Genomic DNA, 271,131 nt, shown 5'->3' with positions numbered 1-271,131 from the left:
GCCCATAATGGTAAATTAACAAAGTTAATCATAAAGTTTGCAAAACTTCATCACTGTAATAAAGTTCCATAAAAAGATAGATATATGAGTGTCAAAGAGCACTAAAAATGTATTTCAGTGAAGTTAGTAATCAATCTACATGTGAATGTACCCATAAGGAATTAAGATTGTGAAAATAAAAACAAATTTGGATAACAGTAATATGTGGCCTAAACCCATCTACTGTTAACTATCTGATTACCTGACTTCAGGAGCCCACAGCATCACAAATCACCCAAGTCTGCACGTCATGTATAAACAGGAAAGAAAACCATGCACACACACAAACATAGTCAAACTTATGTAACTCGAGATAGAGAACTATGGAGCCGACGAGTCTGGCAATAGAAATCACTCCACCTTCGACGTTCTAGCTGAAAGCACAGGAGGTGCAGGTGGAGGAGGAGGAGGACCGGCCGGCCGGCTCAGGCGGAGGCACCTGGGCAGCCGGTGCTTCACGAACCGGTGCGATGGCTTGAGTTAGGCGCCCTTCGCCATCGCGGACCGAGTCCCCTAGTCTCTCCTTTTAATAAATCAAAGAACTCTATTTTTAATAAGCTAATCAAACAAAGTGTTAGTCAATAATAAGATGTGACCAATCTGTGAAATCAAAATATTAATTACTTTTGTAGCGTTGTGGTTTTATGCTCTTTTATGAAAGAGGAACCATGCTACGAATTAATTCGGAATATTAATTTTTAATGAATCAATAACCAAATTTTATATTGTTCAGAAGACTCAAAGGTTGTTTTCATCGATAAACTGCCGATAATATCTGAGTGTCTGTGTTTCAGTTCAATGAGGAAACCAGTTTGACGATTAAAAGTTTTAATTCTTCAAATTAAACTAATGATTTTGAAAATTGACAAACAGGAAACAACAATCACATTGGCAACTTTGTGGGACAATCTTTAACAGTTGATATGCTGTTCTTGCTCAAATAGACCTTCTGGTGAATTTATGAAGATTGAGAATAATGTGAGTTGTGAGAGTGATATGATGTGAGATGGATGCGTGTGTGCATCTGATTTTGCTTCAGGAAGAAACAGGTGTCTGAGTGAAAAGTGATGGTTTGAATAAACTTAGGTTTAGTTGGAAAAGATGCATCAAAACGCTAAACACCGTGCTGTCTCACCAAACTCTTGTGGACCCTCTTTCGGATCCGGGCCGTGGAGGATGTTGTGGTTCATCCAGATGACACCGGCGGCTGACAGGAGACGTAGGTGTCGAACGGAACCGGTCCAGAGTTGCCCTCGGTACACGTTGATGGTAAAGCGTTTTGTCGACGCGCTTTCTTAAGTTAATTCACTCAGAAATCAAAAGACTCGGCAATGAGTCTGCGTTAGAAGTTGCGATTCAGCTATTCTGTCTGGCTGACAGAAACTGCGTGAGAGAGAGGGGGGGGGTTGAGCCAATGGGCTCCGTGCCCCGTTAGCGGTCGTTCACACGTCCTCTCTCTTTCGTTGTCAAGCACCAACTGATATCATAAAAACTGAAACTTACCAAAAGCCTTTCTCTTCTCAAAGCAAACATGTGCGTCATCAAATGTGTCTGGAGTTTACTGTGGGAAGATGTGTGTGGGTGTGTGTGAAGGTCAGTACCAAACATTCTCAACATTATCTACTTAAGTGTAGATTCATTAATCCATTATAATTACCCCAAAGCATAAGAACCATTCATTTGATTAAACACATTTATAATGAGCAAATTGATAATGGTTACTTTAACATTAAAATCAAGAAAAAGAAGTTTAAACTTTATGTTTTGATTTGTTATGACTACTTGTCCATGAGAACTCCTTCTTCTGGTACCGCAGGTGGCAGATGTTATGGTTTCCTCCCAGACTCGCTGGCGTTCAGGTCTTAATCTGTGGGTGAAAGTTCTCAATGACCCAGCTTTGACCTCGCTGCGTCCAGCACCACCATTGTGACAGAAAACCCATATTTCCTCACGTTACATTCCCCCCTTTTGTGATGACATGGTGGTCAACAGAGGCCACCTGACGTCACAACCTCAATAACGTGATGCACTCGTGAAGGTAGACATCCCAGATGAAGGCAGGAACGATGAAGCGTCACCACAGGTCTCGTGTAGAAGGGAGTCTATCCTGATCAGATGATTAAGGCCAAAACTGTTGCAATCATTGTAAAGTAATCCACTTAGGGAATCTTGAAAGCAGAGCTATGCCAATAGCAGTTAATTTCATCAGCAATAATGCAAAGGTATTCAAAGGATAAGCAGCTCGTGTGCCACACGGAGCTGGGCAGGTGATGTGTTCCTCAGGCGTAGTCCAGGCGAAGTCCAGCGCAGACCTCGACCCATCTCGAACCACGACCGAAGCCCCATGCGACAGGAAACCAGCTGAAGGATGGTGAAGACGACCCCTCTGATGGGATGTAGTCCATACGAGCTCGGAGAAGGAGACAAAGTGAGACAGCCCACACGATAGATAGCATTTGATGCAAATCAAAGAAATCAATCAAAACCTATCTATGGGTGCCTCTGGGAAAATGTGGATGCCTTTTGTGAATTATCTAAAGAAGAAATGTTCTGCACCCTGCTCTACATGTCATGTAAAAACGTGATGCAGTGAAAACACAAATAAAAGAAAGTAAATCCTAACTGATATGTGAAACTCAGCAGGCTGCACTAATTAAAGGCATATATATAAAAGAAATAATCATGAAAATAAAGGGCAAATTGGCTTGTGGCCCTTTAAGAGAAATAGTAACAAAATAAAATTAAGTTTGTAATCAAATATAATCATGCTACACAAAGCACTATGAAAAGATAGAGATGTAAATCAGTTCTAAAAATGTAAATCAGTAGGTTAGTAATCCCTAAAAATATGAGTTAGTAACAGGACCCTGGCTGGAGGCAGGTAACCTGAAAAAAAAAAACCAAAGGATATCACATTTGTTAAAAATTCACCCCACAAACGAGAGAATTTGTAACGGTCCACCAGTTAGTGGAAAATAATCCGGTCAGAATAGAGTTGTTCAGTAAGCGTTTTGAATCTGGTATTGCAGACCCACAGAGACACGAGTTTGGACGTATCTGTGGGAGCAGGCTCATAAGCGATTTGGTTATCAAACTGTTTGTATCTTGTGTTACGAACCCACAGGGAAACTTGTTTGAATTTACCTGAGGGTTCCGTCCGGAACTGGAGTGAAGCTGATGGTTTAGCTGTTAGATCAGAACCTGGTTTTACCTGCTCAAAGTTGGGTTGCAGCTTTACGGAGGCGACTTTGTTGTGATCAGAAATAGTAGTGAACTGGAAATGCAAAAATGATGCTCGCAAAGCAGGAGAAGGCTCCCCACCCCCCTTTTGTTTCTCAAACTTATGCCGTGTCTGTGAGACAGGAGAAGCATAACATGTCTGTGAGACAGGAGAAGCATAACAAACAGTTCTTAAGCTCTTAAAAGCCCTATTACCAAGAAGATGCACAGTGTCACCTGGATCGTGCTGAAAGAGTAGGTATTCAGATGTCCAAAGACCCGGAGGTGTTGGACTTGGAGGTTCTGAAAAGGAGTGATCCAAGGATGGTTGTGTCACGGGTGTCAAAGCAAACCTAGCCATGTTTAGAATCAGATACAGACATGACGCTAGCTTTAGGAACATGTTCTGTCCTGAAAACTGAAGCCAAGAATACTTTATTCCCAAGAATGATGGAGGTTCCCACACTGAATCAGAAAAACCCGGTTTAACCAGAGTAGTTACAGACTGACTAGAACTCCGCCCCGTAGAAGGTGCAGCACCTAACTCCGGGTCGGAGGTCAATGTTGTCAGCTGAATTGGTGGAAGGTCAGTGTCGATTTCTGCAATGACCCGCCCGCTCGGAGGAGGCGTTCCCCCGAACCGGTTGAAGTCCGCAACGGAAAACTCAGTGCCACTCGGCACCCCCCTTTTGTCAGGAGGGGCCCCGAGCAGAGCATCACTGCACGCACCTACTGCTCGCGGGCCGAGTGGCGCCCCCGGGCCCGTGAGAGAGATGATCGCAGCAACCACCGAGCCTCCTTCAATATCGCCACTGACCACAGGACTGCTGGAAACCGCAGGGTTTTCTGCGTCGTCGTGGTCACCTGTAAGAGAAATCACAGGAAAGAGAGCACAGAGGCCAGAGACTAAGTCACACCCCTGTGAAAGGAGAAAGGAATTGGCCACCGTATTAGCAGAGGTCACAAACTGAAAAGTGACAAGGTCATTCACATAAAGGTCAAGATGTCCGGGCACAAACCCTGCAAATGGTAAGGTAGCTCCGTCCGGAGACCACAAGTGTTTCACGGCGGCTGACGTTTCCATCACGCCCCGATAAAGAAGCTGGTTTGTGCATGAGGCGGACTGACGAGTAAAGCAGACCTCTGACTGAAGCGGTGGGTCACAGCCTGAATATTTCACACCCATGCTGGAGAGATGGTCAGCCTTTAACATGGATGACAGAGAAGAAGCATCAGGAACCAAAGGGTTAAGCACAACCTGTTTGTCAGAGAGGTTAGCCATAGGCTCAAGAGATTTATTCAGCTTAAAAGTAGCAGAGAAAGTGTTGTTTATTTCAAACCTTGACATTGATGGTGGGTTTTTGACCCCCTGGAAGAAATAAATGTAAAGAAAAAGCGTTATGACTGTAAACAGCATGTTGCATGAATTCACGTCATGAATTGCAGACCAGAACCACCTCCGACCCAGTGCAGCTGGCACCGAACCGCTGCCACTAGTCCCCACCGTGCTCGACCGGCGGCACCCGCCTAAAACGGGCCCGTTCGGGCGGGTGGAGGGACCAGCTTGGCCCAGCCAGTGAACAGTCTCCTGCGTCTTGGCATGTTCTGGAAGCAGAACGTCAGAGAACCTTACATCAGGTGTAACAGTGCAAGAAAGATTTTGTCGGGTCTCGTCCATCTCCCATTAAGTTCAGAGCAACTCGCGTTTTTACCTTCTGAGTCGACGTATGAGCCCGGTACAGATCCTTAATTAATCCCACACTCAAGGACCGTCCGTAGCTCAACTTAACTTTATGACACAGGGTAAAACAAGGAATTGTTGATAGAGAAATGAATACACACAACTTCACAAGATGGAAGAAAAAGGCATGGAACCGAGCAACGGAGGCTGTGAAAGCCGACCCTTACCGGTCCAAAACAAAAATAAAAAAAATAATAAACCCTACGCTGCCGAGATGTTATCAGACGGACAAACGTAGCAAAATGTAGATTCTACACACCGTAGTGAATTACAAGAATCACCGCCAATGCGGGTTTTGTGAGGACGCAGACTGACTGTGTCAGAAATGGTATGACAATTTAACGGGACGCGTTCCCTTTTTGTCCAACTGTGGCCCGCTAGCTTAGCTCTCTGGCTAGGTCTAGCGTCCTTTATCTGTAGCGACCAGACTTAAATTTTCCCGATTAACAAGCAGGCATCTCGCTCCGCTTGTAAAAACGGACTTTTAAAGCGTACGCAATCTGAATGCAGTAACGCGTGACGGCCATGCTTCGCCTTACGACGTTTACCGAGCGATCCAAGCTACGGTAGGTGTCACCGAGCATTCCGTTTAGATTCGGCTGTGATCAGTCGCCCATGCAATGGAAATACTTTCCACAATAGCTCGCCCACAGTGTCAACACACTGAGACGAAAGGTGTCCGAGAATTTAGTTTCGGTTCGGAGAATTTAGTTTTAATGTTAGGACTGAGGATAAGCTGCTCACGGTAGCTCACCCAGCAAGTTCAGAGCGGAAATGTCGCTTTCCGACCTGAAGAGGTTAGAGACGCGGCGGCGCGTCAAAATGGACAGAATTTAGTCAAAAGCACAACTCACACGTTCGCTCCGAAGGCGAAGATGGGATAAATCAAAGTTAGGTCTGTAATTTGCGGTCAATTTGAGATCGGAGATCTTCCCCGTCAAGTTTCCACCAGGACATCTCCCGGAAGAGTGACTTCAGCGGAATAATTTCCGGTGTTTTTCAAAATAAGACATCAAAGCGAAACACAGAGAAAAGCGCTGTTTGTAGCTTTTAGATGTTAGAAATCAGATAAATCGCAGATATAGAAGTCTGGATACGCTCGCCATTAATGTAGAAGAAACTGGCTTGGCTCACCATTAATGTAGCGTTGTGGTTTTATGCTCTTTTATGAAAGAGGAACCATGCTACGCATTAATTCGGAATATTAATTTTTAATAAATCAATAACCAAATTTTATATTGTTCAGAAGACTCAAAGGTTGTTTTCATCGATAAACTGCCGATAATATCTGAGTGTCTGTGTTTCAGTTCAATGAGGAAACCAGTATGACGATTAAAAGTTTTAATTCTTCAAATTAAACTAATGATTTTGAAAATTGACAAACAGGAAACAACAATCACATTGGCAACTTTGTGGGACAATCTTTAACAGTTGATATGCTGTTCTTGCTCAAATAGACCTTCTGGTGAATTTATGAAGATTGAGAATGTTGTGACTTGTGAGAGTGATATGATGTGAGATGGATGCGTGTGGCATCTGATTTTGCTTCAGGAAGAAACAGGTGTCTGAGTGAAAAGTGATGGTTTGAATAAACTTAGGTTTGTTGGAAAAGATGCATCAAAACGCTAAACACCGTGCTGTCTCACCGAACTCTTGTGGACCCTCTTTCGGATCCGGGCCGTGGAGGATGTTGTGGTTCATCCAGATGACACCGGCGGCTGACAGGAGACGTAGGTGTCGAACGGAACCGGTCCAGAGTTGCCCTCGGTACACGTTGATGGTAAAGCGTTTTGTCAACGCGCTTTCTTAAGTTAATTCACTCAGAAATCAAAAGACTCCGTAATGAGTCTGCGTTAGAAGTTGCGATTCAGCTATTCTGTCTGGCTGACAGAAACAGCGTGAGAGAGGGGGGGGGGGTTTGAGCCAATGGGCTCCGTGCCCCGTTAGCGGTCGTTCACACGTCCTCTCTCTTTCGTTGTCAAGCACCAACTGATATCATAAAAACTGAAACTTACCAAAAGCCTTTCTCTTCTCAAAGCAAACATGTGCGTCATCAAATGTGTCTGGAGTTTACTGTGGGAAGATGTGTGTGGGTGTGTGTGAAGGTCAGTACCAAACATTCTCAACATTATCTACTTAAGTGTGGATTCATTAATCCATTATAATTACCCCAAAGCATAAGAACCATTCATTTGATTAAACACATTTATAATGAGCAAATTGATAATGGTTACTTTAACATTAAAATCAAGAAAAAGAAGTTTAAACTTTATGTTTTGATTTGTTATGACTACTTGTCCATGAGAACTCCTTCTTCTGGTACCGCAGGTGGCAGATGTTATGGTTTCCTCCCAGACTCGCTGGCGTTCTGTGGGTGAAAGTTCTCAATGACCCAGCTTTGACCTCGCTGCGTCCAGCACCACCATTGTGACAGAAAACCCGTATTTCCTCACGTTACACTTTTTTATAATCCTATATAATATAATAAGTAATATGACTTTAAATGTTCCACTAGGACTGATCTCACGTAGCGTTAAAAGACATGACACATTGCTTTCACTGATCCAATCAGAATCTTCCAGATCTGATGGAGGCGTCGTTTTGTTAGTGTTTGGTAAATCTGTCATCTTTTCATTCGACCATAAACCAAAACATCCGAAGTATAAACCTGTGCCCACGTCATCTTTAACGCCAGTTCAAAGCATTCTAGAGAAGTTGTCGGAGTGGCCAATCCGTAACTCGCCTCTTCGGCCAAAAGAACCAACGACAAGCTGGATAAAATCTGTTGCTGTTCCACCTGGTGCAACGGTTCCTTTCAGAATAAAAGCTGAACCATCACGACCCCGTTTTGGGTTTTGTTAGATGCCGATAAACTGTCGTGACCCGGAAGTATCTCAAGACTGGCGGTCAGCTGCCGCGGCTGTTCTACAAGCTTCGGCTCCAAAGGTCCAAACTGGACCTTTACACCTCCTGATCTAGACGGGGACTTCCGCTACGGGTACGTAGACCGACAGAATGGCGTTGAATGTGTTTCTGAATCTCCTAAAAAAAAGCTTAGCGTGAAAACATCACTTTCAGTCCCCATCAGAACTAATCGTTTCTCCGGATGTGCTGGATCTGAACAACATTCCACATTACACCATTCTCTGTCTCATCCACCTTAGTTACACCGTACATTTAGTGTTTAAGTTAGTCTAGTTTAATTTGTTTAGTAATAATCTTTCAACTTTTAAACTCGACTCTCTCTTCTGTTGTCTCTGAGTTAAAACGAAGTGTTACATAATCCCTGCAATAAAAAGTTCCAATCTTCTGGTTAAAAGTACCCAAAGATCCATAAGACTGATTCCATACTTCCTATGGAATCTCATGTCTCATGGTTCATTAAATAACATTTAAATTAAACCCTTACACAGACCAATAAAAGTAAAATGAGAAATTGCATTAAATTTTCTCTCCTGCATAAAATGTTGATTTGACTGTAACCCGGCTGTATTGCAGCAGACTATATGTAAAAGACAAAAGGTTTGGAAATGTAACATTTAAATAAAAATTACAATACTTCCTTAAAGCAAGTTTTTAATCGTCAAGAAAGATCTTTAAAAAGTATTTTTCGTAAAATATGTTCCTAACTGTTTTTTTTTTCTAAATGTATATTGTTGTCTGTCTTATCTCTTTAAACATTAACCTGCCAGAGGACTGCAGATGGAAATAAGCCTAAGGCTACAATCTGGCATATTTACAGTTGTATTGCTGTTCATAAATATGCATTGTCCTCTCTTTAAATAAAGTAAGTAAAAAAAATAAAGTTTGTCATGAAATGTGTACAGTAAAAAACATGTTATGTCATTAAATTGCACGTGTTGTGTTTTTCTGCTTTGGTCGAAAGAAACTTCATTTTCCAAAGAGGACAACGAAAGTCCCCCACTCCAAGGGAGAACACTTTCTCAAGTGGCTTCAGCACTGCAAAGATCCAGACCCACGTTGTACAAATACATGCGAGAATACAACACAAGGCACTTGAAATTTACTGACATTTCTGACCAAGACCTTGATACAACCATTCATGAAATTAAAGCAAAGCATCCTAATGTTGGAGAATCAATGCTTAACGGACATTTGCGAGCTGGAAATATCACAGTGCAGAGACGCCATCTTAGAAGCTCTGTAGAAAGGGTTGATAGTGCAGGTGTCGAGTCTCGAAGAGTGACAACGATGAGAGAAGAGTCCACTCTGTGTCTTTCCCCAACTATGTTTGGAAAATATACGGAAATCACAAAGTCATCGGTGGAAACTCGTGGTGCATTGTGCAACGGACGGCTACAGCAGAATGCTGACCTTTATGAAGTGTTCGAACAATCAAACAGAAACTGTCATGGATCTTTACAGTAATGCAATCAGAGACGTTGGCCGGCCTGTTTGTGATTATGGGGGAGAGAATGTGCTCATATGGGAAGACGTGAGATTGCACAAGGGAGAGAACTTGTTTTAACTGGAAGCTCTGTGCATAACCAACATTTTGAACACTTCAACCGGAACAGGAAGTGTCGTGATGTGTTTGCACCAACCTTCAACAGCGGATGTAGAAAATGAAACAGATTTATTTTGTCCTCGTTACACTTATCATTGCAACGTTCGATCCCTACCTAATAAAATAAACGAGCTGCTCCTTCTGAACAGGACTAATCGAGATTTTGCACACTCCTCTGCCCTCTGCTTTACTGAAACGTGGCTCAGTGACTTGACTCCTGATAATGGATTATACCTGCCCAGGTTTTGTTTACATCGCGCAGACCGGGAAAAAGAGCTATCAGGGAAGACGAAAGGAGGTGGAATCTGCTTCTACATTAATGAATGTTGGTGTACAGACGCTACAGTTCTCAGTAAACATTGTAGCTCAAACCTGGAGACAATAATTTTGAACTGTAAGCCGTTTTACTCCCCGTGGGAAATATCATCATTCATTTTGATTGGAGTATATATACATCCTCAAGCAGATGTGAGTGTTGCATTGCAGACTCTCGCCGATCAAGTTACCTCCACAGAGAACAAGTACCCAGACTCAGTGCTCATTATTTTGGGCGATTTCAATAAGGCTAAACTTAATATCGAACTACCGAAATACAGACAGCACATCAGATGTCCGACTAGAGGCAAAAACATACTGGATCATTGCTACACAGTTCTTAAAGGGGCATACCACTCCGTCCCTCGTGCAGCTCTCGACCTCTCTGACCATAATTTGATTCATCTTATCCCCACTTATAAACAAAAACTAAAATCTGTAAAGCCAGCCATCAGGACAGTGAGGAAATGGGCAAATGAAGCAAAAGAGGAGTTACAGGACTGTTTTGATTGTACAGACTGGAGAGTATTTGCAGATGCCACAGACGATCTGAACGAGCTAACGGACACTGTGACATCCTACATCACCTTCTGTGAGGAAGTGTGTGTGCCAACAAAGACTTTTCGCACCTTTAATAACAACAAGCCATGGTTTACAGCAACAGTGAGCAAGCTGAGATAGGCAAAGGAGCAGGCTTATAGGGCAGGAGACAGGCCTCTATACAAATCACTCAGGAACACGTTGACCAAGGAGATCAGAGCTGCTAAAATTAAGTATGCAGCAAAGCTGAAAAACCAGTTTTCAGCCAACAACCCCACATTAGTGTGGAGAAACATTCAGCACAATACCAACTACAGGAGACCATCCTCCATTTCTGATGCTAATCATGACCTTGCTGAGGAGCTAAATGGCTTTTACTGTCGCTTTGAGGAAAGGAATGTCATACCCCTCCTCCACTCCAGCATAGCTGCAGCCACCACCCCTCACCTGGAAACTCTTAAGCCTGGTTTATGCTTCTCCGTCAGCTCCGCAAGGGACAGAAACGCACGGATTGACGGAAGCGTTTTGCTTTTTTACTTCTCCGTCTCCTGGGGAGTGTTGCAAAGCAATTGCCCGGCAGGACAACAGAGGGTGTAGCGCTGTTCTGTGGTATCCTGTCATGTATCGGTCCAAGATCGTGTGTTTATTGTGTTTTTTGTGTATATAAGAGACTTTTAACACGGACATATTTGTCTCTCATTCTCCCACCGCTTCATGCACTCCCCCACCTCTAAACCCACGTTTCCTGTCATTTCCGTCCACAAATAAAACGCTTGCTGCGCACCTTTTCACTCTTCCAGTCGCGGGAGGATGAAACGTTCATATTTTTAGTTTTTTCGCGAGGTATTCTTCAAGCTTCTCCGTGTCTGCCGCTAGTTATCCTCGGCTGTCTTTGCAATGGCGGCGCTGTAAACAACAGCGGCGTCCTGACCAATCACAAGCTTGCATAATCCGTCTCATTCGACGGATGTTTAAAAAAGTGGGCTTGACTCCGTACGTACTTGCGTGCCTGCCGGAGCCCTACACAAGGACGGATAATGGCGTTGCGTGTCTCCGCACTGAAGCAGACGGAGAAGCATAAATCAGGCTTTACTCCTCTTTCCTCTAAATCACAAGCTACGTTTCTTGTGAAGGAAGAGCATGTCTGCAACATCTTTAGGAGACAGAACGTATGGAAGGCGCCAGGCCCAGATGGAGTAACTCCTTCCTGCCTCAGCAGGACCTGTGCTGTCCAACTAGCACCTGTCTTCATAACGATATTCAACAGATCGCTGGAGCTGTGTGAGGTTCCATCATGCTTCAAAAGCTCAACTATCATCCCAGTACCTAAGAAATCCTCCCCTACCGAATTGAATGACTACAGACCCGTGGCTTTGACATCAGTAGTCATGAAGTCCTTTGAGCGCTTGATGCTGTCCCATCTTAAAAGCACCACAGGCCACCAGCTGGATCCCCTGCAGTTTGCATATAGGGCAAACAGGTCAGTGGATGACACAATTAACATGGGGCTGCACTTCATCCTGGAACATCTTGATCAACCAAGGACCTACGCAAGGATATTGTTTGTGGATTTTAGCTCTGCTTTTAACACCGTTATACCAGAAATCTTCACCTCAAAGATTTCTCAGCTCACTGTTTCCCCTGCTATGTGTCAGTGGATTTCCAGCTTCCTGACAAACAGGAGCCAGCATGTGCGGTTGAACAATGTTACATCTGGCACAAGGCTGATCAGCACCGGTACACCACAGGGGTGCGTCCTTTCTCCACTGCTCTTTTCATTGTACACCAATGACTGCACCTCTAAGGACACAGCTGTAAAAATCCTGAAATTTGCAGATGACACCACTGTCATTGGGCTGATCCAGGATGGTGATGAGTCTGCTTATCAGCGAGAAGTTAAGAGGCTGGTGGTCTGGTGTAGTCAGCACAATCTTGAACTTAACACCCTTAAGACTGTGGAGATGGTCGTGGATTTTAGGAAGCTTCCCACAGTGCTGCCCCCCCTCACAATATCCAACAGCCCAGTGTCAATGGTGGACTCATTCAAGTTCTTGGGAACTACCATTTCCAGGGATCTGAAGTGGGAAACAAACATCAACTCCATCGTCAAAAAGGCTCAGCAGAGGATGTATTTCTTACGGAAACTAAGGAAGTACGGCCTACCACAAGAGCTGCTGATCATCTTCTATACTGCTGCAGTCGAATCCATACTTTGCTCATCCATCACTGTCTGGTTTGGGTCAGCCACAAAAATGGACAAATGCAGACTACAGCGTATTATTAAAACAGCAGGAAAAATCATTGGTGCCCAACTGCCCTCTGTCCAGGAACTGTACATCAGCAGGACCAGGAAAAAGGCAGTGAATATTGTCCAAGATGCCACACATCCTGCATCTACTCTCTTCCATCTCCTCCCATCTGGCAGGCGCTATAGATCACTGTACACAAAAACTACCAGACACAAGAACAGTTTCTTTCCTTCAGCCATTTCTCTCCTGAATCTGTAGATTCTTTTACCATCCTTTTACTATAGTTTTTAATACTTATTCAGTATGCTTATGGATATGTGTGTGTGTGTGTGTGTGTGCGTGCGTGCGTGCGTCTGTGTGTGTGTGTATGTATATATGTATATATGTGTGTGTGTAAATGAACATGTGTGTGGGTATACATGTTCTTATGTGTTTTTAGGTATTTTTATTCTCATTTATTGTGGTTGTTGTATGTTTTAGAGAGCAAACATCTACCGAAGCCAAATTCCTTGTTAATGTAATTTTACTTGGCCAATAAATCTGAAATCTGAATCTGAATCTGAAATCTTACATTCACAGGATTAATCGCACCTTGGATGAGTTCAAAGCTGCCTTCAACAATCTGTTTCTTCTGAAGGAAGCAGAACCACTGCTCAGCTTTTTACAGACAGACAACTTTTTCCGAGCAATCCAGAAAGTAACACCGAAGAAAGATATAAGTACTTCAGAACACAGCAGACCGATCGCTTTTGCCCTCTGAATGAACGGGACTTGCAAGAACTGATTATTTGAGCGAATCCACTTGAAAACGATGGGGAAAAACCTTGTTTCACAGAGTATAGCGGTTTGTTTTCAATAAAATGACAAATTTATGACTATTGTAACTCATTAGCAACATGGAAATCTGAAGCAGAGGTGTACATTCATGGAAATACCCTCTTTTAAATGAGGAGAAAATGAACTTTCTATGAAAAATAAAGAGAACATTGAATACAAAATATCTTAAATTTCAATGTTTATAACCCTCCCACTGTCTTCATAGGTGACCTCACAAAGAAAGTTGATCATTGAGCAGAATTGATGGTTTATCCCTAGAGTCCACGTGGCAGGAGTGAGGCGTGAGCACCACCTCATCCCAGTTGCAAAGGCCAGAATATGTCCAGGAGACAGAGTCTGGATGAATTCCTTCTCTTCCATAGGGAGGTTTCTGCTACTGAGATGTTCACTCAACTCTTTCTCTGCAAGCTACAAAACATTACAAAATATTACAAACTGGAACATTTTGAACTAAATAAAATTGGTCACTGATCTACTTTTCATTCTGGTGAAATAGCAAATGGCCTGTATTTATATGATGCCTTCTAGAGTTCTCACACCTCCCATGGCACTTATTACTAACAGTATAGTAATGAGCTACACTATAGCCACAGCTTTCCTTGGGTGCACAGACAGAAGCAAGGCTGCAGAGCACTGGTGACACCAGTCCATTTGACCACCACTATACTCAATTTTGTGCTATATTAAATTTGTAGCTGTTTAATGGCGCAAGTAGATAAATGTTAGACATAAAAATATGGATGCAAACTGCATTGTTGGTTCTTATTTTAAACACAGATAAGGTTTCTCTTTACCTTGCTGACAGTTTTGTTTGCGGCTGCAAACATCCTCAGAAGTGACGCTGATGGTGGCGTCAATTCCTACTTCATTTATCCGCGGGCCCTCTGCTGCCTGCTCTCCCAAATCTAAAAAATATGAATGCCAGTATTACACAAGACTATCTTCTGACACAATAAAAATGGTAATTAAGTCATTAAAGTTTTAAAATGGTGCAGACTTTGACTACAACAAACAATTATTTTTTCATTAAAAATGAAAACAGATATTTTTGTATGTGTTGTGTAGGGCTGAACAATTAATTGCATGGGTCCGAGCAAAAGTCAGAGTCGGGTGGATTTAGGACTGAAGAAGATCCGGGGCTTGACACACGCGCGCGAGCGCACACACGCACACGTGACACGCATTAGTCAACATCATATATATTTGTCTTGTGCCACATAATTTTCAATCTGAAGCTACATATTCAGCATATTCAGGGCAGAGTATTGTTCCTGTTAGTGTTTAGTGTGAGACGATAGTAAATATTCCCTTTCTTTCTCCATCGACTTTACCTGATAGTAAGCTAACTTTAGGCAAACCAGCAGCACAACAAATATTTTCAAATAAGACTCACAAACCTGAGTCAACACCAGTCTCATCAAAGCTGGGGTTCTGTCGTTGTACTTTTGGTCTAAAAAACATCCTTATGTCCATCTTTACACATGTGTTTCAGGCAGAGACTGTAGAAGAAGCCAGGCACTGCAGAAGAAGCCGGCTGCTGAAGGGCTTCTTCTTCAGTGGTGGAGGCTCAGGCAGGCTGTATACAAACTACTGCCAGCTGCTCCCTCTCTGTTGGACTTTGGTACTGCATGTTACTTCCGCGATTTAGATCCGGGGCTTTTCATAAAACATTCGGGGCTTGAGCCCAAGTAGCCGGGCCTAACGTCGCCCCTGGCCAGAGTAGATGTGTACTCCACCACATCCAGACTGATAATGAATCACTCATGTGGGAAGCTACAGTTGGTTGATTCTACCCACCAATCAGAGGCTCCCTCTATAGGTAGGCGTGAACTTTAGCCAATCAGTCAGTAGAAAGAAAATAGTCAAATAACCGATTCATTGAGATGCGGACATAAACAATTCTCAGTAGCAGACACATCATCTGTAATAGTGGAATGCAGTTTTGTTTTTTTAAACGCAGCACCCGTGTCACATTAAAATTAGTCAGAGTGGGATGTGTCCTCCACATTTATGGTGCTTACACACTAGCATCAGCTCCACTCCGCCTGGACCGGGTTGGGAGTTTTTCTGAGCACAACCGGACATCTTTTCAGCCACCTTCTCAAAGAGGTCTGCCTGGAACCAAACAGGGCCGACACGCCCACTGCTGACTGGCTGGCTGGCTCAAAAGCACACCTGCCATTGGGGGAGCCTCTGATTGGCAGATGGAATCAGATCTTAAATACACCAATTGAGTCTAATGATTTATTATCAGTTATGTCACATATTATTATCAGTAAATTAACTAATTCATGTTTAACATATTTACTTCACATATTAGGTGAAATAAGCCTTTTCTAAGTGTCTGAGAAAAAGGGACGACTGAGGACTCTTTGTCAACGTCTCTTAAACGTTCTTAATTCTGGTTGGTCCAAAACTTATAAACAACAAACCCTTAAAAGAGAAAACACTTCCTCTGTTCGGCCGTTCAAGCTGTTCCAGGTTAAAGAACCATGCTTTTCAAGATCAGACTACCATTATTTGTTTTAACCTGCAAAACCCCATCAGGACCGCCAGCTGACCAGGGGCCATCTCTGACCAGCTGATGCAGATTCGGAGGAATATGGCCTGTGACATCCAGAACTGCTCGCTTGCCGATAAGCCTCAACACACACGGGAACCATAAACTCTGCATTGGCAATGGATGGTTTATTATTAATGTTATATCTTGTTAAACCTCATTAAACATTCAGCCAGATCTATTTTATAAACCTAGACATCACATCTTTTCTAAGTCACTTAATTAGGCTCTTAATAACATCTAAGATCATGTTTCATCAGAGTTTATTCATTGCCTCAGTTTATATTACCTTAACAATATTCTTACCTCCGTGTATTTTGTTGAATACCTTCATATTTTATGGACAATTAAATGAAATTAAAGGTACGGGGTAACTGCTTACAAAACGTTACACTGCCTAATGAGAAAACTCCCAACCCGGTGCAGGGGGAGTGGAGATGGTGCTCGTGTGTAAGGGCCACTGGAGCCTAGTACCACTCTGCAGAGCCAGCGCTTCATGCTCGGCCTCAGTGCTGTCAGATCTGTTTATGCTTTCATTGCATAAACTTAAAGAACAAAATGTGCAGGTGCAGCTTAATACACCTCACCTACTGACATGCACTTTTGAAACAAGATCATCTTTAAGTGGTTCTAATGATGTCTGAACAGGGCTCATACCCAGCGCTTGACAAACACATTCTGTATTTACCAGACTTTCTCCTGCTAGCAGGTGTCCAGATGTTACTCCACATGTAAGAACATCAAACACGGATGACACTGGCAGCTCATGGCGTAAACTCCGACTCATCAGCACATCTCTCTAGACAGACAGACGCTTTTCTTTATGCTCACCAAAAAGACATAACTGTGTTTGGAGTTGCTTTTATTCAGATGTTCTGTGATTTCTGTTGATTAGTTTTTTTAATTGTTATTTTCCATGCATACTCTCACTTGACTGGCTGTCAGTGTGACTGACGTTGGAGCTCACATCCAACAAGTCCAAGCTGTGATCTCCCAGAGCAACACCATCCATCCATCACCTCGAGTGCCTCAGCCGACCCTGGTCACACACGCACGCACAGCAGGGTGAATGTGTCATTTATTGAATGACTCGTTAAGTTTGGTTTAGTGTACCTCAGACTGTTGGCTTGTTTTGCTCCCCGGTAGGAGGCGGGTCCGGTTACAACTGGGCGGGGTTAGTTCTGCTGTCCTGTCGGCTTCTGTCTGTCCTCGCGACTCGCTGACTGTCCAGCAGCCCGAAAGAGATCGTCGGAGGAACACAGAGAGCAACATAACGCCGAACTAGAGCGTTTGGATTTACCGTCACCGGGGCATCTGCTGCTGCTGGCGGAGCTGTAGCAGGACGGAGGACTGGACGAGTCCGCCCGCGTATCCTCCAGGGTCGGTGAGAACGGAACCAACCAACCCTCACACCGCAACCAGGTAGGGTACTATAGGAAGGTTAAGCGGACCCTGGATCATATCTAGACAGCTTACCTATGCTTCTGGTCCAGCACCACCAGTCTGGGTCCAGCACTTCTAGTCAAAGTCAGGTCCAGCATCAGGACCACTAGTCCAGGTCGGGTTTAGCATCAGGACCACTAGTCCTGTAAAAAAATGGAACTAAGTTCACTGTTCCAAAAACGAACTAGTTCATAATTCTTTTTTCATACCAGTAACATGAGGAAAAAGTGTTTGAATGGTTTTGATAAAAAAGGTGAATTATTCATCAACCAGAGGGTAGAACCAGGCTGAGATGGGAAACAAGGATGTACCTCAAACTGCAACACTCAGAGTGCAAAACATTAAATTATCTTCAAATTAAGGAAATTCTCAAATTCTGTGAATTTTCTAACTTGTTTGCCCAAAGAAAAAGAAAAAGTTATAGAGCTCCGGTCATAAAGAGCAACAACCAGCCCAAATGATTTAGTAAAAAAACAAATAAATAAATAAATAAACGAATAGTGAAGTATTACCGGTGCGACTGTGGCTGGTGTTTTCAGATTTGTGTTTCCCGGTTCATCCCAGTTAACTCCATACTCAGAAATGTCATCTTCTGGGTAGAAATCATGAACTGGAACACCCAAAGCCAGAGAATGTTGTTTAATTCAACTTTGAGTTTCAACATGGCAGCTCTTTGTAACAACAGCCGTAGCGGTGCTGGAAACGTCTTTATTTTACAGGATAAACTTGTAAGGATGCACCTGAAATCCATGTTATGTACAGTTGTTTACTTTCTGAGCTAAAAGGAACACGCCATGACGTCCGTCCTTCACATTGCATAGAAATAGAAGAGTAGACGCCGCACCGACCGCCACTGCCTATGGTGGCCACATTTGCACATTCTCTAAACAATGATTTATTAAGTTTTTAGAACAACACAAATAACTACAAATCAGCACAGCCAGATAAAAATAAGAAAAGGAAAAACAAATACAGGTACATGAGTTACAAATATATATATGTCTGGGTCAAAATACGTACAGCGTTTCACATTTGAAGTCAAGCGAAAGTAACGGGGGGGGGGGGGGGGGGGATGCAGACATTAATCATGATGTTTAAAAACAAAATGTGACCCCCCTTTATGTAATAACACAGCAAGGTCACGAGGTAAGTGATCAAGCAACGGCTGCCATGTCCTACAAAATGCATTACAATTGCCCTTTATGACGGCACTGAGGCGCTCCATTGGCAGCACCTTAAACATTTCTCTGTACCATTGTGTAACAGTGGGAGGCTGTATCCGAATCCATTGAAACAGTACACATCGCCTCGCTAAATGTAAAAGTTTACCTAACAAGAGCATCTGTACAGAAGACAGAGAGAGCCCTTCTATAGACAGACCCAGAACGAACAGCACAGGGTTCAGTGGGATCATTTGATGAAATATGGAGCGAAGCTCTATAGCAATATTTTCCCAAAATCTAAAAATTAAAGGACATTGCCATATGCAATGATAATATGTCCCCACACCCGTATTGCACTTTACACAAAGAGGAGAAATCTGAGGATGAATTTTATTTAGAAACTCTGGCGTTCGCTGGAGTCTATGTAAAATTCTGTAATGGCTTTCCTGGAGTCTGTTACAGGAAAACAATTTCTTGGCAGATCTAAAAGTTTTGGACCATGCTTCTGTACTAAGCTGAACTTTGAGGTCGGTCTCCCACCGAACCCTGGCCTTATCAGTGGTCACAAAATTCAAAGACAATAATTTCCCATAACAAAGAGAGATAAATTTCTTGTTTATGATTATTTCCTCATTAAATTTAAGAAGAAAGCTTTCAATAGGATTTAAAACTGGCTGATTGGCTGGAAATTTAAGGGAATTTACAAAATGTCTTACTTGTAAGAACCCAAAAAAGTGTTTATGTGGTAAATTATACTTAATTTGAATTTGATTAAAGGCCATTAAACTACCCCTATCAAACAGATCGCAAATAAATCTTATATTTTTAGAGTGCCAAACATCAAATATACTAATGCCAATACCTGGGGGGAAAGCTTTATTCCTAATTAGAGGCTGCAGTGCACTAGAAAAACCTCTTCTTCCGACGTGGGCAGCAATATTATGCCAAACCTTAAGTGTAGACATCAAAATAAAATTATTTATGACACCAAGAGGAAGGTCAGCCAGATCAATAGATAAGAGACTAAGAGGCGATAGAGGGTCACAGCACCAAGTATCCACTAGTGGCTCATCTGGGTACAAAAAGGAGTGTAACCACCCTGAAATTATTTGTGCATGGCAAGCCCAGTAATAATATAAGAAGTTAGGAAGTGCCTGCCCCCCCTCATCTGTAGGTAGTTGTAAAATCTGTATCTTAAGTCTAGATTTCTTCCCATGCCATATAAATTTAGAAAGATATCCCTCAATCTCTGAGAATGTTTTCCTGTTGATCCTGAGAGGCAACATTTGTATGGGATATAATATTCTGGGTAAAACATTCATTTTGATTAAACTTATTCTACCCATCCAAGACAGGGGGAGATCAAACCACCTATTGAGGTCATTTTTAATTGAAGCCACAATAGGCTTAAAGTTCAACTTGCACAGCTCAGTTGTATCTGCGGACACCCTGATACCTAAATATGTAAAACCTGTGGTTGACCACCTGAAAGGAAAATTAGGAGGAATGTCCCACCTCCCCCCATCACCCAGTGGCAAAGCTTCAGATTTATCATAATTTATTTTGTACCCTGAAAAAAGGCCAAATTGATTAATGATATGTGTCAGTGCAGGAATAGAGGTTTCTGGCTTAGTGAGAAAGAGCAACACGTCATCCGCGTAAAGGGAAATTCTGTATTCAGTATTTAACAAGGTTACCCCACAGATCTCAGGGTCAATTCTTACAGCCTCTGCCAGCGGCTCCAATGCTAGTGCAAACAGCAAGGGAGAAAGGGGGCATCCCTGACGCGTTCCTCTACCCAGTGGGAAAGCATCTGAAACCGAGCCGTTAACCAGTACCCTTGCAGCTGGGGCCTCATACAACAGTTTGACCCACTTGACAAACTCAGATCCCAACCCAAATCTTTCCAAAACATCAAATAGATACTCCCATTCCACCCGATCAAATGCTTTTTCAGCATCCAATGAAATTGCAAGAGCCCTATAATTAGTGTTCTGAGAGAACTGCACAATATTTATGAGTCGATGTACATTGGAGCGAGAGTATCTATTTTTGACAAAACCCGTTTGGTCAGGCTTTATCAGAACTGGCAGAACCTCCTCCAACCGTTTAGATAAAATTTTGGACAAAATCTTGCAATCTACACCGAGTAAACTTATAGGTCTGTAAGATGTACACAGATCTGCAGGTTTATCCTTCTTTAAAATCAGGGATATATGGGCAAGGTTTAAGGTGGGTGGGAGTGTGCCCCTTTCAAGAGATTCTATATACATGTTCAATAAAGGACCCACCATGTAGTTGGCCATTTTTTTTATAAAACTCTGGCCCAAACCCATCAGGGCCTGGAGCTTTTCCACTCTGTAAGGATTTGATTGCATCTAAAACCTCCTGCGTCCTAATAGGACTGCAAAGATCTAATCGACTTTCCTCTGATAGTACAGGAAGATTAACTTTATCAAGAAACGGTTTCCTAACGTCTGCAGTATTTTGACACTCAGGTGAATATAAGTCCTGATAGAACTCTTTCATTATTTTGCTGATGTACTTAGTCTCAAATTGTAAAACACCATTCTTATCTTTTAGAGAGGGTATTGCATAAGAGCCCTTTTTCCCCTGGGCAAGTCGGGCAAGTAAGCGTCCAGGTTTGTTGCCCGATTCAAATAATCTGTGCTTTGCATAAAACATTGCAGTTTCTGCTTTCTGAGTTAGTAGTTGGTCCAGGGCTGATCTAACTGCATCCAATTTTTTAAGCACAGAAACAGACGAGGATTTCTTAAACTCTCTCTCCAAATTAGTAATATCGCGTTCAAGTACTAATTGTTTGGCTAAGTTGCTCTTCTTTTTCGCTGAGGTGAAAGAGATAATAGAGCCCCTGAGAAATGCCTTACCTGCCTCCCATAGAGTAGAAGCACTAACCCCTGGTAAGTCATTTGTAGAGAGAAAAAGTTCCCACTGATCTTCTAAGTATAAATTCAGGGTCACTAAGGAGAGCTGGATTTAGCCGCCAGTGTCTAGACAAAGGATCATAATAAGGTGGTAAAAACTCTATTGAGACTGATGAGTGGTCTGAGAGAGTGCATGTGTTGATCAAACAACCCCGAGTTCTGTCAAGGGCAGATCTAGAAACAAACATGTGATCAATTCTGGAAAAAGAAAAATGGGGGCGTGAGTAAAATGTAAAGTCCTTCACATGCGGATTACAAACTCTCCAGGCATCAAAAAGACCAAGATCTGAGCAGACGTCCATTGTAGCCTTTGCCATCTTTGAAGGCGGTTGACATTTTGGTGGATTATAATCAGTTTCAGGATTCAAACCGCAGTTGAAATCCCCACCAATTATTACGTGACTTGGACACACAGAGGAAGTTTTCGCCAGAAAGTTTGAGTAAAACGATCTATCAAAAGTATTTGGTGCATAAACACTTCCCAATAGAATTTGTTCCCCATATAACAGCCCAGTTATCATAATAAATCGTCCGTCCGTATCCCTTACAATAGCATTTAGAGTGAACGGTAGATTTTTATGGATCAATATTGCAACCCCTCTACTTTAAGAGTTGAAAGAAGAAAAATAAATTTGTCCCACCCAATCACGCTTGAGTTTTAAGTGTTCAGAATCTGTGAGGTGGGTCTCTTGCAGTAATGCAATCTGCACTTTATCTTTTTTGAGTGAGGAAACTATTTTGCGTCTCTTAATAACGTGGTTAATTCCCTTGACATTGAGAGTCATAATTTTAATGTTACTCACTGTATAAGATGTCAGTCATTGGACAAAAATCGTCAACCCAAAGCAAACAGAAAGAACCATCATAATAAACACACTGTAAAAGATTTAACCCATGACCTGGACTGGCCGTGCTGACATGAACAAAACCATAGTAAACGAATGGCAAGGAAACCTTCACACACACAACAAATTGCATATGAATATAGGAATTAGGATAGACGTCAAAATATCACAAAACAAACACACACACACACACACACACACACACACACACAAAAGGAAATCAAGAACAGGATAAACTTGTAAGGATGCACCTGAAATCCATGTTATGTACAGTTGTTTACTTTCTGAGCTAAAAGGAACACGCCATGACGTCCGTCCTTCACATTGCATAGAAATAGAAGAGTAGACGCCGCACCGACCGCCACTGCCTATGGTGGCCACATTTGCACATTCTACTTTTTATAAACTCTACTTATGTTTTAGCTAGCTTTAGCTCTGGAGATCTAGAGCTCCAACGTCAAAAGAACACGTTCATAAACCCGTTCGCCCACGCCAGAATGAACACACTCACTTTAACATTCATGAACAATCATTCGATGAATGAACGCATTCGGGCACAACACTGCAGTCGCGTCCAGCATCAGGACCACTAGTCCAGGTTGGGTTTAGCATCAGGACCACTAGTTTGAACTATGTCTCAGTAGTTCACTGACTCGGTGAGACCATGAACAGGTAGTGTTGGGTTCTAGACCGTGTGCAGACTAGCTGTGGGTTTTCCTGGCTGCTGAAATGTGCTGGAAACCAGAACCAGAGTAAAACATCACAGCTTCTGTATGTTAGAACGGGTAGATCACACATTCAATTCTACTGTGTCCAGTGTATGCTGGGACAGTTTCTGCTGGGACAGTGTCTGCTGGGACAGTTTCTGCTGGGACAGTGTATGCTGGGACAGTTTCTGCTGGGACAGTGTCTGCTGGGACAGTTTCTGCTGGGACAGTGTCTGCTGGGACAGTTTCTGCTGGGACAGTGTATGCTGGGACAGTTTCTGCTGGGACAGTGTATGCTGGGACAGTTTCTGCTGGGACAGTGTCTGCTGGGACAGTTTCTGCTGGGACAGTTTCTGCTGGGACAGTGTCTGCTGGGACAGTGTATGCTGGGACAGTTTCTGCTGGGACAGTTTCTGCTGGGACTGTGTATGCTGGGACAGTTTCTGCTGGGACAGTGTCTGCTGGGACAGTTTCTGCTGGGACAGTGTCTGCTGGGACAGTTTCTGCTGGGACAGTTTCTGCTGGGACAGTGTCTGCTGGGACAGTGTATGCTGGGACAGTGTCTGCTGGGACAGTTTCTGCTGGGACTGTGTATGCTGGGACAGTTTCTGCTGGGACAGTGTCTGCTGGGACAGTTTCTGCTGGGACAGTTTCTGCTGGGACAGTGTCTGCTGGGACAGTGTATGCTGGGACAGTTTCTGCTGGGACAGTTTCTGCTGGGACAGTGTCTGCTGGGACAGTGTCTGCTGGGACAGTTTCTGCTGGGACAGTTTCTGCTGGGACAGTGTATGCTGGGACAGTGTCTGCTGGGACAGTGTATGCTGGGACAGTGTCTGCTGGGACAGTTTCTGCTGGGACAGTGTCTGCTGGGACAGTGTATGCTGGGACAGTGTCTTCTGGGACAGTGTATGCTGGGACAGTGTCTGCTGGGACAGTGTCTGCTGGGACAGTTTCTGCTGGGACAGTGTCTGCTGGGACAGTTTCTGCTGGGACAGTTTCTGCTGGGACAGTGTCTGCTGGGACAGTGTATGCTGGGACAGTTTCTGCTGGGACAGTGTATGCTGGGACAGTTTCTGCTGGGACAGTGTCTGCTGGGACAGTGTATGCTGGGACAGTGTCTGCTGGGACAGTTTCTGCTGGGACAGTTTCTGCTGGGACAGTGTATGCTGGGACAGTTTCTGCTGGGACAGTGTCTGCTGGGACAGTGTATGCTGGGACAGTTTCTGCTGGGACAGTGTATGCTGGGACAGTTTCTGCTGGGACAGTGTCTGCTGGGACAGTGTATGCTGGGACAGTGTATGCTGGGACAGTTTCTGCTGGGACAGTTTCTGCTGTGACAGTGTATGCTGGGACAGTTTCTGCTGGGACAGTGTCTGCTGGGACAGTGTCTGCTGGGACAGTTTCTGCTGGGACAGTGTCTGCTGGGACAGTTTCTGCTGGGACAGTTTCTGCTGGGACAGTGTCTGCTGGGACAGTGTATGCTGGGACAGTGTCTGCTGGGACAGTTTCTGCTGGGACAGTGTCTGGGATTCTGTTTTACGGCTCCTGAGGATCCACTCAGCTGCCCTTAAGTGGTCCTGATGACAATAGTGAAAACATTTAAATTGTTAATTGTTCCATCTGAATGAATTGTTTCCTATAAGAAATCCAGTGACTCTTTTTATGGCGCTTACACATTAGCGTCGGCACGGTCGGGGTTTGGTCGGGCTGGATGGCGTGAGTTGGTCTCGAACGGGCGGCGTAGTGTTCACATATAAACCCGAGGGACTTCTCAGGAATGCAGAAATTCCCGAGCCTGTGGGCGGAGTTTAATACACGGTCCTCCATAATAAGGTAAGGTGAGCTGGGAGACTTTGAACCACAAAATATTATTCATTTGCTGTGAGTGTCCTCATAATCTTGTGCCACACACACACACACACACACACACACACACACACACACACACACACACACACACACACACACACACACACACACACACACACACACACACACACACACACACACACACACAGAGAGAGAGAGAGCTCACTTTCTTCTCCTGTTCCCACTTAACGGCAGCTTCGTGCCACAGACAGAGAAGTTTACTAAACAGCATCCAGCATGAAGATGAATCGTCCATTTTGGACAACATCTGTCCTGTCAGAACCAGATCAGTTCCTGCAGTGAACCCTACTTGTTGCGAGCGTGCCCTTTAAGAGGTTCCATTAGATCCTCGAGTTACGCTGCTTTCTCAGGGAGGTTGAGGCCGCGGTGAGTATTATTGTATCAGACCCTGGGATGGACTTTCTCAATTAAAACGTGTTCCTATTTAAAAGGTTGGAATGGAATTGCCGTACTTGTTCTCCTGTATTAATTCACTCCCCTTTAAATCCTGTTATCCCGTGGTTTTGGATACTAAGGCGGAAGTTCAGAGTTGGCCAATCTTACTGACTATTATTTGGGTCCTATCAGGGTTAATTTGCGTCTCCGTCAGCAAAGTGGGCGGTGGTAACTAGAAAATGATTACTAGTTAGTTGATCAGGCTAACATAGATTTATCAATTAATCTAATTAATCCACCCTTTGAAATGGTTCCTTCCCACGCTTAACAGAGACTTTTTTGGTGCAAAAAGAGCCTGTTTGAACCAACGAACTATCATGGCTTATCACCCTTAGGCATGTCCCGATACTCAAGAGAGAGGGGGAGATGAAACTCCCATTAGCCTAAGGTATCTTTTATTAATCTGTCACACCCTGAAAAACAAGTCCTGTGAAGCAGGTACAAGCAATAAGGTGGCTTACCTCCACCCCTGTTAGGCCAGGGCCGGAGCTCCCACTCAAAGAGATTAAATTGTCCCTTAAAATCCAATGAATGAGAATCCTTTTTCAAAAAAGTTTATTCCAAAATTCAAAAGATATAAAAGGGTAAATCCGAGATTAAATATCCTCTTATGAGTATGCTGCGTCTAACTATCTAAGAGGAAAAAGCTACTGTAGACTCTCCGTCTCTCGTCTGCCGTGACCTCGCGCTGCGTGCGTACGTGCATGCATACATACGTGCGTGCTCGCGTTTCCTTCTACTTCTAACTTGTTCTTATATATGTTCTAAAAACTGCTAAGCAAAGCATTTTCCATTGTATAGCATTTTCATGTTACAAGCACTTTTTCAGAGTGACGTATATATGATTTAACTTTAAGACAACTAAACAATGTAATCTTTAGTCATCTGCGTCACAAGATAGTAAAACAAAGTAATCATTTATCATTTGTAGGACGTTTTCAGATCCTTCTAAAGCTCGAGCTGTCTTCAAAGGGGGCTTCACATCCTGTGGTGCTTTCTTCAGTTGGCTCCCTTCCTGTCTTCACCTGCCTCGATTTCACTCGCATCAGCAGGCTCCGCTGGGCTCCGCTTATCTTTGCTCTCCATGTGGCCCCTCCCGTTGTGTCCTCTTCCTTTGCCACTTCTGTCTGTGGCTCTGATCTTCGGGAGCATGCGACATACTCCCTAGTTTAATGACAGCCTTCGCAGCCTGAAGCGCCAATGCAGAAAAACTGAGCGTTTGTGGAAGAAAACCCATCTCCACGTCCATCTGCTGCACCTAAAGGATCTTCTGACATCCTTTAACTCTGCAGTCAGAGACGTGAGGGTTTCCTATTTCTCCAACCTGGTGTCCCAGAGCAAAGGGAACCCCAAGGTGCTGTTTAACACCATCAGCAGCACCGTCTCTCCTGTCTCTCCTACAGCCTCCATCCACTCTGTTGCAGACTGTGAGAAATTTCTGTCTTTCTTTGTGGACAAAGTCAGTAAGGTCAGATCTAGAATCTCTCCTTCAGCCTTATCGCTGCCTCTCTCGACTCCAACCAGGCCCATCATCCTAGATAGCTTTGCTCCTGTTTCTTTGCCTGAGTTAACCAAACTAGTTAACTCTATGAAGACCTCTGCATGCCCCCTCCACATCTTACCCTCATCTTTGTTGAAGATAACGGAAGCTAAAACATCAAGCCAAAGTTAACATCGGCTAATGGTGTGTTTGCTTTCTTCTCGGAACTCGGAAATTCCGACTTCTGAGTAGGAAAAATGAACTGTTTGAAAAGAACGGCTAAACGAATGAAGACACAAAGTTAGTTTGGTTGACAGCAAAGATGTTTGCATCAGTTTAAGTTGCAGTTTTTAGTACTACAAAGACCCACCATCACACAGGTGTTCCAGAATGGAAAGGAGAGGAATAGGAGTGAACGGAGCTGGGTTTCAGTTTGTGAAACTCCATAATATAAAAATACAAACAATTGTATGGTATCAAAGTTTGTTTTAGTTTTATTTGTAGTTTATAACACATGGTCTTCTCATCATAGTTATTCAAGTAGGCATAGAAGACAGATTAGGAGGACATGGAGCGTATTTTATTTTTTATTTTTGCATCATTTAGAAACAGTTGTGGTTAAAGGTTTTCATATTTAAGAATTTCGTACAACACTATTCGGCTTCTGGCCAAATCGTCAAAGTACGCCCACATCACCCCACTTCTCCTCCAGCTTCATTGGTTGCCAGTCAACTTCAGAGTTTATTTCAAGATCCTGATTCTGGCCTTTAGGGCCTTACATGGACAAGCACCATCTTACATTGGTGATCTTCTCAGTCCCTACACCCCCAGCAGGTCCCTGAGGTCCAGAACTCTCTCCCATGAGCCTGAGATCAGTGGACTCAGTGGTTCCCTTTAAAAAGCAGCTAAAAACTCACTTTTCTCGTCAATGGCAGTTAATGAGTTAATAGTTTGGTAGATTGTTTGTCTGAAGTAAAGAGGTGGATGCTGGGAATTTTTTCTTTTTTACCTCAATGAAGAAAAGACAGAGGCAAACCTATTTGGGCCAAGTGGCCGTATTGACGCCACTTCAGTTATCTGTGGACCTTTCAGTTCCCAGGTAAAGGCATCAGTTGTTAACCTTGGAGTAAAAATTAATACTGTGTTGGGTTCTGATGCACATGTAAATGGAGTTGTCTCCTCTTTTTATCATATACAACGCTTGGCAAAGGTGAAACTATTCCTGACACGACATGGTCTGGAGGCAGTAGTTCATGCTTTATTACAACCCGCATTGATGATTGTATCTCGGTTTTGTTTGAGGTGAAGCAGAGCACCTTAGCGAGGTTACAACTTGTGCAAAACGCGGCTGCCAGATTTCTGGTGGGTAAAAGGAAGTTTGACCATGTTACTCTGGTCCTGGATGAACTGCCTTGGCTACCTGTTGAGTGAAGTTTGTTTTAAAATCCTTATAATGGTTTTGAAACCACTGAATGGTTTGGCTCCATCTTACTTGCAGTCTTCGTTACCGCCATACACCCCGGTACGGGCACTTGTTCAGAGAACGTGTCCTGCTGTCTGTGCCCAGAACATATCTAAAGACGCGAGGTGACAGGTCTTTTTCTGCTGCGGGTCCTAAGATTTGGAATGAGCTACCTATTTCTGTGAAGGCTTCCACTTCAGTGGCAGTTTTAAAGTCAGGCTGAAGATGTTTATATGTGACTTGGCCTTTCCTTCCCAACATGAGTATTGTAATTTTTAACTGCTTGTTGTTGTAGTGTGCACACATTTATGTTATTGTATTTTAAACCATTTTTTATTGTGTACTAATTTATTCTAATCTTGTTGCTTAGCCTCTTTTATTTTCTGTTCAGCGCTTTGGTGTTAATTTGTACCTGTAAAGCGCTATATCAGTAAAGATTGGGTTGAGTTGAGTTGAGAATGTTGTTGAACTGGCTTGCATTTAGAACTCTCAGAGACCTGGCTGGTTGGTGATAACCAGAGCTAAGCAGAACTTGTCTCTTCTGAGCAGCATCAGCTGATAACTTGGGTGAAATATTACACATATGTTTCTCTTGATCTACACACTATTATAGCTACAAACCGTTTTTCACACGGACAATAATAATTAGACTTTTAACAGTTTTTTTGTTTATAATGTTTCCTGAATTGTGCCAACAAGCACATAAATGAGTGCATATACATTCACACCTGCTTTACTCTGAAGTTGGGCCGGACAATATGACCTAAAATCACAGTATGTTGAGGAGTTCCCCTCAATAACGATAAATGGATGATAACTACATGTATGCACAAAAACAAAAGTTGTCCACTAGATGGGGCTGTCACATGTATTATGCTGAGTCATGTTGTCATGTGACTAGTAGTGGTACAGCATCCTAAAGGGTCATGAATCTCGCCAACTATAGCTGTAACGAAGCGTCAGTGACGTCAACGGCTTGATTCTAAAAATGTGTCGACGTCAGATCCGGTAGTCGACGCACCGCGCCCACTTGTTGTATCCCCAGGAGTTTGTAAATAGAGGAGGAATATGCCTGTTTTTCCTATAGTTCGCCCTCTTCTCCGCCTTCACTCACATCTCCGCCAAATACCGAAGACCCGGAACAATGTCCGTCCGCTACTAGATTCCTTTCCTGTTTTGCCTGTCTTCATCTCCCGGCAACGGACAACAACTTCCGGGGTCAAATGTGTGGCTTCATCTCTATCGCAGATGTAGAAAATCACCGGGAGAGTTTCTCCCTTCATAAAGGAGCTTCTTTCAGACATTAGGAGAGCTGTTTTGGTGGTAGCAGTCTCTCCTCCGTGCTGGTCTGTTTGCTGGGTATTTTTGGTTTATTTAAACTTGGTCACTACAACTTAACGTTGGTTTTTACGTCCCTCGGCTTCGCTAGGAGCACGATGTGGTTAAGGGAGTAAAGAAGATTTTGTACTGTAATGAAACAAACACTTTTATAGTTCTCTATAAGATATTTATTAAACAAAAACGAAGCTCTTGGCTGAAAAGGGAACAAAAGGGTCATCCAAGACTGGGTATCAATAAACAAAAGGAATTTCCCAATAAATAAAACGATATCTAATAATAAACTAAAGACGCAGCATATAGGCTGGAATAAGGCTAAACGGTAAACACAAAACTGCACCAAAAGGGTGAGCAAAGTCTCTCTGTAACGAGGACACACAAACTACTATTAATATTACCAAACACAAAAATACCACTCAGGTAGCGAACGAAGACTTTAACGTCTGTAATGCGAGGAGAGCTAGAGAGGAGAGCAAACACCTCCGTGCCAGCACCCATCTGCACATCTCTCCCAGAATGATAGGACGCCCTCCCTTTTAACAGGGAGGCATAAACGAACTAACTGCCTGCAGCTGTGCAGGCAGCGGACCGAGGGCCTCTTGTGGCCAAAAGGAGACGGTGCACGTCACACTCCCCCCCTCAAAACAACAACTAAAAGGTAAATAAAAATGACCATAGTTGTTGTAACCGAACGAACTAATGAGAACTCCCGCTATCTACACACACACACAAAAAAAAACTAACTAACCCCTAGATCTCAAAAGGTGGGCGGATTAAACACAAAGTATCTCACGGCGCTGATCCCCAGCGCCGCGGAGTGTTCCCGAGATGTCTGAATGAACAGACAACACTAGCCTTATCAGAGATCTTACAATCTAGAACCTACAAGGGAGCCTCAATCGAAAAACTGCGGGAAAGGGCGTCAGCCATGAGGTTTTCTGTCCCTTTCTTGTGGCGGATGTCCAAGTTGAATTCTTGGAGGAGGAGGGCCCATCTCATCAAGCACTGATTGTGGTCATACATTCGGTGGAGGAAAACCAGCGGATTATGATCTGTAAAGACAATGGTGGTGAATGTACTGTTGCCAACATAAACAGAAAAATGTTGCAGGGACCATATGAGGGCTAGGGTCTCCTTCTCTATTGTGGAATAATGACTTTGTGCAAGGTTAAACTTCCTTGAGAAGTAGCAGATGGGGTGATCAAGTCCACCAGCATCTTCCTGGAGAAGCACAGTCCCGGCTCCGGCATCAGAGGCATCGACCTCAAGCTTGAAAGGTCGAGAAAGGTCAGGAGCTGTAAGAACTGGAGCACAACAGAGTAGGTCACGCAGAGCAAGGAACGCCTGGTTACATTCGGAGGTCCAAGAGAATGGGATATTGGTGCTTAACATGTCTGTGAGAGGTTTGGCAACAGTGGAGAAGTTACGGCAAAAACAGCGGTAATAACCAGTCATGCCCAGAAATCGACGGAGTTCTCTGCGTGTGGTCGGTGGCGGAAATGAAACAATAGCCTGGATTTTATCAGACAGCGCCCTCACTTGGCCCTGTCCTACCTCCTTCCCTAAATAACGGACAGTGGCTTTCACGAACTCACACTTGGCGAGATTTAGAGTTAGATTAGCCATCTTTAAGCGGTCAAATACTTGAGCTAAAATCTGGAGATGCAGATCCCAGGACTGAGTGTAGATGACTATGTCATCAAGATACGCGCTGCAATGAGGCAAATCACACAAAACCTGGTTCACTAGACGCTGGAAAGTAGCGGGGGCATTCCTTAAATCAAACGGCAACACGGTGTACTGGAGCAGGTTATCTGGAGTGACGAAAGCAGACACTTTAGAAGCAAACGGAGTTAGTGGCACCTGCCAATAGCCTTTTAGAAGATCTAGTTTAGTAACAAATGTAGCTGAACCCACACTATCCACACAGTCTTCTACACGAGGCAAAGGAAACGAATCTGGGACGGTTTTTGCATTTAACTTGCGGTAGTCAGTAACAAACCTGTATGAGCCATCAGGTTTATTTTCCAATAAACATGGCGAGCTCCAGGAACTGGTGCTGGCCTTAGCTAGGCCATGTTCTAATAGATAAGTGACTTCCTTTCTCATTAGTTCCCTCTTCATCGGACTAGCCCTGTAAGGGTGCATACGAACGGGGACGGAATCAGTGAGGCTGATGTCATGAGTTATTAGGTGGGTCTTACTGGGCACATCTGAAAATAGTTCTGGAAAAGAGTGAATTAAATGAGAAAGCTCCTCCTGTTGCGAAGAGGTGAGGTGACCCAAACTGGACGACAGGTTGGAGAGAGCTTCGGAGTTGCAGAGACGTGGGGTGACAGGGGGCAGCGAACTCCACGTCACAGCATCATCTTGCACAGTATCAGGCAGTGGGGGAGAAACATCTGCAGAGACTAAACAAGGCTGAGTCACAGCGGTAACATGTTCATGAAATAGCTTCAAACGATTCACATGGCAAGTCATGGTTTTCTTTCTCATTAGAGGAGTCCTGATCACATAATTGGTTTCACTGAGCTTGGAGAGAACCTCAAAAGGACCCTCAAACTTTGGAGACAAAGAGGAACCCACAACAGGACTCAATAACAAAACCTGGTCTCCAGGCTGTAGCACTCTGACAACTGCTTTTTTGTCAAACTTCACCTTCATTTTCTGCTTTGCTTTGCTTAAGTGTTGCTGAGCTAGGAGATTAGCCTCCCTTAGACTTTTCTGGAACGTCTTGACAAACAAAGGTGCACTAACACCTGCAGAAGGAGCTGGCCACAAAAACTTCTCTTTCAGGGCTTTGAGGGGGCCCCGTGGAGAGTGGCCAAAAACAAGTTGGTGGGGACTGAATCCAGTGGATTCTTGAACGGTGTCCCGAACAGCGAATAACACAAATGGCAGACCATCTTCCCAAGATCTGCCAGAGGTAAAACAATATTTCTTTAACATGGACTTCAGAGTCTGATGCCATCTTTCCACGACTCCCTGGCTTTCTGGGTGGTAACTAGAAGACTTGTGATGTTCAATGTGCAAGGTCTCTGCTACTTGAGCAAAAACCCGTGAGGTAAAGTTGGTGCCCTGGTCCGATTGTATGACTTTAGGCATTCCAAACACAGAAAAGAAACCTGCTAGGGCCTTAATGATGTTAGCAGTTGTAATGGAAGATAAAGGTACAGCCTCAGGAAAGCGGGTGGCAGAACACATAATAGTGAGAAGATATTTCTTTCCTGAACGAGATGGAGGAAGTGGACCTACACAGTCGATGACTATGTGGTCGAACGGGGTGGAGATCACAGGAGTGGGACGTAATGGTGCTGGTCTTATTTTCTGGTTTGGTTTTCCCACGGTCTGACAGGTTGGACAACACTTACAATAGTCCGAGACCTGGCGTTTTAATCCGGGCCAAAAGAAATGGCGTAATATGGACTCATACATTTTGTTTATTCCCAAATGTCCAGACCAGTCACTCTCGTGAGCTAGAGCCAAAATGTGGGAACGGAACTTAACAGGTACCACAATCTGTTTTACATTCTCCCAGTCAGCCCCTTTTGCAGAGGGCTGAGCCCAACACCGAAACAAAATGTTATTTTCTAGCACATAAGCAGTAGTGCCACTTGCAGACTTAACATCACCACAAGCTAGGGCAAAGAAGGGCTTCAGAGTTTCGTCTGAATTTTGAGCTTCCACTAGAGCATCACAGGTTATGGGGAAGTTCTCAGGAGTAACATGAGGCGACACACGAACGGCAGAATCTGGGTGTTTACCAGAATCTGAGAAAAGCTTGCTCAGAACGGAATCTTGGAGGGTTATATCTGGATCCCTCTTTGCTTGAGCTCGAGTTAAAACACACGCAGGCAAACTGTCGGTACTCTCTTGCACCTCTGGTTCTGTGATGAGCTCAGGAACAGGCACAACCAAACCTCCTGCGGCATCATTTCCTAGGATAAGATCCACCCCTTTCGTTGGCAGATCATCCACTACAGCCACAGCTAAAATACCGGAAACTAAAGGACAAGACAGATTAATCTGATGCACTTCAGCAGCAACTGTTCTCATTTCAATGCCTTGTAAAATCACAGAGTAGCCAGCTCGGCTCATTTCAGAAAAAGGCAAAACGTTCTTTTTAATTAGCGTTTGTGAAGCGCCGGTGTCTCTTAATATCACCACTTTTTCATCTGTTGCAGAACCCGGAAGTGATACACGCCCCTCTGACAAAAATGGTTTGTAGCATGAGTTGGGCTTGGTTACATTTATCCCAGCACAGGGTTTTAATGAACAAAGAGCCACTTCTGGTCGGGGTTTTCTGGGCGAGTCGCCGTTTCGTCTGTTTTTCTGCTTTAGAGCATAGCAGTCTCTGATGACATGGCCACGCTTGTGGCAGTAAAAACACTCAGAACTCTCAGTAGCGGGGCAAAGTTTAGGAGGAGATTTGACTCCTCGTACGGGCTCTGAACGAGTTTCTTTGACTCGATGGGTGAGAGAAAACTGGTCAGCGAGTAAGGCGGCTTCGGAGAAGGAAGCAACCTTCTCTTCATTTAAGTAGTGCACTAGTCTTTCGGGGACATGTCTCTTAAATTCCTCTAATAGGATTAGCTCTTTGAGCTCAGCTAGCGAAGTGACATGAGAAGCCACACACCATTTCTCGAACAAAACAGACTTGTTATGAGCGTACTCGACATAAGACTGATTGTCTCGCGGAGTTTCGGAGCGGAACCGTTACCTATAGGCTTCCGGTACGAGTTCGTAAGCGTGCAAAACAGTAGACTTTACCGTATCATAATTTGCGCTGTCTGTTAGAGACAAAGCAGACACCACCTGAAGAGCCTTACCTGTCAACTTACAGGTCAAAAGCAAAGGCCAGACATCGCGAGGCCACCGGAGTATCGCAGCCATCCTCTCGAAAGCAAGGAAGTACCCATCCACTTCAGTCTCTCGGAAGGGAGGCAGGAGCGTGAGGCATTTGCTGATGTCGAACGGTGGCGTAGAAGACGTAGGAGTAAGCGGAGTCTCAGATGGCGGTCGGACATCCCCAAGGGGAGGCGAAATGGCGGCGCCTGAGTACTCGGCTGGTTGAACAGTCCGAACAGTGGCAGGATCGCGCTTCCTGCTCTGTAGAGTGAGCTCAAGTTCTCTCAGTCGAATATCAGCGTCCAGTCTTTTAAGTTCAATCTCATGTCGAAGCTTTCTTTCCAGAGCGCGTTCCTTGGCCTCAATGTGCAAACGAGCCAGTCGGAGTTTCAGGCGAGCTCCGGTTAACGGAGATGACGAAGGGCTCTGATGAGGCGAAGAGGACCCCGAGGAGCAGGCTGGTTCAGGCTTCTCCATCCTCTCTTCTTCGTTAGTCACCGGTGGTGACGGAGGGCGTGACACAGGCGGAAGAATCTCTTGTGCAACCAGGAAATCCAAGACGAACTGATGTAGGGCGTCTTTCATTAGCTGCTTGGGGACGAGCAGACTGAAGTGGGCGGCAACCTGCTGCAGATCAGATTTTCTGCAATTCTCCAGCAGCCGGCGCGATGGAGCCTCCACAAATGCCTGTACGTCAAAGGTAGACATGATACCTGCTTCGCCTCTAAGAGAAAAAAAATAAAAGGTTAGTTTCAAGCACAGTACAAATGAAAATTACGGGTAAAAATGTTATAAATAACAAAAAATCCCGGACGAGCCCCCACTCTTTTACGTCCCTCGGCTTTGCTAGGAGCATGATGTGGTTAAGGGAGTAAAGAAGATTTTGTACTGTAATGAAACAAACACTTTTATAGTTCTCTATAAGATATTTATTAAACAAAAACGAAGCTCTTGGCTGAAAAGGGAACAAAAGGGTCATCCAAGACTGGGTATCAATAAACAAAAGGAATTTCCCAATAAATAAAACGATATCTAATAATAAACTAAAGACGCAGCATATAGGCTGGAATAAGGCTAAACGGTAAACACAAAACTGCACCAAAAGGGTGAGCAAAGTCTCTCTGTAACGAGGACACACAAACTACTATTAATATTACCAAACACAAAAATACCACTCAGGTAGCGAACGAAGAAATACCACTCAGGTAGCGAACGAAGACTTTAACATCTGTAATGCGAGGAGAGCTAGAGAGGAGAGCAAACACCTCCGTGCCAGCACCCATCTGCACATCTCTCCCAGAATGATAGGACGCCCTCCCTTTTAACAGGGAGGCATAAACGAACTAACTGCCTGCAGCTGTGCAGGCAGCGGACCGAGGGCCTCTTGTGGCCAAAAGGAGACGGTGCACGTCACATTGGTAAAGCTACTGTTAGCGTTTTCGCTAACAGCTTCTTGCGTTTGGATAAGCTGTTACGTTTTGGTTTAGCGTTAATCTTTTTTGTGATGCAGATCTCCCCTTTATTACATTTATGGTGTTGTGGGTTTTCGGTTTAGTTTAAAATATCACCTTGAGTTTGGTTTAACCACCCAGTTTACAGTTTGGACCTTTGGAGATCCTTATTTTGGTCCAGAATCCTGTAATCTTTGCCCATTGGGACATCCCTAGTTATTTGTACTTTTGCTTTAATTCCCCACAGGCAGAATTAGTTTTATTATTCCCAACCTGTGGATGGAAAGGTTTATGTTTTTTTGTAGTTGTAAATAAACCTGATCATCATTTTAACTTTTAAATCCCACATTATTGTCCCTTCCTTTTTGCACACGAGCCAAACTCCCCAGGAAGGGTCGTAACATCACTCGCCTCACGCACATAAGTGACCAAAACAAAGCAGCATGGAGACACTCCGTCTCCAACCACCTCTCAGGCAGCAGCCTGCACTCCCAAGTTCTACACGTCACCAGAACATAACCAATCTCAACACAATAAAAGCTGTGTTTTACAAAATGGAAGGCCTGTAGTGTTTATTCTCTTACAGTAACAATTTATCAATTTTTTTGAGGAATTAGAGATTTTCTGGTTTTTATTAACTGTGCAATAGAAAAATAATCGTTAGATTAATCATCTAAATAGTCATTAGAATAGTCGACTATTCGATAAAATAATCGTCAGAATAATCGCTTTAAAAATAATCGTTTACCTTCAGCCCTTTCGCAAACCCACACATCTTTCCATTTTTTATTACTACATTTATTTACATGGCAAATATTTTATCAGTTAGAAATTTCGATAACGATACATTTTCAATGTATTGCCTAGCCCTACACTGAAGTGTGAGAATTTTGTGGTTTACTCAGAACAAAGATGTTTCTTTTACCTGATTACTGAGGAGAAAACACGGAGGTGCCCTCACCCAGACTGCTGTTGATTGGTCTTTTTGCATCTTGAAATTTTCAAATCAATACATTGCAAATAATATCAATCAAACATAACCTTACAATATGTAATGTAGTTATCAGATGTCTCCATTTATTGAGGGAACCAACCAAGCTTACCTGATCCTCACTGAAAAAATAGCTGACTGACCCTAAACCTGTTAACCTGTTAACTAGATCATCTTGTTTTTTCTAATTAAACTCTGTGTTAAATAAGGAAAAAGAAGATAATTATAAATCAACACACAGAACGGATTTACAGAAGACCGTTAACGAGATGCAACAGTCTTGAAGGCACCAGCTGGATCCACATAACCTCTAATGAGTTTCACATAACTGTGGAGGACTTTTGTCACATTCTTCAATACAAAATCGCCTGAATTTAGTACACATCAAAGGGGTTTTCTCACAGCAATGGCCTGTTTAAGGTCAAAGGTCAGACTTCCTCCTTCAGTATGTTCTGCTAAGAGCCGAGTTCCTGGTGCCATCAGAGGTTCAAACTCTTCATCAGATGACTCCTTCATCACTGAGCTCTAGTGTTAGAATAAAAATCTCTAAATATAAAACAATATTCCTGTGTAGTAAACTCAGTCTGACGTACAAAGACATTTAGATCAGGTAACTAGTCCAAAGGAGGCCTAAACCAGTTCTGGTTGTGTTGTAAGCCAGCACCAAACCAGTTGTAACATTGGAAGGCAAGGTGCGATTGGGTGGGGGGTAATTCCCCCCCCCCCCCACCCCCGCTTTTGATTTGCCTCCATCTGGTGATTAAACTTTTATCCTTGGAGGGGTAAGTTTTGTTTTTTGTTTCTATAGGAGGCTCTCGTCCAGTGCTTTAGTACCAGGACCTTTTTTCCAGAGTACAATGAGTACCGGTAGTTTTTCTGGCCGTGAGGCAGACACCTTGTCTACTTTTAAGAATAGGCTTAAAACATTTTTATTTGATAGGGCCTATGGTTAAAATCTGATGTTAGCCTACATCAGGACAAGTGGGGGAGTACAGGGAGGTGGAGTGTACAGTCGGTAAAGACAGCTCTCCCTTGCTCTGCCTCCAACATGCCTCCATCTAAAAGGCTAGGTTATCCAGAGTTATCTCTGTAGTTATGCTGCTATAGGCTTAGACTGCTGGAGGACACACTGACCACTTTTCACACTCTACTGCTTTCTTCTACAGTCTGCTCTTTAACTGTATTATTTCCTGCAATTTCAGCTGTTAACTTTATTTTCTCTTTAAGTGTTTTTCTCCCCAGAAGAAGCTACAATGATGTTCTGCTGAGCTGTGGTGGCCTCATGGAGGGGCCATCGACTAGCACACTGCTGCTAACCACTTAAACATTCTCCCTCTCCTGATAATAACTTTTTGCTTTCCTTGATGTTGGATGTGCTACTACTAGTTTACCCGTTTAATTATAGGTCCACTAGGATAAATACAATAAAGTTTATCGCTCACCAAATAGAATATTTACTAAGACATCACAATATAACTACAGGTGCTGGCCAGTAAATTAGAATATCATCAAAAGGTTGAAAATATTTCAGTAATTCCATTCAAAACGTGAAACTTGTACATTATATTCATGCAATGCACACAGACCAATGTATTTCCAATGTTCATTACATTTAAATTTGATATTCATAAGTGACAACTAATGAAAACTCCAAATTTGGTATCTCAAAAAATTAGAATATTCTGAAAAGGCTGAATATAGAAGACACCTGCTGCCACTCTAATCAGCTGATTTACTCAAAACACCTGCAAAGGCCTTTAAAAGGCCCCTCAGTCTTGTTTTGAAGGCACCACAATAATGGGGAAGACTTCTGACTTAACAGCTGTCCAAAAGACAATCATTGACACCTTGCACAAGGAGGGCAAGACACAAAAGGTGATTGCTAAAGAAGCTGGCTGTTCGCAGAGCTCTGTGTCCAAGCACATTAACAGACAGGCGAAGGGACGGAAAAAATGTGGTAGAAAAAAGTGTACAAGCTCTAGGGATAACCGCACCCTGCAGAGAATTGTGACGACAAACCCATTCAAAAATGTGGGGGAGATCCACAAAGAGTGGACTGCAGCTGGAGTCAGCGCTTCAAGAACCACCACGAGGAGACTCATGAAAGACATGGGATTCAGGTGTCGCATTCCGTGTGTCAAGCCACTCTTGAACATGAAACAGCGCAAGAAGCGTCTCGCCTGGGCCAAGGACAAAAAGGACTGGACTGATGCTGAGTGGTCCAAAGTTATGTTTTCTGATGAAAGCAAGTTCTGCATTTCCTTTGGAAATCAAGGACCCAGAGTCTGGAGGAAGAGCGGAGAAGCACAGAATCCACGTTGCATGAGGTCCAGTGTAAAGTTTCCACCGTCAGTGATGGTGTGGGGTGCCATGTCATCTGCCGGTGTTGGCCCACTCTGTTTCCTGAGGTCCAGGGTCAATGCAGCCGTCTACCAGGAAGTTTTAGAGCACTTCATGCTTCCTGCTGCTGACCAACTTTATGGGGATGCAGACTTCACCTTTCAACAGGACTTGGCACCTGCACACAGTGCCAAAACCACCAGCACCTGGTTCAAGGACCATGGTATCCCTGTCCTTGATTGGCCAGCAAACTCGCCTGACCTTAACCCCATAGAAAATCTATGGGGTATTGTGAAGCGGAGGATGCAATACGCTAGACCCAACAATGCAGAGGAGCTGAAGACGACTATCAGAGCAACCTGGGCTCTCATAACACCTGAGCAGTGCCACAGACTGATCGAGTCCATGCCACGCCGCATTACTGCAGTTATTGAGGCAAAAGGAGCCCCGACTAAGTATTGAGTGCTATACATGCACATTCTTTTCATGTTCATTCTTTTCAGTTGGCCAACATTAGAGAAACAAACATTTTTTCATTGGCCTTTAGAATATTCTAATTTTCTGAGATACCAGATTTGATGTTTTCATTGGTTGTCACCTATAAATATCAAAATTAAACGTAATAAACATCGGAAATACATTGGTCTGTGTGCATTGCATGAATATAATGTACAAGTTTCACGTTTTGAATGGAATTACTGAAATATTTTCAACCTTTTGATGATATTCTAATTTACTGGCCAGCACCTGTATAGACACATTACTTGTCTTTGTGTGTGTGTGTGTGTGTGTGTGTGTGTGTGTGTGTGTGTGTGTGTGTGTGTGTGTGTGTGTGCGCGCGTGTGTGTGTGTGTGTGTGTGCCTGCTCTGTCTTCTCGATCCCCAGTGAGTCGTGGAGGATGGCTGCTTATACTGAGCCAGGATCCTCTGGAGGTTTCTTCCTGTTAAAAGGGAGTTTTCCTCTCCACTGTCGCTTTATGCTTGCTTGGTATGAGGATTGCTGTATAGTCACTGACACTAGTCAGTGACTTGATGCTATTTGCTGGGTTCCTTATATAAGAAACATTATTTCTGATTGGCTTAATGAACTGACCTGAATTGGAATGTTTTATGTGAAGTGCCTTGAGACGACTCTTGTCGTGATTTGGCGCTATAAAAATAAACTTGAATTGAATTTATTAGTCGAAATCTCTGAGATTTCTGAGAAAAACATCAGCCCATCTCCAAGTAAATACCAGCCATTTTGGGCATTAGGAAGCTGTAGCCGCGCAGCTACCGTGGGGTCCCCTGTTCAAACACCACACCAGCAGGTCGTTTCCAAACTCTTCATTCAGTCCCTTGGGTGCTCCTCGATCCACAGGTCTAACTTAATTCATGTGGAAAAGACGCCTCCACTGCGACTGCTACCTGTACCCGTTAGAGGAGGAGGACGAATGGTTATTGATGCGCTTCACCTGCTGTTGTGCTCCTGCTGCCACGTCTGCTCTCTGCTCCCTGGCAGATGCACTCATACCACTATCAAGCTAGTCAACAATGTAGAGAAATGAACTTTGATACTACATATCTTAATAATGACCAATAAGATGTGATAATTCCATATAAATATGAAATATCAATCTGTTTTATCTTTGAATGTTTAATCAGAAGATGCTAGGGTTCTTTGCTTATTCAGGGACCATAAACACACTTCGTATTAATGCAGAGAGAGTCAGTATATAGTTTATAAATTTAATTTTATTCTTTTTCCTAAACTAATGATTATACATGACAAGATATGAATAATGAGATATGGTGTGGTGGATATGAGGTGCTTTAATGTGATGTGTGAAATGTAATGGAGGCTAGATGTTTAGCAAAACCGTTCTTTGTATCTGAGAGAGTTTGTGAAGTTTGGGTTGTAAAACAATTTGTTGTTTTTTTGTAAACTAGCGAGTTTTTTATTAAAATCATCCAACACCAGTGTACAGGCTACGATACCCTTGGTATGAGTTGCTCCCGGCGGTCCGGATGGGTGCGGTCCAAGTGGTGAGGTTACCAGACGTCGAAACCACAATACTCAGAGATTAGTAGTTTCCTCTGAGTTCGAGCTTCACTGGCCATGAGATGCAACCCGGGTCTGCAGGTTAGATGTCTGAGGTGTGAAGTAGCTCTGAAAAGAGCTGCTTGGGCTGTAAATAACTTGCAGCGTCACGGAGAGGCTTTTGACTGGAGGTCAAAGGAGGTGGTTTAAAAAATGCTTGTTCCTGATTTGGCCGAATCGGGAGTCAGCTGGAAACTGAACTAATCGGGAAGTGATTCTTGTTTTATTGAACTCAATGTTTATAGGTTCTGGTGCATTCTGGCAAATCAGAATGTGACATGGGTTGAGGGTTTTACCAAACATTCCTCAGGAAGAGACACCTTCCTCCAGATACAAAGGTGGTTAACACTTTCTGGTAGGCCTGGGCGATATGGCAAAAAGAATGATCATGATATATTTTTCCATATCGTTCGATCTCGATTTTAATCACGATTAATTTTTATATAGTCAGTTTAATGCAGCTTAAAATGTAAAAATAAAGAAACTAGATATTAGTTAAACCTTTTGTTGACATTCTGTGTGTCTTTAATGCTATACAGGTACAAAATAAACAAATTATCAACTGAATGAAACATCTTTGAGCTCTATCTCTAGCTTTTCTCTGCATTCATCATACAGCTGTGGCAGTGCAGTTTGAGAAAAATACTTTCGGCCAGGTATTTCGTACCTCTGGTCCAGCACTTTGATTAAATGCTTAAATCCTTCTTTCTCTACTGTGTTCAGAGGCATCATGTCTTTTGCTATACAAAAAGATATAGCTTTTGTGATGGTTTTGCTTCTGTTTGAGTTCTGCTCGTACGGTGCAACAGCTGAAAATGACGAGATGATTGATTGCTGTTTTGGTTGTGCAGCTGCACCGCCAGTGCCGGCTGGACCACTACTAGCAGCCGCGCTATTGCTAAGTCTACTTTGAGACTAGCTAACAAGTTGTCCGGACTCTGCTCGCATTTTCACGCTCTCTGTATAATCACTTGGGTGGTATTTCTTTAGATGATTAAATAGATTCGTAGTGTTGCCAGTTTTTGAAGGCACCATTCGCCGACATACCTTGCATGTCGTCTTGATTTGCTCAACGTCACTTTTGAGATGCCCGAACCACCGCCACACAACTGACGTTGAGTAACTTTTCTTCTGAACAATGTCTTCATCTCCAGAAGACAACTCCGAGTCATGACTGGGGTCTACTTCGCTGTTTTCAGCTCCACGTTTGGCCATTCGGCTTATTAAACCTCTTCATCGCAGTAGCGGAGCAGGAAAAGTGTAATTGCAAATGCTTCTTCTTTTTGTTAAATGGCGGTGGGCAACCAACGCGAATGGAGGGTTAGCGCCCCCTACTGAGGCTGCAAACATCTAATATTTCTGATCGAGACTCCCAGCTGATCACCGTAATTGAACTGAAAATGATCGTGATCACAAAGTGCGATCATATGATCGCCCAGCCCTACTTTGTGGGTATGAGAATGTTTTAAAACCCTTATGTGAAGTGAATATTAATATTAATAAGTATCTTATTGTAACGTGTATGAGTGTAGATATTGATTAACTTGTTAAATCAAACACTTACTGATCTGGTGTAGATAAGATCTGGAATGGATTGTTGTAAGAGCAGTATTCATTTTAAAGCCATCATGGTTAAAGCAGAGATTATTCAAACATTTGATTCAAACATCTTGTTCATTGAACACATATGATTGTTTAACTTATAACTGTAAAGTTCATATCAACTTTGAGTAGGTTCACTTTATTCAGAGTGAGGAATATAGCAGCCAGGCTCCAGCATCAGTCCATGGGTGTGAATGTTATGTCTTGTATGCAAACAAGATCTGAGCAGATCTTTCTGGACTTGAAGGCCAGACAGATAGTGGGTTTATTTCTGCATATGAAAGGTTATCTTGTGATCAGTTAGATGGTGAAAAATTTACCCTTTGGATATGTAACAACAATATTCTCAACTCAACTCAATCTTTATTGATATGTTCATGTTTATGTATTTAGCAGACGCTTTTGTCCAAAGCAACTTACAAGTGATAATCGGCATGTTGCCCTTGAGGCTAACAACAACAATAACAACAACAACTTGACATCAATCATGGAGAGGAGGGGACAAAGGAGTGGATGGTAGAGAGGGGGGACGGGTGCAGGGAGGGTGCTAGTTAAGAAGATGCTCTCTGAAGAGCAGGGTCTTCAGGAGTTTCTTGAAAATTGAAAAGGAAGCTCCTGTTCTGGTAGTGCTTGGAAGGTCATTCCACATTTGTGGAACGATGCATGAGAAGAGTCTGGATTGTCCTGAGCATGGTGTAGGCACTGCTAGCCGACCATCCTGTGATGACCGGAGCTGCCGGGCCGAGACGTAAGCCTTTGCAAGAGGATTCAGGTAGATGGGAGCCGTACCATCTCGGACTTTGTATGCTAGTGTTAGCAATTTGAATTTGAAGCGTGCTGCTAGCGGTAGCCAGTGGAGCTCAATGAACAGAGGGGTGACGTGTGCTCTTTTTGGCTGATTGAAGACCAGACGTGCAGCTGCGTTCCGGACCATTTGAAGAGGTCTCACAGTACAGCCTGGAAGACCAGTTAGAAGGGCATTGCAGTAATCAAGGTGGGAGATGACAGTAGATTGCACCAGGAGCTGGGTGGCATGTTGTGTTAGGTATGGTCTGATCTCCCCCCCCCCCCCCCCCCGCGGATTGGTGCTGCATCTGCAGTGATGCAGGCGTTGTACCGGTCTGTCGTGGTGAAGATAGAGCTGAGTCAGAAGGCGAAGCTCTCGATTTACCTGTTGTTCTATGTTCCTACCCTCACCTATGGTCATCAGCTTCGGGTGGTGACCGAAAGAACGAGATTACGGATACAAGCGGCCGAAAGGAGTTTTCTCCGAAGAGTGGCTGGGCTCTCCCTTAGAGATAGGGTAAGACGCTCGGTCATTCGGGAGGGGCTCGGAGTAGACCCGCTGCTCCTCCACATCGAGAGGAGCCAGTTGAGGTGGCTCGGGCATCTGGTCAGGATGCCTCCTGAATGTATCCCTGGTGAGGTTTTCCGGGCACGTTCAACTGAGAGGAGGCCTAAAGGAAGACCCAGGACACGGTGGAGGGACTATGCCTCTCACCTGTCCAGGGAACGCCTTGGAATTCCCCCGGAGGAGCTGGCTCAAGTGGCTGGGAAGAGGGAAGTTTGGGCCTCTTGATTTAGGTTGCTGCCCCCGCCACCCGACCGGATAAGCAGAAGAAAAAGGATAGATGAATGGAATATTATTGAGCCTTTGATATTCGATTGATGAAACTATGTAATTTGGGTAATGCCAGGGAAACAACACTTTTTAATAATTTCACAGAGACAACATTTTAGTGGGGTGTACCCCGCCTGATTGCCCATTGACTGCTGGAGATAGGCACCAGCCCCCCCCCCCCCCCCTGACCCTGCATGGACGAAGCGGTTTCAGAAAATAGATGAATTTATTACTATCTTAACTCATTCGCTGCCAGCGTTTCTCACCGTTTTTACTGTTTTTTTAAGAGTCACAGAACGTTGTACATTGATTTTTTTTATTTTGGAAGTCTGCTAGGTAAAAACCGAAAGTTTCATGTTTCTGAATGAATGAATGTTTGATGTTACAAAATGAGTAGTAAATGTACAAAATAAAAGTTTGATTTTACAAAATAAATAATACAAGTACAAAATGAAAATTTCCTGTTACAAAACAAGGAATACAAGTACAAATTGAGAATTACAAGTTAGAAAACTAAAGTTACAAGTTACAAATCCAAAGTTACATGTCATGAAACATGTTCCAAGTTACAAAACTTGGTACAAGTTACATTGAATATTGTCCCAATCCTAGCTCCATACAAATCCAGGACACTGCCAGGTGAGCTGAGTCATCAGAAAACGTTTGCCGGTGACATGACTCTGAGTTGTTCTGAAAATCAGTGGTGTATAAGGTGAAGAGGAAAGTCGAAAGCACAGTTCCCTGTGGAGCTCCTACATCACTGGCCACCACATCAGACAGAACGTGTCCCAGGTGGACAAATTGTGGCCTGCCTGTCAAGTAGTCAGTAATCCAGGAGATCCATGTATCACTAACACCAAAGAATGTGATCCTCACAGTGCCTCCCCCACCGTCCAGATGCAAAAGGGCTCATTGCAGCAGGTAAATGATGGCATCATCAACTCGTAAGTGGGGCTAGTATGTAAATTGCAGGGGGTCCTGAGACATCGTCACCTGTGGCCTCAGCTGGGTCAGATGGTATCGACTTCTTAGGGACTGGAACCAGGCAGGACCTCTTCCACAGTACCGGGATTTTCTGCTGACTGAGGCTCAGGTTGTGCTGGCGGGCACAGCTTTTCAGGATCATGGGTGTGATGCCACCAGGGCCTGCAGCCTTGCGTTTCTCTAGCAGTCTCCTAGCCTGGCCTGTTTGGGCCACTGGGCAGCGGTTGGTGCTGGTGCTGCTGATGTCTTCTGTCGGGGGCAGGATGAGGGAGGAGGAGGAGGGCAGAGGGCGAGGTGTACAGTAGATAACTGAGGGGGTGGTTGGGTCATTTGGAACAGTGTGGGGGGCTAGTGTTGACAATGAAAGGGTGGGGAGCTAAACCTGCTAAAAACTGGTTTGATTTAAATGTGGCATTAAATCCTCTTTCTCTTTCTCACTAAAGACAGACAGACTTAGGCCCAAATGCATGGATTTGTTCCTACAAATTATTTATATATACACCAAAACACCAATAGTATTCAGAAATAAAGTAAGAAAACTATCTTTTCTATAGCACCTCTCAAAATAAAAATAGGTTCTTCACAAAAACACAATTTTTATTATAAACAATATACATTTTTAAATGATTTAAAAATATAGTTAAATATAGAGAAAAAATTTAAAGAAAAAAATGTGATGAAAAACGTAAGAAAGAGGGAAATCAGTGGATCCCTGGAACGGTGGAGTTAGTAGAAATGAAGGTCACACCAAAGCCTGAACAGGTGAGTCTTCAGCTGCTTTTTAAAGGAGACCACTGAGTCCACAGCAGCAGATGATCTGTCACCTTTGACCTTTAGCCTGGTGCTGGACCTCAGGGACCTGCTGGGGGCGTAGGGACTGAGAAGATCACCAATGTATGATGGTGCTTGTCCATGTAAGGCCCTATATGCCATGGTGTGCATCTCTATATTGTGTCTTCTGGTTGTAGGCCCTCATATTATCCCTTCAGGTCCGGTGTTTCATTTAGTCATCCTCAGCCTCCTCCAGTCTGTAGCTTCAGCCTTGTCCCCAGCTCAGTGTGTGTGTGCGTGTCCTGCCCAGTTAGTGTTTGTGTGTGTGTGTGTATGTGTGTGTATTATGTCCTCCTCCGGATAGTTTGTGTGAGCCTTTCCCTCAGTCTTTAGGTTTTAATATTGTATTTTAGGGTTATCTGCCATTCTCTGTTCTGTTTCCCCATTTAGATTATTATCATCACCTGCCTTTCCTCCAGCAGCCGCACACCTGCTGCCTGTTTTCCTGATTGCCTCTCCCAGTCTATTTAAGCCCTGCCTTGTCTTTGTCTTGTGTCAGTCCATTAATGTTTGTTGATTCTGTCAGTTTATTCCCTCCGTGTTTAACCAGAGTTCTTGATCCCCAGATAAGAATTTGCTTTTTGACCTTTTGGATTTTGACTCCCAGTTTGGACTTCCTTGGTTTTTGGCTCACCTACAAAATAAAGACCTTTTACTTAAAATCTTCATCCCTGCCTCCGTGTCATCCTGGGTACTGCATTTTGGGTCCATCAACACCGCATCATGACACTATAGACCAGAACCAGGATCTTGAAATAAACCCTGAAGTTGACTGGCAGCCAGTGAAGCTGTGGCTCTTATTTCTACATCCTGGCTTCATAAATGACCCATGCAGACTCCCCTGCTTTAATCCTGTAATTGTTTGAATTACAGAACAAGGAGGCATCCAACTTTAGAGGGTGGCTGTCATTTCTCACACCTCAATCAGTCTGGTGAATGCATATCTCCCCTCATATTTCTTCATTTTTCTCAGTTTCTTTTCATTTCTTTTTCAAGGGAGAAGACAAAAGAAGAACTGCTTGAACAATAGCATGGAGGACAAACAGGCGAAAGATAAAGATCAGTGAAAGCAGCAGGGATGGAGTGGTGAAACAGCTGGTATGAAAAAAAGAGAAGAAACATAGCAGATAAACAGAAAACGAGTGAATCCAGATCAAAAGACAGACAAAAAACCCAGGAAAGGGCAGCAGGACAGAGGCTGAAAGAAGATGGAAACTTTGGCAAAATAGACGCCGAAGGTGAGCAGCTGGTTATGGGACTGAAGACACATCTGGATGGTTAAGCCCCTCCTGAGATGGCCTCCAGCTTTAATGACATCATCAAACAGGGCTACGTTCGTATGCGTAGCCGGAAACTTGGGGTGAGTGTTTAATGTCTTCTCACATTCAGCTAACTGTCAGAATACTCATTTAACGACACATTCAATGTTGTCTGCTGTCTGATCAAGGAATCTGTTTCTGTCAGTTGTTCAGGAGTAGCGGATCGAACAGATCATAACCTTAAAATTGTTTTCAAATTTTTCATTTAAATTTGACTGACTCAAGGAACATAGAGAATAAGATCATGTGTTTGTAGACTGAAGAAAAGGGGAGAAAATGGCAAAAATTGTTTATTTATTTATTTATTTTTGTACATTAGCGCCACCTATTTGACAACATTGAAATAAAATGATCTGGTTGTAGATGACACTATTACAGATAAGAAGAGTAAATTTCTGAATAGAATATATATTTTTCATGAGTAAAAGGGCAAGAGTTTTTAAAGCCTACAAGCCAAAATGTTTACAGTAGTTATTTTATAAAAATGTATTTTTGGGGGGGATTTAGTTTTCCTGTGTGGGAAGGGATTTTATTGGGTAGTTTACGTGCTCATCAGAGGTCAATGTAGTTCATTTCACTGGGTGTAGGTGAATAGTTTCCTCTTGATTGGTTGGATGAGCTAGATCCCGCCCCCGAGGCGGGAGACGTAAGCTCTTCCATTGTCCTCCATGTGCGACGCAGGCTTTGGCCCATGGAGATAGCAGGGCCAGCACGCTTCGAAAGAGATGGGAAACGGCAGAAAGCCAGAGAACCTGGTTTGGTTTGGAGCGAGCGGAAGAGAGGAAGCAAAGCAGTGGGAGGTTGTTAGTCCTCTGTTGTCTTTACAAACGGTCTTGGGTGGGTTTTTTTCCGCCCCATCTTCGTAGTGGATGTTCTCGATTCCCTGGACAACGGATGTTGGATATTCTCCTCTTCTGTGGAGATGGCGAGCCGTCCTGGACCTTGAAATCCGATGAAAATGGATTGTCCTTTCCCTGTTGTGAGGACCACGGTGTGGTAGGATTTTTCTGGCTTCCGGTGTGGGAGTCTGGAGCAGAACTGAGGGTGTACCCACTACAGCTGACCTTTGACTCATTTAGTCTTCCTCATCCCTGAGGGGGAATCCCTGACTAGACTTATTTATTTTGACTGACTTGGATTTCATTCCATCGACACTATCCCACAAACCTTAAAAAAGAAAACTCTCCCTCCGGTTCACCACTCGCTGCTGTTCTGGTAAGGTAAACTGTGTGAGTGTGTGTGCGTGTGCACGTGCCAGACCGGCCGTCTTTTGGTGAATGTGAATGCGTAATGTTACTTTCACTGTTGAATATTCATGTCACGAACCGAACTCAGAAGACCCGTAATGACGTCAAACACAGTAAAGTTCCCTAAAAGTCTTTATTTGGATGAGGAGTTACCCGAGGAGGGCGAGGCAGGAGACAGAGTCGGAGGGCAGGCATGAGTCAAAACCAGATCGGCACAAGCAGGTACAGGGAGCAGGCTGGAGACGTGGTAGAAGACAGGCGAGGGTCGTGATGGCAGGCAGAGTTCAAGGCAGGGGTCAGGAGAAAAACGAGGTCTGGAGGCTGATATCAGGCAGGGCGAATGGCTGGAAGATTTACTTGCGTGGGCTTTCAATAATCTGGCAGTGAACTGGTGACTGGCTGGTGAATATATAGCAGGGAAGGCAGGTGTGTGGGATGAGCTGAGGAGACAGGAGCAGGTGAAGTGGATGAAGCTGATGACAGGAACAGGTGAGATGAATGGAGTTGATGAGGTGCTGACTGAGGTTGCTAGGGAAAACAGGTCTTGGCTGTAGCTTGATGAGGGGACCAGGTGTGCTGAGTGAAGGTAGAAAGATGGGAGTCATGACAGAGTTTCTGCCCCGGAACCACCAGCTCAAAGCACCGCTGGTGCGGCTTGATCAGCTCCCAGTGTGGCACCCCTGCCACAGCACTTCTGGGTTGCTGATTCACCTCCCCTGGAACCTTTCGATGGTGAGTCAGACAACTGCTTAAGTTTCTTACTTCAATGCCGACTAACCTTTGAACGTTCACCAGCCTCTTTTCCCACTGATGCTGCTAAGATCTCTTTTATTGTTGGTTCCCTCTGAGGCAAAGCACTAAAATTGGCAGAGGTTCGGAGTCGGAGTTCTGAGTTTTTTTCCAGTTCTCTCTCTCTCGAGTTTTTTAATCGATTTCAAGTTAACTTTCAGCTGCACTGAGACCCCAGCTGAGATCGCCAGAAAGCTATGGCACCTACATCAGGGCAAAAGGACTGTTACTGACTTTTCTCTCGAGTTTTGCACAGTTGCGGGAATGAGGACTCCCTGAAAGTGAATTTCACACAGGCCTTAAATGATCAAGTAAGGAACCAGCTAGCCTTTTGTCCAGAGCCTAAGACCCTCGAGGACCTCATAACCTTGGCAATAACCATCGACAACCAACAGCGGGATCTGGTTAATGATATTCAGCATGACCACAATACCCAGCTCACCTTCTAACTCTCGAGTTTCTTCTCAGCCCAGGCTCCCATCCAGCACTGAGGAGCCAGTGCAGATCGGCAGATCCCGCCTATCACTAGTCTTTTCTAACTGTGGTGTATAACTTTGTTGGTGTGTTTATGTTGGGATTTTTCATTGTTGTTATTATTTCTTATGTTATCCCTTGATGTATGGAAGGGTTATCACTGGTTTTGGTTCTTGTTGTTCTGGATTTCTGGTTCTTTGTTTTGATTGTTCTTTTCTTTCTGTTGTTTGTTGTTTTCATTAGTTTATTGCCTATGTTAGGTTCCACAGGTTTTTAAAGCATTGTGTATATAATGGTCTTCTTGTTGACGGTCTTGTTCTTCAGTTGTCATGTTTGCTCGGTGGTATAATGTTCTGATCACTGACATTTTATGTATGGTAGGTGTTCTGATGCCCATAGTAAATATTGGTCTGTGTGTGTTGGTCTGTATGTGTTTATGTTCAGTGTCCCGTCTTTTTTCTAGTTATTTTCATGTCAATGAACGTTATGCTGCCTTCTATTTCTTCCTCAAAAATAAATGTTATGCTGTCGGTGTGTTGTTAGTCTCCTTCTGTCCTTTTGGTATGATTTCTAGTGTGTCGTTCACGTAGCGTTTCCGTAATTGTATTTGCAGTTGAGGGAACATGGCTTTTTGTTGTAGGTCATCCATGAAGAACTCGCAAAGGCTGGCAGATAACCGACAGAAAAGCGGTCAACAATGGTGAGGATAGAATTGAAACCCTGGGAGACAGGCAAACCTGTGACAAAGTCCAGAGCCAGATGAGACCATGGGCGTGACGGAACCAGTAGGGGACAGAGGAGACCACAAGGTGGCTGATTGGTTGTCTTACTCCTGGCACAGACCTGACAAGCACTAATGTACTCCTTAACGTCCTTGTAGAGTGACGGCCACCAGAACGTTCTCCGCATGAGGGCTAGCGTCCTTCCTACGCCTGGGTGGATGGAGAACTTGGAGGCGTGAGCCCATTTAATCAGGGAGCTGCGAACAGAGGCAGGAACATAGGTGCGGTTAGGAGGCCCCGTATCTGGGTCTGGGTCAGTCTGCTGGGCCTCCAGCACCTTGGTGGTTATGTCCCAGGTGATGGCGCCAACAACGCAAGGGATGGTGGTAGGCTCAACCTCCTTGTCCGAGGCGTATTGTCAGGACAGAGCATCAGGTTCAGTGTTCTTGGTTCCTGGTCGGAAAGAGATAACAAAGTCGAAGCGGGAGAAGAACAGGGACCATCGGGACTGGCGAGGATTGAGTCTCTTGGCCTCCTTTAGATACGCCAAGTTTTTATGATCAGTCCATATAATGATGGGATGGTCTGCCCCCTCCAGCCAATGACGCCACTCCTCCAAGGCCAACTTTATGGCCAGCAACTCGCGGTCTCCCACATCATGCGGAGAAGCGATGGGAGAAAAAAGCACATTATCAGAGGGGTAGAATTGAGACAATACTGCACCTGCACCAGTATCCGAAGCATCCACTTCCAGAGTGAATTGGGCATTGAGGTCAGGTCTGGTGAGGACGGGTGCCTGGGTAAAGCCGTCCTTCAGGGTCTGGAAAGCATTCTCAGCCTCTGGTGTCCATAAGAAAGGTCTGTTAATGGAGGTGAGTTGGGTGAGAGGGGCGGCTATGGAGCTGTAGCTGCGGAAGAATCGGCGGTAGAAATTGGCGAAACCCAGGAACCGTCAGAGCCGGATTAAATAAATGAACTACACTAGGCAGGCTGCATTTTTTTGCCCCCCCCCCCCCCCCCCCCCCCAGTCGATGTTGTTTAATGAACTGAAATCTGAAACTTACCAAAGTTACTAATAAAAGTTCATTCACATTTTACATAGCCTAGTTTTTGGTTACAAATTGGTTGTTTGTATGCCAGAATAAGTCATGTGTTGTATGTTAAATATTCTATCAGACTTTTTTTTGTTATTAATAATTTATATCTCATTACACAGCTGTATTAAATGATAATAAATTATCCTCATCTTATCTATTGGGAGTGTCAATGTTAAGGCAGTAGTACCAGTAAATAACCACTAGGTGTCATTAAACTATGTAAACAGAGCAAATATATTTATCTTATTTGCTCTGTTTACATTTAACCAGTAACTAGCTGTCAATTTTTATTGGGGGACAATGGGGGGTCCTGGTCATTTCAAGGAGGTTCTCAAGAAAACAAAAAATGCAGTGGACAGCTAGTAACTGCATATTACTGCTACTAAACAGCAAAATACTACAACTACTTTGTTTTGAATTAATTAGTCAATTGCAGTGTGCAAATAATATCCTTTAATTGCCATAGCCACACCCCCATGACACAAAACACCCATGACAGAACACATATTTACAAAATAGTATCTACTCTCATACTCTCACCACTTCTGCCCAGTTTCCCCCTCCTGTCTTCTTCTCTGCTCCTCTACTCTCCTGTGTCCTCCTGTCATCTTCTCTGCTCCTCTTAAGTCTCCATTCTCCACTTGTCTTCTCTCCATTCTCCTTAGCTGTGATTTACTGCATCATATGAGTTTATAGTACACAAGAATAGGTTAGTATTTATGCTAACAACAGCAACACAATAGAAAGAGATTCACTTTTCTCACATTACTGACCGCTCTTTTGTCCAGTCTCCTATTGTCTTCTTCTCTGCTCCTCTACTCTCCAGTCTCCTCCTGTCATCTTCTCTGCTCCTCTACTCTCCAGTCTCCTCCTGTCTTCTTCTCTGCTCCTCTACTCTCCAGTCTCCTCCTGTCATCTTCTCTGCTCCTCTACTCTCCAGTCTCCTCCTGTCTTCTTCTCTGCTCCTCTACTCTCCAGTGTCCTCCAGTCTTCTTCTCTGCTCCTCTTCTCTCCAGTCTCCTCCTGTCTTCTTCTCTGCTCCTCTACTCTCCAGTGTCCTCCAGTCTTCTTCTCTGCTCCTCTTCTCTCCAGTCTCCTCCTGTCTTCTTCTCTGCTCCTCTACTCTCCAGTCTCCTCCTGTCATCTTCTCTGCTCCTCTACTCTCCAGCCTCCTCCTGTCATCTTCTCTGCTCCTCTACTCTCCAGTCTCCTCCTGTCATCTTCTCTGCTCCTCTACTCTCCAGTCTCCTCCTGTCTTCTTCTCTGCTCCTCTACTCTCCAGTGTCCTCCAGTCTTCTTCTCTGCTCCTCTTCTCTCCAGTCTCCTCCTGCCTTCTTCTCTGCTCCTCTACTCTCCAGGTCATCCTGTCTTCTTCTCTGCTCCTCTGCCCTCCAGTCTCCTCCAGTCTCCTTCTCTGCTCCTCTACTCTCCAGTGTCCTCCTGTCTTCTTCTCTGCTCCTCTACTCTCCAGGTCATCCTGTCTTCTTCTCTGCTCCTCTGCCCTCCAGTCTCCTCCAGTCTCCTTCTCTGCTCCTCTACTCTCCAGTGTCCTCCTGTCTTCTTCTCTGCTCCTCTACTCTCCAGTGTCCTCCAGTCTTCTTCTCTGCTCCTCTACTCTCCAGTGTCCTCCTGTCTTCTTCTCTGCTTCTCTACTCTCCAGTCTCCTCCTGTCTTCTTCTCTGCTCCTCTACTCTCCAGTCTCCTCCAGTCTTCTTCTCTGCTCCTCTACTCTCCAGTCTCCTCCTGTCTTCTTCTCTGCTCCTCTACTCTCCAGTCTCCTCCTGTCTTCTTCTCTGCTCCTCTACTCTCCAGTCTCCTCCTGTCTTCTTCTCTGCTCCTCTACTCTCCAGTGTCCTCCAGTCTTCTTCTCTGCTTCTCTACTCTCCAGTCTCCTCCAGTCTTCTTCTCTGCTCCTCTTTTCTCCAGCCTCCTCCTGTCATCTTCTCTGCTCCTCTACTCTCCAGTCTCCTCCTGTCATCTTCTCTGCTCCTCTACTCTCTAGTGTCCTCCAGTCTTCTTCTCTGCTCCTCTTCTCTCCAGTCTCCTCCTGTCTTCTTCTCTGCTCCTCTACTCTCCAGTGTCCTCCAGTCTTCTTCTCTGCTCCTCTACTCTCCAGTCTCCTCCTGTCTTCTTCTCTGCTCCTCTACTCTCCAGTGTCCTCCAGTCTTCTTCTCTGCTCCTCTTCTCTCCAGTCTCCTCCTGTAATCTTCTCTGCTCCTCTACTCTCCAGTCTCCTCCTGTCTTCTTCTCTGCTCCTCTACTCTCCAGCCTCCTCCTGTCATCTTCTCTGCTCCTCTACTCTCCAGTCTCCTCCTGTCTTCTTCTCTGCTCCTCTACTCTCCAGTCTCCTCCTGTCTTCTTCTCTGCTCCTCTACTCTCCAGTGTCCTCCAGTCTTCTTCTCTGCTCCTCTACTCTCCAGTCTCCTCCTGTCTTCTTCTCTGCTCCTCTACTCTCCAGTCTCCTCCTGTCTTCTTCTCTGCTCCTCTACTCTCCAGTGTCCTCCTGTCTTCTTCTCTGCTCCTCTACTCTCCAGTCTCCTCCTGTCTTCTTCTCTGCTCCTCTACTCTCCAGTGTCCTCCTGTCATCTTCTCTGCTCCTCTACTCTCCAGTCTCCTCCTGTCATCTTCTCTGCTCCTCTACTCTCCAGCCTCCTCCTGTCTTCTTCTCTGCTCCTCTACTCTCCAGCCTCCTCCTGTCATCTTCTCTGCTCCTCTACTCTCCAGTCTCCTCCTGTCTTCTTCTCTGCTCCTCTACTCTCCAGTGTCCTCCAGTCTTCTTCTCTGCTCCTCTTCTCTCCAGTCTCCTCCAGTCTTCTTCTCTGCTTCTCTACTCTCCAGTCTCCTCCAGTCTTCTTCTCTGCTCCTCTTTTCTCCAGCCTCCTCCTGTCATCTTCTCTGCTCCTCTACTCTCCAGTCTCCTCCTGTCATCTTCTCTGCTCCTCTACTCTCTAGTGTCCTCCAGTCTTCTTCTCTGCTCCTCTTCTCTCCAGTCTCCTCCTGTCTTCTTCTCTGCTCCTCTACTCTCCAGTGTCCTCCAGTCTTCTTCTCTGCTCCTCTACTCTCCAGTCTCCTCCTGTCTTCTTCTCTGCTCCTCTACTCTCCAGTGTCCTCCAGTCTTCTTCTCTGCTCCTCTTCTCTCCAGTCTCCTCCTGTAATCTTCTCTGCTCCTCTACTCTCCAGTCTCCTCCTGTCTTCTTCTCTGCTCCTCTACTCTCCAGCCTCCTCCTGTCATCTTCTCTTCTCCTCTACTCTCCAGTCTCCTCCTGTCTTCTTCTCTGCTCCTCTACTCTCCAGTCTCCTCCTGTCTTCTTCTCTGCTCCTCTACTCTCCAGTGTCCTCCAGTCTTCTTCTCTGCTCCTCTACTCTCCAGTCTCCTCCTGTCTTCTTCTCTGCTCCTCTACTCTCCAGCCTCCTCCTGTCATCTTCTCTGCTCCTCTACTCTCCAGTCTCCTCCAGTCTTCTTCTCTGCTCCTCTTGTCTCCAGTCTCCTCCTGTCTTCTTCTCTGCTCCTCTACTCTCCAGTCTCCTCCTGTCATCTTCTCTGCTCCTCTACTCTCCAGCCTCCTCCTGTCATCTTCTCTGCTCCTCTACTCTCCAGTCTCCTCCTGTCATCTTCTCTGCTCCTCTACTCTCCAGTCTCCTCCTGTCTTCTTCTCTGCTCCTCTACTCTCCAGTGTCCTCCAGTCTTCTTCTCTGCTCCTCTTCTCTCCAGTCTCCTCCTGCCTTCTTCTCTGCTCCTCTACTCTCCAGGTCATCCTGTCTTCTTCTCTGCTCCTCTGCCCTCCAGTCTCCTCCAGTCTCCTTCTCTGCTCCTCTACTCTCCAGTGTCCTCCTGTCTTCTTCTCTGCTCCTCTACTCTCCAGGTCATCCTGTCTTCTTCTCTGCTCCTCTGCCCTCCAGTCTCCTCCAGTCTCCTTCTCTGCTCCTCTACTCTCCAGTGTCCTCCTGTCTTCTTCTCTGCTCCTCTACTCTCCAGTGTCCTCCAGTCTTCTTCTCTGCTCCTCTACTCTCCAGTGTCCTCCTGTCTTCTTCTCTGCTTCTCTACTCTCCAGTCTCCTCCTGTCTTCTTCTCTGCTCCTCTACTCTCCAGTCTCCTCCAGTCTTCTTCTCTGCTCCTCTACTCTCCAGTCTCCTCCTGTCTTCTTCTCTGCTCCTCTACTCTCCAGTCTCCTCCTGTCTTCTTCTCTGCTCCTCTACTCTCCAGTCTCCTCCTGTCTTCTTCTCTGCTCCTCTACTCTCCAGTGTCCTCCAGTCTTCTTCTCTGCTCCTCTACTCTCCAGTGTCCTCCTGTCTTCTTCTCTGCTTCTCTACTCTCCAGTCTCCTCCAGTCTTCTTCTCTGCTCCTCTTTTCTCCAGCCTCCTCCTGTCATCTTCTCTGCTCCTCTACTCTCCAGTGTCCTCCTGTCTTCTTCTCTGCTTCTCTACTCTCCAGTCTCCTCCAGTCTTCTTCTCTGCTTCTCTACTCTCCAGTCTCCTCCAGTCTTCTTCTCTGCTCCTCTTTTCTCCAGCCTCCTCCTGTCATCTTCTCTGCTCCTCTACTCTCCAGTCTCCTCCTGTCATCTTCTCTGCTCCTCTACTCTCTAGTGTCCTCCAGTCTTCTTCTCTGCTCCTCTTCTCTCCAGTCTCCTCCTGTCTTCTTCTCTGCTCCTCTACTCTCCAGTGTCCTCCAGTCTTCTTCTCTGCTCCTCTACTCTCCAGTCTCCTCCTGTCTTCTTCTCTGCTCCTCTACTCTCCAGTGTCCTCCAGTCTTCTTCTCTGCTCCTCTTCTCTCCAGTCTCCTCCTGTAATCTTCTCTGCTCCTCTACTCTCCAGTCTCCTCCTGTCTTCTTCTCTGCTCCTCTACTCTCCAGCCTCCTCCTGTCATCTTCTCTGCTCCTCTACTCTCCAGTCTCCTCCTGTCTTCTTCTCTGCTCCTCTACTCTCCAGTCTCCTCCTGTCTTCTTCTCTGCTCCTCTACTCTCCAGTGTCCTCCAGTCTTCTTCTCTGCTCCTCTACTCTCCAGTCTCCTCCTGTCTTCTTCTCTGCTCCTCTACTCTCCAGTCTCCTCCTGTCTTCTTCTCTGCTCCTCTACTCTCCAGTGTCCTCCAGTCTTCTTCTCTGCTCCTCTACTCTCCAGTGTCCTCCTGTCTTCTTCTCTGCTCCTCTACTCTCCAGTCTCCTCCAGTCTTCTTCTCTGCTCCTCTTTTCTCCAGCCTCCTCCTGTCATCTTCTCTGCTCCTCTACTCTCCAGTGTCCTCCTGTCTTCTTCTCTGCTTCTCTACTCTCCAGTCTCCTCCAGTCTTCTTCTCTGCTTCTCTACTCTCCAGTCTCCTCCAGTCTTCTTCTCTGCTCCTCTTTTCTCCAGCCTCCTCCTGTCATCTTCTCTGCTCCTCTACTCTCCAGTCTCCTCCTGTCATCTTCTCTGCTCCTCTACTCTCTAGTGTCCTCCAGTCTTCTTCTCTGCTCCTCTTCTCTCCAGTCTCCTCCTGTCTTCTTCTCTGCTCCTCTACTCTCCAGTGTCCTCCAGTCTTCTTCTCTGCTCCTCTACTCTCCAGTCTCCTCCTGTCTTCTTCTCTGCTCCTCTACTCTCCAGTGTCCTCCAGTCTTCTTCTCTGCTCCTCTTCTCTCCAGTCTCCTCCTGTAATCTTCTCTGCTCCTCTACTCTCCAGTCTCCTCCTGTCTTCTTCTCTGCTCCTCTACTCTCCAGCCTCCTCCTGTCATCTTCTCTGCTCCTCTACTCTCCAGTCTCCTCCTGTCTTCTTCTCTGCTCCTCTACTCTCCAGTCTCCTCCTGTCTTCTTCTCTGCTCCTCTACTCTCCAGTGTCCTCCAGTCTTCTTCTCTGCTCCTCTACTCTCCAGTCTCCTCCTGTCTTCTTCTCTGCTCCTCTACTCTCCAGTCTCCTCCTGTCTTCTTCTCTGCTCCTCTACTCTCCAGTGTCCTCCTGTCTTCTTCTCTGCTCCTCTACTCTCCAGTCTCCTCCTGTCTTCTTCTCTGCTCCTCTACTCTCCAGTGTCCTCCTGTCATCTTCTCTGCTCCTCTACTCTCCAGTCTCCTCCTGTCATCTTCTCTGCTCCTCTACTCTCCAGCCTCCTCCTGTCTTCTTCTCTGCTCCTCTACTCTCCAGCCTCCTCCTGTCATCTTCTCTGCTCCTCTACTCTCCAGTCTCCTCCTGTCATCTTCTCTGCTCCTCTACTCTCCAGTGTCCTCCAGTCTTCTTCTCTGCTCCTCTTCTCTCCAGTCTCCTCCTGTCTTCTTCTCTGCTCCTCTACTCTCCAGTGTCCTCCAGTCTTCTTCTCTGCTCCTCTACTCTCCAGTCTCCTCCTGTCTTCTTCTCTGCTCCTGTACTCTCCAGTGTCCTCCAGTCTTCTTCTCTGCTCCTCTTCTCTCCAGTCTCCTCCTGTAATCTTCTCTGCTCCTCTACTCTCCAGTCTCCTCCTGTCTTCTTCTCTGCTCCTCTACTCTCCAGCCTCCTCCTGTCATCTTCTCTGCTCCTCTACTCTCCAGTCTCCTCCTGTCTTCTTCTCTGCTCCTCTACTCTCCAGTCTCCTCCTGTCTTCTTCTCTGCTCCTCTACTCTCCAGTGTCCTCCAGTCTTCTTCTCTGCTCCTCTACTCTCCAGTCTCCTCCTGTCTTCTTCTCTGCTCCTCTACTCTCCAGTCTCCTCCTGGCTTCTTCTCTGCTCCTCTACTCTCCAGTGTCCTCCTGTCTTCTTCTCTGCTCCTCTACTCTCCAGTCTCCTCCTGTCTTCTTCTCTGCTCCTCTACTCTCCAGTGTCCTCCTGTCATCTTCTCTGCTCCTCTACTCTCCAGTCTCCTCCTGTCATCTTCTCTGCTCCTCTACTCTCCAGCCTCCTCCTGTCTTCTTCTCTGCTCCTCTACTCTCCAGCCTCCTCCTGTCATCTTCTCTGCTCCTCTACTCTCCAGTCTCCTCCTGTCTTCTTCTCTGCTCCTCTACTCTCCAGTGTCCTCCAGTCTTCTTCTCTGCTTCTCTACTCTCCAGCCTCCTCCTGTCATCTTCTCTGCTCCTCTACTCTCCAGTCTCCTCCTGTCTTCTTCTCTGCTCCTCTACTCTCCAGTCTCCTCCTGTCTTCTTCTCTGCTCCTCTACTCTCCAGTGTCCTCCAGTCTTCTTCTCTGCTCCTCTACTCTCCAGTCTCCTCCTGTCTTCTTCTCTGCTCCTCTACTCTCCAGTCTCCTCCTGTCTTCTTCTCTGCTCCTCTACTCTCCAGTGTCCTCCTGTCTTCTTCTCTGCTCCTCTACTCTCCAGTCTCCTCCTGTCTTCTTCTCTGCTCCTCTACTCTCCAGTGTCCTCCTGTCATCTTCTCTGCTCCTCTACTCTCCAGTCTCCTCCTGTCATCTTCTCTGCTCCTCTACTCTCCAGCCTCCTCCTGTCTTCTTCTCTGCTCCTCTACTCTCCAGTCTCCTCCTGTCTTCTTCTCTGCTCCTCTACTCTCCAGTGTCCTCCAGTCTTCTTCTCTGCTCCTCTACTCTCCAGTCTCCTCCTGTCATCTTCTCTGCTCCTCTACTCTCCAGTCTCCTCCTGTCTTCTTCTCTGCTCCTCTACTCTCCAGTGTCCTCCAGTCTTCTTCTCTGCTTCTCTACTCTCCAGTCTCCTCCTGTCTTCTTCTCTGCTTCTCTACTCTCCAGTGTCCTCCAGTCTTCTTCTCTGCTCCTCTACTCTCCAGTGTCCTCCAGTCTTCTTCTCTGCTCCTCTACTCTCCAGTGTCCTCCTGTCTTCTTCTCTGCTCCTCTACTCTCCAGTCTCCTCCTGTCATCTTCTCTGCTCCTCTACTCTCCTGTGTCCTCCTGTCTTCTTCTCTGCTCCTCTTCTCTCCAGTCTCCTCCTGTCATCTTCTCTGCTCCTCTACTCTCCAGTCTCCTCCTGTCTTCTTCTCTGCTCCTCAACTCTCCAGTGTCCTCCAGTCTTCTTCTCTGCTTCTCTACTCTCCAGCCTCCTCCTGTCATCTTCTCTGCTCCTCTACTCTCCAGTGTCCTCCTGTCATCTTCTCTGCTCCTCTACTCTCCAGCCTCCTCCTGTCTTCTTCTCTGCTCCTCTACTCTCCAGTGTCCTCCAGTCTTCTTCTCTGCTCCTCTACTCTCCAGTGTCCTCCAGTCTTCTTCTCTGCTTCTCTACTCTCCAGCCTCCTCCTGTCATCTTCTCTGCTCCTCTACTCTCCAGTGTCCTCCAGTCTTCTTCTCTGCTCCTCTACTCTCCAGTGTCCTCCAGTCTTCTTCTCTGCTCCTCTACTCTCCAGTGTCCTCCTGTCTTCTTCTCTGCTCCTCTACTCTCCAGTGTCCTCCAGTCTTCTTCTCTGCTCCTCTACTCTCCAGTGTCCTCCTGTCTTCTTCTCTGCTCCTCTACTCTCCAGTGTCCTCCAGTCTTCTTCTCTGCTCCTCTACTCTCCAGTGTCCTCATGTCTTCTTCTCTGCTTCTCTACTCTCCAGTCTCCTCCTGTCTTCTTCTCTGCTCCTCTACTCTCCAGTGTCCTCCAGTCTTCTTCTCTGCTCCTCTACTCTCCAGTGTCCTCCTGTCTTCTTCTCTGCTCCTCTACTCTCCAGTGTCCTCATGTCTTCTTCTCTGCTTCTTTACTCTCCAGTCTCCTCCTGTCTTCTTCTCTGCTCCTCTACTCTCCAGTGTCCTCCAGTCTTCTTCTCTGCTTCTCTACTCTCCAGTGTCCACCTGTCTTCTTCTCTGCTTCTCTACTCTCCAGTGTCCTCCTGTCTTCTTCTCTGCTCCTCTTTTCTCCAGCCTCCTCCTGTCATCTTCTCTGCTCCTCTACTCTCCAGTCTCCTCCTGTCATCTTCTCTGCTCCTCTACTCTCCAGTCTCCTCCTGTCATCTTCTCTGCTCCTCTTCTCTCCAGTCTCCTCCTGTCATCTTCTCTGCTCCTCTACTCTCCAGTCTCCTCCTGTCATCTTCTCTGCTCCTCTACTCTCCAGTCTCCTCCTGTCTTCTTCTCTGCTCCTCTACTCTCCAGTGTTCTCCAGTCTTCTTCTCTGCTCCTCTTCTCTCCAGTCTCCTCCTGTCATCTTCTCTGCTCCTCTACTCTCCAGCCTCCTCCTGTCATCTTCTCTGCTCCTCTACTCTCCAGTCTCCTCCTGTCATCTTCTCTGCTCCTCTACTCTCCAGTCTCCTCCTGTCTTCTTCTCTGCTCCTCTACTCTCCAGTGTCCTCCAGTCTTCTTCTCTGCTCCTCTACTCGCCAGTGTCCTCCAGTCTTCTTCTCTGCTCCTCTTCTCTCCAGTCTCCTCCTGTCTTCTTCTCTGCTCCTCTACTCTCCAGTGTCCTCCAGTCTTCTTCTCTGCTCCTCTTCTCTCCAGTCTCCTCCTGTCTTCTTCTCTGCTCCTCTACTCTCCAGTCTCCTCCTGTCTTCTTCTCTGCTCCTCTACTCTCCAGTCTCCTCCTGTCATCTTCTCTGCTCCTCTACTCTCCAGCCTCCTCCTGTCATCTTCTCTGCTCCTCTACTCTCCAGTCTCCTCCTGTCATCTTCTCTGCTCCTCTACTCTCCAGTCTCCTCCTGTCTTCTTCTCTGCTCCTCTACTCTCCAGTGTCCTCCAGTCTTCTTCTCTGCTCCTCTTCTCTCCAGTCTCCTCCTGTCTTCTTCTCTGCTCCTCTACTCTCCAGGTCATCCTGTCTTCTTCTCTGCTCCTCTGCCCTCCAGTCTCCTCCAGTCTCCTTCTCTGCTCCTCTACTCTCCAGTGTCCTCCTGTCTTCTTCTCTGCTCCTCTACTCTCCAGTGTCCTCCAGTCTTCTTCTCTGCTCCTCTACTCTCCTGTCTCCTCCTGTCTTCTTCTCTGCTCCTCTACTCTCCAGTCTCCTCCTGTCTTCTTCTCTGCTCCTCTACTCTCCAGTCTCCTCCTGTCTTCTTCTCTGCTCCTCTACTCTCCAGTGTCCTCCAGTCTTCTTCTCTGCTCCTCTACTCTCCAGTGTCCTCCTGTCTTCTTCTCTGCTTCTCTACTCTCCAGTCTCCTCCAGTCTTCTTCTCTGCTCCTCTACTCTCCAGTGTCCTCCTGTCTTCTTCTCTGCTCCTCTTTTCTCCAGCCTCCTCCTGTCATCTTCTCTGCTCCTCTACTCTCCAGTGTCCTCCAGTCTTCTTCTCTGCTCCTCTTCTCTCCAGTCTCCTCCTGTCTTCTTCTCTGCTCCTCTACTCTCCAGTGTCCTCCAGTCTTCTTCTCTGCTCCTCTACTCTCCAGTCTCCTCCTGTCTTCTTCTCTGCTCCTCTACTCTCCAGTGTCCTCCAGTCTTCTTCTCTGCTCCTCTTCTCTCCAGTCTCCTCCTGTCATCTTCTCTGCTCCTCTACTCTCCAGTCTCCTCCTGTCTTCTTCTCTGCTCCTCTACTCTCCAGTGTCCTCCAGTCTTCTTCTCTGCTTCTCTACTCTCCAGCCTCCTCCTGTCATCTTCTCTGCTCCTCTACTCTCCAGTCTCCTCCTGTCTTCTTCTCTGCTCCTCTACTCTCCAGTGTCCTCCTGTCATCTTCTCTGCTCCTCTACTCTCCAGTCTCCTCCTGTCATCTTCTCTGCTCCTCTACTCTCCAGCCTCCTCCTGTCTTCTTCTCTGCTCCTCTACTCTCCAGTCTCCTCCTGTCTTCTTCTCTGCTCCTCTACTCTCCAGTGTCCTCCAGTCTTCTTCTCTGCTCCTCTACTCTCCAGTCTCCTCCTGTCATCTTCTCTGCTCCTCTACTCTCCAGTCTCCTCCTGTCTTCTTCTCTGCTCCTCTACTCTCCAGTGTCCTCCAGTCTTCTTCTCTGCTTCTCTACTCTCCAGTCTCCTCCTGTCTTCTTCTCTGCTTCTCTACTCTCCAGTGTCCTCCAGTCTTCTTCTCTGCTCCTCTACTCTCCAGTGTCCTCCAGTCTTCTTCTCTGTTCCTCTACTCTCCAGTGTCCTCCTGTCTTCTTCTCTGCTCCTCTACTCTCCAGTCTCCTCCTGTCATCTTCTCTGCTCCTCTACTCTCCTGTGTCCTCCTGTCTTCTTCTCTGCTCCTCTTCTCTCCAGTCTCCTCCTGTCATCTTCTCTGCTCCTCTACTCTCCAGTCTCCTCCTGTCTTCTTCTCTGCTCCTATACTCTCCAGTGTCCTCCAGTCTTCTTCTCTGCTTCTCTACTCTCCAGCCTCCTCCTGTCATCTTCTCTGCTCCTCTACTCTCCAGTGTCCTCCTGTCATCTTCTCTGCTCCTCTACTCTCCAGTGTCCTCCTGTCTTCTTCTCTGCTCCTCTACTCTCCAGCCTCCTCCTGTCTTCTTCTCTGCTCCTCTACTCTCCAGTGTCCTCCAGTCTTCTTCTCTGCTCCTCTACTCTCCAGTGTCCTCCAGTCTTCTTCTCTGCTTCTCTACTCTCCAGCCTCCTCCTGTCATCTTCTCTGCTCCTCTACTCTCCAGTGTCCTCCAGTCTTCTTCTCTGCTCCTCTACTCTCCAGTGTCCTCCAGTCTTCTTCTCTGCTCCTCTACTCTCCAGTGTCCTCCAGTCTTCTTCTCTGCTCCTCTACTCTCCAGTGTCCTCCAGTCTTCTTCTCTGCTCCTCTACTCTCCAGTGTCCTCCTGTCTTCTTCTCTGCTCCTCTACTCTCCAGTGTCCTCCAGTCTTCTTCTCTGCTCCTCTACTCTCCAGTGTCCTCATGTCTTCTTCTCTGCTTCTCTACTCTCCAGTCTCCTCCTGTCTTCTTCTCTGGTCCTCTACTCTCCAGTGTCCTCCAGTCTTCTTCTCTGCTCCTCTACTCTCCAGTGTCCTCCTGTCTTCTTCTCTGCTCCTCTACTCTCCAGTGTCCTCATGTCTTCTTCTCTGCTTCTCTACTCTCCAGTCTCCTCCTGTCTTCTTCTCTGCTCCTCTACTCTCCAGTGTCCTCCAGTCTTCTTCTCTGCTTCTCTACTCTCCAGTGTCCTCCTGTCTTCTTCTCTGCTTCTCTACTCTCCAGTGTCCTCCTGTCTTCTTCTCTGCTCCTCTTTTCTCCAGCCTCCTCCTGTCATCTTCTCTGCTCCTCTACTCTCCAGTCTCCTCCTGTCATCTTCTCTGCTCCTCTACTCTCCAGTCTCCTCCTGTCATCTTCTCTGCTCCTCTACTCTCTAGTGTCCTCCAGTCTTCTTCTCTGCTCCTCTTCTCTCCAGTCTCCTCCTGTCATCTTCTCTGCTCCTCTACTCTCCAGCCTCCTCCTGTCATCTTCTCTGCTCCTCTACTCTCCAGTCTCCTCCTGTCATCTTCTCTGCTCCTCTACTCTCCAGTCTCCTCCTGTCTTCTTCTCTGCTCCTCTACTCTCCAGTGTCCTCCAGTCTTCTTCTCTGCTCCTCTACTCTCCAGTCTCCTCCTGTCTTCTTCTCTGCTCCTCTACTCTCCAGTGTCCTCCAGTCTTCTTCTCTGCTCCTCTTCTCTCCAGTCTCCTCCTGTCATCTTCTCTGCTCCTCTACTCTCCAGTCTCCTCCAGTCTTCTTCTCTGCTTCTCTACTCTCCAGCCTCCTCCTGTCATCTTCTCTGCTCCTCTACTCTCCAGTCTCCTCCTGTCTTCTTCTCTGCTTCTCTACTCTCCAGTCTCCTCCTGTCATCTTCTCTGCTCCTCTACTCTCCAGTCTCCTCCTGTCATCTTCTCTGCTCCTCTACTCTCCAGTCTCCTCCTGTCTTCTTCTCTGCTCCTCTACTCTCCAGTGTCCTCCAGTCTTCTTCTCTGCTCCTCTACTCTCCAGTCTCCTCCTGTCTTCTTCTCTGCTCCTCTACTCTCCAGTGTCCTCCAGTCTTCTTCTCTGCTCCTCTTCTCTCCAGTCTCCTCCTGTCATCTTCTCTGCTCCTCTACTCTCCAGCCTCCTCCTGTCTTCTTCTCTGCTTCTCTACTCTCCAGTCTCCTCCTGTCATCTTCTCTGCTCCTCTACTCTCCAGTCTCCTCCTGTCATCTTCTCTGCTCCTCTACTCTCTAGTGTCCTCCAGTCTTCTTCTCTGCTCCTCTTCTCTCCAGTCTCCTCCTGTCATCTTCTCTGCTCCTCTACTCTCCAGCCTCCTCCTGTCATCTTCTCTGCTCCTCTACTCTCCAGTCTCCTCCTGTCATCTTCTCTGCTCCTCTACTCTCCAGTCTCCTCCTGTCTTCTTCTCTGCTCCTCTACTCTCCAGTGTCCTCCAGTCTTCTTCTCTGCTCCTCTACTCTCCAGTCTCCTCCTGTCTTCTTCTCTGCTCCTCTACTCTCCAGTGTCCTCCAGTCTTCTTCTCTGCTTCTCTACTCTCCAGTCTCCTCCTGTCTTCTTCTCTGCTTCTCTACTCTCCAGTGTCCTCCAGTCTTCTTCTCTGCTCCTCTACTCTCCAGTCTCCTCCTGTCTTCTTCTCTGCTCCTCTACTCTCCAGTGTCCTCCAGTCTTCTTCTCTGCTCCTCTACTCTCCAGTCTCCTCCTGTCTTCTTCTCTGCTCCTCTACTCTCCAGTGTCCTCCAGTCTTCTTCTCTGCTCCTCTACTCTCCAGTGTCCTCCAGTCTTCTTCTCTGCTTCTCTACTCTCCAGCCTCCTCCTGTCATCTTCTCTGCTCCTCTACTCTCCAGTGTCCTCCAGTCTTCTTCTCTGCTCCTCTACTCTCCAGTGTCCTCCAGTCTTCTTCTCTGCTCCTCTACTCTCCAGTGTCCTCCAGTCTTCTTCTCTGCTCCTCTACTCTCCAGTGTCCTCCAGTCTTCTTCTCTGCTCCTCTACTCTCCAGTGTCCTCCAGTCTTCTTCTCTGCTCCTCTACTCTCCAGTGTCCTCCAGTCTTCTTCTCTGCTCCTCTACTCTCCAGTGTCCTCCAGTCTTCTTCTCTGCTCCTCTACTCTCCAGTGTCCTCCTGTCTTCTTCTCTGCTCCTCTACTCTCCAGTGTCCTCCAGTCTTCTTCTCTGCTCCTCTACTCTCCAGTGTCCTCATGTCTTCTTCTCTGCTTCTCTACTCTCCAGTCTCCTCCTGTCTTCTTCTCTGCTCCTCTACTCTCCAGTGTCCTCCAGTCTTCTTCTCTGCTCCTCTACTCTCCAGTGTCCTCCTGTCTTCTTCTCTGCTCCTCTACTCTCCAGTGTCCTCATGTCTTCTTCTCTGCTTCTCTACTCTCCAGTCTCCTCCTGTCTTCTTCTCTGCTCCTCTACTCTCCAGTGTCCTCCAGTCTTCTTCTCTGCTTCTCTACTCTCCAGTGTCCTCCTGTCTTCTTCTCTGCTTCTCTACTCTCCAGTGTCCTCCTGTCTTCTTCTCTGCTCCTCTTTTCTCCAGCCTCCTCCTGTCATCTTCTCTGCTCCTCTACTCTCCAGTCTCCTCCTGTCATCTTCTCTGCTCCTCTACTCTCCAGTCTCCTCCTGTCATCTTCTCTGCTCCTCTACTCTCTAGTGTCCTCCAGTCTTCTTCTCTGCTCCTCTTCTCTCCAGTCTCCTCCTGTCATCTTCTCTGCTCCTCTACTCTCCAGCCTCCTCCTGTCATCTTCTCTGCTCCTCTACTCTCCAGTCTCCTCCTGTCATCTTCTCTGCTCCTCTACTCTCCAGTCTCCTCCTGTCTTCTTCTCTGCTCCTCTACTCTCCAGTGTCCTCCAGTCTTCTTCTCTGCTCCTCTACTCTCCAGTCTCCTCCTGTCTTCTTCTCTGCTCCTCTACTCTCCAGTGTCCTCCAGTCTTCTTCTCTGCTCCTCTTCTCTCCAGTCTCCTCCTGTCATCTTCTCTGCTCCTCTACTCTCCAGTCTCCTCCAGTCTTCTTCTCTGCTTCTCTACTCTCCAGCCTCCTCCTGTCATCTTCTCTGCTCCTCTACTCTCCAGTCTCCTCCTGTCTTCTTCTCTGCTTCTCTACTCTCCAGTCTCCTCCTGTCATCTTCTCTGCTCCTCTACTCTCCAGTCTCCTCCTGTCATCTTCTCTGCTCCTCTACTCTCCAGTCTCCTCCTGTCTTCTTCTCTGCTCCTCTACTCTCCAGTGTCCTCCAGTCTTCTTCTCTGCTCCTCTACTCTCCAGTCTCCTCCTGTCTTCTTCTCTGCTCCTCTACTCTCCAGTGTCCTCCAGTCTTCTTCTCTGCTCCTCTTCTCTCCAGTCTCCTCCTGTCATCTTCTCTGCTCCTCTACTCTCCAGCCTCCTCCTGTCTTCTTCTCTGCTTCTCTACTCTCCAGTCTCCTCCTGTCATCTTCTCTGCTCCTCTACTCTCCAGTCTCCTCCTGTCATCTTCTCTGCTCCTCTACTCTCTAGTGTCCTCCAGTCTTCTTCTCTGCTCCTCTTCTCTCCAGTCTCCTCCTGTCATCTTCTCTGCTCCTCTACTCTCCAGCCTCCTCCTGTCATCTTCTCTGCTCCTCTACTCTCCAGTCTCCTCCTGACTTCTTCTCTGCTCCTCTACTCTCCAGCCTCCTCCTGTCATCTTCTCTGCTCCTCTACTCTCCAGCCTCCTCCTGTCATCTTCTCTGCTCCTCTACTCTCCAGTCTCCTCCTGTCTTCTTCTCTGCTCCTCTACTCTCCAGTGTCCTCCAGTCTTCTTCTCTGCTCCTCTACTCTCCAGTCTCCTCCTGTCTTCTTCTCTGCTCCTCTACTCTCCAGTGTCCTCCAGTCTTCTTCTCTGCTTCTCTACTCTCCAGTCTCCTCCTGTCTTCTTCTCTGCTTCTCTACTCTCCAGTGTCCTCCAGTCTTCTTCTCTGCTCCTCTACTCTCCAGTCTCCTCCTGTCTTCTTCTCTGCTCCTCTACTCTCCAGTGTCCTCCAGTCTTCTTCTCTGCTCCTCTACTATCCAGTCTCCTCCTGTCTTCTTCTCTGCTCCTCTACTCTCCAGTGTCCTCCAGTCTTCTTCTCTGCTTCTCTACTCTCCAGCCTCCTCCTGTCATCTTCTCTGCTCCTCTACTCTCCAGTCTCCTCCTGTCTCCTTCTCTGCTCCTCTACTCTCCAGTCTCCTCCTGTCTTCTTCTCTGCTCCTCTACTCTCCAGTGTCCTCCAGTCTTCTTCTCTGCTCCTCTACTCTCCAGTGTCCTCCTGTCTTCTTCTCTGCTCCTCTACTCTCCAGTCTCCTCCTGTCATCTTCTCTGCTCCTCTACTCTCCAGTGTCCTCCTGTCTTCTTCTCTGCTCCTCTACTCTCCAGCCTCCTCCTGTCTTCTTCTCTGCTCCTCTACTCTCCAGTGTCCTCCAGTCTTCTTCTCTGCTCCTCTACTCTCCAGTGTCCTCCAGTCTTCTTCTCTGCTTCTCTACTCTCCAGCCTCCTCCAGTCTTCTTCTCTGCTCCTCTACTCTCCAGTGTCCTCCAGTCTTCTTCTCTGCTCCTCTTCTCTCCAGTCTCCTCCTGTCTTCTTCTCTGCTCCTCTACTCTCCAGTGTCCTCCAGTCTTCTTCTCTGCTTCTCTACTCTCCAGTGTCCTCCTGTCATCTTCTCTGCTCCTCTACTGTCCAGTCTCCTCCTGTCATCTTCTCTGCTCCTCTTTTCTCCAGCCTCCTCCTGTCATCTTCTCTGCTCCTATACTCTCCAGTCTCCTCCTGTCATCTTCTCTGCTCCTCTTCTCTCCAGTCTCCTCCTGTCATCTTCTCTGCTCCTCTACTCTCCAGTGTCCTCCAGTCTTCTTCTCTGCTCCTCTTCTCTCCAGTGTCCTCCAGTCTTCTTCTCTGCTCCTCTTCTCTCCAGTCTCCTCCTGTCTTCTTCTCTGCTCCTCTACTCTCCAGTGTCCTCCAGTCTTCTTCTCTGCTCCTCTTCTCTCCAGTCTCCTCCTGTCATCTTCTCTGCTCCTCTACTCTCCAGCCTCCTCCTGTCTTCTTCTCTGCTTCTCTACTCTCCAGTCTCCTCCTGTCATCTTCTCTGCTCCTCTACTCTCCAGTCTCCTCCTGTCATCTTCTCTGCTCCTCTACTCTCTAGTGTCCTCCAGTCTTCTTCTCTGCTCCTCTTCTCTCCAGTCTCCTCCTGTCATCTTCTCTGCTCCTCTACTCTCCAGCCTCCTCCTGTCATCTTCTCTGCTCCTCTACTCTCCAGTCTCCTCCTGACTTCTTCTCTGCTCCTCTACTCTCCAGCCTCCTCCTGTCATCTTCTCTGCTCCTCTACTCTCCAGCCTCCTCCTGTCATCTTCTCTGCTCCTCTACTCTCCAGTCTCCTCCTGTCTTCTTCTCTGCTCCTCTACTCTCCAGTCTCCTCCTGTCTTCTTCTCTGCTTCTCTACTCTCCAGCCCCCTCCTGTCTTCTTCTCTGCTTCTCTACTCTCCAGTGTCCTCCTGTCTTCTTCTCTGCTCCTCTACTCTCCAGTCTCCTCCTGTCATCTTCTCTGCTCCTCTACTCTCCAGTCTCCTCCTGTCATCTTCTCTGCTCCTCTACTCTCCAGTGTCCTCCTGTCTTCTTCTCTGCTCCTCTACTCTCCAGTGTCCTCCTGTCTTCTTCTCTGCTCCTCTACTCTCCAGTGTCCTCCTGTCTTCTTCTCTGCTCCTCTACTCTCCAGTCTCCTCCTGTCTTCTTCTCTGCTCCTCTACTCTCCAGTCTCCTCCTGTCATCTTCTCTGCTCCTCTACTCTCCAGTCTCCTCCTGTCATCTTCTCTGCTCCTCTACTCTCCAGTCTCCTCCTGTCATCTTCTCTGCTCCTCTACTCTCCAGTGTCCTCCTGTCTTCTTCTCTGCTCCTCTACTCTCCAGTGTCCTCCTGTCTTCTTCTCTGCTCCTCTACTCTCCAGTGTCCTCCTGTCATCTTCTCTGCTCCTCTTAAGTCTCCATTCTCCACAGCTGTGATTTACTGCAACATATGAACAGCAGAAATATGTCTCGACGGCTTAATCATAATCTTGTGCTGAAATAATAAAATGTATACAAAAGACAGCTGTTTCAGATATGAATATACTTGGTTTGTTTCTCATATTTCATTTAATTATAGTAGAACATATAGCCCAATATTATACATTTAATTTATACTGTATGCATCTTACATTTGATTTTCATATTCACTTTACTTATTCAAAAAAAAACTTACATTTACAGATGCTTTCTCCTTAGTTTTGATGTGGTGAAGTCCTCGATGATGTCTTGAAAATCCAGTGCAGTTGTGAATCCATTTTCAATTGCTAACAGAGCAAAGGCATTCAGTTTTTTTCCTGTGACTGTTGCTCTCCGATGTGTTTTTACTCGTTTCAACACAGAAAATGATCTTTCTCCTGAACAGTTTGCAATCGGTAATGTCAGATACATGCGAAGGCAAATGTCCACATTAGGAAAAGCATCCCTCAAGCCTAGCTCTAGAAATTTCTTGTACATGGCCATGACTGATTCTTCATCTTTTACCATTGACATGAACTGACCAAACTCTGCTGTAAAGTCCTCCTCAAGATCCTGGGGGTATATTTTCTTCAACATTTCTGTGGCTGCACGGATTTGTTCAATGTTCATTGATTTCCTTTTAGTAAGGAAACCAAATTTCTCCTCCACATTTTTGTATGCATCTTTGCGTTTTTTCAATTCTTGTGACAAGCAGTCACAGATGACATAATGGGTGTCAATCAAGAACGCTTCACGGCCGGAGCGCCGCACCTCTGGACCTGCAGACTCATCAAACATAACTTTCTTTACTCGTCTCCTTTGGCTATCTGCTTTGTATCCCTCTGTCGCTGTGAGAGTCTTGGCCTCTGCTTCATAGACATCAAAATCATTTCTGGCCTGTCCTATGTATTCTATGAGTGAACTGTACAGAATAGGAACAGTACATACATCAATGTGTACCTGTTGCAATGCTTTGCTGGTTACATTGATTCTTCTCAGCAGTTCATCCCACAGCACTGTCATAACTGCAGTTTCAAGGGTTTCCATCACTGTTATTAATTGACTTGCCTCATATTGAGCAGCTCTGGGGGTTCCATGGTCAACTTTGATTTCATTCAAAGCATCCTGTACAGCTTTGTAGCCAAATCTCAGAGCTTTTGTTGCATCAGCTCTTGCAGACCATCTTGTGCTGGAAAGGCTCTTCAGTGTCAGACCTTGCTCACATTTTGTCAGATGGGCTGTTAAAATCTCCCACCGCCGACTTGAAGCTGAGAAGAAGTTGTAGAGATTTTGAATGAAGCCAAAAAATGAAACAGCTTCAATGCAACATTCTGCAGCACATGCACCAACTAAATTAAGAGAATGTGCAGAACATGGTATGAAGTCAGCATTAGGATTTTTATTTTTTATTCTTGCTTGGAGACCAGAATATTTCCCTGCCATGTTACTCGCATTGTCGTAGCTCTGCCCACGACAGTCCATCAAATCAATGTCCAGTTCATTTAATTCAAATTTGAGTGTTTCCTCCATGTGTTCTGCAGTGTGACCATGTAGAGGTATGAACTCCAAAAATCTCTCAACAGGCTCACCACTTTTCTTCAGGACATATCGAATTATCAGAGTAAGCTGATCAACATGTGTGATGTCAGGTGTTGAGTCCACAATGATGGAGAAATACTTGCCATCTTTTACTTCTTTTACAATGGCACGCAGAACTTTCTTAGCCATCAGCTGAATAAACTCATCACAAACTGTAGAGGACAGGTAACTGGTATGTCCCCTGCCCTTGTTACTGAGAACCAAGAAAACACTGGAGTAATGGTGGCAGAGTCTTACTGTGTGAAGTGGGGTTCTGAGCTGGAGAGGGAGGCAAGTCAGGTCTGAGCTGGAGATGGTCTGGTGGAGAGGAGTAGCAGGCAGGAGTAATCCAGGACAGGTGAGAGGTGGAGAGCGGGAGACCAGAGGAGTTGAGAGGCGTTGGGAAATAAATCCACTTCAGACAGCAGGAAGCTGAGGTAAGAATCCAGGGCTGGCACTGGAGCAGACAAGGAGAATAAAAACTGAGCACAGGGGAGGAAAAACACGAGGCTAGATCCAAACAGAAACGAGGAGAGCAAGAGTACCCAACAATAGAGTATCAACCGGTGCTGAAGTGTGGCAACACCGCTCCTTATATCCTCTGGCCTGGCTGAATGGTAATCAGCTGCGGCTCTCCAACCTGCTCACCTGCAAACACTTAAGAGCACAGCAGCAGAGAAAAGCAGAGCCATGACACAGAGCCATGCGACTTCAGCGCTAGCACTGGGAGCTAGCTCCAGGGAAAGGCCTCAGCCTAGGCCTCACATAAATAGATGTTCGGCCATTTCGACTCTCTAAACTTCGCTGTGCCCTCTGTGTGTTCGTGTTTGGATGTGTAGAGTCGGAGAAGTCATTTGTCCACAGCCTGCCTCAGCAATATCAGAGGTCAACAGACACTCAAGTGTCCAGCAGGTTTCTTCTGGCAGGAATGCTGTGTGCTCCCTCATACCAAAACACGATCCTGTTTAACTTTTAACTTCATCAGAAGAATCTCCCACGTTTACATGGAGCTGCAAACTCAAGGTCTCAAGGAGACTCTTTTCTCTTCTAATAAAATTATTCTAATTCTGTTTCATAAGATGATTTCTTTACAGTTTAAGAACATTTAAATGAAACAATGAATGTTTTATCTAAGGTGTTTTAATGATGTCTTAACTGCATCACAGTAATGAATGAATCATCATAGATGTTTATTATTTCATTACTTATTTCAGATCTTAAATACACCAAATGAGTCTACTTGTAGAATTTAATAATGATTTATTATCAGTATATTATACACATTATTATTACTATATTAACAAATCACAGTTTAATAGATTTACTTCACATTAAGTGAAAGAGGCCTCTTCTAAGTTTGAGAAGGGAGTGGTGTCCGAGGATCTTGGTAAACGCCCATTTCACACATTAGATTCTGATTTGTCTAAATCTATAAACAACAATTAATATAAGAAGGGACACTTCTTTTAAAAGTCTCTTCCAGCCAGCTGCCTAGTTCGGCCATCTGGGTCAGTAAACATATGAACCATCCTTTTCAATGTCAGACTTTCTTTGCAAAACTGCATCAGAGAAACAACTCTTCAGACGTGAAACGTCTCACCAGCAGACCCAGAGGTTATCTCTGACCAGCTGATGCAGATTCAGAGGAATACGGCCTTTGACATCTACGTAGAAGTCAAACTTCTCACATGCCGAGAATACTTTGTGGCCAGCAGGATCGCTGAGAAGCCTCATCACAAGGGTACCATAAAACACACCTGCTGCTGGATGGTTTGAGTAATTTGATCATTTGTTAACCTAAGTAAACATTCATCTAGACTTATTTTACAACCCAGACATCACAATTTTCTAAAACACTTAATTAGGTTTTTTAAATAACATCTAAGCTCATATTTCATCCTCGCTCATTCAGTCCACTGTCATGGTCTGCGTCTGCCCCTTCCTTATGTGCCTCCTGATGTTTTTGCATCCCTCTCTTGATTCCCTTCTGTGTCTCATAGCGCCCTCATGTGTCCTTTGTCTGCGTCTATTATGTGTCTTATGTTTGTAGCCCTTTTAAGTCAATTCCTCCCAGGTCCTGTGTCATTCTTTCATTCCCAGCCCTCCAGGTCTTCCTTCACGTTCTGTAGCTCCAGCCTCTTTGCCCCCTGCTCAGTGTTTTTGTGTGTGTGTGTGTATGTCCTTCCCTCAGTCTTAGGTTTAGTTTTATGTTTTATGTTTATCTGCCCTCCACTGGTTCTGTTTTCCCCATTTAGATAATTTGTCACCTGCCTTCCCTCCAGCCCTCACTCCACACACCTGCTTCCTGTTTCCTTAATTGTTCTCCATGTGTAAAGCCTTGTCTTGTCACTCTGTGGTTGTTGGTTCATTGTCTTAGGTCAGCATTGTTTCGTCTCTAGTCTTTAGGTCTCTGCTCAGAAGGTGAGCTTTTGGTTTTTTGGTCTGAGTTTAGTTATTAGGTTCTGGCTTTCTCCCCTTGGATTTTTGGTTATCTTCCTAAATAAAGGATTTTTACTTTTCAACCGCTCCTACCTGTGTGTTCTGGATTTCCTGCACCTTGGGGCCAAACCTCCTGCTCTCAACGTGACAACCTCATCATTTATAATCATTTGTTCTGCATCATCATTGTACTAGAAATATAGAAATAAATATTTTTATAAACTATATAATTTTTGCCTCTGTGTCAAATTATTATAAAGTGTTGTTTCCCTGGTACTACCCAAAGTACCTAGATTCATCATCAATCAAATACCAAAGATTAGATAGTATTGATAATCCATATTCTTATGTGATATTACATATTATTGAATACCTTTATATTCTATTGTCAGTTTCTTAAAGGTAACCACCTACAACACGTTACAGATGTTAATTGTGGGATTATTTGGACAAAGTGTGCTAGCTGTGATTATTGACTGCAGATCAAACAGATCGGAGCTCAGGAACAGATCATCTAAGCAGTTTCTAAAACAATACCAACACAACACACATAATATAAACAACTTTTTAAAAAAGCAGCTTATAAAGAGATTATTTGCCTGAAAAACCAGCATGTTTACCTTTTCCGGCTTAAACCTTGGACGTTGTGGACCGACTACTGAAAACCTATTTCGATGAGCTTGGGGCACCGACATACGGGTACTTTGGGGCTATTCACGACATCTAGGGAAGGCTGGCTGCTTATTTCCACCAGAAAAGTGTGTTGTTGTCTCTTTTAATAACATATTCTAGACAGAAGTCTGCTATTTCTGCTACAGCTCGCTCCTCTGCTGTTCTGACGAGGCGTGCAGCTTTTGTTGTCTTCTTTTGTTTGCACAAATGACCTCATCACTGTTTACTGGCTCTCCTTTGAAGTTAACTTCAAATCTGACATACTCCCAGTCTGCAGAAGTTGTGTTCTTCTTAGATACCAAGTCAGCTGGTGCGTCAGCTGCCTTTTTTTTCTCGGTGAGCCGTCTCATTGCTGTCAAGCGATGACATCACGTTCATAAACTATGGAACGTCTCAAAAGTTTGGAAAAAACATGTCAACCTATTTAAGAAAAACTGAAATACAAATACAACCACGCATCAGCAACATTAAATGTCCTTCATCTATCTTTTATTTTTTATGACGGTATTGGAATTGACACCTTGCTACTTTTTAACACCAGCTGTACACGGTAATACTGTAATACTGCCCAAGCCTAGTTCACTGTTGACTAAAATAAAATATAAAAAAAGGCCTTTTGTTTGATTGTGTTCAAATTTGGATTCCAGATCTATCGATGTTGTTGGCTTGTGTTGAAAAAGTCATCCAGTAAAGGACCTTGTCGTCTGGAGAAATACCCTGATGAGAAGGCTGCCTTCATCAGAACATGTCCTAAAGTAAGTATTACGTATTACGCTCTGAGACTGTACCTTTTGTAACTAGAGTATTCATTAAATAAATGTGGCTTTTACTGCTTACTACTACTTAGGTGTTCAGAACTATATAGTTACCTTAAGTTCCAGATCCTGCCTGATGGCACAGTTGGTACTTGCAGTGAGATGGTTGCGGGTTCAAATCCTAGCTCCAGTGTTTTTGTTCTCCCCATTTATGTGTGGAGTATTCCTCTGAATCTGCATCATTTAGACAATTCAATTCAACTCAACTCAGGCTTTAATTGTATAGCGCCTTACAAGCATGAAACAGGGCACCAAAATGCTTCCCATTAATATAAAATTCAGTAAAAACATAAAACCAACATAAAACTGGAGTAATATAATAAAACTTACAAACATTAGGAAAGGCTAAGCCGTAAAGGTAGGGATTCAGCCTTGAAAATCTACCACTGAGGTAGAAGCCCTTATGGATAGAGGAAGCTCTTTCCAAAGTTTTGGGCCTGCCACTGAAAAGCCTCTATTTCATCTTGTCTTCAGATAGGATCTAGGGAATGAAGTGTCTGGGTTAGGGTTAGGCAGGCAGATGGTCCTTCAAGTTTTGCAAGCACTGTTCGTTAGTACAAGCCGGAGCAGCACTGGACTCAGTGGCAGGTGAAGCGGCAGGGTCATCTGTCTACCCATCATCATTTCAAATGGAGAGACACCTGTAGACTCAAGAGGAGTGGCCTGTATGGCCGTCAGGACCAACGGAAGCTTCACATCTCAGCCTCTGATTAGAGGACACACATTTCTTTAAAATACAGACAACCGTTCGATTCATTTTTTCGACTTGACCAGAAGCCTGGGGCCGTTAACCAATGTGGGAATTGGCCTTCACCCCTAACATCTGCCAAAGGTGGTCCATAACCTCAGAGGTTAACATGTGTGGGGAGACCGAACCAGGAGATGATGTGAATCATCAAAAGGATGGCGGTTGTTGGCGCAGTGTCATTAGGTGGTAGGTATTTTTTTCTGTAATGCCTTTGATGATAAGGAAGAGGTATCACTGATTTGGTTCTTGTCTTTCTGGTTCTTTGTTTAGGTTGTTACTTTCTTTCTGTTGTTGTTTTCCTTTGTTTAGTGATATGCAACGTTCAATGTAAACTGCAATAAAACATACACAGGAGAAACCGGATGTCAAGTCAATACACAAACGATAGAACATAGAAAAGAGTGTGAAAAAGAAGCAAGCCGAAGACACACGAGCAGCGAAACCAGAAGCAGAAAGTACAATAAAGAAATCTGCTGAAAACCAAGAGAAAACCATATATAAACAACAACAACAACAACAATAATAATAATAATAATGATAATAATAATACATTTGATTTGTAAGTGCCTTTTAGACCCTCAAGGTCGCTGAACAATAGAATTAAAAGCAGTACACAAATTGTACAAGCAGTGCAAAATTAATCAGACAATAAAAACTAACACAACAAAAGCATCAATAGAACAGTGCTGAAATAATAGAATTTAGCACTGACAAACACATAAAAAGATCAAATCACCTAGAGTGCACCATACACCTGCCTAAATATGTGGGTTTTGAGAAGAGATTTTTTTTGTTACTTTTTATTTTGAGTCTGACATTGTACAACTTGGTTTAACAACCCTGACGTTGAGCAGGACAATCACAAACGCAAAAAGAAACAAACAAATTAATTAATTAATTAAATTTTAAATAAATAAAGGAGAAAAAAATTCTATAAAGAATAGAAATGCAATCATTCAGTTTCATCGCTAAGATTAAGTTTTCCACATTGACATCAAAGTAGACAACAGGCAAAACAACAACCTAATACCTCACATTACTAAGTATTGCTCGACACACTCCCATCTATCCTGGAACCGATCCACCTTCATTTGCAGTATAGACGTCATCTTTTCCATTGCGTATATTTGTTTAATTCTCTCTTTCCATTCCTTTATAGTTGGGGAGTTCACCTCCTTCCATTTTACTGTTATAATTTTCTTTGCAGCCAATAATAGAATATGGGCAATATATCTTTGGTCTAAGTTTAATATTTTGTTTGATGTAGTCCCCAACAGATAGAACAAAGGATGTGAAGGTAACTCCCTTCCCAGAATTTTTTCCAACTCTTCCTTTATGTCTTTCCAATATTTAAGAATAACTGGACAGTTCCAGAATATATGAGAGTGGTCCCCCACCTCCCCACAGTTCCTCCAGCAAAGTGGGGACAGGTCATCTTTTGCAAACCCTGGGGGGTAAAAAAGTGCCTAGTTTTTATCTGCCAATCAAATTCCTTCCACACTTGGCTGTTGATCCCCCTATGAGTTTGTCAACATATATCTTCCCACTGTTCATCTTCAATTAGTATATGTAATTCTAGTTCCCATTTCTCCTTTATATATTTCTTATTATGTGTAGAGCCAAGAAAGAAGCTTCTATATAGATTAGTAACATAGCCTTTTACTTGGGATTTTTTTCCTATGCGTATAATAAAATATTGTTCTATTGCATTTGGCTGTTTATAAAGTCTTTCTTTCTCTCTATGATTCATGATATAATGCCTTATCTGAAAATATTTATACATGTCGTTCATGGGGAGATCAAATTGTTCCCTAATCTGCGAGAATGTTTTAAGCTCTGTTTCTCCAAACAACTGGTCCAGAATAATAAGACCCTTATTCGCCCATTTTTTAAACCCTGAGTCTAATTTGGATGGGGGGAACCCGATGCTATCCAGTATTGGCATGGCCCGGGAAATAGAACCCTTGTCATTCAGCATTTTCTTTATTCCCCTCCAAACCCTCAGAGTATGTTTTATGATTATGTTGTCTATTTTTAATTTCTGGATATCTTTTGGGTTAAAGGAATTGTAAAACTGTCAGTTCAGTTGTTCAGAGCATCTCTGGTTGCTTATCAGGATGCTGTGAGGGCTGCCAGAACGGCCTATTTTGCAGACATCATCGAAACACACTCCAAGAATCCCAGGATTCTCTACAAAACAATAAACTCTGTTCTGGTGTATCAAGAGCCTAGCTGTCTCCTACAGCTGCTGGAAACTCTGAAGCTTTTCACAGATTCTTTGTTGATAAAGTATCGGGAATTAGAGCAGCTATTTCCGGTAACTTTATTGACACTGTTCCACTTCCTCCATCACCACCCACCCTCAGCTCCCTCAATACTGTTTCATACTCTGAGCTGAGTAAGCTTGTTGCGAGACAGAAGCCATCTGGCTCTCCACTTGACGTTCTGCCGCCTCGCCTCTGGAAGGCTGCCTTTCCGTGCCCTGGCCCATCACTTGGTCAGATTATCAATGGGACCCTCAGTACAGGTGTGGTCCCAGCTGCTTTGAAAGCAGCAGTTATTCGGCCGACCCTGAAGAAACCTGGTGCTGATGTTACTGTGATCACAAATTACAAGCCTATCTCTACCCTGCCTTTTACATCAAAACTGCTTGAGAAAGTCGTTTATCAGCAGCTGGTCTCACATTTAGCTGGCTCTGATCTGTTTGAGGTTTTCCAATCAGGGTTCAGGTCTGGCCATAGCACAGAGTCAGCTCTACTGAGGGTCCTAAATGACATCTATCTATCACTAGATCAGGGTACATCTGTGGTGCTTCTGTTGTTAGATTTGACGGCAGCCTTCGACACAGTTGACCGTGCGATTCTACTCGATCGCTTGGAACTATGGGTTGGGATCAAAGGGTCTGCTCTGGATTGGTTTAGATCATATCTCCACAGCAGGACATTCTGCGTTAAACTGGGTGATGTTTTTTCTTCTTGGGAGGGGCTCCGCTGGGGGGTCCCACAGGGATCGATCCTTGGTCCTCTTTTGTTTGCCATTTATCTGTTACCTCTGGGGTCAATCTTTCGTAAACGTGGCCTATCATTCCATCTCTATGCTGACGATTGCAAGATTTACTCTCTGTTGTGTCAGGACAAAGGTCACTCTATCCAGTCCTTTGTGCCCTGTATTAATGAGATGAAGTCTTGGCTAATGGCCAACTATCTGTGTCTGAATGAGGGAAAGACAGAGCTCATTGTTTTTCACCCCAACAGCAGGAATGTGGGTCGTTATGTAGATCTTGGCCCTCTTTCTCCCTACTCAAACCAGTTGTTACCAGTTTGGGAGTGAAAATTGATGCTGGACTTAAATCTGAGGCTCACATCAACTCAGTGATCCGGTCCAGTTTCTTTCACCTGAAACGCCTTGTAAATATCAAGCATATGCTGTCGAGAGCCCACCTGGAGCGGGTACTGCATGCCTTTGTTATTTCTAGGCTTGATTACTGCAACTCTCTTTATTCAGGGTTGTGTCAGTCATCACTGCGTCACCTACAGGTTGTGCAGAACAGCGCAGCAAGGTTACTGACTGGGACCAGGAAACGGGACCACATCAGTCCGATTCTGGCCTCCCTGCACTGGCTTCCGGTTTGCTATCATGCACAATTCAAAATCCTTGTCTTTGTTTACAATTTCTTCCAAGGTGGTGCTCCCCCCAATCTGGCCACACTCCTGAACAAACATTCCCCATCATGCGCTCTGCGCTCCTCTGACCAAGGCCTGCTCGCTGTCCCTCGTTCTAGGTGTCGTACTCGCGGGGACCGGGCTTTCTCAGTCCTAGCACCGTCTCTCTGGAACCAGTTGCCACCCTCAGTTAGGCTGTCCCCATCTCTGCCAGCCTTTAAGAGTTGCCTAAAAACACACCTTCTCCGCTTGGCGTTTCCTGAACATGTTTGATTCGGCCCTCTTTTATGTTGAATTTTGTTGGGTATTTTTATAATTGTACCTTTTTGAGGCCTAAAAGATGGCCAACTGTTGCTGTTCATGAAAGGTAGAGCAAAGATGTTGAGAAAACTCTGTACCTCTGTAACTTGAGAAGGTCCGCCTTCTCCCCCCACCCTTTGCTTGAATAAAACCACTGAAGACTCTGGGGACTGGGGGAGTCGCCTGGCACCATAGCTCTGGAGAGAGTTATGTGTCATTTCGGTGATCTCCCCCTCATTTGGCTGATTCAGTGTAAAATGTCTTCCTTGTTGTCATGAGTGTTTATTTCAGGTTCCAGGGTTATGGAGGTTAAATATTATCTAACAGATAATTGGAGAATGCAGGTATACAGAGCAGGTGAGGAGAAAGCTTTGAGGCTGGAGCAGAGTGGGGCCTGGTTGAGCCACACACATGGACATGGGGGCTGGTTGAGTCATGCACATGGACATTACAAATAATCAATTTACTCTCTCTCTCTCTATCAAAGGGTGTGTCGTCCTTTAAGGTAATATGGGATAAAATCAAATTACCTATCAAATGGTGGAGGATGCGGGCAGCGCAGAGCCTAGCGATGGAAGATCGTCTCCAGGGAGCCGTGCGGCGCCATTTCTTCATTGAAAGTCCGGGGGACTGCAAATTGTCTCATCGGCTGGCTAAATATAGCTCTGCAGACGAACTTTTATCAACAGGCTCTCGCGCTCGGACCCCAGGACGGAATTACCACGCGGAGGGGAGTAAGTTAATTCATTAATTCATTAAGTTAATTCATTAATTCATTTTGCGTCTGTTTCTTTAACCACTGGCAGTGTGGTTTGAGTTGATTGAGGTGGGCCAGTTGCGGCCGTGTGTGTGTGAACTTGTGTGAGAAAGTTTGGTTGATGACTGGAAAAAGACGGGAGACGATGGATCAGCTCTGGTGGAAAAGCTCCGGAGAGCAGACGGCCAGCTGAATAGCACGCTGGGTGAGTAAAAATTAATTGCACCTTTTTCCTAATAACTGGACGACAGTGATTTTACGCTGGAAGTGATGTTTGCAATCCACGCATGAAAGACGTTTCGTGCCCCGGCTGAGAAGCTGGTCTGAGAGCTGCTGGACCTTGTCCTGCACTCCGTTACCTCAGTTAAAGCGTTGCGTTAAAGCAGCCAACCGCAGTTTGGCACAGACACACACCCCTTTTTGCAGTTGCCGGCAGGTGGGCTGTTTAGTTCTGTCTACATGGAAGTGCATTGAGATGTTTTCGCAGCGAGTCCCGGACTGCGCACCCCGCTCGTTTTGGGTTTACTGAACATGTATGTGAAATGTATACTGGCTTGGCAGCATGCCTGCGGCACTGGGGGAGAAGTGGTGATGTGTAGCCACGGTAAAGCGGATAGTAATCTGAGAGAGGAGAGGCGAACGGAGGGAGGTTGTAATCCAGTCTTTTGTCTGCGTACATAAGACATCCCACGACGGAATGTGGGTCGTAATAGGGTTGGATTATGCAAAATCACTTATGTAAACTCATTGTTTTTAGGTGCTACAAAAATACTCCAAATTAATCACCGTTATTTGGCTTTAAGATCTCAAGTTGGTCTAATTTCCCAGTCTGTTATGTGTGACATGGGGCTGCGTTCCATTTTTGTGGGTGGACGTGCCGGTTTCCCTGTTTTGGTTTAAAATTGACGCTGAGGACTGGCATGTTAATTTCTGACAGAGTTTTGCTCCGTCTGTGTGTGAGTAAAGGTTTTTGGGCCTAACCGGATCTGGTCTGATCTGGGGGGTTGTGTGTGTCAAAGTTCTGAATGTGCGTGAGTGAAAGCCTGCAGGTTTCTGTTTGTGTGTGTGTGAGAGAGAAGTTTTGGGCCAAGGTTCTGAAGGTCCCATTACATGACAATGTGTGTGACTGAGGTTTCTGTGTGACACCTGCTGATTCTAGGTTCTGTGTTGTCCCGGTCGGTCCTGGTCTGTTCTGTTCTTTCTGTTTGTCTGTGTGTGTGTGTGTGTGTGTGTGTGTGTGTGTGTGTGTGTGTGTGTGTGTGTGTGTGTGTGTGTGTGTGTGTGTGTGGGATAGAGGAACAAAGGAAGAAAGGGTAAGAAGTGAAGAGTGGGGGCTGGTTGAGTCATGCACATGGACATTACAAATAATCAATTTACTCTCTCTCTCTCTCTCTCTCTCTCTATCAAAGGGTGTGTCGTCCTTTAAGGTAATATGGGATAAAATCAAATTACCTATCAAATTTCTTTCACAGTTTTCATTGGTTCACTCTATCCCTTGTTTTACCCATCTGTCCTGTACTAGAATGTTTCACCTTTCTTTGTAATTTGTATTTTGTAATTTGAATTGCTTTTATTTCTGAATTGCTTTTATTTTTGATTTGTACTTCTACTGTACCATGTTCAGCGCCTTGGGCTTCCTGACAGGGTTGCGGAAGGCGCTTTATAAATAAAGCTTTGATTGATTGATTGATTGATTGATTGATTGAGTTCCGTACCTTTAATTTCGCCTTGTTCTATCTGGTTCCATATTAGGTCCCTATCTCCCTCCAGCCAGTGAACTATCGCTGTTAATTGGGCTGCCCAGTAATAATATTTCAAGTTAGGCACTGCTAGTCCCCCTTTCTCTTTCGGCAGCTGAAGTGTCTTAAGCCTTACCCTTGGTTTTTTATGTTGCCATATAAATTGAGAGATCATTTTGTTCAGAGTCTTAAATATTGGAGCGGGGATTCTTATGGGAAGGGATTGGAACAAAAAGAGAAAGCGTGGTAGAACATTCATCTTAATTGTCTCAATTCTGCCAAATAGAGATAGAGGGAGAATCATCCATCGGGTCAGGTCAGCCTTGACCTGTTTGATTAGTCTGGTGCAATTTGCTTTGAACAGAGCTGTAGGTTGGGGTGTCAGCACTATCCCTAGGTATCTAAGCCCTTTATCAGTCCTATGAAAGGATACAGTTTTATTTAGTTCTTTTGGCCAGTCCCCCATAACCATCATTACTTCTGATTTATTTTTGATTAATTTTATATCCTGAGATTTCTGCATATGTATCTAGATTGTTAAGCAATGCTGGTACTGATATTTTTGGATTTTTTATAAAAAGTAAAATATCATCTGCAAATAAAGCAATTTTATGGACTGTCCCTTCTCCATCTCTTATTCCCTGAATCAACTTGTTCTGGCGGATTATCTCTGCCAGTGGTTCAATACTCAAGGCAAACAGTACAGGTGATAAGGAATCTCCCTGCCTCACCCCTCTTTCTAGCTTAAAAAATGTTGAACAATAACCATTTATTCTTACTGTTGATTTTGGGTTTTTATATAAAACATTGAACCAATCTACAAACTTTTCCCCAAAGCCCATTTCCAAAAGAGTATATTTTAAAAAGGTCCAGTCTACTCGGTCGAAGGCCTTCTCTGCATCTAAGCTCAGGAGCATGGATGTCTGCTTATCTTTCTTCATTATTGACTGTAGGTTTAAAGCTCTCCTCACATTATTTGTGCCTTGACGTCCTAAAATAAAACTAGTCTGGTCTGGTTTAATTAATTTCTTTATATGTATCTGTATTCTAGATGCTAGTATTGATGTCAGTATTTTATAGTCTACACAGAGCAGGCTTATAGGGCGATAGCTGGGGCATTGGAGAGGGTCTTTCCCTTCCTTGTGCAGAACTGTAATAATCACTTCTTTCCATGAATCGGGAGGATTCCCTGAGTCTAATACATAATTATATAGTTTACATAATATAGGGGTAAGTTCGGTAATAAAGGTTTTATAGTATTCCCCCGCAAAACCATCCGTGCCTGGCGAACTATTATTTTTAAGTTTATTAATACTAAAGTGTTGTACAGAGGTGGTCAAGCGAATTGAGGATGGGAGTTTATTCCAAAGCTGAGGAACTTGAGAGCTGAAGGACCGAAGACCCATAGATGACAAGCGAACTTGTGGTATAGTCAGTGTGTTGCTGGTAGAACGAAGAGTGCGCAGTGAGGTATAAGGCAGAAGAATGTTTGTTAGGAAGGGGGTGCAAGAGTATTCAGGGCTTTAAAGGAGACATAACATGCTTTTAAGTTATTCCTTTTTACATCTAAGTCATTCAGTTGGGGTCTAAACACAGTGGAACTGCAGTTCTTTGGTCTGATTTCCTCATTATTGTTGCTCTACAGACCCTCATCTACCCCTGTTCTGAGGAGAGTCTGAGAATGAGCCGTTTTGGGTACTGTCTCTTTAAAACTGGAGAAGGAGCTGGAAACTCCGCCCCCCCCCCCCCCCCCCCCCCTCCACAGAGCAGGCCTTACTCTCCTCCCCCAGTCGGACTTTTAGTTCTACAGAGAAATCATTATTTAGCGTAGCAGAAACGTTATATTAGCATTTTTTTAAAGTGTGGGGAGAGTTGTTCATCAGGCTGTTTCAAGGCTAACTCTCTCATGCATTTGTCTGCAGTCACACACTGATACAGCTCATTAAAACACCATTAAAAGAATACATTTTATTAATACCCCTCTCATATATATATATATAATTTTATAAGTAGTCATATTATATATTGGGTGTCTTAATGGCTGAAAATGGATAAAAAGCAGTTACATTTTAATTTAAAGATTTGAGGTTCTAGTGACAAATAAAGAACATTTCTCCAAATGTTCTTTAATGTGATCATTATAATTCTAATGCTTACAACTTTACGTTTTCATTGTCTACAATGCGTAGCCTATATCTTTATTAAATGTGTTTAGCTGTAAAGTGGTAATTCTCTCTAATGTGTACACAGAGGTGGACATCAGTGCTGCAGTGAAATTCCCAAGATCAGTCTGCTTTGCTAACAAATATAGTTAAATCTTACCTGCATTCTAAATAAATACCGTTAGGTTAAAACATCAGTAGGCATTGAGTTATTGATAAAATCCCTAACAGCCAGAATGGAAGAAGAGCATGCTGGGTCATCCTGGATCTGAGCCTGTTACCTACAGGATGCAATAAATGTCTACAAGGCTGAGTTTGGACCATTGCATCTAAAAGAAAACATACAATCAGTGATTTTTTAAATTGTTTACATTAATATACAAATTTTCTAAGTATTAACCTCACAGCAAATAAGTAGAACATTATAATAAACAGGTTTTAGTAGTTAAACAGGCGTTGTGCACACAGGTGCTTTGTGTCTCGGTGCTGGTGGTATCTAGGTCTCAGAGTTCCTGTCCTCCTGCCGTCTTCTGTTGTCCTCAGGATATGGATTGATGTTTCCTGATGATGAGGGAGGGGAAGTATGTGGGCTTCAAACTGGTCCTGGATAACAGTGGGAGACCTCCGTTGTCTGAATACTGAGACCAGAGGGTTGGTGAGATGCAGATCTTCTCTACCTCATCTAGAAACGGAGTTGGTTCAGGGAAAACTTTTCCAAAGACCAGTTCCATGATGTCATCGCCAAATTCTGCAATGATAGACAATAACTTTAGTGACATATTTTGTTTACAAGCAGCTTTAGGAAAGTTGTTTCTTTAGCTTTCATGTTTATAGTCACGTTTGTGTTTGTTCACAAGTTCACTTTGCTGCAGTGACTTCATATTCTTACAAATGTAATAAAATAGTGACACTAAAATTATACAAATGACTCCTTATGAAAGGAAGCTCATTAGAGAGCAGTGCAGACAGACTTACTACATGCTGCAGCTGTTTTTGTAGGCCAGCTGCTGCTGAATTTGGGGAAAGTTATTCTGCACACATCCAGATCAGATGGTTGTTTACAGAAAATAATGTAATTCAATAATTTCTAAACAGACTAAACAAGTAAAACATCAAATAAATCACTCTGCTGTCATCAGACGGAGTGATTCAGGGGTGAGGTGTTCTTAATGATGAGGGTGGCTGAGGTGTGTCATCACTCACTTTGGTCTGGTCCAGACCGTCTCTTTACTGGTGAGCCTCCTTCCTAGGTGACGTGAAGGTCCAACATCTGAACGTTCTGTGTTCCTTAGAGGAGAAGAAAAGTAACATTAGCAAGCTGGCTAAATAGTTTTTTACTAGCATCTCAAGGACTTGGAGAAGCCGATCTTCACTTACCTAAACATCAGACCAGTTTGTCCCTGCTGAGCTCATCAGGGCGTTAGTCTGACAGCCTGTCAGTGAAACACGGCTCCAGACTTCTGGATGTGGACTCTAAAAAGCAATGGAGCATTTTTACTTTTGTTTTAATTATTTTACAGCCGATTTTATCAGCTTTCCGATGCTCACGCTCATACAGATGGTGAGCTTTGCTGCGTCTGACTGATGCAGAGTTAGTTTTTATATCTGCAGTGAGACAAAAAAACTAACCTCACTCCACTCAGAGATCGTTCTTTAAAACTCTATTAAATCCACTGTGTTGACGCACTTTAATGACTGTCACGCTGCATTTTAGATGATATGGGACTTTATTTACTGGATGCTAAGATTACATCACACTCACGTAGAATAACACACAGGCTCTCTGCTGTTACAATCAGTGGGAGGTTATCATCTGGTGTAAAAGAAGGCGTTGATCAGAAATCACGTTTTATTCCACGAAAATTGGCCAAATCCACATTAATCTGGGTGCTAACTTTACTAACACAGTGTGCTAGCGATAGCAAGCCGGATGCTAACGCTTTAGTGCTGCTAATGCCCGTAAATCTAAAGTAAAGTTTGTCGACATTTTAGAGTTATATGAAGCTTACCGCTCTGCTGCTGTGTCCCGTCGCTGCCAAATTCAGATGGAAATGACTCCTTTTAGATAGATGAAGCCCTCAGTACTTACTAGCCTGGAGACACGAACGAACGAACCACGCGCGCGCACACACACACACACAAACATACACACACTACTTTTTCTTCTGTTTTTTTAGCAGTAGTGTCATCAGCTCCTGGGTTTAAATACTGCCACACCACCCTTCCTTAAAACGAGGAACAGTTTTGAGCTGTGTGTGGCTAAAATAACCAGACATTCTGCATTTTTCCAATAGGACTACAAAAAATCTTAGCGAGAAGAAAAAATGGCGGATTGGCTCTGTGTTTAGCCGAGGGCCATTACCATATTTGGTAGTTACCCTGACGAAATAAATTACTGATGTAATAGATAACTTGAAAAACTGAACGGGTGCACAAATATGCCCAAAACTTAATTATTAAATATCTAAATAGCAACTCCAGTGAATAATATAAGCCTTTTTGCTCACTTAGACACTTAAAATGTGAAACACACCGTGTTAATGGATAAAAAAGTGGGTTTTTCATGTTATGTCTCCTTTAAAAGATTGCCAATTGTATTAGCAACTGAGAACTGTCCGTCTCGGAAATGCCTCGACCTAATGCTGGTACCAGAAACGTCACTGTTCGAAACCGTGAATTTAAGCGCTTGGACCAGTATGTGACGGATGTCAGCTTCTGCATGCCGTGTCAGGGTACTAGTGCAGCGGGCTCCTGTTTCCGAAAGGTTGCCGAAGACATTCATCATCTTAACAGTACACACCATAGCGGGGTCGAATTTGAGGAAAATCTTTTGTGTGAATAGACGATAGTTGGTCATTAATAGGCCTGGGCGGTCTCGGAGTGTGATACCCGAAGAGGGCCCAGGTTCATACAGATGCGTTAGAGGAAGCTGAGAATGAATCTCAGCTGCTGTCAATATCAGAACGATGCAAGCGACTAACAAAACATATTGTGTCAGAGCTGTAAATGGGAACCAAGGATGGTTTAGATTATAGACTGGCGTGGCCTTGCGAGGGTTCGGCGCAGGTAAGCGCTCTGGAGGGCCCTCGGTCGACGTGCAGGTGCAGTCAGAGAGATCTGGGTCAACCAGTAGAGGTACAGGGCGCCATTTCACCTCCCCTTTGGTATGTGAGTCACCAACCTCGGGTCTAGAGGTCACCAGCACCAGCTGTAGTGCAGTAGTGTCAGTGATGCCATCAGCCTGTCCTTCGGCAGGTGGAGTCCCCACCGCAAGGTGCTGGGCTTCAGCCAGAGTATCAGCACCACCATCAGTCTGCCCTTTGGCAGGTGGAGTCCCCACCGCAAGGTGCTGGGCTTCAGCCAGAGTATCAGCACCACCATCAGTCTGCCCTTTGGCAGGTGGAGTCCCCACCGCAAGGTGCTGGGCTTCAGCCAGAGTATCAGCACCACCATCAGTCTGCCCTTTGGCAGGTGGTGTCCTCACCGAAGGGTGCGGCGTCTCAGGTGGTGTGTCACTGCAACCGCCAACTCCCACTAGGGTAGGTGGTTTTCCCACCACAGGGTGGAGTGGTCCTGATGCAGAGACGATGCAGACCCTCTGGATGTCACTGACCTTACTGGTACTGGATCGACTGATCAGACTGGCGGCGCCGTTGTGGTTAATAATGCCTAAAGAGGGAATGAGGTCCTCAAGAGACGCCAAGGGCGTCGGTTGAGTCAACCGAGTTCAGAGTGTCCAATCACTGAGTGAGATGACTGCCTTAAAGCGTTGGAGCAGGTCCCCTCCCAACAGAAAAGGAAAAGTTCCGTTAGTTACAAACATTGGATGGCTCACGGACATGTCTCCCACTGTAAAGTTGAGGAACACCACGTTCGACAAGGCCATTTGACTTGAAGAGAAAGGACTGATGTTGACGGCGCAGGGCATGAGTCCTAAGACGCGACCCTGTGCAGCTGCAGTCATGCGGACCTGCTCCCAGAGAGAGCTGGACATGATGGTGAAATCTTAACCGGAGTCCATGATGCCCTCACATTCAAATGCACCCCTCCAGGGTCACCGGAATGTGAGGTTTCTCGTTAGGACCATCACGGATGATTTTGCAGAGAAACCTTAGTGGAAGTCTGATTGGTGAGCTAGGCTTGCCGGGTCTTGTGGCAGGTACTAGAGAACCAGCCCAGACGTAAGCGACCACACCAGACCTGGCCGACGTCTCAGGTGTCAGTGGACGCGCTGTTGTGGCAGGCTTCGCCTCTGCAGGATTGTCAGGGACCGAGCAGTAAAACTCCAGGACAATGGTTTAAAAAGAATATCTTCTCCATTTATTTCATAATTAATTAACCAAAATCAAATCAAAACCGGGCCCAAAGGAAAAAATGGCCACAAAAATAAACTTAACTAAAAGTAACAAGCAAGACTCTCCCAAAACTGAGACACACAGGGGAATTTATACACAAAGGCTAGCCTACAGACAACGAGGAGGGGAGAGACAAGGGAAACACTAAGACAAATAGTAAATAAACCTAGGAAACTAAGTCAACAAAATATAACTACCACAAAAAAAGTTTAACTAATACATCCTAACAAAATCTGGTAAACTCAATAGAGCTTCAGAACGTCTGGTTTCTGGTTTCTTCATTATCACGGTCCCTGCTTCCAGGAGCCAGATGGAATGTTCCACTTCCTGCATGGAGTTACACTGGGCGTGTCCCCTCTCTCTGCCAGTTCATCCAATCTCAGAATACAAATGAAAATAGTTAATGATCAAAAAACTATGTGTAAGATAAATTACTGAATGTGTGCACCCATTAGTAATCTTACAATATTGCAACAAAATGAAATAATAAACCAGCGTGTGGAAAAAAGATATTTAAATAATACTAACACTGAGAAATGGCTGGAGGAACCTCCACACACTCCCCCTCCTCTGGAAACTCCATGGGCCAGCGGGACAGGTAGTCAGCAGTGGAGTTTTGCTTCCCAGGTATGTGATGAATCTCAAACTGGAAGGGTTGCATCGCCAGGTACCAGCGAGTTATTCTGCTGTTCGAGTCCTTCATCCTCTCAAGCCACTTAAGAGCCTTGTGGTCCATTTCTAGGATGAATCTTCTCCCCAACAGGTAGTATTTGAATGAATCCAAAGCCCACTTAACAGCAAGGCTCTCCTTTTCTACTGTTGAGTAGCGGGTTTCTCTTGGGAAAAGTTTCCTGCTTATGAAAGCAATCGGATGTCGTCTGTCTGGAGGCCCTTGAAGCAACACAGCTCCTAGGCCACGATCAGATGCGTCCGTCTGCAAAACAAATAGTTGTTCGAAGTCTGGACAATGTAACACTGGAGGTCCACTTAACGCATGTTGGATGTCCTCAAATGCCATCTTCGCTTCGTCTGACCACTCGAGCTGGTTAGATCCTTTGAGGCTGGTCAGATCTGTAAGCAGAGCAGCTCTGGCAGAGAAATTAGGGATGAATTTATGGTACCAACCCGACATGCCCAGAAATGATCTCAGTTGCTTTCTGGTTTGTGGCAAAGGGCATGACTGAATGGCTTGAACCTTTTCAATCTGAGGCTTAATGACTCCATTGCCAATAATGTGTCCCAGGTATTGTACTTCCTTCTTCGCCAGCATGCATTTAGCTGCATTCACAGTCAGACCTGCAGTGTGAAGACACTCAAACACAACTGTGAGATGTTCAAGATGTTCCTCCCAGCTGTTACTGTAGATGACAATATCATCCAAGTAGGCAGATGCAAAGTGAGATTTTCCTTCCAATACCTTGTCCATAAGTCTCTGGAACGTTGCAGGTGCTCCATGCAGCCCAAACGGCATGACTGTAAACTGGTAAAGGCCCCAGGGTGTTCTGAAGGCAGTCAGCTCACGGGATCTAGTAGCAAGAGGAACCTGCCAATAACCCTTGGAGAGATCAATGGTGGTAAGATATTTTGCTCTGCCCAGACAACCAATTAGGTCATCAATACGAGGAGTTGGGTAAGAATCAAATTTAGAAACAGAGTTCAGGTATCGGAAGTCTATACAGAACCTCAAGGTGCCATCTTTTTTCGGTACCAGGACAACAGGATTGCACCATTCACTCTGGGAGTTCTCAATAATTCCCAGAGAAAGCATCAACTCAATTTCCTCCTTTAAAGGCCCCAAGAGGCGCTCAGGAATCCTGTAGCTTCTTCGCTTTACCACTGCATCTTCTTTCAAAAGAATTTCATGTTTGATATAGTCTGTACACCCAGGATTATCTTGAAAAATATTGGCATTACAGATGGCCCTCACCTGTGACCGCTGCTCAGGGGACAGATGGCTCAGGTCAAGCCCAGAAGTCACCTGTAGAGGGAGGTATTGTTCTTCCACCTCTTCTTCTGTCACTCTTCTGATGAGAAAAACATCTTGTTTCTCCCTTTCCTCAGACCTTGAGATCCACTCCTTCAGGAGATTAATGTGGAGGACTCTGGTACTACGCCTCTCACCTGGACTACAGACTTTATAGGTCGTGGGACCGAGCTTTTGAATGACTTCATATGGTCCTTGCCACTGAGCCAAAAGCTTACCGTCTTCAGTGGGTAGTAGAACCAAAACTTTTTGACCTGGTTCAAAATGCCGCTCTCGAGCAGTTCTGTCATAACAGGTTTTTTGTTTTTGCTGGGAGACCTTCATATGCTCCTGAGCCAAGGTAGTCATCTTCTCCAGCTTGTCCCTCATCTGGAGAACATATGAAACAATGTTAACGGGCTCCTTTTCAGATTTCTCCTTCTCCCACCTTTCCTTTAAAAGTGCCAGTGGTCCTCGCACGTCATGCCCAAAGAGCAACTCAAAGGGAGAAAACCCAGTAGAAGCTTGGGGAATCTCTCGATAGGCAAAAAAAAGGTATGGGAGCCACTGATCCCAATCAGACCCAACTTCATTGATGAACTTACGAAGCATGTTTTTAAGGGTCTGGTTAAATCTCTCTGTAAGGCCATCAGTTTGTGGATGATATGGCGTTGTTCTCAGCCTACTAATACCAATCAGCTTGTACACATCCTTGAGCAACTTGGACATGAAATTGGTCCCTTGATCTGTCAATATTTCTTTAGGGAACCCAACTCGTGCAAAAAACTGAACCAGGCAAAATGCAACAGTCTTGGCTTTAACAGACTTCAACGGAAACACTTCTGGATATTTTGTGGCATAATCAGTAATAACCAACATAAATCGGTTTCCTGATTTGCTTTTCTCCACTGGGCCCACAACGTCCATCCCCAAACGTTCAAATGGTGTCGTTATGATGGGAAGAGGCTGTAGAGGAGCTCTTGCTGCGAATCTGGCTGATGTTTTTTGACACTGAGGGCAACTCCTGCAAAAACTGGCAACATCTCTGTACAATCCCGGCCAGTAGAAATACTGTTGGATACGGGCTAAGGATTTATTTTTCCCTAGGTGGCCAGCCCAAGGAATTGAATGGCCCAAAGATAAAACAGTTTCTCTGGCTGCTCTAGGTACCACAAGCTGTTTCAGTTCTCCATGTTGTCTATAAAGGATGCCATTTTGCAAACAGAATTCCTTTGCAGTCCCACCTTCTTCAGCTCCCTTAATAAGGTCAGCCAAGCCTGCATCCTGATGCTGCAGCTCAAGAATGTTGTCAGGAATTTCAAATCTTAGCTGTACCTCAGGTTCAGGTAACAGAGTGGACACTGTTGTGTGTTTAAATTTGTCCCGTTTGCGCTGCCTACGAGACTTTTGTTCTCTAGTTGGGCCTGCTTCAATCTCAGCCCCAAAAAATGGTAAAGCTCTTAAACTGGGATCATCTTCCCTTGGAGCTTTCAACTGAGACCGTGTTATTGCCACATTGCACATTTTAGGATCGTTAATCAAGTCAGTGAGAACTGGTAAATCATTCCCCAAGACAACAGGAAATGGTAATCTGTCCATGACACCCACATTTAATAGGTACACATGTCCTTGCACTTTCATATAGACATCCGCTGTTGGATACCGTTTTTCATCACCATGCACACAGCAGATTGGTATTGTTTCAGAAGTGCAGATGTGAGCTGGTGAGACGTACCTGCGGTGAACCAGTGACTGGGTGCTTCCTGTGTCAATCAGAGCCTCAACTTTCTGTCCATCTATCTCCACTGTGGTCTCCACCAACAGCTGGTTCATTGGGTTTGGGGCATGGTTCCCTCTGGGCACAAAACACATCTGGGAGAGTTTAGCTGGATTTTGTGGACACACCGGTTTTGTGTGGCCTTCTTTCCCACACAAATAACAGACAGGTTTCCGCCCCAGATTTTTTGTTTGGCTGGGAAAATATTTCTCCCTTCCACATGGCTTACCAACATTTCCTGTCGGACTGGTGTTACCTGGCACAGGGGTATAATCCTTTTTCATCTCCTTATAAGCCCATGACTGGTTCCTTCAACGGGCTGCCACAAACGCATCTGCCAAAGAAACTGCCTCTGCTGCGTCCCTTTGATTACGCTCCTTGATCCAAACTTGGAGTTCTGGCGATAACATTCTGAAATACTGTTCAAGGATTATTGTTTCATTAATTTCATCAATGGTCTTACCTCTGGGTCTGACCCATCTCCCATAGAGCTCCTTTAGTCTCACAAAGAGTTCTCTGGGGGACTCATTTGGTTCAACTTGAAGAGAACGGAACCTCAGACGATAAGTCTCACTGCTTATTTCATATTTCTGCAAAATAGCAGCTTTAACATGATCGTAGTCCATTGATGCATCCACATCCATATGTACATAGGCACTTCTGGCTTTACCCGTCAATAGTGGAATCAAATGGAATGCCCAGTCAGATCTCGGCCATCTACATGCACATGCTATTCTTTCAAAAGTTATAAGAAAATGCTCAATGTCATCCTCTTCACTTAGCTTTTGCAATTTTGGTTCTTTATAGGAAGGATGAACAGAAACCGAGTCACCTGATTTTGAACAGCGTGGTGCAGGCTCCGGTTCCACCTCATCCCAATCAGCATACTCATGAGGCCTCTCATGGTCTGCAGGCCCCAAACCTGCAGAGAAGTGGGCGTGGTCTTGCTCTCCATGTAGCAAGCCAGCAGAGGTTTGGGCCTGAAACTCTTGCTGAAACAGACTGAACTGGTGTTGAAGATCTTTAAATCTTTGATCCTGGCGTATAATCTCCTTCTCCCACTGTACCTCACGGGCTTCCTGTCGTCCAATGTGAGCTTGAAGGATGCCAGCCAGGTCTGATATTGTTGGCTCTCTGCAATGATCCTCCTCTTCAGCAGCAGCTCCACAGTCCTGACTCCCATCCTCTGTCTGTGCTTCTCTCTCTAAAGGGGCTGAATTGATTTTACCAGATTTGGTTCCCTTCATTGTAGATTTGTCAGGATAAAAGAAAAGAAAAAAAAATTGGGAGAATCTATTTACCAATGTCCTTTAACTGGAAGATCCCACCTCTGCCACCAATTGTCAGGGACCGAGCAGTAAAACTCCAGGACAATGGTTTAAAAAGAATATCTTCTCCATTTATTTCATAATTAATTAACCAAAATCAAAACAAAACCGGGCCCAAAGGAAAAAATGGCCACAAAAATAAACTTAACTAAAAGTAACAAGCAAGACTCTCTCAAAACTGAGACACACAGGGGAATTTATACACAAAGGCTAGCCTACAGACAACGAGGAGGGGAGAGACAAGGGAAACACTAAGACAAATAGTAAATAAACCTAGGAAACTAAGTCAACAAAATATAACTACCACAAAAAAAGTTTAACTAATACATCCTAACAAAATCTGGTAAACTCAATAGAGCTTCAGAACGTCTGGTTTCTGGTTTCTTCATTATCACGCTCCCTGCTTCCAGGAGCCAGATGGAATGTTCCACTTCCTGCATGGAGTTACACTGGGCGTGTCCCCTCTCTCTGCCAGTTCATCCAATCTCAGAATACAAATGAAAATAGTTAATGATCAAAAAACTATGTGTAAGATAAATTACTGAATGTGTGCACCCATTAGTAATCTTACAATATTGCAACAAAATGAAATAATAAACCAGCGTGTGGAAAAAAGATATTTAAATAATACTAACACTGAGAAATGGCTGGAGGAACCTCCACAAGGATCTAATTCTACAACCAAGCCACACTCAGGTTTGACAGGTGTCGGAGGATCTGCCTCAGAAATGCACAGAACTGACTCACGTTCTGTCGAATCTTTCAACAGATCAAGAAGTGCAGCACCCAGAGCATGATTTTTTCCAGGAGATTGGCTCCCAGAATCAGTTCTCAGCCTTGGGGCAGGACTGTAGTCCTTGCAACGACTACGCGGTGAGTTCTGGCCAGAAGGAGCGTGGCTCTCACCTCTGTGAGGCGACTCTCTCCTGGAGGAGTATGATGGACTCTCCTTTTTTCTAAAGGAAACACGATGTTTATCACGACCAAGTCGTGGTGACTTAGGGTCGTGGAGGGGTCAGAGGTCTGTTAGAATTCTGAGGCTTGTTATTAGGAAAGCCTTGCGGCTTGGAGTTGTTATTGGATTTCTGGGCCTGTCGTTTAGCACCATTGTAGCGGTTTTTATTTTTGCGAGTCCCTGATGCAGTCCCTTCGAGTCGCAGCGCGGAGGGGTCTGCCTCCGAAGGAGCATGCAAAATCTTACTTGAATCATTAAACCGTCTAAAGGCACAACTCGCCATACTCCTGAGCTCTTCCATGGGTGTGGTTTTAGTGTCTACCACACCCATGTAGGGGCTATACTAAGCATGTAGATTCTCAAGGAAAATCTCCTTGAAACCTTTTTCATCTTCAAACCCCTCCTTACATTCCGTACCGAAGTACGCATCAAAGAGGTGTAGATAGAAGGCTTGTGGGTCTTCAGAATGACCCGGTTTGACTGACAAAGCTAATCGTAAACCAGCCTCCTCAGCATCATAAGTGTACTCTTTTTGAATTGTAGCTTCCAGCCAGTTGTAATCATTTGCAATCGCATTATGCTGGCGATCGATGAACGAACATTGGAGGTTAACCTTATCAAAAAGATCTTGTCCTCCAAGGTCATTCCCGGACATCTTTGAAAGTGATGCTGGAGGTCACTCAGGTACGTGTCAACCGGGTATGAATTACCTGGTCGAGGGTTGAATTTCTTGACACTACAGGACATCCTGTAGATGTCAGCCATAGACACAGGTGAGTTCGGTTGGGCTGGCTGGAAAGCTGGCACAACCATCGCAGCAGCACCAGCAGGTGCAGCAGGAGGGTATTGTTGTGCAGCCAGAAGGTGTGGCTGGGCTGCAGGCACATATGGATGCACTGCAGGTGGGAATTAATAAGCTTGAGGTGGATATTGATTAGCTGGAGGTGGAGCAAAATGGCCTGGCTGTGGCCCCAGATGGGGTAGCTGTGGAGCTAGCGCTGGCTGAGGAGCTAGTCCCACCACAGCAGCAGCAGGTGCAACCCCATTAGCAGCAATAGCAGCGTGTGGAGCAGCAGGTGGAGGAGGTGGAGGTGGTGGATGAGATGGAGCAGTGGGTGGAGGAGGGGCTGGAGCAGGTGGTGTCGGGGGGAGTAATGGGGTCTGCCTTTCTCCCCTGAGTGCCAAAATCTCTGATTTTAAATAATCAATTTCATTTTCTTGTTTTCTTACCTGATTCACATCAGCAGTGAGACTAACCCTCAGGTCATCTGCCTCCCTCCGAGCATAAATTAGTTCATTATCTGCCCTGATTTTCTTCTCCATCAACACTTCATTTTCCCTCCGAGCTTCATTCAGCTCCTTCCTGTCCAGATCCTCTTCAGAGTCCGAACAGCAGTCTCCTTCTCTTGTCTTTTGTTCAGAAAGTGCTCGCATAGAACTTTGTGTCTCCAGATGAGCAGTAACCTCTTTGTCCCAGAGATGGGCTAGTAGGACAGCAAATTCCACCAGGTTCTCTGTGCGGGCTGTTTGTTTTACCTTCTCACCTTCTCTGGGCAAATTATTCACGTGTGTCAGCAACATACCTACCAGATCATCTGCTGAATAATCCTGCAGGGGGTCACCAAAACCATGAGCCGTCATGCTGGTAACACCAACACATGCTGTCACAGCGTCAATAATCTGTCTGCCAACAGTGGGAGAACACAATTGTTCCTGATCAGACATAATTCAAAACACAAGTGAGTTTTACACCAAAAGAAGTGTAATGTACAAAAGATGCCACACGATGGCGGCAGAGTATTGGCAATAGTGTGGGCAGGGTAACTTGCATCACCCATGACGTCACGACGTTGCATGCGTCAGATCTCCTCACAATGGCAGATCAAAAAGATCACTTTCACAACACAATTGTCAGAAAACACTGCTAAAATGTGCTCAAATGTTGTCGGAGCTTGTCCCGTAGGAAATAGCAGATTTGGGACACAGACAACGCTGTGTCAGGCGGTTGACAAAGCTGTCGGGTTTGTGAGGCCCGGTTGTCAAACCAAAGCTAGAGTTAGCAGCTTGGCTGTGCTAAGCTAGTGGGACCTTGAGCTACCTGGTTTTTGGTGCAGTTCTCTAGTAGAATTGACCTGCCCGATTAACGACGGACCTGCTTTGAGGCGCTCATGTTAATTTGTCGGACAAATAGCGTTTAATGTGGTCTGAGACTCGCACACTCTTCCGTTTAAAAGCTTATAAAGACTGTTAGCACTTCCATGCTAAGTCAAGCTAACGGGGGTGGCGCAGACCCGGCGCCAGAGGACATCACCTGGAGGGGCAGTGGATTTTTCTCGGGGGGCCCAGTAAACCGTGTTTTTATCAACCCCTTTGCATGTTTATAATCTGTCTGGTGTACGTTACATACATATACTTCCGGCTCAAATCGGCAGTTTGCGCACCAACTTGTTCTACATAAATAACTGAAAAGCTATGATTCTTCATTGTTTAATTCCGATTATGTATGCCAATTAAAGATGCAATCAAAACTTAAGACAAAGTAACCAATTTTACTGAACCTCTTAGAAAAATACTTGCAACTCAACGTTCTTAGCTGCGCCTGCGCACCACAGAGTCACCATCTCAAAACAATCCTTACGTCCAGTTAATGTTCTCCAATAAAGTACTTAGTCCACAAGTCTTCTTCCAAATCCTGCCCTGCAGCTTGATACCTTAGTAAATTCTTCTTTTTGCACGCATTTCTCATAATGTTTACATCACAAATACTAGTTAGCATCAGGTTAGCATGCTACTTCTTGGCTGCGTGCTTCTTCTTCTTGGTAAACATTGACTTGGTTCGTTACCGCTACCAGCTGGTAAGAAGTGTAAACTAGCTCTTCTAAGCGCCTCGTGATTTTTATCTTGAGAGGCGCTATAGAAATGATATTTTCTTCTTCTTCTTCTTCTTCTAATCAAGATTTAGAAAATCTAGAGTGTTTTCTTTCTAAAAAGAGAACAGACAACCCTGTATTTAAGATGGTTCAAAAACCGTTTCAACTTTAATATGCGTTTTAAAACATTTGAATCAAAAGGACAGCAGACAACCCTGAGACTGTACTGGAGGCACGGAGAGAGGAGGAACAGAAGCGCTTGTAGCTGCAACTTCTGGCTGCACTTGACTTTTTGATGATACATCATCCCTGCTTGTGCTAGCATTGTTTTTCTGTTTGCTAAACCAAGATCTGATATCCATTTTAGCAAGCTACTGTACCAAAGCGTCTTCTTTTACTGCATCTAAAACTGTCGATTAGTAACCTAGAGCGCCCTCTGTTGATCGTCTTGAGCCAATACATTTGCATGAGGTGTTGTAATCTGTCCTGGGCGGGCCAGATCGGCAAATGGGCGGGCGGGCCCGCCCAGGCCCGGCCTTGACGCCGGGCTTGGGGTGGCGTACCACCTTGAGTCGGCTAAGCGTCCTCCTTCAGGTCTAGCCTGGCTAACTGTGTATAAATACGGACCTCGTCTGGTATTTTGGGTTAGAATCGGTTTCACGGGGATCAGACCGGAACCAGGTAGCAAGCTACCATGGAGAAACTCCGTCTCCAGTTACACAAGTTAAACACAGTGAACACAGATTCACTCAAAAGACGTGACAGAATCACAACAGATTAAATGACATGAATTTACCTTATAAATGACAGCAGGAAAAACCTGTGCAGATAAAGCTCTATAGTTATAAAACTCCAATGTGGCAGAGCTAGTAATGATGACTCAGCCTTTGAGTGAAAGACAGTGTTGCCAACTGTTTTTGGCTGAAAGTAGCTGAAGTTCCCCCCAAAAGTCACTAGATGTCGCCAGATGACGTCACGTGCAAATTTACATATTGATGACGTCATCACGCCACATTAGCGTTCGTTTTCCCCATAGCATCTAATATATATATATATATATATATATATATATATATATATATATATATATATATATATATATATATATATATATATAATAGGACTAAAAGGGAGGAAAATAAAAACTGTTATATGTTAAAGTTATTAATTAGTATGATTAAAATGGCCCAAATTGCTTTGATATGTACAATAAATTCCAAAACTACCAATAAAGTGGCATTAAGACAGATATGGTGTGGTGATCCAAACAGTTCTGTTGTAGGATATAACTCAGACCTCCTGCTCTCCTCATTCTCACAGACATTTTCCTAAAAAGCTGTTTTTTTACACCTCATAGTTTCTCAACTTCTCTGTTGTGTGTTTTCTCCATCGTGATAATAACGATGCACCGAGCAAAAGGGAGCGGCTGTCTCATGGTATAACCATCCCTGTGTCACTGAAGGAAATTCAGATGAGCCACAGAGCTACGTGTGTAAACGGGACGGTAGTTGAAACTCCCGATGACTGTATTTGCCAAATGCAGGAAAAACCAAAGTGTCTGACGGCTGCAGAACCAGAGATGGCAGGTTGACGCCCGCGCCGTCTCTAGTAGAAGCGTGAGCCTGCAGCAATATGAAAGCAGCAGACGTAAATCGGCGGTCTCCAGCTCTGCAGCTGTACTGTCTTCAGCGAATCAGACCGGCCGAAAACGGTTTATGATTGGTCAATCCTCGTGCACATGCGCAGATTATCGTTCTCTTTCCTTACTCCCGGAAGAACGGTTCAGAGTGCAAACGGTTTCTTTGTTGCTAATCTGTGTGGAATATCTACATGAAAGTTCTACAGAAAGTAGCAATGGGTCCTGAGAAATGTCGCTAAGTTTGTCGCTAGGCATTTTTTGGGAAAAAAGTCGTTGAGGGGGGTCAAAAAGTCGTTATAGGAACAGTGACAAAGTCGCTGAGTTGGCAACACTGGGAGAGGAATCAGCGCCCCCTGTCGGAGGTGACTGGTGTCAACCCCCTTTTTTGACTTAAATGGAGGTTGACTGCTCTCTAGTGGCGGATGACAAGACCATCTCGTCTGTCACCAAACACATCAATTTTTGATGGATTTTAAGTGTTTTATCGATTAAAATGACTCAGAACAAGCCCCCACAATGCGGCTCTGAAATTGGTCTCAACCCGGAAGTACCAAAAATTGCAGTTCCACCCTCATCCGCTGGGGGCTGGTGTCAGAAGCGAGCAAATCCTCATTGACTCCCATGTTAAAAAGACCAATTTCACAGCAGAAATAAACATGTTTACAGCCTGGTACCAAAACATGTTTTTTGTTTAAATGATCTAGTTTACACTCATGACAACTCTGAGGGGGGTGAATTTTTTTCTCACTCTTCTGTTTAAGTGTATTAAAACCCCAAAATTCTGTATAATTAATGAGCATCAGACCCACGTGACCGCCGCCTCAGACCCACGTGACCACAGAGCTAGCTCCGTGGAAAGGCCTCAGTAGAGCCTCGGTCTGGCTTGGAAACTGCTCCGGGATTTTGAGTCTCTGTGCTTGTGTGTTCTGTTTTGGATATTTTTTGTGCAATTGTTGGACAAAATGACTTGCTGTGGCATTAATTGCACTAATAGAGCATCCAAGGAGTCTCCACTTCATTTTTTTCGGTAAGTAAAATTATATTTATGTATTTTAGGTCACTGCCGAGCTGAGCTTAGATTTTAACATGTACTGTTTAACCATGAAATTTAAATGTAATAGGGTAAAACCCAGCGCATTTAACATAATGCTGCACTTTAGAAAATGGGTTGAAATATAACATGTTGGTGGAGCTGGGTTCCGACTATCGGCTTGTGGAGCTCTCAGGAGACCGATGTTTTCCACCCGTTCTCGCCTCCCCACAGCTCTCTGTCTGATCGCGGCTTTTGTGTGCTGCGCGGGCTGATGGCTGGGTCTCCCGGCAGCTCGGCGCATCTCTGTCTAATTGTGGCTCCTGTCTGCTGCGCGGGCTGACGGCTTGTGGAGCTCTGGGATGGAAACCTTTTGACCCGGTTCTCCCCAGCAGCAGCTCTGCGCATCTCAGATCGCAGCGGCGCTTGTCTGCTGTGCGGCTGCTGACTTGTGGAGGTCTCGGAGACCTCTGTGTTCCACCCGATTTTACCCAGCGGTCAGCCCGGCGTATCTCTGACTCAGAAGCTCTGGTGTTATGCACAGTTAACTCCGGTTGTAGCTAGGTTGCTACCTCCATTAGCTTAGCTCCCACCTCCGCATTAGCTTTGGGTTAGCTTCAGGTTAGCTTGTAGCTAGTTCAACCGGGTGTCGTCAGTTTATCCCAGCCTTACAGCCCCACCCTCAGCTCCACCTCTCTTCCCTTTTATGGAATTGTCTGGGCTTGACGGAACCTGTGACACCGTCAAAATGGCGGTGGTGGCCATCTCCCATTTTAGTACAAAAACTTATTATTGGAGCCTATGGAAACCCATTGTCCATATATGTATGTCGATGACTCAGGATCAACGCAAAATTTCTTAATATACAAATAAATGGCTTAGGGCTCGCCAATATGTAAAGAATGGGTTGTTTACATCTTAATTATGAACCATAAAATGCGAGATTCCATATATATGAAATATCAATCTGATGGATCTTTGACAATTTTAACCAGAAGATCGGAACTTTTTATTTTAGGGATTAAGCAACACGTTGTATTAACTCCAAGGAAAGAGAGAGAGAGAGTCAGGTTTAAAATAGTTAATAAATTTATTTTTACACAATTTAAACAAGACTAACTTTAACACTCTGTGTACTGATGGAACTAAGATGGAGTGAGACGTGATGAATGATGATGGTGTGTGTGTGGAATGGTATTCAGAACCAGCGGATCCGGAGAAGCATTTAGTTCTGAGTGGGAGTGAATGTTTCACTCTAAACTATAGTAGGAGATTTATAACACAGCTTGTAACCCTATTGCTTCCCCTTTTCTGTTTAGCACAAAATGTCAAGAGGAGAGGTATCCTCCAAGAACCAAAGTGTTTCATACCACAACTCAGTTCAGTCCACCAGCTGCAAGGGATGCATCTCAGACATTTAAGCCAAGAAACCCTTGTCCAGTCTGCACAGATGAGTTGCATGGTGTTGCAGAGTGTCCAGCCTTTAAGGCAAAACCCATAGATGAAAGGAAAGCTATCATAAACCAGTATTTTCTTTGCTTTGGTTGTTTAAAGAAGGGACACACTACCAAAAACTGTAGAAGGAGACTTATATGTAGTATATGCAACAAATATCACCCAACATGTATGCACACGATGAGTAATAAGGAAGCAACACCAAGGTTGAACACAAAGGTATCTATGGAGCCAGTAAAAGAGGAGGTACATCGTGTTATGTCTCACACTCTGACACAGCGCTCCTCTGCTACCTCAAGCATTGTTCCAGTTTTTGTATCTGCAGCAACAGAACCGGAAAGGGAGATCCTCACTTACGCCTTACTTGACACTCAGAGTGATTCCAGTTTAATTTTGGGAGATTTAATATCTGAATTAAATGTTAATTCTCAACCAGAACAGCTCAAGCTTAGCACAATGACATCTATAGACACAATGGTGGCGAGTAAAACCACTGAGGGCCTACAGGTTTGTGGTTTTAATCTCTCAACACCAGTCAAACTACCAAAGGTCTACACAAGGGATTTCATTCCGGTGGATAAATCTCACATACCGACTAAGCACACGGCTCTTAAATGGCCACATCTTGAACAGGTGGCAAACAAGTTGCAACCACTGCAGGACTATGAAGTTGGGCTGTTGATAGGGTATGACTGTTCATCTGCTTTATTACCCTTAGAAGTAATCAGTGGGTCAGAAAATGAACCTTTTGCCCAAAGAACTGCACTTGGATGGAGCATAATAGGATCCACAATCCCTTCTATAGACAGACAGGGAAATCAGAGTATTGTCCATCGAGTGGCAGTTAAGGAAGTCCTAAACCCTCCATTTTCAGAGGTGTTGAAGGCCTTAGAAAAGGACTTCAAGGATAAAACCTATCATGATAAAAAGGTTTCTCAAGAAGATGTGAATTTTGTTCAGTTTCTCTCAGTTAACATCACTCAGAAGGACAGTGGACACTACCAGATGCCCCTGCCCTTTAAAGGTACAGGGCCACCTGCCCTCCCCAACAACGAAAGGTTAGCCGTCATTCGTTTGCAACATCTTAAGAAACGTTTAAAATCTAACGAACAGTACCGTGAGAGATACACTGCCTTCATGGATGCAGCCATCAGGAATGGTGTTGCAGAACCTGCTCCTCCTATTCAGGATGGTGAGACAGTGTGGTACATCCCACATCATGGTGTATATCATCCTAAGAAGCCTACCAAGCTTAGAGTAGTTTTTGACTGTTCAGCAAGATTTCAAGGCATGTCTCTTAATGATACCTTAATGACAGGTCTGGATTTGATAAATTCTCTGTTTGGAGTTCTCTGCCGCTTCAGAAAGGAAGATGTGGCAGTTACTTGTGACATTGAAGCCATGTTTCATCAGTTTTATGTACCACCAGATCTCAGAAACTACCTTAGGTTCTTATGGTGGGAGGGAGGCCAGTTAGAGACCGAGCCGAAAGAGTACCGAATGGCAGTTCACCTTTTTGGGGCTGGCTCATCACCAGGATGTGCAAACTTTGGCCTAAAATATCTGTCTCAGAAACACAAAGCCGAATACCCTTTGGCATCTGATTTTATCGAGAACCATTTTTATGTTGACGATGGTCTGATTAGCGTTAAATCTGTTTCAGAAGCAGCAGCATTGATCTCGGAAGCACAAGAATTATGTAAAAAGGGAGGCCTACATCTACATAAGTTTACCTCAAACCAACCTGAGGCTTTATGTAGTGTTGCCTCTTCAGAAAGGGCCGAATCATGTGACATCCTGAATCTCTGCTTGGATCCACTACCCGATGGTCATGCACTAGGAATTCGATGGTCAATAAACCATGATACCTTTAGTTTCAATGTTGATGTACAGGAGAAACCTGATTGTCGTTGTGGGATATTGTTGGTTGTTTCATCCCTTTATGACCCTCTCGGGGTCATAGCACCCTTTGTGTCGAAGGGCAAATGCATCCTTCAAAAACTGTGCCATAAAGGTATAGGATGGGATGAGCCACCTCCAATACACGTGTGCTCACGGTGGGAGCACTGGGTACAGGATTTGCATGTGATAAAAGACATAAGCTTACCTAGATGTTACCAGCCGTTGGGGTTTGGTAACATGCCCAGAGTTGAGCTTAATCATTTTTGTGATGCTAGTAGCATTGGGTATGGGGCAGTATCCTATCTGAGGTGCAAAAATGAACAAGATCAGGTCCATTGCTGTTTAGTGATGACTAAAGCGAGAGTTGCCCCTACCAAAATCACAAGCATACCCAGATTGGAACTAACTTTTGCAGTACTCTCCGCAAGATTAAGTGTGATGCTTCGGTCAGAGCTTCACATGACAATCAATGAAGAGTTCTTCTGGACTGACTCACAAGTTGTTCTAGCCTATATTAACAATGAAGCTCGTAGATTCCATACGTTTGTCACAAACCGTATCCAGTTTATCAGAGAAGCCACAAACCCAGAGCAGTGGCACTATGTGGATACCACAGAGAACCCAGCAAACTACGCCTCCAGGGGTCTCAGAGCAGCAGACATCCTGTCAACACATTTGCTTTTAGGTCCCCATTTTCTATGGCAGCCAGTCATAGAACTAAGACCAATACTACAAACTGGTACTTCTTTTTGAGAGTGATACCTGATTCCTTAAGGGTAATATGTTGGAATGTGTCATTTCTGATATCTTCGAAATCATATCTGAAAGTTATATGTGATCAGATATGATTTTGGTGGGAGTGTAGCTGCCAGCTGAGCAGCTGATGGCAATGACCCTTAATTGGCTCACAGAATTTATATAAGCCACACCCTTTCAGAGAAAACTGCTTGGGTTAATTTGTTTGTAGAGAAGACAACACTGTTTGAAGCAGGGGCGGATTTAGGACTGAAGAAGATCCGGGGCTTAACACACACACGCACGCGCGCGCGCACACATGTGACACGCACTAGTCAACATCATATATATATATCTTGTACCACATAATTTTTAATCTGAAGCTACATATTCAGCATATTCAGGGCAGAGTATTGTTCCTGTTAGTGTTTAGTGTGAGAAGATAGTAAATATTCCCTTTCTTTCTCCATCAACTTTACCTGATAAGCTAACTTTAGGCAAACCAGCAGCACAACAAATATTTTCAAATAAGACTCACAAACCTGAGTCAACACCAGTCTCATCAAAGCTGGGGTTCTGTCGTCGTACTTTTTGTCTAAAAAACGTCCTTATGTCCATCTTTACACATGTGTTTCAGCAAGGGCGTCAGTTTGTTTTCAGAATTGCTGGGGACAATAACCATACACTTGAGTGGGGTTTAAAAATTGCTGGGGACAATAAAGTTGGCTAGCACAGGGGTCGGCGGCTCTGGAGCCGCATGTGGCTATTCCATCCATCTGATGCGGCTCTCTCTGTGCTTGTAAAATAATGAATGGATATTTAAATAAAAAGCTTTATATTTTACTGCATTAATTTTACATCTGTATGCTAATTCTAAATGTAAAGATTGTCTGCGTAAACCTGAACAGGTCCAACCCGGTCTTACTGTGAGACCGGCTTGACGCGTCACGCTTGTGCGTAATCATATGCGCTTCCTGAGCTGGAGGATGTCAGATTCTGGGATTCTCCTCAGACAGGTTCCTGGATGCGTCGCCACATTGGAGACAGGAACAAGCACTATTCAGCCAAAGTTTCATAATCAGGTGTGGCAGTGTGTGTCCTGTCACAGTGTCCCGATAGATCATGCGCCCTGGCTACTTGGCCAAGGGGATGTCCCTTTGGCTGACTGACTAGAGCGTATGACTCTCACCCGGGAGTCTGGGGATCGAATCCCGCTCGGGCCCTCGTTTCTCCAACTTGCCACATATTGACGGATAAACTCAAGGATGTTGATTGTTTTGAAAGAATTACCCCGACGCACACTGATGCGCATGGATGAGCTGACATTTTAATCGTTACGCACATCGCGGAGGTAACTTGATTCCCATCAGAACATCAGAGCTTTATACTGGACACTGTGTTCAGCGCGGCTCGGAGTGCCCACGGTGGGCAGTGGGCTGAAGATCTGAGGGGTTTGCAGCGCAGTACAGAACCGCGGTGCGTGCGATAAGATTTCCTCCCACTGAAGCGTTCTGGAAAGCCGGTCTCTCTGAGGGATGTATCACTTGGAAAAATGTTCTTTTTATGAAATTATTAAACTTTGGCTGAACAACGCTTGTTCCCGTCTCTAATATGGACACGCATGACGCATCCAGTCTGAGGCAGAATAGCAGCGCAGAAAGCACCTGTAGAGACATTTGATCACGCACAAAGTTTATGTGGAGCAGAAGCGGTCGGGCCACGGCAGGTGAAACGTTCCTAGCCTACATGAAGGGAAACTGTTTAATTGTAACATTAATATGTTACTGGACACGCTGGTCTGGTTGGTTAGACCAGTGTTTGAAGTGGAAAACACACACACACACACACACACACACACACACACACACACACACACACACACACACCAATTAAAATAATGCTGATAGCGTGGACTAGAAGACAGGTGATGGTTTATGTATTTAAATGATGATCAGGCTGCTGTAAAATGTAATCTCCATCCACATCCAGACACAATTATCCTCTATTCTTTCTCTAGTTGCTCTGCTCTTGTCTGGGCTGACATAGCTGATGGAGCGAGCGGTGCGCCTAGTGGCTGTGGTGCACATTTTACGCATTTGGAGAGGTGGGCTGGATGCTTTGCTTTCACTGGAAGATGGTCCACTTAATGCACGGGTGTAGACTACATATTAATGACAAATGAATGAAAATTAAATTGGGAGTTTTTACTTCATATTTTATAAATAAAAATGACGGGGGAACACATTTATGACGTCTTTTTAAACGAAATTTTCTAGCGCGACCTGCCTGCTTCACTAAGTCACTGCTTATTAAGGTCCGTCCAAAATTACCGTGGCCCACCCAAAAATGAAAACCTGGCGCCGCGCCTGTTATTAACCTCTGCAAATTGTTGTTCTTCACTTTATCAAACCCAGACTTTGTACAGCTAATGTCAAGATGTAAAATTATGAATTCAGTCGAGCTCTTCTGTCCCTCCCTCTCCTGCTCTCCTGGAAACCCGACATCGGCTGTCAGAAGTGGAGGTGAAGAAGGAGATGAGGCAAACAGAGAGAGTGTGACGTAAAGAAACCAGACTGGTGTGGAGGTGAGCAAAACAGCTGGAAAAGTGTGGGTGTTGCATCCCCCACGGGTGCGACGTCCATGCGAGCGACCGGTACCGGCTGCTGTCACCTGGTTGTGAGCAGCGCTCTGCTGTGAGGGTAGGCCCCGCCCACAACACTGTGGCTCCCAGTGTTTTCTTTACTGTGGGAAACGGGTAATAATGGCTCTTTGATGGGAACAGGTTGCCGACCCCTGGATAAGATCTGAGCTGGTAAAACAAAAATCCTCATCAGCAGGCTTTTTTTTAAAGTGGGGGGGACACAGCTGCCAATCACAAATTTTGCCGGGGACATGTCCCCGGCGTCCCCGGTTAAAATGACGCCTATGTGTTTCAGACAGAGAGTGTAGAAGAAGCCAGCTGCTGAAGGGCTTCTTCTTCAGTGGTGGAGGCTCAGGCAGGCTGTATACAAACTACTGCCAGCTGCGCCCTCTCTGTTGGACTTTGGTACTGCATGTTACTTCCGCGATTTAGATCCGGGGCTTAACATGAAAGATCCGGGGCTTCAGCCCAAGTAGCCGGGCCTAACGCCGCCCCTGGTTTGAAGTATTGAAATTATGTCTTTAGCCTAAATTCACCTCAGCTGCACATTGCTGACTGCATCCCCACGTAAGTTTTGCTGTATTGACGCTTTTGTTTGGGTTATTAGTTTGACACTCTATAGTCATTGTTTGTTTTTCTTGTCCATCACCTAGTCAAATCTACAGATAAAGCAGCTCTGAGGAATTATTGTTTTGGTTAGCACCCTTGGCCAGCGGAGCAAGGTAAATGTGAGAATCTATTTCTGTTATGACATTGAAGTTGTGTTCACCTTTTATTTATGCTTTGTATATCTCCAAACAGTTTTCACGGTGCAACTCATGCAATAGACGCAGCAGATCATGCAGCAGGACATTCATGACGCTACACAAATTTTTAACCATTTTCTAAATTTTTTTTTATACTTTACATTTTTTGTTTTTGAGAAGCCCCTCGTGATATTTATCTTGAGATGCGCTATAGAAAAGATCTTTTCTTCTTCTTCTTCTTCTTCTTCTTCTTCTAAACAATGGCACCAGAGTGACCACAGATATAAATTTGATAGCTTACATCCAACAAACAGCCAAATTTATTTTATATAACCAGACATCACATCTTTCTGAGTCACTTAAAAAACTCTTAAACATACGAGTTCATGTTTCATCAGAGTTCATTCATTGTCTCATTTGATATCACTGTGAATCACCATTTATAATCATTTACCTTTCATCATCATTAACCCTCTGAAGTCAGGCGTTTCAGATTTACAGCGTCAAAACCTACCTACCTGGTTACTCCTGTAACGTATTTCTACAGTACATACTAGAATCAACACTGTTTGCTATCAGTTGTTAGATTCTGAGAATGATCAAGCATCCTTTCGTTCTTTTTTAAACACAGAAACAGTTTTGTTTACCTGTTTGTAGCTACGGTTTCGCCGACAGCTGCCGGCTTCTTCAGGCTGACGCTGATGGTGGCGCGTCACTTCCTTCTCCGTTTATCTGCGGGCAGCAGAGGACGTTGTCGCCCTCTACTGCCCGCTCTCCCCTCTCCGACGATGCAGTCCCATGCGTGGTCCAGCGTGTAAACTCCGTCGTCCCTGTTCATGGTCCCACATCCACGTCTCCTTATCTCTATTGCTTCCTTGATCCATCTTTTGTATTTTTGTTGTTCAGTGGTTATGATCCGTGTGCTGTCCCAGTCCATTATATGGTTTTCTCTTAAGCAATGTTCTGTTACGGCTGACTTTTTTATTGTACTTTCTGCTTCTTCTTTTGCTGCTCTGTGTGTTTACGATTTGCCTCTTTCTCGCACTCCGTTCTGTGTTCTATTGTCCGTGTGTTGAGTTGGCGTCCGGTTTCTCCTATGTATGTTTTATTGCATATTTTGCATGGGATTTCGTAGATGACTCCACATTTTTGTCCAGCTGATATTTTGTCTTTTGGGTGCACTACTCTGTTTCTAACTGTTGTGTATGGCTTTGTTGGTGTGTTTATGTTGTGTTTTTTCATTGTTGCTCTTATTTTTTCCGTTATGCCTCTGATGTATGGTAGGGTTATCACTGGTTTTGGTTCTTGTCTTTCTGGGTTTCTGGTTCTTTTTTTGGGTTGTTCTTTGCTTTCTGTTTTTGTTTGTTGTTTTCCTTTGTTTATTGCCCATGTCGGGTATCTGCAGGTCTTTAAAGCGTGTTGTATGTGTTTGTCCTCTTGTTTACGGTCTCTCTCTTCTGTTATTATGTTTGCTCGGTGATATAATGTTCTGATTACTGACATTTTGTGTATGGTGGGGTCTGGGACGTAATTTTGGGGGGGGACGGGTGGGACATGTCCCCCCCACTTTTTCAAAAGGCAGTTTTGGTCCCCTGCACTTTTTTCCGTCCAAAAACAATGTTACGCTCCATTAAATGGATTTGGTTGAGCACTAGGACCGAAACGGAAACCGGTTTCCTATTAGACCCGCCCAAAAGCTAATCTATTGGCTCTGCTGATACTTGCTAACGTATTATTGGCTGTTGCTGCTGTCACTCAAGTTGTAAACAGTCAGAACGTGCTCACGTTGTTTTGCTAGTTTGGAGCCGCTAGGGAACACCGGTACTGAGTCACATCGTCAACTAGACGCTGTGTAATATCAGAGCTCAGCTCAGCTTCCATTACATAACATTTGAATAAGTGCTCATTTGTGAGTTTTTGGTAGTTAGGCACAGCCAGGAGGCAGCATGTCAAGAAAACGAAAAGTGGATATAAGAGACTTCTTTCAAAGTCAAAACGTAAGTTGGAACATGTGACACCCCTGCATTAAGCTCAGACTCACCTCCTCCTTCACAAACATACTCAAAACTAACTTTTACAAACTCATCTCCTCCACATAACTGACTCCTCAGACACAATTTATTCGTATTATTATAATTATTTTTTTATTATTATTACTAGTAGTAGTAGAAGTGTAACTTCAAAACTTTTATCATTTAACTTTATTATAAACGTATCTATTGCAATGTATATGTTCACATTAAAAAGCTCTGAAAAATGAACAGTATCATCATCGTCAACAGATTTTTTTAAGCTTAATGTCAAAGATGTACACTTTTCATTAGATTTATCTTATTTTTTCCATTTATTTTTTGTGTGTTGAAATGCAACAACTGTTTAAACACTTTTAAGGGAAAAAACATTTAATATGTTTTTATACACTCAAATGTTAGGGTGATGATCATGTGTAAAACATTAGTTCAGCATGTCCTCTAACACAGCAAATGAACAAACGGCCAGATCTCAGGAGGGACCGTTTATGTATAAATAATTTTTATACTTTTGACTAGGCCTGGGAAAGTAACACATTTTGCTGGACGATATTTTGTCCAACAAATTGTTGATGATAAACGATATTGTCAACATTATCTAGACCAAAATAACCACTAATATAATGTTAATATATCATAATAATGCAAGTACACCCTTTAAAATGCAACAAAGAAACCTTCATTTAACATTGAAATGTCCAGAACTAGAACTACTAAATGAATAAAAATAACAAACAAAAATTCAATAAAAAAGGAATCTCACTCCCTGTTAGAAAATGTTGCACCAAAAACAATAAAAAAAGACCCAAAACAATAAATACAATGGCCTATCCATTGTCAACAGCCAAAACTGCACTTCAATAATGATAATAAATAAAAATAATAATAGAGTTGTACATTTTTTAACTTTGATATATATATATATATATATATATATATATATATATATATATATATATATTGAGGATGGAAAAATTATTGAGATGGGCACGTGACGTGTCAAGGTGTCTTTACATAACACCCCCCACCCCAAATCCGCACAAGCCTGCTGTGTCCCCCCCACTTCTGAAATCAAAATTTCGTCCCTGGGTGGGATGTTCTGATGTCCATAATAAATATTGGTCTGTGTGTGTTGGTTTCCTGTATGTGTTTATGTTTAGGGTCCCGTCGGTCTGCCTGGTGATTTTCATGTCCATAAATGCTATGCTGCCTTCTGTTTCTAACTCATAAGTGAATTTTATGTTGCCCGTGTCGTCAATATTGTTTAAGTGTTGTGTTAGTGTTTCTGTTTGACCTTTTGGTATGATTTCCAGTATGTCGTCTACGTAGCGTTTCCATAGTTTTATTTTGCAGTTTGGGGGGGCGGTGGCTATGGCTTTTTGTTCCAGGTCTTCCATGAAAAACTCGCACAGGGTGGCTGATAACGGGTTACCCATGGCGAAGCCTTCCAGTTGTTTGTATATTGTGTTGTCGTATGTGAAGTAAGTGGAGTTAGCTACCAGTCCTATCAGTTGTGCTATGTCATCTGCTGTGAGGTTTGTCCTTTTATGTAAAGTTTTGTCTTGTCTGATTCTGTTAACTACTATGTCTATGGTTTTTTGGGTTGGTGTTTTTGTGAACAGAGATGTGACGTCATGTGAGATGAGTATGTTGTTGTCTTCTATTGTAATTTCCTTTAGTTCTTTTGCCAATTCTATACTATTTTTGCAGTGTTGGTCTGTATTTCCTAATAACGGGCTGATGATTCTGCTGATATCTTTTGCCATGTTGTATGTTGGTGTACCTATGCTGTCAACTATTGGTCTAAGTGGGGTGTTTTGTTTATGTATTTTTGGTGTTCCATATATTCTTGGTGTTATGTTTGCTGTGGGAATCCAGTGTTTGTACATTTTTTCTGTTATTTTGCCTTTTTCGTGCAGTGGCTTCAGTAATTTTTTCATGTTTTTCTTAATGTTTTCTGTTGGATCTTTTTTAAGTATTTCATATGTATTTTTGTCTTCTAGCATCTGTTTCATCTGTTGTTTATATTTTTCTCTGTCCATAACTACTGTTGTTCTTCCTTTATCTGCCGGTAGAATAATTATCTGTTCATTTTTGGATAAAGCTGTCATGGCTGATTGTTCTTCTTTTGTAATATTGCTGTGTTGAATTTGGCTGTTTTTTAATATCCCAACTACGTTATTTCTGAGTTCTGCTTTCTTTCCCTCATCTGTGATCTGTTGACATGCTAGTTCTGTTGCTACAATAAATTCATCATATGGTATTTCTTTTGGTGTGACTGCAAAGTTTAAACCTTTCTTTAATATGCTCTCTTCTGCTTCTGTTAGTTTGTATTGTGAAATATTACATACCCATGAGTTTGGTGTGGAGTTGCCTTGTATTTCTCCCCTCTTTTTCTTGTTTATGAGTCTGTTTAACTTCTTTATGTGTCTTTCTTTCACTTTTATGAACTCTTGTTCCTGTTTTTCCATCATGTGTCCTTTAATGAGTTCCTCCATTTGTTTATCAAGTTTGTAATTCCTTTTCAAGTCCAGGTGTCCTCTTTCCAGTTCGTCCTCCACACGCCTCTGTTTGGTTATGACGTTCCTTATCCTCTCCTTGAGCAGTGCTCTCTGTGCTCTTTCTATTATATTTTGTGCTGTCTGGGTCCGGATCGATGTTTTCAGCTGTAGGCTTGTGGGTGTGATGTTTTCGTCCCGGCATCTTAAACAGAAGCGAAGGTGGTTTCTTAGACGTGCGCGTTTCTGGTGTAATCGTTCCAAACGGCGGAAGTCCTTCGTTCCTTGTTGTCCGTATTTCTCTTTGAACATCTTAGGTGTGTTCTTGCTGTGTCTTTGTAAATCCATGCTTTCGTTCTTTTTTAAACACAGAAACAGTTTTGTTTACCTGTTTGTAGCTACGGTTTCGCCGACAGCTGCCGGCTTCTTCAGGCTGACGCTGATGGTGGCGCGTCACTTCCTTCTCCGTTTATCTGCGGGCAGTAGAGGGCGACAGCGTCCTCTGCTGCCCGCAGATAAACGGAGAAGGAAGTGACGCGCCACCATCAGCGTCAGCCTGAAGAAGCCGGCAGCTGTCGGCGAAACCGTAGCTACAAACAGGTAAACAAAACTGTTTCTGTGTTTAAAAAAGAACGAAAGCATGGATTTACAAAGACACAGCAAGAACACACCTAAAATGATCAAGCACGTTAGCATATGAGCTTATATCATGTATAAATATCCAGGATATTTATATAATCGATAGAAGTTCATACACCAACCTACTTGGTCTATTTTTAATCCAAAGTTTAACGTTTAATTTAAGATAATTAAATTTAATAGCAAAAGTTTATTTATTTAATCAGAAGTTAGGAATCTTTGCTTTTTCAATAACCAGAAATACTTATACCATTCTGTGTTTCATTTCAAAGATTAGGCAACGTTTAAAAAATGAAGAATTTATTACTAACAATTTTAAACTTGGCAATTTGAAACGACAATTTAAATGACAATTAAAAATGACAATTCATGGATGACAATTTACCAGCTTAGATATTAAAACTTGTTTTAAAGGCAAACCTGTGACTGAATGAAAGCTAAATTGAAAATGAGAGCTTGGTTGCGTGAATGAATTCCCAGAAGGTTTCTTTCAGAGAGAGAAGCGCATTCTGGGTTGGAAATGATGGTTTTGCAGCTAACTGTTGTTAGAGAAACAGCATCAAACACAATCTGTGTGCTACCTCACCAAGCAAGACGACCCTCTGTGTGGATCTGAAGATCAAGGAGGATGTTGTCAACCTCAGGGTACTCGGTCGGGTATAGAAGACGCGAGTGAAACCAATCCTCTGGTCCAGAGATGTCGCAGGGTACACAGTGTCGAGTGTTTGGCTTAACTCTGAAGGAGTTTTGCGTCTTACTTAACTCAAAATCATTAACTCTGAAGGAGTCTTGCATCAGCTGGTTATCGTGCATTTATTCGAAGCTATTCTATCAGCGTGACAGAACAGCAGGTGGAGGTTGGGGCGGCCGTTCCCTTATCCTCCGGATGGTGGTTGGTTCACGAACTGAAGTTCTGCTGCTGGAATGTTTGTTTTAACAAATCCCTCAGAACACGCCCTCTCTCAGCAAGAAAGCTTTGGTCATGAGTCAGAGACATGTGATGGCAGTTACTTTTACCTTGGATAAGTTCTGAATGAGGCTGGTTACATGCGCGATGACCTTCTGGTTTGCTGAACACACATAACCAATTATCATCCATAATCATAATTATACCCAAAGCATAATAATTCATTTCAGTGATTAAAATACATTTACTGAACCAAGTCATTATTTATGATGATTATAATAACAGTAATAAATTCAAAGAGTTTATTAAAATTATTATTTAAATTATTATTCTGAAACTTGAAGTATCCTTCTTCTGGGACGGAACAGCAGCAGATAAGGATAATTTTCAGCAGACATCATGGCTCCTCGCTTGTTTAATCTGTGGGGCAAAGTCACAGTCAACCCAGCTGGGAAAATGTGACCTTTGTCACAAATTAGAGGACCTTCGTGATGCTACACTCCACATACATATTTTATGAGCATTTTTCAACTCTGGTCTCAGCGGTCCCGCCTCCAGCCAAGTCAGCGCCTTCACTCCAGTCAACTCCTCTTCCAGCCAGCGCCTTCAACGCCTCCACTCCAGCCTTCTCCATTCCAGTCAACTCCCCCACTCCAGTCAGCACCATCAGCGCCTCGACTCCAGCCATCTCCTCCACTCCAGTCAACTCCTCCAATCCAGTCAGCTCCTTCAACGCCTCGACTCCAGTCAACTCCTCCATTCCAGCCATCTCCTCCACTCCAGCCATCTCCTCCACTCCAGCCATCTCCTCCACTCCAGCCAATTCCTCCACTTCAGTCAACTCCTCCAATCCAGTCAGCACCTTCAACGCCTCCACTCCAGTCTACTCCCCCACTCCAGCCAACTCCTCCACTCCAGTCAACTCCTCCACTCCAGCCAATTCCTCCACTTCAGTCAACTCCTCCAATCCAGTCAGCACCTTCAACGCCTCCACTCCAGTCTACTCCCCCACTCCAGCCAACTCCTCCACTCCAGTCAACTCCTCCAATCCAGTCATCACCTTCACTCCAGTCAGCTCCACTCAAGTCAGCGCCAGGGCCAGCGCCTCCACTCCAGCCAACTCCTCTGTTTCAGTCAACTGGAGGGGCAGCAGTAGCTCAACAGGTTGAACGAGTTGTCCAGTAATCGGAAGGTTGCAGGTTCGATCCTGGCTCCGAACACTTAACCCACCTTGCCTGCTGGTGGTGGTCAGAGGGACCACTTTCGCAACGTGTCCTGTCTCCCCATTCTGTTTCAGTGTCCTGTGTGCTCTTCATTAAAACCCCTTTTTTATGATCATTCTTGCCTGCCTGCCTTGTTTCTCCCACAACTTGGATCCTCAACCTCAACTCTCCCGTGCATGTGACAGGACGGGTGCAGAAAAAAGGTGAGGGGACTTCACTACTAATCCTTACTTGACATAAAGATCAAAGCCCTAATTAAACAAAGGGGTCATCATAGGGTTCATCAAAGGTCATCAATCATATGGGCATGAATCACTTTTTGACATATAGATCAAAGGGGTCATCAAAGGTCATTAATTAATCAATGAAGCTGTAAAATTTTGATGAATGGCGGTGAAATAGACTCTCTCTCTCTCTCTCTCTCTCCCTCTCTCTCTCTCTCTCTCTCAGCCTCAGTAGACATGATAGACTCCAAATAACACATGAATTATCGTTCTCACACCAAACTGCACTTAAATGATCTTTGTCCTCCTAAGAACAGCTAATGTTTATTTTTTTTTGACTTTTAAAATAGCACCCCTAGATTCTTCCAACAAATTATATCTCCATAATGCAACATCAGATCCACACTAAATGTTGTGTGCTGTGTTGTGGATCACTGTTAGACCCTTCCACTGTTCTATCAGGTGACCCTTCTAGGAGAGGGAGTGATCGATAGTTTATCCTGGCAAGGGTGAAGTGGTGCAGTCCTACAGTCCTAAAAAGATGGATAAAAAGCACCTGGGGCCCATCTGCCCCATTAACAATGTGAGAGAGTCATCACATCGGTTTGGTAACTTTACAATACCCCCCCCCCAAATTAGAAAGCGATCCCTCTCAAAATAGAAAGCGACTATAGCAGCTGTTTAAAAGCTTGGATTTTCACATAGTGGGGGCTAAGCAGAGCACTGATGACTAAAGACATGAAGAGGGTTTGAGATGCTGATGCTGCGGCTGTTCACATTGGCCTATGACACATGGCCTCTATCTTTTGCCAGATGTCAGGTCCCTTTCAAAATTTCTTTAGGAATTTTCTAGTGAATGTTTTATTAGGCTCAAGATTGCTGGTGTTGTTTACTTTTGAAAATGTGTTGCAATTTTCTCTTTGTTATTGTTACAATCTGATTGTGTTTGCTAGGTGACAGATATTACTAATGTGAAGAACATCACCCGGTTACCTCGGGATACCAAGCGACAGGCAGTGGCCATGGTGTTCACAGATGGCACCTCACGAACCTTCAGTTGTGACTCAGGTAAGGCCGGAAACACAGACCCATGCAGCCTTAGTAGGTAGACCAGGTGTGGGCAACATTTTCCCATCAAACAGCCATTATTACCCTTTCCCACAAACTGGGAGCAACAGTAGCCTCTAATATTTTCGTGAGCCGCGTCAATTCTGGCAGGAAATCAAACTAAATCAGAGGAGGCAGACCGGTGAATTTAACAAAATAAAGACATTTTGCTAAATAAAAGACTGTGTTTGATAATTGTGATAATTTTTGTGTATCTAAACCAGACTAGAGAGATGAAAATAAACAAAGATACACACATACACACACACTCCTGCGGAGAAACCAAGCCCCCACAATGCGGGACAGAAATTGAGGCCAATGCGGAAGTGAAATAAATTGCAGTTCCACCCTCATCCACTAGGGGCTGGTGTCAGAAGCGAGCAAATCCCCATAGACTCACATGTTAAAAATACCAATACCAATTTCACAGCAGTAATAAGGGGGGTGAATTTTTTTCTCACTCTTCTGTTTAAGTGTATTAAAAGCCTAAAATTCCGTATAATTAATGAGCATCAGACCCACGTGACCGCAGAGCTAGCTCCGGGGAAAGGCCTCAGTCTGAGCATCGGCGTCGCCTGAAAACTTCCATCATTTTCAGTCTCTCAACTTGGACCATTAGTTGTGCCGTTTGTGTATTCTTTTTTGGATATTATTTGTGCATTTGTTGGACAAAATGACTTGACGTGGGATTAATTGCACTAATAGAGCGTCCAAGAGCCTCCACTTCATTTTTTTCGGTAAGTAAAATTATATTTATGTATTTTAGGTCACTGCTGAGCTGAGCTTAGATTTTAACATGTACTGTTTAACCATGAAATTTAAATGTAATAGGGTAAAACCCAGTGCATTTAACATAATGCTGCACTTTAGAAAATGGGTTGAAATATAACATGTTGGTGGAGCTGGGTTCCGACTATCGGCTTGTGGAGCTCTCGGGAGACCTCTGTTTTCCACCCGTTCTCCCCTCCCCGCAGCTCGGCGCATCTCTGTCTGATCGCGACTCCTGTCTGCTGCGCAGGCTGCCGGCTTGTGGAGCTCTGGGATGGAAACCTTTCCACCCGGTTCTCCCCAGCGGCAGCTCTGCGCATCTCAGATTGCAGCGGCGCTTGTCTGCTGTGTGGCTGCCGGCTTGGGGAGGTCTCGGAGACCTCTGTGTTCCACCCGTTTTTGTCCCAGCGGTCAGCCCGGCGCATCGCATCTCTGTCTGATCGCGACTCCTGTCTGCTGTGCAGGCTGCCGGCTTGTGGAGCTCTGGGATGGAAACCTTTCCACACGGTTTTACCCAGCGGTCAGCCCGGCGTATCTCTGACTCAGAAGCTCTGGTGTTGTGCACAGTTAACTCCAGTTGTAGAGAGGTTGCTACCTCCGTTAGCTTAGCTCCCACTTCTGTGTTAGCTTTGGGTTAGCTTCAGGTTAGCTTGTAGCTAGTTCGACCGGGTGTCGTCAGTTGATCCCAGCCTTACAGCCCCACCCTCAGCTCCTCCTCTCTTCCCTTTTATGGAATTGTCTGGCCACCTCCCATTTTTCTTCAACAATGTGTTATTGGAGTCTATTGAAACCCATTGTCCAATATTTATATGTCGATGGGAGAAACACAGCGTTTCCGTAAGTTTAAATGCCACAGACTCTAGGTTATTTTCTTAACCATTTAGAAAGATATCAACAAGCAGGGCAAACTGGTCTCACACACACACACACACACACACACACACACACACACACACACACACACACACACACACACAGCAAAGGTTTGGGAAACAGTAGGCGTGAGAAGAAGTGCTTGTCAAAAATTCTCGCCTTCTGTGAACAGAGGAGGAGCGGGCAGTGCGTGAATTTCGTGAGCGATCCGCTTTGCGGTGCTACGCAGCTGGTGTGTTCCGGGCGTAAGACAGTAGAGAGCTGCTTTAACCATCACAACAGGTGATAGCAACCAATACCGGTCACTCGTGTACGCCAAAGTTATCTTTCAGCAGAAAATAATTAATAAAACAATTTGTATAAAATTGATCCAGAAGTTGAAGCCCGTCTGTGTCTGAAATATTTAGTGATATTAATAGGTGAGGTGTCGCTTTTTGACGCGTCACACCTGTCTCCTTTTAAACATGTTTAAACTGTTCAGAATACAAATCCAGGCTCTGTCTCGTTGGATTGTTGTAATTAAACTGGTACTGAATGACATTTACATTAAACCATGTTGAAAAGGTGAGAAAGGAATCCGATCAATTCGTTTGCAGTGATGGAGATAACGGTGCAGTGTGCATGGCTCTGGCGTTAAACAAGTTTAATATTTCTTTTTGCGACAATCTTCACAAGAAGGCAAAACTGTTAAATAACAGGGTTCACACTGACCGGATGTTTCCCATGTTTCACCGTTTATTTCCTCAGAGACAGAATAGAAAGAATTTCCCCGACGTTGACATTTTAATCGTTACGCACATCGCAGATGTAGCTGAATCAATCAAGAAAAGATTCCCATCTGAGCATCTGAGCTGGACACTTCTCAGCGCAGCTCGCTGTCAGCGCGTATGTGAGGTGCACAGCCAGTTGAAGATGTGTAGATCGGGGGCTTGGAGCGTGTCGCAGTACCAGAGCCATGCGGGAAGATTCCTCTCACTGAAGCGAGTGTTGTCGAAACCCGGTCTCTCAGAGAGACTTGTCACTTAGAAAATGTTACTGATTATGGAACTTTGGCTGAATAGCGCTTGTTCCTATCTCCAATGTGGCGATGCATCCACGAGCCTGTCTGAGAGAAAAGTCCAAAATCTCACATCCTCTTCAGCTCAGAAAGCTCCTGTGGAGACATCTGATTACGCACAAGCAGGTGACCTGTTAACCAGGTCCCACGTGAGACCGGGTTGGACCTGTTCAGGTTTACGGACAATCTTTACATTTAGAATTGGCATACAGATAAAACATGAATGCGATAAAATATAAACTATTCATTATTTTACAAGCACAGAGAGCCTTCAGATGGATGAAAAAGCCACATGCGGCTCCAGAGCCGCGGGTTGCCCACCCCTGAGCTAGACTGTAGAAGATGTTCACAGCATGATGGAAACAAGCAGCAGGACTGGAGTGAAACTCAGGCCAGGGCTGTTTTTCAGACCTGGAGGCAGAGGACTGGTTCAAAGTACTGTCAATCGAAGGCCTCGGGATACGTCTAAATGACATCAGTACGGGGGAGCCTGACCTCCTGGCAGCTGGGGTGCAGTGTGAACACACAGGTACTACACACACACTCACACACACACAGGCAGATACAGAACAAGCATGCAGCACCCACCAAAACCCGTTTCTGAATGGAAAATAAAAGTGAGAACCTGAATGAAAACATGTTGCTTTTAATACTGATGTCACACTACAGACTTACAGACACATTTACATTGTTATTGGTGCATTCATATGTCTTTAACTAGCAGAGCAGAGCACTGCCAGCTGTCACAACTACCTTTGTCTCTGCTACACACCTCACCTGTCCTTCTACTAAACACAAGCCTGCATGCAACTTATAGATTATTGCCACTAATAAGAGAATGCAGTGTATATGGCTGTAACTATTTAATCTCAGTTAACAGGATCATTTGTCGACACTACTTTTATTATCATTCAAATCTTTTTCAAACCTGTTTTCATGAACAGGCTGCGGTGGGCACAGCTTTGGGAAATAAATAGTTCAAGTATCACATCAAACAGCCATAAAGATTGTTTTTAGTCTGAAAACAAGTTGTTGAAATGATGCAACTAAATCCTCCTTCTCCAAACCAGCAGCCTCATGACATGTATAGGAAAGGTGGCTGGCAGCAGACCACAAATGTCTTGTTTCCTTCCCTTACATCAGATCTCTGTTTGGGTGACTGGTTAGCATGCGTGACTTTCACCCGGGAGTCTGGGGATAGAATCCTGATCCGACCAATTTTTATATCTGTCACAGATCTCTCTGAAGAACTCAGCATTGACGGCTTCAGCAACACTGTGCCACTCCGTGGATTTTCTCTTATTTGTTTGGCAAAAGCACTTCCTTTCATTTCTCCACCTCACCCACAAGTACCTCAAATTCTGCTTCTGTGAAATTGCGCTTCCTTGATCTGCCTTGATCTACGGTCGCCATGTCGTTGGCGGAGCGCTGCAACAGCCAGCTTATGTATATGCATGAGATCCACAAGGCACTTTGCATTGACCACTTATGGCAGTAAGTGGGCGTGGTGAGGGCGGGATGTGACTACAAAGCAGCTGAGAAACATTCTCGTTAGTCTCCGATTTATGAAGCGGAGATTGCGTGCAGCTGTGCGTACTCCATGTTTGATAGATCACAAACCTACTTGGCGTAAGTACATTTTTTGCTGAGCTTAAGTACGGTTTTAGTAAGGATTCTACGCTATGTTTGATAAATGAGACCCCTGGGCCTTCCAATGGACACAAATCTGTCCAAGGTGCTTTACTGCAAAAACACTGCTAACTCAGTCTTGATTGTTTTTTCTTTCCTCAGAGCGTTTCAATGTGTTTCTCCTTCCATGTCCCAACCTGGACATTTATGGGGAGTGTATGATGCAGATCACCCGAGAAAATATCTACCTGTGGGACATCCACAACCATCGCAACAAGCTGGTCACCTGGCCTCTCTGCTCGCTGAGGCGTTACGGACGCGATGCTACTCGCTTCACCTTTGAAGCTGGACGGTGAGGCTAAGAGTCCAAACTGGACCCCGATAATTACTCAGTTGCTATGAGTTTAAGTGTTATGGAGTTACAGTGCTCAGCATTAATAAGTACACCCCATTTAAAAAGTATGAATTTAACCAGCAGCTCAATGAACAAGGCTGGTTTTACTGGACACTTGTTTAGCTCCATAACATGAAATTATGGTTAATAATATAATTTAGATCACAAAATCTTCAGTTTCACTAAAATTGGCTAAACCAAAAACTACTACATGTAGGATTTTGTATGACCACTGTGATTTTCTTTCTTTTTCCCCCCCGTGTCCTGTCTGGCTGTGAAGCAAACAGGATTACGGACACGGAGACATAGGCGAAAAGAGAAAGGAAGAGACAAAAGGTGTGTGTGTGTGTGGGTGGGTGGGGGGATAAATCAATGATAAACAAGAGTCTGCTTCTAGACCTGCAGAAAAGGGACACACAAAAATACAACAGGAGCAAGCTATAACTGCATCAACCTGATGAAAAAATATAAAATGAACATTGTTTTATTTTAAGCCCCTGCCACCCTTGAGAGGCCCAGAGGATTGCCCTGGGGGGGCCACAACCAGCAGCCGGCAGAGTCTCGGGGGATATCAGCGGCAAGCCCACAGGCCCGCCCGCAGCCTCCCACCCCCCAGCCGGCCAAGCCTGGGAACCAGCAGTCCGGGACCCAGGGGTGACCACCCCCGCCAGGGACCCAGCTGAGCCCAGGGACCCAGTTCCTACCAGGCAGCCACCGGGATTAATCAGGCAGATGCTAAAATTTGTAAACCCCCTGACCCGGGAGCCACGAACATTCAGGCAGACCAAGGCACCGCACTCCACACCAGGTGTGGCAGGGGGAGGGGAGATGAAGATGTATAGCATCAAGTGAAGTCCCAGGAGAAGGGAGGAGTCAAAGGCCCCACCTGACATATACAGTCATACACAAACACAGTCACACACTCCCTCCCTCATGCTCACACATACACATGCAACCAAAGACTTACAAAAATGCACGCCGGACACCCACTCATGCTCCCCATACACACCCTATACACTCTGGTCCCGGTAACGCTGCACATGGGGTACAACCATTATCGGTTCCCAGAGTTTAACCCATTCTGCTGGGGTGATGATGAGCAGGCTCCCCCGCCCAACACTGAGCACAGCAACCCACCACCCCAGACCCCAACCGGACGGCCAGATCGCCCTCCTAGCCTCCAGCCCCAGGAAGCCAAGCGACAACAGAGGTGTGCTAAGACCCCTAGTCTCCCTCCACCTGCTCCAATATAGTGTTGTGTGTTCATGAGGTGTATTCCATGGCTGTGGTGAGCGGGCAGTGCGGGCATCGTCTGGCCTATGCCAACTGATGCCACCACACCACCCCACTTGCACCCACAGCCCTCTGTCTAAGTGCAGTTTAAAATTGGAAGTGGGCATCGACACTCAGGATGAGGCTGAAAAATCCCCCTGCCAAATGACGTTGAATGTGCTCACTCCCAAAGCCCTAAGTGTGTGTTTGCGTGGAATGTCGTTGGTGGAAGTGTTTAAGGTGCAAATAAAATTGGGGGACAGGTTGCCACAGGAATGTGGAAATGGGGTCCATAACTGCACCCCCTGACTTGTCCACCCGCCAAGGTCCTATGTGCATATTGCAGATTGTGTGACGATTTGAGGGAGCAGGAGGAGAAAAATGTGTGGGGATGGGGAGGAATGGCTGGTTGGACTTAAGCCCTCCAGGGAGCCAGCTCCCCTACTGGCCCCAATAGGCACCTCTGTTGCCAAAATGCCATTCAGGGAACGGAGACCCCCAGCCCATCTTGCCAGGGCCCAAAGCAGCAGCATTGCAGAGCCTCACGGAGTCCGAGGTTACCAACCCAGCCCCATCCCAGCAGAATATCTATGCCCATCCCTGCATTTGCACATATTCCAGAATATATAAGACATAGGACATCCAGTTAAGGTTTGGTCCTCCCCCTCCTGGACATCCCCCTTCCCTGTGATGGGACAGCAGTGGAGCCAAGGTGTACCCGAGGCCCCGCCTTCTTCCCGGCAGCATACATGTCAGGACCCAACCCCCAAGGCCCCGCCCAGACCCCTACACGGGGCCGGCCACCCCCACATCCCGAGCCCCCAGGCCCCCACCCAGACCCGCTTAGGGGCGATGCAGTTGGCAGGCAGTGACTCATGGCCACCGCCAAGACGCCCAAGGGGCCCCACTTACAACCGCCAGTAGTCCACCCCCTGAGGCAACCCAAGCACCTCCAGAAAGGGGCAGAAGCCCCCCTGTCCCAGACACCCCCAGTGAACCCACCTCCAGGAAACGTCCGGATACTCCAAACTCAGACCATCCACCCTATCACCCACATCATCCTGCAAGACAATATCAATTACCCCCCATCATCGCTATGTGATGGAACCGATCAAAGGAGCCCAGAGGGATTGATTTGAAGTTGAAGCAGAGGCTGTATCAAGTGCAATAGGATCTAACAAAACATTTCTATACTGGTTGATGCAAACAGTATCTCTATTTTTCCAATTCATGAGGATAGTTTTCTTAGTGATGCATATGACAGTCAGAACCACATGAACCAAAGATGTTTCAACCGGGACATGGTACAGGTTTCCCAGTTAACAAAGAGAGGGGGAAGTTGGGATATGACATTTCAGACACTTTGACCTCCTCCTTGAACCGTCACCTTATCGTGGTGGAGGAGTTTGAGTGCCCTAATGATCCTAGGAGCTATGTTTTTGGGGCACTTTGTGCCCCTTGTAGGGTCTCCCATGACAAATTGGTCTTAGGTGAAGGGTAAGACAAAGAACGGTTCAGAGGATCTTTCATGGATATACAATCAAAGAGTCGGAGTACCTGGCCCGGAGGGTTACCGGGGAGCCACCCTGGAGCCAGGCCTGGGGTTGGGGCCCGTGAGCGAGCGCCTGGTGGTTGGGCTTTCGCCCATGGGGCCCGGCTGGGCCCAGCCCAAATCAGATACATGGGCTCATCCAACTGTGGACCCACCAACCGCAGGAGGAACATGAAGGGTCCGGTGAAGTGTGGATCGGGTGGCAGACTGAGGCGGGAGCCTTGGCGGTCCGATCCCTGGACAACGAAACTGGTTTTTGAGACATGGAACGTCACCTCGCTGGCGGGGAAGGAGCAGGAGCTTGTGGCAGAGGTTGATCGGTGCCGGCTATATATAGTCGGACGCATCCTCGACACATAGCATTGAGTCTTGAACCCAAATCCTTGAGAGGGGTTGGACACTCTCCTTTGCTGGAGTTGCTCCGGGTGAGAGGTGGAGGCCTGGGGTTGGCATTTTGTTAGCCCCAAGACTCTGCCTGTGTGTTAGGGTTTACCCCGGGGGATGAGAGGGTAGCTTCCATGCGCCTTCGGGTCGGGGAATGGGTCCTGACAGTGGTTTGTGCTTATGGGCCAAATATCAGTTCAGAGTACCCACCCTTTTTGGAGTCCCTGGGATGAGTGCTAGATAGTGCTCCATCAAGGGACTCCATTGTCTTGCTGGGGGACTTCAATGCTCACATGGGCAGTGACAGCATGACCTGGAGGGGTGTGATTGGGAAGAACAGCCCGCCTGATCTGAACTCGAGTGGTGTGTCGTTATTGGACTTCCGCGCAAGCCGCAGTTTGGCCATAACGAACACCATGTTCGAACATAAGGATGCCCATCAGTACACTTGGTACCAGGGCAGCCTAGATCGCAGGTTGATTATAGACTTTGTAATTGTATCATCTGACCTGTGGCCGTATGTTTTGGACACCCGAGTGAAGAGAGGAACGGAGCTGTCAACTGATCACCACCTGGTGGTGAGTTGGATCAGATGGCAGGGGAAGATGCCGCGTAGACCTGGCAGACCCAAAAGCATAGTGAGGGTCTGCTGGGAATGCCTGGCAGAAGAACCTGTCAAGACGGTCTTCAACTCCCACCTCCGGCAGAGCTTTGACCGCGTCCCGAGAGCAGTGGGGGACATTGACTCTGAGTGGGCCTTGTTCCACTCTGCGATTGTTGAGGCGGCTGTTGCTAGCTGTGGTCGCATGGTGGCCGATGTCAGTCGTGGTGGCAACCCCCGTACCCGCTGGTGGACAACAGAGGTTCGGGGAGCCGTCAGGCTGAAGAAGGAGGTCTGCAGGGCGTGGCTGGTCTGTGGGTCTCCGGAGGCAACAGACAGGTACCGGATAGCCAAGCGGGGTGCAGCAGTGGCAGTTGCCAAGGCAAAATCTCGGACGTGGGAGGAGTTTGGTGAGGCCATGAAGAAAGACTATAGATCGGCTCCAAAGAGGTTCTGGCAAACTGTCCGGTGCCTAAGGAGAGGAAGGCAGCAACTCGCTCACACTGTTTACAGTGGGAATGAGGAGCTGCTGACGTCAACTGGGGCTACAGTCGGACAGTGGAAAGAATACTTTGAGGAGCTCCTCAATCCCACCTACGCGCATTCCAAGGAGGAACCTGAGCCGGGAGATCTGGGTATGGACTGTCCAATCTCGAGGGCGGAAGTTGCTGAGGTAGTCAAACAACTACACAGCGGCAGAGCCCCGGGGGCGGTTGAGATTTGTCCTGGGTATCTCAAGGCTATGGATGTTGTAGGGCTGTCATGGTTGACACGTCTCTGCAACATTGCGTGGTCATCGGGGGCAGTTCCTGTTGAGTGGCAGACCGGCGTGGTGGTCCCCATCTTTAAGAAGGGTGACCTGAGGGTGTGTTTCAAGTATAGGGGGATCACACTCCTCAGCCTCCTTGGAAAGGTATACTCCAAGGTACTGGAGAGGAGGGTCCGATCGATAGTTGAATCTCAGATTGAGGAGGAGCAATGTGGTTTTCGTCCTGGCTGTGGAACTGTGGACCAGCTCTATACCCTTGCAAGGGTGATGGAGGGGGCATGGGAGTTTGCCCAACCAATCCACATGTGTTTTGTTGATTTGGAGAAGGCTTATGACCGTGTCCCCAGGGGCACCCTGTGGGGGACTCTCCAGGAGTATTGGGTGGGTGGCTTTCTGTTAAGGGCCATTCAGTCCCTTTACCAGAGGAGCATGAGTTTGGTCCGCACAGCCGGTAGTAAGTCGGACCTGTTTCTGGTGAGGGTTGGACTCCGCCAGGGCTGCGCTTTGTCACTGGTTTTGTTCATTACCTTTATGGACAGAATTTCTAGGCGCAGCCATGGTGTGGAGTGTTTTGAGTTTGGTGGCAGGATAATCTCGTCTCTGCTTTTTGTGGATGATGTGGTTCTCCTAGCTTCATCCAGCTCTGACCTTCAGCTCTTGCTGGGTAGGTTCGCGGCCAGGCTGACGATCAGCACCTCCAGACTTCCGGTCGGCAAGATGGCGCCTGTGCTTGGCTTCGCCGCGGTCACCGGCAAACTTTTCTCCACTAACCTCCTCTTTTCCACCTTGCTCCTGTCTGCGATCCTCTTCAGTAGTGTCTCTGCTACCATCTCCTATGATCGCCAGACTCTTTTGTCCTTCCGTTCGTTTACGATCGCCCAAGATGCACCGAGGATTTACCATCCTGTTTGTTTACCTGAGCGGCGCGCTGGCCCGGAAGCAATCGACGATCCAGAGCTGCGCACCTCTAGTGATGTTTGTCTGGTCCCGGGAAAACGTCGGAGGAAAAGAGGTAAACGAGCAGGAATCCAGGTGAGAATAAGACTTCTCTTAAAGCGTGGTTTATCTGGTAAACATCGGCGCGATCTTCCAGCTTCTTGCCCTTTCTTTGGTGACCTGAGCGCCACTTCCGCATTCCCGCTAGGCCGCGTTGGGACGCGGTTTACCCGTCCAAGTTTATCCTCATCCCTCAGTGGTTTCTCCTCCTGTTCCCTCCATAAGTGGTTTTTATAAACACCGTGGATCTAACCCTGCTAATTTACGTCCACTAACTCCAGCTGTTTGTGTAGTTTCTGATTCCTCCACCTCACTCAGTATGGCTCTGTTAAATTCCCGCTCTGTTAACAATAAGACCTTCCTGCTCAATGATTTAATTCTCTCTAAAAACCTGGATTTTCTGTTTCTGACTGAAGTTTGGCAGCAAACATCTGATTATTCTGCTCTGATTGAACTTTGCCCGAGTGGTTATTCTTTTCTTAGCCAGCCCCGGGGTTCTGGTCGTGGTGGAGGCCTAGCTGTTTTCAGAGACCATCTTCCATGTAGCTCTACAACCTCTGGTCACTTTGCTTCCTTTGAACTGCAGCTGATTAAAGTCGGGGGTAAGGACCCGTTCTACTGTGCTGTGGTTTATCGTCCACCTGGTCCAACCAGTTCTTTCCTTCAGGAGTTTAGTGACTTTCTATCCTCCACTGTGAAGCTCTCCAGACTGGTGATTGTTGGTGACTTTAACATCCACGTTGATGATCCCCCCGATCTCTTTGCCATGAATTTCTCCAGCCTCATGGACACCTTCGGCTTTAACCAGCATGTTTCTGGCCCCACACAAACACCAGGGGGCACACTCTAGACCTTGTTTTCACCCTGAGTCTAAATGCTGACAGTGTTGGTCCTGAGGACGTTTATATTTCAGATCACCATTGCATTTTCTTTAACTTGTCAGTTTCTGCGTCCCCACCTCCTGCTCGCCGTATGGTTAGTTCTCGTTTTCTTAATGAGAGCACAGCTAGCAATTTTTCTGCTGCTTTTTATCCACCCTGTTCTTCTGATAACAACCCAGATTCCTTAACTTCTCAGTTCAACGAGCACTGCCTCTCCATTCTGGACAACATCTGTCCTGTCAGAACCAGATCAGTTCCTGCAGTGAACCCTACTCCCTGGTTTAATGACAGCCTTCGCAAGCCTGAAGCGCCAATGCAGAAAAATTGAGCGTTTGTGGAAGAAAACCCATCTCCACGTCCATCTGCTGCACCTAAAGGATCTTCTGACATCCTTTAACTCTGCAGTCAGAGACGCTAGGGTTTCCTATTTCTCCAACCTGGTGTCCCAGAGCAAAGGGTACCCCAAGGTGCTGTTTAACACCATCAGCAGCGACGTCTCTCTTGCCTCTCCTACAGCCTCCATCCACTCTGTTACAGACTGTGAGAACTTTCTGTCTTTCTTTGTGGACAAAGTCAATAAGGTTAGATCGCTGCTGGTTGTGGCCCCCCGGGGCGATCCTCTGTGCCTCTCGAGGGGGGCGGGGGCCTTCCTGGTTGCAGTCTCCTTGGGGTTCCTGTGTTCTGGGGCAGCGCCTGGATCTCTGGGACTTGGAGCTCCCCCCGTCTCCTGCGCATATTTGGGGGGCGGATCTGTGGTCCCTCACACTCTCTGTTGGACGCTCCTATAGAGAAACCTTAAATAAACAAGCGCCTGTACACATACAGGTGCTCACATGGTGCTCTCAAAACTATGGGCTTGGGCATGTTAAACACAGGTCTTAAGACTATGGTGGGCACTTAATGCACTGTGATTTATTATCGTGATTCTTCAGTTAAGGGTTAGGGTTAGGGTTAGGGTTAGGTGACGCAGTGATAGCTAGATCTTGTTGTATTGTTGTTGTGTCCTTTTTTTGTCCTTTTGTTTTTTTTTGTCTTCTTCTGCAGGTCTAGAAGCAGACTCTTGTTCATTGTTTATTTTTGTGGAACCCCCCCCCCCCCCCCTCTCCCCACCTTTTCTTTTCCTTTCTCTTTCACCTCTGTCTCCGTGTCTGGTCGGAATTACAAAGCATTCAACAACAATAACAATAAAGTTTTAAGTATCAGGCGTGACATTAAAAGCAAACGCTTTGATGCTCCACCTGAGAATAAATCTGTAAGGCTTGTCACCAGCATTCAGACATCAATTCTGCTTGCTTCACAGCCAGACAGGACACGGTAAAAAAAAAAATAAAATAAAAAAAAGGTTAGATCTAGCATCTCTCCTTCAGCCTTATCGCTGCCTCTCCCAACTCCAACCAGGCCCATCATCCTAGATAGCTTTGCTCCTGTTTCTTTGCCTGAGTTAACCAAACTAGTTAACTCTATGAAGACCTCTGCATGCCCCCTCGACATCTTACCCTCATCTTTGTTTAAAAGTGCTTTTCAGTCCATCGGTCCCAGCGTGCTCTATAATTAATGCGTCTTTGGTCTCTGGTCAGGTTCCTGCTTACTTTAAGAATGCTTTAATCCACCCGCTTCTTAAAAAACTGAGTCTCGACCCCTCTCTCCACAGCAGCTTCAGACCCATCTCTAAACTTCCGTTCATCTCCAAGATCTTGGAAAAGGTTGTGGCTAAACAACTCACAGCTGCTCTTGATGAACAGAACATCTATGATAGCTTCCAGTCAGGTTTTCGTAGAGCTCATTCTACTGAAACAGCTCTTCTTAGGGTCTCTGATGACCTTCTGACTCACAGTGATGCAGGGGACTGTTCTGTTCTGGTCCTGCTGGACCTGACTGCAGCCTTTGACACTGTTGACTATCACCTGCTACTGGAGAGGCTGAGAGACTGGGTCGGCCTATCAGGATCTGCTCTGGAGTGGTTCTCCTCTTATCTTTCTGAGCGCTCCTTTTCTGTGGCCGTCTCCAAGTTTAGGTCCTCCACCACTTCTCTTACCCATGGTGTCCCACAAGGTTCCGTGCTGGGGCCTCTGCTTTTCCTCCTCTATCTGGTTCCTCTTCAGCACATCCTGAGCCCCTTCAAGGGAATCTCCTACCATCTTTACGCAGATGACATCCAACTATACATCTCCTTTAAGCCCCATGAGATGTCTAAGCTGCAGCTGTTACACACCTGCTTAGACTCTGTCAAAACCTGGATGGCTGGGAGCTTTCTTCAGCTGAATGAAGATAAGACTGAGATCCTCATCTGTGCCCCAGACAAGCTGGTTCCCAAAGTCAGAGACTCTCTTGGTCAGCTTGCTTCCCACACCAAATCTTCCGTCAGGAATCTTGGCGTGACCTTTGACCCAGCTCTCACCCTGGATTCTCATGTCAGTTCTCTTGTTCGCTCTTCCTTCTTCCATCTCAGGAACATTGCTAAGCTGAGTCCCATTCTGTCTCGCTCTGAACTTGAGACAGTTCTCCACACCTTCATCTCCTCACGCTTAGACTACTGCAACTCTCTTTTCACGTGTCTGAGCAGAACCTCCCTGAACCGTCTACAGGTGGTTCAGAATGCCTGTGCTCGGCTTCTGACCAAGTCCTCCAAATATTCCCACATCATCCCGCTTCTCCTCCAGCTTCACTGGCTGCCTGTCAATTCCAGGGTTCATTTCAAGATCCTGGTTCTGGTCTATAGGGCCCTACATGGACAAGCACCATCTTACATTGGTGATCTTCTTAGTCCCTACACCCCCAGCAGGTCCCTGAGGTCCAGTGATCAAATCCTACTGGTTGTGCAGCGCACCAGGCTAAAGAGCAAAGGTGACAGATCATTTGCTGCTGTGGCCCCCAGACTCTGGAACTCTCTCCCCCTGAGCCTGCGATCAGTGAACTCAGTGGTCTCCTTTAAAAAGCAGCTGAACACTCACTTGTTCAAGCTGGCTTTTGGATGACCTTCTTCACCACTCTCTCTTTATTCTGCTCTCGCCACTTATTCCACCTTCCTCAGGATCCACTGATTTCCCTCTTTCCTATTCACTCTCTCTCTTTCTTAACATTTTTTCTTTTAAATCGCAACAGCTTATTCTTGCTCATTTTAAATATATTTTAAACATTTTCAAAATGCTTTTTTATATTTTTACAATTTTTATATTTTTTGTTTCTGTGAAGCGCCTCGTGATTTTTATCTTGAGAGGCGCTATAGAAATGATATTTTCTTCTTCTTCTTCTCCAAATCTGAGACCATGGTTCTCGACTGGAAATGGGTGGCTTGCCAACTCCGGGTCCTACCTCAAGTGGAGGAGTTTAAGTATCTCGGGGTCTTGTTCACGAGTGAGGGTAGGAGGGATCGGGAGATCGACAGGCAGATTGGTTCGGCGTCTGCAGTGATGCGGACGCTGAGCCGATCTGTCGTGGTGAAGAGTGAGCTGAGCCAGAAAGCCAGGCTCTCGATTTACTGGTCGATCTATGTCCCAATCCTCACCTATGGTCATGAGCTTTGGGTAGTGACCGAAAGAACGAGATTGCGGATACAAGCGGCCGAAATGAGTTTCCACCGTAGGGTGGCCAGGCTCAGGCTTAGAGATAGGGTGAGGAGCTCGGACATTCGGGAGGGACTCGGAGGAGAACCGCTGCTCCTCCGGATCGAGAGGAGTCAGTTTAGGTGGTTTGGGCATCTGGTCAGGATGCCTCCTGGACGCCTCCCTGGGAAGGTGTTTCAGGCATGTCCTGCTGGCAGGAATTCCCCGGGTCGACCCAGGACACGTTGGAGAGGTTACATCCCCAATCTGGTTTGGGAACGCCTTGCGGTCCTGCCGGAGGAGCTGGTGGAGTTGGCCGGGGAGAGGACGGTCTGGAGCTCCCTAGTTGGGATGCTGCCCCCGCGACCCAGACCCGGATAAGCGGAGGAAGATGACGACGATGACAGACACTTTTACAGGTCTTCACACACTCTTCCCCAAAATGCCTGGACAGGTGGACAGGACCACAGTGCATGAATGTAATTGTCAGGAATGTTGTTTGTGCAGTGTGTACAGGTGTCAGATGATGCAAACCCCATCGTGAACATCCGTTGACCTGTATGGTGTACTCTGTGTAGAATTTTGTACTGAATTAATTGTAAATTGGAGTGTCTGATCATTTTAAAAGTTTTTAAACAAGTTTGGGACCAGAAGTTCTGATCAAAGCTGACTGATAGATTCACCTCCCATTTTTCAATAGGGATTGCTATTCTATCATCTATTTTGGACAGTGTCTTATATACTTTAGACAGTAGTTTGGGGGGGGGGGGGGGGGGTTGAGATTATAGAAGTCAAATACCCTTGGTGGTGTTTGTAATTCTATTTTATTGAGCTTAAATTTTTGTTTGACTACAGATTTAATTTGGTGATATTCTAATATCTCTCTCTCCTGATAATAACTTTATTTTTTCATTGACTTTTGATGTGCTAATACTAGTTTATCCGTTTAATTATAGATCCACTAGGATAAATACAATAAAGTTTATCTTTCACCAAATACAATATTTACTAAGACATCACAATATAACTATAGACACATTACTTGTGTGTGTGTGTGTGTGTGTGTGTGTGTGTGTGTGTGTCTGCCTGCTCTGTCTTCTCGATCCCCAGTGAGTCGTGGAGGATGGCTGCTTATACTGAGCCAGGATTCTCTGGAGGTTTCTTCCTGTTAAAAGGGAGTTTTCCTCTCCACTGTCGCTGCATGCTTGCTTAGTATGAGGATTGCTGTATAGTCACTGACACTAGTCAGTGACTTGATGCAATTTGCTGGGTTCCTTATATAGGAAACATTATTTCTGATTGGCTTAATGAACTGTGAATTGGAATGTTTATTATGTGAAGTGCCTTGAGACGACTCTTGTTGTGATTTGGCGCTATATAAAAAATAATAATAATAATAATAATGATAATAAGCTAGGAGGTTTATCCTGCCAAAGGAATTTAGTAATTGAGGAGTCCAGAGATTTAAACCAGTCAGCTGGTGGTTTGTTTGGGATCATTGAAAATAAGTAATTCATTCTGGGTAAGACCATCATTTTAATTGGAGCAACCCTCCCCATGAGTGATATCGGTAAGGATTTCCATCTTGCAAGATCATCTTCCACTTTCTTTAAAAGTGGGATGTAGTTTAGTTTGGTTAGATCTGCCAACTTGGGAGAGACATTAATTCCCAGGTATGTGATATTCCCTGACTCCAATTGTGTATCAAGCATATTAACAAAAGAAAAATTAATTGGTAGAACTGTAGATTTTAACCAGTTTATAGAGAAATCTGAAGCTCTTAGTTTATCAGTTCTAATGAATGGGAGAGAGGATTGAGAATTATGGAGAAAGAGTAAAACATCATCTGCATAAAGACTGATCTTCTGTTCTATTTTCTTACACTCTATCCCTTTAATATCTGTTGTTTGCCTAATTGCTGCCGCTAGTGGTTCGATAAAGATAGCAAACAGTGAGGGGGAGAGTGGGCATCCCTACCTGGTCCTCCTCTGAAGACAGAAGCTAGCTGATATTTGGTCGTTTGTCCTGACACGTGCTGTTGGTGAATTGTATAATGTTTGTAGCCAGGTTATGAAGAAGTTCCCAAAATCAAATTTGTGTAAAGTTGTAAATAAGAACTTCCAGTTAACTCTATCAAAAGCCTTTTCTGCATCTAGAGATAATATACCAGTTTCAATGTTTCTACATTAAGATAAATCTGTCAAATTAAGTAATCTACGCGAGTTTGTGGATGACTGTCTACCCTTAATGAAACCAGTTTGGTCAGGGTGTATTATAAAGGGGGTTACCCTCACTAATCTTTTTGCCAGGGCTTTACAAATTATTTTGAGATCAGCATTAATAAGAGAAATTGGGCGATAGCTGGTAGGAAATGCAGGGTCTTTGCCTGGTTTTAACAAGAGACTAATATTGGCTGAATTCATGTTTGGCTGTAATTTGCATTTCTCTTCGATTTCCCTCACCATTCTGAAAAATGTTGGAGCCAGAATGATCCAGAATTCTTTGTAGAACTCTGCTGGAAACCCGCCTGGACCTGGAGCCTTCCTATTCGGCATGGATTTAAGGGCTTCCTGGAGCTCAGCTGATGTTAGTGGCGAGTCCAGGACTGTAGCGTGGCTGTCTGATAATTTAGGAAATGTTATTCTGTCAAGGAACTCATTGATCTCGTTATCTGATGGGTTTATCTGTGGTGAGTACAAAGTTTGGTAAAAGTCTCTGAAAGTGTTGTTTATTCTGTCATAAACTATATTCCCGGTTGAGTCTTTAACAGCAGATATGGTAGTTTTCTCTTTATTAATTTTAACTGGCTAGTTAAAAATTTACCTGATTTATTGCTATGTTCAAAGTTTTCTATTCATAGTCTTTGTGCTAAAAATTGTGTCATTTTGTCAATAATTCCATGAAGTTCTAATTTAGCTTTACGTAATCCGCTCAGTAACTCTTCTTCTGTGGATGCCTCTAAAGACTTGATTTCCTCTAACTCCTGAATGCGTTTGTATTCTGTTTTATTCTTATGTGATGAGAAAGAGATTATTTTACCTCTCATCACTGCCTTTCCTGCCTCAGATGCTGATGTTCCAGGTAGGTCATTATGTTCTAAATATAAAGCCCACTCCTTTTTAAAAAAATCAATAAAACCTTTGTCTTTAAGCAGTGATGTATTAAACCTCCAGTCTTTGTTTGTTGGGATTGTCTTCTTGTTTACCAGAGTTAAAGAAACCGGAGCATGGTCGCTGACAGCTATGGGATGTGTCTGTCAGGATGTGATGGTGAGTGGAACGGAGGTAAGGATCCAAACGCTGGGGAGGAAGCAGGCATGCAGACAAACTACAAAACTCAAAAGGTGTTTAATGATAACTGGACACAGGACATGGGAACAATGAGGCAACAAGAGACACAGAACTGGAGGGGTTTAATTACAGGAGGGCTGGGAGCTTGGGTGATTGGGAAACGAGAGGCAGGTGGGCGCAATCAACAGAGACACAGGCTGAACCAAATGGGGAGACAGGACGGGGCGTGACAGTACCCCCCCCCCCCCCCCCCCCCAAAAAAAAAGGGCGGCTCCCAGACGCACACAGGAACACAGAGCAGGGTGGGAGGAGGGGGACCCGGAGGGAGGGCCAAGAGGGACAGAGAGGCCGATGGAGAGGAGGCAGGGACCAGCAGCGTCCGGGAGCCTGCGTCTAGGGCAGAGGAGGCGACGACGACGGGCTCTTGGGGGCCTGCGTCTGTGGCAGAGGAGGCGGCGACGGGCTCTTGGGTGCCTGCGTCTGCGGCAGAGGAGGATGCGACGACGGGCTGTTGGGGGCCTGCGTCTGCTGCAGAGGAGGAGGCGATGACGGGCTCTTGCGGGCCAGCGTCTGCGGCAGAGGAGGAGGCGAGGACAGGACACAGGAGACTGAAACACATGGGGCACTGGAGACTCTTGAGACTGGAACTCTTGAGAGGAGGGGAAGACATCATCCTCTTGGACTGGAGACGTCGAACCTTTAGATGGATCTATGGGCGTGGTCTCTGTAGGCTGGACCAGGGACAAAGTCTCTGCAGGCTGGACCGGGGACAAAGTCTCTGCAGGCTGGACCGGGGACACAGTCTCTGCAGGCTGGACCGGGGAGAAAGTCTCTTGGACAGGGGACAAAGTCTCGTGGACAGGCTGGACCGGAGACAAAGTCTCCTGGACAGGGGACAAAGTCTCGTGGACAGGCTGGACCGGGGACAAAATCTCCTGGACAGGGGACAAAGTCTCTTGGACAGACTGGACCGGGGACAAAGCCTCTTGGACAGGGGACAAAGTCTCTTGGACAGGCTGGACAGGGGACAAAGTCTCTTGGACAGGCTGGACCGAGGACAAAGTCTCGTGGACAGGTTGGACTGGGGACAAAGTCTCCTGGACAGGGGACAAAGTCTGTTGGACAGGCTGGACCGGGGACAAAGTCTCCTGGACAGGGGACAAAGTCTCTTGGACAGGCTGGACTGGGGACAAAGCCTCTTGGACAGGGGACAAAGTCTCTTGGACAGGCTGGACCTGGGACAAAGTCTCTTGGACAGACTGGACCGGGGACAAAGTGTCCTGGACAGGGGACAAAGTCTCTTGGACAGGCTGGACCGGGGACAAAGCCTCTTGGACAGGGGACAAAGTCTCTTGGACAGGCTGGACCGGGGACAAAGCCTCTTGGACAGGGGACAAAGTCTCTTGGACAGGCTGGACCGGGGACAAAGCCTCCTGGACATGGGACAAAGTCTCTTGGACAGACTGGACTGGGGACAAAGCCTCTTGGACAGGGGACAAAATCTCTTGGACAAGCTGGAACGGGGACAAAGCCTCTTGGACAGGGGACAAAGTCTCTTGGACAGGCTGGACCGGGGACAAAGCCTCCTGGACAGGGGACAAAGTCTCTTGGACAGGCTGGACCGGGGACAAAGCCTCTGGGACAGGGGACAAAGTCTCTTGGACAGGCTGGACCGGGGACAAAGCCTCTTGGACAGGGGACAAATTCTCTTGGGCAGGCTGGACCGGGGACAAAGTCTCTTGGACAGGGGACAAAGTCTCTTGGACAGGCTGGACCGGGGACAAAGCCTCCTGGACATGGGACAAAGTCTCTTGGACAGGCTGGACTGGGGACAAAGCCTCTTGGACAGGGGACAAAGTCTCTTGGACAGGCTGGACCGGGGACAAAGCCTCTTGGACAGGGGACAGAGTCTCGGACGGGCTGGACCGGGGACAAAGCCTCCTGGACGGGGACAAAGTCTCTTTGACAGGCTGGACCGGGGACAAAGCCTCTTGGACAGGGGACAAAGTCTCTTGGACAGGCTGGACCGGGGACAAAGCCTCTTGGACAGGGGACAAAGTCTCTTGGACAGGCTGGACCGGGGACAAAGCCTCCTGGACATGGGACAAAGTCTCTTGGACAGGCTGGACTGGGGACAAAGCCTCTTGGACAGGGGGCAAAATCTCTTGGACAGGCTGGAACGGGGACAAAGCCTCTTGGACAGGGGACAAAGTCTCTTGGACAGGCTGGACCGGGGACAAAGCCTCCTGGACAGGGGACAAAGTCTCTTGGACAGGCTGGACCGGGGACAAAGCCTCTGGGACAGGGGACAAAGTCTCTTGGACAGGCTGGACCGGGGACAAAGCCTCTTGGACAGGGGACAAATTCTCTTGGGCAGGCTGGACCGGGGACAAAGTCTCTTGGACAGGGGACAAAGTCTCTTGGACAGGCTGGACCGGGGACAAAGCCTCCTGGACATGGGACAAAGTCTCTTGGACAGGCTGGACTGGGGACAAAGCCTCTTGGACAGGGGAAAAAGTCTCTTGGACAGGCTGGACCGGGGACAAAGCCTCTTGGACAGGGGACAGAGTCTCGGACGGGCTGGACCGGAGACACAGCCTCTTGGATGGGCTGGACCAGAGACAAAGCCTCTTGGATGGACTGGACCGGAGACAAAGCCTCTTGGATGGGCTGGACTGGATCCTCGTGGAGAGGCTGGACCGGAGCCTCGTGGACGGGCTGGACCGTAGCCTCATGGAGGGGCTGGACTGGATACAGTGCGACCTCCAGAACCACCGCTGGAACTAGAAATTGACACGGTGCGGCCTCGGGGACCACCGCTGGAACTGGACACGGTGCGACCTCGGGGACCATCGCTGGAACTGGAGACAGCGTCAACCACGGGACTGGAGACGGCGGAGACGTCGAGACTAGAGGGGACGTCGACCTCTGGACATGAGGGAGCGTCGACCGTTGGACTGGAAAGAGCGTGGACCTCTGGACTGGAAAGAGTGTGGACCTCTGGACTGGAAAGAGCGTGGACCTCTGGACTGGAAAGAGCGTGGACCTCTGGACTGGAAAAAGCGTGGACCTCTGGACTGGAATGAGCGTCTACCTCTGGACTGGTAAGAGCGTCGACCTCTGGACACGAGGGAACGTTGACCTCTGGACACGAGGGAGCGTCAACCTCTGGACACGAGGGAGTGTCGACCTCTGGACACAAGGGAGCGTCGACCTCTGGACACGAAGGAGCGTTGACCTCTGGAGACAAAGGAGCGTCGACCTCTGGACTGGAGAGGGCGTCGACCTCTGGACTGGAGAGGGTGTCGACCTTTGGCCTGGGGGTGTCAAATTCTGGCCTGGAGGCGTCGACTTCTAGCCTGGGGGCGTCGACTTCTGGCCTGGGGGGCGTCGACTTCTGGCCCAGAGGCGTCGACTTCTGGCCTGGAGGCGTCGACTTCTGGCCTCGGGGCGTCGACTTCTGACCTGGGGGCGTCGACTTCCATCGACTTCTGGTCCGTCGGCTCCTGGACCGCCGGCTTCTGGATTGCCGGCTTCTGGACCGCCGGCTTTTGGACCACCAGCTTCTGGACCGCCAGCTTCTGGACTGGAGGAAGAGTTGCTGCAGACGGGACTGCTTGGACAGGCTGGACCGGACACGGTGCAACCTCCGGGACCACTGCTGGAACTGGCGCTGACAGGACTGGTGGCGCGGGACCTGGTGGAGCCGGTAACTGGAAAAGCAGGGAGGATAGATTGTCCAACTCGAACTTCTGGAGACTGAGGATCTGACGGAGTCAGTCAAGCTCAGCTCGGAGACCGGCGAGCTCTGCTGGGTGGACTGCAGGCTTGCTCCTCTGGCTCTGAGATGAGAGAGTTGCTGGCTGGACCAGAGGCGGGGCCGCTGGCTGGACAGAGCCCCTCCCCTGGAGATACGGGGAGGACAGGGTGTCCAGCTGGAACTCGCGGAGGCTGATGAGCTGACGGAACCGGCCAAGCTCTGCCCGGAGATCGGCGAGCTCTATCAGCTGGGCTGTAGGCGTGATTCCTCTGCCTGCAGATGACGGAGGCGCTTTTTGGACTGGAGACGGGACAGCTGATCCGACTGGGAGCGGGTCCAAGTCGGTGCGCCGAGCCGGGGCAGCTGCGAGCTCGCGGCTCCGTCCGGGGACAAGGGGTGACGGTGGAGCCCGGCATCCTTCCAAACGCCGTGGGCCAACTCCAGGGGAGCACACAGCCAGTTTGGTGCCCACATAGCAGAAGCGGTCCATCTGCGCCTCCCTGTCCAACTCTCCTTCTGGCTCTGGGAGGGTGGAGAGGATCGCCGAAGCCCGGGCTCAGCGGCGGCATCCGCGGCGAGGCGATGCCAGAGGAAGAGGAGCCGGCCGGTGGTCCGCAGTTACAAACTGAGGCAAGCACTCCCAAGGGAGAACCTCCCCGCTGGATCCCTTACTAGGTTGCCTCATTCTGTCAGGACGCTTTGGTGAGTGGAACGGAGGTAAGGATCCAAACGCTGGGGAGGAAGCAGGCAGGCAGACAAACTAGAAAACTCAAAAGGTGTTTAATGATAACTGGACACAGGACATGGGAACAATGAGGCAACAAGAGACACAGAACTGGAGGGGTTTAAATACAGGAGGGCTGGGAGCTTGGGTGATTGGGAAATGAGAGGCAGGTGGGAGCAATCAACAGAGACACAGGCTGAACCAAATGGGGAGACAGGACAGGGCGAGACAGTATCTCAGTGTCTAAAATGTCAGCCAACAATGAGCTGCTGACTAGAAAATAATCCAAATGTGAATGAGAGTGATGGACGTGTGAGAAAAAAGTATACTCTCTACGGTTAGGATGAAGAGATCGCCATGCATCACAAAGCCCATAATCACTTATGTACTGTTTAACTATATTAGTGGATTGCCAATTGCGCTGAGTCCCAGCTGTACTGAGCCTGTCTGTTAAAGTGTCCATCCAAAAATTAAAATCGCCTCCAAGTATAAGTGGACAGTCCAAGTGTTCGGAGAGTACAGAGAAAAAAATTATGAAAGAATGGAGGGTCATCAATATTTGGACAGTATATGCTGACAATTAATAAGCTTTGGTTCTGTATAGATATTTTTAACATGATAAATCTACCCTCTGGATCTGCAATTGTGTCCAATACTGTAAAATTGATGTTTTTGTGTATTAAAATAGCTACACCCCTTTGCCTGGAGTTATAGCAGGCAGAGAACATGCTGGGAAACTCAGGTGTTTTAAGTTCATCTGCAGATGAGGCAGATCTATGAGTCTCTTGTAATAATATTACGTCTGCTTGCACTCTCTTTAACTGATCAAAAATGTTTATCTCTTCTCTCTGGAGCCAGCTCCATGTACGTTCCATGAGACAAACCTTAGTGCACCCATAAATGTGTGTGTGAGTAGCTATAATATGACGCCTTCATGTGTATGAGATAAAATAAGTAATTAAATGCATACATTAATCTTATAGTAAATAATAGAGTGAATAATAAGGGTATCATAATCATTGTTATTATTTGCAACATTAATAAAAAAAATAATAGTAGCAAAAATAATAATTTTTTACAATATTAATATGAAGATATTAACGCTGATAATGATAAAGTATAAATAAATAATAATAAAAACAACAATAATAATAATAATAATAATAATAATAATAACAATACCAAGACAAGCCCAACAGTGTTTTGATTGTGCAATGAAACACCTTAGGCTACTTTTCTATGTGACTGTGCGTATGGAGTCTGTGTGTGTGTGTGTGTGTGTGTGTGTGTGTGTGTGTGTGTGTGTGTGTGTGTGTGTGTGTGTGTGTGTGTGTGCGTGTGTGTGTGTGTGTGTGTGTGTGTGTGTGTGTGTGTGTGCTGCAGTGTGGAAACAGAAAAAAAAGAAGCTAATTGTGCCATGCAGATGTAAAGATCTAGCCTGGCAAGCCAGACTAAATAAATGTATTATTTAGTCTGGCCATGCTCCATTGACGGCTCTCGGTTGTGGGGCGGGATCTACCGTTGTCTTTCAAATGATCTCCGCATTCCACTGGACAAAGAATGTGACATACTCTTGTTTCACTCTGTTGCATCATCCCACCCACCAGGCATATACAGTAGATTGCCCTGATTGGCCCACAAAGCGGATAAATCTCTGTGATTTGTTCACTAAGCAGATAGAGCACTATGATTGGCCCACCATTATGGACCAATCACAGCTCTTTATGTGTTTGAAACCCCTGTAGAGAGCTGTGATTGGCTAGCCAGAGTCCTGGTAGGAGCTGCTGAGGTTCCAATGGAGCATGCCTAGACCAAACTTTGCAAAGCAAGAATTTGGTCTAGTTCACTAGGCTAGTAAAGATCCAGAAGCAGATAAAAAAAGGGAAAGAAAGGAATTATAAAGGTTAAGAAAAGGAAAATAGAAGAAAGAAAAGAAAAATTATTGTGGGTGTGAGGTGGTGAGGGAACAGGTGAACATATCTAAACACGGACCCTGACATGTTCAAACCCAGTGAGTGCTGTTAATAATAAAGTTGTACCTGATGTTTGTCTAATAAAGCCAGTCTGTTACTCCTCGTTCTTTGTAGATCTTACCGTCAACAAACAGTTTATCTATGGAGATGACAGCCCGCTTCCCATCCTGGATAAACTTCTTACACAGCGGGAAGAGAACTTGACGACGATCCATAATTTCTTTAGGAAACTGATCGTTAACGCTGTAGTCTTTACCTTTAAGCTCCCTCCTGTGGCTTTTAACAAGATCTTTCTGCTTAAAGTGCTCAAATTTAGCCACAATGGGACGAGGTCTTCTGCTGTCTGTTCTCCTGGCTCCAAGGCGATGTACCCGATGAAAGGTGATGTTTTTAACCGTTTCCTCGGGTATCTTCATGTGGGTGTGGAGAAAGTTTTTTATTGATTGTTCGCAATCCTCCGCTTCTCCTCCGGTCTGCTCTGGAAGGCCTGCCAACACCAGGTTATCTCTCATGCTGCGTGATTGGAGATCCAGAACTGTCTCCTTTAGAGCTTTGTTGTCCTGGGAGATCCGATCTAGTCCTGCAGTCAAGGAGGAATCCGATTCCCGCAGAGACACGTTCTCAGCCGCGAGCCGCTCCACCTGCTCCTGGCTAAACTCCAGAGATGTTTGGAGGTCCTGGAACTCCTTGTGAAGCACCTCTAGCAGGTGGAGTCGCCCCTCAAATCCCAGAAGCCGTTTATCGACTGTAGTAAATCTAGGACATACTTACGGGGAGATGAGGCCTCGGGCGAGTCCTGAGGACGGTTCCTCTTGGTCCCAGGTGTTTCTGTCTCAGCTGCTGCTTTCTTCGGTCCCATGACAAAAAACTCAAAAACTTCAATATATGTTTGCAAACTTTCTAAATTTTCTCCACTTACCTCCAGGTTGAGTGTGTGATATTTACCAGATTTTTTTTTTTGCATTGTCAGTGAGTAAATTAGAATTACATGTCCTGGTCAAAGATAACACCAAGGTTCCTTACTTTGATCTCGGAGATTAATGTAATGCCATTCAGGTCAGGTGATTGACTAAGCAACTTCCTTTTCTGGATTTCTGGTCTAAAGATGAGAACTTCCATCTTGTCTTGATTTAAAAGCAAAAAGTTTAGAGTCATCCAATTTTTTATGTCCTCAAGACAAGCCTGTAATCTAACTAACCGATTAGGTTCATCAGGGTTAATGGATAAATATAACTGAGTGTCGTCAGCATAACAGTGAAAGTTTATGCCATGCTGTCTAATGATTTTACCAATTGGGAGCATATATATAGTAAAAAGAATTGGTCCGAGCACTGAACCCTGTGGTACTCCACAAGTAACCCTGGAGTATGAAGAAGATTTGTCATGTACATTAACAAAATTACATCTATCAGACAGGTAGGATTTAAACCAGCCTAGCGCTATTCCTTTGATCCCTACAACATGTTCAAGCCTTTCTAAAAGAACATTGTGATCTACTGTGTCAAAAGCAGCACTGAGATCTAACAGGACTGGAACAGACACAAGATTCTTATCTGAGGCCATGAGAATATCATTTGTAACTCTCACTAATGCAGTTTCAGTGCTGTGATACTCTCTAAAACCAGACTGACATTCCTCAAACAGATCATTGGTGTTTAAATGCTCACATACTTGGATGGCCACTATTTTCTCGAGGACTTTGGATAAAAATGGAAGGTTAGATATTGGTCTTATATTCATTGGGTCATCTGGATCCAGAGAAGGCTTCTTAAATGAAGGTTTGATTACAGCAACCTTAAAATCCTGTGGTACATATTCATTTACTAAGGATAGATTGATTATATCTAGAATGGGGGCAGTAAAAAAAGGAAATGCATCTTTAAATAATTTGGTTGGGACTGGATCCAAAATGCAAGTTGAAGGTTTAGATGAAGCCAATATTTTTGATAACTCTGAAAGCTCAACTTGATCAAAACAGTTCAAACACAGATGAGGTTATACAGTTACCTCTGATGCTGCCTCACTTGCTGAGGAAGACGAAATCACATTAGGGAGGATGCTTAAGATTTTGTTTCTAATAGACTTAATTTTACTTGTGAAAACCCCATAAAGTCGTTACTGCTGAGGGCTAAGGGAATAGATGGTTCAGAGCTATAATTCTGTGTGTTTGGCAACTGTACTGAAAAGAAATTTAGGATTAATCTTATTCTCCTCAATTAACGCTGAGAAATAAGCAGTTCTAGTTTGTCGAAGCTTATTTTTATAAAGCACAAGACTATTTTTCCAGGATAGTGTTACGAGCCCTGGGTTCCCCGGCGCTCGGCTTCTACTCCGCTCCGTTTTCAGCACCATGGAGAGTGCCCGGCCTCACTCACGCAGCTGATTCTCATCAGGAATCCCACGGCTGGAGCAGATAAAAATCACCACTGCACTGGAGAGGAGAGGACTGGGAGGAGGAGGATTTACGAGAGAGGAGACACTTGTTTTTGAGAGCTTTTGGAGTTTATAGTTTCCCCGGATGATTTGGTTCCACCTGCATGAGAAAACCTTTAGGTTTAAGGTTTGGTTTTCTCTTGCTCTTGACAGAGCTTTGGTTGTGTGGGTGAGTTAAGACTTTGGGTAAGGCCTCCGGGCAAGTTCCTTTTGTTTCTGGCTTCCCTTTTGGAACAAGAGAGTTTAGCTCTCAGAACAATATTATTTTGCTCTTTAAGTTACTTTAAGCCCTCAGCGCTTTTCCCCAGCATAAATTAAACTCCCCCTTTTTTATAACCAGGTTTTCTCCCTTAGGGATGCTTTAAATGAATAAAAAAGAGACTTAATTGGCTGTGACTTGGTGTCAGATCTTTTATTTATAACCTCACGTTTTTTGTTTTAGACCTCCCAGGATCCTAGACCAGGTTGAGATCGTAACATATTACACCTGAAAGTGTTGGAGGGCTAAAATCAAAGCCAGGGCCTCATTTTCAACGGTTGAATAGTTAAGTTGGCACGGGGTGAACTTCTTAGAATAATAGGCTACAGGGTGACATATTCCTGAATCATCTTCCTGTAGAAGGACGGCTCCCATCCCAACCTCACTAGCATCCACCTCCACCTGGAAGATCTTGTAGATATCTGGAGCCAGGAGAACCGGGGCGGAGCTTCACAAATGCTTGCAGCCGTCAAAGAACGCTTGTGCAGCAGCAGTCCATACAAATCGAACCTTTGGAGACAGCAAAGAGGTTAGAGGAGCCACCACAACAGCAAAGTTCTTACAAAAACAACGATAATAACTGGTCATTCCCACAAAATGGCGGAGTTCTCGCCGGGTTAACGGTTTGGGAAAATCTAAAATGGCCTGTACTTTATCTGAGAGTAGCCTGACATGTCCATGACCCACTTATTTTCCTAAATAGAGAACCGTGGCCCTTCCAAACTCGCTTTTTGCAAGGTTTACAGTTAATCCGGCCCATTCCAGATGAATAAAAAGATTTTCTAAAGTCAACAGGTGGTCAGCCCAGGAGGAAGTGTGGATAACAATGTCGTCCAGATAAGTACTGCACGAAGGAAGATCTGACGTCACTAGATTCATTAATCGTTGAAAAGTAGCGGGGGCATTCCACATACCAAAAGGCATAACCGTGTACTGCAATAAACAGTCTGGCGTCACAAAAGCTGATATTTCCGAGGCAGCCGGAATCAACGGAACCTGCCAGTAACCCTTAAGCAGATCTAGTTTGGTGACAAATCTAGATTTTCTGTCAATAAAGTCTTCGATTCTAGGTAAAGGGAAAGCATCAGGAACATGGTAATGGCATTCCCCTTTCTATAATCTGTTATGAATCAGGCAGAACCATCAGGTTTTTGTTCGATGAGGCAGGGGGAACTCCACGGACTGTAGTTGGGTATAGCCAAACCATGTTCCAACAAATAGTATGTCTCTTGTTTCAACAGCTCTCTTTCAAGTGGATTAGTCTTATAAGGATGTTGCTTGATCGGTTTCATATCTGTAACTCTCACATCATGTTGCACGAGTGTGGTTTGAGAAGGGACATCTTTAAATAAACCCAAGTGTTCTTGGATGAGCGTTGTTAACTCGCGTCTCTGGTCCTCTGAAAGATGAGCTAAGCTCTCATCCAGGCATGACAGGATTTGCGAGTTTTGCAGCCGGGGACTTATGTTAGTGGCTGACCAGGGTTGAACAACCTCATCTAGAACCGGGGTGACGGCAGCAGCTGCGCACACCGCGGCCTCACCAGGTGGTTGTGTAGAAGTCTAAGGAGACAGATATCCTTTCAACATGTTAACGTTACAGACACGGTTTTTCCTGCGACGGTCAGGGGTGTTTAAGACGTAAGAAGTGTCACTCAGTTTCTTTTCTACGATGTAAGGTCCCTCGAATTTAGCTGAAAAACCATGGGTCGTAGCCGGGTTTAACACAAGGACTGAATCTCCAGGAAAAAAAACTGCATTTCACAGCATGACGGTCGAACTCGAACTTCATCTTGTCCTGCGCACTTTTAAAATGATCATGGGCTAGGGTATTAGCCTCTCTCAGCCTGGTTCTGAAAGCACGAACAAAATGAGCTGTACTTGGTTTCTGAGGAGAGAGGGCTCCAGAAATCGCTCTTTTAAGGCCTTAAGAGGTCCCCGGGGCATGTGCCCAAAAACTAACTGTGCAGGGCTAAATCCCAGAGAGTCCTGGTTTGCTTCCCGGGCAGCGAACACAAGAAATGGGACACCCTCATCCCATTGGTTTCCAGAAGACCAACAATATTTCTTGAGCATGGTTTTAAAGGTTTGGTGCCACCTCTCGAGGGCACCCTGACTCTTCGGATGGCAGGGGGAGGAGATGACATGTTTAATCTCTAAGGTCTGGGTCACACCTTTAAAAAGTTCCAATTTAAAATTCGAACCTTGGTCAGTCTGGATGACTTTTGGTAACCCCACAAATGAAAAGAATTCACCAGAGCTTTCGTAACCGCCTTTGCCGTGATGGATGAAAGCGGGGTAGCTTCAGGGAAACGGATGGCAGTGCACATTATAGTGAGTAAAAACCATTTTCCTGATTTGCTCCGGGGCAGAGGGCCCACACAGTCCACAACAACATGGTCAAATAGATCCTCTATAATAGGAATCGGTTTCAGAGGGGCCAGAGCCAGGGTCTGATTTGGTTTTCCCACTACTTGACAGATGTGACAGCTGTTACAGAACCGTACCACATCCTTTTTATGTCCTGGCCAAAAAAAAAAAAAATCTAAGATGAGCTGGTAGGTTTTTCTAATTCCTAAATGACCAGACCACTGGCTTTCATGAGCCAAAGACAGGATGTGAGTTCTGTATTTTGTCGGGACCACAATCTGTCTTATCAAACCCCAAGGGGCGTTTTGCTGGGTTACACCAGGTTCTCAGTAACACATCATTATCGATAACATAACCTGTAGTTCCGTTTATTTTTTTCCCAACATTCTCAAAACAGATGTTCAGAGAGTCATCAGACCGTTGCTCTGCCTCCAAAGAAGCAGGACTTAGGGGGAAAATGTTTGATGACACATCTTTATTCGTGACTGGAAGAGTGGAAGAGGGCGATTTAACGGGACTAGAAGCATCTCTCTGAGAATTATCAAAAAACTGGAGAGATCCAAAATCTCTTGTGCTCTCTTAGCTTGAGATCGTGTACACACACAAGCGGGGAGCACTCCCGCGGGAGCCTCCTAACATTGTCCAGATGAGATGCTCTCATTATTCACCACTGGGGAAGGAATGACCGCACCTCTGGCTAAGTCATTCCCTAAGAGAAGAGCTACACCTTCCACTGGCAAGAAAGGGCAGACTGCTACTTCACATGACCCCGTAAAAAGTCCACTCCGTAAGTAAATCCTGTGGAGGGGGCGAGAAATTGGCACAGCATTTACTCCAGCCAGCAACACAGAAGAGCCGGTAGAGCTCATTTCATCAAATGGCAACACCTTTTGCAAAATCAAAGTTTGGGAAGCCCCAGTGTCTCTTAAAATCTTTACAGGGGTCAGCGTTTCACAGTTCTCTGTAAGAGATACTTGTCCTGACATAAAAGGACCAAAACCAAGATTAATGTCTCTAGACTTGGAGACAAATCCCACAGGCTGCGTAGCAGACCCTTTTTTTTCATTCATCCGCTTGAGGATTACACAATCTCTCGCAACATGCCCTACCAGGTGGCAGTAATAACAGCAAGGTTTTTGAGGATGAGGCGGAGAAGGAGGGGTTTTAAAGGATTTCCCTGACACAGAGCGAGCAGATTCACCCCGATGACCATTACCACCAACACGGTGTGTTAACACAAAAACTCATCCACCAAGAGAGCGGCTGAGGAGAGAGAGGAGACTTTTGTTCATTTAACTATATAGCTAGCCTCTCTGGCAAACATTTATTAAGTTCTTCCATAAGAATTAGCTCTTTCAGATCCTGTAAAGTTCTGACCTTGGAGACATGGATCCATTTTTCAGACAATAAAGCTTTCTCTCTGGAAAACTCAACATAAGTTTGAGTGGAGGGTTTTACATTCTGTGACCGAAACTTCTGACGGTAGGCTTCGGGAACCAACTCATAAGTAACAAGAACAGCAGGTTTTGCTTTTTCATAATCCATGCTGTCAGACAGAGAAAGAAAGGCAATTACCTCTTGAGCCTTTCCGGTTAACTTATACTGCAGGATAGTGGACCACACCTCCCGAGGCCAGTCCAGAGCAGCAGCGAGACGCTCAAAGGTAGCGAAGTAGCTGTCAACCTCATTCTCCTGGAAAGTCGGCACCAGAACAATGCATTTGCTGACATTGCACTCTTTGCGCCGTTTGTCCCTTGATCACTCGTGCTCCGAGTCTGTAGGAGAACTACCTCCTTTCGCTTGGTAATCCAACTCCATGCGTTTAAGCTTCAGCTTCGTTTCAGCCTCGATCTCACAACGGCGGATCTCCCGTTCAATTTGCTGCAATCGGGCTGTCTCCTCGGGCTGCCGGGCCTTTTCCTCAGCCGCATATTTCATGCGGGCTAGCCTGAGATGAAGACGGGCGTTCTCCATATCCGCTGCAGAGGAAGAGGAGGAAAAATTCACCCCTGTGGGCGGCATCTATGGCGGAAGAGCGTCCTAATCATCTGGGATGGAAGGGCGCTCGGGTGCCGCACCCGCAGAAGCAGCAGCATTCCCTGTCTTTTCATCCCCAGAATCCTCAAAGTCCTGTTTCAGGGGCAAATTAGAAGTGTCACTCAAAGGAGGCTGTTACAAACCTTCCTTTTCCAACGTGGCCATCACAGAATATTTTAAGTCTTTTTTCAGCAAAGTCTGGATGCATTGGAGACCAAGGTGTACAGCTATCTCCACCAGGTCTCTCTTCCAGCAGCTCTCGACCCGGTCCCGAGAAGGGGCAGCCAGAAACTCCTTCAAGTTAAACATACTCACGTTATCACACAACACCAGAAACAAAAGCACGGGTTCTCAAAGTAACACCACCCATCATTTAATTAAACGAAATTAAAACAAAATAATCCCGGACGAGCCCCCAATATGTTACAACCTCAACCTGGTATAGGATCCTGGGAGGTCTAATACAAAAAACGTGAGATTAAAAATTAAAGATCTGACACCAAGTCACAGCCAATAAAGTCTTTTTTATTAACATAAAGTGTCCCTAAGGGAGAAAACCTGGTTATAAAAAAGGAGAGTTTAATTTATGCTGGGGAAAAGCGATGAGGGCTTAAAGTAACTTAGAGAGCAAAATAATATTGTTCTGAGAGCTAAACGCTCTGGTTCCAAAAGGGAAGCCAGAAACAAAAGGAGCTTGCCCGGAGGTCTTACCCAAAGTCCACTGGTGAACTTAACTCACCCACACAACCAAAGCTCTGTCAAGAGCAAGAGAAAACCGAACCTTAAACCTAAAGGTTTTCCCTTGCAGGTGGAACCAAATCATCCGGGGAAAACTATAAACTCCAAAAGCTCTCAAAAAACAAGTGTCTCCTCTCTCGTTAATCCTCCTCCTCTCAGTCCTCTCCTCTGCAGTGCAGCAGTGATTTTTATCTGCTCCAGCCGTGGGATTCCTGATGAGAATCAGCTGCGTGAGTGAGACCGGGCACTCTCCATGGTGCTGACCATGGTGCTGAAAACGGAGTGGAGTAGAAGCCGGGCGATGCAGAACCCAGGGCTTGTAACAGATAGGTAGGCCTCCTCATGGTGCGTAGAGTGCCATGTTCTCTCCAATTTTCTAGAGTTTTGTTCTAAAGCTTGTAAATGAGAATTAAATCAGGGAGCCAACTTCCTGTCCCTAATTACCTTCTTTTTTAAAGTGGCAACATCATCTAATGCCCCACGTAAAGAGGAAGTAACATTATGAACTAAGGCATCAATTTGTGAGGGGCTAGAATTGAAAATATTGCCCTCTGCTATGTTCCTCTGAGATGCTGAGGACAGTAAAGATGGAACAGTTGATTTAAAAGATGCAACAGCGTTGTCAGATAGAGACCGACTATAGTGAAATTTACTTTCATGTCTCGAGATCTCAGTTATAAAAAACTCAAAGGTTATCAGAAAGTAGTCTGAGAGGACTGGATAATGTGGAAAGATCATTATTTCCTCTCACTCTATGCCATACGTCAGCACAAGGTCTAATGTATGATGGCAGGAGTGGGTGGAGCTATGTATTCTTTGAGTAAAACCAATTAAGTCTAAGATATTACTAAAGGCTACATTGAGGCTATCATTTTCAATGTCCACATGAATGTTAAAATCCCCCACTATAATGACCTTATCAGTATTTAGCACCAAATCAGATAAAAAAAAATCAGAGATCTGATCCAAGAACTCAGAGTAAAGGCCTGATGGATGATATAAAACTACAAACAAGAGTGGTTTTTTAGTTTGGCAATCTGGATTAGGAAAACCAAGAATAAGATGTTCGAACGAACTGTAGCTATTAATTGGTAAGGGATTGATTAATAAGTCAGAATAAAAATGGTTGCTACTCCTCCTCCTCGCCCTGTACTTCAAGCAATATGATGATTTAAATAATTAGAAGGAGTCGACTCGTTTAAACTAACATAGTCCTCTTGCTGCAGCCAGGATTCAGTGAGAGAGATCAAAGAAATCGTTGGTTACGTATTGTAACCCCAGATTCTATGAGTCTAGTCGCAGCCCTTAAGCTAGCTGCTATCGGAAGGTTGATCTCAGCATCAGCCAATCATGAAGAGCTGAAATGTACACCCACCAATGGTGGGCACCCCTGTGGGTATGTAAGTGGGGCGACTCCACTGTTTGCCTCCGATGGCTCTTAGTCCTAACAGAACCAGTGGGGCCATTGGCTTAAGGGCTGCAACTAGACTCATAAAATCTGGGGTTACAATACGTAACCAACGTTCTATTTCGTCTAGTCTTAGCCCTTAAGCTAGCTGCTACTGGAATAATGCGCAGCTGGATGGGTTTACGCCACACTGGTTAGCTCAACCAATGGACACACCCAACATGTCTCCTTTTAGCAAGGGTCGCTCAGCCTCAGCCCAGGGCTTAAAAGGCTGAGGCAGCCAGAGAGAAGAGTAGGGCCCCCAATAAAGACATCACCCACAAGAGGATGAATTTCATTCAAGTAGGGCTGATGTGGTGCCATAATACTTTCACTCAGTCTGCTGAGGTCCAAGCACTGAATGAGTGATGGATCCTGAAGACACATCTTATAAATAATAACGAGTAAAGGAACAGGGTGAAGCCCATGACACAACCTGACAAATGTCTTCCATCGACACACCACTGTGAAGCGCCATAGAAGAGGAAATCCCTCTGGCTGAGTGAGCCCTGAGTGTCTTAGGAGGATCGCGCCCTGAAGATGTGTAAGCGAGTGAAATGGCGTCACACAGCCAGTGTGAAAGACGCTGGGTCGACAGCGCTTGCCCAAGGGAAGAATCTCTGTAGTGCACAAACAGGCTTTGTGAGCGGCGAATCCCTGAAGTGCGTGACACATATCGTGCGAGCGCCGCGCACCGGGCAGAGAAGGTGGGAAGCCGCCTCCTCATCAGAATTATGGGGAGGAGGAAAAAGTCCAGCCAATGAAATTGACCTGGATTTGAAGGAAGTATTAATGTTTTTGGGCACAAAGGCTGGGTTGGGGCATAAAACAGCAGACCCGCCATCTTCCCGGATTCTGACCCCCAAATTCCACTACCTCCGCTCCGACACGAACGCCGGAGCAAAATCGGTCCCGTTGTAGTCAATCAGAGCAGTTCCACTACTGCGGCCGTAGTAAATGGACAGAAATCAACACCGCCCAACAGGAAAAGGAACAAGCACAACTTCCATTTTTCACAATAAATCGATAAACAAAAGGCGTTTTTTTGTTTCATATGCACAGGTTTAACAACTTTTAACAACTATCAATGGCGGCTGAAGTTTAAATGCACAAAAATAAGCCATAAATACAGTTTCCACTATCAAAGTAGTCACACTTTGTTGATCCAAACACTGCTGATCTCTCAACACAAATGATGGGCAGATTAAACAGTTCATGCCGATGCTTCTCCCACACAACGGGTGTTTGGATCTAACTTCTGCGTTTATTGCTCAGACTGTATCGCAAGATCTCAAAAATCCCGTGCATGCTTGTTTGCCCACCTCAGGTCTCCCCACCGGAGCGGAGCCGTTGTAGAGCGGGTAGCAGTAAAAATTGAGTTCGGAAGCGAGCGGCTGTGGAAGGCGGGGGCGGACCGGAGCGGAGGTAGTGGAATTTGGGGGTGAGGCATGCGGGAGCCACTGAGAGGGCGGTTAGGTCGCTCACTCTCTTGACTGATGCCAGCGCCAGCAGCAAGGCAGTTTTGAGTGACAGGAACTTGAGTGAGACCTGGTCCAAGGGTTCAAATGGGGCTTCAAATAAGCTGCGCAGAACCACCGTTAGGTCCCACTGGGGAAATAGCGGGCAGGACACAGGTCTGTTCCTTCTGACACCTTTTAGAAAATATTTTGTGAGGGGATGATTGAAAACAGATCTATTTCCAAAACCCTGGTGACAGGATGAGATAGCTGCAGCATATGCCTTAATAGTGCTGAATGTGAGGTCCCTGTCCATCAGCATCTGCAGAAATGATAGGACATCCGCCAGCTGGCAGGAGAGCGTTTGAACATTCCGCTCTGTGCACCAGTTCTGGAAAGCTGCCCATTTAGCAGCATAAGATGTGACAGTAGAAGGCGCCCGCACACTCTGAATCGTGGCGACCACATCATGCGGCAGCCCAGAAGTCTCTAAGCGTGACCGCTCAGCGGCCAGACCCACAGCCGTTGGCCTATTTCTGGAGGATGTTTGATTAACCCTTCTGCCTGGAGAAGGGCGTCCGCCCTCCACGGGAGCCTCCACGGGGAGCCGGACACTAGCGCTTGCAGGTCTGGAAACCATGACGCAGACAAGCATCTGGGAGCCACCAGAATAACTGAGAGCTGTTCCGACCGAACTCGGTCCAGGAGACGGGGAATCAGTGGGACTGGCGGAAACGCATACAGGAGGTCTGAGGCAAAGGCTGGTGTGAGACGGTATCCGTTCCGAGGTGGGGTGGTCCCAGGGACTCAGGGAAAACCACAGGCGACACTGAGCGTTTTCGCGAACCGCGAACAGATCCACAGAGGGTTCCCCGAACTTGATCCATATCTGTGATATCAGTGCGGGATTCAGACGCCAGTCGGAGTCGCGGGGTCCCCCTCTCGACAGGATGTCTGCTGCCATATTCAGGACCCCCGGAATGTAGGTGGCTTTGATGGACAGCAGGTGGACATGAGCCCAACACAGTAAATCTGTGGCTACGTGCAATAGTGGGAGGGATCGAACTCCCCCTTGGCGATTTGTGTAGGCTGCCGCCACCTGGTTGTCTGTGTGAACTTTGACATGACGGCCCTCGAGAAGGGCAGCAAAGTGTCTGATCACATTCCTCACTGTCATAAGCTCCAACACATTTATGTGCTCGTGCGTGTGGGAGGGCCAGCGATCTGCCACCGTATGGGACAAGCAGGTGCCCCCCATCCCAACAGTGACGCATCCGTAAAAACAGATACGTGTGACGTAGGACGTCCGATGGGGACCCCGTGTGAGAGGATGCAGGGATTCCCCCAGTGAGCGAGGTCTCCGTTCACATAATAAACACATAATAAACATTCCAATTCAGGTCAGTTCATTAAGCCAATCAGAAATAATGTTTCCTATATAAGGAACCCAGCAGATTGCATCAAGTCACTGACAGTGACTATACAGCAATCCTCATACTAAGCAAGCATAAAGCGACAGTGGAGAGGAAAACTCCCTTTTAACAGGAAGAAACCTCCAGAGAATCCTGGCTCAGTATAAGCAGCCATCCTCCACGACTCACTGGGGATGGAGAAGACAGAGCAGACACACACACACACACACACACACACACACACACACACACACACACACACACACACACACACACACACACACACACACACACACACAAGACAAAGTAATGTGTCTATAGTTAAATTGTGATGTCTTAGTAAATATTCTATTTGGTGAGAGATAAACTTTATTGTATTTATCCTAGTGAATCGATAATTAAATGGATAAACTAGCAGTAGCACATCCAACATCAAGGAAAGCAAAAAGTTATTATCAGGAGAGGGAGAATGTTTAAGTGGTTAGCAGCAGTGTGCTAGATGATGGCCCCCTCCATGAGGCCACCACAGCTCAGCAGAACATTGTTGTAGCTTCTTCTGGGGAGAAAAACACTTACAGAGAAAATAAAGTTAACAGCTGAAATTGCAGAAAATAGTACAGTTAAAGAGCAGACTGTAGAGGAAAGCAGTAGTGTGTGAAACGTGGTCAGTGTATCCTCCAGCACTCTAAGCCTATAGCAGCATAACTACAGAGATAACTCTGGATAATCTATCCTATTTAGATGGAGGCATGTTGGAGTCAGGGCAAGGGAGAGCCGTCTTTACCGACTGTACACTCCACCTCCCTGTACTCCCCCACTTGTCCAGATTTAGGCTAACATCAGATTTTAACCATAGGCCCTATCAAATAAAAATGTTTTAAGCCTATTCTTAAAAGTAGACAAAGTGTCTGCCTCACGGACTAAGGCTGGGAGCTGGTTCCACAGGAGAGGAGCCTGATAACTAAAAGATTTGCCTCCCATCTTAATTTTAGATATTCTGGGAACCACCAGTAGACCTGCAGTCTGAGAGCGAAGTGCTTGTTTAGGAACATATGGAACAATCAGATCACTTATGTATGATGGAGCTTGATTATTAAGAGCTTTATATGTGAGAAGAAGGATCTTAAAATCTATTCTGAATTTAACAGGCAGCCAATGTAGGGAAGCTAAGACAGGAGAGATATGATCTCTCTTTTTTAATCCTCATCAGAACTCTAGCTGCAGCATTTTGGACAAGCTGAAGACTTTTAACTACATTCTGTGGACTTCCTGAAAGTAATGAATTACAGTAATCCAGTCTTGATGTAAAAAATGCATGAACTAGTTTTTCATCATCACTCCTGGAAAGGATGCTTCTAATCTTAGCAATATTCCGAAGGTGGAAAAAGGAAATCCTACAAACCTGTTTAACCTGGGATTTGAATTACATGTCCTGGTCAAAGATAACACCAAGGCTCCTTACTTTGATCTCGGAGATTAATGTAATGCCATTCAGGTCAGACGATTGGCTAAGCAATTTCCTTTTCTGGATTTCTGGTCCAAAGATGAGAACTTCCGTCTCGTCCTGATTTAAAAGCAAAAAGTTTAGAGTCATCCAATTTTTTTATGTCCTCAAGACAAGCCTGTAATCTACCCAACCGATTAGGTTCATCAGGGTTAATGGATAAATATAACTAAGTATCATCAGCATAACAGTGGATGTTTATACCATGCTGTCTAATGATTTTACCAATTGGGAGCATATATATAGTAAAAAGAATTGGTCCAAGCACTGAACCCTGTGGTACTCCGCAAGTAACCCTGGAGTATGAAGATGATTTGTCATGTACATTTACAAAATGAAATCTGTCAGACAGGTAGGATTTAAACCAGCCTAACGCTGTTCCTTTAAACCCTACAACATGTTCAAGTCTTTCTACAGGAACATTGTGATTTACTTTGTCAAAAGCAGCACTGAGATCTAACAAGACTAGAACAGACACAAGATTCTTATCTGAGGCCATGAGAATATCATTTGTAACTCTCACTAATGCAGTTTCAGTGCTGTGATACTCTCTAAAACCAGACTGAAATTCCTCAAACAGAGCATTAGTGTTTAAATGCTCACATACTTGGATGGCCACTATTTTCTCCAGGACTTTGGATAACAATGGAAGGTTAGATATTGATCTATAATTCATTGGGTCATCTGGATCCAGAGAAGGCTTCTTAAGTGAATGTTTGATTACAGCAACCTTAAAATCTTGTGGTACATACCCATTTACTAAGGATAGATTGATTATACCTAGAATGGGGGCAGTAACCAAAGGAAATGTTTATTTAAATAATTTGGTTGGGATTGGATCCAAAATGCAAGTTGAAGGTTTAGATGAAGCTAATATTTTTGATAACTCTGAAAGCTCAACTGGATCAAAATGGTTCAAGCACAGATGAGGTTCTACAGTCACCTCTGATGCTGCCTCACTTACTGAGGAAGAAGAAATCGCATTAGGGAGGGTGCTAATTATTTTGTTTCTAATAGAATTAATTTTACTTGTAAAAAATCCCATGAAGTCATTGCTGCTGAGGGCTAAGGTAATAGATGGTTCAGAGCTATGATTCTGTGTAAGTTTAGCAACTATACACAGTATAGTATAACAATATTAAAATAAAAATTATTCATATTATTTTACATTAAAGATCAGTTATCTGTGAACACGTTTTTATATGTGACATCATCCAGCTGAAGCAGACATCTGCTTATTTCTAACAGAGCTAAGCTGTGGGACAAAGTTTTCAGGCTTATTTAATCTTTTTTTCCATCAGCTGTGGGTTTAATGCGTTCACTTATTAATTATAAAACTATAAATAGCAGGTCACTACAGTCTAGGCTAAAATGTGTTTCTAGGAACTAAAGCTTGTTCAGCAGCTCACCTTCTCCTTCTACACTGACAGGAGAAATCCTCTCATCAGCAGCAGGTCATCAACAGAGACATGACTGGACAAAGGGCCGTAAAGAAATAAAAAGACAGCTAAAAAAATGACCAGACAGGCCAATCACTGTGTGACTGGCCTGTCACAAAGCGTGAAAACAGTCAGTTACCCAAATGAGGAGTTTCTTTCCGCACGAATACAGATATTCACAGGTTTTACTCGTTTTATGCTCATACTCTTCAAAAATGCTTTATCCATACCGCATATTCGTTTCATCCCTATTTCTCATAATTGGATTCACCTGTGTATGGAGCTCAAGGGACACGAAGCTTATCAAACAATTTTTGAGTTCCAATAATTAGTTCAAAGGTTTTGGCATCAATAAAATGACAACAGTGCCCAGATTAATGCACCTGCCCAATTTAGTTTAAACAATTGTTGCAGACTTTCTGTTTCTTGATGTGAAACTTTGTTTCACTTCTCAAAAATCACTGTGTGTGTCTCCTATATGATAGAGATGTGAAGATTAACAAGGCTGCCCAAACTTTTGCATCCCATTGTACGTGTTCTTCCTCCACCGCCCTTGTCTAACCATAATTTTAAATGGTCTAAGGACTAGTGTTTGTTCTAAAGGGGACTGTGAGGCCCTTTAAAATGGAGCAGCATCTGGACAAAACTGTTTCTTTTAAAGACGTGGTAATGCCCCCCTCAGAGTCTTACTCCACCCACGTATCAATTTTAAAAACTGCAACATTAGTAGGCGTTGCCTGGAGGACCGAGAGGGCGGAGCCGCGGCAGTGACAAAGACGATGGCTAACTAGACGATGCTAGCTCCCTTCCCTCTGAGCAGTTATTAGAAGTGGAGGACGTTTCTCCCCCTCCTTACCCAGACACTCGAGAAGAAAGGGACCAAGTCTATTTGGAGGAGACAAGCGGACCTGAGCCTTATTGTTTTAAGCTTGTGAGTTGCCTGAAACTAGCGGAACCGACCCAACAGAACCAGCTCTGAATGGTAAGTAGCCGTTAGCCATAGCATCAGATTAGCTGCAGGGTTTTGCTCCACGGCCCGAGAGAGCTAGTATTCAGCATGTTTTAGAGGTTTATCTGCTTCAACACACCTGGTTTTAATCAGCAACAAATAGCTGAGCTGCTTAACAGCTAATCTAACCTGTTTAAGCAGGAAAACCACTGAAACGTGCTGGATTGCAGCTCTCCAGGAGTCCTGGGCTCAAGTTACAATCTACTGCATAGAAAGTTATGAAAACACCCCATGAGAAAATTATTCTGTAATGTGTTCAGCTCAGTAAAACTGCCCTGATTTATTTATTTACTGATAACAGCTGCTCTTGGTTGCAGGTGATCCTCTGGTGTCTGCAGCTGGTCTCTGGTGTCGTCAGGATCAGGAGCTTCCAGAAGAATGTGCCTTTCAATGACTCTATCCCCCTTATTTGTTATATTAATTAAATAAATCTCAATTCATATATTTCCTGTTTTTGTTCATGTCCATGAATACTTAAACATGCTTGAAATTAAAACAAGCTTTTAACAGTGAGGTGCTAGTTTAATTCATCATAATAGAGCTAGTTAAACATGCACCAATGTGATAATTCAATTAATGTAATTCATAAATATCCATTAAAATATCAAAACTGGAATCAAAATGAGATATTTGGCAACACAAAACACTTGTCAAACACAATATTTATTATAATAATTGTAGGCAGACAGGAGACAGAGCTGATGGAGGTTCCCAGTCATCGAAAGATGGCTGAAGGCTTTCCAGAAACAGGAGATGTGGTGTTGTCTCTTCTCTCTCTATTCTGCCAGATGAGCTGATAGGTTACAGGTGTGTGAGGACATCCTCATGCTGTCATAACCAGATGACAGGAGTTATCAGGTGATCAGCCAGGCTAATGATGAGATGCAGAAAGAAAACAAATCATGCAGAAAGAAAACAAATCCAGGACAGTGTACAGTAATAACAATAATATGTGGTGTTGCTCACCTTATGTGCTCTTATGGAGTATTAACGTGTGCCTGCCTCATGGTGTAGAGTCCATATTTTGCTGAGTGTCCTGCAATAATGCAGGTTATTAGTTAAATTACTTTTGATAGCAAAGAACAAAATATTTAATGTAAAAGTTATTTAACAGGTGAATCAGCTCACACGTCACCACCAAGTATCACAGGGCCAGAATCAGTAGCCTCCTTCATGATGTAATCACATACGTTTATGTAATTGTTAATATCTTAAAAATTCTGAAATGTTTTTTTTTTTTTTTTTTTTTTTTTTTGTTGCCTTGAACAGTTCACTGAGCTTGCACTGTCACTGAGGTGGAAGCTGGAATCAACAGCAGACACCTCACATCTTGGTCTTTTCAGGGGTGTGGACGCTGCTCTGGGACTTTCTGGAAGATGAATTTCCGTCATGGTCTCTGTGTCACAAGACACACTGCGGCTGTGAGCTCTGTAAAAAACAAAGAAGCAGCACATTTATAAATGTTTAAAAGAGCATAAAATCACGTGTAACAATCTGTAAAACAAATTAAAACTAGAAGGTAATAAAATGTTAACATAGAAGATTATTAAAAATAATTCACCTTTGCTACGGGTAAGGCTTCACGTCAGCCTGGACAAGTGCATTCTTGCAGACTACAAAATCAGTCTGACAGCCAATGTCTTGGGCAGATTTAGCCTGAAAAAAAAAATAGAAGCACATTGTTGTTGTTTATAAAGTCAGATAATATACAAAAGAAACTGTCCTATATAGGCGCTTTATAACATTCCTAGTATGTGATGTTATTATAACGTAAAAGTCAGTCACATATGATGTGGAGAGCCTGAAATGCGACCTCCTGAACATAATTCCTCACAGAACCAGGTCACAGGCTGGATTTCACGCTGTAATGCTGTCTGTCAACTAGTGCTGTTAGTTAGAGCCACTGTTGCAGAATTACCGACGGACACAAAAGCAACCCGAATTTTCTCCGAGCCTGACAGTCATGTCGACCGTTTTGTCGGCCAGGGCTTCGAGATATGTTCCGATTCGCCGCTGATTCTAACCTTACATCCCGTTCCACATTTTGTGAACTTGACAAATCTGCCCGAAGGCAGTGCAGGCTGATATTAGCTAAATGGAGCGAACCACGTCTCTCAAACTTTGCATTTAGGTAGGGAATTGTCTTTAGAAGATGTTAAAACTTTTATTTAGCTTACTCACCTCAGACTGGAGCCCGTCATGGTGGGGGAGCAGAGTCGGTGGGCTGCGTCTAAATCGCGGAAAAGCCACGGTGGGCATTGCCTCCCTCTTCAAATGAAGACGTGCAGAATCGCGTGTAAATTGCTGGTTGCAAACTACAGCACCAGGCGGGAGCTGAATGTTTTCCAGACACCGATTGCGCGCAACCAATGGCGCCTAATTTCTAAGTCCAGCGGAAAGGAGTGCAACCCCACAGAGCCACCACAACCATACTACACTACACAGTCTCACCATACAACACGATATGGAGCACTAAACCTGAACTACTTTCCTAATAACACTAACAGCCAAACACTAACTAAACTACACTATCCAACAGCCAAGCTAACACTAAATAAGTATGTATAACACTAAAGGCTACGCTAAAGACTAGGATATGCTAATGCTATACGCTAATGCTGAACTATGGCAAACCGTCCTACACTCGCTTGAAAATCCAACTCCCAACTCGCCACAAGGTGTGGCCAAGACGCTCGATGCTTTCATAACTGACACAGAGCTGCTACGTAGTACTCTACTGGTTTACGTAGTATCTTACTCTTTAGCCATTGGTTAAAATGTATTCAAAATGAGTCAAATTCTATGTTTTAAGCTGAAGGTGGAGCTATACTGTGGTATTTAGGCAGAATTTTAAATTTTTAAAGAAAATGCACCAAAATGCTAAAATAATGAATACACTATTAAACACTCATTTATACAGTTCATCAGCAAAAAAAGTTAATTTAGACGTTACTTGCTCTTTAAAGACCAGGAAGATCTGGGAGTCTGTCTCCCACTTCCCATAAGGGAGTAATCAGCATTACAAGCCTTCAAGTGAAAGGTTGGCTTTTGAAAATAATAATAATAATAATAATAATAATAATAATAATAATAATAATAATAAAACAAGAATGTAACAATGGATCTGTCAATAGTGTAAAAAATGTTATGGATGTGTCTTGAGATGTGTTGTTAAAAGAAAGAAAGAACGAAAGAAAAGGATCTTTGATATTGCACCTCTTAAGAAAAAAATCACAAGGCACTTCACAAGGCGCTTCACAAGAACAAAATATTTAATACAAAAAAGATTTCCACATGGCTGTTTTTCTGGTGCTGTAGAAGCGTTCCACATGGCTGTTTCTGGTGTTGTAGAAGCGTTCCACATGGCTGTTTCTGGTGTTGTAGAAGCGTTCCACATGGCTGTTTCTGGTGTTGTAGAAGCGTTCCACATGGCTGTTTCTGGTGTTGTAGAAGCGTTCCACATGGCTGCTTCTGGTGTGGTAGAAGCGTTCCACATGGCTGTTTCTGGTGTTGTAGCAGAGTTCCACATGGCTGTTTTTCTGGTGTGGTAGAAGAGTTCCACATGGCTGTTTTTCTGGTGTTGTAGAAGTGTTCCACATGGCTGCTTCTGGTGTGGTAGAAGAGTTCCACATGGCTGTTTTTCTGGTGTTGTAGAAGTGTTCCACATGGCTGTTTCTGGTGTTGTAGAAGCGTTCCACATGGCTGTTTCTGGTGTTGTAGAAGCGTTCCACATGGCTGTTTCTGGTGTTGTAGAAGCGTTCCACATGGCTGTTTCTGGTGTTGTAGAAGCGTTCCACATGGCTGTTTCTGGTGTTGTAGAAGCGTTCCACATGGCTGTTTTTCTGGTGTTGTAGAAGCGTTCCACATGGCTGTTTCTGGTGTTGTAGAAGCGTTCCACATGGCTGTTTCTGGTGTTGTAGAAGTGTTCCACATGGCTGTTTCTGGTGTTGTAGAAGCGTTCCACATGGCTGTTTCTGGTGTTGTAAAAGAGTTCCACATGGCTGTTTTTCTGGTGTTGTAGCAGAGTTCCACATGGCTGTTTCTGGTGTTGTAGAAGCGTTCCACATGGCTGTTTTTCTGGTGTTGTAGCAGCGTTCCACATGGCTGTTTTTCTGGTGTTATAGAAGCGTTCCACATGGCTGTTTTTCTGGTGTTTTAGAAGCGTTCCACATGGCTGTTTTTCTGGTGTTGTAGCAGCGTTCCACATGGCTGTTTTTCTGGTGTTGTAGAAGTGTTCCACATGGCTGCTTCTGGTGTGGTAGAAGAGTTCCACATGGCTGTTTTTCTGGTGTTGTAGCAGCGTTCCACATGGCTGTTTTTCTGGTGTTGTAGAAGTGTTCCACATGGCTGCTTCTGGTGTGGTAGAAGTGTTCCACATGGCTGTTTCTGTTGTTGTAGAAGCGTTCCACTTGGCTGTTTCTGGTGTTGTAGAAGCGTTCCACTTGGCTGTTTCTGGTGTTGTAGAAGAGTTCCACATGGCTGTTTTTCTATTGTTGTAGAAACGTTCCACATGGCTGTTTTTCTGGTGTTGTAGAAGCGTTCCACTTGGCTGTTTCTGTTGTTGTAGAAGTGTTCCACATGGCTGTTTCTGTTGTTGTAGAAGCGTTCCACTTGGCTGTTTCTGGTGTTGTAGAAGCGTTCCACATGGCTGTTTTTCTGGTGTTGTAGAAGCGTTCCACATGGCTGTTTCTGGTGTTGTAGAAGCGTTCCACATGGCTGTTTCTGGTGTTGTAGAAGCGTTCCACGTGGCTGTTTCTGGTGTTGTAGAAGTGTTCCACATGGCTGTTTCTGGTGTTGTAGAAGCGTTCCACATGGCTGTTTCTGGTGTTGTAAAAGTGTTCCACATGGCTGTTTTTCTGGTGTTGTAGCAGAGTTCCACATGGCTGTTTCTGGTGTTGTAGAAGCGTTCCACATGGCTGTTTTTCTGGTGTTGTAGAAGTGTTCCACATGGCTGTTTCTGGTGTTGTTGAAGCATTCCACATGGCTGTTTCTGGTGCTGTAGAAGTGTTCCACATGGCTGTTTTTCTGGTGTTGTAGCAGCGTTCCAAATGGCTGTTTTTCTGGTGTTGTAGAAGCGTTCCACATGGCTGTTTTTCTGGTGTTTTAGAAGCGTTCCACATGGCTGTTTTTCTGGTGTTGTAGCAGCGTTCCACATGGCTGCTTCTGGTGTGGTAGAAGTGTTCCACATGGCTGCTTCTGGTGTTGTAGAAGTGTTCCACATGGCTGCTTCTGGTGTGGTAGAAGTGTTCCACATGGCTGCTTATGGTGTTGTAGAAGTGTTCCACATGGCTGTTTTTCTGGTGTTTTAGAAGCGTTCCACATGGCTGTTTTTCTGGTGTTGTAGCAGCGTTCCACATGGCTGTTTTTCTGGTGTTGTAGAAGTGTTCCACATGGCTGTTTCTGGTGTTGTTGAAGCATTCCACATGGCTGTTTCTGGTGTTGTAGAAGTGTTCCACATGGCTGTTTTTCTGGTGTTGTAGCAGCGTTCCACATGGCTGTTTTTCTGGTGTTGTAGAAGCGTTCCACATGGCTGTTTTTCTGGTGTTTTAGAAGCGTTCCACATGGCTGTTTTTCTGGTGTTGTAGCAGCGTTCCACATGGCTGTTTTTCTGGTGTTGTAGAAGTGTTACACATGGCTGCTTCTGGTGTGGTAGAAGAGTTCCACATGGCTGTTTTTCTGGTGTTGTAGCAGCGTTCCACATGGCTGTTTTTCTGGTGTTGTAGAAGTGTTCCACATGGCTGCTTCTGGTGTGGTAGAAGTGTTCCACATGGCTGTTTCTGTTGTTGTAGAAGCGTTCCACTTGGCTGTTTCTGGTGTTGTAGAAGCGTTCCACTTGGCTGTTTCTGGTGTTGTAGAAGAGTTCCACATGGCTGTTTTTCTATTGTTGTAGAAACGTTCCACATGGATGTTTTTCTGGTGTTGTAGAAGCGTTCCACATGGCTGTTTCTGGTGTTGTAGCAGAGTTCCACATGGCTGTTTTTCTGGTGTGGTAGAAGAGTTCCACATGGCTGTTTTTCTGGTGTGGTAGAAGAGTTCCACATGGCTGTTTTTCTGGTGTTGTAGAAGTGTTCCACATGGCTGCTTCTGGTGTGGTAGAAGAGTTCCACATGGCTGTTTTTCTGGTGTTGTAGAAGTGTTCCACATGGCTGTTTCTGGTGTTGTAGAAGCGTTCCACATGGCTGTTTCTGGTGTTGTAGAAGCGTTCCACATGGCTGTTTCTGGTGTTGTAGAAGCGTTCCACATGGCTGTTTCTGGTGTTGTAGAAGCGTTCCACATGGCTGTTTCTGGTGTTGTAGAAGCGTTCCACATGGCTGTTTTTCTGGTGTTGTAGAAGCGTTCCACATGGCTGTTTCTGGTGTTGTAGAAGCGTTCCACATGGCTGTTTCTGGTGTTGTAGAAGTGTTCCACATGGCTGTTTCTGGTGTTGTAGAAGCGTTCCACATGGCTGTTTCTGGTGTTGTAAAAGAGTTCCACATGGCTGTTTTTCTGGTGTTGTAGCAGAGTTCCACATGGCTGTTTCTGGTGTTGTAGAAGCGTTCCACATGGCTGTTTTTCTGGTGTTGTAGCAGCGTTCCACATGGCTGTTTTTCTGGTGTTATAGAAGCGTTCCACATGGCTGTTTTTCTGGTGTTTTAGAAGCGTTCCACATGGCTGTTTTTCTGGTGTTGTAGCAGCGTTCCACATGGCTGTTTTTCTGGTGTTGTAGAAGTGTTCCACATGGCTGCTTCTGGTGTGGTAGAAGAGTTCCACATGGCTGTTTTTCTGGTGTTGTAGCAGCGTTCCACATGGCTGTTTTTCTGGTGTTGTAGAAGTGTTCCACATGGCTGCTTCTGGTGTGGTAGAAGTGTTCCACATGGCTGTTTCTGTTGTTGTAGAAGCGTTCCTTTTTGGCTGTTTCTGGTGTTGTAGAAGCGTTCCACTTGGCTGTTTCTGGTGTTGTAGAAGAGTTCCACATGGCTGTTTTTCTATTGTTGTAGAAACGTTCCACATGGCTGTTTTTCTGGTGTTGTAGAAGCGTTCCACTTGGCTGTTTCTGTTGTTGTAGAAGTGTTCCACATGGCTGTTTCTGTTGTTGTAGAAGCGTTCCACTTGGCTGTTTCTGGTGTTGTAGAAGCGTTCCACATGGCTGTTTTTCTGGTGTTGTAGAAGAGTTCCACATGGCTGTTTCTGGTGTTGTAGAAGCGTTCCACATGGCTGTTTCTGGTGTTGTAGAAGCGTTCCACATGGCTGTTTCTGGTGTTGTAGAAGCGTTCCACGTGGCTGTTTCTGGTGTTGTAGAAGTGTTCCACATGGCTGTTTCTGGTGTTGTAGAAGCGTTCCACATGGCTGTTTCTGGTGTTGTAAAAGTGTTCCACATGGCTGTTTTTCTGGTGTTGTAGCAGAGTTCCACATGGCTGTTTCTGGTGTTGTAGAAGCGTTCCACATGGCTGTTTTTCTGGTGTTGTAGAAGTGTTCCACATGGCTGTTTCTGGTGTTGTTGAAGCATTCCACATGGCTGTTTCTGGTGCTGTAGAAGTGTTCCACATGGCTGTTTTTCTGGTGTTGTAGCAGCGTTCCAAATGGCTGTTTTTCTGGTGTTGTAGAAGCGTTCCACATGGCTGTTTTTCTGGTGTTTTAGAAGCGTTCCACATGGCTGTTTTTCTGGTGTTGTAGCAGCGTTCCACATGGCTGCTTCTGGTGTGGTAGAAGTGTTCCACATGGCTGCTTCTGGTGTTGTAGAAGTGTTCCACATGGCTGCTTCTGGTGTGGTAGAAGTGTTCCACATGGCTGCTTATGGTGTTGTAGAAGTGTTCCACATGGCTGCTTATGGTGTTGTAGAAGTGTTCCACATGGCTGTTTTTCTGGTGTTTTAGAAGCGTTCCACATGGCTGTTTTTCTGGTGTTGTAGCAGCGTTCCACATGGCTGTTTTTCTGGTGTTGTAGAAGTGTTCCACATGGCTGTTTCTGGTGTTGTTGAAGCATTCCACATGGCTGTTTCTGGTGTTGTAGAAGTGTTCCACATGGCTGTTTTTCTGGTGTTGTAGCAGCGTTCCACATGGCTGTTTTTCTGGTGTTGTAGAAGCGTTCCACATGGCTGTTTTTCTGGTGTTTTAGAAGCGTTCCACATGGCTGTTTTTCTGGTGTTGTAGCAGCGTTCCACATGGCTGTTTTTCTGGTGTTGTAGAAGTGTTCCACATGGCTGCTTCTGGTGTGGTAGAAGAGTTCCACATGGCTGTTTTTCTGGTGTTGTAGCAGCGTTCCACATGGCTGTTTTTCTGGTGTTGTAGAAGTGTTCCACATGGCTGCTTCTGGTGTGGTAGAAGTGTTCCACATGGCTGTTTCTGTTGTTGTAGAAGCGTTCCACTTGGCTGTTTCTGGTGTTGTAGAAGCGTTCCACTTGGCTGTTTCTGGTGTTGTAGAAGAGTTCCACATGGCTGTTTTTCTATTGTTGTAGAAACGTTCCACATGGATGTTTTTCTGGTGTTGTAGAAGCGTTCCACTTGGCTGTTTCTGTTGTTGTAGAAGTGTTCCACATGGCTGTTTCTGTTGTTGTAGAAGCGTTCCACTTGGCTGTTTCTGGTGTTGTAGAAGCGTTCCACATGGCTGTTTTTCTGATGTTGTAGAAGCGTTCCACATGGCTGTTTCTGGTGTTGTAGAAGCGTTCCACATGGCTGTTTCTGGTGTTGTAGAAGCGTTCCACGTGGCTGTTTCTGGTGTTGTAGAAGTGTTCCACATGGCTGTTTCTGGTGTTGTAGAAGCGTTCCACATGGCTGTTTCTGGTGTTGTAAAAGTGTTCCACATGGCTGTTTTTCTGGTGTTGTAGCAGAGTTCCACATGGCTGTTTCTGGTGTTGTAGAAGCGTTCCACATGGCTGTTTTTCTGGTGTTGTAGAAGTGTTCCACATGGCTGTTTCTGGTGTTGTTGAAGCATTCCACATGGCTGTTTCTGGTGTTGTAGAAGTGTTCCACATGGCTGTTTTTCTGGTGTTGTAGCAGCGTTCCAAATGGCTGTTTTTCTGGTGTTGTAGAAGCGTTCCACATGGCTGTTTTTCTGGTGTTTTAGAAGCGTTCCACATGGCTGTTTTTCTGGTGTTGTAGCAGCGTTCCACATGGCTGCTTCTGGTGTGGTAGAAGTGTTCCACATGGCTGCTTCTGGTGTTGTAGAAGTGTTCCACATGGCTGCTTCTGGTGTGGTAGAAGTGTTCCACATGGCTGCTTATGGTGTTGTAGAAGTGTTCCACATGGCTGTTTTTCTGGTGTTGTAGAAGCGTTCCACATGGCTGTTTCTGGTGTTGTAGAAGTGTTCCACATGGCTGTTTTTCTATTGTTGTAGAAACGTTCCACATGGCTGTTTCTGGTGTTGCAGAAGTGTTCCACATGGCTGTTTTTCTATTGTTGTAGAAACGTTCCACATGGCTGTTTTTCTGGTGTTGTAGAAGCGTTCCACTTGGCTGTTTCTGTTGTTGTAGAAGTGTTCCACATGGCTGTTTCTGGTGTTGTAGAAGCGTTCCACATGGCTGTTTCTGGTGTTGTAAAAGTGTTCCACATGGCTGTTTTTCTGGTGTTGTAGCAGAGTTCCACATGGCTGTTTCTGGTGTTGTAGAAGCGTTCCACATGGCTGTTTCTGGTGTTGTAAAAGTGTTCCACATGGCTGTTTTTCTGGTGTTGTAGCAGAGTTCCACATGGCTGTTTTTCTGGTGTTGTAGAAGCGTTCCACTTGGCTGTTTCTGTTGTTGTAGAAGCGTTCCACTTGGCTGTTTCTGTTGTTGTAGAAGCGTTCCACTTGGCTGTTTCTGTTGTTGTAGAAGCGTTCCACATGGCTGTTTCTGGTGTTGTAGAAGCGTTCCACATGGCTGTTTCTGGTGTTGTAGAAGCGTTCCACATGGCTGTTTCTGGTGTTGTAGAAGCGTTCCACATGGCTGTTTCTGGTGTTGTAGAAGCGTTCCACATGGCTGTTTCTGGTGTTGTAGAAGCGTTCCACATAGCTGTTTTTCTGGTGTTGTAGAAGCGTTCCACATGGCTGTTTCTGGTGTTGTAGAAGCGTTCCACATGGCTGTTTCTGGTGTTGTAGAAGCGTTCCACATGGCTGTTTCTGGTGTTGTAGAAGTGTTCCACATGGCTGTTTCTGGTGTTGTAGAAGCGTTCCACATGGCTGTTTCTGGTGTTGTAGAAGCGTTCCACATGGCTGTTTTTCTGGTGTTGTAGAAGTGTTCCACATGGCTGTTTCTGGTGTTGTAGAAGTGTTCCACATGGCTGTTTTTCTGGTGTTGTAGCAGCGTTCCACATGGCTGTATTTCTGGTGTTGTAGAAGCGTTCCACATGGCTGTTTTTCTGGTGTTTTAGAAGCGTTCCACATGGCTGTTTTTCTGGTGTTGTAGCAGCGTTCCACATGGCTGTTTTTATGGTGTTGTAGCAGCGTTCCACATGGCTGTTTTTCTGGTGTTGTAGAAGTGTTCCACATGGCTGCTTCTGGTGTGGTAGAAGTGTTCCACATGGCTGCTTCTGGTGTTGTAGAAGCGTTCCACATGGCTGTTTCTGGTGTTGTAGAAGTGTTCCACATGGCTGTTTTTCTATTGTTGTAGAAACGTTCCACATGGCTGTTTCTGGTGTTGTAGAAGTGTTCCACATGGCTGTTTTTCTATTGTTGTAGAAACGTTCCACATGGCTGTTTTTCTGGTGTTGTAGAAGTGTTCCACATGGCTGTTTCTGGTGTTGTAGAAGCGTTCCACATGGCTGTTTCTGGTGTTGTAAAAGTGTTCCACATGGCTGTTTTTCTGGTGTTGTAGCAGAGTTCCACATGGCTGTTTCTGGTGTTGTAGAAGCGTTCCACATGGCTGTTTTTCTGGTGTTGTAAAAGCGTTCCACTTGGCTGTTTCTGTTGTTGTAGAAGCGTTCCACTTGGCTGTTTCTGTTGTTGTAGAAGTGTTCCACATGGCTGTTTCTGGTGTTGTAGAAGTGTTCCACATGGCTGTTTTTCTATTGTTGTAGAAACGTTCCACATGGCTGTTTTTCTGGTGTTGTAGAAGCGTTCCACTTGGCTGTTTCTGTTGTTGTAGAAGCGTTCCACATGGCTGTTTCCGGTGTTGTAAAAGTGTTCCACATGGCTGTTTTTCTGGTGTTGTAGCAGAGTTCCACATGGCTGTTTCTGGTGTTGTAGAAGCGTTCCACATGGCTGTTTTTCTGGTGTTGTAGAAGTGTTCCACATGGCTGTTTTTCTGGTGTTGTTGAAGCATTCCACATGGCTGTTTCTGGTGTTGTAGAAGTGTTCCACATGGCTGTTTTTCTGGTGTTGTAAAAGTGTTCCACATGGCTGTTTTTCTGGTGTTGTAGCAGAGTTCCACATGGCTGTTTCTGGTGTTGTAGAAGCGTTCCACATGGCTGTTTTTCTGGTGTTGTAGAAGCGTTCCACTTGGCTGTTTCTGTTGTTGTAGAAGCGTTCCACTTGGCTGTTTCTGTTGTTGTAGAAGTGTTCCACATGGCTGTTTCTGGTGTTGTAGAAGTGTTCCACATGGCTGTTTTTCTATTGTTGTAGAAACGTTCCACATGGCTGTTTTTCTGGTGTTGTAGAAGCGTTCCACTTGGCTGTTTCTGTTGTTGTAGAAGCGTTCCACATGGCTGTTTCCGGTGTTGTAAAAGTGTTCCACATGGCTGTTTTTCTGGTGTTGTAGCAGAGTTCCACATGGCTGTTTCTGGTGTTGTAGAAGCGTTCCACATGGCTTTTTTTCTGGTGTTGAAGAAGAGTTCCACATGGCTGTTTCTGGTGTTGTAGAAGTGTTCCACATGGCTGTTTTTCTGGTGTTATAGCAGCGTTCCACATGGCTGTTTTTCTGGTGTTGTAGAAGCGTTCCACATGGCTGTTTTTCTGGTGTTGTAGCAGCGTTCCACATGGCTGTTTTTCTGGTGTTGTAGCAGCGTTCCACATGGCTGTTTTTCTGGTGTTGTAGAAGCGTTCCACATGGCTGTTTCTGGTGTTGTAGAAGTGTTCCACATGGCTGTTTTTCTGGTGTTATAGCAGCGTTCCACATGGCTGTTTTTCTGGTGTTGTAGAAGCGTTCCACATGGCTGTTTTTCTGGTGTTTTAGAATCGTTCCCCATGGCTGTTTTTCTGGTGTTGTAGAAGTGTTCCACATGGCTGTTTTTCGTGTGTTGTCGAAGTGTTCCACCTGGCTGTTTTTCTGGTGTTGTAGAAGCGTTTCACATGGCTGTTTCTGGTGTTGTAGAAGTGTTCCACATGGCTGTTTTTCTATTGTTGTAGAAGCGTTCCACATGGCTGTTTCTGGTGTTGTAGAAGTGTTCCACATGGCTGTTTTTCTATTGTTGTAGAAGCGTTCCACATGGCTGTTTTTCTGGTGTTGTAGAAGTGTTTCACATGGCTGTTTCTGGTGTTGTAGAAGAGTTCCACATGGCTGTTTTTCTGTTGTTGTAGAAGCATTCCACATGGCTGTTTCTGGTGTTGTAGAAGTGTTCCACATGGCTATTTCTGGTGTTGTAGAAGTGTTCCTCTTGGCTGTTTTTCTGGTGTTGTCGAAGTGTTCCACATGGCTGTTTCTGGTGTTGTAGAAGTGTTCCACATGGCTGTTTTTCTATTGTTGTAGAAACGTTCCACATGGCTGTTTTTCTGGTGTTGTAGAAGCGTTCCACTTGGCTGTTTCTGTTGTTGTAGAAGTGTTCCACATGGCTGTTTCTGGTGTTGTAGAAGTGTTCCTCTTGGCTGTTTTTCTGGTATTGTCGAAGTGTTCCACATGGCTGTTTCTGGTTTTGTAGAAGCGTTCCACATGGCTGTTTCTGGTTTTGTAGAATTGTTCCACACGGCTGTTTCTGGTTTTGTAGAATTGTTCCACATGGCTGTTTCTGGTGTTGTAGAAGCGTTCCACATGGCTGTTTTTCTGGTGTTGTAGCAGCGTTCCACATGGCTGTTTTTCTGGTGTTGTAGCAGCGTTCCACATGGCTGTTTTTCTGGTGTTGTAGAAGTGTTCCACATGGCTGCTTCTGGTGTGTTAGAAATGTTCCACATGCCTGTTTTTCTGGTGTTGTAGAAGTGTTCCACGTGGCTGTTTCTGGTGTTGTAGAAGCGTTTCACATGGCTGTTTCTGGTGTTGTAGAAGTGTTCCACATGGCTGTTTTTCTATTGTTGTAGAAGCGTTCCACATGGCTGTTTCTGGTGTTGTAGAAGTGTTCCACATGGCTGTTTTTCTATTGTTGTAGAAGCGTTCCACATGGCTGTTTTTCTGGTGTTGTAGAAGCGTTTCACATGGCTGTTTCTGGTGTTGTAGAAGTGTTCCACATGGCTGTTTTTCTTTTGTTGTAGAAGCATTCCACATGGCTGTTTCTGGTGTTGTAGAAGTGTTCCACATGGCTATTTCTGGTGTTGTAGAAGTGTTCCTCTTGGCTGTTTTTCTGGTGTTGTAGAAGTGTTCCACATGGCTATTTCTGGTGTTGTAGAAGTGTTCCTCTTGGCTGTTTTTCTGGTGTTGTCGAAGTGTTCCACATGGCTGTTTCTGGTTTTGTAGAAGCGTTCCACATGGCTGTTTCTGGTTTTGTAGAATTGTTCCACATGGCTATTTCTGGTGTTGTAGAAGTGTTCCTCTTGGCTGTTTTTCTGGTGTTGTCGAAGTGTTCCACATGGCTGTTTCTGGTGTTGTAGAAGTGTTCCACATGGCTGTTTCCGGTGTTGTAGAAGTGTTCCACATGGCTATTTCTGGTGTTGTAGAAGTGTTCCACATGGCTGTTTCTGGTGTTGTAGAAGTGTTCCACATGGCTGTTTTTCGTGTGTTGTCGAAGTGTTCCACCTGGCTGTTTTTCTGGTGTTGTAGAAGTGTTCCACATGGCTGCTTCTGGTGTGTTAGAAGTGTTCCACATGCCTGTTTTTCTGGTGTTGTAGAAGTGTTCCACGTGGCTGTTTCTGGTGTTGTAGAAGCGTTTCACATGGCTGTTTCTGGTGTTGTAGAAGTGTTCCACATGGCTGTTTTTCTATTGTTGTAGAAGCGTTCCACATGGCTGTTTCTGGTGTTGTAGAAGTGTTCCACATGGCTGTTTTTCTATTGTTGTAGAAGCGTTCCACATGGCTGTTTTTCTGGTGTTGTAGAAGCGTTTCACATGGCTGTTTCTGGTGTTGTAGAAGTGTTCCACATGGCTGTTTTTCTTTTGTTGTAGAAGCATTCCACATGGCTGTTTCTGGTGTTGTAGAAGTGTTCCACATGGCTATTTCTGGTGTTGTAGAAGTGTTCCTCTTGGCTGTTTTTCTGGTGTTGTAGAAGTGTTCCACATGGCTATTTCTGGTGTTGTAGAAGTGTTCCTCTTGGCTGTTTTTCTGGTGTTGTCGAAGTGTTCCACATGGCTGTTTCTGGTTTTGTAGAATTGTTCCACATGGCTGTTTCTGGCATTGTAGAAGCGTTCCACATGGCTGTTTCTGGTTTTGTAGAATTGTTCCACATGGCTGTTTCTGGCATTGTAGAAGTGTTCCAAATGGCTGTTTCTGGTGTTGTAGAAGTGTTCCACATGGCTGTTTCCGGTGTTGTAGAAGTGTTCCACATGGCTATTTCTGGTGTTGTAGAAGTGTTCCACATGGCTGTTTCTGGTGTTGTCGAAGTGTTCCACATGGCTGTTTCTGGTTTTGTAGAAGTGTTCCACATGGCTGTTTCTGGCGTTGTAGAAGTGTTCCAAATGGCTGTTTTTCTGTAGAAGTGTTCCACATGGCTATTTCTGGTGTTGTAGAAGTGTTCCAAATGGCTATTTCTGGTGTTGTAGAAGTGTTCCACATGGCTGTTTTTCTTTTGTTGTAGAAGTGTTCCACATGGCTGTTTTTCTGGTGTTGTAGAAGTGTTCCACATGGCTATTTCTGGTGTTGTAGAAGTGTTCCACATGGCTGTTTCTGGTGTTGTAGAAGTGTTCCACATGGCTGTTTTTCGTGTGTTGTCGAAGTGTTCCACCTGGCTGTTTTTCTGGTGTTGTAGAAGTGTTCCACATGGCTGCTTCTGGTGTGTTAGAAGTGTTCCACATGCCTGTTTTTCTGGTGTTGTAGAAGTGTTCCACGTGGCTGTTTCTGGTGTTGTAGAAGCGTTTCACATGGCTGTTTCTGGTGTTGTAGAAGTGTTCCACATGGCTGTTTTTCTATTGTTGTAGAAGCGTTCCACATGGCTGTTTCTGGTGTTGTAGAAGTGTTCCACATGGCTGTTTTTCTATTGTTGTAGAAGCGTTCCACATGGCTGTTTTTCTGGTGTTGTAGAAGCGTTTCACATGGCTGTTTCTGGTGTTGTAGAAGTGTTCCACATGGCTGTTTTTCTTTTGTTGTAGAAGCATTCCACATGGCTGTTTCTGGTGTTGTAGAAGTGTTCCACATGGCTATTTCTGGTGTTGTAGAAGTGTTCCTCTTGGCTGTTTTTCTGGTGTTGTAGAAGTGTTCCACATGGCTATTTCTGGTGTTGTAGAAGTGTTCCTCTTGGCTGTTTTTCTGGTGTTGTCGAAGTGTTCCACATGGCTGTTTCTGGTTTTGTAGAATTGTTCCACATGGCTGTTTCTGGCATTGTAGAAGCGTTCCACATGGCTGTTTCTGGTTTTGTAGAATTGTTCCACATGGCTGTTTCTGGCATTGTAGAAGTGTTCCAAATGGCTGTTTCTGGTGTTGTAGAAGTGTTCCACATGGCTGTTTCCGGTGTTGTAGAAGTGTTCCACATGGCTATTTCTGGTGTTGTAGAAGTGTTCCACATGGCTGTTTCTGGTGTTGTCGAAGTGTTCCACATGGCTGTTTCTGGTTTTGTAGAAGTGTTCCACATGGCTGTTTCTGGCGTTGTAGAAGTGTTCCAAATGGCTGTTTTTCTGTAGAAGTGTTCCACATGGCTATTTCTGGTGTTGTAGAAGTGTTCCAAATGGCTATTTCTGGTGTTGTAGAAGTGTTCCACATGGCTGTTTTTCTTTTGTTGTAGAAGTGTTCCACATGGCTGTTTTTCTGGTGTTGTAGAAGTGTTCCACATGGCTATTTCTGGTGTTATAGAAGTGTTCCACATGGCTGTTTCTGGTGTTGTCGAAGTGTTCCACATGGCTGTTTCTGGTTTTGTAGAAGTGTTCCACATGGCTGTTTCTGGTTTTGTAGAAGCGTTCCACGTGGCTGTTTCTGGCATTGTAGAAGTGTTCCACATGGCTATTTCTGGTGTTGTAGAAGTGTTCCACATGGCTGTTTTTCTGGTGTTGTAGAAGCGTTCCACATGGCTGTTTTTCTGGTGTTGTAGCAGCGTTCCACATGGCTGTTTTTCTGGTGTTGTAGCAGCGTTCCACATGGCTGTTTTTCTGGTGTTGTAGCAGCGTTCCACATGGCTGTTTTTCTGGTGTTTTAGAAGTGTTCCACATGGCTGCTTCTGGTGTGGTAGAAGTGTTCCACATGCCTGTTTTTCTGGTGTTGTAGAAGTGTTCCACGTGGCTGTTTCTGGTGTTGTAGAAGTGTTCCACATGGCTGTTTTTCGTGTGTTGTCGAAGTGTTCCACATGGCTGTTTTTCTGGTGTTGTAGAAGCGTTTCACATGGCTGTTTCTGGTGTTGTAGAAGTGTTCCACATGGCTGTTTTTCTATTGTTGTAGAAGCGTTCCACATGGCTGTTTCTGGTGTTGTAGAAGTGTTCCACATGGCTGTTTTTCTGTTGTTGTAGAAGCATTCCACATGGCTGTTTCTGGTGTTGTAGAAGTGTTCCACATGGCTATTTCTGGTGTTGTAGAAGTGTTCCTCTTGGCTGTTTTTCTGGTGTTGTCGAAGTGTTCCACATGGCTGTTTCTGGTGTTGTAGAAGTGTTCCACATGGCTGTTTTTCTATTGTTGTAGAAACGTTCCACATGGCTGTTTTTCTGGTGTTGTAGAAGCGTTCCACTTGGCTGTTTCTGTTGTTGTAGAAGTGTTCCACATGGCTGTTTCTGGTGTTGTAGAAGTGTTCCTCTTGGCTGTTTTTCTGGTATTGTCGAAGTGTTCCACATGGCTGTTTCTGGTTTTGTAGAAGCGTTCCACATGGCTGTTTCTGGTTTTGTAGAATTGTTCCACACGGCTGTTTCTGGTTTTGTAGAATTGTTCCACATGGCTGTTTCTGGTGTTGTAGAAGCGTTCCACATGGCTGTTTTTCTGGTGTTGTAGCAGCGTTCCACATGGCTGTTTTTCTGGTGTTGTAGAAGTGTTCCACATGGCTGCTTCTGGTGTGTTAGAAATGTTCCACATGCCTGTTTTTCTGGTGTTGTAGAAGTGTTCCACGTGGCTGTTTCTGGTGTTGTAGAAGTGTTCCACATGGCTGTTTTTCGTGTGTTGTCGAAGTGTTCCACCTGGCTGTTTTTCTGGTGTTGTAGAAGTGTTCCACATGGCTGCTTCTGGTGTGTTAGAAGTGTTCCACATGCCTGTTTTTCTGGTGTTGTAGAAGTGTTCCACGTGGCTGTTTCTGGTGTTGTAGAAGTGTTCCACATGGCTGTTTTTCGTGTGTTGTCGAAGTGTTCCACCTGGCTGTTTTCATGGTGTTGTAGAAGCGTTTCACATGGCTGTTTCTGGTGTTGTAGAAGTGTTCCACATGGCTGTTTTTCTATTGTTGTAGAAGCGTTCCACATGGCTGTTTCTGGTGTTGTAGAAGTGTTCCACATGGCTGTTTTTCTATTGTTGTAGAAGCGTTCCACATGGCTGTTTTTCTGGTGTTGTAGAAGCGTTTCACATGGCTGTTTCTGGTGTTGTAGAAGTGTTCCACATGGCTGTTTTTCTTTTGTTGTAGAAGCATTCCACATGGCTGTTTCTGGTGTTGTAGAAGTGTTCCACATGGCTATTTCTGGTGTTGTAGAAGTGTTCCTCTTGGCTGTTTTTCTGGTGTTGTAGAAGTGTTCCACATGGCTATTTCTGGTGTTGTAGAAGTGTTCCTCTTGGCTGTTTTTCTGGTGTTGTCGAAGTGTTCCACATGGCTGTTTCTGGTTTTGTAGAAGCGTTCCACATGGCTGTTTCTGGTTTTGTAGAATTGTTCCACATGGCTGTTTCTGGCATTGTAGAAGTGTTCCACATGGCTGTTTCTGGTGTTGTAGAAGTGTTCCACATGGCTGTTTCCGGTGTTGTAGAAGTGTTCCACATGGCTATTTCTGGTGTTGTAGAAGTGTTCCACATGGCTGTTTCTGGTGTTGTCGAAGTGTTCCACATGGCTGTTTCTGGTTTTGTAGAAGTGTTCCACATGGCTGTTTCTGGCGTTGTAGAAGTGTTCCAAATGGCTGTTTTTCTGTAGAAGTGTTCCACATGGCTGTTTCTGGCGTTGTAGAAGTGTTCCACATGGCTATTTCTGGTGTTGTAGAAGTGTTCCAAATGGCTATTTCTGGTGTTGTAGAAGTGTTCCACATGGCTGTTTTTCTTTTGTTGTAGAAGTGTTCCACATGGCTGTTTTTCTGGTGTTGTAGAAGTGTTCCACATGGCTATTTCTGGTGTTATAGAAGTGTTCCACATGGCTGTTTCTGGTGTTGTCGAAGTGTTCCACATGGCTGTTTCTGGTTTTGTAGAAGTGTTCCACATGGCTGTTTCTGGTTTTGTAGAAGCGTTCCACGTGGCTGTTTCTGGCATTGTAGAAGTGTTCCACATGGCTATTTCTGGTGTTGTAGAAGTGTTCCACATGGCTGTTTTTCTGGTGTTGTAGAAGCGTTCCACATGGCTGTTTTTCTGGTGTTGTAGCAGCGTTCCACATGGCTGTTTTTCTGGTGTTGTAGCAGCGTTCCACATGGCTGTTTTTCTGGTGTTGTAGCAGCGTTCCACATGGCTGTTTTTCTGGTGTTTTAGAAGTGTTCCACATGGCTGCTTCTGGTGTGGTAGAAGTGTTCCACATGCCTGTTTTTCTGGTGTTGTAGAAGTGTTCCACGTGGCTGTTTCTGGTGTTGTAGAAGTGTTCCACATGGCTGTTTTTCGTGTGTTGTCGAAGTGTTCCACATGGCTGTTTTCCTGGTGTTGTAGAAGCGTTTCACATGGCTGTTTCTGGTGTTGTAGAAGTGTTCCACATGGCTGTTTTTCTGGTGTTGTAGAAGCGTTCCACATGGCTGTATTTCTGGTGTTGTAGAAGCATTCCACATGGCTGTTTTTCTGGTGCTGTAGAAGCGTTCTACATGGCTGTATTTCTGGTGTTGTAGAAGCGTTCCACATGGCTGTTTTTTTGGTGTTGTAGAAGCGTTCCACATGGCTGTATTTCTGGTGTTGTAGAAGCATTCCACATGGCTGTTTTTCTGGTGTTGTAGAAGCATTTCACATGGCTGTTTTTCTGGTGTTGTAGAAGCGTTCTACATGGCTGTTTTTCTGGTGTTGTAGAAGCGTTCCACATGGCTGTTTTTCTGGTGTTGTAGAAGCGTTCCACATGGCTGTTTTTTTGGTTTTGTAGAAGCGTTCCACATGGCTGTTTCTGGTGTTGTCGAAGCGTTCCACATGGCTGTATTTCTGGTGTTGTAGAAGCATTCCACATGGCTGTTTTTCTATTGTTGTAGAAGCGTTCCACATGGCTGTTTTTCTGTTGTTGTAGAAGCGTTCCACATGGCTGTTTCTGGTGTTGTAGAAGCGTTCCACATGGCTGTATTTCTGGTGTTGTAGAAGCATTCCACATGGCTGTTTTTCTGGTGTTGTAGAAGCGTTCCACATGGCTGTTTTTTTGGTTTTGTAGAAGTGTTCCACATGGCTGTTTCTGGTTTTGTAGAAGCGTTCCACGTGGCTGTTTCTGGCATTGTAGAAGTGTTCCACATGGCTATTTCTGGTGTTGTAGAAGTGTTCCACATGGCTGTTTTTCTGGTGTTGTAGAAGCGTTCCACATGGCTGTTTTTCTGGTGTTGTAGCAGCGTTCCACATGGCTGTTTTTCTGGTGTTGTAGCAGCGTTCCACATGGCTGTTTTTCTGGTGTTGTAGCAGCGTTCCACATGGCTGTTTTTCTGGTGTTTTAGAAGTGTTCCACATGGCTGCTTCTGGTGTGGTAGAAGTGTTCCACATGCCTGTTTTTCTGGTGTTGTAGAAGTGTTCCACGTGGCTGTTTCTGGTGTTGTAGAAGTGTTCCACATGGCTGTTTTTCGTGTGTTGTCGAAGTGTTCCACATGGCTGTTTTCCTGGTGTTGTAGAAGCGTTTCACATGGCTGTTTCTGGTGTTGTAGAAGTGTTCCACATGGCTGTTTTTCTGGTGTTGTAGAAGCGTTCCACATGGCTGTATTTCTGGTGTTGTAGAAGCATTCCACATGGCTGTTTTTCTGGTGCTGTAGAAGCGTTCTACATGGCTGTATTTCTGGTGTTGTAGAAGCGTTCCACCTGGCTGTTTTTCTGGTGTTGTAGAAGTGTTCCACATGGCTGCTTCTGGTGTGTTAGAAGTGTTCCACATGCCTGTTTTTCTGGTGTTGTAGAAGTGTTCCACGTGGCTGTTTCTGGTGTTGTAGAAGTGTTCCACATGGCTGTTTTTCGTGTGTTGTCGAAGTGTTCCACCTGGCTGTTTTCATGGTGTTGTAGAAGCGTTTCACATGGCTGTTTCTGGTGTTGTAGAAGTGTTCCACATGGCTGTTTTTCTATTGTTGTAGAAGCGTTCCACATGGCTGTTTCTGGTGTTGTAGAAGTGTTCCACATGGCTGTTTTTCTATTGTTGTAGAAGCGTTCCACATGGCTGTTTTTCTGGTGTTGTAGAAGCGTTTCACATGGCTGTTTCTGGTGTTGTAGAAGTGTTCCACATGGCTGTTTTTCTTTTGTTGTAGAAGCATTCCACATGGCTGTTTCTGGTGTTGTAGAAGTGTTCCACATGGCTATTTCTGGTGTTGTAGAAGTGTTCCTCTTGGCTGTTTTTCTGGTGTTGTAGAAGTGTTCCACATGGCTATTTCTGGTGTTGTAGAAGTGTTCCTCTTGGCTGTTTTTCTGGTGTTGTCGAAGTGTTCCACATGGCTGTTTCTGGTTTTGTAGAAGCGTTCCACATGGCTGTTTCTGGTTTTGTAGAATTGTTCCACATGGCTGTTTCTGGCATTGTAGAAGTGTTCCACATGGCTGTTTCTGGTGTTGTAGAAGTGTTCCACATGGCTGTTTCCGGTGTTGTAGAAGTGTTCCACATGGCTATTTCTGGTGTTGTAGAAGTGTTCCACATGGCTGTTTCTGGTGTTGTCGAAGTGTTCCACATGGCTGTTTCTGGTTTTGTAGAAGTGTTCCACATGGCTGTTTCTGGCGTTGTAGAAGTGTTCCAAATGGCTGTTTTTCTGTAGAAGTGTTCCACATGGCTGTTTCTGGCGTTGTAGAAGTGTTCCACATGGCTATTTCTGGTGTTGTAGAAGTGTTCCAAATGGCTATTTCTGGTGTTGTAGAAGTGTTCCACATGGCTGTTTTTCTTTTGTTGTAGAAGTGTTCCACATGGCTGTTTTTCTGGTGTTGTAGAAGTGTTCCACATGGCTATTTCTGGTGTTATAGAAGTGTTCCACATGGCTGTTTCTGGTGTTGTCGAAGTGTTCCACATGGCTGTTTCTGGTTTTGTAGAAGTGTTCCACATGGCTGTTTCTGGTTTTGTAGAAGCGTTCCACGTGGCTGTTTCTGGCATTGTAGAAGTGTTCCACATGGCTATTTCTGGTGTTGTAGAAGTGTTCCACATGGCTGTTTTTCTGGTGTTGTAGAAGCGTTCCACATGGCTGTTTTTCTGGTGTTGTAGCAGCGTTCCACATGGCTGTTTTTCTGGTGTTGTAGCAGCGTTCCACATGGCTGTTTTTCTGGTGTTGTAGCAGCGTTCCACATGGCTGTTTTTCTGGTGTTTTAGAAGTGTTCCACATGGCTGCTTCTGGTGTGGTAGAAGTGTTCCACATGCCTGTTTTTCTGGTGTTGTAGAAGTGTTCCACGTGGCTGTTTCTGGTGTTGTAGAAGTGTTCCACATGGCTGTTTTTCGTGTGTTGTCGAAGTGTTCCACATGGCTGTTTTCCTGGTGTTGTAGAAGCGTTTCACATGGCTGTTTCTGGTGTTGTAGAAGTGTTCCACATGGCTGTTTTTCTGGTGTTGTAGAAGCGTTCCACATGGCTGTATTTCTGGTGTTGTAGAAGCATTCCACATGGCTGTTTTTCTGGTGCTGTAGAAGCGTTCTACATGGCTGTATTTCTGGTGTTGTAGAAGCGTTCCACATGGCTGTTTTTTTGGTGTTGTAGAAGCGTTCCACATGGCTGTATTTCTGGTGTTGTAGAAGCATTCCACATGGCTGTTTTTCTGGTGTTGTAGAAGCATTTCACATGGCTGTTTTTCTGGTGTTGTAGAAGCGTTCTACATGGCTGTTTTTCTGGTGTTGTAGAAGCGTTCCACATGGCTGTTTTTCTGGTGTTGTAGAAGCGTTCCACATGGCTGTTTTTTTGGTTTTGTAGAAGCGTTCCACATGGCTGTTTCTGGTGTTGTCGAAGCGTTCCACATGGCTGTATTTCTGGTGTTGTAGAAGCATTCCACATGGCTGTTTTTCTATTGTTGTAGAAGCGTTCCACATGGCTGTTTTTCTGTTGTTGTAGAAGCGTTCCACATGGCTGTTTCTGGTGTTGTAGAAGCGTTCCACATGGCTGTATTTCTGGTGTTGTAGAAGCATTCCACATGGCTGTTTTTCTATTGTTGTAGAAGCGTTCCACATGGCTGTTTTTCTGTTGTTGTAGAAGCGTTCCACATGGCTGTTTCTGGTGTTGTCGAAGTGTTCCACATGGCTGTTTCTGGTTTTGTAGAAGCGTTCCACATGGCTGTTTCTGGTGTTGTAGAAGTGTTCCACATGGCTGTTTCTGGCGTGGTAGAAGTGTTCCACATGGCTATTTCTGGTGTTGTAGAAGCGTTCCACATGGCTGTTTTTTTGGTGTTGTAGAAGCGTTCCACATGGCTGTATTTTTGGTGTTGTAGAAGTGTTCTACATGGCTGTTTCTGGTGTTGTAGAAGTGTTCCACATGGCTATTTCTGGTGTTGTAGAAGCGTTCCACATGGCTGTTTTTTTGGTGTTGTAGAAGCGTTCCACATGGCTGTATTTCTGGTGTTGTAGAAGTGTTCCACATGGCTGTTTTTCTGGTGTTGTAGAAGCGTTCCACATGGCTGTATTTCTGGTGTTGTAGAAGTGTTCCACATGGCTGTATTTCTGGTGTTGTAGAAGTGTTCCACATGGCTGTTTTTCTGGTGTTGTAGAAGCGTTCTACATGGCTGTTTTTCTGGTGTTGTAGAAGTGTTCCACATGGCTGTTTTTCTGGTGTTGTAGAAGTGTTCCACATGGCTGTTTTTCTGGTGTTGTAGAAGCGTTCTACATGGCTGTTTTTCTGGTGTTGTAGAAGCGTTCCACATGGCTGCTTCTGGTGTGGTAGAAGTGTTCCACATGCCTGTTTTTCTGGTGTTGTAGAAGTGTTCCACATGGCTGTTTCCGGTGTTGTAGAAGTGTTCCACATGGCTATTTCTGGTGTTGTAGAAGTGTTCCACATGGCTGTTTCTGGTGTTGTCGAAGTGTTCCACATGGCTGTTTCTGGTTTTGTAGAAGTGTTCCACATGGCTGTTTCTGGCGTTGTAGAAGTGTTCCAAATGGCTGTTTTTCTGTAGAAGTGTTCCACATGGCTGTTTCTGGCGTTGTAGAAGTGTTCCACATGGCTATTTCTGGTGTTGTAGAAGTGTTCCAAATGGCTATTTCTGGTGTTGTAGAAGTGTTCCACATGGCTGTTTTTCTTTTGTTGTAGAAGTGTTCCACATGGCTGTTTTTCTGGTGTTGTAGAAGTGTTCCACATGGCTATTTCTGGTGTTATAGAAGTGTTCCACATGGCTGTTTCTGGTGTTGTCGAAGTGTTCCACATGGCTGTTTCTGGTTTTGTAGAAGTGTTCCACATGGCTGTTTCTGGTTTTGTAGAAGCGTTCCACGTGGCTGTTTCTGGCATTGTAGAAGTGTTCCACATGGCTATTTCTGGTGTTGTAGAAGTGTTCCACATGGCTGTTTTTCTGGTGTTGTAGAAGCGTTCCACATGGCTGTTTTTCTGGTGTTGTAGCAGCGTTCCACATGGCTGTTTTTCTGGTGTTGTAGCAGCGTTCCACATGGCTGTTTTTCTGGTGTTGTAGCAGCGTTCCACATGGCTGTTTTTCTGGTGTTTTAGAAGTGTTCCACATGGCTGCTTCTGGTGTGGTAGAAGTGTTCCACATGCCTGTTTTTCTGGTGTTGTAGAAGTGTTCCACGTGGCTGTTTCTGGTGTTGTAGAAGTGTTCCACATGGCTGTTTTTCGTGTGTTGTCGAAGTGTTCCACATGGCTGTTTTCCTGGTGTTGTAGAAGCGTTTCACATGGCTGTTTCTGGTGTTGTAGAAGTGTTCCACATGGCTGTTTTTCTGGTGTTGTAGAAGCGTTCCACATGGCTGTATTTCTGGTGTTGTAGAAGCATTCCACATGGCTGTTTTTCTGGTGCTGTAGAAGCGTTCTACATGGCTGTATTTCTGGTGTTGTAGAAGCGTTCCACATGGCTGTATTTCTGGTGTTGTAGAAGCATTCCACATGGCTGTTTTTCTGGTGTTGTAGAAGCATTTCACATGGCTGTTTTTCTGGTGTTGTAGAAGCGTTCTACATGGCTGTTTTTCTGGTGTTGTAGAAGCGTTCCACATGGCTGTTTTTCTGGTGTTGTAGAAGCGTTCCACATGGCTGTTTTTTTGGTTTTGTAGAAGCGTTCCACATGGCTGTTTCTGGTGTTGTCGAAGCGTTCCACATGGCTGTATTTCTGGTGTTGTAGAAGCATTCCACATGGCTGTTTTTCTATTGTTGTAGAAGCGTTCCACATGGCTGTTTTTCTGTTGTTGTAGAAGCGTTCCACATGGCTGTTTCTGGTGTTGTAGAAGCGTTCCACATGGCTGTATTTCTGGTGTTGTAGAAGCATTCCACATGGCTGTTTTTCTATTGTTGTAGAAGCGTTCCACATGGCTGTTTTTCTGTTGTTGTAGAAGCGTTCCACATGGCTGTTTCTGGTGTTGTCGAAGTGTTCCACATGGCTGTTTCTGGTTTTGTAGAAGCGTTCCACATGGCTGTTTCTGGTGTTGTAGAAGTGTTCCACATGGCTGTTTCTGGCGTGGTAGAAGTGTTCCACATGGCTATTTCTGGTGTTGTAGAAGCGTTCCACATGGCTGTTTTTTTGGTGTTGTAGAAGCGTTCCACATGGCTGTATTTTTGGTGTTGTAGAAGTGTTCTACATGGCTGTTTCTGGTGTTGTAGAAGTGTTCCACATGGCTATTTCTGGTGTTGTAGAAGCGTTCCACATGGCTGTTTTTTTGGTGTTGTAGAAGCGTTCCACATGGCTGTATTTCTGGTGTTGTAGAAGTGTTCCACATGGCTGTTTTTCTGGTGTTGTAGAAGCGTTCCACATGGCTGTATTTCTGGTGTTGTAGAAGTGTTCCACATGGCTGTATTTCTGGTGTTGTAGAAGTGTTCCACATGGCTGTTTTTCTGGTGTTGTAGAAGCGTTCTACATGGCTGTTTTTCTGGTGTTGTAGAAGTGTTCCACATGGCTGTTTTTCTGGTGTTGTAGAAGTGTTCCACATGGCTGTTTTTCTGGTGTTGTAGAAGCGTTCTACATGGCTGTTTTTCTGGTGTTGTAGAAGCGTTCCACATGGCTGCTTCTGGTGTGGTAGAAGTGTTCCACATGCCTGTTTTTCTGGTGTTGTAGAAGTGTTCCACGTGGCTGTTTCTGGTGTTGTAGAAGTGTTCCACATGGCTGTTTTTCAGGTGTTGTAGAAGAGTTCCACATGGCTGTTTCTGGTGTTGTAGAAGAGTTCCACATGGCTGTTTTTCTGGTGTTGTAGAAGCGTTCCACATGGCTGTTTTTCTCATGTTGTGGAGGAGTTCCATATGGCTGTTTTTCTGGTGTTGTAGAAGAGTTCCACATGGCTGTTTTTCTGGTGTTGTAGAAGAGTTCCGCATGGCTGTTTCTGGTGTTGAAGAAAGGTTCCACATGGCTGTTTTTCTGGTGTTGTAGAAGCGTTCCACATGGCTGTTTTTCTGGTGTTGTAGAAGCGTTCCACATGGCTGTTTTTCTGGTGTTGTAGAAGCGTTTCACATGGCTGTTTCTGGTGTTGTAGAAGTGTTCCACATGGCTGTTTTTCTTTTGTTGTAGAAGCATTCCACATGGCTGTTTCTGGTGTTGTAGAAGTGTTCCACATGGCTATTTCTGGTGTTGTAGAAGTGTTCCTCTTGGCTGTTTTTCTGGTGTTGTAGAAGTGTTCCACATGGCTATTTCTGGTGTTGTAGAAGTGTTCCTCTTGGCTGTTTTTCTGGTGTTGTCGAAGTGTTCCACATGGCTGTTTCTGGTTTTGTAGAAGCGTTCCACATGGCTGTTTCTGGTTTTGTAGAATTGTTCCACATGGCTGTTTCTGGCATTGTAGAAGTGTTCCACATGGCTGTTTCTGGTGTTGTAGAAGTGTTCCACATGGCTGTTTCCGGTGTTGTAGAAGTGTTCCACATGGCTATTTCTGGTGTTGTAGAAGTGTTCCACATGGCTGTTTCTGGTGTTGTCGAAGTGTTCCACATGGCTGTTTCTGGTTTTGTAGAAGTGTTCCACATGGCTGTTTCTGGCGTTGTAGAAGTGTTCCAAATGGCTGTTTTTCTGTAGAAGTGTTCCACATGGCTGTTTCTGGCGTTGTAGAAGTGTTCCACATGGCTATTTCTGGTGTTGTAGAAGTGTTCCAAATGGCTATTTCTGGTGTTGTAGAAGTGTTCCACATGGCTGTTTTTCTTTTGTTGTAGAAGTGTTCCACATGGCTGTTTTTCTGGTGTTGTAGAAGTGTTCCACATGGCTATTTCTGGTGTTATAGAAGTGTTCCACATGGCTGTTTCTGGTGTTGTCGAAGTGTTCCACATGGCTGTTTCTGGTTTTGTAGAAGTGTTCCACATGGCTGTTTCTGGTTTTGTAGAAGCGTTCCACGTGGCTGTTTCTGGCATTGTAGAAGTGTTCCACATGGCTATTTCTGGTGTTGTAGAAGTGTTCCACATGGCTGTTTTTCTGGTGTTGTAGAAGCGTTCCACATGGCTGTTTTTCTGGTGTTGTAGCAGCGTTCCACATGGCTGTTTTTCTGGTGTTGTAGCAGCGATCCACATGGCTGTTTTTCTGGTGTTTTAGAAGTGTTCCACATGGCTGCTTCTGGTGTGGTAGAAGTGTTCCACATGCCTGTTTTTCTGGTGTTGTAGAAGTGTTCCACGTGGCTGTTTCTGGTGTTGTAGAAGTGTTCCACATGGCTGTTTTTCGTGTGTTGTCGAAGTGTTCCACATGGCTGTTTTCCTGGTGTTGTAGAAGCGTTTCACATGGCTGTTTCTGGTGTTGTAGAAGTGTTCCACATGGCTGTTTTTCTGGTGTTGTAGAAGCGTTCCACATGGCTGTATTTCTGGTGTTGTAGAAGCATTCCACATGGCTGTTTTTCTGGTGCTGTAGAAGCGTTCTACATGGCTGTATTTCTGGTGTTGTAGAAGAGTTCCACATGGCTGTTTTTTTGGTGTTGTAGAAGCGTTCCACATGGCTGTATTTCTGGTGTTGTAGAAGCATTCCACATGGCTGTTTTTCTGGTGTTGTAGAAGCATTTCACATGGCTGTTTTTCTGGTGTTGTAGAAGCGTTCTACATGGCTGTTTTTCTGGTGTTGTAGAAGCGTTCCACATGGCTGTTTTTCTGGTGTTGTAGAAGCGTTCCACATGGCTGTTTTTTTGGTTTTGTAGAAGCGTTCCACATGGCTGTTTCTGGTGTTGTCGAAGCGTTCCACATGGCTGTATTTCTGGTGTTGTAGAAGCATTCCACATGGCTGTTTTTCTATTGTTGTAGAAGCGTTCCACATGGCTGTTTTTCTGTTGTTGTAGAAGCGTTCCACATGGCTGTTTCTGGTGTTGTAGAAGCGTTCCACATGGCTGTATTTCTGGTGTTGTAGAAGCATTCCACATGGCTGTTTTTCTATTGTTGTAGAAGCGTTCCACATGGCTGTTTTTCTGTTGTTGTAGAAGCGTTCCACATGGCTGTTTCTGGTGTTGTCGAAGTGTTCCACATGGCTGTTTCTGGTTTTGTAGAAGCGTTCCACATGGCTGTTTCTGGTGTTGTAGAAGTGTTCCACATGGCTGTTTCTGGCGTGGTAGAAGTGTTCCACATGGCTATTTCTGGTGTTGTAGAAGCGTTCCACATGGCTGTTTTTTTGGTGTTGTAGAAGCGTTCCACATGGCTGTATTTTTGGTGTTGTAGAAGTGTTCTACATGGCTGTTTCTGGTGTTGTAGAAGTGTTCCACATGGCTATTTCTGGTGTTGTAGAAGCGTTCCACATGGCTGTTTTTTTGGTGTTGTAGAAGCGTTCCACATGGCTGTATTTCTGGTGTTGTAGAAGTGTTCCACATGGCTGTTTTTCTGGTGTTGTAGAAGCGTTCCACATGGCTGTATTTCTGGTGTTGTAGAAGTGTTCCACATGGCTGTATTTCTGGTGTTGTAGAAGTGTTCCACATGGCTGTTTTTCTGGTGTTGTAGAAGCGTTCTACATGGCTGTTTTTCTGGTGTTGTAGAAGTGTTCCACATGGCTGTTTTTCTGGTGTTGTAGAAGTGTTCCACATGGCTGTTTTTCTGGTGTTGTAGAAGCGTTCTACATGGCTGTTTTTCTGGTGTTGTAGAAGCGTTCCACATGGCTGCTTCTGGTGTGGTAGAAGTGTTCCACATGCCTGTTTTTCTGGTGTTGTAGAAGTGTTCCACGTGGCTGTTTCTGGTGTTGTAGAAGTGTTCCACATGGCTGTTTTTCGTGTGTTGTCGAAGTGTTCCACATGGCTGTTTTCCTGGTGTTGTAGAAGTGTTCCACGTGGCTGTTTCTGGTGTTGTAGAAGTGTTCCACATGGCTGTTTTTCAGGTGTTGTAGAAGAGTTCCACATGGCTGTTTCTGGTGTTGTAGAAGAGTTCCACATGGCTGTTTTTCTGGTGTTGTAGAAGCGTTCCACATGGCTGTTTTTCTCATGTTGTGGAGGAGTTCCATATGGCTGTTTTTCTGGTGTTGTAGAAGAGTTCCACATGGCTGTTTTTCTGGTGTTGTAGAAGAGTTCCGCATGGCTGTTTCTGGTGTTGAAGAAAGGTTCCACATGGCTGTTTTTCTGGTGTTGTAGAAGCGTTCCACATGGCTGTTTTTCTGGTGTTGTAGAAGCGTTCCACATGGCTGTTTCTGGTGTTGTAGAAGCGTTCCACATGGCTGTTTTTCTGGTGTTGTAGAAGCGTTCCACATGGCTGTTTTTCTCATGTTGTGGAGGAGTTCCACATGGCTGTTTTTCTGGTGTTGTAGAAGAGTTCCACATGGCTGTTTTTCTGGTGTTGTAGAAGAGTTCCACATGGCTGTTTCTGGTGTTGTAGAAGCGTTCCACATGGCTGTTTTTTTGGTGTTGTAGAAGCGTTCTACATGGCTGTTTCTGGTGTTGTAGAAGTGTTTCACATGGCTGTTTCTGGTGTTGAAGAAGAGTTCCACATGGCTGTTTCTGGTGTTGTAGAAGCGTTCCACATGGCTGTTTTTTTGGTGTTGAAGAAGAGTTCTACATGGCTGTTTCTGGTGTTGTAGAAGCGTTCCACATGGCTGTTTTTTTGGTGTTGAAGAAGAGTTCTACATGGCTGTTTCTGGTGTTGTAGAAGAGTTCCACATGGCTGTTTCTGGTGTTGAAGAAGCGTTCCACATGGCTGTTTCTGGTGTTGTTGAAGCGTTCCACATGGCTGTTTCTGGTGTTGTAGAAGCGTTCCACATGGCTGTTTCTGGTGTTGTAGAAGAGTTCCACATGGCTGTTTTTCTGGTGTTGTAGAAGCGTTCCACATGGCTGTTTTTCTGGTGTTGTAGAAGCGTTCCACATGGCTGTTTCTGGTGTTGTAGAAGCGTTCCACATGGCTGTTTTTCTGGTGTTGTAGAAGCGTTCCACATGGCTGTTTTTCTCATGTTGTGGAGGAGTTCCACATGGCTGTTTTTCTGGTGTTGTAGAAGAGTTCCACATGGCTGTTTTTCTGGTGTTGTAGAAGAGTTCCGCATGGCTGTTTCTGGTGTTGAAGAAGCGTTCCACATGGCTGTTTCTGGTGTTGAAGAAGAGTTCCACATGGCTGTTTCTGGTGTTGTAGAAGCGTTCCACATGGCTGTTTTTTTGGTGTTGTAGAAGCGTTCTACATGGCTGTTTCTGGTGTTGTAGAAGCGTTCCACATGGCTGTTTCTGGTGTTGTAGAAGCGTTCTACATGGCTGTTTCTGGTGTTGTAGAAGCGTTCCACATGGCTGTTTCTGGTGTTGTAGAAGAGTTCCACATGGCTGTTTTTCTGGTGTTGTAGAGGAGTTCCACATGGCTGTTTCTGGTGTTGTAGAAGCGTTCCACATGGCTGTTTTTCTGGTGTTGTAGAGGAGTTCCACATGGCTGTTTCTGGTGTTGTAGAAGCGTTCTACATGGCTGTTTCTGGTGTTGTAGAAGAGTTCCACATGGCTGTTTTTCTGGTGTTGTAGAGGAGTTCCACATGGCTGTTTCTGGTGTTGTAGAAGCGTTCCACACGGCTGTTTCTGGTGTTGTAGAGGAGTTCCACATGGCTGTTTCTGGTGTTGTAGAAGCGTTCCACATGGCTGTTTTTCTGGTGTTGTAGAAGCGTTCCACATGGCTGTTTCAGGTGTTGTAGAGGAGTTCCACATGGCTGTTTTTCTGGTGTTGTGGAGGAGTTCCACATGGCTGTTTTTCTGGTGTTGTGGAGGAGTTCCACATGGCTGTTTTTCTGGTGTTGTAGAAGCGTTCCACATGGCTGTTTCAGGTGTTGTAGAGGAGTTCCACATGGCTGTTTTTCTGGTGTTGTGGAGGAGTTCCACATGGCTGTTTTTCTGGTGTTGTGGAGGAGTTCCACATGGCTGTTTTTCTGGTGTTGTAGAAGCATTCCACATGGCTGTTTTTCTGGTGTTGTAGAAGAGTTCCGCATGGCTGTTTCTGGTGTTGTAGAAGAGTTCCGCATGGCTGTTTCTGGTGTTGAAGAAGCGTTCCACATGGCTGTTTCTGGTGTAGAAGAAGCATTCCACATGGCTGTTTTTCTGGTGTTGTAGAAGCGTTCCACATGGCTGTTTTTCTGGTGTTGTAGAAGCGTTCCACATGGCTGTTTCTGGTGTAGAAGAAGCATTCCACATGGCTGTTTTTCTGGTGTTGTAGAAGCGTTCCACATGGCTGTTTCTGGTGTTGAAGAAGCGTTCCACATGGCTGTTTCTGGTGTTGAAGAAGAGTTCCACATGGCTGTTTCTGGTGTTGTAGAAGAGTTCCACATGGCTGTTTTTCTGGTGTTGTAGAAGCGTTCCACATGGCTGTTTCTGGTGTTGTAGAAGCGTTCCACATGGCTGTTTCTGGTGTTGAAGAAGAGTTTTACATGGCTGTTTCTGGTGTTGTAGAAGAGTTCCACATGGCTGTTTCTGGTGTTGTAGAAGCGTTCCACATGGCTGTTTTTCTGGTGTTGTAGAAGACTTCCACATGGCTGTTTTTCTGGTGTTGTAGAAGCGTTCCACATGGCTGTTTCTGCTGTTGTAGAAGCGTTCCACATGGCTTTTTTTCTGGTGTTGTAGAAGAGTTCCACATGGCTGTTTCTGGTGTTGTAGAAGCGTTCCACACGGCTGTTTCTGGTGTTGTAGAGGAGTTCTACATGGCTGTTTCTGGTGTTGTAGAAGCGTTCCACGTGGCTGTTTTTCTGGTGTTGTAGAAGCGTTCCAATTGGCTGTTTCTGGTGTTGTAGAAGCGTTCTACATGGCTGTTTTTCTGGTGTTGTAGAGGAGTTCCACATGGCTGTTTCTGGTGTTGTAGAAGCGTTCCACACGGCTGTTTCTGGTGTTGTAGAGGAGTTCCACATGGCTGTTTCTGGTGTTGTAGAAGCGTTCCACATGGCTGTTTTTCTGGTGTTGTAGAAGCGTTCCACATGGCTGTTTCTGGTGTTGTAGAAGCGTTCCACATGGCTGTTTTTCTGGTGTTGTAGAGGAGTTCCACATGGCTGTTTTTCTGGTGTTGTAGAGGAGTTCCACATGGCTGTTTCTGGTGTTGTAGAAGCGTTCCACACGGCTGTTTTTCTGGTGTTGTAGAAGCGTTCCACATGGCTGTTTCTGGTGTTGAAGAAGCGTTCCACAGGGCTGTTTCTGGTGTTGAAGAAGAGTTCCACATGGCTGTTTCTGGTGTTGTAGAAGCGTTCCACATGGCTGTTTCTGGTGTTGTAGAAGCGTTCCACATGGCTGTTTTTCTGGTGTTGTAGAAGCATTTCACATGGCTGTTTTTCTGGTGTTGTAGAAGCGTTCTACATGGCTGTTTTTCTGGTGTTGTAGAAGCGTTCCACATGGCTGTTTTTCTGGTGTTGTAGAAGCGTTCCACATGGCTGTTTTTTTGGTTTTGTAGAAGCGTTCCACATGGCTGTTTCTGGTGTTGTCGAAGCGTTCCACATGGCTGTATTTCTGGTGTTGTAGAAGCGTTCCACATGGCTGTTTTTCTGTTGTTGTAGAAGCGTTCCACATGGCTGTTTCTGGTGTTGTAGAAGCGTTCCACATGGCTGTATTTCTGGTGTTGTAGAAGCATTCCACATGGCTGTTTTTCTATTGTTGTAAAGTGGGTTCCACATGGCTGTTTTTCTGTTGTTGTAGAAGCGTTCCACATGGCTGTTTCTGGTGTTGTCGAAGTGTTCCACATGGCTGTTTCTGGTTTTGTAGAAGCGTTCCACATGGCTGTTTCTGGTGTTGTAGAAGTGTTCCACATGGCTGTTTCTGGCGTGGTAGAAGTGTTCCACATGGCTATTTCTGGTGTTGTAGAAGCGTTCCACATGGCTGTTTTTTTTGGTGTTGTAGAAGCGTTCCACATGGCTGTATTTTTGGTGTTGTAGAAGTGTTCTACATGGCTGTTTCTGGTGTTGTAGAAGTGTTCCACATGGCTATTTCTGGTGTTGTAGAAGCGTTCCACATGGCTGTTTTTTTGGTGTTGTAGAAGCGTTCCACATGGCTGTATTTCTGGTGTTGTAGAAGTGTTCCACATGGCTGTTTTTCTGGTGTTGTAGAAGCGTTCCACATGGCTGTATTTCTGGTGTTGTAGAAGTGTTCCACATGGCTGTATTTCTGGTGTTGTAGAAGTGTTCCACATGGCTGTTTTTCTGGTGTTGTAGAAGCGTTCTACATGGCTGTTTTTCTGGTGTTGTAGAAGTGTTCCACATGGCTGTTTTTCTGGTGTTGTAGAAGCGTTCCACATGGCTGTTTTTTTGGTGTTGTAGAAGCGTTCCACATGGCTGTATTTCTGGTGTTGTAGAAGCATTCCACATGGCTGTATTTCTGGTGTTGTAGAAGCGTTCTACATGGCTGTTTTTCTGGTGTTGTAGAAGCGTTCCACATGGCTGTTTCTGGTGTTGTAGAAGTGTTCCACATGGCTGTTTTTCTGGTGTTGTAGAAGTGTTCCACATGGCTGTTTTTCTGGTGTTGTAGAAGTGTTCCACATGGCTGTTTTTCTGGTGTTGTAGAAGTGTTCCACGTGGCTGTTTCTGGTGTTGTAGAAGCGTTCCACATGGCTGTTTCTGGTGTTGTAGAAGTGTTCCACATGGCTGTTTTTCTGGTGTTGTAGAAGTGTTCCACATGGCTGCTTCTGGTGTGGTAGAAGTGTTCCACATGCCTGTTTTTCTGGTGTTGTAGAAGTGTTCCACGTGGCTGTTTCTGGTGTTGTAGAAGTGTTCCACATGGCTGTTTTTCGTGTGTTGTCGAAGTGTTCCACATGGCTGTTTTCCTGGTGTTGTAGAAGTGTTCCACGTGGCTGTTTCTGGTGTTGTAGAAGTGTTCCACATGGCTGTTTTTCAGGTGTTGTAGAAGAGTTCCACATGGCTGTTTCTGGTGTTGTAGAAGAGTTCCACATGGCTGTTTTTCTGGTGTTGTAGAAGCGTTCCACATGGCTGTTTTTCTCATGTTGTGGAGGAGTTCCATATGGCTGTTTTTCTGGTGTTGTAGAAGAGTTCCACATGGCTGTTTTTCTGGTGTTGTAGAAGAGTTCCGCATGCCTGTTTCTGGTGTTGAAGAAAGGTTCCACATGGCTGTTTTTCTGGTGTTGTAGAAGCGTTCCACATGGCTGTTTTTCTGGTGTTGTAGAAGCGTTCCACATGGCTGTTTCTGGTGTTGTAGAAGCGTTCCACATGGCTGTTTTTCTGGTGTTGTAGAAGCGTTCCACATGGCTGTTTTTCTCATGTTGTGGAGGAGTTCCACATGGCTGTTTTTCTGGTGTTGTAGAAGAGTTCCACATGGCTGTTTTTCTGGTGTTGTAGAAGAGTTCCACATGGCTGTTTCTGGTGTTGTAGAAGCGTTCCACATGGCTGTTTTTTTGGTGTTGTAGAAGCGTTCTACATGGCTGTTTCTGGTGTTGTAGAAGTGTTTCACATGGCTGTTTCTGGTGTTGAAGAAGAGTTCCACATGGCTGTTTCTGGTGTTGTAGAAGCGTTCCACATGGCTGTTTTTTTGGTGTTGAAGAAGAGTTCTACATGGCTGTTTCTGGTGTTGTAGAAGCGTTCCACATGGCTGTTTTTTTGGTGTTGAAGAAGAGTTCTACATGGCTGTTTCTGGTGTTGTAGAAGAGTTCCACTTGGCTGTTTCTGGTGTTGAAGAAGCGTTCCACATGGCTGTTTCTGGTGTTGTTGAAGCGTTCCACATGGCTGTTTCTGGTGTTGTAGAAGCGTTCCACATGGCTGTTTCTGGTGTTGTAGAAGAGTTCCACATGGCTGTTTTTCTGGTGTTGTAGAAGCGTTCCACATGGCTGTTTTTCTGGTGTTGTAGAAGCGTTCCACATGGCTGTTTCTGGTGTTGTAGAAACGTTCCACATGGCTGTTTTTCTGGTGTTGTAGAAGCGTTCCACATGGCTGTTTTTCTCATGTTGTGGAGGAGTTCCACATGGCTGTTTTTCTGGTGTTGTAGAAGCGTTCCACATGGCTGTTTTTCTGGTGTTGTAGAAGAGTTCCGCATGGCTGTTTCTGGTGTTGAAGAAGCGTTCCACATGGCTGTTTCTGGTGTAGAAGAAGCATTCCACATGGCTGTTTTTCTGGTGTTGTAGAAGCGTTCCACATGGCTGTTTTTCTGGTGTTGTAGAAGCGTTCCACATGGCTGTTTCTGGTGTAGAAGAAGCATTCCACATGGCTGTTTTTCTGGTGTTGTAGAAGCGTTCCACATGGCTGTTTCTGGTGTTGAAGAAGAGTTCCACATGGCTGTTTCTGGTGTTGTAGAAGAGTTCCACATGGCTGTTTTTCTGGTGTTGTAGAAGCGTTCCACATGGCTGTTTCTGGTGTTGTAGAAGCGTTCCACATGGCTGTTTCTGGTGTTGAAGAAGAGTTTTACATGGCTGTTTCTGGTGTTGTAGAAGAGTTCCACATGGCTGTTTCTGGTGTTGTAGAAGCGTTCCACATGGCTGTTTTTCTGGTGTTGTAGAAGACTTCCACATGGCTGTTTTTCTGGTGTTGTAGAAGCGTTCCACATGGCTGTTTTTCTGGTGTTGTAGAAGCGTTCCACATGGCTGTTTCTGCTGTTGTAGAAGCGTTCCACATGGCTTTTTTTCTGGTGTTGTAGAAGAGTTCCACATGGCTGTTTCTGGTGTTGTAGAAGCGTTCCACACGGCTGTTTCTGGTGTTGTAGAGGAGTTCTACATGGCTGTTTCTGGTGTTGTAGAAGCGTTCCAATTGGCTGTTTCTGGTGTTGTAGAAGCGTTCTACATGGCTGTTTTTCTGGTGTTGTAGAAGCGTTCCACATGGCTGTTTCTGGTGTTGTAGAAGCGTTCTACATGGCTGTTTTTCTGGTGTTGTAGAAGCGTTCCACATGGCTGTTTTTCTCATGTTGTGGAGGAGTTCCACATGGCTGTTTTTCTGGTGTTGTAGAAGCGTTCCACATGGCTGTTTTTCTGGTGTTGTAGAAGAGTTCCGCATGGCTGTTTCTGGTGTTGAAGAAGCGTTCCACATGGCTGTTTCTGGTGTAGAAGAAGCATTCCACATGGCTGTTTTTCTGGTGTTGTAGAAGCGTTCCACATGGCTGTTTTTCTGGTGTTGTAGAAGCGTTCCACATGGCTGTTTCTGGTGTAGAAGAAGCATTCCACATGGCTGTTTTTCTGGTGTTGTAGAAGCGTTCCACATGGCTGTTTCTGGTGTTGAAGAAGAGTTCCACATGGCTGTTTCTGGTGTTGTAGAAGAGTTCCACATGGCTGTTTTTCTGGTGTTGTAGAAGCGTTCCACATGGCTGTTTCTGGTGTTGTAGAAGCGTTCCACATGGCTGTTTCTGGTGTTGAAGAAGAGTTTTACATGGCTGTTTCTGGTGTTGTAGAAGAGTTCCACATGGCTGTTTCTGGTGTTGTAGAAGCGTTCCACATGGCTGTTTTTCTGGTGTTGTAGAAGACTTCCACATGGCTGTTTTTCTGGTGTTGTAGAAGTGTTCCACATGGCTGTTTTTCTGGTGTTGTAGAAGCGTTCCACATGGCTGTTTCTGCTGTTGTAGAAGCGTTCCACATGGCTTTTTTTCTGGTGTTGTAGAAGAGTTCCACATGGCTGTTTCTGGTGTTGTAGAAGCGTTCCACACGGCTGTTTCTGGTGTTGTAGAGGAGTTCTACATGGCTGTTTCTGGTGTTGTAGAAGCGTTCCAATTGGCTGTTTCTGGTGTTGTAGAAGCGTTCTACATGGCTGTTTTTCTGGTGTTGTAGAAGCGTTCCACATGGCTGTTTCTGGTGTTGTAGAAGCGTTCTACATGGCTGTTTTTCTGGTGTTGTAGAGGAGTTCCACATGGCTGTTTCTGGTGTTGTAGAAGCGTTCCACACGGCTGTTTCTGGTGTTGTAGAGGAGTTCCACATGGCTGTTTCTGGTGTTGTAGAAGCGTTCCACATGGCTGTTTTTCTGGTGTTGTAGAAGCGTTCCACATGGCTGTTTCTGGTGTTGTAGAAGCGTTCCACATGGCTGTTTTTCTGGTGTTGTAGAGGAGTTCCACATGGCTGTTTTTCTGGTGTTGTAGAGGAGTTCCACATGGCTGTTTCTGGTGTTGTAGAAGCGTTCCACACGGCTGTTTCTGGTGTTGTAGAGGAGTTCCACATGGCTGTTTCTGGTGTTGTAGAAGCGTTCCACATGGCTGTTTTTCTGGTGTTGTAGAAGCGTTCCACATGGCTGTTTCTGGTGTTGAAGAAGCGTTCCACAGGGCTGTTTCTGGTGTTGAAGAAGAGTTCCACATGGCTGTTTCTGGTGTTGTAGAAGCGTTCCACATGGCTGTTTCTGGTGTTGTAGAAGCGTTCCACATGGCTGTTTTTCTGGTGTTGTAGAGGAGTTCCACATGGCTGTTTTTCTGGTGTTGTGGAGGAGTTCCACATGGCTGTTTTTCTGGTGTTGTGGAGGAGTTCCACATGGCTGTTTTTCTGGTGTTGTAGAAGTGTTCCACATGGCTGTTTTTCTGGTGTTGTAGAAGAGTTCCGCATGGCTGTTTCTGGTGTTGAAGAAGCGTTCCACATGGCTGTTTTTCTGGTGTTGTAGAAGCGTTCCACATGGCTTTTTCTGGTGTTGAAGAAGCGTTCCACATGGCTGTTTTTCTGGTGTTGTAGAAGCGTTCCACATGGCTGTTTCTGGTGTTGAAGAAGCGTTCCACATGGCTGTTTCTGGTGTTGAAGAGTTCCACATGGCTGTTTTTCTGGTGTTGTAGAAGCGTTCCACATGGCTGTTTTTCTGGTGTTGTAGAAGCGTTCCACATGGCTGTTTCTGGTGTTGAAGAGTTCCACATGGCTGTTTTTCTGGTGTTGTAGAAGCGTTCCACATGGCTGTTTTTCTGGTGTTGAAGAAGAGTTTCACATGGCTGTTTCTGGTGTTGTAGAAGAGTTCCACATGGCTGTTTCTGGTGTTGTAGAAGCGTTCCACATGGCTGTTTCTGGTGTTGAAGAAGAGTTTCACATGGCTGTTTCTGGTGTTGTAGAAGAGTTCCACATGGCTGTTTCTGGTGTTGTAGAAGCGTTCCACATGGCTGTTTCTGCTGTTGTAGAAGAGTTCCACATGGCTTTTTTTCTGGTGTTGTAGAAGACTTCCACATGGCTTTTTTTCTGGTGTTGTAGAAGCGTTCCACATGGCTGTTTTTCTGGTGTTGTAGAAGCGTTCCACATGGCTGTTTCTGGTGTTGTAGAAGAGTTCCACATGGCTGTTTCTGGTGTTGAAGAAGAGTTCCACATGGCTGTTTCTGGTGTTGTAGAAGAGTTCCACATGGCTGTTTCTGGTGTTGTAGAAGCGTTCCACATGGCTGTTTTTTTGGTGTTGTAGAAGTGTTCTACATGGCTGTTTCTGGTGTTGTAGAAGCGTTCCACATGGCTGTTTCTGGTGTTGAAGAAGAGTTCCACATGGCTGTTTCTGGTGTTGTAGAAGCGTTCCACATGGCTGTTTCTGGTGTTGAAGAAGAGTTCCACATGGCTGTTTTTTTGGTGTTGAAGAAGAGTTCCACATGGCTGTTTCTGGTGTTGAAGAAGAGTTCCACATGGCTGTTTTTTTGGTGTTGAAGAAGTGTTCCACATGGCTGTTTTTCTGGTGTTGTAGAAGAGTTCCGCATGGCTGTTTCTGGTGTTGAAAAAGCGTTCCACATGGCTGTTTGTCTGGTGTTGTAGAAGCTTTCCACATGGCTGTTTCTGGTGTTGAAGAAGCGTTCCACACGGCTGTTTTTCTGGTGTTGTAGAAGCGTTCCACATGGCTGTTTCTGGTGTTGAAGAAGCGTTCCACATGGCTGTTTCTGGTGTTGAAGAAGAGTTCCACATGGCTGTTTTTCTGGTGTTGTAGAAGCGTTCCACATGGCTGTTTTTCTGGTGTTGTAGAAGCGTTCCACATGGCTGTTTTTCTGGTGTTGTAGAAGCGTTCCACATGGCTGTTTTTCTGGTGTTGTAGAAGCGTTCCACATGGCTGTTTCTGGTGTTGAAGAAGAGTTTAACATGGCTGTTTCTGGTGTTGTAGAAGAGTTCCACATGGCTGTTTCTGGTGTTGTAGAAGCGTTCCACATGGCTGTTTCTGGTGTTGAAGAAGAGTTTCACATGGCTGTTTCTGGTGTTGTAGAAGCGTTCCACATGGCTGTTTCTGCTGTTGTAGAAGAGTTCCACATGGCTTTTTTTCTGGTGTTGTAGAAGACTTCCACATGGCTTTTTTTCTGGTGTTGTAGAAGCGTTCCACATGGCTGTTTTTCTGGTGTTGTAGAAGCGTTCCACATGGCTGTTTCTGGTGTTGTAGAAGAGTTCCACATGGCTGTTTCTGGTGTTGAAGAAGAGTTCCACATGGCTGTTTCTGGTGTTGAAGAAGCGTTCCACATGGCTGTTTTTCTGGTGTTGTAGAAGAGTTCCACATGGCTGTTTCTGGTGTTGTAGAAGTGTTCCACATGGCTGTTTTTTTGGTGTTGTAGAAGTGTTCTACATGGCTGTTTCTGGTGTTGTAGAAGCGTTCCACATGGCTGTTTCTGGTGTTGAAGAAGAGTTCCACATGGCTGTTTCTGGTGTTGTAGAAGCGTTCCACATGGCTGTTTCTGGTGTTGAAGAAGAGTTCCACATGGCTGTTTTTTTGGTGTTGTAGAAGCGTTCCACATGGCTGTTTCTGGTGTTGAAGAAGAGTTCCACATGGCTGTTTCTGGTGTTGTAGAAGCGTTCCACATGGCTGTTTTTTTGGTGTTGTAGAAGCGTTCCACATGGCTGTTTCTGGTGTTGTAGAAGATTTTCACATGGCTGTTTCTGGTGTTGAAGAAGAGTTCCACATGGCTGTTTTTCTGGTGTTGTAGAAGAGTTCCACATGGCTGTTTCTGGTGTTGTAGAAGCGTTCCACATGGCTGTTTTTTTGGTGTTGTAGAAGCGTTCTACATGGCTGTTTCTGGTGTTGTAGAAGTGTTTCACATGGCTGTTTCTGGTGTTGAAGAAGCGTTCCACATGGCTGTTTCTGGTGTTGTAGAAGCGTTCCACATGGCTGTTTCTGGTGTTGTAGAAGATTTTCACATGGCTGTTTCTGGTGTTGAAGAAGAGTTCCACATGGCTGTTTCTGGTGTTGTAGAAGCGTTCCACATGGCTGTTTCTGGTGTTGTAGAAGTGTTTCACATGGCTGTTTCTGGTGTTGAAGAAGAGTTCCACATGGCTGTTTCTGGTGTTGTAGAAGCGTTCCACATGGCTGTTTTTTTGGTGTTGAAGAAGAGTTCTACATGGCTGTTTCTGGTGTTGTAGAAGCGTTCCACATGGCTGTTTTTTTGGTGTTGAAGAAGAGTTCCACATGGCTGTTTCTGGTGTTGTAGAAGAGTTCCACATGGCTGTTTCTGGTGTTGAAGAAGAGTTCCACATGGCTGTTTCTGGTGTTGTAGAAGCGTTCCACATGGCTATTTTTTTGGTGTTGTAGAAGCGTTCCACATGGCTGTTTCTGGTGTTGTAGAAGCGTTCTACATGGCTGTTTCTGGTGTTGTAGAAGAGTTCCACATGGCTGTTTCTGGTGTTGAAGAAGAGTTCCACATGGCTGTTTCTGGTGTTGTAGAAGCGTTCCACATGGCTGTTTCTGGTGTTGTCGAAGCGTTCCACATGGCTGTATTTCTGGTGTTGTAGAAGCGTTCCACATGGCTGTTTTTCTGTTGTTGTAGAAGCGTTCCACATGGCTGTTTCTGGTGTTGTAGAAGCGTTCCACATGGCTGTATTTCTGGTGTTGTAGAAGCATTCCACATGGCTGTTTTTCTATTGTTGTAGAAGCGTTCCACATGGCTGTTTTTCTGTTGTTGTAGAAGCGTTCCACATGGCTGTTTCTGGTGTTGTCGAAGTGTTCCACATGGCTGTTTCTGGTTTTGTAGAAGCGTTCCACATGGCTGTTTCTGGTGTTGTAGAAGTGTTCCACATGGCTGTTTCTGGCGTGGTAGAAGTGTTCCACATGGCTATTTCTGGTGTTGTAGAAGCGTTCCACATGGCTGTTTTTTTGGTGTTGTAGAAGCGTTCCACATGGCTGTATTTTTGGTGTTGTAGAAGTGTTCTACATGGCTGTTTCTGGTGTTGTAGAAGTGTTCCACATGGCTATTTCTGGTGTTGTAGAAGCGTTCCACATGGCTGTTTTTTTGGTGTTGTAGAAGCGTTCCACATGGCTGTATTTCTGGTGTTGTAGAAGTGTTCCACATGGCTGTTTTTCTGGTGTTGTAGAAGCGTTCCACATGGCTGTATTTCTGGTGTTGTAGAAGTGTTCCACATGGCTGTATTTCTGGTGTTGTAGAAGTGTTCCACATGGCTGTTTTTCTGGTGTTGTAGAAGCGTTCTACATGGCTGTTTTTCTGGTGTTGTAGAAGTGTTCCACATGGCTGTTTTTCTGGTGTTGTAGAAGCGTTCCACATGGCTGTTTTTTTGGTGTTGTAGAAGCGTTCCACATGGCTGTATTTCTGGTGTTGTAGAAGCATTCCACATGGCTGTATTTCTGGTGTTGTAGAAGCGTTCTACATGGCTGTTTTTCTGGTGTTGTAGAAGCGTTCCACATGGCTGTTTCTGGTGTTGTAGAAGTGTTCCACATGGCTGTTTTTCTGGTGTTGTAGAAGTGTTCCACATGGCTGTTTTTCTGGTGTTGTAGAAGTGTTCCACATGGCTGTTTTTCTGGTGTTGTAGAAGTGTTCCACGTGGCTGTTTCTGGTGTTGTAGAAGCGTTCCACATGGCTGTTTCTGGTGTTGTAGAAGTGTTCCACATGGCTGTTTTTCTGGTGTTGTAGAAGTGTTCCACATGGCTGCTTCTGGTGTGGTAGAAGTGTTCCACATGCCTGTTTTTCTGGTGTTGTAGAAGTGTTCCACGTGGCTGTTTCTGGTGTTGTAGAAGTGTTCCACATGGCTGTTTTTCGTGTGTTGTCGAAGTGTTCCACATGGCTGTTTTCCTGGTGTTGTAGAAGTGTTCCACGTGGCTGTTTCTGGTGTTGTAGAAGTGTTCCACATGGCTGTTTTTCAGGTGTTGTAGAAGAGTTCCACATGGCTGTTTCTGGTGTTGTAGAAGAGTTCCACATGGCTGTTTTTCTGGTGTTGTAGAAGCGTTCCACATGGCTGTTTTTCTCATGTTGTGGAGGAGTTCCATATGGCTGTTTTTCTGGTGTTGTAGAAGAGTTCCACATGGCTGTTTTTCTGGTGTTGTAGAAGAGTTCCGCATGCCTGTTTCTGGTGTTGAAGAAAGGTTCCACATGGCTGTTTTTCTGGTGTTGTAGAAGCGTTCCACATGGCTGTTTTTCTGGTGTTGTAGAAGCGTTCCACATGGCTGTTTCTGGTGTTGTAGAAGCGTTCCACATGGCTGTTTTTCTGGTGTTGTAGAAGCGTTCCACATGGCTGTTTTTCTCATGTTGTGGAGGAGTTCCACATGGCTGTTTTTCTGGTGTTGTAGAAGAGTTCCACATGGCTGTTTTTCTGGTGTTGTAGAAGAGTTCCACATGGCTGTTTCTGGTGTTGTAGAAGCGTTCCACATGGCTGTTTTTTTGGTGTTGTAGAAGCGTTCTACATGGCTGTTTCTGGTGTTGTAGAAGTGTTTCACATGGCTGTTTCTGGTGTTGAAGAAGAGTTCCACATGGCTGTTTCTGGTGTTGTAGAAGCGTTCCACATGGCTGTTTTTTTGGTGTTGAAGAAGAGTTCTACATGGCTGTTTCTGGTGTTGTAGAAGCGTTCCACATGGCTGTTTTTTTGGTGTTGAAGAAGAGTTCTACATGGCTGTTTCTGGTGTTGTAGAAGAGTTCCACATGGCTGTTTCTGGTGTTGAAGAAGCGTTCCACATGGCTGTTTCTGGTGTTGTTGAAGCGTTCCACATGGCTGTTTCTGGTGTTGTAGAAGCGTTCCACATGGCTGTTTCTGGTGTTGTAGAAGAGTTCCACATGGCTGTTTTTCTGGTGTTGTAGAAGCGTTCCACATGGCTGTTTTTCTGGTGTTGTAGAAGCGTTCCACATGGCTGTTTCTGGTGTTGTAGAAACGTTCCACATGGCTGTTTTTCTGGTGTTGTAGAAGCGTTCCACATGGCTGTTTTTCTCATGTTGTGGAGGAGTTCCACATGGCTGTTTTTCTGGTGTTGTAGAAGCGTTCCACATGGCTGTTTTTCTGGTGTTGTAGAAGAGTTCCGCATGGCTGTTTCTGGTGTTGAAGAAGCGTTCCACATGGCTGTTTCTGGTGTAGAAGAAGCATTCCACATGGCTGTTTTTCTGGTGTTGTAGAAGCGTTCCACATGGCTGTTTTTCTGGTGTTGTAGAAGCGTTCCACATGGCTGTTTCTGGTGTAGAAGAAGCATTCCACATGGCTGTTTTTCTGGTGTTGTAGAAGCGTTCCACATGGCTGTTTCTGGTGTTGAAGAAGAGTTCCACATGGCTGTTTCTGGTGTTGTAGAAGAGTTCCACATGGCTGTTTTTCTGGTGTTGTAGAAGCGTTCCACATGGCTGTTTCTGGTGTTGTAGAAGCGTTCCACATGGCTGTTTCTGGTGTTGAAGAAGAGTTTTACATGGCTGTTTCTGGTGTTGTAGAAGAGTTCCACATGGCTGTTTCTGGTGTTGTAGAAGCGTTCCACATGGCTGTTTTTCTGGTGTTGTAGAAGACTTCCACATGGCTGTTTTTCTGGTGTTGTAGAAGCGTTCCACATGGCTGTTTTTCTGGTGTTGTAGAAGCGTTCCACATGGCTGTTTCTGCTGTTGTAGAAGCGTTCCACATGGCTTTTTTTCTGGTGTTGTAGAAGAGTTCCACATGGCTGTTTCTGGTGTTGTAGAAGCGTTCCACACGGCTGTTTCTGGTGTTGTAGAGGAGTTCTACATGGCTGTTTCTGGTGTTGTAGAAGCGTTCCAATTGGCTGTTTCTGGTGTTGTAGAAGCGTTCTACATGGCTGTTTTTCTGGTGTTGTAGAAGCGTTCCACATGGCTGTTTCTGGTGTTGTAGAAGCGTTCTACATGGCTGTTTTTCTGGTGTTGTAGAAGCGTTCCACATGGCTGTTTTTCTCATGTTGTGGAGGAGTTCCACATGGCTGTTTTTCTGGTGTTGTAGAAGCGTTCCACATGGCTGTTTTTCTGGTGTTGTAGAAGAGTTCCGCATGGCTGTTTCTGGTGTTGAAGAAGCGTTCCACATGGCTGTTTCTGGTGTAGAAGAAGCATTCCACATGGCTGTTTTTCTGGTGTTGTAGAAGCGTTCCACATGGCTGTTTTTCTGGTGTTGTAGAAGCGTTCCACATGGCTGTTTCTGGTGTAGAAGAAGCATTCCACATGGCTGTTTTTCTGGTGTTGTAGAAGCGTTCCACATGGCTGTTTCTGGTGTTGAAGAAGAGTTCCACATGGCTGTTTCTGGTGTTGTAGAAGAGTTCCACATGGCTGTTTTTCTGGTGTTGTAGAAGCGTTCCACATGGCTGTTTCTGGTGTTGTAGAAGCGTTCCACATGGCTGTTTCTGGTGTTGAAGAAGAGTTTTACATGGCTGTTTCTGGTGTTGTAGAAGAGTTCCACATGGCTGTTTCTGGTGTTGTAGAAGCGTTCCACATGGCTGTTTTTCTGGTGTTGTAGAAGACTTCCACATGGCTGTTTTTCTGGTGTTGTAGAAGTGTTCCACATGGCTGTTTTTCTGGTGTTGTAGAAGCGTTCCACATGGCTGTTTCTGCTGTTGTAGAAGCGTTCCACATGGCTTTTTTTCTGGTGTTGTAGAAGAGTTCCACATGGCTGTTTCTGGTGTTGTAGAAGCGTTCCACACGGCTGTTTCTGGTGTTGTAGAGGAGTTCTACATGGCTGTTTCTGGTGTTGTAGAAGCGTTCCAATTGGCTGTTTCTGGTGTTGTAGAAGCGTTCTACATGGCTGTTTTTCTGGTGTTGTAGAAGCGTTCCACATGGCTGTTTCTGGTGTTGTAGAAGCGTTCTACATGGCTGTTTTTCTGGTGTTGTAGAGGAGTTCCACATGGCTGTTTCTGGTGTTGTAGAAGCGTTCCACACGGCTGTTTCTGGTGTTGTAGAGGAGTTCCACATGGCTGTTTCTGGTGTTGTAGAAGCGTTCCACATGGCTGTTTTTCTGGTGTTGTAGAAGCGTTCCACATGGCTGTTTCTGGTGTTGTAGAAGCGTTCCACATGGCTGTTTTTCTGGTGTTGTAGAGGAGTTCCACATGGCTGTTTTTCTGGTGTTGTAGAGGAGTTCCACATGGCTGTTTCTGGTGTTGTAGAAGCGTTCCACACGGCTGTTTCTGGTGTTGTAGAGGAGTTCCACATGGCTGTTTCTGGTGTTGTAGAAGCGTTCCACATGGCTGTTTTTCTGGTGTTGTAGAAGCGTTCCACATGGCTGTTTCTGGTGTTGAAGAAGCGTTCCACAGGGCTGTTTCTGGTGTTGAAGAAGAGTTCCACATGGCTGTTTCTGGTGTTGTAGAAGCGTTCCACATGGCTGTTTCTGGTGTTGTAGAAGCGTTCCACATGGCTGTTTTTCTGGTGTTGTAGAGGAGTTCCACATGGCTGTTTTTCTGGTGTTGTGGAGGAGTTCCACATGGCTGTTTTTCTGGTGTTGTGGAGGAGTTCCACATGGCTGTTTTTCTGGTGTTGTAGAAGTGTTCCACATGGCTGTTTTTCTGGTGTTGTAGAAGAGTTCCGCATGGCTGTTTCTGGTGTTGAAGAAGCGTTCCACATGGCTGTTTTTCTGGTGTTGTAGAAGCGTTCCACATGGCTTTTTCTGGTGTTGAAGAAGCGTTCCACATGGCTGTTTTTCTGGTGTTGTAGAAGCGTTCCACATGGCTGTTTCTGGTGTTGAAGAAGCGTTCCACATGGCTGTTTCTGGTGTTGAAGAGTTCCACATGGCTGTTTTTCTGGTGTTGTAGAAGCGTTCCACATGGCTGTTTTTCTGGTGTTGTAGAAGCGTTCCACATGGCTGTTTCTGGTGTTGAAGAAGAGTTTCACATGGCTGTTTCTGGTGTTGTAGAAGAGTTCCACATGGCTGTTTCTGGTGTTGTAGAAGCGTTCCACATGGCTGTTTCTGGTGTTGAAGAAGAGTTTCACATGGCTGTTTCTGGTGTTGTAGAAGAGTTCCACATGGCTGTTTCTGGTGTTGTAGAAGCGTTCCACATGGCTGTTTCTGCTGTTGTAGAAGAGTTCCACATGGCTTTTTTTCTGGTGTTGTAGAAGACTTCCACATGGCTTTTTTTCTGGTGTTGTAGAAGCGTTCCACATGGCTGTTTTTCTGGTGTTGTAGAAGCGTTCCACATGGCTGTTTCTGGTGTTGTAGAAGAGTTCCACATGGCTGTTTCTGGTGTTGAAGAAGAGTTCCACATGGCTGTTTCTGGTGTTGTAGAAGAGTTCCACATGGCTGTTTCTGGTGTTGTAGAAGCGTTCCACATGGCTGTTTTTTTGGTGTTGTAGAAGTGTTCTACATGGCTGTTTCTGGTGTTGTAGAAGCGTTCCACATGGCTGTTTCTGGTGTTGAAGAAGAGTTCCACATGGCTGTTTCTGGTGTTGTAGAAGCGTTCCACATGGCTGTTTCTGGTGTTGAAGAAGAGTTCCACATGGCTGTTTTTTTGGTGTTGAAGAAGAGTTCCACATGGCTGTTTCTGGTGTTGAAGAAGAGTTCCACATGGCTGTTTTTTTGGTGTTGAAGAAGTGTTCCACATGGCTGTTTTTCTGGTGTTGTAGAAGAGTTCCGCATGGCTGTTTCTGGTGTTGAAGAAGCGTTCCACATGGCTGTTTGTCTGGTGTTGTAGAAGCTTTCCACATGGCTGTTTCTGGTGTTGAAGAAGCGTTCCACACGGCTGTTTTTCTGGTGTTGTAGAAGCGTTCCACATGGCTGTTTCTGGTGTTGAAGAAGCGTTCCACATGGCTGTTTCTGGTGTTGAAGAAGAGTTCCACATGGCTGTTTTTCTGGTGTTGTAGAAGCGTTCCACATGGCTGTTTTTCTGGTGTTGTAGAAGCGTTCCACATGGCTGTTTTTCTGGTGTTGTAGAAGCGTTCCACATGGCTGTTTTTCTGGTGTTGTAGAAGCGTTCCACATGGCTGTTTCTGGTGTTGAAGAAGAGTTTAACATGGCTGTTTCTGGTGTTGTAGAAGAGTTCCACATGGCTGTTTCTGGTGTTGTAGAAGCGTTCCACATGGCTGTTTCTGGTGTTGAAGAAGAGTTTCACATGGCTGTTTCTGGTGTTGTAGAAGCGTTCCACATGGCTGTTTCTGCTGTTGTAGAAGAGTTCCACATGGCTTTTTTTCTGGTGTTGTAGAAGACTTCCACATGGCTTTTTTTCTGGTGTTGTAGAAGCGTTCCACATGGCTGTTTTTCTGGTGTTGTAGAAGCGTTCCACATGGCTGTTTCTGGTGTTGTAGAAGAGTTCCACATGGCTGTTTCTGGTGTTGAAGAAGAGTTCCACATGGCTGTTTCTGGTGTTGAAGAAGCGTTCCACATGGCTGTTTTTCTGGTGTTGTAGAAGAGTTCCACATGGCTGTTTCTGGTGTTGTAGAAGTGTTCCACATGGCTGTTTTTTTGGTGTTGTAGAAGTGTTCTACATGGCTGTTTCTGGTGTTGTAGAAGCGTTCCACATGGCTGTTTCTGGTGTTGAAGAAGAGTTCCACATGGCTGTTTCTGGTGTTGTAGAAGCGTTCCACATGGCTGTTTCTGGTGTTGAAGAAGAGTTCCACATGGCTGTTTTTTTGGTGTTGTAGAAGCGTTCCACATGGCTGTTTCTGGTGTTGAAGAAGAGTTCCACATGGCTGTTTCTGGTGTTGTAGAAGCGTTCCACATGGCTGTTTTTTTGGTGTTGTAGAAGCGTTCCACATGGCTGTTTCTGGTGTTGTAGAAGATTTTCACATGGCTGTTTCTGGTGTTGAAGAAGAGTTCCACATGGCTGTTTTTCTGGTGTTGTAGAAGAGTTCCACATGGCTGTTTCTGGTGTTGTAGAAGCGTTCCACATGGCTGTTTTTTTGGTGTTGTAGAAGCGTTCTACATGGCTGTTTCTGGTGTTGTAGAAGTGTTTCACATGGCTGTTTCTGGTGTTGAAGAAGCGTTCCACATGGCTGTTTCTGGTGTTGTAGAAGCGTTCCACATGGCTGTTTCTGGTGTTGTAGAAGATTTTCACATGGCTGTTTCTGGTGTTGAAGAAGAGTTCCACATGGCTGTTTCTGGTGTTGTAGAAGCGTTCCACATGGCTGTTTCTGGTGTTGTAGAAGTGTTTCACATGGCTGTTTCTGGTGTTGAAGAAGAGTTCCACATGGCTGTTTCTGGTGTTGTAGAAGCGTTCCACATGGCTGTTTTTTTGGTGTTGAAGAAGAGTTCTACATGGCTGTTTCTGGTGTTGTAGAAGCGTTCCACATGGCTGTTTTTTTGGTGTTGAAGAAGAGTTCCACATGGCTGTTTCTGGTGTTGTAGAAGAGTTCCACATGGCTGTTTCTGGTGTTGAAGAAGAGTTCCACATGGCTGTTTCTGGTGTTGTAGAAGCGTTCCACATGGCTATTTTTTTGGTGTTGTAGAAGCGTTCCACATGGCTGTTTCTGGTGTTGTAGAAGCGTTCTACATGGCTGTTTCTGGTGTTGTAGAAGAGTTCCACATGGCTGTTTCTGGTGTTGAAGAAGAGTTCCACATGGCTGTTTCTGGTGTTGTAGAAGCGTTCCACATGGCTGTTTTTTTGGTGTTGTAGAAGAGTTCCAGATGGCTGTTTCTGGTGTTGTAGAAGCGTTCCACATGGCTGTTTTTTTTGGTGTTGTAGAAGCGTTCTACATGGCTGTTTCTGGTGTTGTAGAAGCGTTCCACATGGCTGTTTTTTTGGTGTTGTAGAAGAGTTCCAGATGGCTGTTTCTGGTGTTGTAGAAGCGTTCTACATGGCTGTTTCTGGTGTTGTAGAAGAGTTCCACATGGCTGTTTCTGGTGTTGAAGAAGAGTTCCACATGGCTGTTTCTGGTGTTGTAGAAGCGTTCCACATGGCTGTTTTTTTGGTGTTGTAGAAGAGTTCCAGATGGCTGTTTCTGGTGTTGTAGAAGCGTTCCACATGGCTGTTTTTTTTGGTGTTGTAGAAGCGTTCTACATGGCTGTTTCTGGTGTTGTAGAAGTGTTTCACATGGCTGTTTCTGGTGTTGAAGAAGAGTTCCACATGGCTGTTTCTGGTGTTGTAGAAGTGTTTCACATGGCTGTTTCTGGTGTTGAAGAAGAGTTCCACGTGGCTGTTTCTGGTGTTGTAGAAGCGTTCCACATGGCTGTTTCTGGTGTTGTAGAAGTGTTTCACATGGCTGTTTCTGGTGTTGAAGAAGAGTTCCACATGGCTGTTTCTGGTGTTGTAGAAGCGTTCCACATGGCTGTTTTTTTGGTGTTGAAGAAGAGTTCTACATGGCTGTTTCTGGTGTTGTAGAAGCGTTCCACATGGCTGTTTTTTTGGTGTTGAAGAAGAGTTCTACATGGCTGTTTCTGGTGTTGTAGAAGAGTTCCACATGGCTGTTTCTGGTGTTGAAGAAGAGTTCCACATGGCTGTTTCTGGTGTTGTAGAAGCGTTCCACATGGCTGTTTTTTTGGTGTTGTAGAAGAGTTCCAGATGGCTGTTTCTGGTGTTGTAGAAGCGTTCCACATGGCTGTTTTTTTGGTGTTGTAGAAGCGTTCTACATGGCTGTTTCTGGTGTTGTAGAAGTGTTTCACATGGCTGTTTCTGGTGTTGTAGAAGTGTTTCACATGGCTGTTTCTGGTGTTGAAGAAGAGTTCCACATGGCTGTTTCTGGTGTTGAAGAAGAGTTCCACATGGCTGTTTCTGGTGTTGTAGAAGCGTTATACATGGCTGTTTCTGGTGTTGTAGAAGCGTTCCACATGGCTGTTTTTTTGGTGTTGAAGAAGAGTTCTACATGGCTGTTTCTGGTGTTGTAGAAGCGTTCCACATGGCTGTTTCTGGTGTTGAAGAAGAGTTCCACATGGCTGTTTCTGGTGTTGTAGAAGCGTTCCACATGGCTGTTTCTGGTGTTGTAGAAGCGTTCCACATGGCTGTTTTTTTGGTGTTGAAGAAGAGTTCTACATGGCTGTTTCTGGTGTTGTAGAAGAGTTCCACATGGCTGTTTCTGGTGTTGTAGAAGCGTTCCACATGGCTGTTTTTTTGGTGTTGTAGAAGAGTTCTACATGGCTGTTTCTGGTGTTGAAGAAGCGTTCCACATGGCTGTTTCTGGTGTTGTAGAAGCGTTCCACATGGCTGTTTCTGGTGTTGTAGAAGCGTTCCACATGGCTGTTTTTTTGGTGTTGTAGAAGAGTTCTACATGGCTGTTTCTGGTGTTGAAGAAGCGTTCCACATGGCTGTTTCTGGTGTTGTAGAAGCGTTCCACATGGCTGTTTCTGGTGTTGAAGAAGCGTTCTACATGGCTGTTTCTGGTGTTGTAGAAGCGTTCCACATGGCTGTTTCTGGTGTTGTAGAAGCGTTCCACATGGCTGTTTCTGGTGTTGAAGAAGCGTTCTACATGGCTGTTTCTGGTGTTGAAGAAGAGTTCCACATGGCTGTTTCTGGTGTTGTAGAAGAGTTCTACATGGCTGTTTCTGGTGTTGAAGAAGCGTTCTACATGGCTGTTTCTGGTGTTGTAGAAGCGTTCCACATGGCTGTTTTTCTGGTGTTGTAGAAGCGTTCCACATGGCTGTTTCTGGTGTTGTAGAGGAGTTCCACATGGCTGTTTTTCTGGTGTTGTGGAGGAGTTCCACATGGCTGTTTTTCTGGTGTTGTGGAGGAGTTCCACATGGCTGTTTTTCTGGTGTTGTAGAAGCGTTCCACATGGCTGTTTTTCTGGTGTTGTAGAAGAGTTCCGCATGGCTGTTTCTGGTGTTGTAGAGGAGTTCCACATGGCTTTTTTTCTGGTGTTGTGGAGGAGTTCCACATGGCTGTTTTTCTGGTGTTGTAGAAGCGTTCCACATGGCTGTTTTTCTGGTGTTGTAGAAGAGTTCCGCATGGCTGTTTCTGGTGTTGAAGAAGCGTTCCACATGGCTGTTTTTCTGGTGTTGTAGAAGCGTTCCACATGGCTGTTTCTGGTGTTGAAGAAGCATTCCACATGGCTGTTTTTCTGGTGTTGTAGAAGCGTTCCACATGGCTGTTTCTGGTGTTGAAGAAGCGTTCCACATGGCTGTTTCTGGTGTTGAAGAAGAGTTCCACATGGCTGTTTCTGGTGTTGTAGAAGAGTTCCACATGGCTGTTTTTCTGGTGTTGTAGAAGCGTTCCACATGGCTGTTTCTAGTGTTGTAGAAGCGTTCCACATGGCTGTTTCTGGTGTTGAAGAAGAGTTTCACATGGCTGTTTCTGGTGTTGTAGAAGAGTTCCACATGGCTGTTTCTGGTGTTGTAAAAGCGTTCCACATGGCTGTTTTTCTGGTGTTGTAGAAGACTTCCACATGGCTGTTTTTCTGGTGTTGTAGAAGCGTTCCACATGGCTGTTTCTGCTGTTGTAGAAGAGTTCCACATGGCTTTTTTTCTGGTGTTGTAGAAGCGTTCCACATGGCTGTTTTTCTGGTGTTGTAGAAGAGTTCCACATGGCTGTTTTTCTGGTGTTGTAGAAGTGTTCCACATGGCTGTTTTTTTGGTGTTGTAGAAGCGTTCTACATGGCTGTTTCTGGTGTTGTAGAAGTGTTTCACATGGCTGTTTTTCTGGTGTTGTAGAAGCGTTCTACATGGCTGTTTCTGGTGTTGTAGAAGCGTTCCACATGGCTGTTTTTTTGGTTTTGTAGAAGCGTTCCACATGGCTGTTTCTGGTGTTGTCGAAGCGTTCCACATGGCTGTATTTCTGGTGTTGTAGAAGCGTTCCACATGGCTGTTTTTCTGTTGTTGTAGAAGCGTTCCACATGGCTGTTTCTGGTGTTGTAGAAGCGTTCCACATGGCTGTATTTCTGGTGTTGTAGAAGCATTCCACATGGCTGTTTTTCTGGTGTTGTAGAAGAGTTCCACATGGCTGTTTCTGGTGTTGAAGAAGAGTTCCACATGGCTGTTTCTGGTGTTGTAGAAGCGTTCCACATGGCTGTTTTTTTGGTGTTGTAGAAGAGTTCCAGATGGCTGTTTCTGGTGTTGTAGAAGCGTTCCACATGGCTGTTTTTTTTGGTGTTGTAGAAGCGTTCTACATGGCTGTTTCTGGTGTTGTAGAAGTGTTTCACATGGCTGTTTCTGGTGTTGAAGAAGAGTTCCACATGGCTGTTTCTGGTGTTGTAGAAGTGTTTCACATGGCTGTTTCTGGTGTTGAAGAAGAGTTCCACGTGGCTGTTTCTGGTGTTGTAGAAGCGTTCCACATGGCTGTTTCTGGTGTTGTAGAAGTGTTTCACATGGCTGTTTCTGGTGTTGAAGAAGAGTTCCACATGGCTGTTTCTGGTGTTGTAGAAGCGTTCCACATGGCTGTTTTTTTGGTGTTGAAGAAGAGTTCTACATGGCTGTTTCTGGTGTTGTAGAAGCGTTCCACATGGCTGTTTTTTTGGTGTTGAAGAAGAGTTCTACATGGCTGTTTCTGGTGTTGTAGAAGAGTTCCACATGGCTGTTTCTGGTGTTGAAGAAGAGTTCCACATGGCTGTTTCTGGTGTTGTAGAAGCGTTCCACATGGCTGTTTTTTTGGTGTTGTAGAAGAGTTCCAGATGGCTGTTTCTGGTGTTGTAGAAGCGTTCCACATGGCTGTTTTTTTGGTGTTGTAGAAGCGTTCTACATGGCTGTTTCTGGTGTTGTAGAAGTGTTTCACATGGCTGTTTCTGGTGTTGTAGAAGTGTTTCACATGGCTGTTTCTGGTGTTGAAGAAGAGTTCCACATGGCTGTTTCTGGTGTTGAAGAAGAGTTCCACATGGCTGTTTCTGGTGTTGTAGAAGCGTTATACATGGCTGTTTCTGGTGTTGTAGAAGCGTTCCACATGGCTGTTTTTTTGGTGTTGAAGAAGAGTTCTACATGGCTGTTTCTGGTGTTGTAGAAGCGTTCCACATGGCTGTTTCTGGTGTTGAAGAAGAGTTCCACATGGCTGTTTCTGGTGTTGTAGAAGCGTTCCACATGGCTGTTTCTGGTGTTGTAGAAGCGTTCCACATGGCTGTTTTTTTGGTGTTGAAGAAGAGTTCTACATGGCTGTTTCTGGTGTTGTAGAAGAGTTCCACATGGCTGTTTCTGGTGTTGTAGAAGCGTTCCACATGGCTGTTTTTTTGGTGTTGTAGAAGAGTTCTACATGGCTGTTTCTGGTGTTGAAGAAGCGTTCCACATGGCTGTTTCTGGTGTTGTAGAAGCGTTCCACATGGCTGTTTCTGGTGTTGTAGAAGCGTTCCACATGGCTGTTTTTTTGGTGTTGTAGAAGAGTTCTACATGGCTGTTTCTGGTGTTGAAGAAGCGTTCCACATGGCTGTTTCTGGTGTTGTAGAAGCGTTCCACATGGCTGTTTCTGGTGTTGAAGAAGCGTTCTACATGGCTGTTTCTGGTGTTGTAGAAGCGTTCCACATGGCTGTTTCTGGTGTTGTAGAAGCGTTCCACATGGCTGTTTCTGGTGTTGAAGAAGCGTTCTACATGGCTGTTTCTGGTGTTGAAGAAGAGTTCCACATGGCTGTTTCTGGTGTTGTAGAAGAGTTCTACATGGCTGTTTCTGGTGTTGAAGAAGCGTTCTACATGGCTGTTTCTGGTGTTGTAGAAGCGTTCCACATGGCTGTTTTTCTGGTGTTGTAGAAGCGTTCCACATGGCTGTTTCTGGTGTTGTAGAGGAGTTCCACATGGCTGTTTTTCTGGTGTTGTGGAGGAGTTCCACATGGCTGTTTTTCTGGTGTTGTGGAGGAGTTCCACATGGCTGTTTTTCTGGTGTTGTAGAAGCGTTCCACATGGCTGTTTTTCTGGTGTTGTAGAAGAGTTCCGCATGGCTGTTTCTGGTGTTGTAGAGGAGTTCCACATGGCTTTTTTTCTGGTGTTGTGGAGGAGTTCCACATGGCTGTTTTTCTGGTGTTGTAGAAGCGTTCCACATGGCTGTTTTTCTGGTGTTGTAGAAGAGTTCCGCATGGCTGTTTCTGGTGTTGAAGAAGCGTTCCACATGGCTGTTTTTCTGGTGTTGTAGAAGCGTTCCACATGGCTGTTTCTGGTGTTGAAGAAGCATTCCACATGGCTGTTTTTCTGGTGTTGTAGAAGCGTTCCACATGGCTGTTTCTGGTGTTGAAGAAGCGTTCCACATGGCTGTTTCTGGTGTTGAAGAAGAGTTCCACATGGCTGTTTCTGGTGTTGTAGAAGAGTTCCACATGGCTGTTTTTCTGGTGTTGTAGAAGCGTTCCACATGGCTGTTTCTAGTGTTGTAGAAGCGTTCCACATGGCTGTTTCTGGTGTTGAAGAAGAGTTTCACATGGCTGTTTCTGGTGTTGTAGAAGAGTTCCACATGGCTGTTTCTGGTGTTGTAAAAGCGTTCCACATGGCTGTTTTTCTGGTGTTGTAGAAGACTTCCACATGGCTGTTTTTCTGGTGTTGTAGAAGCGTTCCACATGGCTGTTTCTGCTGTTGTAGAAGAGTTCCACATGGCTTTTTTTCTGGTGTTGTAGAAGCGTTCCACATGGCTGTTTTTCTGGTGTTGTAGAAGAGTTCCACATGGCTGTTTTTCTGGTGTTGTAGAAGTGTTCCACATGGCTGTTTTTTTGGTGTTGTAGAAGCGTTCTACATGGCTGTTTCTGGTGTTGTAGAAGTGTTTCACATGGCTGTTTTTCTGGTGTTGTAGAAGCGTTCTACATGGCTGTTTCTGGTGTTGTAGAAGCGTTCCACATGGCTGTTTTTTTGGTTTTGTAGAAGCGTTCCACATGGCTGTTTCTGGTGTTGTCGAAGCGTTCCACATGGCTGTATTTCTGGTGTTGTAGAAGCGTTCCACATGGCTGTTTTTCTGTTGTTGTAGAAGCGTTCCACATGGCTGTTTCTGGTGTTGTAGAAGCGTTCCACATGGCTGTATTTCTGGTGTTGTAGAAGCATTCCACATGGCTGTTTTTCTATTGTTGTAGAAGCGTTCCACATGGCTGTTTTTCTGTTGTTGTAGAAGCGTTCCACATGGCTGTTTCTGGTGTTGTCGAAGTGTTCCACATGGCTGTTTTTCTGGTGTTGTAGAAGCGTTCCACATGGCTGTTTCTGGTGTTGTAGAAGCGTTCCACATGGCTGTTTTTCTGGTGTTGTAGAGGAGTTCCACATGGCTGTTTTTCTGGTGTTGTAGAGGAGTTCCACATGGCTGTTTCTGGTGTTGTAGAAGCGTTCCACATGGCTGTTTTTCTGGTGTTGTAGAAGCGTTCCACATGGCTGTTTCTGGTGTTGTAGAGGAGTTCCACATGGCTGTTTTTCTGGTGTTGTGGAGGAGTTCCACATGGCTGTTTTTCTGGTGTTGTGGAGGAGTTCCACATGGCTGTTTTTCTGGTGTTGTAGAAGCGTTCCACATGGCTGTTTTTCTGGTGTTGTAGAAGAGTTCCGCATGGCTGTTTCTGGTGTTGAAGAAGCGTTCCACATGGCTGTTTTTCTGGTGTTGTAGAAGCGTTCCACATGGCTGTTTCTGGTGTTGAAGAAGCATTCCACATGGCTGTTTTTCTGGTGTTGTAGAAGCGTTCCACATGGCTGTTTCTGGTGTTGAAGAAGCATTCCACATGGCTGTTTCTGGTGTTGAAGAAGAGTTCCACATGGCTGTTTCTGGTGTTGTAGAAGAGTTCCACATGGCTGTTTTTTTGGTGTTGTAGAAGCGTTCCACATGGCTGTTTCTGGTGTTGTAGAAGCGTTCCACATGGCTGTTTCTGGTGTTGAAGAAGAGTTTCACATGGCTGTTTCTGGTGTTGTAGAAGAGTTCCACATGGCTGTTTCTGGTGTTGTAAAAGCGTTCCACATGGCTGTTTTTCTGGTGTTGTAGAAGACTTCCACATGGCTGTTTTTCTGGTGTTGTAGAAGCGTTCCACATGGCTGTTTCTGCTGTTGTAGAAGAGTTCCACATGGCTTTTTTTCTGGTGTTGTAGAAGCGTTCCACATGGCTGTTTTTCTGGTGTTGTAGAAGAGTTCCACATGGCTGTTTTTCTGGTGTTGTAGAAGCGTTCCACATGGCTGTTTCTGGTGTTGTAGAAGAGTTCCACATGGCTGTTTCTGGTGTTGAAGAAGAGTTCCACATGGCTTTTTTTCTGGTGTTGTAGAAGAGTTCCACATGGCTGTTTTTCTGGTGTTGTAGAAGAGTTCCTCATGGCTGTTTTTCTGGTGTTGTAGAAGCGATCCACATGGCTGTTTCTGCTGTTGTAGAAGAGTTCCACATGGCTTTTTTTCTGGTGTTGTAGAAGCGTTCCACATGGCTGTTTCTGCTGTTGTAGAAGAGTTCCACATGGCTTTTTTTCTGGTGTTGTAGAAGAGTTCCACATGGCTGTTTTTTTGGTTTTGTAGAAGCGTTCCACATGGCTGTTTCTGGTGTTGTAGAAGAGTTCCACATGGCTGTTTCTGGAGTTGTAGAAGCGTTCCACATGGCTCTTTTTCTGGTGTTGTAGAAGCGTTCCACATGGCTGTTTCTGGTGTTGTAGAAGCGTTCCACATGGCTGTTTCTGGTGTTGTAGAAGTGTTCCACATGGCTGTTTTTCTGGTGTTGTAGAAGCGTTCCACATGGCTGTTTCTGGTGTTGTAGAAGTGTTCCACATGGCTGTTTTTCTGGTGTTGTAGAAGCGTTCCACATGGCTGTTTCTGGTGTTGTAGAAGCGTTCCACATGGCTGTTTTTCTGGTGTTGTAGAAGAGTTCCACATGGCTGTTTCTGGTGTTGTAGAAGAGTTCCACATGGCTGTTTCTGGTGTTGTAGAAGTGTTCCACATGGCTGTTTTTCTGGTGTTGTAGAAGTGTTCCACATGGCTGTTTTTCTGGTGTTGTAGAAGCGTTCCACATGGCTGTTTTTCTCATGTTGTGGAGGAGTTCCACATGGCTGTTTTTCTGGTGTTGTAGAAGAGTTCCACATGGCTGTTTTTCTGGTGTTGTAGAAGCGTTCCACATGGCTGTTTTTCTCATGTTGTGGAGGAGTTCCACATGGCTGTTTTTCTGGTGTTGAAGAAGCGTTCCACATGGCTGTTTTTCTGGTGTTGTAGAAGCGTTCCACATGGCTGTTTTTCTGATGTTGTAGAAGCGTTCCACATGGCTGTTTTTCTGATGTTGTAGAAGCGTTCCACATGGCTGTTTTTCTGGTGTTGTAGAAGCGTTCCACATGGCTGTTTCTGGTGTTGTAGAAGCGTTCCACATGGCTGTTTTTCTGGTGTTGTAGAAGCGTTCCACATGGCTGTTTTTCTGATGTTGTGGAGGAGTTCCACATGGCTGTTTTTCTGGTGTTGAAGAAGCGTTCCACATGGCTGTTTCTGGTGTTGTAGAAGCGTTCCACATGGCTGTTTCTGGTGTTGTAGAAGCGTTCCACGTGGCTGTTTTTCTGGTGTTGTAGAAGCGTTGCACGTGGCTGTTTTTCTGGTGTTGTAGAAGCGTTCCACATGGCTGTTTTTCTGGTGTTGTAGAAGCGTTCCACATGGCTGTTTTTCTGATGTTGTGGAGGAGTTCCACATGGCTGTTTTTCTGGTGTTGTAGAAGAGTTCCACATGGTTGTTTTTCTGGTGTTGTAGAAGAGTTCCGCATGGCTGTTTCTGGTGTTGAAGAAGCGTTCCACATGGCTGTTTCTGGTGTTGTAGAAGCGTTCCACATGGCTGTTTTTCTGGTGTTGTAGAAGAGTTCCACATGGCTGTTTCTTGTGTTGTAGAAGCGTTCCACATGGCTGTTTTTCTGGTGTTGTAGAAGCGTTCCACATGGCTGTTTCTGGTGTTGTAGAAGCGTTCCACATGGCTGTTTTTCTGGTGTTGTAGAGGAGTTCCACATGGCTGTTTTTCTGGTGTTGTAGAGGAGTTCCACATGGCTGTTTCTGGTGTTGTAGAAGCGTTCCACATGGCTGTTTTTCTGGTGTTGTAGAAGCGTTCCACATGGCTGTTTCTGGTGTTGTAGAGGAGTTCCACATGGCTGTTTTTCTGGTGTTGTGGAGGAGTTCCACATGGCTGTTTTTCTGGTGTTGTGGAGGAGTTCCACATGGCTGTTTTTCTGGTGTTGTAGAAGCGTTCCACATGGCTGTTTCTGGTGTTGAAGAAGCGTTCCACATGGCTGTTTTTCTGGTGTTGTAGAAGCGTTCCACATGGCTGTTTCTGGTGTTGAAGAAGCATTCCACATGGCTGTTTTTCTGGTGTTGTAGAAGCGTTCCACATGGCTGTTTCTGGTGTTGAAGAAGCGTTCCACATGGCTGTTTCTGGTGTTGAAGAAGAGTTCCACATGGCTGTTTCTGGTGTTGTAGAAGAGTTCCACATGGCTGTTTTTTTGGTGTTGTAGAAGCGTTCCACATGGCTGTTTCTGGTGTTGTAGAAGCGTTCCACATGGCTGTTTCTGGTGTTGAAGAAGAGTTTCACATGGCTGTTTCTGGTGTTGTAGAAGAGTTCCACATGGCTGTTTCTGGTGTTGTAAAAGCGTTCCACATGGCTGTTTTTCTGGTGTTGTAGAAGACTTCCACATGGCTGTTTTTCTGGTGTTGTAGAAGCGTTCCACATGGCTGTTTCTGCTGTTGTAGAAGAGTTCCACATGGCTTTTTTTCTGGTGTTGTAGAAGCGTTCCACATGGCTGTTTTTCTGGTGTTGTAGAAGAGTTCCACATGGCTGTTTTTCTGGTGTTGTAGAAGCGTTCCACATGGCTGTTTTTCTGGTGTTGTAGAAGAGTTCCTCATGGCTGTTTTTCTGGTGTTGTAGAAGCGATCCACATGGCTGTTTCTGCTGTTGTAGAAGAGTTCCACATGGCTTTTTTTCTGGTGTTGTAGAAGCGTTCCACATGGCTGTTTCTGCTGTTGTAGAAGAGTTCCACATGGCTTTTTTTCTGGTGTTGTAGAAGAGTTCCACATGGCTGTTTTTTTGGTTTTGTAGAAGCGTTCCACATGGCTGTTTCTGGTGTTGTAGAAGAGTTCCACATGGCTGTTTCTGGAGTTGTAGAAGCGTTCCACATGGCTCTTTTTCTGGTGTTGTAGAAGCGTTCCACATGGCTGTTTCTGGTGTTGTAGAAGCGTTCCACATGGCTGTTTCTGGTGTTGTAGAAGTGTTCCACATGGCTGTTTTTCTGGTGTTGTAGAAGCGTTCCACATGGCTGTTTCTGGTGTTGTAGAAGTGTTCCACATGGCTGTTTTTCTGGTGTTGTAGAAGCGTTCCACATGGCTGTTTCTGGTGTTGTAGAAGCGTTCCACATGGCTGTTTTTCTGGTGTTGTAGAAGAGTTCCACATGGCTGTTTCTGGTGTTGTAGAAGAGTTCCACATGGCTGTTTCTGGTGTTGTAGAAGTGTTCCACATGGCTGTTTTTCTGGTGTTGTAGAAGTGTTCCACATGGCTGTTTTTCTGGTGTTGTAGAAGCGTTCCACATGGCTGTTTTTCTCATGTTGTGGAGGAGTTCCACATGGCTGTTTTTCTGGTGTTGTAGAAGAGTTCCACATGGCTGTTTTTCTGGTGTTGTAGAAGCGTTCCACATGGCTGTTTTTCTCATGTTGTGGAGGAGTTCCACATGGCTGTTTTTCTGGTGTTGAAGAAGCGTTCCACATGGCTGTTTTTCTGGTGTTGTAGAAGCGTTCCACATGGCTGTTTTTCTGATGTTGTAGAAGCGTTCCACATGGCTGTTTTTCTGATGTTGTAGAAGCGTTCCACATGGCTGTTTTTCTGGTGTTGTAGAAGCGTTCCACATGGCTGTTTCTGGTGTTGTAGAAGCGTTCCACATGGCTGTTTTTCTGGTGTTGTAGAAGCGTTCCACATGGCTGTTTTTCTGATGTTGTGGAGGAGTTCCACATGGCTGTTTTTCTGGTGTTGAAGAAGCGTTCCACATGGCTGTTTCTGGTGTTGTAGAAGCGTTCCACATGGCTGTTTCTGGTGTTGTAGAAGCGTTCCACGTGGCTGTTTTTCTGGTGTTGTAGAAGCGTTGCACGTGGCTGTTTTTCTGGTGTTGTAGAAGCGTTCCACATGGCTGTTTTTCTGGTGTTGTAGAAGCGTTCCACATGGCTGTTTTTCTGATGTTGTGGAGGAGTTCCACATGGCTGTTTTTCTGGTGTTGTAGAAGAGTTCCACATGGCTGTTTTTCTGGTGTTGTAGAAGAGTTCCGCATGGCTGTTTCTGGTGTTGAAGAAGCGTTCCACATGGCTGTTTCTGGTGTTGTAGAAGCGTTCCACATGGCTGTTTTTCTGGTGTTGTAGAAGAGTTCCACATGGCTGTTTCTTGTGTTGTAGAAGTGTTCCACATGGCTGTTTTTCTGGTGTTGTAGAAGCGTTCCACATGGCTGTTTTTCTGGTGTTGTAGAAGCGTTCCACATGGCTGTTTTTCTGATGTTGTGGAGGAGTTCCACATGGCTGTTTTCCTGGTGTTGTAGAAGAGTTCCACATGGCTGTTTTTCTGGTGTTGTAGAAGAGTTCCACATGGCTGTTTTTCTGGTGTTGTAGAAGCGTTCCACATGGCTGTTTTTTTGGTGTTGTAGAAGCGTTCTACATGGCTGTTTCTGGTGTTGTAGAAGCGTTCCACGTGGCTGTATTTCTGGTGTTGTAGAAGCGTTCCACATGGCTGTTTTTCTGGTGTTGTAGAGGAGTTCCTCATGGCTGTTTCTGGTGTTGTAGAAGCGTTCCACGTGGCTGTTTTTCTGGTGTTGTAGAGGAGTTCCACATGGCTGTTTCTGGTGTTGTAGAAGCGTTCCACATGGCTGTTTTTCTGGTGTTGTAGAGGAGTTCCACATGGCTGTTTTTCTGGTGTTGTAGAAGCGTTCCACATGGCTGTTTTTCTGATGTTGTGGAGGAGTTCCACATGGCTGTTTTTCTGGTGTTGTAGAAGAGTTCCACATGGCTGTTTTTCTGGTGTTGTAGAAGAGTTCCACATGGCTGTTTCTGGTGTTGAAGAAGAGTTCCACATGGCTGTTTCTGGTGTTGTAGAAGCCTTCCACATGGCTGTTTTTCTGGTGTTGTAGAAGAGTTCCACATGGCTGTTTTTCTGTTGTTGTAGAAGAGTTCCACATGGCTGTTTTTCTGGTGTTGTAGAAGCGTTCCACATGGCTGTTTCTGGTGTTGTAAAATCGTTTCACATGGCTGTTTTTCTGGTATTGTAGAAGCGTTCCACATGGCTGTTTTTCTTGTGTTTTAGAAGCAATCCACATGGCTGTTTCTGGTGTTGTAGAAGCGTTCCACATGGCTGTTTCTGGTGTTGTAAAAGCGTTTCACATGGCTGTTTTTCTGGTATTGTAAAAGCGTTCCACATGGCTGTTTTTCTTGTGTTTTAGAAGCATTCCACATGGCTGTTTCTGGTGTTGTAGAAGCGTTCCACATGGCTGTTTCTGGTGTTGTAAAAGCGTTTCACATGGCTGTTTTTCTGGTATTGTAGAAGCGTTCTACATGGCTGTTTCTGGTGTTGTAGAAGCGTTCCACATGGCTGTTTCTGGTGTTGAAGAAGAGTTTCACATGGCTGTTTCTGGTGTTGTAGAAGAGTTCCACATGGCTGTTTCTGGTGTTGTAAAAGTGTTCCACATGGCTGTTTTTCTGGTGTTGTAGAAGCGTTCCACATGGCTGTTTTTCTGGTGTTGTAGAAGCGTTCCACATGGCTGTTTCTGGTGTTGTAGAAGCGTTCCACATGGCTGTTTCTGGTGTTGAAGAAGAGTTTCACATGGCTGTTTCTGGTGTTGTAGAAGAGTTCCACATGGCTGTTTCTGGTGTTGTAAAAGCGTTCCACATGGCTGTTTTTCTGGTGTTGTAGAAGACTTCCACATGGCTGTTTTTCTGGTGTTGTAGAAGCGTTCCACATGGCTGTTTCTGCTGTTGTAGAAGAGTTCCACATGGCTTTTTTTCTGGTGTTGTAGAAGCGTTCCACATGGCTGTTTTTCTGGTGTTGTAGAGTTCCACATGGCTGTTTTTCTGGTGTTGTAGAAGCGTTCCACATGGCTGTTTCTGGTGTTGTAGAAGCGTTCCACATGGCTGTTTCTGGTGTTGTAAAAGCGTTTCACATGGCTGTTTTTCTGGTATTGTAAAAGCGTTCCACATGGCTGTTTTTCTTGTGTTTTAGAAGCATTCCACATGGCTGTTTCTGGTGTTGTAGAAGCGTTCCACATGGCTGTTTCTGGTGTTGTAAAAGCGTTTCACATGGCTGTTTTTCTGGTATTGTAGAAGCGTTCTACATGGCTGTTTCTGGTATTGTAGAAGCGTTCCACATGGCTGTTTCTGGTGTTGTAGAAGTGTTCCACATGGCTGTTTTTCTGGTGTTGTAGAAGCGTTCCACATGGCTGTTTTTCTGGTGTTGTAGAAGCGTTCCACATGGCTGTTTCTGGTGTTGTAGAAGCGTTCCACATGGCTGTTTCTGGTGTTGAAGAAGAGTTTCACATGGCTGTTTCTGGTGTTGTAGAAGAGTTCCACATGGCTGTTTCTGGTGTTGTAAAAGCGTTCCACATGGCTGTTTTTCTGGTGTTGTAGAAGACTTCCACATGGCTGTTTTTCTGGTGTTGTAGAAGCGTTCCACATGGCTGTTTCTGCTGTTGTAGAAGAGTTCCACATGGCTTTTTTTCTGGTGTTGTAGAAGCGTTCCACATGGCTGTTTTTCTGGTGTTGTAGAGTTCCACATGGCTGTTTTTCTGGTGTTGTAGAAGCGTTCCACATGGCTGTTTCTGTTGTTGTAGAAGAGTTCCACATGGCTGTTTCTGGTGTTGAAGAAGAGTTCCACATGGCTTTTTTTCTGGTGTTGTAGAAGAGTTCCACATGGCTGTTTTTCTGGTGTTGTAGAAGAGTTCCTCATGGCTGTTTTTCTGGTGTTGTAGAAGCGATCCACATGGCTGTTTCTGCTGTTGTAGAAGAGTTCCACATGGCTGTTTTTCTGGTGTTGTAGAAGAGTTCCACATGGCTTTTTTTCTGGTGTTGTAGAAGCGTTCCACATGGCTGTTTCTGCTGTTGTAGAAGAGTTCCACATGGCTTTTTTTCTGGTGTTGTAGAAGAGTTCCACATGGCTGTTTTTCTGGTGTTGTAGAAGCGTTCCACATGGCTGTTTCTGGTGTTGTAGAAGAGTTCCACATGGCTGTTTCTGGTGTTGTAGAAGCGTTCCACATGGCTCTTTTTCTGGTGTTGTAGAAGCGTTCCACATGGCTGTTTCTGGTGTTGTAGAAGCGTTCCACATGGCTGTTTCTGGTGTTGAAGAAGAGTTCCACATGGCTGTTTTTCTGGTGTTGTAGAAGTGTTCCACATGGCTGTTTCTGGTGTTGTAGAAGCGTTCCACATGGCTGTTTTTCTGGTGTTGTAGAAGCGTTCCACATGGCTGTTTCTGGTGTTGTAGAAGCGTTCCACATGGCTGTTTCTGGTGTTGTAGAAGCGTTCCACATGGCTGTTTTTCTGGTGTTGTAGAAGCGTTCCACATGGCTGTTTTTCTGGTGTTGTAGAAGACTTCCACATGGCTGTTTTTCTGGTGTTGTAGAAGCGTTCCACATGGCTGTTTCTGCTGTTGTAGAAGAGTTCCACATGGCTTTTTTTCTGGTGTTGTAGAAGCGTTCCACATGGCTGTTTTTCTGGTGTTGTAGAAGAGTTCCACATGGCTGTTTTTCTGGTGTTGTAGAAGCGTTCCACATGGCTGTTTCTGGTGTTGTAGAAGAGTTCCACATGACTGTTTCTGGTGTTGAAGAAGAGTTCCACATGGCTTTTTTTCTGGTGTTGTAGAAGAGTTCCACATGGCTGTTTTTCTGGTGTTGTAGAAGAGTTCCACATGGCTGTTTTTCTGGTGTTGTAGAAGCGATCCACATGGCTGTTTCTGCTGTTGTAGAAGAGTTCCACATGGCTTTTTTTCTGGTGTTGTAGAAGCGTTCCACATGGCTGTTTCTGCTGTTGTAGAAGAGTTCCACATGGCTTTTTTTCTGGTGTTGTAGAAGAGTTCCACATGGCTGTTTTTCTGGTGTTGTAGAAGCGTTCCACATGGCTGTTTCTGGTGTTGTAGAAGAGTTCCACATGGCTGTTTCTGGTGTTGTAGAAGCGTTCCACATGGCTCTTTTTCTGGTGTTGTAGAAGCGTTCCACATGGCTGTTTCTGGTGTTGTAGAAGCGTTCCACATGGCTGTTTCTGGTGTTGAAGAAGAGTTCCACATGGCTGTTTTTCTGGTGTTGTAGAAGTGTTCCACATGGCTGTTTCTGGTGTTGTAGAAGCGTTCCACATGGCTGTTTCTGGTGTTGAAGAAGAGTTCCACATGGCTGTTTTTCTGGTGTTGTAGAAGAGTTCCACATGGCTTTTTTTCTGGTGTTGTAGAAGAGTTCCACATGGCTGTTTTTCTGGTGTTGTAGAAGCGTTCCACATGGCTGTTTCTGGTGTTGTAGAAGAGTTCCACATGGCTGTTTCTGGTGTTGTAGAAGCGTTCCACATGGCTGTTTTTCTGGTGTTGTAGAAGCGTTCCACATGGCTGTTTCTGGTGTTGTAGAAGCGTTCCACATGGCTGTTTCTGGTGTTGTAGAAGCGTTCCACATGGCTGTTTTTCTGGTGTTGTAGAAGCGTTCCACATGGCTGTTTTTCTGGTGTTGTAGAAGTGTTCCACATGGCTGTTTCTGGTGTTGTAGAAGCGTTCCACATGGCTCTTTTTCTGGTGTTGTAGAAGAGTTCCACATGGCTGTTTCTGGTGTTGTAGAAGAGTTCCACATGGCTGTTTCTGGTGTTGTAGAAGCGTTCCACATGGCTGTTTTTCTGGTGTTGTAGAAGCGTTCCACATGGCTGTTTCTGGTGTTGTAAAAGCGTTTCACATGGCTGTTTTTCTGGTATTGTAGAAGCATTCTACATGGCTGTTTCTGGTATTGTAGAAGCGTTTCACATGGCTGTTTTTCTGGTGTTGTAGAAGCGTTCCACATGGCTGTTTCTGGTGTTGTAGAAGTGTTCCACATGGCTGTTTTTCTGGTGTTGTAGAAGTGTTCCACGTGCTGTTTTTCTGGTGTTGTAGAAGTGTTCCAAATGGCTGTTTTTCTGGTGTTGTAGAAGTGTTCCACATGGCTGTTTTTCTGGTGTTGTAGAAGCGTTCCACATGGCTGTTTCTGGTGTTGTAGAAGCGTTTCACATGGCTGTTTTTCTGGTGTTGTAGAAGCGTTCCACATGGCTGTTTCTGGTGTTGTAGAAGTGTTCCACATGGCTGTTTTTCTGGTGTTGTAGAAGCGTTCCACATGGCTGTTTCTGGTGTAATAGAAGCGTTTCACATGGCTGTTTTTCTGGTGTTGTAGAAGCGTTCCACATGGCTGTTTCTGGTGTTGTAGAAGTGTTCCACATGGCTGTTTCTGGTGTTGTAGAAGCGTTTCACATGGCTGTTTTTCTGGTGTTGTAGAAGTGTTCCACATGGCTGTTTTTCTGGTGTTGTAGAAGAGTTCTACATGGCTGTTTCAGGTGTTGTAGAAGCGTTCCACATGGCTGTTTCTGGTATTGTAGAAGTGTTCCACATTGCTGTTTTTCTGGTGTTGTAGAAGAGTTCCACATGGCTGTTTTTCTGGTGTTGTAGAAGAGTTCTACATGGCTGTTTCTGGTGTTGTAGAAGTGTTCCACATTGCTGTTTTTCTGGTGTTGTAGAAGCGTTCCACATGGCTGTTTCTGGTATTGTAGAAGTGTTCCACATTGCTGTTTTTCTGGTGTTGTAGAAGAGTTCCACATGGCTGTTTTTCTGGTGTTGTAGAAGAGTTCTACATGGCTGTTTCTGGTGTTGTAGAAGTGTTTCACATTGCTGTTTTTCTGGTGTTGTAGAAGTGTTCCACATGGCTGTTTCTGGTGTTGTAGAAGTGTTCCACATGGCTGTTTTTCTGGTGTTGTAGAAGCGTTCCACATGGCTGTTTCTGGTGTTGTAGAAGTGTTCCACATGGCTGTTTTTCTGGTGTTGTAGAAGCGTTCCACATGGCTGTTTCTGGTGTTGTAGAAGCGTTCCACATGGCTGTTTTTCTGGTGTTGTAGAAGAGTTCCACATGGCTGTTTCTGGTGTTGTAGAAGAGTTCCACATGGCTGTTTCTGGTGTTGTAGAAGTGTTCCACATGGCTGTTTTTCTGGTGTTGTAGAAGCGTTCCACATGGCTGTTTTTCTCATGTTGTGGAGGAGTTCCACATGGCTGTTTTTCTGGTGTAGAAGAAGCGTTCCACATGGCTGTTTCTGGTGTTGTAGAAGCGTTCCACATGGCTGTTTCTGGTGTTGTAGAAGCGTTCCACGTGGCTGTTTTTCTGGTGTTGTAGAAGCGTTCCACGTGGCTGTTTTTCTGGTGTTGTAGAGGAGTTCCACATGGCTGTTTCTGGTGTTGTAGAAGCGTTCCACATGGCTGTTTTTCTGGTGTTGTAGAAGCGTTCCACATGGCTGTTTTTCTGATGTTGTGGAGGAGTTCCACATGACTGTTTTTCTGGTGTTGAAGAAGCGTTCCACATGGCTGTTTCTGGTGTTGTAGAAGCGTTCCACGTGGCTGTTTTTCTGGTGTTGTAGAAGCGTTCCACGTGGCTGTTTTTCTGGTGTTGTAGAAGCGTTGCACGTGGCTGTTTTTCTGGTGTTGTAGAAGCGTTCCACATGGCTGTTTTTCTGGTGTTGTAGAAGCGTTCCACATGGCTGTTTTTCTGTTGTTGTAGAAGCGTTCCACATGGCTGTTTTTCTGATGTTGTGGAGGAGTTCCACATGGCTGCTTCTGGTGTTGTAGAAGAGTTCCGCATGGCTGTTTTTCTGGTGTTGTAGAAGAGTTCCACATGGCTGTTTTTCTGGTGTTGTAGAAGAGTTCCGCATGGCTGTTTCTGGTGTTGAAGAAGCGTTCCACATGGCTGTTTCTGGTGTTGTAGAAGCGTTCCACATGGCTGTTTTTCTGGTGTTGTAGAAGAGTTCCACATGGCTGTTTCTTGTGTTGTAGAAGTGTTCCACATGGCTGTTTTTCTGGTGTTGTAGAAGCGTTCCACATGGCTGTTTTTCTGGTGTTGTAGAAGCGTTCCACATGGCTGTTTTTCTGATGTTGTGGAGGAGTTCCACATGGCTGTTTTTCTGGTGTTGTAGAAGAGTTCCACATGGCTGTTTTTCTGGTGTTGTAGAAGAGTTCCACATGGCTGTTTTTCTGGTGTTGTAGAAGCGTTCCACATGGCTGTTTTTTTGGTGTTGTAGAAGCGTTCTACATGGCTGTTTCTGGTGTTGTAGAAGCGTTCCACGTGGCTGTTTTTCTGGTGTTGTAGAAGCGTTCCACGTGGCTGTATTTCTGGTGTTGTAGAAGCATTCCACATGGCTGTTTTTCTGGTGTTGTAGAGGAGTTCCACATGGCTGTTTCTGGTGTTGTAGAAGCGTTCCACGTGGCTGTTTTTCTGGTGTTGTAGAGGAGTTCCACATGGCTGTTTCTGGTGTTGTAGAAGCGTTCCACATGGCTGTTTTTCTGGTGTTGTAGAGGAGTTCCACATGGCTGTTTTTCTGGTGTTGTAGAAGCGTTCCACATGGCTGTTTTTCTGATGTTGTGGAGGAGTTCCACATGGCTGTTTTTCTGGTGTTGTAGAAGAGTTCCACATGGCTGTTTTTCTGGTGTTGTAGAAGAGTTCCACATGGCTGTTTTTCTGGTGTTGTAGAAGAGTTCCACATGGCTGTTTTTCTGGTGTTGTAGAAGAGTTCCACATGGCTGTTTTTCTGGTGTTGTAGAAGCGGTCCACATGGCTGTTTCTGGTGTTGTAAAAGCGTTTCACATGGCTGTTTTTCTGGTATTGTAGAAGCGTTCCACATGGCTGTTTTTCTTGTGTTTTAGAAGCAATCCACATGGCTGTTTCTGGTGTTGTAGAAGCGTTCCACATGGCTGTTTCTGGTGTTGTAGAAGTGTTCCACATGGCTGTTTTTCTGGTGTTGTAGAAGCGTTCCACATGGCTGTTTTTCTGGTGTTGTAGAAGCGTTCCACATGGCTGTTTCTGGTGTTGTAGAAGTGTTCCACATGGCTGTTTTTCTGGTGTTGTAGAAGTGTTCCACGTGGCTGTTTTTCTGGTGTTGTAGAAGTGTTCCAAATGGCTGTTTTTCTGGTGTTGTAGAAGTGTTCCACATGGCTGTTTTTCTGGTGTTGTAGAAGCGTTCCACATGGCTGTTTCTGGTGTTGTAGAAGCGTTTCACATGGCTGTTTTTCTGGTGTTGTAGAAGCGTTCCACATGGCTGTTTTTCTGGTGTTGTAGAAGTGTTCCACATGGCTGTTTTTCTGGTGTTGTAGAAGCGTTCCACATGGCTGTTTCTGGTGTTGTAGAAGCGTTTCACATGGCTGTTTTTCTGGTGTTGTAGAAGCGTTCCACATGGCTGTTTCTGGTGTTGTAGAAGCGTTTCACATGGCTGTTTTTCTGGTGTTGTAGAAGTGTTCCACATGGCTGTTTTTCTGGTGTTGTAGAAGAGTTCTACATGGCTGTTTCTTGTGTTGTAGAAGTGTTCCACATTGCTGTTTCTGGTATTGTAGAAGTGTTCCACATTGCTGTTTTTCTGGTGTTGTAGAAGAGTTCCACATGGCTGTTTTTCTGGTGTTGTAGAAGAGTTCTACATGGCTGTTTCAGGTGTTGTAGAAGTGTTCCACATTGCTGTTTTTCTGGTGTTGTAGAAGCGTTCCACATGGCTGTTTCTGGTATTGTAAAAGTGTTCCACATTGCTGTTTTTCTGGTGTTGTAGAAGAGTTCCACATGGCTGTTTTTCTGGTGTTGTAGAAGAGTTCTACATGGCTGTTTCTGGTGTTGTGGAAGTGTTCCACATTGCTGTTTTTCTGGTGTTGTAGAAGTGTTCCACATGGCTGTTTCTGGTGTTGTAGAAGTGTTCCACATGGCTGTTTTTCTGGTGTTGTAGAAGCGTTCCACATGGCTGTTTCTGGTGTTGTAGAAGTGTTCCACATGGCTGTTTTTCTGGTGTTGTAGAAGCGTTCCACATGGCTGTTTCTGGTGTTGTAGAAGCGTTCCACATGGCTGTTTTTCTGGTGTTGTAGAAGAGTTCCACATGGCTGTTTCTGGTGTTGTAGAAGAGTTCCACATGGCTGTTTCTGGTGTTGTAGAAGTGTTCCACATGGCTGTTTTTCTGGTGTTGTAGAAGTGTTCCACATGGCTGTTTTTCTGGTGTTGTAGAAGCGTTCCACATGGCTGTTTTTCTCATGTTGTGGAGGAGTTCCACATGGCTGTTTTTCTGGTGTTGTAGAAGAGTTCCACATGGCTGTTTTTCTGGTGTTGTAGAAGCGTTCCACATGGCTGTTTTTCTCATGGTTTGGAGGAGTTCCACATGGCTGTTTTTCTGGTGTTGAAGAAGCGTTCCACATGGCTGTTTCTGGTGTTGTAGAAGCGTTCCACATGGCTGTTTCTGGTGTTGTAGAAGCGTTCCACGTGGCTGTTTTTCTGGTGTTGTAGAAGCGTTCCACGTGGCTGTTTTTCTGGTGTTGTAGAAGCGTTCCACATGGCTGTTTTTCTGGTGTTGTAGAGGAGTTCCACATGGCTGTTTCTGGTGTTGTAGAAGCGTTCCACATGGCTGTTTTTCTGGTGTTGTAGAAGCGTTCCACGTGGCTGTTTTTCTGGTGTTGTAGAAGCGTTCCACATGGCTGTTTTTCTGATGTTGTGGAGGAGTTCCACATGGCTGTTTTTCTGGTGTTGAAGAAGCGTTCCACATGTCTGTTTCTGGTGTTGTAGAAGCGTTCCACATGGCTGTTTCTGGTGTTGTAGAAGCGTTCCACGTGGCTGTTTTTCTGGTGTTGTAGAAGCGTTCCACGTGGCTGTTTTTCTGGTGTTGTAGAATCGTTCCACATGGCTGTTTTTCTGGTGTTGTAGAAGCGTTCCACATGGCTGTTTTTCTGTTGTTGTAGAAGCGTTCCACATGGCTGTTTTTCTGATGTTGTGGAGGAGTTCCACATGGCTGTTTTTCTGGTGTTGTAGAAGAGTTCAGCATGGCTGTTTTTCTGGTGTTGTAGAAGAGTTCCGCATGGCTGTTTCTGGTGTTGAAGAAGCGTTCCACATGGCTGTTTCTGGTGTTGTAGAAGCGTTCCACATGGCTGTTTTTCTGGTGTTGTAGAAGAGTTCCACATGGCTGTTTCTTGTGTTGTAGAAGTGTTCCACATGGCTGTTTTTCTGGTGTTGTAGAAGCGTTCCACATGGCTGTTTTTCTGGTGTTGTAGAAGCGTTCCACATGGCTGTTTTTCTGATGTTGTGGAGGAGTTCCACATGGCTGTTTTTCTGGTGTTGTAGAAGAGTTCCACATGGCTGTTTTTCTGGTGTTGTAGAAGCGTTCCACATGGCTGTTTTTTTGGTGTTGTAGAAGCGTTCTACATGGCTGTTTCTGGTGTTGTAGAAGCGTTCCACGTGGCTGTTTTTCTGGTGTTGTAGAAGCGTTCCACATGGCTGTTTTTCTGGTGTTGTAGAGGAGTTCCACATGGCTGTTTCTGGTGTTGTAGAAGCGTTCCACATGGCTGTTTTTCTGGTGTTGTAGAGGAGTTCCACATGGCTGTTTCTGGTGTTGTAGAAGCGTTCCACATGGCTGTTTTTCTGGTGTTGTAGAGGAGTTCCACATGGCTGTTTTTCTGGTGTTGTAGAAGCGTTCCACATGGCTGTTTTTCTGATGTTGTGGAGGAGTTCCACATGGCTGTTTTTCTGGTGTTGTAGAAGAGTTCCACATGGCTGTTTTTGTGGTGTATTAGAAGAGTTCCACATGGCTGTTTCTGGTGTTGAAGAAGCGTTCCACATGGCTGTTTCTGGTGTTGAAGAAGAGTTCCACATGGCTGTTTTTCTGGTGTTGTAGAAGAGTTCCACATGGCTGTTTTTCTGGTGTTGTAGAAGCGTTCCACATGGCTGTTTTTCTGGTGTTGTAGAAGAGTTCCACATGGCTGTTTCTGGTGTTGTAGAAGCGTTCCACATGGCTGTTTCTGGTGTTGAAGAAGAGTTCCACATGGCTGTTTTTCTGGTGTTGTAGAAGCGTTCCACATGGCTGTTTCTGGTGTTGTAGAAGCGTTCCACATGGCTGTTTTTCTGGTGTTGTAGAAGCGTTTCACATGGCTGTTTCTGGTGTTGTAGAAGCATTCCACATGGCTCTTTTTCTGGTGTTGTAGAAGTGTTCCACATGGCTCTTTTTCTGGTGTTGTAGAAGTGTTCCACATGGCTGTTTTTCTGGTGTTGTAGAAGCGTTCCACATGGCTCTTTTTCTGGTGTTGTAGAAGCGTTCCACATGGCTCTTTTTCTGGTGTTGTAGAAGTGTTCCACATGGCTGTTTTTCTGGTGTTGTAGAAGCGTTCCACATGGCTGTTTCTGGTGTTGTAGAAGTGTTCCACATGGCTGTTTTTCTGGTGTTGTAGAAGAGTTCCACATGGCTTTTTCTGGTGTTGAAGAAGAGTTCCACATGGCTGTTTTTCTGGTGTTGTAGATGAGTTCCACATGGCTGTTTCTGGTGTTGTAGAAGAGTTCCACATGGCTGTTTCTGGTGTTGTAGAAGCGTTCCACATGGCTCTTTTTCTGGTGTTGTAGAAGTGTTCCACATGGCTCTTTTTCTGGTGTTGTAGAAGTGTTCCACATGGCTGTTTTTCTGGTGTTGTAGAAGCGTTTCACACGGCTGTTTTTCTGGTGTTGTAGAAGCATTCCACATGGCTGTTTCTGGTGTTGAAGAAGATATCCACATGGCTGTTTTTCTGGTGTTGTAGATGAGTTCCACATGGCTGTTTCTGGTGTTGTAGAAGAGTTCCACCAGGCTGTTTCTGGTGTTGTAGAAGCGTTCCACATGGCTCTTTTTCTGGTGTTGTAGAAGCGTTCCACATGGCTCTTTTTCTGGTGTTGTAGAAGCGTTCCACATGGCTGTTTTTCTGGTGTTGTAGAAGCGTTCCACATGGCTGTTTCTGGTGTTGTAGAAGCGTTCCACATGGCTGTTTTTGGTGTTGTAGAAGCGTTCCACATGACTCTTTTTCTGGTGTTGTAGAAGTTTTCCACATGGCTCTTTTTCTGGTGTTGTTGAAGCGTTTCACATGGCTGTTTTTCTGGTGTTGTAGAAGAGTTCCACATGGCTGTTTCTGGTGTTGTAGAAGCGTTCCACATGGCTCTTTTTCTGGTGTTGTAGAAGTGTTCCACATGGCTCTTTTTCTGGTGTTGTAGAAGCGTTTCACATGGCTGTTTTTCTGGTGTTGTAGAAGTGTTCCACATGGCTCTTTTTCTGGTGTTGTAGAAGCGTTTCACATGGCTGTTTTTCTGGTGTTGTAGAAGCATTCCACATGGCTGTTTTTTTGGTGTTGTAGAAGAGTTCCACATGGCTGTTTTTCTGGTGTTGTAGAAGAGTTCCACATGGCTGTTTCTGGTGTTGTAGAAGCGTTTCACATGGCTGTTTTTTTGGTGTTGTAGAAGCGTTTCACATGGCTGTTTTTCTGGTGTTGTAGAAGCGTTCCACATGGCTGTTTCTGGTGTTGTAGAAGCGTTCCACATGGCTGTTTCTGGTGTTGTAGAAGCGTTCCACATGGCTGTTTCTGGTGTTGTAAAAGCGTTTCACATGACTGTTTTTCTGGTATTGTAGAAGCGTTCCACATGGCTGTTTTTCTGGTGTTTTAGAAGCGTTCCACATGGCTGTTTCTGGTGTTGTAGAAGCGTTCCACATGGCTGTTTCTGGTGTTGTAGAAGCGTTCCACATTGCTGTTTTTCTGGTGTTGTAGAAGCGTTCCACATGGCTGTTTCTGGTGTTGTAGAAGCGTTCCACATGGCTGTTTTTCTGGTGTTGTAGAAGCGTTCCACATGGCTGTTTTTCTGGTGTTGTAGAAGCGTTCCACATGGCTGTTTCTGGTGTTGTAGAAGTGTTTCACATCGCTGTTTTTCTGGTGTTGTAGAAGCGTTCCACATGGCTGTTTCTGGTGTTGTAGAAGCGTTCCACATGGCTGTTTTTCTGGTGTTGTAGAAGCGTTCCACATGGATGTTTCTGGTATTGTAGAAGCATTCCACATGGCTGTTTCTGGTGTTGTAGAAGCGTTCCACATGGCTGTTTCTGGTGTTGTAGAAGCGTTCCACATGGCTGTTTTTCTGGTGTTGTAGAAGAGTTCTACATGGCTGTTTCTGGTATTGTAGAAGCGTTCCACATGGCTGTTTTTCTGGTGTTTGAGAAGCGTTCTACATGGCTGTTTCTGGTATTGTAGAAGCGTTCCACATGGCTGTTTTTCTGGTGATGTAGAAGCGTTCCACATGGCTGTTTCTGTTGTTGTAGGAAGCGTTCCACATGGCTGTTTCTGGTGTTGTAGAAGTGTTCCACATGGCTGTTTTTCTGGTGTTGTAGAAGTTTTCCACATGGCTGTTTTTCTGGTGTTGTAGAAGCGTTCCACATGGCTGTTTCTGGTGTTGTAGAAGCGTTTCACATGGCTGTCTTTCTGGTGTTGTAGAAGAGTTCTACATGGCTGTTTCTGGTATTGTAGAAGCGTTCCACATGGCTTTTTTTCTGGTGTTGTAGAAGCATTCCACATGGCTGTTTCTGGTGTTGTAGAAGCGTTCCACATGGCTGTTTTTCTGGTGTTGTAGAAGCGTTCCACATGGCTGTTTCTGGTGTTGTAAAAGCGTTTCACATGGCTGTTTTTCTGGTGTTGTAGAAGCGTTCCACATGGCTGTTTTTCTGGTGTTGTAGAAGCGTTCCACATGGCTGTTTCTGGTGTTGTAGAAGCGTTCCACATTGCTGTTTTTCTGGTGTTGTAGAAGCGTTCCACATGGCTGTTTCTGGTGTTGTAGAAGCGTTCCACATGGCTGTTTTTCTGGTGTTGTAGAAGCGTTCCACATGGCTGTTTCTGGTGTTGTAAAAGCGTTTCACATGGCTGTTTTTCTGGTGTTGTAGAAGCGTTCCACATGGCTGTTTTTCTGGTGTTGTAGAAGCGTTCCACATGGCTGTTTCTGGTGTTGTAGAAGCGTTCCACATTGCTGTTTTTCTGGTGTTGTAGAAGCGTTCCACATGGCTGTTTCTGGTGTTGTAAAAGCGTTCCACATGGCTGTTTCTGGTGTTGTAGAAGCGTTCCACATGGCTGTTTCTGGTGTTGTAAAAGCGTTCCACATGGCTGTTTCTGGTGTTGTAGAAGCGTTCCACATGGCTGTTTTTCTGGTGTTATAGAAGCGTTCCACATGGCTGTTTCTGGTGTTGTAGAAGCGTTCCACATGGCTGTTTCTGGTGTTGTAGAAGCGTTCCACATTGCTGTTTTTCTGGTGTTGTAGAAGCGTTCCACATGGCTGTTTCTGGTGTTGTAGAAGCGTTCCACATGGCTGTTTTTCTGGTGTTGTAGAAGCGTTCCACATGGCTGTTTTTCTGGTGTTGTAGAAGCGTTCCACATGGCTGTTTCTGGTGTTGTAGAAGCGTTTCACATCGCTGTTTTTCTGGTGTTGTAGAAGCGTTCCACATGGCTGTTTCTGGTGTTGTAGAAGCGTTCCACATGGCTGTTTTTCTGGTGTTGTAGAAGCGTTCCATATGGATGTTTCTGGTATTGTAGAAGTGTTCCACATGGCTGTTTCTGGTGTTGTAGAAGGGTTCCACATGGCTGTTTCTGGTGTTGTAGAAGCGTTTCACATGGCTGTCTTTCTGGTGTTGTAGAAGAGTTCAACATGGCTGTTTCTGGTATTGTAGAAGCGTTCCACATGGCTTTTTTTCTGGTGTTGTAGAAGCATTCCACATGGCTGTTTTTCTGGTGTTGTAGAAGCGTTCCACATGGCTGTTTCTGGTGTTGTAGAAGCGTTCCACATTGCTGTTTTTCTGGTGTTGTAGAAGCGTTCCACATGGCTGTTTCTGGTGTTGTAAAAGCGTTCCACATGGCTGTTTCTGGTGTTGTAGAAGCGTTTCACATGGCTGTTTTTCTGGTGTTGTAGAAGAGTTCCACATGGCTGTTTTTCTGGTGTTGTAGAAGCGTTCCACATGGCTGTTTCTGGTGTTGTAGAAGCGTTCCACATTGCTGTTTTTCTGGTGTTGTAGAAGCGTTCCACATGGCTGTTTTTCTGGTGTTGTAGAAGCGTTCCACATGGCTGTTTTTCTGGTGTTGTAGAAGCGTTCCACATGGCTGTTTTTCTGGTGTGGTAGAAGCGTTCCACATGGCTGTTTCTGGTGTTGTAGAAGCGTTCCACATGGCTGTTTTTCTGGTGTTGTAGAAGCGTTCCACATGGATGTTTTTCTGGTGTTGTAGAAGCGTTCCACATGGCTGTTTTTCTGGTGTTGTAGAAGCGTTCCACATGGCTGTTTCTGGTGTTGTAAAAGCGTTCCACATGGCTGTTTTTCTGGTGTTGTAGAAGAGTTCCACATGGCAGTTTTTCTGGTGTTGTAGAAGCGTTCCACATGGCTGTTTCTGGTGTTGTAGAAGCGTTCCACATGGCTGTTTTTCTGGTGTTGTAGAAGCGTTCCACATGGCTGTTTCTGGTGTTGTAAAAGCGTTTCACATGGCTGTTTTTCTGGTGTTGTAGAAGCGTTCCACATGGCTGTTTCTGGTGTTGTAGAAGCGTTCCACATTGCTGTTTTTCTGGTGTTGTAGAAGCGTTCCACATTGCTGTTTTTCTGGTGTTGTAGAAGCGTTCCACATGGCTGTTTCTGGTGTTGTAGAAGCGTTCCACATGGCTGTTTCTGGTGTTGTAGAAGCGTTCTACTTGGCTGTTTTTCTGGTGTTGTAGAAGCGTTCCACATGGCTGTTTCTGATGTTGTAGATGTGTTCCACACGGCTGTTTCTGGTGTTGTAAAAGCGTTTCACATGGCTGTTTCTGGTGTTGTAGACGCGTTCCACACGGCTGTTTTTCTGGTGTTGTAGAAGCGTTCCACATGGCTGTTTTTCTGGTGTTGTAGAAGCGTTCCACATGGCTGTTTCTGGTGTTGTAAAAGCGTTCCACATGGCTGTTTCTGGTGTTGTAGAGGAGTTCCACATGGCTGTTTTTCTGGTGTTGTAGAAGCGTTCCACGTGGCTGTTTCTGGTGTTGTAGAAGTGTTCCACATGGCTGTTTTTCTGGTGTTGTAGAAGCGTTCCACATGGCTGTTTCTGGTGTTGTAGAAGCGTTCTACATGGCTGTTTTTCTGGTGTTGTAGAAGCGTTCCACATGGCTGTTTCTGATGTTGTAGATGTGTTCCACACGGCTGTTTCTGGTGTTGTAAAAGCGTTCCACATGGCTGTTTTTCTGGTGTTGTAGAAGCGTTCCACATGGCTGTTTCTGGTGTTGTAAAAGCGTTTCACATGGCTGTTTCTGGTGTTGTAGAAGTGTTCCACATGGCTGTTTTTCTGGTGTTGTAGAAGCGTTCCACGTGGCTGTTTCTGGTGTTGTAGAAGCGTTCCACATGGCTGTTTCTGGTGTTGTAGAAGCGTTCCACATGGCTGTTTTTCTGGTGTTGTAGAAGCGTTCCACATGGCTGTTTCTGGTGTTGTAGAAGTGTTTCACATGGCTGTTTTTCTGGTGTTGTAGAAGAGTTCTACATGGCTGTTTCTGGTATTGTAGAAGAGTTCCACATGGCTGTTTCTGGTGTTGTAGAAGCGTTCCACATGGCTGTTTTTCTGGTGTTTTAGAAGCGTTCTACATGGCTGTTTCTGGTGTTGTAGAAGTGTTCCACATGGCTGTTTTTCTGGTGTTGTAGAAGCGTTCCACATGGCTGTTTCTGGTGTTGTAGAAGCGTTCCACATGGCTGTTTCTGGTGTTGTAGAAGTGTTCCACATCGCTGTTTCTGGTGTTGTAGAAGCGTTCCACATGGCTGTTTCTGGTGTTGTAGAAGCGTTCCACATGGCTGTTTCTGGTGTTGTAGAAGTGTTCCACATGGCTGTTTCTGGTGTTGTAGAAGCGTTCCACATGGCTGTTTCTGGTGTTGTAGAAGCGTTCCACATGGCTGTTTCTGGTGTTGTAGAAGCGTTCCACATGGCTGTTTCTGGGGTTGTAGAAGCGTTCCACATGGCTGTTTCTGGTGTTGTAGAAGTGTTCCACATGGCTGTTTTTCTGGTGTTGTAGAAGCGGTCCACATGGCTGTTTTTCTGGTGTTGTAGAAGCGTTCCACATGGCTGTTTCTGGTGTTGTAGAAGCGTTCCACATGGCTGTTTCTGGTGTTGTAGAAGCGTTCCACATTGCTGTTTTTCTGGTGTTGTAGAAGCGTTCCACATGGCTGTTTCTGGTGTTGTAAAAGCCTTCCACATGGCTGTTTCTGGTGTTGTAGAAGCGTTTCACATGGCTGTTTTTCTGGTGTTGTAGAAGAGTTCCACATGGCTGTTTTTCTGGTGTTGTAGAAGCGTTCCACATGGCTGTTTCTGGTGTTGTAGAAGCGTTCCACATTGCTGTTTTTCTGGTGTTGTAGAAGCGTTCCACATGGCTGTTTTTCTGGTGTTGTAGAAGCGTTCCACATGGCTGTTTTTCTGGTGTTGTAGAAGCGTTCCACATGGCTGTTTTTCTGGTGTGGTAGAAGCGTTCCACATGGCTGTTTCTGGTGTTGTAGAAGCGTTCCACATGGCTGTTTTCCTGGTGTTGTAGAAGCGTTCCACATGGATGTTTTTCTGGTGTTGTAGAAGCGTTCCACATGGCTGTTTTTCTGGTGTTGTAGAAGCGTTCCACATGGCTGTTTCTGGTGTTGTAAAAGCGTTCCACATGGCTGTTTTTCTGGTGTTGTAGAAGAGTTCCACATGGCAGTTTTTCTGGTGTTGTAGAAGCGTTCCACATGGCTGTTTCTGGTGTTGTAGAAGCGTTCCACATGGCTGTTTTTCTGGTGTTGTAGAAGCGTTCCACATGGCTGTTTCTGGTGTTGTAAAAGCGTTTCACATGGCTGTTTTTCTGGTGTTGTAGAAGCGTTCCACATGGCTGTTTCTGGTGTTGTAGAAGCGTTCCACATTGCTGTTTTTCTGGTGTTGTAGAAGCGTTCCACATTGCTGTTTTTCTGGTGTTGTAGAAGCGTTCCACATGGCTGTTTCTGGTGTTGTAGAAGCGTTCCACATGGCTGTTTCTGGTGTTGTAGAAGCGTTCTACTTGGCTGTTTTTCTGGTGTTGTAGAAGCGTTCCACATGGCTGTTTCTGATGTTGTAGATGTGTTCCACACGGCTGTTTCTGGTGTTGTAAAAGCGTTTCACATGGCTGTTTCTGGTGTTGTAGACGCGTTCCACACGGCTGTTTTTCTGGTGTTGTAGAAGCGTTCCACATGGCTGTTTTTCTGGTGTTGTAGAAGCGTTCCACATGGCTGTTTCTGGTGTTGTAAAAGCGTTCCACATGGCTGTTTCTGGTGTTGTAGAGGAGTTCCACATGGCTGTTTTTCTGGTGTTGTAGAAGCGTTCCACGTGGCTGTTTCTGGTGTTGTAGAAGTGTTCCACATGGCTGTTTTTCTGGTGTTGTAGAAGCGTTCCACATGGCTGTTTCTGGTGTTGTAGAAGCGTTCTACATGGCTGTTTTTCTGGTGTTGTAGAAGCGTTCCACATGGCTGTTTCTGATGTTGTAGATGTGTTCCACACGGCTGTTTCTGGTGTTGTAAAAGCGTTCCACATGGCTGTTTTTCTGGTGTTGTAGAAGCGTTCCACATGGCTGTTTCTGGTGTTGTAAAAGCGTTTCACATGGCTGTTTCTGGTGTTGTAGAAGTGTTCCACATGGCTGTTTTTCTGGTGTTGTAGAAGCGTTCCACGTGGCTGTTTCTGGTGTTGTAGAAGCGTTCCACATGGCTGTTTCTGGTGTTGTAGAAGCGTTCCACATGGCTGTTTTTCTGGTGTTGTAGAAGCGTTCCACATGGCTGTTTCTGGTGTTGTAGAAGTGTTTCACATGGCTGTTTTTCTGGTGTTGTAGAAGAGTTCTACATGGCTGTTTCTGGTATTGTAGAAGAGTTCCACATGGCTGTTTCTGGTGTTGTAGAAGCGTTCCACATGGCTGTTTTTCTGGTGTTTTAGAAGCGTTCTACATGGCTGTTTCTGGTGTTGTAGAAGTGTTCCACATGGCTGTTTTTCTGGTGTTGTAGAAGCGTTCCACATGGCTGTTTCTGGTGTTGTAGAAGCGTTCCACATGGCTGTTTCTGGTGTTGTAGAAGTGTTCCACATCGCTGTTTCTGGTGTTGTAGAAGCGTTCCACATGGCTGTTTCTGGTGTTGTAGAAGCGTTCCACATGGCTGTTTCTGGTGTTGTAGAAGTGTTCCACATGGCTGTTTCTGGTGTTGTAGAAGCGTTCCACATGGCTGTTTCTGGTGTTGTAGAAGCGTTCCACATGGCTTTTTCTGGTGTTGTAGAAGCGTTCCACATGGCTGTTTCTGGGGTTGTAGAAGCGTTCCACATGGCTGTTTCTGGTGTTGTAGAAGTGTTCCACATGGCTGTTTTTCTGGTGTTGTAGAAGCGGTCCACATGGCTGTTTTTCTGGTGTTGTAGAAGCGTTCCACATGGCTGTTTCTGGTGTTGTAGAAGCGTTCCACATGGCTGTTTCTGGTGTTGTAGAAGCGTTCCACATGGCTGTTTTTCTGGTGTTGTAGAAGCGTTCTACATGGCTGTTTCTGGTGTTGTAGAAGCGTTCCACATGGCTGTTTTTCTGGTGTTGTAGAAGCGTTCCACATGGCTGTTTCTGGTGTTGTAGAAGCGTTCCACATGGCTGCTTCTGGTGTTGTAGAAGTGTTCCACATGGCTGTTTCTGGTGTTGTAGAAGCGTTCCACATGGCTGTTTCTGGTGTTGTAGAAGCGTTCCACATGGCTCTTTTTCTGGTGTTGTAGAAGTGTTCCACATTGCTGTTTTTCTGGTGTTGTAGAAGCGTTCCACATGGCTGTTTCTGGTGTTGTAGAAGCGTTCCACATGGCTGTTTCTGGTGTTGTAGAAGCGTTCCACATGGCTGTTTCTGGTGTTGTAGAAGTATTCCACATGGCTGTTTTTCTGGTGTTGTAGAAGCGTTCCACATGGCTGTTTCTGGTGTTGTAGAAGTGTTCCACATGGCTGTTTTTCTGGTGTTGTAGAAGCGTTCCACATGGCTGTTTCTGGTGTTGTAGAAGCGTTCCACATGGCTGTTTTTCTGGTGTTGTAGAAGAGTTCCACATGGCTGTTTCTGGTGTTGTAGAAGTGTTCCACATGGCTGTTTTTCTGGTGTTGTAGAAGTGTTCCACATGGCTGTTTTTCTGGTGTTGTAGAAGCGTTCCACATGGCTGTTTTTCTCATGTTGTGGAGGAGTTCCACATGGCTGTTTTTCTGGTGTTGTAGAAGAGTTCCACATGGCTGTTTTTCTGGTGTTGTAGAAGCGTTCCACATGGCTGTTTTTCTCATGTTGTGGAGGAGTTCCACATGGCTGTTTTTCTGGTGTTGTAGAAGCGTTCCACATGGCTGTTTCTGGTGTTGTAGAAGCGTTCCACATGGCTGTTTCTGGTGTTGTAGAAGCGTTCCACATGGCTGTTTCTGGTGTTGTAGAAGTGTTCCACATGGCTGTTTTTCTGGTGTTGTAGAAGCGTTCCACATGGCTGTTTCTGGTGTTGTAGAAGCGTTCCACATGGCTGTTTTTATGGTGTTGTAGAAGAGTTCCACATGGCTGTTTCTGGTGTTGTAGAAGTGTTCCACATGGCTGTTTTTCTGGTGTTGTAGAAGTGTTCCACATGGCTGTTTTTCTGGTGTTGTAGAAGCGTTCCACATGGCTGTTTTTCTCATGTTGTGGAGGAGTTCCACATGGCTGTTTTTCTGGTGTTGTAGAAGCCTTCCACATGGCTGTTTCTGGTGTTGTAGAAGCGTTCCACATGGCTGTTTCTGGTGTTGTAGAAGCGTTCCACATGGCTGTTTCTGGTGTTGTAGAAGTGTTCCACATGGCTGTTTTTCTGGTGTTGTAGAAGCGTTCCACATGGCTGTTTCTGGTGTTGTAGAAGCGTTCCACATGGCTGTTTTTCTGGTGTTGTAGAAGAGTTCCACATGGCTGTTTCTGGTGTTGTAGAAGTGTTCCACATGGCTGTTTTTCTGGTGTTGTAGAAGTGTTCCACATGGCTGTTTTTCTGGTGTTGTAGAAGTGTTCCACATGGCTGTTTTTCTGGTGTTGTAGAAGCGTTCCACATGGCTGTTTTTCTGGTGTTGTAGAAGCGTTCCACATGGCTGTTTTTCTCATGTTGTGGAGGAGTTCCACATGGCTGTTTTTCTGGTGTTGTAGAAGAGTTCCACATGGCTGTTTTTCTGGTGTTGTAGAAGCGTTCCACATGGCTGTTTTTCTCATGTTGTGGAGGAGTTCCACATGGCTGTTTTTCTGGTGTTGAAGAAGCGTTCCACATGGCTGTTTCTGGTGTTGTAGAAGCGTTCCACATGGCTGTTTCTGGTGTTGTAGAAGCGTTCCACGTGGCTGTTTTTCTGGTGTTGTAGAAGCGTTCCACGTGGCTGTTTTTCTGGTGTTGTAGAAGCGTTCCACATGGCTGTTTTTCTGGTGTTGTAGAGGAGTTCCACATGGCTGTTTCTGGTGTTGTAGAAGCGTTCCACATGGCTGTTTTTCTGGTGTTGTAGAAGCGTTCCACATGGCTGTTTTTCTGATGTTGTGGAGGAGTTCCACATGGCTGTTTTTCTGGTGTTGAAGAAGCGTTCCACATGGCTGTTTCTGGTGTTGTAGAAGCGTTCCACATGGCTGTTTCTGGTGTTGTAGAAGCGTTCCACGTGGCTGTTTTTCTGGTGTTGTAGAAGCGTTCCACGTGGCTGTTTTTCTGGTGTTGTAGAAGCGTTCCACATGGCTGTTTTTCTGGTGTTGTAGAAGCGTTCCACATGGCTGTTTTTCTGGTGTTGTAGAAGCGTTCCAAATGGCTGTTTTTCTGATGTTGTGGAGGAGTTCCACATGGCTGTTTTTCTGGTGTTGTGGAAGAGTTCCACATGGCTGTTTTTCTGGTGTTGTAGAAGAGTTCCGCATGGCTGTTTTTCTGATGTTGTAGAAGAGTTCCACATGGCTGTTTCTGGTGTTGTAGAAGCGTTCCACATGGCTGTTTCTGGTGTTGAAGAAGCGTTCCACATGGCTGTTTCTGGTGTTGTATAAGCGTTCTACATGGCTGTTTTTCTGGTGTTGTAGAAGAGTTCCACATGGCTGTTTTTCTGGTGTTGAAGAAGCGTTCCACATGGCTGTTTCTGGTGTTGTATAAGCGTTCTACATGGCTGTTTTTCTGGTGTTGTAGAAGAGTTCCACATGGCTGTTTCTTGTGTTGTAGAAGTGTTCCACATGGCTGTTTTTCTGGTGTTGTAGAAGCGTTCCACATGGCTGTTTTTCTGGTGTTGTAGAAGCGTTCCACATGGCTGTTTTTCTGGTGTTGTAGAAGCGTTCCACATGGCTGTTTTTCTGATGTTGTGGAGGAGTTCAACATGGCTGTTTTTCTGGTGTTGTAGAAGAGTTCCACATGGCTGTTTTTCTGGTGTTGTAGAAGAGTTCCACATGGCTGTTTTTCTGGTGTTGTAGAAGCGTTCCACATGGCTGTTTTTTTGGTGTTGTAGAAGCGTTCTACATGGCTGTTTCTGGTGTTGTAGAAGCGTTCCACGTGGCTGTTTTTCTGGTGTTGTAGAAGCGTTCCACGTGGCTGTTTTTCTGGTGTTGTAGAAGCGTTCCACATGGCTGTTTTTCTGGTGTTGTAGAGGAGTTCCACATGGCTGTTTCTGGTGTTGTAGAAGCGTTCCACATGGCTGTTTTTCTGGTGTTGTAGAGGAGTTCCACATGGCTGTTTCTGGTGTTGTAGAAGCGTTCCACATGGCTGTTTTTCTGGTGTTGTAGAGGAGTTCCACATGGCTGTTTTTCTGGTGTTGTAGAAGCGTTCCACATGGCTGTTTTTCTGATGTTGTGGAGGAGTTCCACATGGCTGTTTTTCTGGTGTTGTAGAAGAGTTCCACATGGCTGTTTCTGGTGTTGAAGAAGCGTTCCACATGGCTGTTTCTGGTGTTGAAGAAGAGTTCCACATGGCTGTTTCTGGTGTTGTAGAAGCGTTCCACATGGCTGTTTTTCTGGTGTTGTAGAAGAGTTCCACATGGCTGTTTTTCTGGTGTTGTAGAAGCGTTCCACATGGCTGTTTTTCTGGTGTTGTAGAAGAGTTCCACATGGCTGTTTCTGGTGTTGTAGAAGCGTTCCACATGGCTGTTTCTGGTGTTGAAGAAGAGTTCCACATGGCTATTTTTCTGGTGTTGTAGAAGCGTTCCACATGGCTGTTTCTGGTGTTGTAGAAGCGTTCCACATGGCTGTTTTTCTGGTGTTGTAGAAGCGTTCCACATGGCTGTTTCTGGTGTTGTAGAAGCGTTTCACATGGCTCTTTTTCTGGTGTTGTAGAAGTGTTCCACATGGCTGTTTTTCTGGTGTTGTAGAAGTGTTCCACATGGCTCTTTTTCTGGTGTTGTAGAAGTGTTCCACATGGCTGTTTTTCTGGTGTTGTAGAAGCGTTCCACATGGCTCTTTTTCTGGTGTTGTAGAAGCATTCCACATGGCTCTTTTTCTGGTGTTGTAGAAGTGTTCCACATGGCTGTTTTTCTGGTGTTGTAGAAGCGTTCCACATGGCTGTTTCTGGTGTTGTAGAAGTGTTCCACATGGCTGTTTTTCTGGTGTTGTAGAAGAGTTCCACATGGCTGTTTCTGGTGTTGAAGAAGAGTTCCACATGGCTGTTTTTCTGGTGTTGTAGATGAGTTCCACATGGCTGTTTCTGGTGTTGTAGAAGAGTTCCACATGGCTGTTTCTGGTGTTGTAGAAGCGTTCCACATGGCTGTTTTTCTGGTGTTGTAGAAGCGTTGCACATGGCTGTTTCTGGTGTTGTAGAAGCGTTCCACATGGCTGTTTCTGGTGTTGTAGAAGCGTTCCACGTGGCTGTTTTTCTGGTGTTGTAGAAGCGTTCCACGTGGCTGTTTTTCTGGTGTTGTAGAAGCGTTCCACATGGCTGTTTTTCTGGTGTTGTAGAGGAGTTCCACATGGCTGTTTCTGGTGTTGTAGAAGCGTTCCACATGGCTGTTTTTCTGGTGTTGTAGAAGCGTTCCACATGGCTGTTTTTCTGATGTTGTGGAGGAGTTCCACATGGCTGTTTTTCTGGTGTTGAAGAAGCGTTCCACATGGCTGTTTCTGGTGTTGTAGAAGCGTTCCACATGGCTGTTTCTGGTGTTGTAGAAGCGTTCCAAGTCGCTGTTTTTCTGGTGTTGTAGAAGCGTTCCACGTGGCTGTTTTTCTGGTGTTGTAGAAGCGTTCCACATGGCTGTTTTTCTGGTGTTGTAGAAGCGTTCCACATGGCTGTTTTTCTGGTGTTGTAGAAGCGTTCCACATGGCTGTTTTTCTGATGTTGTGGAGGAGTTCCACATGGCTGTTTTTCTGGTGTTGTAGAAGAGTTCCACTTGGCTGTTTTTCTGGTGTTGTAGAAGAGTTCCGCATGGCTGTTTCTGGTGTTGAAGAAGCGTTCCACATGGCTGTTTCTGGTGTTGTAGAAGCGTTCCACATGGCTGTTTTCTGGTGTTGTAGAAGAGTTCCACATGGCTGTTTCTTGTGTTGTAGAAGTGTTCCACATGGCTGTTTTTCTGGTGTTGTAGAAGCGTTCCACATGGCTGTTTTTCTGGTGTTGTAGAAGCGTTCCACATGGCTGTTTTTCTGATGTTGTGGAGGAGTTCCACATGGCTGTTTTTCTGGTGTTGTAGAAGAGTTCCACATGGCTGTTTTTCTGGTGTTGTAGAAGAGTTCCACATGGCTGTTTTTCTGGTGTTGTAGAAGCGTTCCACATGGCTGTTTTTTTGGTGTTGTAGAAGCGTTCTACATGGCTGTTTCTGGTGTTGTAGAAGCGTTCCACGTGGCTGTTTTTCTGGTGTTGTAGAAGCGTTCCACGTGGCTGTTTTTCTGGTGTTGTAGAAGCGTTCCACATGGCTGTTTTTCTGGTGTTGTAGAGGAGTTCCACATGGCTGTTTCTGGTGTTGTAGAAGCGTTCCACATGGCTGTTTTTCTGGTGTTGTAGAGGAGTTCCACATGGCTGTTTCTGGTGTTGTAGAAGCGTTCCACATGGCTGTTTTTCTGGTGTTGTAGAGGAGTTCCACATGGCTGTTTTTCTGGTGTTGTAGAAGCGTTCCACATAGCTGTTTTTCTGATGTTGTGGAGGAGTTCCACATGGCTGTTTTTCTGGTGTTGTAGAAGAGTTCCACATGGCTGTTTTTCTGGTGTTGTAGAAGAGTTCCACATGGCTGTTTCTGGTGTTGAAGAAGCGTTCCACATGGCTGTTTCTGGTGTTGAAGAAGAGTTCCACATGGCTGTTTCTGGTGTTGTAGAAGCGTTCCACATGGCTGTTTTTCTGGTGTTGTAGAAGAGTTCCACATGGCTGTTTTTCTGGTGTTGTAGAAGCGTTCCACATGGCTGTTTTTCTGGTGTTGTAGAAGAGTTCCACATGGCTGTTTCTGGTGTTGTAGAAGTGTTCCACATGGCTGTTTCTGGTGTTGAAGAAGAGTTCCACATGGCTGTTTCTGGTGTTGTAGAAGCGTTCCACATGGCTGTTTTTCTGGTGTTGTAGAAGCGTTCCACATGGCTGTTTCTGGTGTTGTAGAAGCGTTCCACATGGCTGTTTTTCTGGTGTTGTAGAAGCGTTCCACATGGCTGTTTCTGGTGTTGTAGAAGCATTCCACATGGCTCTTTTTCTGGTGTTGTAGAAGTGTTCCACATGGCTCTTTTTCTGGTGTTGTAGAAGTGTTCCACATGGCTGTTTTTCTGGTGTTGTAGAAGCGTTCCACATGGCTCTTTTTCTGGTGTTGTAGAAGCGTTCCACATGGCTCTTTTTCTGGTGTTGTAGAAGTGTTCCACATGGCTGTTTTTCTGGTGTTGTAGAAGCGTTCCACATGGCTGTTTCTGGTGTTGTAGAAGTGTTCCACATGGCTGTTTTTCTGGTGTTGTAGAAGAGTTCCACATGGCTGTTTCTGGTGTTGAAGAAGAGTTCCACATGGCTGTTTTTCTGGTGTTGTAGATGAGTTCCACATGGCTGTTTCTGGTGTTGTAGAAGAGTTCCACATGGCTGTTTCTGGTGTTGTAGAAGCGTTCCACATGGCTCTTTTTCTGGTGTTGTAGAAGTGTTCCACATGGCTCTTTTTCTGGTGTTGTAGAAGTGTTCCACATGGCTGTTTTTCTGGTGTTGTAGAAGCGTTTCACACGGCTGTTTTTCTGGTGTTGTAGAAGCATTCCACATGGCTGTTTCTGGTGTTGAAGAAGAGTTCCACATGGCTGTTTTTCTGGTGTTGTAGATGAGTTCCACATGGCTGTTTCTGGTGTTGTAGAAGAGTTCCACATGGCTGTTTCTGGTGTTGTAGAAGCGTTCCACATGGCTCTTTTTCTGGTGTTGTAGAAGCGTTCCACATGGCTCTTTTTCTGGTGTTGTAGAAGCGTTCCACATGGCTGTTTTTCTGGTGTTGTAGAAGCGTTCCACATGGCTGTTTCTGGTGTTGTAGAAGCGTTCCACATGGCTGTTTCTGGTGTTGTAGAAGCGTTCCACATGGCTCTTTTTCTGGTGTTGTAGAAGTGTTCCACATGGCTCTTTTTCTGGTGTTGTTGAAGCGTTTCACATGGCTGTTTTTCTGGTGTTGTAGAAGAGTTCCACATGGCTGTTTCTGGTGTTGTAGAAGCGTTCCACATGGCTCTTTTTCTGGTGTTGTAGAAGTGTTCCACATGGCTCTTTTTCTGGTGTTGTAGAAGCGTTTCACATGGCTGTTTTTCTGGTGTTGTAGAAGTGTTCCACATGGCTCTTTTTCTGGTGTTGTAGAAGCGTTTCACATGGCTGTTTTTCTGGTGTTGTAGAAGCATTCCACATGGCTGTTTTTTTGGTGTTGTAGAAGAGTTCCACATGGCTGTTTTTCTGGTGTTGTAGAAGAGTTCCACATGGCTGTTTCTGGTGTTGTAGAAGCGTTTCACATGACTGTTTTTTTGGTGTTGTAGAAGCGTTTCACATGGCTGTTTTTCTGGTGTTGTAGAAGCGTTCCACATGGCTGTTTCTGGTGTTGTAGAAGCGTTCCACATGGCTGTTTCTGGTGTTGTAAAAGCGTTTCACATGGCTGTTTTTCTGGTATTGTAGAAGCATTCCACATGGCTGTTTTTCTGGTGTTTTAGAAGCATTCCACATGGCTGTTTCTGGTGTTGTAGAAGCGTTCCACATGGCTGTTTTTCTGGTGTTATAGAAGCGTTCCACATGGCTGTTTCTGGTGTTGTAGAAGCGTTCCACATGGGTGTTTCTGGTGTTGTAGAAGCGTTCCACATTGCTGTTTTTCTGGTGTTGTAGAAGCGTTCCACATGGCTGTTTCTGGTGTTGTAGAAGCGTTCCACATGGCTGTTTTTCTGGTGTTGTAGAAGCGTTCCACATGGCTGTTTTTCTGGTGTTGTAGAAGCGTTCCACATGGCTGTTTCTGGTGTTGTAGAAGCGTTTCACATCACTGTTTTTCTGGTGTTGTAGAAGCGTTCCAGATGGCTGTTTCTGGTGTTGTAGAAGCGTTCCACATGGCTGTTTTTCTGGTGTTGTAGAAGCGTTCCACATGGATGTTTCTGGTATTGTAGAAGCGTTCCACATGGCTGTTTCTGGTGTTGTAGAAGCGTTCCACATGGCTGTTTCTGGTGTTGTAGAAGCGTTCCACATGGCTGTTTTTCTGGTGTTGTAGAAGAGTTCTACATGGCTGTTTCTGGTAGTGTAGAAGCGTTCCACATGGCTGTTTTTCTGGTGTCAGAGATGCGTTCCACATGGCTGTTTCTGGTGTTGTAGAAGCGTTCCACATGGCTGTTTCTGGTGTTGTAGAAGTGTTCCACATGGCTGTTTTTCTGGTGTTGTAGAAGCGTTCCACATGGCTGTTTCTGGTGTTGTAGAAGCGTTTCACATGGCTGTCTTTCTGGTGCTGTAGAAGAGTTCTACATGGCTGTTTCTGGTATTGTAGAAGCGTTCCACATGGCTGTTTTTCTGGTGTTGTAGAAGCGTTCCACATGGCTGTTTCTGGTGTTGTAGAAGCATTCCACATGGCTGTTTTTCTGGTGTTGTAGAAGCGTTCCACATGGCTGTTTCTGGTGTTGTAAAAGCGTTTCACATGGCTGTTTTTCTGGTGTTGTAGAAGCGTTCCACATGGCTGTTTTTCTGGTGTTGTAGAAGCGTTCCACATGGCTGTTTCTGGTGTTGTAGAAGCGTTCCACATTGCTGTTTTTCTGGTGTTGTAGAAGCGTTCCACATGGCTGTTTCTGGTGTTGTAGAAGCGTTCCACATGGCTGTTTCTGGTGTTGTAGAAGCGTTTCACATGGCTGTTTTTCTGGTGTTGTAGAAGAGTTCCACATGGCTGTTTTTCTGGTGTTGTAGAAGCGTTCCACATGGCTGTTTCTGGTGTTGTAGAAGCGTTCCACATTGCTGTTTTTCTGGTGTTGTAGAAGCGTTCCACATGGCTGTTTTTCTGGTGTTGTAGAAGCGTTCCACATGGCTGTTTTTCTGGTGTTGTAGAAGCGTTCCACATGGCTGTTTCTGGTGTTGTAAAAGCGTTTCACATGGCTGTTTTTCTGGTGTTGTAGAAGCGTTCCACATGGCTGTTTTTCTGGTGTTGTAGAAGCGTTCCACATGGCTGTTTCTGGTGTTGTAGAAGCGTTCCACATGGCTGTTTTTCTGGTGTTGTAGAAGCGTTCCACATGGCTGTTTTTCTGGTGTTGTAGAAGCGTTCCACATGGCTGTTTTTCTGGTGTTGTAGAAGCGTTCCACATGGCTGTTTCTGGTGTTGTAAAACCGTTCCACATGGCTGTTTTTCTGGTGTTGTAGAAGAGTTCCACATGGCTGTTTTTCTGGTGTTGTAGAAGCGTTCCACATGGCTGTTTCTGGTGTTGTAGAAGCATTCCACATGGCTGTTTTTCTGGTGTTGTAGAAGCGTTCCACATGGCTGTTTCTGGTGTTGTAAAAGCGTTCCACATGGCTGTTTCTGGTGTTGTAGAAGCGTTTCACATGGCTGTTTTTCTGGTGTTGTAGAAGAGTTCCACATGGCTGTTTTTCTGGTGTTGTAGAAGCGTTCCACATGGCTGTTTCTGGTGTTGTAGAAGCGTTCCACATTGCTGTTTTTCTGGTGTTGTAGAAGCGTTCCACATGGCTGTTTTTCTGGTGTTGTAGAAGCGTTCCACATGGCTGTTTTTCTGGTGTTGTAGAAGCGTTCCACATGGCTGTTTCTGGTGTTGTAAAAGCGTTTCACATGGCTGTTTTTCTGGTGTTGTAGAAGCGTTCCACATGGCTGTTTTTCTGGTGTTGTAGAAGCGTTCCACATGGCTGTTTCTGGTGTTGTAGAAGCGTTCCACATGGCTGTTTTTCTGGTGTTGTAGAAGCGTTCCACATGGCTGTTTTTCTGGTGTTGTAGAAGCGTTCCACATGGCTGTTTTTCTGGTGTTGTAGAAGCGTTCCACATGGCTGTTTCTGGTGTTGTAAAACCGTTCCACATGGCTGTTTTTCTGGTGTTGTAGAAGAGTTCCACATGGCTGTTTTTCTGGTGTTGTAGAAGCGTTCCACATGGCTGTTTCTGGTGTTGTAGAAGCGTTCCACATGGCTGTTTTTCTGGTGTTGTAGAAGCGTTCCACATGGCTGTTTCTGGTGTTGTAAAAGTGTTTCACATGGCTGTTTTTCTGGTGTTGTAGAAGCGTTCCACATGGCTGTTTCTGGTGTTGTAGAAGCGTTCCACATTGCTGTTTTTCTGGTGTTGTAGAAGCGTTCCACATTGCTGTTTTTCTGGTGTTGTAGAAGCGTTCCACATGGCTGTTTCTGGTGTTGTAGAAGAGTTCCACATGGCTGTTTTTCTGGTGTTGTAGAAGCGTTCTACATGGCTGTTTTTCTGGTGTTGTAGAAGCGTTCCACATGGCTGTTTTTCTGGTGTTGTAGAAGCGTTCCACATGGCTGTTTCTGGTGTTGTAGACGCGTTCCACATGGCTGTTTTTCTGGTGTTGTAGAAGCGTTCCACATGGCTGTTTTTCTGGTGTTGTAGAAGCGTTCCACATGGCTGTTTTTCTGGTGTTGTAGAAGCGTTCCACATGGCTGTTTCTGGTGTTGTAAAAGCGTTCCACATGGCTGTTTCTGGTGTTGTAAAAGCGTTTCACATGGCTGTTTCTGGTGTTGTAGAAGCGTTCCACATGGCTGTTTTTCGGGTGTTGTAGAAGCGTTCCACATGGCTGTTTCTGGTGTTGTAAAAGCATTTCACATGGCTGTTTCTGGTGTTGTAAAAGCATTTCACATGGCTGTTTCTGGTGTTGTAAAAGCATTTCACATGGCTGTTTCTGGTGTTGTAAAAGCGTTTCACATGGCTGTTTCTGGTGTTGTAAAAGCATTTCACATGGCTGTTTCTAGTGTTGTAAAAGCATTTCACATGGCTGTTTCTGGTGTTGTAAAAGCATTTCACATGGCTGTTTCTGGTGTTGTAGAAGAGTTCTACATGGCTGTTTCTGGTGTTGCAGAAGTGTTCCACATGGCTGTTTTTCTGGTGTTGTAAAAGCGTTTCACATGGCTGTTTCTGGTGTTGTAAAAGCATTTCACATGGCTGTTTCTGGTGTAAAAGCATTTCACATGGCTGTTTCTGGTGTTGTAAAAGCATTTCACATGGCTGTTTCTGGTGTTGTAAAAGCGTTTCACATGGCTGTTTCTGGTGTTGTAGAAGTGTTCCACATGGCTGTTTTTCTGGTGTTGTAGAAGCGTTCCACGTGGCTGTTTCTGATGTTGTAGATGTGTTCCACACGGCTGTTTCTGGTGTTGTAGAAGCGTTCCACGTGGCTGTTTCTGATGTTGTAGATGTGTTCCACACGGCTGTTTCTGATGTTGTAGATGTGTTCCACACGGCTGTTTCTGGTGTTGTAGAAGAGTTCTACATGGCTGTTTCTGGTGTTGCAGAAGTGTTCCACATGGCTGTTTCTGGTGTTGTAGACGCGTTCCACATGGCTGTTTTTCTGGTGTTGTAGAAGCGTTCCACATGGCTGTTTTTCTGGTGTTGTAGAAGCGTTCCACATGGCTGTTTTTCTGGTGTTGTAGAAGCGTTCCACATGGCTGTTTCTGGTATTGTAGAAGCGTTCCACATGGCTGTTTTTCTGGTGTTTTAGAAGCATTCCACATGGCTGTTTCTGGTGTTGTAGAAGCGTTCCACATGGCTGTTTTTCTGGTGTTATAGAAGCGTTCCACATGGCTGTTTCTGGTGTTGTAGAAGCGTTCCGCATGGGTGTTTCTGGTGTTGTAGAAGCGTTCCACATTGCTGTTTTTCTGGTGTTGTAGAAGCGTTCCACATGGCTGTTTCTGGTGTTGTAGAAGCGTTCCACATGGCTGTTTTTCTGGTGTTGTAGAAGCGTTCCACATGGCTGTTTTTCTGGTGTTGTAGAAGCGTTCCACATGGCTGTTTCTGGTGTTGTAGAAGCGTTTCACATCGCTGTTTTTCTGGTGTTGTAGAAGCGTTCCACATGGCTGTTTCTGGTGTTGTAGAAGCGTTCCACATGGCTGTTTTTCTGGTGTTGTAGAAGCGTTCCACATGGATGTTTCTGGTATTGTAGAAGCGTTCCACATGGCTGTTTCTGGTGTTGTAGAAGCGTTCCACATGGCTGTTTCTGGTGTTGTAGAAGCATTCCACATGGCTGTTTCTGGTGTTGTAGAAGCGTTCCACATGGCTGTTTTTCTGGTGTTATAGAAGCGTTCCACATGGCTGTTTCTGGTGTTGTAGAAGCGTTCCACATGGGTGTTTCTGGTGTTGTAGAAGCGTTCCACATTGCTGTTTTTCTGGTGTTGTAGAAGCGTTCCACATGGCTGTTTCTGGTGTTGTAGAAGCGTTCCACATGGCTGTTTTTCTGGTGTTGTAGAAGCGTTCCACATGGCTGTTTTTCTGGTGTTGTAGAAGCGTTCCACATGGCTGTTTCTGGTGTTGTAGAAGCGTTTCACATCACTGTTTTTCTGGTGTTGTAGAAGCGTTCCAGATGGCTGTTTCTGGTGTTGTAGAAGCGTTCCACATGGCTGTTTTTCTGGTGTTGTAGAAGCGTTCCACATGGATGTTTCTGGTATTGTAGAAGCGTTCCACATGGCTGTTTCTGGTGTTGTAGAAGCGTTCCACATGGCTGTTTCTGGTGTTGTAGAAGCGTTCCACATGGCTGTTTTTCTGGTGTTGTAGAAGAGTTCTACATGGCTGTTTCTGGTAGTGTAGAAGCATTCCACATGGCTGTTTTTCTGGTGTTTGAGAAGCGTTCTACATGGCTGTTTCTGGTATTGTAGAAGCGTTCCACATGGCTGTTTTTCTGGTGTCAGAGAAGCGTTCCACATGGCTGTTTTTCTGGTGTTGTAGAAGCGTTCCACATGGCTGTTTCTGGTGTTGTAAAAGCGTTTCACATGGCTGTTTTTCTGGTGTTGTAGAAGCGTTCCACATGGCTGTTTTTCTGGTGTTGTAGAAGCGTTCCACATGGCTGTTTCTGGTGTTGTAGAAGCGTTCCACATTGCTGTTTTTCTGGTGTTGTAGAAGCGTTCCACATGGCTGTTTCTGGTGTTGTAGAAGCGTTCCACATGGCTGTTTCTGGTGTTGTAGAAGCGTTTCACATGGCTGTTTTTCTGGTGTTGTAGAAGAGTTCCACATGGCTGTTTTTCTGGTGTTGTAGAAGCGTTCCACATGGCTGTTTCTGGTGTTGTAGAAGCGTTCCACATTGCTGTTTTTCTGGTGTTGTAGAAGCGTTCCACATGGCTGTTTTTCTGGTGTTGTAGAAGCGTTCCACATGGCTGTTTTTCTGGTGTTGTAGAAGCGTTCCACATGGCTGTTTCTGGTGTTGTAGAAGCGTTCCACATGGCTGTTTCTGGTGTTGTAGAAGCGTTTCACATGGCTGTTTTTCTGGTGTTGTAGAAGAGTTCCACATGGCTGTTTTTCTGGTGTTGTAGAAGCGTTCCACATGGCTGTTTCTGGTGTTGTAGAAGCGTTCCACATTGCTGTTTTTCTGGTGTTGTAGAAGCGTTCCACATGGCTGTTTTTCTGGTGTTGTAGAAGCGTTCCACATGGCTGTTTTTCTGGTGTTGTAGAAGCGTTCCACATGGCTGTTTCTGGTGTTGTAGAAGCGTTCCACATGGCTGTTTTTCTGGTGTTGTAGAAGCGTTCCACATGGCTGTTTTTCTGGTGTTGTAGAAGCGTTCCACATGGCTGTTTTTCTGGTGTTGTAGAAGCGTTCCACATGGCTGTTTCTGGTGTTGTAAAACCGTTCCACATGGCTGTTTTTCTGGTGTTGTAGAAGAGTTCCACATGGCTGTTTTTCTGGTGTTGTAGAAGCGTTCCACATGGCTGTTTCTGGTGTTGTAGAAGCGTTCCACATGGCTGTTTTTCTGGTGTTGTAGAAGCGTTCCACATGGCTGTTTCTGGTGTTGTAAAAGCGTTCCACATGGCTGTTTCTGGTGTTGTAGAAGCGTTTCACATGGCTGTTTTTCTGGTGTTGTAGAAGAGTTCCACATGGCTGTTTTTCTGGTGTTGTAGAAGCGTTCCACATGGCTGTTTCTGGTGTTGTAGAAGCGTTCCACATTGCTGTTTTTCTGGTGTTGTAGAAGCGTTCCACATGGCTGTTTTTCTGGTGTTGTAGAAGCGTTCCACATGGCTGTTTTTCTGGTGTTGTAGAAGCGTTCCACATGGCTGTTTCTGGTGTTGTAAAAGCGTTTCACATGGCTGTTTTTCTGGTGTTGTAGAAGCGTTCCACATGGCTGTTTTTCTGGTGTTGTAGAAGCGTTCCACATGGCTGTTTCTGGTGTTGTAGAAGCGTTCCACATGGCTGTTTTTCTGGTGTTGTAGAAGCGTTCCACATGGCTGTTTTTCTGGTGTTGTAGAAGCGTTCCACATGGCTGTTTTTCTGGTGTTGTAGAAGCGTTCCACATGGCTGTTTCTGGTGTTGTAAAACCGTTCCACATGGCTGTTTTTCTGGTGTTGTAGAAGAGTTCCACATGGCTGTTTTTCTGGTGTTGTAGAAGCGTTCCACATGGCTGTTTTTCTGGTGTTGTAGAAGCGTTCCACATGGCTGTTTCTGGTGTTGTAAAAGTGTTTCACATGGCTGTTTTTCTGGTGTTGTAGAAGCGTTCCACATGGCTGTTTCTGGTGTTGTAGAAGCGTTCCACATTGCTGTTTTTCTGGTGTTGTAGAAGCGTTCCACATTGCTGTTTTTCTGGTGTTGTAGAAGCGTTCCACATGGCTGTTTCTGGTGTTGTAGAAGAGTTCCACATGGCTGTTTTTCTGGTGTTGTAGAAGCGTTCTACATGGCTGTTTTTCTGGTGTTGTAGAAGCGTTCCACATGGCTGTTTTTCTGGTGTTGTAGAAGCGTTCCACATGGCTGTTTCTGGTGTTGTAGACGCGTTCCACATGGCTGTTTTTCTGGTGTTGTAGAAGCGTTCCACATGGCTGTTTTTCTGGTGTTGTAGAAGCGTTCCACATGGCTGTTTTTCTGGTGTTGTAGAAGCGTTCCACATGGCTGTTTCTGGTGTTGTAAAAGCGTTCCACATGGCTGTTTCTGGTGTTGTAAAAGCGTTTCACATGGCTGTTTCTGGTGTTGTAGAAGTGTTCCACATGGCTGTTTTTCGGGTGTTGTAGAAGCGTTCCACATGGCTGTTTCTGGTGTTGTAAAAGCATTTCACATGGCTGTTTCTGGTGTTGTAAAAGCATTTCACATGGCTGTTTCTGGTGTTGTAAAAGCATTTCACATGGCTGTTTCTGGTGTTGTAAAAGCGTTTCACATGGCTGTTTCTAGTGTTGTAAAAGCATTTCACATGGCTGTTTCTAGTGTTGTAAAAGCATTTCACATGGCTGTTTCTGGTGTTGTAAAAGCATTTCACATGGCTGTTTCTGGTGTTGTAGAAGAGTTCTACATGGCTGTTTCTGGTGTTGCAGAAGTGTTCCACATGGCTGTTTTTCTGGTGTTGTAAAAGCGTTTCACATGGCTGTTTCTGGTGTTGTAAAAGCATTTCACATGGCTGTTTCTGGTGTTGTAAAAGCGTTTCACATGGCTGTTTCTGGTGTTGTAGAAGTGTTCCACATGGCTGTTTTTCTGGTGTTGTAGAAGCGTTCCACGTGGCTGTTTCTGATGTTGTAGATGTGTTCCACACGGCTGTTTCTGGTGTTGTAGAAGCGTTCCACGTGGCTGTTTCTGATGTTGTAGATGTGTTCCACACGGCTGTTTCTGATGTTGTAGATGTGTTCCACACGGCTGTTTCTGGTGTTGTAGAAGATTTCTACATGGCTGTTTCTGGTGTTGCAGAAGTGTTCCACATGGCTGTTTCTGGTGTTGTAGACGCGTTCCACATGGCTGTTTTTCTGGTGTTGTAGAAGCGTTCCACATGGCTGTTTTTCTGGTGTTGTAGAAGCGTTCCACATGGCTGTTTTTCTGGTGTTGTAGAAGCGTTCCACATGGCTGTTTCTGGTATTGTAGAAGCGTTCCACATGGCTGTTTTTCTGGTGTTTTAGAAGCATTCCACATGGCTGTTTCTGGTGTTGTAGAAGCGTTCCACATGGCTGTTTTTCTGGTGTTATAGAAGCGTTCCACATGGCTGTTTCTGGTGTTGTAGAAGCGTTCCGCATGGGTGTTTCTGGTGTTGTAGAAGCGTTCCACATTGCTGTTTTTCTGGTGTTGTAGAAGCGTTCCACATGGCTGTTTCTGGTGTTGTAGAAGCGTTCCACATGGCTGTTTTTCTGGTGTTGTAGAAGCGTTCCACATGGCTGTTTTTCTGGTGTTGTAGAAGCGTTCCACATGGCTGTTTCTGGTGTTGTAGAAGCGTTTCACATCGCTGTTTTTCTGGTGTTGTAGAAGCGTTCCACATGGCTGTTTCTGGTGTTGTAGAAGCGTTCCACATGGCTGTTTTTCTGGTGTTGTAGAAGCGTTCCACATGGATGTTTCTGGTATTGTAGAAGCGTTCCACATGGCTGTTTCTGGTGTTGTAGAAGCGTTCCACATGGCTGTTTCTGGTGTTGTAGAAGCGTTCCACATGGCTGTTTTTCTGGTGTTGTAGAAGAGTTCTACATGGCTGTTTCTGGTAGTGTAGAAGCGTTCCACATGGCTGTTTTTCTGGTGTTTGAGAAGCGTTCTACATGGCTGTTTCTGGTATTGTAGAAGCGTTCCACATGGCTGTTTTTCTGGTGTCAGAGAAGCGTTCCACATGGCTGTTTCTGGTGTTGTAGAAGCGTTCCACATGGCTGTTTCTGGTGTTGTAGAAGTGTTCCACATGGCTGTTTTTCTGGTGTTGTAGAAGCGTTCCACATGGCTGTTTCTGGTGTTGTAGAAGCGTTTCACATGGCTGTCTTTCTGGTGCTGTAGAAGAGTTCTACATGGCTGTTTCTGGTATTGTAGAAGCGTTCCACATGGCTGTTTTTCTGGTGTAGTAGAAGCGTTCCACATGGCTGTTTCTGGTGTTGTAGAAGCGTTCCACATGGCTGTTTTTCTGGTGTTGTAGAAGCGTTCCACATGGCTGTTTCTGGTGTTGTAAAAGCGTTTCACATGGCTGTTTTTCTGGTGTTGTAGAAGCGTTCCACATGGCTGTTTTTCTGGTGTTGTAGAAGCGTTCCACATGGCTGTTTCTGGTGTTGTAGAAGCGTTCCACATTGCTGTTTTTCTGGTGTTGTAGAAGCGTTCCACATGGCTGTTTCTGGTGTTGTAAAAGCGTTCCACATGGCTGTTTCTGGTGTTGTAGAAGCGTTTCACATGGCTGTTTTTCTGGTGTTGTAGAAGAGTTCCACATGGCTGTTTTTCTGGTGTTGTAGAAGCGTTCCACATGGCTGTTTCTGGTGTTGTAGAAGCGTTCCACATTGCTGTTTTTCTGGTGTTGTAGAAGCGTTTCACATGGCTGTTTTTCTGGTGTTGTAGAAGCGTTCCACATGGCTGTTTTTCTGGTGTTGTAGAAGCGTTCCACATGGCTGTTTCTGGTGTTGTAAAAGCGTTTCACATGGCTGTTTTTCTGGTGTTGTAGAAGCGTTCCACATGGCTGTTTTTCTGGTGTTGTAGAAGCGTTCCACATGGCTGTTTCTGGTGTTGTAGAAGCGTTCCACATGGCTGTTTTTCTGGTGTTGTAGAAGCGTTCCACATGGCTGTTTCTGGTGTTGTAAAAGCGTTTCACATGGCTCTTTTTCTGGTGTTGTAGAAGCGTTCCACATGGCTGTTTTTCTGGTGTTGTAGAAGAGTTCCACATGGCTGTTTTTCTGGTGTTGTAGAAGCGTTCCACATGGCTGTTTCTGGTGTTGTAGAAGCGTTCCACATGGCTGTTTTTCTGGTGTTGTAGAAGCGTTCCACATGGCTGTTTCTGGTGTTGTAAAAGCGTTTCACATGGCTGTTTTTCTGGTGTTGTAGAAGCGTTCCACATGGCTGTTTCTGGTGTTGTAGAAGCGTTCCACATTGCTGTTTTTCTGGTGTTGTAGAAGCGTTCCACATTGCTGTTTTTCTGGTGTTGTAGAAGCGTTCCACATGGCTGTTTCTGGTGTTGTAGAAGCGTTCCACATGGCTGTTTCTGGTGTTGTAGAAGCGTTCCACATGGCTGTTTCTGATGTTGTAGATGTGTTCCACATGGCTGTTTCTGGTGTTGTAGACGCGTTCTACATGGCTGTTTTTCTGGTGTTGTAGAAGCGTTCCACATGGCTGTTTTTCTGGTGTTGTAGAAGCGTTCCACATGGCTGTTTCTGGTGTTGTAGACGCATTCCACATGGCTGTTTTTCTGGTGTTGTAGAAGCGTTCCACATGGCTGTTTTTCTGTTGTTGTAGAAGCGTTCCACATGGCTGTTTCTGGTGTTGTAAAAGCGTTCCACATGGCTGTTTCTGGTGTTGTAAAAGCGTTTCACATGGCTGTTTCTGGTGTTGTAGAAGCGTTCCACGTGGCTGTTTCTGATGTTGTAGATGTGTTCCACATGGCTGTTTTTCTGGTGTTGTAGAAGAGTTCCACATGGCTGTTTCTGGTGTTGTAAAAGCATTTCACATGGCTGTTTCTGGTGTTGTAAAAGCATTTCACATGGCTGTTTCTGGTGTTGTAAAAGCATTTCACATGGCTGTTTCTGGTGTTGTAAAAGCGTTTCACATGGCTGTTTCTGGTGTTGTAAAAGCATTTCACATGGCTGTTTCTAGTGTTGTAAAAGCATTTCACATGGCTGTTTCTGGTGTTGTAAAAGCATTTCACATGGCTGTTTCTGGTGTTGTAGAAGAGTTCTACATGGCTGTTTCTGGTGTTGCAGAAGTGTTCCACATGGCTGTTTTTCTGGTGTTGTAAAAGCATTTCACATGGCTGTTTCTGGTGTTGTAGAAGAGTTCTACATGGCTGTTTCTGGTGTTGCAGAAGTGTTCCACATGGCTGTTTTTCTGGTGTTGTAAAAGCGTTTCACATGGCTGTTTCTGGTGTTGTAAAAGCATTTCACATGGCTGTTTCTGGTGTTGTAAAAGCATTTCACATGGCTGTTTCTGGTGTTGTAAAAGCATTTCACATGGCTGTTTCTGGTGTTGTAAAAGCATTTCACATGGCTGTTTCTGGTGTTGTAGAAGTGTTCCACATGGCTGTTTTTCTGGTGTTGTAGAAGCGTTCCACGTGGCTGTTTCTGATGTTGTAGATGTGTTCCACATGGCTGTTTCTGGTGTTGCAGAAGTGTTCCACATGGCTGTTTTTCTGGTGTTGTAAAAGCGTTTCACATGGCTGTTTCTGGTGTTGTAAAAGCATTTCACATTGCTCTTTCTGGTGTTGTAAAAGTGTTTCACACTGCTGTTTCTGGCGTTGTAGAAGCGTTCCACATGGCTGTTTCTGGTGTTGTAGAAGAGTTCCACATGGCTGTAACTGTAACGTAGCGGGATGAAATAAATCATTAGTTTGTAATTAAAGCAAAAAAATGTGACACACAAATGAGTTCTGAAGGTAATAAAATCACCACCACTACTGGTGTTGCTACAGCTATAAATACACTAACTCGCTGTTGATGTTAGCAGCTAACATGAGGTAAACTTACTGAGGCGACTTTGTTCTCCGCCATGACGTGTTTCCTCTTAAATCTAACTGATAAAAAAAATACCTTTAGCCTTCTAGTGAGTGCAGTTTTGGGAGACATTTAGTTGTTTTTTAGCTCCAAAGCTGCTGCCTGCTGGCCTGGTCCCGCTGACTTGTTACATCAGCATAAATATTTACAAGCTGGTTTTCTGCTGGATGCTCATATTTAGCTGATTCAAACCACTGGGAGGCATGTTTAGGAGGATGTAATTTTTTGCAGGATGTGTGACAGCGGTGAAGGCCTCTACACTTTCCAGACCAGGGAGGGAGAGCAGCTCTACCAGAGGGTCCACTCTTCCACGTTGGCCATTGCTGAGCAGCGCAAACAGGTTCTGCTGGAGATGGAGCAAAGCAGTCGGGTGAGAGCACCAAGCGCCTGGCCTGCTTTAGTGGTTCTGTTAGAAGTTGAGATCCGTTCGGCTCATAATGTCAGGAATTCATCCTATTAGGTAAAATCAAATCTTATGGCGGTTCTGGATCAGAACTTCACTTATATAAATAAACTGAACTGAAGTGAACTAGATCAGTCTGTGTTTACAAGATACTAAACATTTAATGTGTGTGTGTGTGTGTGTGTGTGTGTGTGTGTGTCTTCCAGTTGCTTCCCAAAGGTTCAGAACCTGGCTCCTACCCATGCACGCCCACAGCCATTTTACCAAGGTCTGCATACTGGCACCACATCACTGGGAACCAGACCAGTTTGGATCATGGCACTGGTGAGCCACTAACAACTTTGCATTCTTCAAACGTCTGTCTGTTCCTCGCACTTGTCTCAGTACTATGGGAGCCAGAGCTTTCAGCCACTCAGCTCCAAAACTCTGGAACACTTTACCGCCTGACCTCCGCAATATAAACTCCTTCTCAACCTTCAAGTCTCAACTCAAAACTCACATGTTCTGCCTGGCTTACTCACTGTAACTGTCCTCCTTCCATCTACTCTTTTTAGTCTATTATCCATTGCTCTGCTCCAAATCTACCCTTGGGAATTACTCTTAGCATTTATTTCTTGTTGTTTGTATTGCTTGCTTGTTATATTTTGTCTTGTACAGTGACCTTGAGAGCTTTGAAAGGCGCTTGAAATTAAATGTATTATTATTATTATTATTATTATTATTATTATTATTATTATTATTGTTAAACTGATCCATTCAGAACATTAGTGAGAAATGAATTAAACTTTGTTTTCTTGCATAAAGTAGATGATTATTGTTTGCTCTGTAACCAGAGGAAAATGAAAACTAGTTCAGCAACTTGGTGCTGTTGAAACTTACATGTGCAGCTGTCCTCCATGATCAGAAAAAAAACACATCTTTACTTTTTTGGTAGACAAGGATGTTGACTCCACTGTTTAAGAGATCAGACTAACAACTGTTGAAAGCTGTCCACAACATCTGACAAAGTTCAGAACTCTAGTTTGAGACATGGGTATCCTGGGTGCTGCACACAGCATGATAGCGCCACCCAGTGGTCATATAAGCAGTAAAAGTATTGTCTGTAGATGTGATTCCACTGCAGCTGCAACTTTAGCCCTGAGCAGACTCCTTATGAGACCATGCATCTCCTGCTGAGTCTAGAGCTCCATGGATCATAGCAACCAGGCCATCTCCATGACTCTAAGGATCAGAGAATGCCTGGGAGAGGAGACACTGTTCTTTCATTCATAGATTTAAATAAAAAAGTGAAGAATAATTTAGTTTGAGTTAGAAATTTACTAAAAACATGATGGGATCTGTCACTTGCAGCAAAGAGAGAGAGAAGAAAGCAAGAACAGAAGGACTCATGTTTTCCATCATTCTAATTTTGATAATTGTAGAGATGTTGTATTCAGTTCATAATGCATTTGTAAAATAGTCAAAATGTGAAATGTCCCATTAGTTTATGAACTCAAACAAAGTAAAATCATTTTTGTTTGTTAAATAGTAGTTCACACACATTTTTGTCAACACCATCAGTTTTTGGTCAACACCGTCAGATGTATGTTTTAGAATTTTTAAAAAGAAAATGTTTATTCTTACTTCACTTTCTGGTCTTCATGTAATAAAGACACTAGTGATGTGTCGGTCTCGAACGAACCGGCTCTAAGAGCCGGCTCTTTGAAGTGAATGACGGGAGCCGGCTCGTCATTGGGAGCCGTCAAGCCCCCCTGCCTTGGTGAAAGCCACAGGTCAACTTGTGTAACTGCGTGTCCGGACTGTCCACACACAGAGCAGTACAGGTGGGAAGAGGGAGGATCAGACTCAGACACACAGCAGAGCACATGTGGGCGGAGGGAGATGAGAGGGAATGAGGAGGAGGAAAAAGGCGAGCGAGAAAGAGGAGAGTGCGACAACGACGGTGAGAAAATGAGCGCCAGCAGTCGGAAAATGGAGATTTCTGAAAGTGTTCAGTTATTAAATCCATAGAAATGATAAATATTTGATATATTCACAACAAAGTCACAATTTTCCTCAGCCCCCAAAACTTGAAAAAAGGTGTAAAAGTGTGAATGCATATATATAAAAATTGAAAAATAATCATTATAAATATGTGAAGCAATGCTTGAAGTAAACATCAAATTTGTGTCCTCAGTTTCTGTCAACTCTGGCAGATTTTTCATGAACTTCTTTTAATCAGGCAATGGCATGGTCATCTGTGTCACCGAGGACCCTTTTCAGTTGTGCTGATAACGGCACTAACCCCCAAATTCCACTACCTCCGCTCCGCTCCGACACGAACGCCGGAGCAAAATCGGTCCCGTTGTAGTCAATCAGAGCAATTCCACTACTGCGGCCGTGCTCTGGCAGTGCGGCGCCGTGCGCCGCCCTCTGTTCCGGCGTCCGGCAAAAATAGAATCGATCCTATTTTTGCCGGACGCCGGAGCACCTCCGCAGTAAATGGACAGAAATCACAATGGCCCAACAGGAAAAGGAGCAAGCACAATTTCCGTTTTTCACAATAAATCGATAAACAAAAGGCGTTTTTTGTTTCATATGCACAGGTTTAACAACTTTTAACAACTATCAATGGCGGCTGAAGTTTAAATGCACAAAAGTAAGCCATAAATACAGTTTCTACTATCAAAGTAGTCACACTTTGTTGATCCAAACACTGCTGATCTCTCAACACAAATGATAGGCAGATTAAACAGTTCATGCCGATGCTTCTCCCACACAACGGGTGTTTGGATCTAACTTCCGCGTTTATTGCTCGGACTGTATCGCAAGATCTCGAAAGTCCCACGCATGCTTGTTTGCCCACCTAAGGTCTCCGCACCGGAGCGGAGCCGTTGTAGAGCGGGTGCCAGTAAAAATTGAGTTCGGAAGCGAGCGGCTGCGGAAGGCGGGGGCGGACCGGAGCGGAGCGGAGGTAGTGGAATTTGGGGGTAACACACATACTCTGGTAAGTTTAAAACTTTGAGACATTTTACACGGACACTGTCATTTCTATGGTCACAGCTAGGGATGAGCGAGTACACCACTATCTGTATCTGTATCTGTTCAACCAACTAAATTATCAGTATCTGTACTCGGAATGGGCGTGGCATAATCTGGAAGTGGGCGTGGTTTAACTAGAAGTGGGTGTGGTTTACATCAATACATTATTTTAAGTCTGAAATTGATATGGAATGATCAGAAGTCGATATTTGTATTGTTTATTTGAAAACTATTTACAGAGCAGCCTCAGAATTGAGATTAAATATTTTTGATCACAATAGTAAAGAAACTATTACAGAACAAGTGTTTCAATAAAATCAGAACATTAATATTTAAGTGCATGGATTAATACATCTGAACTCATGCAGTAGGAACTAGGAAATATGAAATGATAGAACCAGACACAACTTTATGTATATTTTTTTTCTTTTAATTTGATTAAACTGATATTTTTCTAAATGTTCTTGGCATTTTGCCCCACACAAAGTTAAATAAAACTGTGTGTGTGTGTGTGTGTGTGTGTGTGTGTGTGTGTGTGTGTGTGTGTGGATGAGCCGGACAGACTGCGCTCCCGGCCGGCTAGAGAGTTTTGTGTGTAGGGAGGGGCGGGCGCTCTATGTGACTGGCCAATCACAGAGCATGAAGACAGTCAGTTACCCAATGAGGATTTTCCTTCAGCACGATTACAGATATTTACGAGGTTTACTCGTTTCATGCTCGTATTCGTCAAAAATGCTTTATCCGTACCGGATACTCGTCTGAAACGGTGTGTGTGTGTGTGTGTGTGTGTGTGTGTGTGTGTGTGTGTGTGTGTGTGTGTGTGTGTGTGTGTGTGTGTGTGTGTGTGTGTGTGTGTGTGTGTGTGTGTGTGTGTGTGTGTGTGTGTGTGTGTGTGTGTGTGTGTGTTCTTAACATCCCTAATTGCAGGTTTCCCAGAGAATGTAGTGAGTTTTGATTTTTTCAGCAATTGCCGGCAGGAAACCTTTCAACCAATCAGCACATTTGGACATAAGGTCCATCTTTATCAGCGTCGGGTGTGAGGGTACTATGGAGGTGAAATAGTTTTTTTATATCTGGCACGGAAATCATCTACGAACTCATCAGTCTATTGTTTAATAGTTGTTAATTGGGTTAAGTTAGGAGTTTCCAAAATGTCAAACTGGGGTTTTAAGTCTCCAGCCATTTGTCCAGTCGCGGGAGGTTTGAGAAGGCTCGCTTGAGCCAGCTGGTCTAATCCTTGGCCAATTAAGCAGTGGGAGTAAATCACCTCCATCATATCTGAGACCCACTTCTCTGACTGTTCTCTGGGTTTAATTGGGTGCATAAATTCAGCCGGCGGAGCTGAAGGAGTTAGTTTACTTAGGAGATACACTTTTCCCTGCTTCACTTTCTTTTCCCTTCTTTCCCTCCTTACTTTTTCGAATATTCTCCAGTCTTTTATCTGTCTCATCTCGCCATATCGTCGCTATCTTCAACTGTTCTTCCTTAGTTAATTTCTTTTTGCCAGTGGCTAACACAACTTCAAGTGTGTAAATGTTGACCAATTCATGCCATTGCTGACCCATCGATTTTGTACTTTTTGTACCATTTTTCCATAAATTTTAAGCTATCTGGGTGTTTATGAGACATAAATTTCATATCTCCCTCCAGTTTGTCTTTAGATGTGGTATTCCCCATTGTATTTAAGTTGTTTTGTTTACTAGTTTAGTAAAACAAGCTGGAAGCACGCCAAGGATTTTAATGTGAAAATTATCAGAAAATCAATTAAACTGCAGTTGAGGTGTATATTAAAATGATTTTTCAGATAAGATTTGGCAGCCACTGAAGCGACTCAACACTCCTCCGCTTCTGTCTTCCACACACTCAGAGCCCCTGACTGAGACACACACACTCTCAAAGTCCCCGATACACGCACACCTCCACACACACCCGTACCAGAAACAGGCTCAAAAGCCTCAAAACTTTAGCCAAACAATCTCACACTTGCCTTTTTCCTTTCTTCAGTATCTCTCAGTTCATACTTTCTCATACGCACACAGAACAGAACCGAACAGAACCCGCAGGTTTTTCTCACACACACACACACACACACACACACACACACACACACACACACACACACACACACACACACACACACACACACACACACACACACAATAGGACAGCAGCTGAAACAAAGTTCACAGCCAGGTTTTTAACACTTTGGCACAGATTTAAAACCACAATGCAACACAGAAATGCGATGTCTGCAATGGGACAGCCGACACCACTATTTCAGATACCAGCAACGAACGATAACAACACCACAGGACCACGGAGATCAGGCAAGCCTGCACACCCCAAAATGGGACGCAGCCCACAAATACACAGACCACAGAACGACAAAGGGTGAATTTAGAACGGTTTGGGTTCATTGAGCCAATTATAATGATGATTAACTTTTGGGTACCTCTGTTGCACCATGAAATATTTAAACAATACAAGCATCAGTGTGATTACACAAGTGATCTGCACATCCAACCAAATTATGGCCCACTATACCTCGTAGGATGCCTATGTTACGCTGACACAAACTAATTACAACCTCTCTCCAGTTTACCTCTCTCAGAACAGAGGCAAACAGAGCCCAGGCTATGGTCCAGCGGCTCTCCGTGCAGCCCTCGGCCGGGGCACGAAATGTCTTTCGTGCGAGGGTGGCAGACACACCACCAGCGTAAAACACACAGCCAACCAGTCAGTACAAAAGGGTGCATTTAAATAGGTACTCACTTTCCCTCTGCATGGCGGATTTGCCCTGAGTCCGGTGAGCGAGAGCTGTAGGTGGAAGTCCGCCTGCAGAGCTAAACAGCCGGCCGATGGAGCAATCCAGCTCCCCGGGCTTTGATGAGGAATTGGCGCCGTGCGGCTCTCCGAAGGTGAACTCCCACTGAAGGCTCTGTCTCCCGGGTTTCGGCACCAAAATGTTAGGTCATTTTTATAGATCTTGTATTACCTCAAAGAAAGTTCAAAACACACAGAGGGATTAGACTGATAATTTGGTAAATAGTAATCAACCAACAACAAACAACACCAAAATACTTTGCAAAGGGTGAGAGAATCATACACACCAAAGTCAAGGCTATTTCCTCTCACAACTCAGGCAAGCCTGGAGAGTCAATTTATTTGGGAACACACACACAAAGTTAAAGATAAGCACACACACAAATTCTTTACAGACAACCGAGAGAAGAACACATTGGTCTGGCTTTTAGCCTTCTCAGGAACTGCTAATCATAATAAAAAGCACTGAGGCGAGGACGGCCTTCCTGCAACAATTTAAATGTAAATAAGTCGGATGAACTCTGTTTGAAAGAACAACACCAGACAAATTATTACCAAGGTGAGGTGAAAATCAGTTTTTACTAGGGCTGGGGGTAAACGATTATTTTTAAAATGATTATTCTGACGATTATTTTATCAAATAGTCGACTATTCTAATGACTATTTACACAATTAATCAAATGATTATTTTTCTATTGCACAGTTAATAAAAAACAGAAAATCTCAAATAAAATCCTCAAAAAAAAGATAAACTGTTACTGTAAGAGAATAAACACTACAGGCCTTCCATTTTGTGTAACACTGCTTTTATTGTGTTGCGGTTGGTTATGTTCTGGTGACGTGTAGAACTTGGGAGTGCAGGCTGCTGCCTGAGAGGTGGTTGGAGATGGAGTGTCTCCATGCTGCTTTGTTTTGGCCACTTATGTGCGTGAGGCGAGTGGTGTTACGACCCTTCCTGGGGAGTTTGGCTCGTGTGCAAAAAGGAAGGGACAATATCGTGGGATTTAAAAGTTCAAATGATGATCAGGTTTATTTACAACAACAAAAAAACATGCATCTTTCCATCCACAGGTTGGGAATAATAAAACTAACTCTGCCTGTGGGGAATTAAAACAAAAGTACAAATAAGTAGGGATGTCCCACTGGGCAAAGATTACAGGGTTCTGGACCAAAATAAGGATCTCCAAAGATCCAAAATCTAAACTGGGTGGTTAAACCAAACTCAAGGTGACATTTTACACTAAACCGAAAACCCACAACACTCTAAATGTAATAAAAGGGAGATCTACACACCAAAAAATATGAGCTCTAAACCAAAACATAACAGCTTATCCAAACGCAAGAAGCTGTTAGCGAAAATGCTAACAGTAGCTTTACCAACGTTAAGTTCAAGTTACCAAGTTTAAATAAACCAAAATACCCAGCAGCAAACAAACCAGCACTGAGTAGAGACTGCTACCACCAAAACAGCTCTCCTAATGTCTGAAAGAAGCTCCTTTATGAAGGGAGAAACTCTACCGGTGATTCTCTACATCTGCGATAGAGACTGAGCAGCGCATCTGACCCCGGAAGTTGTTGTCCGTTGCCGGGAGACGAAGGCGGGCAAAACAGGAAAGGAATCTAGTAGTGGACTGACGTTGTTCCGGGTCTTCGGTATTTGGTGGAGATGTTAGTGACGGTGGAGAAGAGGGCGAACTAGAGGAAAAACAGGCAGATTCCTCCTCTATTTACAAACTCCTGGGGATGCAACAAGTGGGCGTGGTGCATCGACTACCGGATCTGACGTTGACTAATTTTTAGAATCGAGCCGTCGACGTCATCGAGGCTTTTCTACAGCCTTAGTTTTTACCTATCAGAGACACACAGGTCAAACAATCAGGCACACACACACACTCACACCTAAGGACAATTTAGACAGACCAATCAACCTAACAGTCATGTTTTTGGATAGTGGGAGGAAGCCAGAGTACCCGGAGAGAACCCACACATGCACAGGGAGAACATGCAAACTCCATGCAGAAAGATCCTAGGCCGGGAAGCGAACCCAGGACCGTCTTGCTGCAAGGCAACAGCTCCAACCACTGCGCCACCGCACAGTCCACCCTAAGAAGGTGCTATACAAATGCAGGCCATTTACCATATAGGCAGTTGAAATTAGTTTCTGGTTAGGATGCCTCCTGAATGCTTCCCTGGTGAGGTATTCTGGGCACATCCAACAGGGAGGAGACCTAAAGGAAGACCCAGGACATGCTGGAGGGATTATGTGCCTCAGCTGGCCAGGGAACACCTTGGGATTCCTCCAGAGGAGCTGGCCCAAGAGGCGGGGGAGAGGGATGTCTTGGCTTCTCTGCTTAGACTGCTGCCCCTCCAACCTGACACAGGATAAGCGGATGAGAATGGATGAATGGTTTGATGGATGGATGATGGAAAATATTTCTTCTGTCTGTGGTAACCATGGAACTCATTCAGTGTCCACATCACTGCAGGCACTGCTGCATCCCACTTGCCCATCTCTCACCCCTTTGACCCCATACCCCTGTACAGTGCCCCCTTGCAAGGTGCTCCGGCGTTCTACAACCAGGGTCAAAACCACATAGATCCACCTCAATCTGAGCCTCAACTCAGGACCAGATCCATGTCTCCAATATTATGGAATTGTCAAAGGAGATTTAGGAGTGCAACCTGGACCCATAATCCACTAGTCTACTCCACAGGCACCACTCTCGAGGTGGCAGAACCTCTTTGGAGCTGCTCAGATATTTTACCTGGACTTGCTTTTAACCTGTCTCTTTCTTCTCTGTCTGCAGGAGACCCTAGAGAGGACGAGCTACTGTCCATACACCTGTCAGCTGAACGTCGCACCACACTGGCCCCAGCTAACTCACACACACACCTGACACACTCCACAACGCTGCCCTACTCATCCTAAACACACACACACTTTGTCTTCTCATCAGCTGGATCTCCAAGTTTTGGACTTCCTCTGCTGTCTCTGATATTACTCGACTCCAGAGAGATCTCATCACAGACTGTCAAACTGTTTTAACAATGGATACATTTGTTCTGCTTGCAGAGTGTGTTAGTCTCAAAGTGTGTTTGTCTCAAAGACTGCAGGGACATTTTGCATATTTCTATTTGGAATATTGTATTAAAAGTGAATGAATGTCTTTCACACTCACAGCTGGTGTGCATGTTACCCAAAAAATAGAAAGCATTATGATTCAGCTGCTGAGATTCCAACCCAGTTCTTCTGGTTCTCCCACTCCCATCATGGCTGCTCTATCATATGTACAGATTATAAAACTCTACCGCTGTTAAAGCTAGCTGCTAGTGTGGCCTTTTGCCTGGCAGGTTGCTGTTCTGAAATGATGATTGTTTTACTGATCATATTACTACTACCACAACAACTACTACTACTAATGATAGTTATGATGCAGATTGCAGGGAAAGATGTTTGCAAAATTGACATTTAAAGAAACACAATTGTCTGTCCAATCACCTCTATTAAACCACCTTGAGTCATTCACTACCATTGACGATTAAAGTCGCTATTTTAAATACAACCACTCACTGCCATTGGCGACTTAAGTATTCAATTGTGGGTTTTAACGGGGTGGCCTTGGGAACAAGTTTGTTATCAGAATGATAATGCCATAAGCCCAGGTGGGCTGATTCTACCCACCAATCGGAAACTTCCCTAATGGAAGGTGTGAATTTGTGCTGGCTTATCAGTCAGCAGTGGGTGTGTTGGCCCTGGTCAGCCTGAAGCAGACCACCTCAGGAAGAGGGCTGACAAACAGTCTGGTTACACCCTGAAAAAAGGCAGGCTACGCTAATGTAGAAACTCTCTATGCTGTACAGTCCATGTGAAGCTGATGCTAGTGTGAAAGGGGCTTAAGCCTATAGCTGCCTAAACTACAGGGATAACTCTGGATAACCTAGCCTTTTAGATAAAGGCATGTTGGAGGCAGGGCAAGGGAGAGCCGTCTTTACTGATTGTATTTTCCACCTCTCTCTACTCCCTCACTCTTCCAGATCTGGGCTAACATCAGAATCTAACCATGTAATACGATCAAACAGTCTTAAAAATAGACAAGGTGTCTGCCTCACGGACTAAAGCTGGGAGCTAGTTCCACAAGAGAGGAGCCTGATAACTAAAAGATCTGCCTCCCATCCTATTTTTAGATATTCTGGGAACCACCAGTAAACCTGCAGTCTGAGAGGGAAGTGCTCTGTTAGGAACGTATGGAATAATCAGATCACTGATGTATGATGGAGCTTGGTTACTAAGAGCTTTATATGTGAGAAGGAGGATCTTAAAACCTATTCTGAATTTAACAGGTAGCCAATATAGGAAGCCAAGACAGGAGAGATATGATCTCTCTTTTTAATTCTCATCAGAACTCTAGACTTTTAACTACATTCTCTGGACTCAGTACATATAAACAGCATTCAGATCATCAATTAAGTAAATAAATGAAACCAGTGTGGGGATTTTTGTTTTACATCTGAGGCAGCTAAGATTGTGTCACAACACTGCCTCTGACCGATGAGAATCTGACACTGTAACATGGCCTATCTGGTGTTATTGGAGGATTTGCCAGAGCGTGATCTCGAGAGGGAACACATCAGAATCTGAATCAGAATCAGAAAAGGTTTATTGCCATTGTCAATGAACAAGCAGTTCACAAACTAGGAACTTGCTTCGGTACTAATGTGCCACATATAACATGAATAATAAATTTCAGAAATAGAATAAGTAGAATAAAATATAATAAAACTAGCATAAAACATTCAGCTATGAAAAAGGCAGGTAATGGTAATATGGCCGGTAACGTGACGTTATGTCAAGTACAGCAGATGAACATGGTTGTGTATTTATAAGCTGTTCACAAGTCTAACGGCAGATGGAAAGAAGCTGTTCTTATGGCGGGAGGTTCTGGTCTGGATGGACCGTAACCTCCTGCCTGAGGGAAGCGGCTCAAAAAGTCTGTGTCCCGGGTGAGAAGGGTCAGCTGCTATCCGGCCTGCACGCCCCCGAGTTCTGGAGACGTACAGGTCCTGGAGAGATGGAAGGCTGCAGCCAATCACCTTCTCAGTGGAGCGCACAATGCGCTGCAGTCTATTTTTGTCCCTCACCGTGGCTCCAGCGTACCACACAGTGATGGAGGAGGTGAGGATGGACTCAATGATGGCCGTGTAAAACTGCACCATCATCTGGGTCGGCAGCTTGGCCTTTTTCAACTGCCGCAGAAAGTACATCCTCTGCTGGGCCTTTTTGATCAGGGAGCTGATGGATGGCTCCCACCTAAGGTCATGTGTGATGGTGGTTCCGAGGAAGCGGAAGGAGTCCACAGTGGTGACGGGGGTGTCCGTCAGGACGAGGGGGAGAGATGGGGCTGTGACTTTCCTGAAGTCCACAATCATCTCCACTGTCTTCTGAGCATTGAGCTCCAGGTTGTTGCTGCTGCACCAGTACGCCAGCCGTTCCACCTCCCTCCTGTAGGCGGACTCATCACCGTCAGAGATGAGCCCAACGAGGGTGGTGTCGTCCGCAAACTTGATCAGTTTAACAGAGTCATGGCTCGAGGTGCGGCAGTTTGTTTACAGGGAGAAGAGCAGAGGAGACAGTACACAGCCCTGTGGGGATCCTGTGCTAATTGTCTGAATGGTGGAGACATTCTTCCCCAGCCGCACGCACTGCCTTCGGGTCAGGAAGTCAGTGATCCACCTGCAGGTGGAATTGGGTACGTTAAGCATGGAGAGCTTGTCCTGGAGCAGAGCAGGGAGGATGGTGTTGAACGCAGAGCTGAAGTCCACAAACAGGATCCTAGCGTAGGTTCCCGGGGAGTCCAGGTGCTGCAGGATGAAGTGGAGGGCCAGGTTGATGGCGTCGTCTACAGACCTATTGGCTCTGTATGCGAACTGCAGAGGGTCCAGGAGGGGGGAGGTGAAGGACTTGAGATGAGGGAGGACCAGGCGCTCAAAAGACTTCATGACTACAGACGTCAGCGCCACAGGCCTGTAATCATTCAGTCCAGTGACATGGGGTTTCTTAGGCACAGGAACAATGGTGGACAGCTTAAAGCAGGCTGGAACATGGCAGGACTCCAAGGAGATGGTAAAGATGTCCGTGAAGATTGGAGACAGTACCTCTGCGCAGTGTCTCAGGGTTGCAGGGGAGACACCGTCCGGGCCCGGGGATTTCCGAGGGTTTTGCTTACGGAAAACCCTGAGCACATCCTTTTCTTTCACTGAGATGGCAATGGAGGGGGAGGGGTGGTCAGCAGGGACTGTACTATTCACAGTGGTGAAGGTGGTGGGGGAGGCATGTGACACCAGAGTAGCTGAAGAAACCTGTGCAGTAGGGGGTGTGGGGGATAGGTGTTGCACTTCAAACCTTGCATAAAAGGAGTTGAGATAAGAACGATAACTATCTTCTTGCATAAAACCTCATCGGTGAACTCACATCCTCTGTGAGTTCACCGATTTGACTGTTGAGAATCCAGGGTGATTTGTGAGCAGATACCACATTTCTACTTTGTAGAAACTGTGCTATGCACATTCCTCTGCAATTGTCAGATGATATATCCAACCTGTGCATACCCAGGTGTGTGTTTGTTCACAGTCATTTACATACAGAAATGCCCTTAATTCACCATATTTGTTCACACTACAACCTCAGCTCACGAGGGAAACCCTGTGTTCCTCTCATCGACATATAAAAATATGGACAAAGCCCGCCCATTGCTCAGATGGTGGGAAAACGGAAGCCAATAATAGGAGGTTTCCACCACTGATTCTTTTTTAAAAGAGGTGGCGTTGAGAGTAGGGCTATTACGTTTGGAACAGGTTGGAATAAATGAAACCAATGTAGCTACTAGCTAACCCAAGAAGCTAAGAAGGGCTCCAGGGACCATGGGGTAGGGTGACCAGATGTCCCGCATTTTCATTACTTTTCACGTGTCCCGCATTATTGACAGTTTTCTCATTTCAAGTTTCAATCTTATACAAGAAACTGTGGAAAAATCTGCCTGTTACTGTCAATCAAACGCAGATCCGGAGCGTGCCCGATCCACCAAAACAAGCATGAGCGAGCACGGAGGAGAAAAAGCTGTAAACTTGTGAATTAAATGTGTTCAGAGATACTCGACAGAGTGTTGTTTCTGAGTCGTTCTTTCATGTCTCGGTGCGGAGTCTAATATGAAGAGGTCAAAAGCAGGTTTTCCTGTAATTAGACAGGTCCATGATAAACACAATGGAGGCTCTAACACAGACAAGGTGCTGCGGTTTCAGATACATGCTGAGCCCTTAAAGCACAGTGAAGAAATAATGAGAGTAATTGGAAGCTTTCATCACTTATTCTCAGACATTTGAGGCAAAAAGTGACTCTAAGAAACTATTATCTGAAATGTTTAGAGATTAGAATCTGATGTTTATTCTCTCACCTAAAATCTAGAAGAGATTTGTTGTCATGTTAAAAAAACGTTTGTTTCTGAATTATGAAAAAATAGCTAAAAAGTATGGATCTTTTTTCTATGAGATGCTGATTTTAGTGGAAATTTCGTTAAAAACAAACATAAATAGATCTAAAAAATATTACTGGTACTTTACTGTCATTCTGTTGTGGAATGCATTCAATGAAAACTCTGCAAAGCTGCTTAAACCTGCATGTGTTTATAATTGTGGGCCTATCTGTATTATTAAAATGATCAGAGCCACTACAGTGTTATGTTGTGGTAATGTGAGAGGAACTGTGAAATAGTAAAGCTATTGCTGTATGCTTCTTCATGTTGAATTCAAATAAATTATATATAAGAAATATATGATGATTACAATAGGAATAATAATTTTATGTATATGTAACAGTGATGTTAGACTTAAAAGGCAGTATATATGTTTTCTTTGTTTTTGTCTCATTACATTGGAACTTCACATTGTCCCACATTGACTAGTCTCTGTCCCACATTTGGCAAGTTGGGATCTGGTCACCCTATCACGGGGTAACCTGCTCGCACAACCAACTGGCTCCCATCTGAGGCTGTAGTCATGCTGGTCACCTGTAGAGTTATTTTTTATATTTTCTTTTTATTGAGATTTTTGTTAAGGTACAACATCCCTTGAGGTCCATGTGGCAGGGGTGAGGTTGTGCTCACTCCCCACTCCTGCCACATGGACCCAAGGGATAAACCATCAACCCTGCTCAATGGTCAACTTTTCTTGCGGGGTCACACCCATTAGGACAGTGGGAGGGCTAAGTTACCACACATTTCTTTTAACAACGGCAGTTTTTGCATCTTTACTGTTAGCCAACCCCTAAAAAAATTTGTTTTTTCAGTAACGAATAGTCTAATTATTTACCGTCTTCTTTTATCATGATGCCATTTCCGTTACTGATAAGAAAATGCGTGCGTTACTAATTCAGCAGCGTGGTGTGCTGAAGCCGTTATCAGCTGATTAGGAGCTAAAGAGGCAGATGTTTTCATCCAAGCACATCACAGCCCTTAAAAGAACGAGGAAGACGTGATGAATAGTCTACAGCTGCAGACCCGCAGATTCGCTGCTGCAGGCGTGAATTTGCAGCCGTGCTCTTCTTGGCGTGACAAAGGGAGCAGAGGGTGCTTGAGCACCTGCCCCTTTTGTCCGAAGTGCCCAAAGTGCCCTTTTTCCGGTCTTCCATCAGATTTTACCGCTCAAAACTGTAACACTTGGATACAGTGCAGGCAATAGGACCATGCGGAGGCAGCCTCCTCAAGTTGAAGCCTAGTTTATGTTTATGTATTTAGCAGACGCTTTTGTCCAAAGTTACTTACAAGTGATAATTGGCATGTTCCCCTTGAGGCAAACAACAACAATAACAACAACTTGACATCAATCATGGAGAGGAGGGAACAAAGGAGTGGGCGGTAGAGAGGGGGGACGGGTGCAGGGAAGGTGCTAGTTAAGAAGATGCTCTCTGAAGAGCAGGGTCTTCAGGAGTTTCTTGAAAATTGAAAAGGAAGCTGCGGTTCTGGTAGTGCTTGGTAGGTCATTCCACATTTGTGGAACGATGCATGAAAAGAGTCTGGATTGTCCTGAGCGTGGTGTAGGCACTGCTAGCCGACAATCCTGTGATGACCGGAGCGGCCTGGCCGAGAAGTAAGCCTTTGCAAGAGTATTCAGGTAGATGGGAGCCATACCATC

The 271,131-nt window shown here is 45.2% G+C and overlaps 1 protein-coding gene across 1 annotated transcript; it reads left to right on the top strand.

Annotated features, from left to right (window-relative positions):
- Window positions 1–47,651: 47,651 nt before the first annotated feature.
- On the top strand, window positions 47,652–265,006 carry dok4 (docking protein 4). The gene is made up of 8 exons (XM_054735282.2): window positions 47,652–47,844; window positions 75,086–75,193; window positions 116,492–116,606; window positions 119,753–119,872; window positions 121,135–121,324; window positions 255,933–256,071; window positions 256,311–256,428; window positions 264,756–265,006. Exons 1-8 carry the CDS (start codon window positions 47,779–47,781, stop codon window positions 264,875–264,877), a joined length of 978 nt encoding a protein of 325 aa, XP_054591257.2. The 5' UTR covers window positions 47,652–47,778; the 3' UTR covers window positions 264,878–265,006.
- Window positions 265,007–271,131: the final 6,125 nt, after the last annotated feature.

This window comes from Nothobranchius furzeri, chromosome 9, assembly GCF_043380555.1.
Source record: "Nothobranchius furzeri strain GRZ-AD chromosome 9, NfurGRZ-RIMD1, whole genome shotgun sequence".
Taxonomy (NCBI): Eukaryota; Metazoa; Chordata; class Actinopteri; order Cyprinodontiformes; family Nothobranchiidae; genus Nothobranchius; species Nothobranchius furzeri.
The sequence above is the reverse complement of the archived record's forward strand: the minus strand, read 5'-3'. Positions and strand labels throughout refer to the sequence as shown.

Excerpts from the sequence above, each read along its gene's own strand:
- dok4 (XM_054735282.2), top strand. The coding sequence starts at position 47,779 with ATGGCCTCCAGCTTTAATGACATCATCAAACAGGGCTACGTTCGTATG. Across the intron at positions 256,072-256,310 it reads AGATGGAGCAAAGCAGTCGG|TTGCTTCCCAAAGGTTCAGA; the intron begins GTGAGAGCACCA and ends TGTGTCTTCCAG. Across the intron at positions 256,429-264,755 it reads CAGTTTGGATCATGGCACTG|GAGACCCTAGAGAGGACGAG; the intron begins GTGAGCCACTAA and ends CTCTGTCTGCAG.